The 214,647-nt window shown below is 40.8% G+C and overlaps 12 protein-coding genes across 14 annotated transcripts; 4 read left to right on the top strand and 8 right to left on the bottom strand.

Annotated features, from left to right (window-relative positions):
- Positions 1–24,465: 24,465 nt before the first annotated feature.
- top3b (DNA topoisomerase III beta) lies at positions 24,466–42,479 on the top strand. Of its 2 annotated transcripts, XM_076729809.1 has the most exons (18): positions 24,466–24,795; positions 29,458–29,589; positions 30,295–30,401; positions 30,539–30,613; positions 33,350–33,546; positions 34,313–34,469; positions 34,561–34,674; positions 34,983–35,073; positions 35,469–35,623; positions 35,792–35,897; positions 36,049–36,195; positions 36,681–36,854; positions 37,330–37,458; positions 37,704–37,853; positions 38,683–38,783; positions 40,146–40,347; positions 41,047–41,234; positions 41,463–42,479. In XM_076729809.1, exons 1-18 carry the CDS (start codon positions 24,726–24,728, stop codon positions 41,736–41,738), a joined length of 2,571 nt encoding a protein of 856 aa, XP_076585924.1. In that variant the 5' UTR covers positions 24,466–24,725; the 3' UTR covers positions 41,739–42,479. The 2 variants fall into 2 exon arrangements, with proteins under 2 accessions (XP_076585924.1, XP_076585925.1); XM_076729810.1 differs by lacking the exons at positions 24,466–24,795; positions 29,458–29,589; positions 30,295–30,401; positions 30,539–30,613 and adding an exon at positions 30,846–30,892.
- On the bottom strand, positions 25,226–28,020 carry LOC143321216 (uncharacterized). Its single transcript, XM_076731423.1, has 3 exons — positions 27,909–28,020; positions 27,156–27,331; positions 25,226–25,653 (listed from the first exon to the last, which is right to left on the bottom strand). The coding sequence occupies exons 1-3, from the start codon at positions 27,921–27,923 to the stop codon at positions 25,425–25,427; spliced, it is 420 nt and encodes a 139-aa protein (XP_076587538.1). The 5' UTR covers positions 27,924–28,020; the 3' UTR covers positions 25,226–25,424.
- Positions 42,480–42,946: 467 nt separating the features above from the next.
- Positions 42,947–56,327, top strand: ppm1f (protein phosphatase, Mg2+/Mn2+ dependent, 1F). Its single transcript, XM_076731429.1, has 8 exons — positions 42,947–43,025; positions 43,968–44,217; positions 46,898–47,028; positions 47,504–47,706; positions 47,871–48,059; positions 49,432–49,575; positions 50,986–51,079; positions 52,178–56,327. The coding sequence occupies exons 2-8, from the start codon at positions 44,054–44,056 to the stop codon at positions 52,567–52,569; spliced, it is 1,317 nt and encodes a 438-aa protein (XP_076587544.1). The 5' UTR covers positions 42,947–43,025; positions 43,968–44,053; the 3' UTR covers positions 52,570–56,327.
- Positions 56,328–58,974: 2,647 nt separating this feature from the next.
- On the bottom strand, positions 58,975–60,577 carry LOC143321305 (C-X-C motif chemokine 10-like). Its single transcript, XM_076731583.1, has 4 exons — positions 60,466–60,577; positions 59,537–59,666; positions 59,364–59,444; positions 58,975–59,256 (listed from the first exon to the last, which is right to left on the bottom strand). The coding sequence occupies exons 1-4, from the start codon at positions 60,518–60,520 to the stop codon at positions 59,184–59,186; spliced, it is 339 nt and encodes a 112-aa protein (XP_076587698.1). The 5' UTR covers positions 60,521–60,577; the 3' UTR covers positions 58,975–59,183.
- A 3,736-nt stretch (positions 60,578–64,313) lies between these two features.
- On the bottom strand, positions 64,314–65,711 carry LOC143321317 (C-X-C motif chemokine 10-like). Its single transcript, XM_076731604.1, has 4 exons — positions 65,594–65,711; positions 64,894–65,023; positions 64,721–64,801; positions 64,314–64,613 (listed from the first exon to the last, which is right to left on the bottom strand). The coding sequence occupies exons 1-4, from the start codon at positions 65,646–65,648 to the stop codon at positions 64,541–64,543; spliced, it is 339 nt and encodes a 112-aa protein (XP_076587719.1). The 5' UTR covers positions 65,649–65,711; the 3' UTR covers positions 64,314–64,540.
- A 4,186-nt stretch (positions 65,712–69,897) lies between these two features.
- Positions 69,898–71,193, bottom strand: LOC143321323 (C-X-C motif chemokine 10-like). The gene is made up of 4 exons (XM_076731618.1): positions 71,104–71,193; positions 70,404–70,533; positions 70,231–70,311; positions 69,898–70,123 (listed from the first exon to the last, which is right to left on the bottom strand). The coding sequence occupies exons 1-4, from the start codon at positions 71,156–71,158 to the stop codon at positions 70,051–70,053; spliced, it is 339 nt and encodes a 112-aa protein (XP_076587733.1). The 5' UTR covers positions 71,159–71,193; the 3' UTR covers positions 69,898–70,050.
- A 4,937-nt stretch (positions 71,194–76,130) lies between these two features.
- LOC143321331 (C-X-C motif chemokine 10-like) lies at positions 76,131–77,362 on the bottom strand. Its single transcript, XM_076731626.1, has 4 exons — positions 77,256–77,362; positions 76,556–76,685; positions 76,383–76,463; positions 76,131–76,275 (listed from the first exon to the last, which is right to left on the bottom strand). Exons 1-4 carry the CDS (start codon positions 77,308–77,310, stop codon positions 76,203–76,205), a joined length of 339 nt encoding a protein of 112 aa, XP_076587741.1. The 5' UTR covers positions 77,311–77,362; the 3' UTR covers positions 76,131–76,202.
- Positions 77,363–81,485: 4,123 nt separating this feature from the next.
- On the bottom strand, positions 81,486–82,883 carry LOC143321279 (C-X-C motif chemokine 10-like). Its single transcript, XM_076731544.1, has 4 exons — positions 82,766–82,883; positions 82,066–82,195; positions 81,893–81,973; positions 81,486–81,785 (listed from the first exon to the last, which is right to left on the bottom strand). The coding sequence occupies exons 1-4, from the start codon at positions 82,818–82,820 to the stop codon at positions 81,713–81,715; spliced, it is 339 nt and encodes a 112-aa protein (XP_076587659.1). The 5' UTR covers positions 82,821–82,883; the 3' UTR covers positions 81,486–81,712.
- Positions 82,884–87,844: 4,961 nt separating this feature from the next.
- LOC143321272 (C-X-C motif chemokine 10-like) lies at positions 87,845–89,064 on the bottom strand. Its single transcript, XM_076731529.1, has 4 exons — positions 88,958–89,064; positions 88,263–88,392; positions 88,090–88,170; positions 87,845–87,982 (listed from the first exon to the last, which is right to left on the bottom strand). Exons 1-4 carry the CDS (start codon positions 89,010–89,012, stop codon positions 87,910–87,912), a joined length of 339 nt encoding a protein of 112 aa, XP_076587644.1. The 5' UTR covers positions 89,013–89,064; the 3' UTR covers positions 87,845–87,909.
- Positions 89,065–94,218: 5,154 nt separating this feature from the next.
- LOC143321220 (phosphatidylinositol 4-phosphate 5-kinase-like protein 1) lies at positions 94,219–100,929 on the top strand. Its single transcript, XM_076731427.1, has 10 exons — positions 94,219–94,321; positions 95,462–95,674; positions 95,769–95,819; positions 96,425–96,579; positions 96,991–97,115; positions 98,311–98,345; positions 98,435–98,490; positions 98,581–98,693; positions 98,836–98,998; positions 100,219–100,929. The coding sequence occupies exons 2-10, from the start codon at positions 95,486–95,488 to the stop codon at positions 100,658–100,660; spliced, it is 1,329 nt and encodes a 442-aa protein (XP_076587542.1). The 5' UTR covers positions 94,219–94,321; positions 95,462–95,485; the 3' UTR covers positions 100,661–100,929.
- A 1,773-nt stretch (positions 100,930–102,702) lies between these two features.
- On the top strand, positions 102,703–107,406 carry paxx (PAXX non-homologous end joining factor). 2 transcript variants are annotated; one of them, XM_076731083.1, is made up of 7 exons: positions 102,703–102,839; positions 104,053–104,113; positions 104,219–104,268; positions 104,483–104,667; positions 104,795–104,845; positions 106,069–106,162; positions 106,249–107,406. In XM_076731083.1, the coding sequence occupies exons 1-7, from the start codon at positions 102,715–102,717 to the stop codon at positions 106,295–106,297; spliced, it is 615 nt and encodes a 204-aa protein (XP_076587198.1). In that variant the 5' UTR covers positions 102,703–102,714; the 3' UTR covers positions 106,298–107,406. The 2 variants fall into 2 exon arrangements, with proteins under 2 accessions (XP_076587198.1, XP_076587199.1); XM_076731084.1 differs by having other exon boundaries at positions 102,726–102,839; positions 104,483–104,661.
- Positions 107,407–107,815: 409 nt separating this feature from the next.
- abca2 (ATP-binding cassette, sub-family A (ABC1), member 2) lies at positions 107,816–214,100 on the bottom strand. The gene is made up of 48 exons (XM_076731723.1): positions 213,706–214,100; positions 171,479–171,572; positions 157,170–157,281; positions 154,691–154,854; positions 153,573–153,694; positions 150,656–150,769; positions 146,211–146,432; positions 144,978–145,357; positions 143,484–143,643; positions 142,104–142,232; positions 141,811–141,978; positions 138,884–138,980; positions 137,886–138,059; positions 136,430–136,532; positions 135,993–136,107; positions 134,151–134,341; positions 133,181–133,331; positions 132,824–133,028; positions 131,650–131,814; positions 130,601–130,781; positions 130,018–130,230; positions 129,290–129,486; positions 128,558–128,731; positions 127,912–128,108; positions 126,997–127,117; positions 126,489–126,779; positions 124,687–124,908; positions 123,691–123,793; positions 122,003–122,328; positions 120,623–120,836; positions 118,183–118,288; positions 117,990–118,101; positions 117,758–117,818; positions 117,227–117,401; positions 116,979–117,094; positions 116,576–116,723; positions 116,224–116,347; positions 115,387–115,519; positions 114,907–115,027; positions 114,451–114,629; positions 114,137–114,278; positions 113,898–114,032; positions 112,769–112,872; positions 112,590–112,682; positions 111,973–112,075; positions 110,164–110,301; positions 109,868–110,077; positions 107,816–109,720 (listed from the first exon to the last, which is right to left on the bottom strand). Exons 1-48 carry the CDS (start codon positions 213,769–213,771, stop codon positions 109,685–109,687), a joined length of 7,407 nt encoding a protein of 2,468 aa, XP_076587838.1. The 5' UTR covers positions 213,772–214,100; the 3' UTR covers positions 107,816–109,684.
- Between the last annotated feature and the right edge of the window lie 547 nt (positions 214,101–214,647).

Genomic DNA, 214,647 nt, shown 5'->3' with positions numbered 1-214,647 from the left:
TTTATTCATAACAACCACTTCAGAGACTTATTGGCCACACAGAATACGATCTTTACTCTCAGTCCTTTACTTTGCAAAACGAAAATAGCTGAAGGTTTTTGCTTCACCCCTTCGATGAATGTGACCCTACATATGAACCAGACAGGCCTCTGCAAGTCTAGCTGAGATAAGGTCCTGCAGCTCTATCCTGGATGGCAGAGCACATGCTTGAAATAACCACGATGTTCGAGTTTTGTGTCAGTTTCATTGTTGAAAGATCTGTGGCAGCACAACAAGTATTTTATGAAAAACACTAGCCAATCACAAAGCAATGTTAGATTTTGTCTAAGGAGTTACGCCAGTCTTAGCCTAATGAGAGTTAGGCTGTTTCACACAAATGCAGACTGATCCATTAAGCCTAAAAATCCTGTTCATGTTTTTTCCATGGTAACAAATGCACCGACTCCCAACTGACAAGACAAAAGGAAAGTGTGTGCTGTAGGTCATTCTGTGGTTTGCAAACAATGTTGTGGAGCGAGAAATTAGAAGGAAAACCACAGAGACCACAGTAACACCTTGGAGATATCAGGCAGGTCTGATAGGAAATGATACTCATTTGAGTAAAAGAGATGAAAGAGTGGACTCAGACAGAGCATTTGTTTTTATATAATGAGGCGAAATAAAAAAAGATTGAATCCAACATTAAAGAGAAATTTCCTGATTTTGGTGTAGTGCTGCTCATTCCTCAGCTGCTGTTGATGGTTCATCTTTAAGCGAAATCATTTAACTTTTGTCCCAAAAAGAAACCAAACATAAAAGGGAAAATAATGTCTGAGCAGCATTTAGATAATCTCACAAAAATGCTGATTAACAGTTACTGATGTGTATGTACATTGTTTTTATTTTCCTGCTATTCATCATAGAATTTTCCTTTTGGCAAAGTTGTCTGTGTGACAGTGCTGCTCAGCCAAATTAGCACTTAAAAAAATGGTTACAGAAGTTCATCAGAAAAGTGAATAGAAACTATTTTTCCAACAGGCAGAAACCTTCAGTTCCACCCTTTCAATAAACAACAGCTTGAATTTGTGCAAGGATTTTTTGTTCTGATTGACTGAGCAGTGCTTGTAAAGTGGTTGTCAAACATATTACTTCATGCACACCCAGCGAGTGACCAGTGAGATGTTCAAACCTCATTCCCAGTATTAAAAGAAAGAATGAGTAAAAAAAATTCCAAAAACCTGATCCTCAGAATTGTGTCTGTGTAGCTTCAACACAATTAGCGTCTTTCCCCACCATTCAAAGTAACTACTGTCCTGCTGAGCATATTGAGGGTTTTGTGGCCTTAGAGGAGGAAAAAAAAAAAAAGCCCTCAACAACTTTGACTGTCAGGCACCAGTGTGTCACATTGTGACTTTGAGCCAATCACAGCTGAAAGAATTCAGACAGGCAGCTTGTGTATGTCCCGGTCCTGCCCCTGGCGCAGGTCATGTGACCAAGTCAGCAGCAGGACACACCTCTGGCTCTCACAGGAAAACAGCAGAGGCCATGTTTGCTTTTATCAGCTGGAAAAGTGGACCTGCTGCAGCTGGAGGTTCTCTTCTACAACCTTAACATGGCTTCTACAAACATGACAATGAAGGGTCGTGGCTGCGGGACAACCAGAATGAGCGCATTCATTTAGATTTAAAAGCATTTTTGTTTCAGTGTGTCACAGCGAGGCATGACACCTGACACTGGGTGTGACAGGATGGCCCAGATCAACTACACAATATCTCCCTGCTGCTGAAGTGCCTTTGAGCAAGAGTTCAGGCTAAAAGATGATATGTTTTACTGCTATTTCACTGGGATTATTATTTCAGAAGTTAAAGTTACTACATTTAGTATCAGTTTCAGTGTTAAACCTGGTCGTACTGGTGTCAGTATGAATGTACATTGTAATGTTAATGTTAAAGGTGGTTTCCTACTGACTGGTTGCTTCCATTATTGGTCTGTATAAACATTTTTCAAGCATTGTAAACCACATACATGTGTATGGTTAGATTAAAAAAAATCTAAAGATGCTGATTTTGTAAAATAGTATTTTCCTTTTTGATTTACTAAAACATTTCAAACTCATTTTTTGTCATGAAATAAACTCTTTTAGTGCATACATTATTTTCTGTTTTCTCTACAGCCTTTAATGTGGAAATGTCAATAGAAAATAAATTTAATTAAGTATCTACAGTAACGGTGATGGAAGAAGTAATCAGTGTATAAAGTCTAAATACAACATAAAAAATACTGCACAAGTAAAAGCCCTGCATTCAAATTGTAACTATAAAAATATTGCAATGAAATTGTACAAAAAGAATCAACACTAAAGTTTTACATTATTATAATATTATTATATTATTATTTCTGATGTATTAATAAGTAAACAGCATTTATTCTTGTAGCGGCTTGTTGTAGCTGTTGGAGATGGAGCTCATTTAACTACATTATATACTGTTGGGGTGTTGAATCTATAACAATGAATAATATTTCATTTATTTTGTATATGGACATCTACAACGTAATTAGAAAGTATAGATGTTAAAGTGGAGTAAAAGTATAATATCTCCTCTGAGAAATAGTGGAGTGAAAGTGTGAAGTAGCATAAAATGGAAATACTCAAGTAAAGTACCAGTACCTCAAAGCTGTACTACATTCACAGCACTGACAAGATGACAAGGTTATATGATAAGCCGTTTGAACAGTCCTTCCCACCTTCCAGGTACAAAATACATTTGAATTTGAAAGAGCTGTTGGATTAATTAGGGACCAGTGTAATACAAAGAAAACTGTGGTGTATGTATGTGTGTGATAAACACACCGAGTTACAGACTGATTACATAAGGCCACTTTGGCTGTTATTAAATAGCGGATATTGTCCGGCCCGTAACACCTCCCTTTGACATGATAGAGGTCCATGATCACAACTAAAGAAAACAGTCTCTAAAACTTGTAATGCAAAGCTTCTTTGCACAAGTCCCATTTCTATCCAGCAGGGCTGATGTGTCCCAGAGTCCTTACTTACTAAGAGCTGTTTTATTTCATTTGTCTGGTCAAGTGGAGAGTTTCAGAGCCCATGTACAACATGTATTTTATGTGTATAATATGCATTATATATATCATCATACACAGACCTTGTTTTATGGTAAGTCTGGTGCAAATGGAGTATAATATATGCATGATACTGCAAATCTGTTTCAGTGTTTTCCCACCTTTACAAGCATGAACAAGCATTGAATACGTCATTTTTGCTGTACAGTTTTTTTTTTGTAAAGGCTCTGCACAACCATGCAGGCCTTCTCAGTCACCCTGTCTCATTAGACCTCTGCTCACTTTAAAGTTTGGGTTGGGTGAGTTATGCTCACAATGACCTCTGGTCACCAAGCTGTAATGAGACCAGTAAAGGTAGTGGTGGAGTGAGAATAGATGCTTTACTTTGTATCAGATTTTGTATGTGATGTCATCAGGCTACACATACCAATAAGAGTCATTAAGATGTATGCTGGTCTGTGAGGGAAATGTCAGTCACCTAGACTCAATGCTCCATCATAGCCCAGAGAAGAGGCTTCGTCTCTGGGCTACATCACCTAAGTCATAGGAGGAGACAGGGTGGAAGGCACTGCAGTGCTTTGTTACTGATGATGGTTGAACAAACTGCCTGGCTCTCCTGTTCAGCTGTCTATGGACACTCTTTCAATTAATTCAACATGCTTAAAAAAGAGTCTGGACCCTTGTTTGACTTTTCTGCTGTAGAGACATCCTCCTGTTTGCTTTGAAGCAATCTGCATTGCACAATGCCTTAATACGGCCCTGTTTATCTCAGACTGCTCCATTCATCAGTGTAATTAGTTGTGTTGGAAGCTGATGAGTAATGGAACTATAGAAGAATCTTTGGAGCTATTCTAATGTCTAGTATCGTCTCACATCTATCTGCAGTCTCCTTAGTACCAGTGACAACTGTGACAACGATACAAAAAACAGTAAATTATCTGATGCACTGTGGTAACACTACTGTGGTGCTTTTCCAGGATGAGTAAACATTCAAGGCTGATCCCAGAACAGGGGTTCCTAGTACACCCTTCAGGAACAAGACCACACTGGTTACAATGCTAGAATTAGCATGTATATCAGTAAGTTTAGTTCATTGCTTGTTATATGTGTCAGGACCCTAAAATCTTTCTGTGTCATCCTTCCTGTAGTGAAGTGAAAAAAACTCTCTATCATATATATATTGGTTTTAATATGGATTGTTGTACAGTGTAGCATGTTGTAAAAAAAAGTAGTAGGCTGGTAGAGGAAGTATTAACGGTAGCAGATGCAGCAGAAATTTAGCAAGCCAACTAGTGAAAGTAGGCTAACAGCAGTAGCACTTACAATTGCTGCAGAGGTGGCAATAGCTGTAGTAGTTGCAATAGTAGTAGTAGCACTAGCAGCTGCAGTAGTTGTAGCAATGGCAGAAGTAGAGGTGGCAGCACTTATTTATTTATAGTAATAATGATTAGAAGCTATGTTATTAAATGTATATAGTACAGAAGAACAGAACATGATCACCTTCTTCGGTATTAGCATCTATATCAGACTTCTCCCCATTCTTGTAGCCATCTTCTTCCTTTAATAAACCTCTCAGTGGCACTGAAAAGGAAACTGCTAGCTATCACCTCCCCCCACCTCCCTGCCCCTCCCACCCCATCTGATCTGTGACCTCCAGGGGTCAGCAGCCACAGAGAAGCCAGATGTCAGGATGGGGGAGTGGCCACTTGGCGACTCGAGTGGGCGTTTGGCAACTTGAGTTACTCTGGGCAGCATGGCGCCAGGGCTAGAGAGGTTGGGGGGTGGGGTGCAATTGACTTTTTATGCAAGACAGGAAGCAAAAGAGAGGGGCAGGGTGAGCACACTGCATAAGGATGTGTACCCAACATCCAGCCCCTTTTCCCCTGTTTTAGGACCCAAGAGAGTCATGCACACCATCTTGTCTTTTTACATGGAAGCAACAGTATTTTAAAGTCCATCAGAGAAGGTTTATGTACAGATAAAAGGAAACAGGGGTGAATGTCACTAACACCTGACACCTGACAAAATTTCCAATGAATCAAATTTCCTTCAAATAACTTGACAGCAGTGTGTGGGGCCTCGGAGGGTGTACATCTTGTTGGGTTGTTTTTTTGGAAGACATTGATGAACCTATTTCATCAATTAGATTTAGGACTTGTAAAGCTCACTATGGTTTATACCTTATCTTCACTGTTAAATTCTGCAAGTTTAACTATCTTGAGCAGATGATGACCACTAACATCTGGGCAAATGGTGCCATTTATCCAGTTGCTGAGGTTTTTGAAGAGCCACCAAAATGGATGTGATTTTAAATAGAGTAAACTAGATGACATCAGTGTGACATTTTTTGAGATTTTTAACCATAAACTCCAACAATGATTCGCATACACAAAGCCAGATTTTGCATATCTGCATAGTTCACTGTCAGCAGCACTTCAGGCAGTCAACCTGAGGCCAGCAAACTCTGAGCCAGTCCTGTGCCTTCCTGAGTAAAGTCATCACTTCCTCTCACGCCCTGCCCGAGCTGGCTGAGTCAAACTGATCTCACCCTCTGTGGCTCTTCACTTCTGTGTTGGAGTATGTGTCTGTCTTCCACATTGTTAGAAGTTTGACTGTTCTTGGCAGTAAAACACAAGTGTAATTGGGGAGCACAATTAGTGTATTGGTGAAAGAAATATCCTTTTTACTTATATGTACATTGATACAGTACTACAGTGTAAAAATACGCCATTACAAGTTACAGTGTACTTAATGTATCAAAGTATAAGTAACAACTCTGCAGAAAATGTTCCCTATGACTGATATATTCTTATATATATGATGAAATCATAAACACTGATACATCAATGCATAAGCAGCAGTTTAGCCTAGTACTTTCCAGCCTGGGAGTCAGGCCCCTCCAGAGGGTCACAGGAGAAGTCTGAGGGTTGTGACATGATGGGGTGGAAAATAAGAACAAAACAAACAAACAAAAAAAAAAGTACAAAATTTGTAATGATTTTTTCTTTTGTCTAATCTTTTGTGAAATATACAACACGTTGTAATTTATCATGTTGTTTAATGTAAAATCTTCATTTCAAAAGTAGTAACTACAGACATCAAATAAATGTAGTTTTGTAAAAAGTACAGTGTTTCCCTCTGAAATGTAGAGGAGTTGAAGTATGACAAAATGTGAACGCTCAAGTAAAGTAGAAATAGTTCAAAAATCAACTAAAGTGTAGTCGTAGTAGTAGTTACTCTCCACCACTGACGCACAGTCTTGCTTCTGTCATGCAGGTGTTGCTCCATCATGGAGGTGAACTGAGAATGTTTCCATGTTGAGTCAGTGATCTGTAAACTCTGACTGTCCAAACTATTCAAATTGTTTTTGTTTATTTCTAGACTTCTGTAGGCATACAGCAATGTGGGCCTTGCTCATTTGAATTTATGGTGTGTGTAAGGCCATGCTGTATCGTATAGTATGGTTGTGTGCAGGACACAATATAGATTAGATTGGATCAGATTGACTTTATTGTCCACTACAATGGAAATATGTCTTTGGCCTCTCCCAAAGTACAGCAACAGTACACACCATGCACATACTACTGCAGCAATAAGTTATATGAATAATGCGAGAGAGCAAATCTAATAAAATAACATATATAATATAGAATAATATGTAATAACAATAATAAGTGTTCTGTGATATAGTCAGACTGCATTCAAAAAACACTTTATTCTTTATTCATTTATTTTGAGACATGTACCTTTTTTATTGGGTTGCTGATCACCTATTGGTCACACACTGCGAGGTATAATTTTTTATCTTTTATTGCCATTTATATGCCATCTGTCACAGGGACATATAAGAGCTATAGCTCCCATATGGAAGCTTCGGTGTGGCATTGAGGCGAGCTGCTGTCTTTCTGCCGTCACGGTGCAGGCAGCTCTCGGCTCATTCCCCCCCGTCCCCACCCCCTCTCTGGGTTTCTGAATGGCGCTCCTGCAGAGGGGCGGGGTCGGCCCTCCGGCATTCCAGAGGGCGGGGTTTACTGTTGGAGCCCCCCGCGCTGCATTCAGGAGATATCGGAAAAATAGGAAATCCCCGCAATTGAAGACGGTACCTTGCAGCTCAGTTTCCATCACTAGCCTACGGCAGACTGCTGGCGAATGGATTTCTCAACACAGATTTAATGGATCAGTAGTATAAATGAAAACAGATTCCATGTTGAAAAATAGAACAGACCTTCTCAGTTCTTCTTAGCTTTTCTTTGCTAATTTGGTAACATACTAGCATTCAGTGGAAGGCAACAGTGTAGCGAATGACAGGCATAGACAGTAACAAATAAAATGATTGTGACAGTAATTAATACACGAAAACACATTCATTTATGTTATATGTTGGAAGTCAGCTGAATTATTTTGTTCTGAAATATGACCTAAATGTGGCCTACAGCCAATCATCACTGTTTGGTTTGTCCATGTTAAGCGTAAACAAGCTAATCCGCTTCATAAAGTCAGAGTAAACCTCTCCCCTGTCGTGAAATACATCCACTCTTCTGGATTGCAGGTGTTAATTTCAAAGTTTCCGCAGTTAGTCTCGTGTTACATGAATGCATCATTAACCTATGAAGACCTAACTACAAAGACATATCAGTCCGCGTCGTGTATGTTCTCGCTCAATTACTGACGTATAGAAATCGTAGCCTAGCAACATACCAAAATGGCCTATCTCCCTACTGCCTAGGGACTATATTTCCCGGCGGAGTGATAGGCTAACGCAACGTCGGCATTCGATAGCTCTGCGCATTGTGTGTCATCGCTTAAAGCAGACTCCGCGCTTCTTGTGGTCAAATTGCTTGATTGGAATAGATTTTAGCATTTTCTGTCTGTGAGTGACAAGCAAATAACCGCCTTCCCTTCGGCGCCGCGGTTCAAGCCGCCAGTAAAAGGGTTAAACCGGGAAGCTACTGGACCACACATGTTGGAAGGAGCCGAGCACTGACCAAACCAGTTTAGATCAATAGAGCTTCATTTAGCCCGAGACAGGCCAAACTAATGGACTTGACAGGATTAACGCAGTGAATAAAACTATAAATGGTCAAAAAATAATTCCTATAGAGCTTCCACAGCGGGGAATTTTAGTGTCAATATGTCCGACTGAATTATATCTAACGAATTTCAAAACGCCAAGAGCCTGGGTCAAATTATTTAGCCGACATAATTTTCTAATATTAGGCCTACTGTTTGTAACCTTTGTGGGTGAATAAATCAAAGACAACAAGGCTTATTTCTGTTTTTTTGGATTCTGTAGTGACAACTATTTCTGAGCTTTAATCAGATTTATTTAAAATGCTTAACACGGTGTAATAAAGATAGTTCTGTTATTTTATGCTCAGTGAAAATGAAAGAATAATTGTTTCGTTGCAATAATCCTCTCTACAGGCCTGTATGCCTAACAATTTATTACAGGCCTACCAGGAGTGAAGAACATTCAAACTGTGTCTTTTTTGATGACAGAAATGCTTTTTTATACTTTTCATATTTTAAAAAATAAGAACAAGATGAGTACATTTATGAAAAGTTGTTCATTAGACCCAACAATGTCAGTGCAGCCTGTATCAAACAAATGAAAAAGGAAGTGCAAATGAATCTCAGATGAAACTAACCATTCTATAAATGCTGTGGTTTGATTTTTCCACGAACAAAAAAGAGAGAATCAATGGAAATGAATTACTGTGACGGCTACATAATCTCCTGTTTGTGTTAATTATTTAACAGCCATGGCCACGTGGAGCTGTGTCCTGGAGATCTTGTTTATTTGAAATTGTGCTACATTAACTTCTCCATGCCTTAGAAATAAGAACCATTCAAACCAAGTGACCATTTGTCTAATCTCTCCTTATGTTTTAGCAGATTTCATCAGACAAATCTTTGTGATATCACACACTCCTGCACCTCCTTCAAACATCAACATATCCACTAAAGTGTATTTAATATTTTTAGTAGATGGATTAAAAAACATCCAGGTCCCTGTTTTAATTAAAACAGGTACTTGTATTAAGTCATACACAGAATCTGAACTCAATATGAATTATACCCACAGACTGTTGAAATGGTGACTTCTTATTCTTTCAAAAACACCAATAAACACTGCTAAGAACATAAGAAAATAGTTTAGTGGATTAGATACAAGAAAAAGTTTGTCATAGATCCTCCAGTCTGTTTTGCTCTATTCAAAAGTTCTGCAATCATCACATTATAGTATTTAATATTAGCAGTTAGTGTCAAAGTAAAAAGTATCATTTCCCTTTCAGAGAGTTAAGTTAGTGATCCATATTGATCAGCTGGTGCAGGTGGAGCTGAGTCTGGAAACCGCCTGATGCTGTTGGACAGATTTATGTGCTGATGATTTATTTGCATGCAAAATCTTTGTCTGCAAGTAACAGTAACTCCAGGATAATGTGTCAGAGTGAAAGTATTAAGATGTACAAAATGCAAGTTATTAGCTGTTATTTTCCACATCTATATCACAGCATGGAGCCAGTGGTGGAGGAAGTACAGAGATCCTTCACTTAAAAGTAACAATGCCTCAATTATGAATTATTTTAGTTCAGTAAAAGTCCTTTTATTTCTACAGCAGTATTCCAGGCAACATGTGCTTCAAGTGTCCAAAGTAAAAATACTCATTTTGCTTGCAGAGTGTCTCCTGTCAGTGTTTTTATGTTATGATATATTATTATGATAGTGATATATTGGCATGTGAGCATGTTTGAATGTTTTAGGTGGTTCAGGTGGACCTCACTGAAGTATTTTACATAGTTTTATATAGTTTTAAATAGTTTACTTAATTAAATTTACTTTACACTGCACCACTGCACCGAGCAGCATAATTCTATATATGAGAGTGTGTGTGAGGGTGTGCAGGGATGTAGTGAGGGCAGTCCCACCTGTAAACCGGTAAAGTGAGGTCATATCCATAGTATTTTTGCATAATTACTGTCTATCTGACAATGATTTTTGTGTGTTTTCATCTGGCTTGGTTACGTGGCAGAGTCGAATTTACAGGTCAGATGTGTGGAGAATTCTAGTGTTCAGTCATCACGCCTGCATACCTCACTCACCGTGGGCCAAAAGGTCAGAGGTTGACTGTGGCAATAGAGGGAGAGCTCTGTTCAAACAACCCTGGAATTCCAGGTTGGGAGGAGGAGGAATGCTGGGGAAGAGAGAGCAACTGGATCACAACAAAATGGGGGAGGTGGGCTTAGAGGGGTGATGGGTGATTAGGTGCAATCTCACAACACACACGCACACTTCCTGTCACCATCCCAAAGGCTTATCAATACTCCAGTGAGTCAGAGCGACTGAGCTGCTCTCTGCTGCCTTACATGTGACCTTCAGGTCCAAAGGAGCTTCATACGAACAACACACATATGCACACTAATAGTACTCAAGGGTTGGTAACAACAACATATAGACAACAAACTTAAAAAATAGGACCTGAAAACACACAAAGGTGTAAAGAAACAATCTATGTTAAAGCATACCAGAGTAAAAAACAATATACCAAATACAGTGTGTCACACATCTAAACCATTAGGGGTGGATATTCTGCAGCCTCTCTTTCAACCATTGTCTTAGAGGCAGAGGGCTGAGACTAATCTATAGCAACAATATACTGCACCAATCCAGGGCCAGTTTGTCATTTAAAAGGCTTGCCGGGGTAAAGTTTTCATTGTACCTGCATCAGAATTATAGGATTGATATACTTTTGCCCTGATTGTTAAGATTAAGAATAAGTACCATGCAAAAATGTCCCTGATCTCAGCTCCTAAATTGTTTAAGAGAGCTCCTTAGGTCCACCAAATCAGTTACAAGTGACAGCAAGATTCAGGAGAGCTTTTGTCTTCATTGTCTCAAACAACAAAATTACAGCCATATCTTCTATCAGACGCCAAGTCAAACATGAGACATACAAATAACAAAATAAAAGGACTGAATACACCACATATGATGATGAAGTAATATAAATATACAGAAATATACAAAAGTAAACAACCAACCAAGTGCCAAAATATAGTATAAGATAACTATAAAAAAATTAAATGTACAATATCTAATACCAAAGAGCAGATGATGTGTTTTGGCAAAGAGAGAAAAAGATACAAGGTCAGTCCCACTACCCACACATTAGAGGAAAAAACCGTCATCCACTTCATACCACTACTCAGCAAGAATACAATCGAGTGCACACACACATTAGTTTGATTCTTTTTTAATACTGTACCCATGAACCCCATCTACAACAAGTATTTAAAAAGTGCCTTTATGGCCGTATTGGCAGAGCAGTGAAATATAAGGACTTTGGTTGGTGGAGCAACAACAGCTGAGAGAAATGACGTATGAGAGCTTTCTTCGTTAATGCTTTCATATATTCAAGCATACAATACATACAATAAATTATGGGTAGCTCAATCATGACAAGGTCGAAAGAAGCTGTGATGACTGATGCGATGTGGCTCTGACACATCACTTTTGAAATCAAGCGTCGGCAAAAGTTCAGTAAAGTACATTTTTCCCTCTCGCTTTTCTTTTGGTTGAGAATTCTAACTATTTCATTTCTCCAATCTACTCCATCACCTCCACCCATGCTGTCAAAATCCCTTTCACTCACAATATCTGACCAAAGATCTTTCTGCCCATTTCCTTGAGCCAATCAGATCTCAGAAGCTCATCTTCAAATATCACTGCATTTCTGTCATTCTGTCTCTCAGATCTACATTATGATTACACAACGCACAACCGTTGGATGCCGCCTTGTCCCTCGGGGTGATCTTGCAGATTCAGCTGAGAAGTTTCATCTTCTATCTGCTGGGTTTACTCCACTTCCACCAGGGACTAGACTCGATCTCCTATCTGCATGGGCCTGTGCTTAATGAAGATGCAATGAGGCCAAATCTCTGCTGTTAACCTCAATACACTTGTTATACACTTCTAATTGATCTGTCCTTATTGGGTTAGGGTTAGGGTTACACTTTGCCAAAAGATGCTTTCAGCTTCTTCAAAGAAACCTTCTATGTGTGCTTTTTGGATAGATACTGTAGAAGTAATGAGGACAAACACAACCAGTGCAACCCCTGAAACGGTCAAGTCACAGTGATGAAACACACTGATGGAGACACATGTAATGCAAAACAAACACATTAAACCAGAAGACAATCTGCAGAAGAATTACACATATACAAAAGCCCAGTTCAGAAGACGAGAGTCTGAACGTAGAGGGGGAAATCTGCATCGCTGAGAAATGAAACCTGAATATTGAAAATCTGCAGTAGAATCAGAGATGAAAGACCTCAAGAGAAACTCCAACCCCCATCACAGAGGAGAAAATCAGCATGAGGACTGAGTTAGAGCTTCCTGTCATGACAGCAACGGCTCCCCCTCTGAAACAGTCCTGGCTTTGATCAGCTGATTATTTAGAGAAAACATTTCTTTTAACTCTGCAGTTCATTTCACCTCATGGTTTGATACCAACGATACCAAAAATACTGGACCAACAATATGTGGTTAAAGGCAAGCTGTAGTCAAAAGTCTGACATAACCCTGGTGATGTCACCAGGGTTTTGTTGTTGCTCTTTCAAAATGAACAGGTGCAGACAGCCCTCAATACACCCTCAGGATGCTTTTAAGCTTCACTTATTCTGGAGCGAGACAATGTGGTGCACATGGTGCACGAGCTACGACTCACATTCATACTCAAACATTATCTGTTGCACTTTTCTCTGAAAGACAAGTGAAGAATTGTTACCAGAAGAACACCACAGACCAAGCATGGCTGCACACTCTGCTATGCTGCTCCTTAATGCAGTGAAGAACTGGAAATAATTCTAAGTAAATATCTATTCATGGACAGATTTTATCGTTGTTATACAATCCCTGTAAAGAAAGGAGTAAAGTATATGGAGCAACATATTCAAAGTGTTCTCCTCAAACGAGGGTCCTGCAAAATGTAGATTCTGGTGGCACAATGTAATTTACTCAAATGTATATTTTTGAAATCTCCTGTTTTTGAGGCATTTAAAATGAATTAGCAGACTTTTAATTGTAAAAATTCACTCATTCATTCAGGTCATTGCTAATGTCAGGTGCCTGGTTCATACTTTCGTATTACATTTTAAAATAAAAGTATTATTTCTTTATTTCAAAACAAGAACAGCATTTTCAATTAGCAAATTCAAATTTTATGTACATTTTAAATGCAGGTTAATTTAATCAGTGCATCATTATTTAAGTCGAAATAGCATTCGGAATCTTATCAAGTCATTAACTCATAATAATTAAAAATTAAGCGTGGGAGTTTAGACAATTTTCCAGTGACGCATTAAAAGGAGAAAAGAAAGCTCTTTGATTTGACGAGCTCACATTGTACAGTGACATCTCGTGTCCACGGTCGTCAAAGCAGCTTCATTAGTAATTTAATACCTGTAAGATAATTACTGCGTGACTTGGTGAGAGTTTAGTGAACAAACATGGATATCTTTCCAAATTGTGGCCTTTCAACTTTTGGTGAATGAGTTCTATTTGTGACACCCAGAGTTCTTCATCACCACAAAGACCCCAATACTGCTCTTCCTCACCCTCAGTGGTGGTGGGGGCAACAACCAAGTACAAAAAAATGTCCTCTCCTTTGAAAAAATGAGATACTATGTGATGGGTAACCTTTTATACATTGAAGCTGAGGTCACCTCTTTATCATTACGATGCGTGGCCTATTGTGGCCTGTACCTTGGGATATCTGTGGTCTAATATGATTATCATGCAGGCTCCAGGCCATCCGTTAACACTGGTGGGAAGAGCGGTAGCAGAAGTCAGAAAGCCACAACATAAACATAAACGGATGACACAAGGATCTGACTTCATGAGTCATAAACCGTGGCAAGAACAAGGCTGAGGTCGATAGTGTTTTTTGCTTAGGAAGGTTTCCAACTGAGTAAAATGATCCAGAAGAATGTAAGTGGCAGCCATGTTAACAGCTGGTCAAACTCTTTAAATGCAAAGGAAAAGTGCTTCAACACTTTCTTATTTTTTTCTAGATATTTTTCAAACCTTTATTTAACCAGGGAAGTCCTATTGAGATCACAAAATCTCTTTTTCAAGGAATTCCTGGCCAAGATAGCAGCATTACAGTATTTCAAGCAAAATACATGCAAGCATTAAAAAAACAAAACAAAATATACAGTATCAACTCACAGGAGCATATGCTAAAGAAGACAGACAGGAGGAAGAGGATCTACCCAAGGAAACAATTACAAGTTACAACTGAATTTGCCACCAAACCCTTCACTGCATTTTAAAAGCCTTAAGTGGGATCAGCCTATCTAACTGCAGATCTGTCTGCAAATGGTTCCAGGCTGCAGGGGCAGAGAACATAAAGGCCTGTTTTCCCACTGAGTGTGAACCTTAGGAACAGAGAGCAAGAGGGTATCATTTGAGATCCAACAATAGTTACTAGTTTTAATTGAGATTTACCCACAAAGATAAGGGGAGGACACTACAGTGAGTGAGTGTACGTGGGGTCAGTGAAGGCCACTGAACTCTGGCATGTATATTTTTTTCTATATTATCTTATTTTACAGTAAAAACAGCAGACTGCAAACACTCAAACAGTTGATCAAGGGTGGCACCACAGCAGTATCATTGGCATAAAAATCAAACTGTGCATTATGAACACTTGGACCTCAGCTGTAAACATGGCAAAAAAAAGAGAGGGCACAGATCCGGACCTTGGGGGACCCCTATTGTAAAATGTAGTGCACTGGAGAAAAATGGCATCAAATATGACACATTCTGTGCTTTTAGTGAGGTCATTTTCAAAGCAGCCAACAGCAGCTCAGATTCCATGAAAGAGCAGCCATTGCGTCATGATAAGATGGTCAACAGTATCAAAAGGCCTTTGAGAGATCGACAAATAGAACGGCACTGGTTTTGTTTTGATCCAGTGACTCAATTATATCATTAAGAACTTTTAGGATGCTGTGACAGCACTATGCTGTTTCCTGAAGCCGGACTGATACAATAAAAGAATATTATTAGTACTCAGGAACTCCACAGTTGATCATTTATAAATCCATCAAGGACCTTTGACGGGACAGTTAAGTTGGAAATTGGCCTGTAGCTGTTAAGCGATATGGGGACGAATGAAGAGAGAACATGGACAGACTTGACACATGTTTGGGATGACATTTTGAGTGAGCGAGGTCACAGATGTCTGTCAAGAGTTTCAAAAAATACTCAACAAAAATACAATCAACAGTCATGTCTGAAGAAGGCAAGGTATGTAAAGCCAAGGGCGGGTCGAACAGGGAACCAGAGACAAAGAAGTGCTCATTAAAACATTCCAGCATAGCAGCTCTGTCACAAACAGAAGTCGTGTATGCAAGGAGGCAATTCATTCTGAAGATCAGAGGCTGAAATTAGATTTGACAGCTTTCAAGATTTTCTTGTGATAGTTTACATTTTGAGTTGTGGACAAATAAATTGCCGACTTGGCTGGTTTGATAAATGAGGTGAAACGGTTGCAAAGTTTCCTGAAATGGAGCCAATCAGGCTCGGTCCCTGTTTTCCCAGCCGACACCCAAACATCTCTCATGGAGTCACGTAGCCATATCAGGTGAAAGCCAAGTGTAGTCTCGTCCCTTCACCCTTCTAACAGGAGTATGTGTATCTACAATAAATGAGGACACATAATATGAGAATATACCTCATTATTTAGGGCCAGAGAGGTCCAGTTGTTTACTGACAAATTTAGAGAGGATATTTAAAACAAATTTGCTCTTCATGAAAACAGATGCCTCACTCCTCTCTTGAGGCGATAGCAGAAGATAAGATAATAACGCCAGCATCAGCTGAATAAGCCCACATCCAAAACAAATCAATTTTAGGAAGCACACTACACATATTCAGACAAATAATGCCCAAACCAGACCTGCACTTCAAATCAGCCATAGCATTACATATTTTAAAGTCAGTATCAGCTGGACCAGGGTTAGACTGTACATTACTAGAGATGAACAATCAAAGAAGAATCAGATTTTTCTGTTTTGTAACAAATGTTGCAGCAGCCATATTTAAACATCTGCCGCTGCATGACTGAGCTGTGTGACCGTGCAGTCAGACTCTCTTAGCAGTGTGACTGTCTTTTCCTTGGTTCTTATGAATTCTCCATGATGCTTTCCATTGAAGTCAAGGAAAGGTGTTTAGGAAAAGACATAGGACATAATATTTTTTGGCTATTCGACCGGAGACCAAGTGTGTCCGAGCCGTGCACTCCACCTTTTACAGTCCTCTGAAAACACTTGTATTGTAGTTTTGTGCATTTGCAGTTCCTTTCAGTATTCGGTTGTGTTGTGAGTACTTGCAGCATGTGTGTATTTTGGGAAAGAGTTTGTGCATTTGCAGTTGTGTTGTCAGTGACGAGACATTTTTTCTTAAGTTTTGTCTTTTTGCATGTTTTCTTAGTTACAATCAATGTATTCAGTTGTTTAATTGGAGGGACTCGTATAGATGTTACTCCATTCTACAGTTAAAAGATGTTGGTAAAATCCATTTTCTATAATGTACATTTTATATAATCTGAACGTGATTCATTTTTTCTTTGCATGAGGAATGACCAGCAGCATGCTTGGCCCCAGGGTGGGTCCACAGGATGCCCTGAAAGTGAGTCTTTCATGAGGAAAGAAAGACAAAGACGGAAACCTTTACCCACTGCACTGAGGTAAACGAGATATTTTTGACCTGAAAATTTTAAACTAGTCACGATCCCACTGCTGCACAAGCTGAACTCACAGTAACTCTCTGGTTACCTCTCTCACTCCCACTCCCTCTCCTCTCCAAACACTCCCTCTCCTCTCCCACAGAGGGAATGGACTGAAAGGCAGTCCTCTGCTTCCATCTTCAGTCAGACGGTGATGAGAAAAAAGAGGGCAAATCCATCAATTTACCAAATCAACCAGCTTATCACCAAATGGACAACCAAACTAACACCAAGCAAGTAAGATAAAGAACATGGAAATTAATCAGCCCACACTTAGAGGCCCAATCTAAATAACTTTTGAAAAGAAATACATCCAGTTTTCAAAAGGTGTGGTTGTTAATGGACACATTGTGCTATAGTAAACATACTTTTTCGGAGTTATTATGTGCTTTAGGTATTCCAAGTAGAGCCAATTAAGTTGGATAGCTAGTACAAATTTATAGCCATTTTGTGGGACAAGAGGGGTGAAGGTTGTACAAACAACCGAAAATCTGACAAATGTTTATTGCTCATAAAAGCCTCAAAGGACAAAGAGTAATATTTTATTTTGTTCTTAGGCTTAAAGTAGCATTAATCAACACAAGTGTCAGCACAGATGATCATTGTTTTCACCATCAGTCTAAGTTGTCTGGCTTCATCATCTTCATTGTCATCAGATGTAGTTTGAGATGAATTTGAACACCCCAATTTTTTGCAGTTGCTACATGCAGCTGAGCAGTGCCATGTGCATTTCAGGTATGTCATGAAGGTGCATCCGATGAATGGATAAATAAATCATAGCAGATCTTGTGGGGCTGGTGGTATGTCAGTTTGGACAGGGACAAGCCCTCCATCATTCTCTTTCCATTCTTGACCTTGTGGCAGGGGTTCATCTCTGTTTTCTTTCCACTACTGTCCTCATCCATGGCTGCGGTTGCTCCGGTCCTTCCACTCATTCACCTGGACATTGTTATGTTTTTGGTGGATGTGCCCTGACGTATAACGATCATAACAGTTTTATATTTAAGAACAGAAACAGGTTTACAGCTGAAATACATGGTGCACGGACGCCATGCAGGGTTTTCTACCTGCTACACAGACTCTATCTTTGTGCATACGTGCTTCACTGTGTGCATACTGAGTTTTACCAATGCAGTTTGTTTTACCTGGTTTTGGAAGCAAAGGCTTTATCAACTGGTATTACAGCATCATTGATACACATTGATTTGATTGATTTACTTTATTGTGCAATGTAAAAATTCAAAATTCCTCTGATACAATGAAGTATTTATTTTATCCATTTTTAAACAGATTCTACTGGATTTTCACACCGCTCTATACGTTTTTACCAGTTGGAGGGCCACATAGCAGAGCATAGAGAGAAAAAATCCACCAGCCACGTAAAAATAGAGATGAGCAGCACGATACACGTGCTGCCTCCATGGTGAGTGTAGCAGCTTCATCTGATTATAATGGACACGCTCTGCTGCGGGCATGCTGCGGCAGACGTGTTGCACAAGACGTTTTCTCATATTCTCCTGATATGGTCAACCAGAGTTTCCCATGGGTGCATGACCTCCTGACCAACCCCATAATCAGTGCCTCAGATAATCCAAACCTACTTATTTTGAGGTAAACCTGAAAGTGAGCGCACCTGAAATGTTGGTAGTAATCCAGCATCACACAAGAACACCGTGCATGTGCATGTTTGTATGACAGTTGAATCAGAACGTATAGAGACGAACTGCGATGAGCGTTTAAAACAGACGGTTTGGGTAATAATTTTACTGTTGTTGTCGTTGTTACTATAAGTTTGACAAACCTCAGGGGCTTTAAACCTGTCTGATCATATGACTGCTCATGTTTCTTGATGCTACTTCTTTTTGTGATGTCGCCATGTTCCCAGATCTCAGCAATTCACTCAGTGAATATGCCTACAATGTTGTTATTAGTGAAAGAAATGATGGACAAACTACAAAAATGAGATTGAACAAAAAGGAAAAGAGCTAATTCTCCTTCACTGCAAACCTCGATCTTACACATACATTAATGTCCTCTAATTGCTTTCTCTAAATCATGTTTGCCCTGCGTGCTGCTGTAATGAGCCTTGTGTGTCATCTTGTGTGTATACGTATGTTGCATAGAAATCAGAGCTTGCCTGCCCGCGCTGCACTGTCACTGAAAACCTCCCCGCCTCTGTCTGCATGGGATCCATACCATAATACCCTATCCTCCTGCATCTCCGGATCTGAGCTTGCTATCTGAGCACCATTCGGGGATCCGGCATTGGGGAGGAAAATGGGAGCGTGTTGCCATAGCAACGCTGCCTGCCACAGCCGTTCGGATGGTATAGGGAGAGAGGAGTGGTGCAGGCTCATGTACAGTCAGTACAAGGTTCGCTCGCTCTGAACAGCTCCTCCAGTTAGCGATGAAGGTGTGTGGAAACACCTTTTGTTGGGTGTCAAGAGCCTGAATGTCATGAAAGCCTCAACAAGAACCAGCTGACAAGCAGAGTCACTGAGGTGCACAAATGACAGACAATGAGTAACCCTGGATTCTGGTGTTCCATAGCACAAAATGCCCATTGTACTGTGTTTTCAGGGTTTGTCAGTCAGTGCTAATGACTGACAAAGATTTCTTTGGCAGGTGCTGAGATTTCTGAGTTGTAGGTGTTGGTACAAGTGGAGGAGGAAATATGTTTTGCTGATGTTGCAGCTGTTACTACTGTACTAGACACTCATACAGGTCAAACATAACCTGATGCCTTTTCAAGATTCTTTTTTTTATACCCTATGTGTGTGTGTGTGTGTGTGTGTGTGTGTGTGTGTGTGATTGTATAATATCCATTTTTAGACATACAGAAATTACATAAACAAATGTTGCATGCCATGGCCCACCAAATTCACATTATCATGTTTACATTTTCGATGATTTGAGCAAAAAAGACTCAGTTTGGGACTGAGCACGACTTAAAATAGTTTGGCCGGGGTAAATGATTTTGGTCAATGTTAGGTTAGGCTTAGGTTTTAGTGTGGATTTCTTGTAGGGCTAAGGTTACTGTTAAAGTTCCACCTTCATTTACTCTAACAATTCATTGTAATTTTCAACAAATCCTACTCAGCCAGGAGAAAATACTGCTTTTGTTGGGCACTATTTTCAGTGGTGGATTAATATACATTTGGTGCTCTAGTGAGTATTTGGGACAGCAGTATGGTGTATGTGGGATTTAGTCAAAATAAACTGTGTGTGTGTTCATGGAGATGAAGGAGCATGTCACCCAGTGCAGCAGTGTGAACGCTGATGTGTTCTTAAGAGGAATACAATATATCAGACTTTGACACACACAGATTACTTGTCAGATGACATTCATTGTTGGTTTGGATCTGTTCATGGGATTTGTTGACAATAAGAAAAATACAGAATATCGCATCTTCACAGATCACAGGTGAGCCCCCTCTTCCTTCAGGGTTTTCTAGGCACTTTCCTATAGGACATGTATTCGTATATAGTATAAAACGATGGCAACTTGAAATATTGGTTGTATCTCTCTTCTAAGTGTGATGTCATCTCATTTGAATCTGTGCCTCATTATTGTTTCTCTCTTCACCTCCAACCTCTTGCTTATCCTTTCTGGCCCTCTGTCCCCCACGGACTGTTTCCTCCATTTGAATGCTTGAAGTCCGTCAAATGTGGAGGGGGTTCTCCCCGCTTAGCAGCTGGATGTTAACATATAGTGGTCAATTGTGATTGGTTGGATTCCACAGGGACTCATTGGCAGACAACACACACCTACAGACACACACACGCACACACACATACTGAAGGTAGGTGGGTGGTTGGATGATGACTCATACACATTCAGAAACAGCAGATGACTGACACACATGCCTGCACATACACACACACACACACACACACACACACACACACAAACACACTCAAACCCATGTGCTCGTGTGCGCACACCCACACACAAACGGATGCGTGCACACACACACACACACACACACACACACACACACACACACACACACACACACACACCCCAAAACATGCATAGATTAGCATTACACCTTCCTTACACGTGTTAGTGTACTTAGCATTTCCTTCATGTATGTTTCCATGCATGCACAGACTTGTAGGTAATATAAAGCTTATATAGCAGAATTAAGCCCGTACGTGTATGGGCTCAGTGATAGCTTTTGTTTGAAAATCTGCTGCAGTGCGTACGGTCCACCTCTCGTACTATGTAGTCTACCATCTTTGCAAAAGAACTGATCAATGATCTTAAACCAGGTAGTTTGATTCCGTATGAATAAAGATTCATATATTTGTTCCTGAAGTTGTCTTGGGTGTCACTAAAGGTATGACTATGGATATGTTTATATTTATTTATCTTTTTTTTTTGTCCAGTCACAGCTTAGCAACCATAACAAGACACGAGGACTGTATCCAAAGTAACTCCCTTGTTCACTTCTTAGCAATCATTTTCATTTGGTGTCATCACTGACAGATGGAGTTTGCATTTATATATAATGCAATGTATGGCATTGTGGGATTGTTAGCAGGTAGTACTGTACACACCATGGACACTTTTACTTTTTCCCTCCGTTGTGGAAAATTCTGAGCATTTCTGGCTTAAAGAAAGAACCTAGCATTAGTTCCAAGACCAAGGTTAGCTGACTGTGTAAAATTATTTTGTGGGGTTACAGGATAGATTAAACAAATGGAAACATTGAGAACTGAAATATCAACTGTGTCACAGAATTTGTTACTGAACAGTACTGTAACAGAGTTTAGGCTGATGTTTGCAGCTCGTTCCTTCTCTGTATTGGCTTTGGTGAAGTTTACACTCACACTGGTGAGTCTTGTAAAAATGGAACATACTGCACCTACTTTAAGTGTTGTGTGGCTTGTTCAAGGATGCTTTTCTATAGTTAGCATCCAAACAGGATGCTGACTTTTTGTCTAGGAGATGTAACTTTAGCCTCAGTGTTTAGCATATCATGCATGTGACCATGAAGTACATATTTAAAACCCTTTAATAGGCCTCTCGGTTTAAAACTAGCCAGCTGAGGCAGCCTTATTAACCAGTTCACATAGTTAATGTCAATTAGCTGGCTATAAGAGCTGCTAAAACAACTGTAATGTGCTTTTGTCTGAAACCAACTGGGATTGTTAAGAGATTTCTTATTTCCAGTGGTACATTTGCACACAGTTTTCACTGTAAACTACGTATGTGCTGTGACAGACTGGAAGCTGTAGCTACTAACCAATTTAGTGCCATATGATGGTTTTTGCATTTTTCCCCAAATGTAATTAAGTAGTTCTGTGTACATAGACACATAAATACATTCATATTGTGCATGCTAACACCCTGAGGCCAATCTATACCTAACACCCCCAGACCACAGCTCAAGTCTCGGTAGGTTATGCAAAACATCCCCACAGAGTCATAACCATAGGCCTGCATCTGCTCAGGGGGATCTGCTGACTCAATGGACAGCGGGGAGGGGCGAGGTTGGGTGGGGAGCAGGGGTTTAGGATGCATTTAATTGATTACCCACTTTGAAGTGTGGAGGAGGGGATGGATAAAGCCACACACAGTCACACACACAGTCACACAGTTCTCTCCTCAAACCATTTGCCTGGGGGTCAACATCCCATCACCATCCCAAAAGACAAGTCTCCCCTCCCCCCGTCAGCCTCAGTACAGCTCTTTCCATCTTTTCTAACTCTCCCGCTCGGCCTCAGTGACCCACCCTACACCCAGAGAAAGCGATGAACAAATGTCCCCAAGCTTGGATTTCAGTGACTGTGAAGGGTGAATCACAGAACAGACAGTCTTGTATCAATGTTTAAGACCACCCGAGCATTCTGGTCATTTTTCTCTGTGATTGTTCAAAAACCTTTGTGATTAATAACAGCAAAAAAACCAAACATTTGGTGTACTGAGAGGGTTTGTTCTCTGCTGTTGAGGTAGATGAAATCTCCGTCAGTGTATTATTTTATGTCCTCTATTGCCATCTAGTGGCCAAATTTAGGAACAGTCTCCTGTCACCCCCCTCAGTCTGGCAGGCGCGAAAAATCACAGTGGAGCCATTTTACTCTCCAGCGGCCTTTTGGCACCAACTAAAACACATAATACTATCAAACTGTTGGACTGTTTGAGAGCCAACAGAGGCTGGTGGTGCTGGATATTCTTCTTTCTGAACACAGTAGTGATGGACCTGTGAGGGGGATCCACTGTCCTTGTTCAGTGCAAGCAAATATGAAGCTTCAGCAGTCTGACTTAGACAAATCAAGTGAATCATCCAGTACTACAGTCCTGTCAGTAAAATTCTCTCTTTGTGTTTCTGTCCCTCCAGTGCAGCTCAGATAGACCGTGTAGAAAATTTTAATAAGAGGTGGAGATAGATTAAAAGGCTCTTACAAAGAGAATCCTTTTGTATATGCACACTGAAAGCTATGCAACACCCAGGTTTGAATGGGGGAACTTGATTTTGCCCCATTTCTGTAACTGCCCTTTATTTAGAAATAATGGTTTGCTGTTTTGCTTTGTGTACTGAATTTTTTGCTTTGTCTATTTGTTGCTTCTGTGTATATATTTGGAGCTTTTGTTGAATGCGGTCACTTATTTGTACTGAAAACTGAGGTACTGAGATGGTCTGGATATTGTGACCGTGCTTGTTTGTGCTCCTGATTTTCTCTGCTGCACATGGCCTGTGATTTTATCTGCTTATACTAATCATGTGACTTCTTTCCCAGGGATCATATGACTGCCAACCTGTAGATAAAAGAGCCCAAAGGTGACCATTTTCTGTATTTGACCTGAAGAATGCCTTACTGGCTGAAACATGGAGGTGTGTGCTTACCTGTATTTTCAATGAATAGCCATGTTATTATTAAAGACACCGGCTGCAAACCTCCGACTTCTCTGCAATATAACCAACTCCTTTCACTGTGCCCTTCTGTCCACAGAGTTATGCCACATACTGACATGCTGTATGTCAACTAATTTGAGTTTGAATGTTTCAGTAACCATATGCAGTGGTTAATGTAATGTTTTTACAGTTATTATAATATCAGAAAGTCCAGCATACCTTCACAAAGTTCTTGTCAACACTAGCAATAAGCAACAGAGAAGCCAAATCATTTTAAAGTACATTTTTAAAACTGATCAAAGGCTTCTGATTTTTCCATTTACAAATATGAATTTTACATTTACCCATAATTACCATAACATTCATCATAACATTTCTTTTTCTTTCTTTTTTTTCTTTTTTTTTTAGTAATAGTAGTAAAATATGTTTTTATTGTATTATTTTTAGTACTAGTAGTAGTAAAATAACTTTGTGACTGAACATGAATAAAAACATGTGTCAGGTTTCAGGTCTCGTCAAAACGTCTAACTTCAAAACTAAATCTCCTTTTTTTTTTTTTTTTTTTTTATTAGCAATTCTGCCGCCGGATAATATGAAATGATCATTTTAAATTGTACTTCTTTGGCTTTTGGCGGAATTGGCTTTGTGGAATATTTTGAGTATTTCTCTGTGTTTATTACTGTGATATTTGAAGCTTCAGTGTCGTCATGGAGTAAACTGAAGCCTGTCTGAGCTCTGTCTGACCCACAGGAAGTGTTTCGTCGTCGTTTTGACACCGGAAGTAAATCATGTGTAAACTGTCATGTCTGCTCTCGTGCCTCATAACTTAGCCTATTAGCAAGCAATTACATAGAAGAATAACAATTTTCTTCACAGGAGAGAGGTTATTGTCAGCATTTCTCGGTCAGGTTTGAGAGTGAAACACCGCAGCAGGCCGCTTTCAGCGCAGAAACTGTTTCTGAGCCGACTGAGAGCAGTTTGACAGAGGAGCTGCTAGCACTTCTTTCAAAATGAGAACTGTTTTGATGGTGGCAGAGAAACCATCTTTGGCTCAGTCCATTGCCAAAATCCTGTCTAAAGGTGCGTACGAATTTCAAGCCGTGTACTATGCCATAAAGTGACTTTAACACGGAAGGACAAGGCCAGGCTAGTAGCAGAGTGACGTTAGCATTTCACTCAGTGGTAGCAAACAGTACTTTAAATCATTCAGTACTTTATTGCTGTTCAGTTAGAGGTCTGAAAGGTTTGACGTAGACAGCTGTTTGGGTGATGGTTATTTGGGACAGCCCTGGCGTGTTGCATGTGATCGTGCAGCAAACTCCGTTGAAAAAGCTCTCGTTTAAAGTTGCATGTCGTTAAAGGTAAACTCATCTCCCTCCTTATTTTTTCATCTGCACCAAATCCATCAGAGACACTGCACTGCTTCACTGACTGGACCCCAAGTCATTCAGGAAGAGGGTGTGACAAGTGGGCCACCAAAAAGTCTCTATGGACACAAGAATGATACCAGTTAATGTAAAATATCTTTAATGATTACGCTACGCTGTTAACGGGCATTTATTGAATGGTTACAGTTCAATATTGACAGGAAAACAGTAACAATGAGTGAAATGGACTGTTTTTCAGAAAAAAACGTCTTTAGCTCAATCTGAACAAACACGATCTTGAAGTTCTTCATGTCCCTGTGCTGACATGGAGAGTCAGTCCCCTCAGCTGTGTCTGGAGATGGCACATATACAAGCTATGGTGATGAGCTCGAACTCCACAGAGTAGCTGGCTGTGGGGAAGCAGCTGGGGTTCTTCTTGAGGACGGGCATCCTCAGGGACAAGGGGATGGTCTCCAGACCAAAGGCATTGTCAAGTCCCCTGCAGGAATGACTGGTGTGGCAGCTGGCCTCATGGATGACCTGAGGCACTCGGTTCAAGTCTACGTTCTCCCTGGTGAGAGATCAGACACAGGCTGTCATTCAGGCGTTCGTTCGTGTGTTGGAGTCAGTGTGGAAGGCGAGCAGTCATACAGTGGGACTGTAGGACAAAAGACACGTCTAAGCTTTATTCTTTATTAACTGGCAGTCGTATGATTTCTTGGTGAAGTAAACTGGTCTATTATAGACATTTTTCACTCATTGTGTCATTCAGCAGACATGTTCAGTCATACAGAGGAAACCCTTTCACGTTTCACACCTACCAAACGTTAACGTGTGAATCTTATTGTGATGCTTGAGAAGTCATATGTCAGTCATGACTAAAGACTCATTCCCCACGAAAAGACTGTGCAAACAATTGCACTTAACACACAGTATTTCAGTGTCATTGTGTGCATGTGCAACCGATGATAGTACTTATTCCTACATTATATTTATACTTTCTTAAAATTTTAGGAGGGAGGAAAAGGTTTGGTGATATAATTAAAAGAATATTACAAGCAGCAATATTAAAGAAATCCAATCTATAGAGTTTGAGATATTAATCTATTTGACAATATGGAAGATTTATGTCAATTTAAGTCAAGTGCTGAAATAATGACTTGACAGAAAAGTTGACACCACCAGATAACCAGTTGTTTAAGTAATATGGCAAGCAAAAATAGCAAACATTTACTGATGGAAGCACCTCAAAATGGGAAGATTTTCTGATTTTCTGTTTCACATCACAGTAAACTGAATCTCTTTGGATTTTAGTCTGTTAATTTTATTAAACAAGACAACGACGTCATTTTTACTTGTAGGAAATTGCAACCACTGTTTTATAAACCAGACAATGAATTAAATATTTGAGAAAATAATTGGCAGATTAAAAGTCTCTGAAAATAATCATTAGTTGTCGCCTGTGTTCGCACATTAACATGATTCTTGGCCTCATTTATCTTCTTTTTCTTTTGCTCCTTTACTGCTTCCATACACTGTCCAAAGTTAGATCTTATGTAGATATATGATTATGTTGATTCATTGGTTAATTATTTTTTCAATTATTCATTTAACTGTTTGGTCTATAAAATGTCAGAAGATAGTGAAAAATGTCTATTACATTCCCCAGAGTGCAAATTACACATGTCCAGATGTATTCAGATTCAGTGTACAGTGATCTAAAACAGAAAACAAGTGCAAAACTCCCATTGGAGAAGCTGGAGCCTCTGGATTTTTGCCAGTTTTGCTTAAAGAACAACCACCAAAATGTCCAAAAATGTCCACCAAATTTCCAAAAACTATAAAAAACAGCCAGTTCCCAGTTCTCAAGGCAACATCTTTAAAATTCTAGTTTTGTCTGACCAACAGCACAACATCAGAAATCATTAATTTGAATTGATATAAACAGTAAAAAAATCTCAAAATCAGCACATTTGAGAAGCTGGAATAACCCTTTCCGCAGTATTCTCTTTGGTTGAAGACAAAATCTGTGTTGTAGCTTAATGACAAGCAATATATGACATGAACACTCACACGTAGCTCCAGGTTGCAATGCTGCGCTCGTTGATGCGGCTGGGCAGGTTGACCATCTGGCTGTAGTAGTCCTGCAGGCTGTATGTGCAGAAGGACTCGTCCACACACTGGCTGCCCAGTGGCATGGCCAGACACTGGTGGAGGGCCAGCAGGCACAGCAGAAAGACACGCAGCAGCTGGACACAGAGAACAACTGGGTTGTAAGCTGACATGATGTTTCTGGTCAGATTTGTGATTTTTACATATTCCCTGATCAGATAGTTTGTGATGTAAATCATTATTTTGAGTACATGAGATATCAGATCTATCTTGAGTGACTTCAGGGGCTCTGTAGAAAACTAAGATGAAGATGAATTGCAGTCGCTTTGGTGGTTCCCTGACTTTTTGTCTCACACCCTGCTTATGTCAAAAGTTCATCATATTACAATAAATAATGACATTCAAATCGACCAGTTAGGCTTACTGTGACATTCCATCTTTAAAAGATATCCACTTGATTTGAACTCAGACTGCTGAGACGTCTCATTCAGCTGAAGTGAGCTGAACATTACAGCACATTACGAGGACTGTGGATGTGTTCTCCATCTCTTGTCTCACAGCCAGTATGGGCAGAAGGAATGATTACAGCTACCAGTTTGTGTGAATGTTACGTTATGGTAGTATTCTTTAAAACCATTACCAGCTACGTGTCTGTCAAAAACACAGTTTAGTCATCATCACAATCAACATAAAGGCAGGTCGAAGGTTTCTTACCTGGAGCTGTTCCATGGCTGAGGTTAATGACAGGAGATGGTTTTTCTGTTTTTTGTCTTCTGTGTTCTTCGGCTTGGAGTTGATCTGCGACCTGCATGTGGACCTGCCTCTATTTATGCCACCATCCTCCGTGTGTGCACGCGTGCGTGCGCGTGCATACGTGTGTGGGAGTGGGATGGAGGAAGACTTGTTGGTCACTCCATCTCCCATCATTATAGTTTGGTCCTGTGTTCCTGTCATTAGCATTCAGCCTTGAGAGAATCATTTTATACAGAGAGGACGTCAGCATGCAGCATTGAGCCCAGGGAACCGATGGTAAACGGCAAAGAGACACAGCCATCAGAGGTCTGACTCATCACCAAGTCTGTGGCCTAGTTTGACAAAATACAATTCTTAGCACACATTATGTAAAATATAAAAGTTTTCATTCGTGCAGATTGCATTTTAGTGAGATGAAAGTTGATTCCCTTGAAAAAAAAAACCTAGCTGACGATAGGGCTGGCTTTATTCTGTCGTTCATTTTCTTTTCTGTCATGGCAAACATTTGTCCCATCCTGCTAAGGACTACGCTCTATGTTCAGAAATAGAAGAAGACATCTTACTTAATATTTATACAAAACCCAGATAAAAACATCAGTTATTATACTTCTGTGTGTTTTTATGTGCAAACAAGTGACAGCAGAAGAAAGAAAAGTCATGCTGCAAGGCAAGCCTTCTACTGCTGTCCATTATCTGCTCTCAGCAACCACAGTTTCTCCTCGCAAAGAAATATTCATTTCACTTTACTTTTTTTGTAATTGGAACAAGCAGCTGATCTTTGCCAAACCTGAAGTGATTACATCTTTTGTCTGAGATCCATTTGTTTATCCTTTCTACAACCCTGATTCCAAAAAAGTTGGGACGCTCTGTAAAACGTAAATAAAAACAGAATGCAGTCATTCACAAATGAACTGTGTTCTGACCCCTTTTAGTAATATCCTTTATCCAATCATGTGTTCACTAAGTGGTGAACCTCTCTCCATCCTCGCTTGTGAATGACTGAGCCTTTCCAGGATGCTCCTTTCATACCCAATCATGATACTATCACCTGTTACCAATCAACCTGTTTACCTGTGGAATGATCCAAACAGGTGTTTTTGGAGCGTTCCACATCTTTCCCAGTCTTTAGTTGCTCCTGTCCCAACTTGCTTGAAACTTGTCACTGCATCAAATTCAGTATAAGCAAATAGTTACAAAAATCAATGAAGCTGATGAGATGAAACATTACATATATTCCTCTTGTATTAGGAAATTGTCACATTCTGTTTTATTCATGTTTTACATAATGTCCCAAATTTTTCGACTCAGGGTTGTACTCAGCCAGCTGATAACTGAGTGGCACATATATTCTGGTCAACCTCACATGTCTCCTGTCTTATGTGCCTGACCGCTGCCAATTTTGCTCAAGTAAAGTACAAATACCTCAAATCTGTACTTTACTACAGTACTTGAGTGAATGTACTTAGTTACATTCCACCATTGCCTTTAAATGACATCTGTTCTCTTTCAGGAAATTGCGCAAGCCGTAAGGGGCTCAATGGAGCATGCTCAGTGCATGAATACACCGGCAGCTTCCAGGGCCAGACTGTCCGCTTTAAGATGACCTCTGTGTGTGGACATGTGATGAGTCTGGATTTCATTGGTGGGTATCATTCAGTTTAGGTCCTGACTTTCATTGATGTGTTGATTAAAAAATGGAATGACATTTTTTTATCCACCTTATTTACATATATAGAGGAAGAAATAAATGATGGAAACACACTGTAACATATTGTAATTCAGTACAACATCTCCTGAAACAACAGCACAAACTTCCACTCCCTCCTCATCTGACCTGTGATCTGTCTGATTGGTATCAGTCCCTGGCAGTTAAGCAGATTGGGTATCAGTCAGACGTGACTGATCCACATACAGTTTTCTCTTCTAATTTTGATGCGTCAAACAGCAGCTTAAGACCCCCTGAGCTGTAGAGGACTGTAATTAAGCCTCTTAGCCTCTCAGCTGTGCAGTGTGCACACAGAGCATAAAGTGTAGTAAATGTGTCTTCACTCAGGTCAGAATATGCTAAAACTTACTGAGGTTGATGTGTTATAATGATGCAAACTATGTAGAACAGTGTAACTGGAACACACACAAACCCAAAGAATGCTGCTGTGTGTGTGTGTGACATCTTAAATTTCAAACTTAATCAGCTGTCCCATTATGTCTTGCATTATATAATAACTATAACGCAATAACTATTTGCACTTTGACTTGGGTTGATTTGGTGTTTTGTTCAGTATCCAAACTCTTGATTTGGATTTCTTGTAGTTTCTCACTAAAAAGATCTTGCTTCCTCTTTTTCAAGGGAAGTACAACAACTGGGATAAGGTGGACCCTGCAGAGCTATTTAGTAAAGCTCCCACAGAAAAGAAGGAGGCCAACCCCAAACTCAACATGGTCAAGTTCCTCCAGGTATGTTTTAGAGGTCGGGCCAATAATTGTTTTTCACAAGACATAGATGCTTTCTGCAGTCTGTATTTTCAACTGGAGGTCAGTGTTTCACACCCTGTATGTTTGATGCTCACCCCAAGTCTCTGCTGTCATGTTAGGTTGAAGCCAGAGGCTGTGACTACGTGGTTTTATGGTTGGACTGTGATAAAGAAGGCGAGAACATCTGTTTTGAGGTAATTCAGGCCTCATTTACACCTGAACATGTCACGACATATTATCAACTGATAAATGTAGAACATGAATCCTGTGTGTGCCCCCTGATGAATCTAAGTCTTGTGTTCAGTCTCTTTTAGCTCTGCTTTGGTCTCACCAACTCCTAAGAAAATGTTTGGTCCTTTAGCTGCTATAAACTCCACCACGTTACATTGCATGTATTAAGCTGATTCTTTTATCCCAAGTGACTTACAATAAATGCCTTCAACCTTGTGGATACAACTCAAGATTATGATCATGTAAGTACATCAGCTTCATCAGATACACTGTACTTCCTCAAGAACTACATTTAGTTACAATGAAAGATAAAGAAAGAGTTTTTTGTGCCATGGTGCTGATGATGTTGATGAGGAGCACCTTCACCATTGCGGAGACAGAACAGCAAACAAATGTGATTTTGTTGTGTGGTAGCTGGGCTGTCCTCCTAGTGAGGGAGTCATAAGAAAGCTGGCAGTAGCAGAGCATAAAGGACGGCCTGGGGTGGATAGTTTGACTGTGTCCAGGATGTAGGATGTGCCTGAACCAATCGCAGTGTGCATCAGTGTCTTGAATCAGATCTGAGCAGCCATTGGTAGCTGATGGAAAAGAGGTTTTTGAGGTTGGAGAAGGAGATAAATTTTGGATTGAAAGAAAGAGCTTTTAGCTGCAGATAAGGAAGTGGAGAAAGAAGACCTGTAGGGTGGTTCTGTCTGCACCCAATGAGTCAGACAACCACAGATCTGGAGGTGCCGGAGGAGCCTGCCGAGAGGTGAGAGGACAGAGAGTCCAGGGAAGAGGACAAAGTAGAGAGGAGAGGGTTGAGTGAGAAGGAGTCAGGTGAGGGGAGAGCTGATGGGGACAGCATGTGAGGAAGAGAGAGGACAGTAGGATATGAAGAGGGAGGTCACACTTCAAGATCTTTGACCAGGAGGAATCCAGACGAGTCTGTCTCATCTCCAAACTATGTCACAAAAACACATGAGAAGCAACATGGGAAAAGATGCAGTACCACACACAGGACAGGATGTTTTTCTTCCAAAATGAAAGTCCACAGGAAACAAGCTGTGGAAGTTATCTGTGCACTGCTTTGGAACAAAAAAACAAAGAAAACAAAGAAATGGTTGGTGTTTGGATGCGGTTTGTGTTGCTGCTCTGGTGCTCGACTCCTCCCTTGCACCAGTCCGTGTCTGCTCTCTTTTTGGCCGTAGCTCGTTGTGTGGCTCTCCATCCTTGACACAAGCACACATTCAGTCTGAATGTCTGTGAGTCAAACGTCTGTAACACGTTGGCTTGCTCTCAGTGAGCTCTTGGATCGCATCTTTGAACAGTTCACATACAGTCATTGAGCAGCGATTTGCAAATGCCAAGCAAACGCTGATTTGCCTCTGATCTCTGGGCTTTTGTTGGCCACCTTCAAAATGTTAGCTATTGGAAAATCAGGGTTACAATCATGGAGTGTGAACTTGGTATTACTTGTCTTCCCAAAAAGGCCTCCTGTGAAAGACACCTTCGTCTTCGTATGCCTTGACTTTTTAAACAAAAGTGCTGATGGTTCATTTGACGACAGAAGCGTAACCACACCCCCTGTTAATTAACAATGAAACAGATGGAGAAACTTGTTTCCGGCAAACAGATCAGGGAAGAGGAGTGATTTCTAAAATCCCTACACTGTGTTTTGGAATTTCATTTCGAACAATAATTAGTTGGAAATGAGTACAGAGCAGGGTTTTTCAGTTATACAGACAGTAGGTTACATCCCATAGAATATGTTCTCCATTTTGTCCAGTATTTTATACACATTGTTCAGATCAGAGTCTAGAAAAGGTCAGTAGCACAGGTCACGGCAACTTTTAAACCACAAGAGTTCACAACAGATGGGCAGAAAGAGGCAGATGCACACACCTCGGTGTGATTTGAACAGGTGTCTTCACTGTTACAGGGCATGTGTTTAGACCACTGGATCATCAGGACCGCACAGCTAACACTAAACATGAACTTAGCTGCGTACAGTTAGTAAGGTACTGCGCTGAAGCCAGTGATTAACGTAATGATCTGTAACACTTAACCATGATGTTTAGTCATATAGTTTGGTGAATTTTGTGTGTGTCCATGTGCGCGTGTGGGTAGGTGTGTGCACATGATAATGCATAGTATTTCATAAGCTGACCATGTGTTCTGTATGTAAAATCAAAGTTACTACCAACTCCGGTCTAATAAATGTAATCCTCCTAAAATGTCGTAGAGAAAAGGTATAGAGTAGCATAAATTGGAAATGCTCTGGTAAAGTACAAGTACCCAAACATTTTACTTAAATACAGCATGTGAGTAAATGCTCTTAGCTGCCTCCTGCTGCTGCAAACAGCTCTGATGAGTAGTGCAGGTCTGAACAGTAAGTGCACCCGGTCTAATAATCCCTAATAATTGCCCAGGCAACCAGTGTTGACAGCATGCTTTTCCTACACTGTGCAGCAGTAATGTACCGTCACTCTACATCACTGCTGGGTTTCACAAATATAACAAAGCTGACCTGCTCACATCCAGCTGTCATGTAGGCTGCAGTCAGGCGTGAGGTTCAAGAGACTTGTACCTCCCCACCCACAGAGTTACTCTTACGATGACTGAATCACAGATCATATAAAAAGCGGTTACTGTGCCTGCAACAATACTTTAGATTTTGATCTTCCTGCCGCTCAGTCACCATTTATCTTGCCTCCCAGGTACTGGATGCCATCCAGCCAGTGATGAACAAGGGGAGTGTCAGGGAGCAGAGTGTTTACCGTGCCAAATTCAGCTCCATTACTGACACTGACATTTGGAACGCCATGAACCACCTGGGAGAGCCCAACCGCAACGAAGCCCTGTCAGTGGATGCTCGTCAGGAGCTGGATCTGCGCATCGGCTGCGCCTTCACCCGGTACGCTGCCTTCTACAGCCGCACACTGGCTCTGCCGCACACTGGCTTTCCCACAGCTGCCTGGTTGTAACACCAAAGATATTTGATGCATGGTATTTTTTCATAATATAAACCATAAGAACAAGTCTATATTATTCTAAGAAATTCAACAAACCTATTACTAAAACACTCTTGTGTCAGGAGTGTCCCACCAGCTTTGGGTCATGTTGGCTGCATACTTTGACTTTACTGATCATCCGGGACATTGTAATTCTATGGTACATAAGTAAACCACTGATCCAACCCAGTGCTAGTCTAGTCAGTGGTTACCTCTCTCTACAGTATGAGTTTAAATTAGTGAAACATGTAGTTTGTTAACTCATGATATCAGCTGTTGTTGGATTGAATACGTAGGGTTTTGATACAGAGGTTAGAGCACAGTTTCACAAACCTGCATACAAATCAACGGTGTAGGAAACTTGATTCAGAATTGGGTAAAGTAATGCTTCAAAAGCGTGCACTTGTTGCACTTGTTTGTACACGTGGAAACAGAAGCAGTCGTTTGAAGAATGAAGAAGAGTTTGGAACCCTGGCTCCTTTCTCACCCGATTGCACCCTGATATAAAGCTTTAGGTTTATTTAGTCAGAACGTCATGTTAAATAAAAATAGCAGTCAAAAATTCGTCAGGTGCTTTGTTCAGGATGACACATGTTTGGTACCCTGCTCCACAGCTTTCATGACGAGCGATGGAATATAATCTGTCTTCTGTTGGTCAAATATTATCAGGTTCCAGACCAAGTATTTCCAGGGCAAATATGGCAATTTAGACTCCTCCTTGATCTCATTTGGACCGTGCCAGACCCCAACGCTAGGCTTCTGTGTGGAACGCCATGACAAGATCCAGTCCTTTAAACCCGAGACTTACTGGGTCATTCAGGCGAAGGTAAACCTTTAGTTTCTCTCCCACTGACAGAGTATCAGTGATCTCATCCTTCCCTGTTACATGAGCAGACATGTTCTGGTGTTTTGGTCAGGTGTTCAAAGGAAAAGAGAGCCCACTGACGCTGGACTGGAACAGGGTGAGGGTCTTCGACAGGGAGGTGGGTCAGATGTTCGTCAACCTGGCCAAGACATCCAGGGAGGCTAAGGTACTGATATTTGATTTCATAAAATAATTTGTCAGCAGTACTTTTTTTACAGTAGCTTGAAAATATGGGACAGATATCCTGAATGATACTTTTGGGACATATAATAATATCAATATTTAAGATTTTTTAAATTTCTCAACCAACTTGTAATCAACTGGCAGCCAAGTGTTGATACAAGGCTGGTTTTTACAGAGGCAGGTGGCCTTCCACCTAGAGCCAGGTTCTGCTCAAGGTCTGTCTCCCCTTGGCTTCAGTCTCTGTGCTGCCATAATTGGAGCTCAACTAAGTTGACCTATCTCTCACTGCAGGTGGAGTCAGTGAGTAAGAAGGAGAAGGCCAAGCAGAGGCCCCAGGCCTTGAACACAGTGGAGATGCTGAGAGTGGCCAGCTCTTCCTTAGGTATGTTCACATCAACATATAATGTGTGCAACAATGTGTGTATGTCTGCAATGTTTTTATATGCTGTCAATGCTCAGTGCTGATGTTCAGCTGTAAATTGTTTGGATTAAGGTTTTCAATTGGAAATTGGACAAGAAACTCTTTACCATATACTTCTTAAATAATATTTACAGCTTTTTGTCTGGAATCCAGTAATTGTCTGTATTTCTAGGAATAGACTTCTAAATCAAAATTTTTGGAAAGTTGTAACTTCTGTTGGATAAAACTTGTCCTAAACTTGAGTCCTGTATTCTGATAGAGTTCAGTCATCACCCTAATTCAGACAGTAAGATCCAGCTGTGAGGGTGAGGGTGTAAGAAGAAGAGAAAACATTCAGACACCTTTTCATGTCTCAGGCATGGGGCCCCAGCACACCATGCAGATTGCAGAGCGACTGTACACACAGGGCTATATCAGCTACCCTCGTACTGAGACGACCCACTACCCAGAAAACTTCGACCTGAAGGGAACGCTGAAGCAGCAGACCAACAATCCCATCTGGGCAGAGGAGGTGAGGGCCGCTGTGGGGCCAAGGATACATTAAAGGATTGATGCCCTGATCATTTCCAGGCCAGCACTGTGTTTTTGCTGACATGCTGGCTCTTAGAATGTGGTGCTTAAATGTGGACACACGTCAATGTATGTTTCTAAAAAGATGTTTTACCCTTACCTCCATCAGGTGAAGGCTCTGCTTTCAGCTGGGTTAAACCGACCCAGGAAAGGAACCGATGCTGGGGACCATCCTCCTATCACACCCATGCGTGCTGCCTCAGAGGGTGAACTGGGTGAGTCATACAGCTAAATAGACAATGGGTGATAGAAGGTGGATATCACTTCTGAAATCAAAAAGCTGTCGAAAGAGCCATTTTATTACATTTGATGATTGTGCCCCCTTTATGTTCAGCCTCTAACCCAGGTTCCTCTGCTTTTCCACAGGAAGTGATGGCTGGCGTCTGTACGAGTACATCACGCGCCATTTCATTGCCACTGTGAGTCAGGACTGCAAGTACCTACAGACCACCATAGACTTCAGCATCGGCACAGAGGCCTTCTCGTGTAGTGGCAAAACCCTGATATCACCAGGTAACATGCTCCCCTGCTTCTTGAGTACCGTGCTGCAGTTTGCACTTTGCACATTTAGAGCTCCAAATGGCAGCAATGATTTTGCACTAGTTTGATCAAAATACGTCTAATTTTTCCTTTAAAACTTTAAGCTTTAAAGGATCATCAGTCCCTTTACAACTGAGAGCTCAGGTCAAAGAAAACAATTTTTAACCTACTTGGCCCATAGTGAATGAGTATAGTAAAACCACAAGGAGCTTTTATTGAGTATCAAATGTTCTTTGTACCATTTTCTCATAATTTCATTTTAACCAGCTCAGTAAGAACTTTCCTTCGTCTCGTCCATTGCAGTTCTCACTTCTGCTCCTCCGTCTGAATTTAACGTCATGTGACTGCAAACCTATTTAAAACTAGCTAGTAATCGGACAAACTTAGTGATGCATTTATGTACAGCTGGTGCAGCCCAACCCTTGCCATGTGTATTCTATTTTATCTTCTATTCACAGGTTACACATCAGTGATGCCGTGGCAGGGCATCCCTCTGGAAGAGGCCATGCCAGCTTGTGAGCGTGGAGACACATTCACAGTAGATGAGATCAAGCTGGTGGAAAAGCAGACCAGCCCCCCAGACTACCTGACAGAGGCCGAACTCATCACGCTCATGGAGAAGCATGGCATTGGTACACCTCAGCACTGCCTGTCGGACATGATTGTATTTTATATCTTCTAACTGTAAATCTAAAGTATTTGTAAGAGAGTAAGCAGCCTGTCGCCTATTTACACACCCAACAGACCAAAAAAAAAAACGAAAAAAAAAGAAAGAAGACTCCTTATCCTTAAAGGCTTATAATCTTACCAGTAGATTTGTAATGAATCCATCTGTTCTGTCCATGTATCCAGAAGGACTGCAGTGACTTTTTAATGCCAACTACTCAGGCTGTCCTCTCTTAGTCACCTAAGACATTTTCCACTAGTTAGGTCTTTTTTTAATGACCTCTTTTTAATATAAATTAGCATAAGTCAACGCTCACGACTTGATGCTGGTCTTTATTAAGCACTACATGTTTTCGAGGACCTGCCTGACAGCATTCATCTAATGAGGGATGGTAATAATAATGGAGAACATTTTTTCACATGTTGGATTCTGTCCTCCAGGTACTGATGCCAGCATCCCTGTCCACATCAACAACATCTGCCAGAGGAACTATGTGACTGTAGAGAACGGGCGCAAGTTGAAGCCAACCAACCTGGGAATTGTCCTGGTACATGGTTACTACAAGACAGGTCATTGGCCTCTTATTATTGTTCATGCTCTTAAATATTTGTAGTTCTGCATTGATTGCAGGTTTTTAGAACATCATTAAATCATCATAAACTGATGCAGCAGGCCAATATAATCAACCCTTCAGGACAGGGGATCAGACAGAATAATCCCGCTCATTAAAATACATGAGCCACATTATTCTATTGTAAATGCCATTAAAACACTAACGATTGGCTGTGTGTGTATATGTGTGTGTGTTTTGCAGATGCAGAGCTGGTGCTGCCCACCATACGCAGTGCTGTGGAGAAGCAGCTGAACCTCATCGCGCAGGGTAAAGCCAACTTTCAGCAGGTCCTGCAGCACACACTGGACATCTTCAAGAGGAAGTTTCATTACTTTGTGGATTCCATCCCCAGTAAGTTCACCAGAGGCACAGGAATGCTGTGTTCAAGCTCCTTTTAGGAGTCTGCAAAAAAGGGAACAATTAAGGACTCAATTCCAGCTGAAATCTAATACAAGTTTAGACAAGTTCACAGTCACGATCTGCTGTTAATACAGAGACTATGAATACAACTTATTCATGACTTGCTATTGTCACAGTCCAAGTGGTCCTGCTAAAATGATTTGTTTTGGGTCCAGGGGGTTATTTACCATTACGCCTTATGGCTCTACCAACGATTAGCAGGCCATCACATAACCTGAATAACAGTTGCCATTCAGCAACAAAAGGAAGCAGGCCTTATCTGAACCCCTGGTGAGATGTCGAACATGCCGCCATTTGTCCAAGCTCCCCGCAGTGTCGTCCACTCGACTGCAGTGCTTAAATCGGACAGCCCAGTCAGATCTGCTTCTGTCCTCTTCTCAGTTTAACAACCACATACTGAGCTCAGTCCATGTCATTCATTAAGTTAGGGCCAGACTTCAACACTGAAAAGAGAAAGTGTCTAAGATAGAAATATTTTCAGAAATCTGAGTTAACCAAATCATAATCTTGTTTTAGATACTGAAAAATATCCATAGGACCATCATACATTTTCAGTGAGTTGTTCAGGTGAAAATGAGCAAAAATGGTAAAAATCACAAGGGAGCGTGATAACTCAGTAGCAAGGTTTGAAAGTTGGAAGTGAATCCAAGAGGAGATAAAACAAATGGTTAAAGTTTAAAAGGAAATGTTCAACATGTTTTACAGTTTGGTTCATTCCTATGTAACTCCAGCCCACAGTGTCTGTCTGTTGTGTTCACAGGTATGGATGAGTTAATGGAGGTCTCCTTTTCACCCATTGCTGCCACTGGGAAGCCCCTGTCCCGCTGTGGCAAGTGTCACCGCTTCATGAAGTACATACAGGTCAGCAGAACAGACAACACTACTGTTAGAGTTTGAAGAAAGCGTGATTGCAGACTTGATCAACAGTAAGACCCTGTGCATTTTTAAAAGGGCCGGTGTCCAAGGTGAGCCATGCACGTACCAGAACAAAGACAACTCTTCAACATATGAGATGTTTGGTGGCTCAGTTTATCTGATAGGCATGGTGAAGTGCCAATGGCATGGCCAGCTTTAACACTAGGAAGCTACAGGCCCTTTGTTGAGTCCCTGTCACTGCAGTTATCAGGCCAAAGCTCCTGCCTCTGTCTCGAGCATATGTGCTGCATTGCCTGTTGCTTCCTTATGTTGCACTGCTCTCCACTGTTTAGCACTGGAAAATGTCATTATATGAAGTAAAGAGATAAGATGCATGTATCTTAAGTTCTGCATTTTGATGATATATTTGACTCTCAGTCTCCTCCATAAGTTGAAAAGTAAGTTTTGGAATCCAACTGTTTTTACTTTTCAATCATCGGTACCCTCTGTCTTCCTCCCTGGACCTGCCGATGTCTGGCTGTTGAGCTCTGGCCTTCGCTTAAAAACAATAAAGTGGACATGCTTTCCCTTATTACCATTTCCATTTGACGTCAGAAGCACTTTCAAATTCATGAATGAATCATGAGGCTTCAGTTCCTTTGGCCATTGTCATTGTATCTGAATACATACGTAATGGGTTGCGTGTGACTGTTAAGTGATGCACTCTGGTGGAAGCCTTGTATTAAGTCCTCTGAGTGCTACTCGTTAGTTTAGATTGCTCCATGTTGCAGAAGATGTATATTTGGTTTGACGTCATTACAGTTTCAAGGAACTTCGTTGGTGTCAGCCACGACAGTTTATATTAGCAATCCAGCATATGTAACTCCAGGGAGTCACATGGTAGTGTGTTAGTAATTCTACATTTTATTCATACACACAGTGGCTTCACAAAGTATGCAGACCCGTTCACTTTTTGCACCTTTCATTGTGTTATAGATTTGATTTAGAAGTTTTTGATATGAAGTGCCATTTAAAATGTATTTTTTTAATGTGTGTGCCATATTAACATGAAGGTTAACACCAAGTTTAAATATGACACCACATCAAAATTTTAATCTCTCAACAGATTTGTAATTTTATTCCATCCATGAAGAACCAAAACCTTACAGGCTATTCAGAGTTCAGGCTATGGAAGACTCCAACTTTTGGAAAATAAAATATAGTGAAAAAGGCCCTACATGCATACAAGATGGTATTGTGAGCAATCATCGGTGAGGACGTGATGTTCATGCCATAGTGTTTCAAGTATTCACTCTGTTGGATGCACGCGATCTGATCCTGACATCTGATCCTCACATGTATCTGCAGGCAAAGCCCAGCAGGCTCCATTGCTCCCACTGTGACGAGACCTACAGTCTTCCCCAGAATGGAGCCATCAAGCTGTACAAGGAGCTCCGCTGTCCGCTGGATGACTTCGAGCTTGTGCTGTGGACATCAGGGGCCCGAGGCAAGAGCTATCCCCTGTGTCCCTACTGCTTCAGCAATCCGCCTTTCAGGGACATGAAGAAAGGTAAAACTAAGCCAGAATGTTAACTCCACACGCTAATTAACTGGACCCTTGTGACCCTGACAGCAAATGTGAAACCAGGTCTCATACTGGAAGCCATTATTACTTTCTGCAAGTTTAGTAGATAATGATGAATTATCATGAAAAAATATGGCCTTTTTCAAAAAACATTGAATGCCTTTTCTGAGGGATGTGAGAGTTCATTTTCAGGCTTGGGGCAAACAATACATCAACCACACAGTGATCTGGGTTTTAAGAATATTTCCTGCACACCCACAGCCTATGTGGAGCAGCAGTATGTGTCTGGGAAGCTTTTTTAGGGTTGTACAAAAATGATTGTATGTGTAAAAATGTGGGTGGTGGTGCAATTTGATGGCAGTACTACCCGAATTCCAAAACAGTTTGGATGCTTTGTAAAACATAAGTAAAACCAGAATACAATCAAGCTGTTCCCAAGCTCATGTAGTAATATCCTTTATGCAGTCATATGTGAATGGTGATGCTCACTCCATCCTTCTTTCATACCCAGTCATGATACGATCGCCTGTTACCAATGAACCTGTTTACCTGTGGAATGTTCCAAACAGGTGTTTTTGGAGCATTTGTTGCTCCTGTCCTAATGTGTCGATAATTCAGTATATGCTTTATTTTAATATCAGTCGTTGTATGAGTAATTCCTCTTTTCATATCTGTTTTTCTCAGGTATGGGATGCAATGAATGCACCCATCCATCCTGTCAGCACTCTCTCAACTCTTTTGGCATTGGACAGTGTGTGGAGTGTGATAGTGGGGTTTTGGTGCTGGATCCCACCTCTGGACCAAAATGGAGGATGGCCTGTAATAAATGCAATGTGGTGGTGCACTTCTTTGAACATGCACACAGGGTGCAGGTAAGAAAGTCGTCCTACACCTTGTCCTATTTGAAGATAATCGTATGTATATGGCACAATGTCTAAATAGGCTTTACATGCCCAGAATAGCAAATACATGTAGGGATCTAAAAGTCTGCAGGTAGGCTGTCACTCCTCCCAAACATATAAGCAGCTGATGTCCTGAAACTGGAGTGATTTCAGTCCAGCTCATGAGTCCCCCATCCTCCTTCCTCTCTCTTCCTGTAGGTTGCTCAGGAGAGCTGCGATGCCTGCGATGCCTCTCTGGTCGCGGTGGACTTCAACAAGACTCGCACTCCACTTCCTGCTGGCGAGACCCAACACACTGGTTGTGTTTTCTGTGATCCGGTCTTCCAGGATCTGGTGGAGCTCAAACACGCAACAATGAGGCACCCCAGGGGTGGAGGTGCCAGACGAGGAGGACGAGGACGAGGCAGGGGGCGCCGTGGCAATCCTAAAAAACCTAAAGATAAAATGGCTGCCTTGGCAGCTTACTTTGTATAGTGTCTGTGTGTAGTGGGTCCTGTTGGTAGCTGGAGACATGTATGAAGATACATATGTCAGTAAATGGACTTCTGTTTTTACCTTTGTGTTCAGTTACACTCAAGTAAAATATGTATTTAAAAAGGTGTTTGCTGTAAATGTGTATGTATTTACATTTATTTGTCCTTCTGCAAGGAAATTTGTTTCCACATTTCATACAACCTCAGATACACAGATACATCAAATCGGACAGAAGACATCAAATTTGACAGATACATAGCTGAATCCCACACATCAGAGTAACATCAGAGTACAACCTCACAGTACACAAATACATGCTGACACACAGCGTCAGCATTTTAACATCAACTTGTATCATGTTTGAAGACATGTGCACCCTTTATCACACAAACAGTTAGTAAGTTGGCGTGCTAACTTCTAAAATGTTAGCAATAAGTTTCACTTTCCATTTCCAGGACAAATAGTTTTAGTTTATTCTTTTCCTTCCCTTTTAACTTGATTATTTCCACTGATACTCTCTCATGTAAGGTTTTTTGTTTACATTGTCAAATAGCTGTTTTTCAATACAATTTGTTATTTTTTCATAAAAAATGTCATGATTTTAGTCATTTTTCAAGCAGAAATGCCACGCATTTGCTGGTTCCACTTTCTCACATATGAGGATTTTATTATTATTTTTTTAACTGAATATTTGGGGGTTTTGGACTGATGGTCGAATAAATCAAGCAATTTGAAAACATCACCGTGATTTGTGGGAAATTATATTAAGTAGTTTTCACAGTTTTCTGTCATGGGAAAATCGATTAATCAAGAAAATTAAGATTTGCACGCCTAGCTAAGAGCTCTTTTTCAGTCTCCCTTTTCTTCTAACCATTATTTATGGGGTGAGAATCCTCTGTAGTGGAGTAAAATAATCCTTTATCGACCATTTTCTTTCTTTAATTCTTATTTCTAATTGAAATGTCAGTGAAGCTGACGGATAAATGTTGGTGTGGCCCTTTAAATCTGCAGCGGAAGGAGGAGGGAAGCGTGATGACGTCAGGGGGTGGGCCCAAGTGCGTGAGCAAACCGCAGATCTCTTAACGTTACGGACAGTCCTCTGTGATTGAAACACTGCCTTAAGTGGTTTCAGCGTCAGTTGTGTCGGCGCAGGTTTGTGTCTGTGAGTTTTGTCAGTGAGTCCTTCAGTGTGTGTGTTGTCAAAGGGCGTGGCTCCTTCAGCTGCTCTGCTTTGTGTAGGCGGAACGTTACTCAGCTAAGAGACTGCTCCAGCTTAGCTAGCCTCAGGTAAGATGAATTAACAGCTGCCGTCGTCGCGGGAAAATTAGACTTTCTAATCTAATTCAGTCAGTATTTACCGTAATTTTATGTTGCTGAACGCTTGGATGACAGCGTCGCATCATGTTTTAGCCACGAGGAGGCTGTGGGCAACACTAGGGCAGATAAGTTGGAGCACACGGTGCCACAGACCGTGAAATCAGGCGATTCTTACACCAAAATACAAATGAACGCACAACTTAAAGCTGAGCAGCTGGGGTGTAGCTTTTAGTCGCCACGATGCCTTCAGTCTGGACAGCTTCAGCACATGTTTCTCCTTCTGATGTGGACATAATAAGTACTTTTTGCACTAACGTTAGTCACTTATTCGCATTTGAATCTAGCTAACGTTATATAGGAGAAGATTGCTAGGTGCTAGCATAGTTTGCAGAGCTCTTCCCACGTCGGTCTGTTTACTGTTTTTCCATGAAAAGTTTGAGCAGCTTTGACTGATCGCACGCAAACCTTCCGCTCCGCTCAGTGCGCCGCACAGCTGACATTACTGTCTCTCTGTCTGTCTGTCTGTGTGTCTGAGAGGAGGACACCGTTTGGTCTGAAGCTGTTGGCTGCTTGTTGACTGTCAACAGACATGAAAACACTCTGAACAAGTCAAAGGTGTAAAATGCTAAGCGACATTTTTACCCAGTCTGTCTAAATTATGAGACAGTAAACATTTTGATTTAGTCATAAATTCAGTGGCTCATAAATTTAACGTGGTAAAAGTCAAAGTGAAAAGTTGTAGAGCAGCAGCAGGTGCAGCTTTTGTATTTCCTATTTAGCTGTTACAACTATTTTAACTGTACAACAGTGCAATGATAGTGATATATTGATATTGATTGATTGTGGTGTTGCCAGATGATAATTCAAATGTCCATCTGTGATATGTACACTGCATTCATTTTTCCATCTCAGCGCCAGAGGACAGTTTGAAGCCCTTGTGAGGGTCCACCTGTGACCCCCTGTTAACCTGAGAGCTTACTGTAGCCAGAGTCAGCGGGATGGAGGAGGAGGCCCGGAGCTTCCTGAGGAGGTTTGTGGAGGAGTTCCCAGCTGCTCTGGAGGAAGACGGTCCGCTGCCTGTCAGCCCTCTGAGCCGCAAAGTCTCTCTGGAGGAGCTGCGTGGAGAGAGCCTGGAGCTGGGTCTGAGGCTGCTGGCCGCCAGGTACGAGGGAGAAATCCACGAAATGCATTTTACATTTTGCCAGGCCTGAAGGATGGACATGCTTTGTCACTGTGAGGAAGAGCTGGGAGCCATGCTTCCAACGTAAGGGGTTGGGGATAAATCTGATGACCGACCTGCTGCATTTCTATGCAGATATATCGGACTTCTGTCTCTTGTGTTTCCATCCCTTCTCAGCCCATTATAGTCCAGTGTTTAAATCACTGTGAATGTACAGTGTCTTTATGTGATACTCGTACTGTACTTTAATGCATCGGAATAGAAAAATGGCTGCAGAGTTAGACAGGTTTGTTGGTTTCACATCATAGTTTTTTCACCATCCTGTTACCTGTAATATATCGCAGATTAAGCTGTGTTGTAAGGTGTAGTTAATACAGGAATAGTTGGTCATAGTTGCATCATCTGCCCATCTTGGGCATGTGTGGCTGCATTCCTCACATTCCTGACAGCTCTGCTCTTGCCCTGCTCACTCAGCATGAATGGTTGGCTTTGCTGTTAGACTTCACACTGCAGGGGAGGACACAAGCATAACGCTGACACACTGTATGTGTGAAAGCACAAAGTACCAAACAGAAAACTGTAAAAGGCTTGACCTGTAAGATAACAACAGAGTTCCCCCCTCATATGTTCCTCCACTATTCTTTCTAATCTGTGATTATCATTTGTATTTCATATACTGAGATGATGGTGAATTCTGATTAGATTGGTTTGAAAATGGAGCAGAGCAGAGGTTCCATCATTATTTGAACTCACATAGATTATGTGAATGGAGAAAATCTGCAGTGTTTGACACCAAGGCTCTGAGGTCGTCATGCTCCACAGCACAGCACAGCACAGCACAGCACAGCACAGCACAGCGGTGGACTGAAGTGGGCTGCATGAACTAGCTTGCAGGCCGTTCCTGGTTTGTGCTGAAGCAATAAGTCGTTTAATTAACAGAAAAATACACTACTGTGCAGAGACTGTAATTAAGATGATTTAAATTCTATTTTAAGCAAAATGCCAAACATTTACTGGTTCTTCTGTTTTACAACCCCAGTTCCATAAAATCTTGGACGCTGTGTAAAACATGAATAAAACAGAATGTGGTCATTTGCTAACCCTTTTTGACATATACTCAATAGAAATCAGTACAAAGAGTACTGTGCAAGGTACAGGCCAGTACAAGGGGGCATCCTGGAAAGGCTCAGTCGCTCACCACTTGGTGATCACGAATGTAGAAAGGATATTACTAAAAGTAACACTTCAGAAAAACGTCAGTAAATACAGTTCATTGCACACGACTGCGTTCTGCTTTTATTTACATTTTACACAACCTATTGTGAATCAGAGTTTTATAGAAACTTAAATGCCTAAATACCCTTTAGGTTTGTTTTGTCTAATACTGGTCAGACTAAATGAAAAAGCTTGAGGCTCTCTTGTAATGTGCATTTCACTTTTCTCCAAAGATTCATCGAAAAAAGACAGATATCAAACTTGAAAATACAGGGAGGGAGTGTCGAGGCGATGATAGCTGTCATACGAGAGATGAGAGTTGTGGTTTTTTTGTGCTTCAGCAGCCTTTACATTAATACGACAGCATTCAAGTCAGACTCGTGCTGTGTTCAAAGTGTTCCAGAAATGTTTTATGTCAGACCTCGTCAGATTGCTACTGTGATTCTCAATGTGTTGAGTCAAAGTGAGTCAGGCACCTACTCAGATCTGAAACCTGTAAAATAACCATCAGATTTACCGAACAAGGTGCCTGTTTGAAAGAGGCTCATGAATGTGTTTTGCACATTTATTACACGAGGTCATTTTCAGTCCAAATGCAGCTGACTGTTCCAAATCCGTGCAGACCAGTGAGGAGGATGAGCTTTTTTCATGGTTGTGGTGTCTGGTCAGACTTGGTCAGAAAGGCCTTTATTTAACGCCAAATCACAGCTAAAGCTGTCTCATACACACTTTCCATATGGAGCAGGTCTAGACCATACTCTACTGTAGAGAGCAAGCACTTCCTTGGCAGCAAGGAAACACTTCCTTTGAACGGGCAGAAACCCCCAACAGAACCAGGCTCTGGGTGGGGTTGGTTTTGGAGAGAGAGAGAGAGATGACATCTCATCTTTTTTGCTTTCATTAACTCTGCGTTTGTGTGTGCGTTGTATGAGGTCATTACTCTCTTCTCTTGCCTCATTTTCTTGTGATCAAGAGCCGCACACCAGCTATTGGTGAACTTTCAAGCTCAGCTGAAGTAGGAAAATACAAGATGAAAAAATGAGAATCATTGCCTTGTATGCTCTCTCCTCTGTTCACATTTTCTTTTTCAGAGGTTTGCCCTGTGAGGAAGCCTTCATATCCTGTCTGCAGAAGCACTATTGTTCTCCCCACTTCCTGTTTCTTCAGCTCAGTCTTGTCTGCCAGAGAAATGTAATTCTGTAAAGGAAAAGGAGTGACAGATAAGAGAGTTGATCTCACAGGTGGACAGTCATTAAATGAGCATTGGTCATGGTCCAGTTCTATTTTACCCATTTGTGTTTGTTAGTGTTTGTTTATTTCCATACTTAGGGTAATATGATGGTGTATCACTGGGCTGAAAAGTCTGGTGACAGAAATAAATCATGTCTCATGCTCAGATCTTGACAAAGTACTCAACATGCATTTCTGTTTGGCTTTGTTGGTTCAGGGGTGCTCCTGCAGGCCTCAGTGCCCTCCTGTGCCAAGCAGCGCTGTCCCAGCTTCTGCAGAACGACCTTTCACCGTTTCACTGCCCCCAGGAAGCTGAGGTCAACCAGGAAGAAGAACAGGAAGTAGTCTGTAAGTATTTAACTTGAAGCTCATTTTGTGCTGCTGTTCGATTGCATTGTGTTGTTTTGAGGGGTGTCTCTAATATTTACTCTACTCTCATTGGTCTAAATGGGATGTCTGTTGACAGGATAGAACATCAGCAATAAATCTCTGCTGCCACTTGGGGGCAGTGTTGGAGTCAGAAACTGTAAACGGAGCACTGACATATTGAATCCTTGAAAAGTTGTTATGACAAATAATTGCAACAGTTGCATATTTACACATCCAGCAGACACAGAGCAACATAATAATTCATTTGGCGTTGTGTTTGTGTCCACCTGAGAAAAATATCTGTCTCTGTAGCAGTCAAATGCTCCATGTTTACCAGCTATTTGTTCAGTTTGTCTGTCTGCTGTCAGCCACTCTACTGTGTTTGCTGATAGGAAAAACTAGTCAGAACCAAAAGGCTATGATTGATTTCTTGTTTGATTAATCTTACCCTCAGTACTTCAGTCAGTGGCAGTCCAACGTCTCTTCCTCAACAAGCTGATACATGTGGCACTGGCATGGCATCAAAACTTCCCCAAGCTCCCACCTGCCCCCTCTCGGTTCCTCTACTGCTCTGTTCATGCCATCAAGAACACGAGGAGGAAGATGGAGGACAAACACTTGGCCTTGGCTGAGTTCAACCAGCTCTTTGGAATCCAGGTACATGACCTCAATGCAACACTAACCAATGCCTACCACTACGTATCTTGTCTTTTTATTCACGATTCCAAAAACTGCAGCAAACCTCCGACACTTTCAAGATGAATACAAATGTATCAAATACAGTGTGTCACACTTTTTTGATGTCTTTCTCTCTCTCTCAGGACGGAGTAGAGCGTGCCTACTACGCTGTGTTTGATGGCCATGGAGGGGTGGATGCTGCCACCTATGCTGCCACTCACCTCCATGTTGCTCTGAGTAAACAGGAGACACTGACGAGTGATGCAGCCACAGCCTTTAAAACTGCCTTCGCACAAACAGATGACATGTTCAAGTGCAAAGCCAAGAGAGAGGTAGTGAAGCAGAACCGCTACAACATCCTGAACACACAGATTTCAACTGACATGCTCCATCACACACACCTGTTCCCACAAGTAGATGACATCAGATTGTGTGAGACTTGCTGATTCTTGATCGCTTCAGTTTTAATTCGCTCTTAAAAATTTGTCTCTGGATGTGTAGTTATTAATTGATCTTAATCTGCATTTTAATCCATGCCTATTATTATGCCCTTTAAGGACTGGCTCAAAGAAAAAAGAGACATTACTAACCTCAGGAGGGATATCCCACAGCTCAAAGCAAACCATGTACACAGCATTTCAAATAGCAATTTGCCAGCTGACTTTGCTGTTACCTTCAGTGCTCATAGTCACCCCACCAACCCAACACCCTAAAATATTAGAAACTGAAGAGCTGAACGTCAGTGGAACAATTCTAAACTTGAAGTTCATCAACTCCATACATGGGAGTTATTATCTTCGTTTCCTTCACGAGAGGAAGAGTCAAGAGTGGGAGGCTCTCTTACTTTCCCAATTTTATTGCCTCTAATAGGTACAACAGTCCAGTAAACTGCCACAGCTACTGTTTGTGCTATCTATATAGAGGACTGGGAGAGGTTATTATATGACTTCGTTGCAAACCTAGCATCAAAGCATCAATGACTCCTGCAGGGGCACTTCTACCTTCACCTCGGCCCTCGCCCTCCATCACGTCGGCCCATCCTTTGCATTGTGAATGACCTGGTTCCAGACTGAATGTAACTTCTCCTTAAGAAACCTGGTTAAGATCCAGCAACCCCCATAATCATTTAAAAAAAAAATTATTCCTACGGTGGCACAGCAAGAAGGTCGCTGGTTCGATCCCCGGGTCGGGCAGGGCCTTTCTGTGTGAAGTTTGCATGTTCTTCCCGTGGGTTCTCTCCAGGCACTCCGGCTTCCTCCCACAGACCAAAAAGGTTAGCTCATTAGGTTAGTTGGTGACTCTAAATCATCCTTAGGTGTGAGTGTGAGTGTGAATGGTTGTCTGTCTGTATACGTTGCCCTGCAATCGACTGGTGACCGGTTCAGGGTGTACCCCGCCTCTCGCCCATTGACAGCTGGGATAGGCTCCAGCCCCCCCGCAACCCCGAAAGGGATTAGGCGGTGTAGAAGTTGGATGAATGAATGACTTATTCCTATACTCCTGTTTGAGTGTCTGTGTGACACTTTCAGTCAAGTCCCACCCACAGAGCTGCTGGCTGCTATGTGCTGCCATTCAGAGCTCACACCAATGGAATTTGGTGTTCTGGGATCTGAGTGTTTTCTGGTCGTCTATGTGTGCAGTGCTGCTGAGAAACCCATGCTGATTGATAACCTGTGTGTGTGTGTCTGTGTGTGTGGGGGTCAGCGTCTGCGGAGTGGCTCTACAGGCGTGGCAGTGCTGATCCAGGGTCAGGAGCTGACTGTATCCTGGCTGGGAGACTCTCAAGCAATACTGGTCAGAAAGGGACAAGCTGTAACACTGATGGACCCCCATAAACCAGACAGAGAGGTAGGCATGTCTCACACACAAACACACACACACACACACACACACACACACACACACACACATATACACACACACAGGAAAGGTTAATAAACAGGTATATTTCTATATATGTGTTGTTTTACAGAATGTATTTTCCAAAATGGCACATCAACAGACCAAACTGATGTAGCTGTGTTAAGTCAAGGGAAAAGAAACCAGGCTATCTCTTTTTAAAGATGCTGACATCTCTGCTCCGTGAGCATGTTGCTGAATTTGTCTGTTTGTGATAATGACGTTTGCTGGACAAAAGCTTTTAGTTTTTCCAGACCAAGCAAGAGTTTGTATGAAAAATAACTCAGATCTTGTGTCTATATATTCCACTTTTTACCCTCTAGTGTCAGGGGGCTAAATGCCCACCGAAATGATGGAAATTGGTTATTTCAGTGAAGCTGCAGGGGGTCAGTGGAGTACAGAGCTGTCTCACAGTTAATACACACAGCCTTGATAATAAGCTTACCATTCTTGGTTATATCCTGCTGATCAATTGTTTTGAACCCTGATGTAACAATTCTCCACCTAGTGATAGTCAGGTATTGTCTGGAGGCTGCTTCCTACCCCTTCCTGTTCCTCTATTTGTCATTGTAAACTGTTGGTCAGACCCTAGTGTCTGGATGCAGAACTGCCTGTGTCTATAAGCTCTGTGTGCTGAAGGTTGAGGGGTGCTCAGAACAAACTAGTTTGTACAGTGTGCAGTCTGACCACAGCTAAAGGCAGAAGTCTTTATACCCGTGTTTTCAATGGTTGCACTGAAAAAAAGGGGTTTCCTTTGAAGCATACTGACCCCTTAAGGATGGCAGTGCTGGTCAGCTGGGTCGTCTGTCCTTGTGACTCTTGGCCCAACGTGAGATATCTCAACAACTACTGGCCAGATGGTCATGGAGTTTGCTGGGGTTATTTATGAGTCCTTGAAAATGCTTCCTGCTTATTCTAATCAGCCAACGCCAAAAAGACCTTTTCTGCTGCACCACCAGGGGGCCAAAGGTTCCATGTGTAAACCTCTAATCCACCATCAGGTCAAATTCCTTTTTGGTTTGGTGATCCCTGACCTTCCCATTAGCACCACCCATGGACTGCATGGCACCACCCTTGGGTCAAATTATCAATTCTGCACAGAAAATATTACATAATCTTACAGGCAACTTACCATTATGTTTATAGCTCTCATGGGAATAAAGCCATTTTAGCATGTTTTTTGCTCTTGTCAATTTTATACTGTAGGTGTAATGACTGCTGAAGCCTCCAGGGACAGGTGACAGTCACATGACACATGTGGAGTTAGAATTCACCTGGCAGTGAAGACCTTCAGATATAATGAATGGTGGGAATGTGATCACATGCTAAGGTTGCTCTCTCTTGTGCTCTACTGTCCAGGATGAGAAGCAAAGAATTGAGGATCTTGGTGGCTGTATCACTTTCATGGGCTGCTGGCGTGTTAATGGAACCTATGCTGTATCCAGAGCTATAGGTAAGTCAATCACAACCAACAAGAACAGAGCAAAATGTGCTTGTGTGACATCACTGTTTTCATTGTGGGCTTAATACAGTAAATTCTCACATAGTGACCTTTATTTACCTCAGTGGCTCAAAAAAAATCAAAACCTGTTGCACTTATATCATATACCATCCTGTTGTACTCATATCATATACTTAGGGTTTTCTTTCAAATAAATGCTGCTGAGATGCCTAACCCTCGTCTAATCCTGAGAATGAATCATGTTACATTTACTAATTAACCAACATTATGAGGCAGGCTGCACTTCCCAAAAGACATACCTCATTTACATTCCTTTCTTAAGATCTGCTCTTCTTATATTGCAAATAGGCTGAAAAGACGTAGAATAATGTTTTGAGTGGAGTGTCCCTCTTATTTTTGTTAAACCGTGATACAATATTGTCACAGTAAACAATGAAAAAAATATGGGGATATAAATTTTAGGTCATATCACTCACCCCTTGTGTCAGCCCTGATGGGTGACCTGTACAGGGTGTACCCTCTCTCACCCAGTGTCTGCTGTGGTGTGGGCACAGCTAATGGATAGTTCAGAGATGCTGTGATTTGAAACGTCTGTGTTTTGTGTTGTAGACTGAGTAGAACTGTGCATGGCAGACAGTGGACACAGAGTATGATAGAAAATGTCGTCAGGTGCAACAGTTGACAACACAATAACTGGGTCATGGATAACTGAGATCAAACTTCAAATGTAACCTTCTCCTGACTTGTGTCTACACTACAACTCTTGTTTTTTTTCTTTTCCTCTGTTTGCTAAGGACATGTTCTGCAGACACCTGATTCCTTCTGTTGGACATTTAGGAAATCTTCTGGTATTTTTGTAGTGTAATTTACACTGCAGTCTGCTACTTAGCTGACATATGTGCTGACACTGATATATCTGTGAAAAGCCAAAGAAATCCAGTAAATTACAGCCCAGCCTATCTCTTGATTGGGTTCTTCTGTGTAAGATTATTAAGATAGCCAGTTCACCTGTTGATTTAATGGTCTAAAACAGGCCTGGACTGGATGTAGATGCAGCTGCTAACTGCATATTCTGCATCACTGCTCCAGGTGACTTTGATCAGAAGCCCTATGTGTCTGGAGATGCTGACTGCTCGATAACCCAGCTGCTCGGAGATGAGGACTACATACTTCTGGCGTGTGACGGCTTCTTTGATGCAGTCAAATCTTCAGAGGTCCCACGTCTAGTCCTGGATGCACTCCAACAGCCTGGTGACCCTGAGGGTGGGGCAGACACTCCACTGGAACAGTCTGAGGATGCTGTTGGACTAAGAGTCGCTCAACAATTGGTAGGTCATGCTAAGGCAGCCGGTTCTAGTGATAACATAACAGTTATTGTGGTGTTCCTCCGTCCGCCGGAGCAGTTGCTGGCTCAGGACTCCACCACGGGAACTGCACAAGCTTCTCGGGACTCCTCTTCCCAAGATGCACCACAGCAGTGAAGGAGGAGGTCTGCTGCCCAGACACCACTGTGCCAAGCTACTGCCTGACTCAGCATTTTCAGGTGCTGTCAGACATCATTTGATGCAAACAACACACATGAACACAACAGAGTGTCGTCACTATGTCACTGCTTTAGAGGAAACGTATTGATTCAGCTGTATTTAGACCAGGTCATTTAAAATGGTCTGCTAGATGATGCAGGGCCAAATTAACTCGCTGGGGTTCCTTGGGCAAAACTGAGCAGTGGGCCCCTAGCAAAACCTCAACATGGTCCCCCAACCCAGAAACCAACCAGCACTCCTGCACTGGACCTCTGCCTGCTCCAGGCTAACGTTAACATTAATTTGCTTGTAAGGATATGCACCATGTGAGCATCATATCAACTTTATGTTTGTGTGTCTTGGAAAAAATATGATGTCCTGGTTTTAACCTCAGTATTGATCATCTCATGTGGTCAAGTGACATTGACTCATTCGAAAGGGCTTTGTGTTTTTGTTGGAAGTACGGTCTCTGTGCAACTACTCTACTACTCTGCATTCATATCTCTTTTAAAAGAAATAGTGCCAACATAAGCCTTGCAAACATTGAAACTTTCTGTTATATCGCATTCGACTTTGACAGATGTATGTTTGTGAAATGAAAGTCTTATTGATTGACTCATTTGGGGAAGCAAAGAAAGGCCAGAATGATTTCAGTTTTATAAGCACTTCAGCTCCTAATTGTGAGTCAATTTAATCACTACTGAATACATAATGTTGAAATTTAAACATTAGTGAATTTATAGCACTGAAATACTTTCATTTGTACTTTCATAGTTTGTAGTTTTATACAGTATGCTTCACTTTTAATGTTTTAAGACAAGTTTGAAGATGAGGACTAATTGATCTTAAACAAACATAATGCTGTCTCAGGCCACGCTGGTTCGAGGTGCTAGAGTGTAAACTTTCCCAATGAATATCTTGACAGAGCTGCTAATGTTAGCCTGACTCTGCTCTTGTTAGGTTACTACTGTTGATAGAAAGCCAGCTAGCTAAACAGCGTTAATTTTGCCAGTGTTGGAGCAGATAAACGTTAAATTTCATTCAGTCCTGGAGGTGTGTATGAGAGAACACTTATGTGTTCCCATTTGTGACACTTTCTCCTCACACCAATAAGAAAACCGTCACTTCTGTTACACCGGGGTGGAGGTGCATTGCTGTGCCTGTAAAACCCTTCATCCATCTTTTCCTCTTCAGATTCCCTCAGTGTGGTTTCCAAGGCCTCAAATCTTATGGTTAATCAAGAACCGGAGCCTTGGTACCTCTCACCATAAACAAATCTAGGACTCCCACGTGCCCTCTTTTGTGCAAATTCTCCTTTCTCTCGACACCGTCCAGCCCTTGTCTTCATTAACTCTTATTATTCTTCATGTGATTCAGTTTCAGAGCCTCATATTTCCCAAAAATAGGACACAAGTTTTCCCGACCATTGTTACAGAGCCAACATTGTGGCTTTCCATCTGTTTCTGCTGATAGAGGATACCTCAGCATGTAGAATATGGGCCCTCTCGCCAGGTTGAAGGGTACAGGGGACAAGACGTCACCCTGTTTGACCCCTCTTCACAGACAAATACTCTCGGATTCGTGGAGGATTTGGATTGGATCTCGGATTTTAGTATTTCCTCTTAGGGCAGTCTCAAGGAGTCTGCAGTGAGTTCTCGTATCTCTTCTTTTGAGCACTTTTTTTGTTGTTGTTCCATTTGTTTACCCTCATTCTCAGAGCAACCTGGATATTCAATGCATCCCCTCTGTTGCTCGTGCATGTGACAAGCTTTAGCTTGTCTTCAGACTAGTTTGCTAGAGAAGGCTGGACGGATCATAATTGGACACCAGCGATCCATATCGACCAACTTCCTTTAATCATTCACCTTATTGATCAGTGTTGTCCATCTGCCTTTGCCACATTTTGGAAGATTTCTGCAGTACAGGTTTGCATTGTACAAGTCGGCCAACTTTACACCCTTTGGGTCCCATCGAAGGCAGTCATCTTTTCTGACACCATGAGGGCCCGGGACGCTCACCTGCTTCATCTATTTCAGTGCTCCATTGGATTGTACAAGTCGGCCAACGTGGGCAGCAGAAAGGGGCCGTTTCTGCTTCAGTTTAAGAGGCAAATGGACCTAAACCTTTGTTTTTCATTTAATTTAATTTGCCCTCCACTTTCCATATATCCTGTTAGACTCTTTGTACCAATTTAGGATCCAGCTGACAAGTGGAGTGCTCCTCTCCATACAGAATCCTTCTTGTACACTGTCTGCATGATCTTGTAGCAGGACTTCTTTGTCTGTTTGAAACCTCCAACTGGTGGAGCAACGACCGGTCAAGTGCCTTTGGTCTTTTGTTCCTCTGCAGTCGTTTGACTGTAAGGTACTACCTTATCCCACCTCAGCTTTCAGGCATCCATTAAAGCAGGTCTTCACTTTTGCAACCTCCAGTCGCAGGGGAAGCGGGACCCTGGAAGTCTTCAGCTGTTGAGGCAGATGGGGACTTGACCGCTGCTTCGCTCGACACTTTCCTCTGACCTTTACACTTCTCTCTGATCTGTGTGCTAGAGGATGATTTGAGAGAGATTTTAGTTTAAGCATTCAATATTCAGTAGTGATTAAATTTCACAAGAGGTTCATTGGCTTGTAAGATAAATGTAAGCTAAATCTTTTCAGCTTTACTTTGCTTCCATAGTTTCTATGCCAGAAAGAAAAGGTCTTGGGTCTTGTGACCCCTGTACTGCTATGACAGGTCTGTTACCATTTTTTGGTCTTAATACTCAGCATTAGGTTTTTGTATTTTTTTTTGGTCAAGCTTTAGTTCTCATCCATCGCATCTCATCCATATGTTCTCTATGCATTATCAGTATTAAATGGAATTTTTGGATTGCACTCTGTGTCTTGGAGCTCTCGGATGCAAAAAATCTCATTATTTTGGGTTCTGCAGTGGGATTGGACTTACACTGACATCATTAATGTGCTTTCATTTAAGTGATTTTTCCCAAGCAGCTGCAACTGTGCCTTTAACAATCATGACTCAATGAAATGCCTGGGAAATCTCTTACTGTGTGCCGTGCTGCAGTGGGTAGTTTTAGTGTTCCTTAAGGGAAACTGAACTCTTACAGAAGCTATTGTCAACTTCAGTCATCACAAAGTGAGCTGAATGAGTTGATCTCTAATGCCAAGCACTCAGACTGTTAAAAGTGTTTTACACTGTGCACCTTGCAGGAAACAACTTGGATTAAGTCGGTAAATCTTGAATTGCCTCTGAGCTGTAAATTTGACCTACTGTGGTGAAAAGCTGTTGATGGTCTGTTTTTAATTGCTGGAATGCAGTACCTGCTATTTCTGAGCTTCAACCAGGAAGAACTAAATGACACAAGGATCACACAGAGGCAACAGCATCGTCAGTATTTTTGTTTTCAAGTAGTGCAAGTGTGCCAAAAGTACATACATATGCAGCGTGCTGACCTAAGGGAGTATTTTTGTGGAACATGTAGCTTGATTTGCTCAATCACAAACTAACAGTATTTCTGACTCCTGTGTTTCATTTTTTATATCTTTAATTAACAGTTCTTAGTCTTGTGTTATTGGGAACATTAATATCAGCTGTAACCATTTGGGGACGTAATTATACACTCTAATATTTTGTTTCCCTGACAAGATACTGTTGTGTGCTGTTTTATGTAATATTTAATGTAACAGCTGAATTAAAGCAATGAAAATGGAAAATGTTGAGGATGTTTGTGGTAATTGTTTCAAGCAAAGTGAATGCTATTGATACTAAGTACCCACACATTCTGTGGTACTATATGAGAAGTAAGGATAGAATGATACAAATACAAGAATTATTGCTGACATAACTGATGTGATCTCCCAACTCAAGTGCTCATCAATAATTATGAGGTATTCAGTGGCTAAGACTGAAGCATTTCATTATTCTTGGGAGATTTCTGATGAACGTTTTCCATTTTACCACCAAACTAATAAAGTTTGATATGTTGATGTTAATAAACCATTTGTTTGGATTGAACCATTCTGCGTAAACAGACAAACCACAGTCCGCATCTTTAATCTGTGAAAGTTTGAGTGCTTCAAATATCAATGAAGAAACTATGTTGGACATAGTTGGTAGATTATTTACACAAATAAGGAATAACAATGGCCCAAGAATGCACCTCAGGTGAACACTTTTCTTCCACATCATGTACAGTAGTAATTTAAATGAAGCTAATGTATGAAGTGCACCGCTTAATATATAATTGGTGTTGTGATAGAAAATGATCTTCCAGGCAGCGCTATGAGATCTAGTCAAAACCCTCAGCTACATAAGATCTGAGGACAATAAAAAATGAGACTTGATGAAATATTTCTGACTCAGTACTGTAGGGTCACATATTTTGGCTTAGCACACCCTCAAGTTTTCATTTTAAACACATGCAGAAATGGTTTTCCCGCTTTGGTGTGGAACAACTTGACTGGCCTGCACAGAGCCCTGACCTCGACCCCAGTCAGCACCTTTGGAATGCTGACCGTGAGCCAGATCTTATCACCCAACTTCAGTGTTGGACCTCACTGATGCTCATGTGTGTGAATACAGCTGGGTGCCAACATCTTAGCTGATTAATGCTGCAAAACAGAAATGCTCTGTTCCTCTCTGGTATTCACTCCCCTGGACGCAGCCTATGTCAACATGAGATAGTAGCACAAACACACAGATAATGATATGAGGTCAATATGAGGTGAGCACACAAAATGGGCATAAAGTATAAGAATTTCTCTAACATTTCCCACCTGTTTATACTTTATGCACAAAAAAAATTATCGTAAAAATGTATTAAACACAATGAAAGATACCTCAAAAGATACACATGAGTAAGAAAGCCAGGATTCATGTAGTTGTAATATAAACTGAAAAAGTATAAACGAATACATCTGTGACATCCGTATACTACACCTCAGTCAGACTTTCATAGTATACTTCATTGGTCATTCACTCATCATTACAGGGTACAGACTTTAAATAGTTAGGTCATCAATGTCATCATCATCATCAGTTTGTATTAGTTGACACATCATCGTCTTCATCATGGCAGTGTCAATCAGTCTTTGGATGAGTCCTTGCAAGCATGGCATACAGCAACAACCGCAAACAGAAAGGAGGGCTGCTGCAACTGCAATAGAGACTAGAAAGGAAGAGATTAATCCGCTCCATCTCCCAAACCAGTTTTCCATCATCCTGGTAAAAGGATCATCTACGCCTGTGTTCTCTGCTAGTTTTTCTGAGGGCCGTTAAGCCCTGAATGGCTCTAGTGATGCTCCCATCAGGGGCCGTGTTCTGCTATGCCTTTAAATCCATCTCGGGTGTAGCTCACAAATCGCTGTTGGTTATAGTCAATGTAATTTATCCAATCTACATTTTTGTTAATTGTAGCCCACCAGACGAATAAAGATTCAAAACCTGAAGCAACTTGATAGCGAGTTTTGTATTCATCAGGGGTACACCTATTCCGTCAATGTACACGTGAGTCAAATGAACCTAATGGAGTGGTGGTTGAGCATTTCTCTGTAATTTGAATGTTTGTTTTTGTGTAACAAGATCAGCTAGTGGCAATACATAAAGTGGCATGACCAGTTGGATTAGAGCACATCTCCCCTTCCAGTCATGAGGTGGAATAGATTTGAGTGTCCTTCCTCCACAGTACCACCATATCTCAGCATGAGAGGTGGTCTGTTTTGTCAGCCATCCGTCCCGAATTCCTGCCCTGTTAACAGACAGGGTGACTTTGCACCATGACAGCTCTCCCACACCTGCCCTGAGCCTTTACATTCGATGCTGGTGTAATTAATTGCATACAGGCTGAAATAGGGTGGCCGTGTTACTGCAGTTGGGGGGAACAGATGCAAGGTGGTACAGTTAGTCAGAGTGTCAGGGGAATTGAATAGTCTAAGGATGCTTTGGAATCCTGTGGGATCATTCTGATGATCTAAATGAAATGGAACTGTGCCCAATCCAGGTCAGAAATGCTCTGTTCCTCTCTGGTATTCACTCCCCTGGACGCAGGTTCTGTAATCATGAGATAGTAGTACAAACTCTCACACAGATAATAAAGTGAGGTCAATATGAGGTGAGCACACAAAATGGGCATAAAGTATAAGAATTTCTCTGACAAATGCCCATATTTTTCAATGACATGTTTAACTATCAGAATGTGGGTGCACTGTTTGGGTGTCTGCATGCTTTTGGCCATGTAAAGTATAGGACATGTGGACTGCAGTCTACAATGACCGGTGAAGGTAATTTCACTGTAGATTTAGTATTTGTGTTAACATGCATGAAGCCAAACAAAACAGAGCAGAAAGTCCAATCAGGTGTGTTTTATTTTGTTTTTTTAAAAAAAATAATGATATACAGATTTTTTTACTTGGTATCTACACATGAAGACAATTTAAATAAACACAAATACAGACAACATTTTCATCACTTATACTACAACAACTAGTATTTACATGATAAAGGCAATGATGATGAACATCCCCTATTACAACAGCAGTGTTTCAGTTCCATCCTCTTCAGTGCAGGGGTGGAGTCTACAGCCTGGATGTGCTGTGGACACTCGTTGAGCTTGAAGTCGTCGTGCTCACAGTGCTATTCTTCACATACCTGGATCAACATACGAGACTATCAGTAAAAGCAGCAGAGATCTGTAACATTGATGGTAGTATTTCACATTAGAGACCCTGAACACTGTGAAGTCCAACTGATCTTACCTGTTCTTGCTTTTCAGAATGCGTTTTCCGAGATGTGACTGTGGATTCACGCATTTTTCCTTATTTGCTGTCGTTGTAATGCTGAAGAGAAGAAAGAGCTTTGTTAGAGAGAGGCGGAACAACACAGAAGAATGACGTGTAGAAATATGGTTCAATTCAGCTCATCTACTCACATTATCTCCACCTGCTGACAGAAGATACTGGGTGGGTGTATGACTGGCCCTGCCTTGATGAGCTGTGGGGGAATCCGGTCGATAGAACCATTTAAACACTTGCACTTGCTAGATCTGTTGGCTGGTTGGCCTGTGGGAAGAGAAGACACAACCTTGCTATTAGCTGATCATCTTTTAAGTCAGTCAGACTGTAGAATGAACATGTGTCAGTGTTTTGTCAGAGAAAGGGAAAGGGCTGCTCTGCAGACAGAGCCATTGTCAATGTCAATGGGCAGAGCTGAAAGTCAGCTTAGACAGACAGACTGGGTTCACATTGGGTTTAGCAGAGCTTTTTCTCTGAAAACAGCAGCAGATGAGTGATGAGACTGAACCACAACAGTAAAGTTTTGCCTTGTAAACCCAAAACAATGAGCTCAAATACGAGATAATGCCCTGTATTGCTGAAGGAGCTGCAGGGTCACCTGATGATTCTAAAATGTTGTTTGTTGTTGTTATCAAAGTTCCCACACTTGAAAACACTATTGCATCTCTAAAATTGTATGTTTTATTCTATACCATCACTTCCTTATAACTGCTCTTATGACATGTGCTACAGACCTCTTGGCCAGGTCACCCTTGTGAAAGAGATCCTGAACTCAATGGGTTTTTATCTGGTTAAATAAAGGTTAAATAAAAAAAAATAATAATAAAAAAAATTCTCTGAGAGTTCATCAGTACCAGGGAGCCCTTTAACATTACACATAGTGATGTGATCCATTGCTAACATGAAAATATTGAGTGCAGCTTTAAAGTTCTATTCAAACAAAACAATAATGTCATTACAAGCAATTGATACAAGTCCCCATTCACAACCAAACTGACAACAACACGGCATGTTGTTCTTAGAATTCAGATCAGACAATCACAGAAAACTAAACTTTTCTCAGTACCTTGTGCATAGAAGACAAGCAGGCAGGCGAGAAAGGCAATGACAGCTGAATTCATAGTTGCGGCTGTAGACAGGTTCACACTCCACAGTGTCTCTCTTCAGTCTGGACTCCTGATGGTGTACAGTTGCAGGGATTCATGGCATTTATACCCTCAGACATGGTTCCTCTTTCCAGTTTGACTTTCAATTTCTCAGGCTCTTCCGTTTTCCTCCAGTAAGTTAATTTCCCAGAAACACTGCTTTAGAGAATCATGCTAGTCTGCAGAAGGGCTTCATTGTAATCGTGAACACATTAGTCAAATCAATTCAATAATTTATACAAGTTCATTCATTATGCTTGCGTACGTACAAAAGTAGAAGTGAGCAGATGAGGTAAACAGTGTATATAAAATCTAAAGTGATATGTGCAGTGTGCAGTATGTGCAGTATGGCATGGGCTGAGTTGTAATGTTCATCTTTGTTGTAGTCTCTTGGGGTCATGCATGTGTTCCAGACTGGATTCAAATCACTGACCAGTTCATGTTAAAATTATCCAGCTGACGTTAAGGAAAATGTCTTTAGTTTCCAGGTATTTGCTCAAAAATCTAAGTATTGGATAAATTGAAAATTTGATATGGACATTTGACAGAGTGATTACAAGTCATCCTGAGGGGGACACGAATGTCTGTCTGAAAACGTCTTCTAGAACCACAAGCAAGTCCAAGTGCCTTTGGAAAGTACCGTGACCTGGATGAATGAGAATCTTCACAGACGAATGTCTGGATCAGTGTCACAGCAATCATCCAACACTTGTCCAGACATTTAAAAATACAAACAGTAACCTGTAGGCAGCATTCATGAAGATAGAGATTATCAAGGAACCACGAATGGCAGCACAAAAAGTCATTTTAATCTGATTGTTTGAGTTATTTTAGTTTGGACCAAAGTGGTGGACCGACAGACCACAGAGCTATGCTGCTGGAACGACCACAAACCACAGATTACATGAAAGTCTTAAAGGCTTCGCAGAACTCTGTGCGGCAGAAACATGTGTTTTTATTCTTTAACACGTAAAAACAGCAGAAGATCACAGAGACAAGCATCACATTATGAGATATAGTTTTCTGTATATCTAAAGAAGAAACATATAATAACATAATCCTTATACTGACAGAGTCATGTTTCAGACATTAGTGTGGGTGGATTCACACCAAGTGAAGGTGAATTTTTACTCTTCTTTGCTAAGTCAGCAACAAAACCCCCCCATTTTGCTGATTAGGCTTTATGAAGACCTCATTTTAATTTCCTCTTTGAATCTCTTCTATGGATCTTTGCACTATGTGGTTTGAGGGAAATTGCTCCACAGGATATGACAAATATGGACATGTGCGGTGACTGAAGAGTGACTGATGATGATGATGATGATGCCACAGCCTCTGGTGGTCAAAAAATGTGCTATTCTCACTGCTGCCTGTGTGTAAATGCTTTAAAACTGAGTGTTGATGTAGCTACTTTCAGGTCTTATTGTGAATTTTCACTATGGCTGACATGCGTATAAAAACACAACATGAACAGAAGATGTACCCAGAGTTTCATTTCTTCATATTTTATCATATTTATTTTATCATATATATATTGATTTTACTAAATTTTATCTGGTTTATTTCTAGATATTGCCAATTTCTCCATGATGTGGGGAAGAATACAGAAGAAGAATGTTTGAATGGTTAAACATTACAGGGATCATGTTATGAATGATGACTTTCATCACAGTGAGCTGAATTGAGCGAGGGTGCATTTTATTGCTTATCAATTTATGAATCTTTACATATGTAAGAAAAAGATTGTGCTATTTCTTCAACAATGGCATGATCTCACCCTCTTCTTTTTCCTGAGCGGCATGCAAGACCACTTTTTATTTTCACTTTCTCCTCACACCCATAAGAAATCCGTCACTTCTGTTACACCGGGGTGGAGGTGCATTGCTGTGCCTGTAAAACCCATCATTCATCTTTTCCTCTTCAGATTCCCTCAGTGTGGTTTCCAAGGCCTCAAATCTTATGGTTAATCAAGGACCGAAGCCTTGGTACCTCTCACCATAAACAAATCGAGGACTCCCACGTACACTCTTTTATGCAAATTCTCCTTTCTCTCGACACCGTCCAGCTCTTGTCTTCATTAAGTCTTGTTATTATTCTTCATGTGATTCAGTTTCAGAGCCTCACATTTCCCAAAAATAGGACACAAGTTTTCCCGACCATTGTTACAGAGTCAACACTGTGGCTTTCCATCTGTTTCTGCTGATAGAGGATACCCCAGCATGTAGAGCATGGGCCCTCTCGCCAGGTTGAAGGGTACAGGGGACAAGACGTCACCCTGTTTGACCCCTCTTCACAGACAAATACTCTCAGATTCGCTCTTTTTAGTATTTCCTCTTAGGGCAGTCTCAAGGAGTCTGCAGTGAGTTCCCGTATCTCTTCTTTTGAGCACTTTTTTTTGTTGTTGTTCCGTTTGTTTACCCTCATTCTCAGAGCAACCTGGATATTCAGTGCATCCCCTCTGTTGCTTGTGCATGTGACAAGCGTTAGCTAGTATTCAGACTAGTTTGCTAGAGAAGGATGGACCGATCATAATTGGACACCAGTGATCCATATCAACCAACTTTCTGTAATCATTCACCTTATTGATCAGTGTTGTCCATCTGCCTTTGCCACATTTTGGAAGATTTCTGCAGTACAGGTTTGCATTGTACAAGTCGGCCAACTTTACACCCTTTGGGTCCCATCGAAGGCAGTCATCTTTTCTGACACCATGAGAGCCTGGGACACTCACCTGCTTCATCTATTTCAGTGCTCCATTGGATTGTACAAGTCGGCCAACGTGGGCAGCAGAGAGGGGCCGTTTCTGCTTCAGTTCAGGAGGCAAATGGACCTAAACCTTTGTTTTTCATTTAAATTAATTTGCCCTCCACTTTCCATATATCCTGTTACATTCTTTGTACCAATTTAGGATCCAGTTGACAAGTGGAGTGCTCCTCTCCATACAGAATCCCTCTTGTACACTGTCTGCATGATCTTGCAGCAGGACTTCTTTGTCTGTTTGAAACCTCCAACTGGTGGAGCAACAACCGGTCAAGTGCCTTTGGTCTTTTGTTCCTCTGCAGTTGTTTGACTGTAAGATACTACCTTATCCCACCGCAGCTTTCAGGCATCCATTAAAGCAGGTTTTCACTTTTGCAACCTCCAGTCGCAGGGGAAGCGGGACCCTGGAAGTCCTCAGCTGTTGAGGCAGATGGGGACTTGACTGCTGCTTCGCTTGACACTTTCCTCTGACCTTTACCCTTCTCTCTGATCTGTGTGCTAGAGGATGATTTGAGAGAGATTTTAGTTTAAGCATTCAATATTCAGTAGTGATTAAATTTCACAATAGGTTCATTGGCTTGTAAGATAAATGTAAGCTAAATCTTTTCAGCTTTACTTTGCTTCCATAGTTTCTATGCCAGAAAGAAAAGGTCTTGGGTCTTGTGACCTCTGTACTGCTATGACAGGTCTGTTACCTGTTTTTGGTCTTAATGCTCAGCGTTAGGTTTTTGTAATTTTTTTTGGTCAAGCTTTAGTTCTCATCCATATGTTCTCTATGCATCATCAGAATTAAATGGATGAAAGCATCTTAGCTGATTAATGTCCATATTTTTCAATGACATGTTTAACTATCAGAATGTGGGTGCACTGTTTGGGTGTCTGCATGCTTTTGGCCATGTAAAGTATAGGACATGTGGACTGCAGTCTACAATGACCGGTGAAGGTAATTTCACTGTAGATTTAGTATTTGTGTTAACATGCATGAAGCCAAACAAAACAGAGCAGAAAGTCCAATCAGGTGTGTTTTATTTTGTTTTTTTAAAAAAATATACATATACAGATTTTTTTACTTGGTATCTACACATGAAGACAATTTAAATAAACACAAATACAGACAACATTTTCATCACTTATACTACAACAACTAGTATTTACATGATAAAGGCAATGATGATGAACATCTCCTATTACAACAGCAGTGTTTCAGTTCCATCCTCTTCAGTGCAGGGGTGGAGTCTACAGCCTGGATGTGCTGTGGACACTCGTTGAGCTTGAAGTCGTCGTGCTCACAGTGCTATTCTTCACATACCTGGATCAACATATGAGACTATCAGTAAAAGCAGCAGAGATCTGTAACATTGATGGTAGTATTTCACATTAGAGACCCTGAACACTGTGAAGTCCAACTGATCTTACCTGTTCTTGCTTTTCAGAATGCGTTTTCCGAGATGTGACTGTGGATTCACGCATTTTTCCTTATTTGCTGTCGTTGTAATACTGAAGAGAAGAAAGAGCTTTGTTAGAGAGAGGCGGAACAACACAGAAGAGTGACGTGTAGAAATATGGTTTAATTCAGCTCATCTACTCACATTATCTCCACCTGCTGACAGAAGATACTGGGTAGGTGTATGACTGGCCCTGCCTTGATGAGCTGTGGGGGAATCCGGTCGATAGAACCATTTAAACACTTGCACTTGCTAGATCTGTTGGCTGGTTGGCCTGTGGGAAGAGAAGACACAACCTTGCTATTAGCTGATCATCTTTTAAGTCAGTCAGACTGTAGAATGAACATGTGTCAGTGTTTTGTCAGAGAAAGGGAAAGGGCTGCTCTGCAGACAGAGCCATTGTCACTGTCAATGGGCAGAGCTGAAAGTCAGCTTAGACAGACAGACTGGGTTCACATTGGGTTTAGCAGAGCTTTTTCTCTGACAACAGCACCAGCTGAGTGATGAGACTGAACCACAACAGTAAAGTTTTGCCTTGTAAACCCAAAACAATGAGCTCAAATACGATATAATGCTCTGTATTGCTGAAGGAGCTGCAGGGTCACCTGATGATTCTCTGAGTTCATCAGTACCAGGGAGCCCTTTAACATTACACATAGTGATGTGATCCATTGCTAACATGAAAATATTGAGTGCAGCTTTAAAGTTCTATTCAAACAAAACTATAATGTCATTACAAGCAATTGATACAAGTCCCCATTCACAACCAAACTGACAACAACACGGCATGTTGTTCTTAGAATTCAGATCAGATGGTCACGGAAAACTAAACTTTTCTCAGTACCTTGTGCATAGAAGACAAGCAGGCAGGCGAGAAAGGCAATGACAGCTGAATTCATAGTTGCGGCTGTAGACAGGTTCACACTCCACAGTGTCTCTCTTCAGTCTGGACTCCTGATGGTGTACAGCTGCAGTGATTCGTGGCTTTTATACCCTCAGACATAGGTTCTCTTTCCAGTTTGACTTTCACTTTCTCAGGCTCTTCCGTTTTCCTCCAGCAAGATCATTTCCCAGAAATCATGCTAGTCTGCAGAAGGGCTTCATTGTAATCATGAACACATTAGTCAAATCAATTCAATTTGTACAAGTTCATTCATTATGCTTGCGTACAACAAAACAGATTCAGAGTGAGAAAACAACGTTTTTCACAGTCTTATTCCCATTCATTTGAAACTGTACATAATAGGCTATTTGTACGTTTATGTAATTTTAGATTAGATTAGATTCTACTTTATTACCATCGTCAGAGTAACACAGAGACAACGAAAGGCAGTTTAGCATCTAACCAAAAGTGCAAATAGTCATAATATCCAAAAAATATAAATACATGTAAGTAGTGCAATTGGCATGAATTATAAATAGTATGCGGTATGTGCAGGTAGTGCAAGTAATTTCTATGAAACCATAAAAACATGTGCAGCACGGTATGTAAACAACTGACATGTGCAACATGGTATGTAAACAGGTGACATGTGCAACAGGCAGTAAGTGGCAGTGCAGTAAAAAAAAGTAGAAGTGAGCAGATGAGGTAAACAGTGTATATAAAATCTAAAATCTAAAGTGATATGTGCAGTGTGCAGTATGTGCAGTATGGCATGGGCTGAGTTGTAATGTTCATCTTTGTTGTAGTCTCTTGGGGTCATGCATGTGTTCCAGACTGGATTCAAATCACTGACCAGTTCATGTTAAAATTATCCAGCTGACGTTAAGGAAAATGTCTTTAGTTTCCAGGTATTTGCTCAAAAATCTAAGTATTGGATAAATTGAAAATTTGATATGGACATTTGACAGAGTGATTACAAGTCATCCTGAGGGGGACACGAATGTCTGTCTGAAAACGTCTTCTAGAACCACAAGCAAGTCCAAGTGCCTTTGGAAAGTACCGTGACCTGGATGAATGAGAATCTTCACAGACGAATGTCTGGATCAGTGTCACAGCAATCATCCAACACTTGTCCAGACATTTAAAACCACAAACAGTAACCTGTAGGCAGCATTCATGAAGATAGAGATTATCTAGGAACCACGAATGGCAGCACAAAATGTCATTTTAATCTGATTGTTTGAGTTATTTTAGTTTGGACCAAAGTGGTGGACCGACAGACCACAGAGCTATGCTGCTGGAATGACCACAAACCACAGATTACATGAAAGTCTTAAAGGCTTCGCAGAACTCTGTGTGGCAGAAACATGTGTTTTTATTCTTTAACACACGTAAAAACAGCAGAAGATCACAGAGACAAGCATCACATTATGAGATATAGTTTTCTGTATATCTAAAGAAGAAACATATAATAACATAATCCTTATACTGACAGAGTCATGTTTCAGACATTAGTGTGGGTGGATTCACACCAAGTGAAGGTGAATTTTTACTCTTCTTTGCTAAGTCAGCGACAAAGCCCCCCCATTTTGCTGATTAGGCTTTATGAAGACCTCATTTTAATTTCCTCTTTGAATCTCTTCTATGGATCTTTGCACTATGTGGTTTGAGGGAAATTGCTCCACAGGATATGACAAATATGGACATGTGCGGTGACTGAAGAGTGACTGATGATGATGATGATGCCACAGCCTCTGGTGGTAAAAAAAAATGTGCTATTCTCACTGCTGCCTGTGTGTAAACATTTTAAAACTGAGTGTTGATGTAGCTACTTTCAGGTCTTATTGTGAATTTTCACTATGGCTGACATGCATAGAAAAACACAACATGAACAGAAGATGTACCCAGAGTTTCATTTCTTCATATTTTATCATATTTATTTTATCATATATATATTGATTTTACTAAATTTTATCTGGTTTATTTCTAGATATTGCCAATTCCTCCATGATGTGGGGAAGAATACAGAAGAAGAATGTTTGAATGGTTAAACATTACAGTGATCAAGTTATGAATGATGACTTTCATCACAGTGAGCTGAATTGAGCGAGGGTGCATTTTATTGCTTATCAATTTATGAATCTTTACATATGTAAGAAAAAGATTGTGCTATTTCTTCAACAATGGCATGATCTCACCCTCTTCTTTTTCCTGAGCGGCATGCAAGACCACTTTTTATTTTCACTTTCTCCTCACACCCATAAGAAATCCGTCACTTCTGTTACACCGGGGTGGAGGTGCATTGCTGTGCCTGTAAAACCCATCATTCATCTTTTCCTCTTCAGATTCCCTCAGTGTGGTTTCCAAGGCCTCAAATCTTATGGTTAATCAAGGACCGAAGCCTTGGTACCTCTCACCATAAACAAATCTAGGACTCCCACGTACACTCTTTTGTGCAAATTCTCCTTTCTCTCGACACCGTCCAGCTCTTGTCTTCATTAAGTCTTGTTATTATTCTTCATGTGATTCAGTTTCAGAGCCTCACATTTCCCAAAAATAGGACACAAGTTTTCCCGACCATTGTTACAGAGCCAACACTGTGGCTTTCCATCTGTTTCTGCTGATAGAGGATACCTCAGCATGTAGAGCATGGGCCCTCTCGCCAGGTTGAAGGGTACAGGGGACAAGACGTCACCCTGTTTAACCCCTGTTCACAGCCAAATACTCCCGGATTCGCTCTTTTTAGTATTTCCTCTTAGGGCAGTCTCAAGGAGTCTGCAGTGAGTTCCCGTATCTCTTCTTTTGAGCACTTTTTTTTGTTGTTGTTCCATTTGTTTACCCTCATTCTCAGAGCAACCTGGATATTCAATGCATCCCCTCTGTTGCTCGTGCATGTGACAAACTTTAGCTAGTATTCAGACTAGTTTGCTAGAGAAGGCTGGACCGATTATAATTGGACACTAGCGATCCATATCGACCAACTTTCTTTAATCATTCACCTTATTGATCAGTGTTGTCCTTCTGCCTTTGCCACGTTTTGGAAGATTTCTGCAGTACAGGTTTGCATTGTACAAGTCGGCCAACTTTACACCCTTTGGGTCCCATCGAAGGCAGTCATCTTTTCTGACACCATGAGGGCCTGGGACACTCACCTGCTTCATCTATTTCAGTGCTCCATTGGATTGTACAAGTCGGCCAACGTGGGCAGCAGAGAGGGGCCGTTTCTGCTTCAGTTCAGGAGGCAAATGGACCTAAACCTTTATTTTTAATTGAATTTAATTTGCCCTCCACTTTCCATATATCCTGTTACATTCTTTGTACCAATTTAGGATCCAGTTGACAAGTGGAGTGCTCCTCTCCATACAGAATCCCTCTTGTACACTGTCTGCATGATCTTGCAGCAGGACTTCTTTGTCTGTTTGAAACCTCCAACTGGTGGAGCAACAACCTGTCAAGTGCCTTTGGTCTTTTGTTCCTCTGCAGTCGTTTGACTGTAAGGTACTACCTTATCCCACCGCAGCTTTCAGGCATCCATTAAAGCAGGTTTTCACTTTTGCAACCTCCAGTCGCAGGGGAAGCGGGACCCTGGAAGTCCTCAGCTGTTGAGGCAGATGGGGACTTGACTGCTGCTTCGCTTGACACTTTCCTCTGACCTTTACCCTTCTCTCTGATCTGTGTGCTAGAGGATGATTTGAGAGAGATTTTAATTCAAGCATTCAATATTCAGTAGTGATTACATTTCACAATAGGTTCATTGGCTTGTAAGATAAATGTAAGCTAAATCTTTTCAGCTTTACTTTGCTTCCATAGTTTCTATGCCAGAAAGAAAAGGTCTTGGGTCTTGTGACCTCTGTACTGCTATGACAGGTCTGTTACCTGTTTTTGATCTTAATGCTCAGCGTTAGGTTTCTGTAATTTTTTTTGGTCAAGCTTTAGTTCTCATCCATATGTTCTCTATGCATCATCAGTATTAAATGGATGAAAGCATCTTAGCTGATTAATGTCCATATTGTTCAATGGCATGTTTAACTATCAGAATGTGGGTGCACTGTTTGGGTGTCTGCATGCTTTTGGCCATGTAAAGTATAGGACATGTGGACTGCAGTCTACAATGACCGGTGAAGGTAATTTCACTGTAGATTTAGTATTTGTGTTAACATGCATGAAGCCAAACAAAACAGAGCAGAAAGTCCAATCAGGTGTGTTTTATTTTGTTTTTTTAAAAAAAATATACATATACAGATTTTTTTACTTGGTATCTACACATGAAAACAATTTAAATAAACACAAATACAGACAACATTTTCATCACTTATACTACAACAACTAGTATTTACATGATAAAGGCAATGATGATGAACATCTCCTATTACAACAGCAGTGTTTCAGTTCCATCCTCTTCAGTGCAGGGGTGGAGTCTACAGCCTGGATGTGCTGTGGACACTCGTTGAGCTTGAAGTCGTCGTGCTCACAGTGCTATTCTTCACATACCTGGATCAACATACGAGACTATCAGTAAAAGCAGCAGAGATCTGTAACATTGATGGTAGTATTTCACATTAGAGACCCTGAACACTGTGAAGTCCAACTGATCTTACCTGTTCTTGCTTTTCAGAATGCGTTTTCCGAGATGTGACTGTGGATTCACACATTTTTCCTTATTTGCTGTCGTTGTAATACTGAAGAGAAGAAAGAGCTTTGTTAGAGAGAGGCGGAACAACACAGAAGAATGACGTGTAGAAATATGGTTCAATTCAGCTCATCTACTCACATTATCTCCACCTGCTGACAGAAGATACTGGGTGGGTGTATGACTGGCCCTGCCTTGATGAGCTGTGGGGGAATCCGGTCGATAGAACCATTTAAACACTTGCACTTGCTAGATCTGTTGGCTGGTTGGCCTGTGGGAAGAGAAGACACAACCTTGCTATTAGCTGATCATCTTTTAAGTCAGTCAGACTGTAGAATGAACATGTGTCAGTGTTTTGTCAGAGAAAGGGAAAGGGCTGCTCTGCAGACAGAGCCATTGTCAATGTCAATGGGCAGAGCTGAAAGTCAGCTTAGACAGACAGACTGGGTTCACATTGGGTTTAGCAGAGCTTTTTCTCTGACAACAGCACCAGCTGAGTGATGAGACTGAACCACAACAGTAAAGTTTTGCCTTGTAAACCCAAAACAATGAGCTCAAATACGATATAATGCTCTGTATTGCTGAAGGAGCTGCAGGGTCACCTGATGATTCTCTGAGTTCATCAGTACCAGGGAGCCCTTTAACATTACACATAGTGATGTGATCCATTGCTAACATGAAAATATTGAGTGCAGCTTTAAAGTTCTATTCAAACAAAACTATAATGTCATTACAAGCAATTGATACAAGTCCCCATTCACAACCAAACTGACAACAACACGGCATGTTGTTCTTAGAATTCAGATCAGATGGTCACGGAAAACTAAACTTTTCTCAGTACCTTGTGCATAGAAGACAAGCAGGCAGGCGAGAGAGGCAATGACAGCTGAATTCATAGTTGCGGCTGTAGACAGGTTCACACTCCACAGTGTCTCTCTTCAGTCTGGACTCCTGATGGTGTACAGCTGCAGTGATTCGTGGCTTTTATACCCTCAGACATGGGTTCTCTTTCCAGTTTGACTTTCACTTTCTCAGGCTCTTCCGTTTTCCTCCAGCAAGATCATTTCCCAGAAATCATGTTAGTCTGCAGAAGGGCTTCATTGTAATCATGAACACATTAGTCAAATCAATTCAATTTGTACAAGTTCATTCATTATGCTTGCGTACAACAAAACAGATTCAGAGTGAGAAAACAACGTTTTTCACAGTCTTATTCCAATTCATTTGAAACTGTACATAATAGGCTATTTGTACGTTTATGTAATTTTAGATTAGATTAGATTCTACTTTATTACCATCGTCAGAGTAACACAGAGACAACGAAAGGCAGTTTAGCATCTAACCAAAAGTGCAAATAGTCATAATATCCAAAAAATATAAATACATGTAAGTAGTGCAATTGGCATGAATTATAAATAGTATGCGGTATGTGCAGGTAGTGCAAGTAATTTCTATGAAACCATAAAAACATGTGCAGCACGGTATGTAAACAACTGACATGTGCAACAGGCAGTAAGTGGCAGTGCAGTAAAAAAAAGTAGAAGTGAGCAGATGAGGTAAACAGTGTATATAAAATCTAAAATCTAAAGTGATATGTGCAGTGTGCAGTATGTGCAGTATGTCATGGGCTGAGTTGTAATGTTCATCTTTGTTGTAGTCTCTTGGGGTCATGCATGTGTTCCAGACTGGATTCAAATCACTGACCAGTTCATGTTAAAATTATCCAGCTGACGTTAAGGAAAATGTCTTTAGTTTCCAGGTATTTGCTCAAAAATCTAAGTATTGGATAAATTGAAAATTTGATATGGACATTTGACAGAGTGATTACAAGTCATCCTGAGGGGGACACGAATGTCTGTCTGAAAACGTCTTCTAGAACCACAAGCAAGTCCAAGTGCCTTTGGAAAGTACCGTGACCTGGATGAATGAGAATCTTCACAGACGAATGTCTGGATCAGTGTCACAGCAATCATCCAACACTTGTCCAGACATTTAAAACCACAAACAGTAACCTGTAGGCACCATTCATTAAGATAGAGATTATCTAGGAACCACGAATGGCAGCACAAAATGTCATTTTAATCTGATTGTTTGAGTTATTTTAGTTTGGACCAAAGTGGTGGACCGACAGACCACAGAGCTATGCTGCTGGAACGACCACAAACCACAGATTACATGAAAGTCTTAAAGGCTTCGCAGAACTCTGTGCGGCAGAAACATGTGTTTTTCTTCTTTAACACACGTAAAAACAGCAGAAGATCACAGAGACAAGCATCACGTTATGAGATATAGTTTTCTGTATATCTAAAGAAGAAACATATAATAACATAATCCTTATACTGACAGAGTCATGTTTCAGACATTAGTGTGGGTGGATTCACACCAAGTGAAGGTGAATTTTTACTCTTCTTTGCTAAGTCAGCGACAAAACCCCCCCATTTTGCTGATTAGGCTTTATGAAGACCTCATTTTAATTTCCTCTTTGAATCTCTTCTATGGATCTTTGCACTATGTGGTTTGAGGGAAATTGCTCCACAGGATATGACAAATATGGACATGTGCGGTGACTGAAGAGTGACTGATGATGATGATGATGCCACAGCCTCTGGTGGTAAAAAAAAAAGTGCTATTCTCACTGCTGCCTGTGTGTAAACATTTTAAAACTGAGTGTTGATGTAGCTACTTTCAGGTCTTATTGTGAATTTTCACTATGGCTGACATGCATATAAAAACACAACATGAACAGAAGATGTACCCAGAGTTTCATTTCTTCATATTTTATCATATTTATTTTATCATATATATATTGATTTTACTAAATTTTATCTGGTTTATTTCTAGATATTGCCAATTTCTCCATGATGTGGGGAAGAATACAGAAGAAGAATGTTTGAATGGTTAAACATTACAGTGATCATGTTATGAATGATGACTTTCATCACAGTGAGCTGAATTGAGCGAGGGTGCATTTTATTGCTTATCAATTTATGAATCTTTACATATGTAAGAAAAAGATTGTGCTATTTCTTCAACAATGGCATGATCTCACCCTCTTCTTTTTCCTGAGCGGCATGCAAGACCACTTTTTATTTTCACTTTCTCCTCACACCCATAAGAAATCCGTCACTTCTGTTACACCGGGGTGGAGGTGCATTGCTGTGCCTGTAAAACCCATCATTCATCTTTTCCTCTTCAGATTCCCTCAGTGTGGTTTCCAAGGCCTCAAATCTTATGGTTAATCAAGGACCGAAGCCTTGGTACCTCTCACCATAAACAAATCTAGGACTCCCACGTACACTCTTTTGTGCAAATTCTCCTTTCTCTCGACACCGTCCAGCTCTTGTCTTCATTAAGTCTTGTTATTATTCTTCATGTGATTCAGTTTCAGAGCCTCACATTTCCCAAAAATAGGACACAAGTTTTCCCGACCATTGTTACAGAGCCAACACTGTGGCTTTCCATCTGTTTCTGCTGATAGAGGATACCTCAGCATGTAGAGCATGGGCCCTCTCGCCAGGTTGAAGGGTACAGGGGACAAGACGTCACCCTGTTTAACCCCTGTTCACAGCCAAATACTCCCGGATTCGCTCTTTTTAGTATTTCCTCTTAGGGCAGTCTCAAGGAGTCTGCAGTGAGTTCCCGTATCTCTTCTTTTGAGCACTTTTTTTTGTTGTTGTTCCATTTGTTTACCCTCATTCTCAGAGCAACCTGGATATTCAATGCATCCCCTCTGTTGCTCGTGCATGTGACAAACTTTAGCTAGTATTCAGACTAGTTTGCTAGAGAAGGCTGGACCGATCATAATTGGACACCAGCGATCCATATCGACCAACTTTCTTTAATCATTCACCTTATTGATCAGTGTTGTCCATCTGCCTTTGCCACATTTTGGAAGATTTCTGCAGTACAGGTTTGCATTGTACAAGTCTGCCAACTTTACACCCTTTGGGTCCCATCGAAGGCAGTCATCTTTTCTGACACCATGAGGGCCCGGGACACTCACCTGCTTCATCTATTTCAGTGCTCCATTGGATTGTACAAGTCGGCCAACGTGGGCAGCAGAGAGGGGCCATTTCTGCTTCAGTTTAGGAGGCAAATGGACCTAAACCTTTATTTTTAATTGAATTTAATTTGCCCTCCACTTCCCATATATCCGCAACTCCAAGTCCGAGGCCATGGTTCTCGATCGGAAAAAGGTGGTTTGCTCCCTCCGGATTGGAGGAGAGATCCTGCCTCAAGTGGAGGAGTTTAAGTATCTTGGGATCTTGTTCACGAGTGAGGGAAGAATGGAGCATGAGATTGACAGGCGGATCGGTGCAGCGGCAGCAGTAATGCGGTCGCTGTATCGGTGCGTCGTGTTGAACGAGGAGCTGAGCCGAAAGGCGAAGCTCTCGATTTACCGGTCAATCTACGTTCCTACCCTCACCGATGGTCATGAACTTTGGATCATGGCCAAAAGAACGAGGATACAAGCGGTTGAAATGAGTTTCCTCCGCAGGGTGGCAGGGCGCTCCCTTAGAGATAGGGTGAGGAGCTGTGTCACCCAGGAGGAGCTCAGAGTAGAGTCGCTGCTCCTCCACATCGAGAGGAGTCAGCTGAGGTGGCTCGGGCATCTCTACCAGATGCACCCTGGACGCCTCCCTAGGGAGGTGTTCCAGGCATGCCCCACCGGGAGGAGGCCCCGAGGAAGACCCAGGACACGCTGGAGTGACTATGTCGCTCGGCTGGCCTGGGAACACCTCGGGGTCCCCACGGATGAGCTGGAGGAAGTATCCAGGGAGAGGGAAGTTTGGGCGTCCCTGCTCAAACTGCTGCCCCCACGACACGGCCTCGGATAAAGCGGGTGAAAATGGATGGATGGATGGATATATCCTGTTACACTCTTTGCACCAATTTAGGATCCAGCTGACAAGTGGAGTGCTCCTCTCCATACAGAATCCTTCTTGTACACTGTCTGCATGATCTTATAGCAGGACTTCTTTGTCCGTTTGAAACCTCCAACTAGTGGAGCAACGACCTGTCAAGTGCCTTTGGTCTTTTGTTCCTCTGGAGTCGTTTGACTGTAAGATACTACCTTATCCCACCTCAGCTTTCAGGCATCCATTAAAGCAGGTTTTCACTTTCACAACCTCCAGTCGCAGGGGAAGCAGGACCCTGGAAGTCCTCAGCTGTTGAGGCAGATGGGGACTTGACTGCTGCTTCGCTTGACACTTTCCTCTGACCTTTACCCTTCTCTCTGATCTGTGTGCTAGAGGAAGATTTGAGAGAGGTTTTAATTTAAGCATTCAATATTCAGTAGTGATTACATTTCACAATAGGTTCATTGGCTTGTAAGATAAATGTAAGCTAAATCTTTTCAGCTTTACTTTGCTTCCATAGTTTCTATGCCAGAAAGAAAAGGTGGCCTCCTTGTGACCTCTGTACTGCTATGACAGGTCTGTTACCTGTTTTTGGCCTTAATGCTCAGCGCTAGGTTTTTGTAATTTTTTTTGGTCAAGCTTTAGTTCTCATCCATGTGTTCTCTATGCATCATCAGTATTAAATGGATCAATGCATCTTAGCTGATTAATGTCAATATTTTCCAATGATGCTTTTGGCCATGTTAAGTATAGGACATGTAGACTGCAGTCTACAATGACCAGTGAAGGTAATTTCACTGTAGATTTAGTATTTGTGTTAACATGCATGAAGCCAAACAAAACAGAGCAGAAAGTCCAATCAGGTGTGTTTTATTTTGTTTTTTTAAAAAAATATACATATACAGATTTTTTAACTTGGTATCTACACATGAAAACAATTTAAATAAACACAAATACAGACAACATTTTGATCACTTATACTACAACAACTAGTGTTTACATGATAAAGGCAATGATGATGAACATCTCCTATTACAACAGCAGTGTTTCAGTTCCATCCTCTTCAGTGCAGGGGTGGAGTCTACAGCCTGGATGTGCTGTGGACACTCGTTGAGCTTGAAGTCGTCGTGCTCACAGTGCTATTCTTCACATACCTGGATCAACATACGAGACTATCAGTAAAAGAAGCAGAGATCTGTAACATTGATGGTAGTATTTCACATTAGAGACCCTGAACACTGTGAAGTCCAACTGATCTTACCTGTTCTTGCTTTTCAGAATGCGTTTTCCGAGATGTGACTGTGGATTCACGCATTTTTCCTTATTTGCTGTCGTTGTAATACTGAAGAGAAGAAAGAGCTTTGTTAGAGAGAGGCGGAACAACACAGAAGAGTGACGTGTAGAAATATGGTTTAATTCAGCTCATCTACTCACATTATCTCCACCTGCTGACAGAAGATACTGGGTGGGTGTATGACTGGCCCTGCCTTGATGAGCTGTGGGGGAATCCGGTCGATAGAACCATTTAAACACTTGCACTTGCTAGATCTGTTGGCTGGTTGGCCTGTGGGAAGAGAAGACACAACCTTGCTATTAGCTGATCATCTTTTAAGTCAGTCAGACTGTAGAATGAACATGTGTCAGTGTTTTGTCAGAGAAAGGGAAAGGGCTGCTCTGCAGACAGAGCCATTGTCACTGTCAATGGGCAGAGCTGAAAGTCAGCTTAGACAGACAGACTGGGTTCACATTGGGTTTAGCAGAGCTTTTTCTCTGACAACAGCACCAGCTGAGTGATGAGACTGAACCACAACAGTAAAGTTTTGCCTTGTAAACCCAAAACAATGAGCTCAAATACGATATAATGCTCTGTATTGCTGAAGGAGCTGCAGGGTCACCTGATGATTCTCTGAGTTCATCAGTACCAGGGAGCCCTTTAACATTACACATAGTGATGTGATCCATTGCTAACATGAAAATATTGAGTGCAGCTTTAAAGTTCTATTCAAACAAAACTATAATGTCATTACAAGCAATTGATACAAGTCCCCATTCACAACCAAACTGACAACAACACGGCATGTTGTTCTTAGAATTCAGATCAGATGGTCACGGAAAACTAAACTTTTCTCAGTACCTTGTGCATAGAAGACAAGCAGGCAGGCGAGAAAGGCAATGACAGCTGAATTCATAGTTGCGGCTGTAGACAGGTTCACACTCCACAGTGTCTCTCTTCAGTCTGGACTCCTGATGGTGTACAGCTGCAGTGATTCGTGGCTTTTATACCCTCAGACATAGGTTCTCTTTCCAGTTTGACTTTCACTTTCTCAGGCTCTTCCGTTTTCCTCCAGCAAGATCATTTCCCAGAAATCATGCTAGTCTGCAGAAGGGCTTCATTGTAATCATGAACACATTAGTCAAATCAATTCAATTTGTACAAGTTCATTCATTATGCTTGCGTACAACAAAACAGATTCAGAGTGAGAAAACAACGTTTTTCACAGTCTTATTCCCATTCATTTGAAACTGTACATAATAGGCTATTTGTACGTTTATGTAATTTTAGATTAGATTAGATTCTACTTTATTACCATCGTCAGAGTAACACAGAGACAACGAAAGGCAGTTTAGCATCTAACCAAAAGTGCAAATAGTCATAATATCCAAAAAATATAAATACATGTAAGTAGTGCAATTGGCATGAATTATAAATAGTATGCGGTATGTGCAGGTAGTGCAAGTAATTTCTATGAAACCATAAAAACATGTGCAGCACGGTATGTAAACAACTGACATGTGCAACATGGTATGTAAACAGGTGACATGTGCAACAGGCAGTAAGTGGCAGTGCAGTAAAAAAAAGTAGAAGTGAGCAGATGAGGTAAACAGTGTATATAAAATCTAAAATCTAAAGTGATATGTGCAGTGTGCAGTATGTGCAGTATGGCATGGGCTGAGTTGTAATGTTCATCTTTGTTGTAGTCTCTTGGGGTCATGCATGTGTTCCAGACTGGATTCAAATCACTGACCAGTTCATGTTAAAATTATCCAGCTGACGTTAAGGAAAATGTCTTTAGTTTCCAGGTATTTGCTCAAAAATCTAAGTATTGGATAAATTGAAAATTTGATATGGACATTTGACAGAGTGATTACAAGTCATCCTGAGGGGGACACGAATGTCTGTCTGAAAACGTCTTCTAGAACCACAAGCAAGTCCAAGTGCCTTTGGAAAGTACCGTGACCTGGATGAATGAGAATCTTCACAGACGAATGTCTGGATCAGTGTCACAGCAATCATCCAACACTTGTCCAGACATTTAAAACCACAAACAGTAACCTGTAGGCAGCATTCATGAAGATAGAGATTATCAAGGAACCACGAATGGCAGCACAAAATGTCATTTTAATCTGATTGTTTGAGTTATTTTAGTTTGGACCAAAGTGGTGGACCGACAGACCACAGAGCTATGCTGCTGGAACGACCACAAACCACAGATTACATGAAAGTCTTAAAGGCTTCGCAGAACTCTGTGCGGCAGAAACATGTGTTTTTATTCTTTAACACACGTAAAAACAGCAGAAGATCACAGAGACAAGCATCACATTATGAGATATAGTTTTCTGTATATCTAAAGAAGAAACATATAATAACATAATCCTTATACTGACAGAGTCATGTTTCAGACATTAGTGTGGGTGGATTCACACCAAGTGAAGGTGAATTTTTACTCTTCTTTGCTAAGTCAGCGACAAAGCCCCCCCATTTTGCTGATTAGGCTTTATGAAGACCTCATTTTAATTTCCTCTTTGAATCTCTTCTATGGATCTTTGCACTATGTGGTTTGAGGGAAATTGCTCCACAGGATATGACAAATATGGACATGTGCGGTGACTGAAGAGTGACTGATGATGATGATGATGCCACAGCCTCTGGTGGTAAAAAAAAATGTGCTATTCTCACTGCTGCCTGTGTGTAAACATTTTAAAACTGAGTGTTGATGTAGCTACTTTCAGGTCTTATTGTGAATTTTCACTATGGCTGACATGCATAGAAAAACACAACATGAACAGAAGATGTACCCAGAGTTTCATTTCTTCATATTTTATCATATTTATTTTATCATATATATATTGATTTTACTAAATTTTATTTGGTTTATTTCTAGATATTGCCAATTCCTCCATGATGTGGGGAAGAATACAGAAGAAGAATGTTTGAATGGTTAAACATTACAGTGATCATGTTATGAATGATGACTTTCATCACAGTGAGCTGAATTGAGCGAGGGTGCATTTTATTGCTTATCAATTTATGAATCTTTACATATGTAAGAAAAAGATTGTGCTATTTCTTCAACAATGGCATGATCTCACCCTCTTCTTTTTCCTGAGCGGCATGCAAGACCACTTTTTATTTTCACTTTCTCCTCACACCCATAAGAAATCCGTCACTTCTGTTACACCGGGGTGGAGGTGCATTGCTGTGCCTGTAAAACCCATCATTCATCTTTTCCTCTTCAGATTCCCTCAGTGTGGTTTCCAAGGCCTCAAATCTTATGGTTAATCAAGGACCGAAGCCTTGGTACCTCTCACCATAAACAAATCTAGGACTCCCACGTACACTCTTTTGTGCAAATTCTCCTTTCTCTCGACACCGTCCAGCTCTTGTCTTCATTAAGTCTTGTTATTATTCTTCATGTGATTCAGTTTCAGAGCCTCACATTTCCCAAAAATAGGACACAAGTTTTCCCGACCATTGTTACAGAGCCAACACTGTGGCTTTCCATCTGTTTCTGCTGATAGAGGATACCTCAGCATGTAGAGCATGGGCCCTCTCGCCAGGTTGAAGGGTACAGGGGACAAGACGTCACCCTGTTTAACCCCTGTTCACAGCCAAATACTCCCGGATTCGCTCTTTTTAGTATTTCCTCTTAGGGCAGTCTCAAGGAGTCTGCAGTGAGTTCCCGTATCTCTTCTTTTGAGCACTTTTTTTTGTTGTTGTTCCATTTGTTTACCCTCATTCTCAGAGCAACCTGGATATTCAATGCATCCCCTCTGTTGCTCGTGCATGTGACAAACTTTAGCTAGTATTCAGACTAGTTTGCTAGAGAAGGCTGGACCGATTATAATTGGACACTAGCGATCCATATCGACCAACTTTCTTTAATCATTCACCTTATTGATTAGTGTTGTCCTTCTGCCTTTGCCACGTTTTGGAAGATTTCTGCAGTACAGGTTTGCATTGTACAAGTCGGCCAACTTTACACCCTTTGGGTCCCATCGAAGGCAGTCATCTTTTCTGACACCATGAGGGTCTGGGACACTCACCTGCTTCATCTATTTCAGTGCTCCATTGGATTGTACAAGTCGGCCAACGTGGGCAGCAGAAAGGGGCCGTTTCTGCTTCAGTTCAGGAGGCAAATGGACCTAAACCTTTATTTTTAATTGAATTTAATTTGCCCTCCACTTTCCATATATCCTGTTACATTCTTTGTACCAATTTAGGATCCAGCTGACAAGTGGAGTGCTCCTCTCCATACAGAATCCCTCTTGTACACTGTCTGCATGATCTTGCAGCAGGACTTCTTTGTCTGTTTGAAACCTCCAACTGGTGGAGCAACAACCGGTCAAGTGCCTTTGGTCTTTTGTTCCTCTGCAGTTGTTTGACTGTAAGATACTACCTTATCCCACCGCAGCTTTCAGGCATCCATTAAAGCAGGTTTTCACTTTTGCAACCTCCAGTCGCAGGGGAAGCGGGACCCTGGAAGTCCTCAGCTGTTGAGGCAGATGGGGACTTGACCGCTGCTTCGCTTGACACTTTCCTCTGACCTTTACCCTTCTCTCTGATCTGTGTGCTAGAGGATGATTTGAGAGAGATTTTAGTTTAAGCATTCAATATTCAGTAGTGATTAAATTTCACAATAGGTTCATTGGCTTGTAAGATAAATGTAAGCTAAATCTTTTCAGCTTTACTTTGCTTCCATAGTTTCTATGCCAGAAAGAAAAGGTCTTGGGTCTTGTGACCTCTGTACTGCTATGACAGGTCTGTTACCTGTTTTTGATCTTAATGCTCAGCGTTAGGTTTCTGTAATTTTTTTTGGTCAAGCTTTAGTTCTCATCCATATGTTCTCTATGCATCATCAGTATTAAATGGATGAAAGCATCTTAGCTGATTAATGTCCATATTGTTCAATGGCATGTTTAACTATCAGAATGTGGGTGCACTGTTTGGGTGTCTGCATGTTTTTGGCCATGTAAAGTATAGGACATGTGGACTGCAGTCTACAATGACCGGTGAAGGTAATTTCACTGTAGATTTAGTATTTGTGTTAACATGCATGAAGCCAAACAAAACAGAGCAGAAAGTCCAATCAGGTGTGTTTTATTTTGTTTTTTTAAAAAAAATATACATATACAGATTTTTTTACTTGGTATCTCCACATGAAAACAATTTAAATAAACACAAATACAGACAACATTTTGATCACTTATACTACAACAACTAGTATTTACATGATAAAGGCAATGATGATGAACATCTCCTATTACAACAGCAGTGTTTCAGTTCCATCCTCTTCAGTGCAGGGGTGGAGTCTACAGCCTGGATGTGCTGTGGACACTCGTTGAGCTTGAAGTCGTCGTGCTCACAGTGCTATTCTTCACATACCTGGATCAACATACGAGACTATCAGTAAAAGCAGCAGAGATCTGTAACATTGATGGTAGTATTTCACATTAGAGACCCTGAACACTGTGAAGTCCAACTGATCTTACCTGTTCTTGCTTTTCAGAATGCGTTTTCCGAGATGTGACTGTGGATTCACACATTTTTCCTTATTTGCTGTCGTTGTAATACTGAAGAGAAGAAAGAGCTTTGTTAGAGAGAGGCGGAACAACACAGAAGAATGACGTGTAGAAATATGGTTCAATTCAGCTCATCTACTCACATTATCTCCACCTGCTGACAGAAGATACTGGGTGGGTGTATGACTGGCCCTGCCTTGATGAGCTGTGGGGGAATCCGGTCGATAGAACCATTTAAACACTTGCACTTGCTAGATCTGTTGGCTGGTTGGCCTGTGGGAAGAGAAGACACAACCTTGCTATTAGCTGATCATCTTTTAAGTCAGTCAGACTGTAGAATGAACATGTATCAGTGTTTTGTCAGAGAAAGGGAAAGGGCTGCTCTGCAGACAGAGCCATTGTCAATGTCAATGGGCAGAGCTGAAAGTCAGCTTAGACAGACAGACTGGGTTCACATTGGGTTTAGCAGAGCTTTTTCTCTGACAACAGCACCAGCTGAGTGATGAGACTGAACCACAACAGTAAAGTTTTGCCTTGTAAACCCAAAACAATGAGCTCAAATACGATATAATGCTCTGTATTGCTGAAGGAGCTGCAGGGTCACCTGATGATTCTCTGAGTTCATCAGTACCAGGGAGCCCTTTAACATTACACATAGTGATGTGATCCATTGCTACCATGAAAATATTGAGTGCAGCTTTAAAGTTCTATTCAAACAAAACTATAATGTCATTACAAGCAATTGATACAAGTCCCCATTCACAACCAAACTGACAACAACACGGCATGTTGTTCTTAGAATTCAGATCAGATGGTCACGGAAAACTAAACTTTTCTCAGTACCTTGTGCATAGAAGACAAGCAGGCAGGCGAGAAAGGCAATGACAGCTGAATTCATAGTTGCGGCTGTAGACAGGTTCACACTCCACAGTGTCTCTCTTCAGTCTGGACTCCTGATGGTGTACAGCTGCAGTGATTCGTGGCTTTTATACCCTCAGACATGGGTTCTCTTTCCAGTTTGACTTTCACTTTCTCAGGCTCTTCCGTTTTCCTCCAGCAAGATCATTTCCCAGAAATCATGCTAGTCTGCAGAAGGGCTTCATTGTAATCATGAACACATTAGTCAAATCAATTCAATTTGTACAAGTTCATTCATTATGCTTGCGTACAACAAAACAGATTCAGAGTGAGAAAACAACGTTTTTCACAGTCTTATTCCAATTCATTTGAAACTGTACATAATAGGCTATTTGTACGTTTATGTAATTTTAGATTAGATTAGATTCTACTTTATTACCATCGTCAGAGTACAACACAGAGACAACGAAAGGCAGTTTAGCATCTAACCAAAAGTGCAAATAGTCATAATATCCAAAAAATATAAATACATATAAGTAGTGCAATTGGCATGAATTATAAATAGTATGCGGTATGTGCAGGTAGTGCAAGTAATTTCTATGAAACCATAAAAACATGTGCAGCACGGTATGTAAACAACTGACATGTGCAACATGGTATGTAAACAGGTGACATGTGCAACAGGCAGTAAGTGGCAGTGCAGTAAAAAAAAGTAGAAGTGAGCAGATGAGGTAAACAGTGTATATAAAATCTAAAATCTAAAGTGATATGTGCAGTGTGCAGTATGTGCAGTATGTCATGGGCTGAGTTGTAATGTTCATCTTTGTTGTAGTCTCTTGGGGTCATGCATGTGTTCCAGACTGGATTCAAATCACTGACCAGTTCATGTTAAAATTATCCAGCTGACGTTAAGGAAAATGTCTTTAGTTTCCAGGTATTTGCTCAAAAATCTAAGTATTGGATAAATTGAAAATTTGATATGGACATTTGACAGAGTGATTACAAGTCATCCTGAGGGGGACACGAATGTCTGTCTGAAAACGTCTTCTAGAACCACAAGCAAGTCCAAGTGCCTTTGGAAAGTACCGTGACCTGGATGAATGAGAATCTTCACAGACGAATGTCTGGATCAGTGTCACAGCAATCATCCAACACTCGTCCAGACATTTAAAAATACAAACAGTAACCTGTAGGCAGCATTCATGAAGATAGAGATTATCAAGGAACCACGAATGGCAGCACAAAATGTCATTTTAATCTGATTGTTTGAGTTATTTTAGTTTGGACCAAAGTGGTGGACCGACAGACCACAGAGCTATGCTGCTGGAACGACCACAAACCACAGATTACATGAAAGTCTTAAAGGCTTCGCAGAACTCTGTGCGGCAGAAACATGTGTTTTTCTTCTTTAACACATGTAAAAACAGCAGAAGATCACAGAGACAAGCATCACATTATGAGATATAGTTTTCTGTATATCTAAAGAAGAAACATATAATAACATAATCCTTATACTGACAGAGTCATGTTTCAGACATTAGTGTGGGTGGATTCACACCAAGTGAAGGTGAATTTTTACTCTTCTTTGCTAAGTCAGCGACAAAGCCCCCCCATTTTGCTGATTAGGCTTTATGAAGACCTCATTTTAATTTCCTCTTTGAATCTCTTCTATGGATCTTTGCACTATGTGGTTTGAGGGAAATTGCTCCACAGGATATGACAAATATGGACATGTGCGGTGACTGAAGAGTGACTGATGATGATGATGATGCCACAGCCTCTGGTGGTAAAAAAAAATGTGCTATTCTCACTGCTGCCTGTGTGTAAACATTTTAAAACTGAGTGTTGATGTAGCTACTTTCAGGTCTTATTGTGAATTTTCACTATGGCTGACATGCATAGAAAAACACAACATGAACAGAAGATGTACCCAGAGTTTCATTTCTTCATATTTTATCATATTTATTTTATCATATATATATTGATTTTACTAAATTTTGTCTGGTTTATTTCTAGATATTGCCAATTCCTCCATGATGTGGGGAAGAATACAGAAGAAGAATGTTTGAATGGTTAAACATTACAGTGATCATGTTATGAATGATGACTTTCATCACAGTGAGCTGAATTGAGCGAGGGTGCATTTTATTGCTTATCAATTTATGAATCTTTACATATGTAAGAAAAAGATTGTGCTATTTCTTCAACAATGGCATGATCTCACCCTCTTCTTTTTCCTGAGCGGCATGCAAGACCACTTTTTATTTTCACTTTCTCCTCACACTCATAAGAAATCCGTCACTTCTGTTACACCGGGGTGGAGGTGCATTGCTGTGCCTGTAAAACCCATCATTCATCTTTTCCTCTTCAGATTCCCTCAGTGTGGTTTCCAAGGCCTCAAATCTTATGGTTAATCAAGGACCGAAGCCTTGGTACCTCTCACCATAAACAAATCGAGGACTCCCACGTGCCCTCTTTTGTGCAAATTCTCCTTTCTCTCGACACCGTCCAGCTCTTGTCTTCATTAAGTCTTGTTATTATTCTTCATGTGATTCAGTTTCAGAGCCTCACATTTCCCAAAAATAGGACACAAGTTTTCCCGACCATTGTTACAGAGTCAACACTGTGGCTTTCCATCTGTTTCTGCTGATAGAGGATACCTCAGCATGTAGAGCATGGGCCCTCTCGCCAGGTTGAAGGGTACAGGGGACAAGACGTCACCCTGTTTAACCCCTGTTCACAGCCAAATACTCCCGGATTCGCTCTTTTTAGTATTTCCTCTTAGGGCAGTCTTAAGGAGTCTGCAGTGAGTTCCCGTATCTCTTCTTTTGAGCACTTTTTTTTGGTGTTGTTCCATTTTTTTACCCTCATTCTCAGAGCAACCTGGATATTCAATGCATCCCCTCTGTTGCTCGTGCATGTGACAAGCGTTAGCTAGTCCTCAGACTAGTTTGCTAGAGAAGGATGGACCGATCATAATTGGACACCAGTGATCCATATCAACCAACTTTCTGTAATCATTCACCTTATTGATCAGTGTTGTCCATCTGCCTTTGCCACATTTTGGAAGATTTCTGCAGTACAGGTTTGCATTGTACAAGTCGGCCAACTTTACACCCTTTGGGTCCCATCGAAGGCAGTCATCTTTTCTGACACCATGAGGGCCTGGGACACTCACCTGCTTCATCTATTTCAGTGCTCCATTGGATTGTACAAGTCGGCCAACGTGGGCAGCAGAGAGGGGCCATTTCTGCTTCAGTTTAGGAGGCAAATGGACCTAAACCTTTATTTTTAATTGAATTTAATTTGCCCTCCACTTCCCATATATCCGCAACTCCAAGTCCGAGGCCATGGTTCTCGACCGGAAAAAGGTGGTTTGCTCCCTCCGGATTGGAGGAGAGATCCTGCCTCAAGTGGAGGAGTTTAAGTATCTTGGGATCTTGTTCACGAGTGAGGGAAGAATGGAGCATGAGATTGACAGGCGGATCGGTGCAGCGGCAGCAGTAATGCGGTCGCTGTATCGGTGCGTCGTGTTGAACGAGGAGCTGAGCCGAAAGGCGAAGCTCTCGATTTACCGGTCAATCTACGTTCCTACCCTCACCTATGGTCATGAACTTTGGGTCATGGCCAAAAGAACGAGGATACAAGCGGTTGAAATGAGTTTCCTCCGCAGGGTGGCAGGGCGCTCCCTTAGAGATAGGGTGAGGAGCTGTGTCACCCAGGAGGAGCTCAGAGTAGAGTCGCTGCGCCTCCACATCGAGAGGAGTCAGCTGAGGTGGCTCGGGCATCTCTACCAGATGCACCCTGGACGCCTCCCTAGGGAGGTGTTCCAGGCATGCCCCACCGGGAGGAGGCCCCGAGGAAGACCCAGGACACGCTGGAGTGACTATGTCGCTCGGCTGGCCTGGGAACACCTCGGGGTCCCCACGGATGAGCTGGAGGAAGTATCCAGGGAGAGGGAAGTTTGGGCGTCCCTGCTCAAACTGCTGCCCCCACGACACGGCCCCGGATAAAGCGGGTGAAAATGGATGGATGGATGGATATATCCTGTTACACTCTTTGCACCAATTTAGGATCCAGCTGACAAGTGGAGTGCTCCTCTCCATACAGAATCCTTCTTGTACACTGTCTGCATGATCTTATAGCAGGACTTCTTTGTCCGTTTGAAACCTCCAACTAGTGGAGCAACGACCTGTCAAGTGCCTTTGGTCTTTTGTTCCTCTGGAGTCGTTTGACTGTAAGATACTACCTTATCCCACCTCAGCTTTCAGGCATCCATTAAAGCAGGTTTTCACTTTCACAACCTCCAGTCGCAGGGGAAGCAGGACCCTGGAAGTCCTCAGCTGTTGAGGCAGATGGGGACTTGACTGCTGCTTCGCTTGACATTTTCCTCTGACCTTTACCCTTCTCTCTGATCTGTGTGCTAGAGGAAGATTTGAGAGAGGTTTTAATTTAAGCATTCAATATTCAGTAGTGATTACATTTCACAATAGGTTCATTGGCTTGTAAGATAAATGTAAGCTAAATCTTTTCAGCTTTACTTTGCTTCCATAGTTTCTATGCCAGAAAGAAAAGGTGGCCTCCTTGTGACCTCTGTACTGCTATGACAGGTCTGTTACCTTTTTTTGGCCTTAATGCTCAGCGTTAGGTTTTTGTAATTTTTTTTGGTCAAGCTTTAGTTCTCATCCATTGCATCTCATCCATGTGTTCTCTATGCATCATCAGTATTAAATGGATCAATGCATCTTAGCTGATTAATGTCAATATTTTCCAATGATGCTTTTGGCCATGTAAAGTATAGGACATGTAGACTGCAGTCTACAATGACCAGTGAAGGTAATTTCACTGTAGATTTAGTATTTGTGTTAACATGCATGAAGCCAAACAAAACAGAGCAGAAAGTCCAATCAGGTGTGTTTTATTTTGTTTTTTTAAAAAAATATACATATACAGATTTTTTTACTTGGTATCTACACATGAAGACAATTTAAATAAACACAAATACAGACAACATTTTCATCACTTATACTACAACAACTAGTATTTACATGATAAAGGCAATGATGATGAACATCTCCCATTACAACAGCAGTGTTTCAGTTCCATCCTCTTCAGTGCAGGGGTGGAGTCTACAGCCTGGATGTGCTGTGGACACTCGTTGAGCTTGAAGTCGTCGTGCTCACAGTGCTATTCTTCACATACCTGGATCAACATATGAGACTATTAGTAAAAGAAGCAGAGATCTGTAACATTGATGGTAGTATTTCACATTAGAGACCCTGAACACTGTGAAGTCCAACTGATCTTACCTGTTCTTGCTTTTCAGAATGCGTTTTCCGAGATGTGACTGTGGATTCACGCATTTTTCCTTATTTGCTGTCGTTGTAATACTGAAGAGAAGAAAGAGCTTTGTTAGAGAGAGGCGGAACAACACAGAAGAATGACGTGTAGAAATATGGTTCAATTCAGCTCATCTACTCACATTATCTCCACCTGCTGACAGAAGATACTGGGTGGGTGTATGACTGGCCCTGCCTTGATGAGCTGTGGGGGAATCCGGTCGATAGAACCATTTAAACACTTGCACTTGCTAGATCTGTTGGCTGGTTGGCCTGTGGGAAGAGAAGACACAACCTTGTTATTAGCTGATCATCTTTTAAGTCAGTCAGACTGTAGAATGAACATGTGTCAGTGTTTTGTCAGAGAAAGGGAAAGGGCTGCTCTGCAGACAGAGCCATTGTCACTGTCAATGGGCAGAGCTGAAAGTCAGCTTAGACAGACAGACTGGGTTCACATTGGGTTTAGCAGAGCTTTTTCTCTGACAACAGCACCAGCTGAGTGATGAGACTGAACCACAACAGTAAAGTTTTGCTTTGTAAACCCAAAACAATGAGCTCAAATACCATATAATGTATTGCTGAAGGAGCTGCAGGGTCACCTGATGATTCTCTGAGTTCATCAGTACCAGGGAGCCCTTTAACATTACACATAGTGATGTGATCCATTGCTAACATGAAAATATTGAGTGCAGCTTTAAAGTTCTATTCAAACAAAACTATAATGTCATTACAAGCAATTGATACAAGTCCCCATTCACAACCAAACTGACAACAAAATGGTATGTTGTTCTTAGAATTCAAATCAGACGATCACAGAAAACTAAACTTTTCTCAGTACCTTGTGCATAGAAGACAAGCAGGCAGGCGAGAAAGGCAATGACAGCTGAATTCATAGTTGCGGCTGTAGACAGGTTCACACTCCACAGTGTCTCTCTTCAGTCTGGACTCCTGATGGTGTACAGCTGCAGTGATTCGTGGCTTTTATACCCTCAGACATGGGTTCTCTTTCCAGTTTGACTTTCACTTTCTCAGGCTCTTCCTTTTTCCTCCAGCAACATCATTTCCCAGAAATCATGTTAGTCTGCAGAAGGGCTTCATTGTAATCATGAACACATTAGTCAAATCAATTCAATTTGTACAAGTTCATTCATTATGCTTGCGTACAACAAAACAGATTCAGAGTGAGAAAACAATGTTTTTCACAGTCTTATTCCCATTCATTTGAAACTGTACACAATAGGCTATTTGTACGTTTATGTAATTTTAGATTAGATTAGATTCTACTTTATTACCATCGTCAGAGTACAACACAGAGACAACTAAAGGCAGTTTAGCATCTACCCAAAAATGCAAATAGTCATAATATCCAAAAAAAAATATAAATACATGTAAGTAGTGCAATTGGCATGAATTATAAAAAGTATGTGGTATGTGCAGGTAGTGCAAGTAATTTCTATGAAACCATAAAAACATGTGCAGCACGGTATGTAAACAACTGACATGTGCAACATGGTATGTAAACAGGTGACATGTGCAACAGGCAGTAAGTGGCAGTGCAGTAAAAAAGTAGACGTGAGCAGATGAGGTATACAGTGTATATAAAATCTAAAATCTAAAGTGATATGTGCAGTGTGCAGTATGTGCAGTATGGCATGGGCTGAGTTGTAATGTTCATCTTTGTTGTAGTCTCTTGGGGTCATGCATGTGTTCCAGACTGGATTCAAATCACTGACCAGTTCATGTTAAAATTATCCAGCTGATGTTAAGGAAAATGTCTTCAGTTTCCAGGTATTTTCTCAAAAATCTAAGTATTGGATAAATTGAAAATTTGATATGGACATTTGACAGAGTGATTACAAGTCATCCTGAGGGGGACACGAATGTCTGTCTGAAAACGTCTTCTAGAACCACAAGCAAGTCCAAGTGCCTTTGGAAAGTTCCGTGACCTGGATGAATGAGAATCTTCACAGACGAATGTCTGGATCAGTGTCACAGCAATCATCCAACACTTGTCCAGACATTTAAAAATACAAACAGTAACCTGTAGGCACCATTCATTAAGATAGAGATTATCAAGGAACCACAAATGGCAGCACAAAAAGTCATTTTAATCTGATTGTTTGAGTCATTTTAATTTGGACCAAAGTGGTGGACCGACAGACCACAGAGCTATGCTGCTGGAACGACCACAAACCACAGATTACATGAAAGTCTTAAAGGCTTCGCAGAACTCTGTGCGGCAGAAACATGTGTTTTTATTCTTTAACACGTAAAAACAGCAGAAGATCACAGAGACAAGCATCACATTATGAGATATAGTTTTCTGTATATCTAAAGAAGAAACATATAATAACATAATCCTTATACTGACAGAGTCATGTTTCAGACATTAGTGTGGGTGGATTCACACCAAGTGAAGGTGAATTTTTACTCTTCTTTGCTAAGTCAGCGACAAAACCCCCCCATTTTGCTGATTAGGCTTTATGAAGACCTCATTTTAATTTCCTCTTTGAATCTCTTCTATGGATCTTTTCACTATGTGGTTTGAGGGAAGTTATTTTATCATATATATATATATATATATATATATATTGATTTTACTAAATTTTGTCTGGTTTATTTCTAGATATTGCCAATTTCTCCATGATGTGGGGAAGAATACAGAAGAAGAATGTTTGAATGGTTAAACATTACAGTGATCATGTTATGAATGATGACTTTCATCACAGTGAGCTGAATTGAGCGAGGGTGCATTTTTTTGCTTTTCAATTTATTAATCTTTACATATGTAAGAAAAATATTGCGCTATTTCTTCAACAGTGACATGATCTCACCCTCTTTCCTTTTCCGGAGCGGCATGCAAGACCACTTTTTTTTTTTTCACTTTAACATCCTTTCATAGGAAACACTGGCCTTTTCCTGGAAATGTGCATGTGTTTACTTATTGTCTCTTTAGCCAGGAATCCAAAAACATGTGTGGTCAAGAGAAGACTGGGACTTGTTCATCAGTTATTTTGGTCAGCAGTCAGGTTTTCCTCAACAGTCTGAAGTAGTATTGATGTAGTTGCTGAGTAAAGACCTCTGGTGAAAAGCATATCATTATAACATATTATAGTATTGTACTGCTGGAGACATGTTCCGCTTTAACTTGTACTTCTGTCATGCAGTGTCAGCATGTGTTCCCTTTTTTATGTTTTCAGGAAAGCCTTAAGACATCCAAAGAAATGGGATGTGAAATTTAAACAAACAGGCTGAGGGAAAGGCCCGGCCCCAGTGTCTACCCTTGAACTCTTAGTGTAAAAGCTCAGTCAATAACTATGTTTACTCCTTGTCCGAAACAGGCAAAAGTCAAAACCAGGCAGATCAAAACAGGCAAACTTATCCAAAAAGGGGTTAGACTGAGAGGTGGGAGTACAATGTTCAGGGGCTCACGCTGGCAAGAGACGAGACAAACAGGACAATGAATGACGTGGAGCTGGTTGGAGTTGTGACACTCATCTCTGTGACGCTCTGTCTGGGGTAGAGTTCAAAATCCTTTTTGAGAAGTGATATGGCGTAATACAGTGATCCTCATGCTGAGGGTTGGACCCGCCCCGGGGGCCCATAGAGCCACCGCAGGGGGCGTGTGTGGATGACCAGGGGAAAAAATATGTGAAACTAAGCTGGATAAATATATGATTTATATAGACAAAGTAAACAAGAGTTTGCTGACGCTACTATGCTGTTCTTTATTTCACTACATTTCAACTTGGATTCTATTTCATTAGTTTCTTCCCCCAACGTGATGAATCATAGAAATTGTAGGCTTCTTAAGATGGGCATGCCAGAAAAAGTCTGACCGGTGTAATGCATCATGATCATCAGCTGAAGTTACACCAGGGGCACTGAGGGCCGGATCCAGCACCATCAGCCACAACAGTATGAGGTGTCCCGTAAGGTAACTGTGGAACCAACTGACTGTGACATCAACTAGACTTTAAGACTGCACGTAGGATTTCATTATTGACCCTATCAAAAGCTTTTGATTGGTCAGAAAAAGAGAGCAGCACAAATTAATTGTTTTTTTTATTTATCCAGATAAAAGACAATATCATTGATCACTGAAACTGCAGCTGTTATTGTGCTGCAACCTGTGTGAAAACCAGACTTCTGTCGTAAATTTAGTGAGTCAATAAAAGCATGTAATTGGAAATTTACAAAGGATTCTTGGATTTTTGCCAAAAAGACAAGTTACAATATCGCACAGTAGGCGTTGAGATCACTGATATCTCCACTCTTTTAGCGGACACAGCTCAGCATCATTGGCATGCCAGCCATCAGGGAAGCTGTGGACGGTACGTTTAGTTTGTCTATGGACCAAAGGATCTCCTGTTAACCCCCTCACAATAAAATTCACATTGACATAAAGATAGTGGAGAGGTCATCCACTCCCATGATGCACACTCAGGACGAAAACAGCTGCTCTTCTGCTTTTTTTGCCACCTTTTTCTTTTTGGCTTTCTACACTTTTGCCACATCTGGAGCCAATTGTCCCTTTACCTTAATGTGTAATGCAAGACTGAACCAGATGAGCCAAAGTACCTTGGAACATAAAAAACAGTTTGCAACGAGTGCTGGTTGGTTGTGAAAAATCAAACTGATGTGTGATCAATACTACCCTACTACTACTACTACTACTACTACTACTACAAATGGACTACAAACAGAAACCAGAAGGTTTCCAATCTCAAAATCTTGTCCTTTGCTTAGAAATTCTGCATTAATATGCAGAAATCTGTTTAGAGACATTAGGTTTACATTAATGGTCCAGTGCATAGGTTTACTGACTTCTAGCTGTGAGGCTGCAGATTGCAACCAGCTGAACACCCGGATTTTCTAGAGCAAGTGTTTGGTTTGTCTTTTCAGGGCTACTGTAGTAACATAGCAGTGCAACATGGCAGACTCCATAGAAGAGCACCCACCTACTTTAGATATAAAGAGCTCATTCTAAGGTAACAAAAAAACAACAGTTCTTATTTTCAGGTGATTATACACTAATGAAAACATATTCAAGAAAATTATATTCCCTTTCTGTCAATATTATGCCAATAGCACCACCTAAATTTTGGGCTTTTACCAGACTTTACTGATTCTAAATTACTGTTAATGATAGCCATTAACTACCTAATCATTAACTCATTAACTTATTGCTAGCACACTGCTAGCATTCCAGCACATACACATGTCCGAGCCTTGCATGTAAACTGAAACCCATTATGGATGTTTACTGTGTTTGTAAGAGTTTATACTCTATTTTGTCACCATGAACATGCTTTACAGCAGCCTTACCTGTGCAAAACAGTCATGACAATAGCAGCACTGCTTGTATCGTCACTGACGTTCACTCAGCTTGCAGCAGCTCTGCAGTCATGAGCTGTAATGCCATGAGAGCATGTACACTGACATAGATAAACTAAGAATGCCCTCTGCTGACCTTTTTTTGTACTAGCACAGATACACAACCACTACAACAGTCTGTGTTGCAGTCACTGGCACAAATGACACAGTAAAACTACAAAATGTCACATTGTATTGTAATGTTCAGCATAAATGCACTGTGCAGCTGGTCTATTAAACCCTTATGGGCCACATTTACTAATTACATTTGACATCACATCTGCACTTAGGAGTACCACAAAGGGAATAAGCGAATATCCTTTCCCACATGTTCTATAGTACTGCCAAAACTACTTTACCTTTAACCCTTCTGGAATTTCCCCTAATACAAATAAAGGAATATTGAATTGAACCCTTTACCCTTAATGTAATAAAACCTGCTGCTTTTCTGGAGAATGAACAAGCATCAAGACACCAGTGGTGTGTAATCTCTGAATGCCACAGGAACATGTGGTACCAGTACCGGTAGAATGTATGGGACATTCCTACAGATCATCTTTTATCAAATTTCTAATTTAGGTGGTTGCTCTCCTCAGGGTTTCCTTTTTGCTGTACAGTGAGGAAACGCCTACACCACACACCTTTTGTTTTGCATGCGGCACACCCTGCAGAGCTTGCATAACCTGTCTGGAATGCAGTACTACTTAGAATGAGACGGAACATTATATAGGTACGCAACAAAAAGGCTCATTTCAGACACACTTTATACGAAGATATTGTGTGAAGCGTTTTCTGTGTTACAGCGTAGTCCGAGCAAGAACCCCAGGTAAGAACTACGAGTTTATGGCTGTGTGCGATTTCTTTTAAGCATCACCTCGAAACAAGACTAATACCTTTTAGCTTTTTGAGCTTAGGAGCCTAATGTGTTAGATGGTACAGTATACTGTGGTAAATCAGGTGTTATCTGTTAGAATGCTGTTTGGCATGCCCTAACAGAGGGGGTTCTTATCTTTATCAACACGTTTGGCTGTTTTAAAATATAAAATACCCTCTTTGGTTCATGTTTTGTGTGTCTATACCACTTCATATGGAATTCTAACTTATGGCTGTACTGCTAAACATATACTAGATGACAATCAGCTAGTTTTTATTTAAGCTATAATTTTCATAACTTCATTTCACAAACTCAACATTTTAACGAGTCTTATCTGCTTCCATAGACTTTCAGGTAGAACTTAATGCCTATGGGCAAACGCAGACAGGCTGTGTTATCTGTTGCATCCAGCAGCTGACTGTCTTTAACAAGGCAGCAGCAGCAGCAAAACAAAATAGCTTTCAATCAAAAAAAAAAAAGTATTGGCACATGCTTTGTTCATAGACAATGAATAAATACCCAACACTCAAACAACTGTCTCTTTTTTCGGACTTTTGTTACAGATAGTGCTGGTTGTTCTGGAAACTCCATTTGGAAATGTGCCTTTTTTTATTAAGAACTGCTCTTAATTGTTTGTCATTGTTAGGCCCCAAGTAGTTTAGCTGAGCACATCAATAACAACATCTCTAACATCTCAAATTTTACTGTAAAACATGCTAGTTCAGGTTTTTGAAATAAAATACAGTTTAAGTACAAATTTTATAAAGATCTGTATTACTTCTATATTTCAGGCCAACCCATTTTAATTGTAAGCTCCGATGTTCAGTGGACACTCCTTAAGACAAGCCATTACATGTATTTATTGAGTTCCGATAGCCGAGTCGAGTCAATTTATTTATAGAGTACATTTCAAAACAACAGGACTTGACTGAAAGTACTTTACAGTCAAGTCAGACTGATTAGAATCTGCATCAATTAAGGTTTGCAGTTGTACATGAACTGAAGACAACTTGCAGCCAGTCTTCATCAGAGTCCATAATTAACATGAACTTTGTTTTGCTCTAATTTGCAACCATGCTGTATTTACTACAGTAGGCTTCAAGCTATTTCTTTCAGATGGCTCAGAGAAAAGCTGCTGGCTCCTCCAGAGCTGCTACGCAAAGACGCTGGTGGCATTTGAGACAGGAATGGAGGATGCTTGGAGTGTTTGAGATCAACCGAGAGCACGAGTTCTACCATCTGACAGCCATGATAAAAGAAGGCATGCATACCTCCATTCAGACCACCATGGACACACCAGGCCAGGTGAAGAATCTTCTGATTATAGGCCACTGGTTGGATTGATAACATGAAACATTGGAGACATAATTTCACTCATAAACAATTCATTTTTGCACAGGATACACTCACAGCTGAACATTACAAGGCAGAGGAAACTCAAAGCTATGAGGCAAGTGATCATTTACACCTGAAAAATCTTTCTGGTATTTTAGTAACAGCGTTTTTAAAGCTTTGTCATGTTATCTTTGATAATGCTGTCTACATAATGGACGCTTTGTAAAACATAAATATATCAGAATGTGACAATTTACTAATCCTTTTTAACATATATTCAATTGAAAACAGTACAAAAACAATATACTTAATGTTTGACCTCATCAGCTTTATTTATGTTTGTAACATTCAAAACATTTTTGGAACATTCCACAGGTAAACAGGTTCATTGGTAACAGGTGATAGTATCATGATTGGGTATGAAAGGAGCATCCTGGAAAGGCTCAGTCATTCACAAGCAAGGATGGAGAGAGGTTCACCACTTTGTGAACACATGATTGGAGAAAGGATGTTAGTACATGGACAAAGGAAAAGTACATAAAAGTGCTGTCTGTAAACACAGTATATTTGCAAATGAATGCACTCTGCTTTCATTTATGGCTTACACAGCGTCTCTACTTTATTGGAATCGGGTTATTTTGTTGTTCTAAGAGTTCCTGTCAACTAAGTTAAAGCAAACAGCATAAAATTTGAAATGCTTCTGTAACTCTCGTCCTCCAGGGGTTTGAGATGCAGACATTTGCAGCGTCAGTGTTTGCCAAACTGAGGCGTTCACTGGATATCACAGAGGAGGAATATATGAACTCCCTCTGCTCAGGCGACTGCTACCTCCAGTTTGTCAGTAACTCCAAGAGCAAAGCAGATTTCTTTGTCACGTGAGCATAATCCTTTATTTCACACAGGGACCTTCCATTGACAAATGGCTTTACCTTAACTCATCCCAGCTCTGATTTCAAACTAAACACCCACAATGTCCCTGACGGTCAAAAACACAAAGTCACACACATAAACATACACACATCATATCATCATACTCACGCACGCACACACACACACACACACACACACACGTATGCATCTTTTCTTGTCTACTGTCCTGTTTGATTTTTTATGAACCACAGTCATGTTCTTTTTAATCTTTAACCGTACCAAATTTGCCTTGCAAGCATAAACAGTGAGAATTTAAAAACATTGGCATTGAAAAGAAAAACTTTGTCATTGTGGCTTTTTGCAGAAATGTCCATATTGACGTTCTTGTTTGATGATAAGGTTGTTCTTGATTTTAGGAATGACAAGAGGTTCTTCATAAAGACCCAGAGCAGACGTGAGATCAGGTTTCTCCTGTCCAATCTGCAGGCATACATGGACCACTTGGAGAAACACCCTCATTCACTGTTGGTGAGATTTCTAGGTAAGAGTAGCTTTGGTTAATTCTGCTATGGGTGTTTATTTTTCATTTTTCATCCAAATTTTAAAGAAAAAAGTCCAGTCCATATCATCCAATCAGAAGGAACCGTTGCTTATTGTACTATCTAACTTTCCCAGATTTAGCTTTCATGAAAAATATTTTTAAATATGCCTCGACCTTCCAACATACACCCACACAAACACATTCTTTGTTGTGGCCTGTTACAGAGAGGAACTTTGCACCATTCTCTGAAATTAATACAGTAAAGCTTCACATTTTTTGCACAGTGTGAAGCGCGTGTGCACACACACACACACACACACACACACACACACACACACAATGCTACAAAGCTTGGCAGTGCAGTGGTTGTTGATGCCTGTTAGGCTGAACAGCAGAAAGACCTCACAGCTCACTGAAAGAAGAAGTTCATAAGCAGTGCAGCAAACTGCACATGCTGAGAGACACCACAAACCTCCAGTAGGTGCTTTAATGCTCTAGAATAGTAGTCTGCAGTGCTATCTACATGGATATCAAAGTTACCAGAAACCAATATCAAATAAAAAAAATCTATGAAAGTTTTGGACCGTGGGTCACTGGATTCATTAATAAAAGTGCTGGTTGATACACTGTGATTAATATGCCAGGAGAATTTCAGTGTCAGTGTAAGATACTCAAAAGAAGTATACTCATCAAAAGTGAGTCGTCTGCATAAACGCATATCAGAGAACAGTGCTGCTACATCTCCACCTCTCCAATCACATCTAAGAATATTTAGAAAGTAAGAATTTGGCAGTGGTGTCTCTTAAAGGACCACTCGAGTGCAGCCAAGTTTCATACAGATTGTAGGTCAATGGAGTGGAGTTTACTACTGGTGGAACCTATCCACCCAGAGACTGCAGTTGGAGGACAATGTTTTTGGTAAACGGTCTGGTGCCTTCATTGTTTGGATGGAGGTTATCTCTCGTGCAGGTCCTTTTGGGTCCAGAGATAGTCCAAATTATTAACAAGCCCTCGAGCTACTGCTTTGTCCTTCACGATAACAATAATGTAATGCATTCTAGTTCTGTTGACCTTTTGCTGTGTCTGTTTCTATAAAATTGGCAACTTTTTTAAGGCAGTAGTTAAAAAAACATCTATTGGTCATGGCATTGAAAGACATGGTTTAATAATAAACATCTTTCTTTTCACTTTTCAGGTGTCCACAGGATTGTTATTCCAAATGAAGTAAATGTACTGTATCACCATAAAAACCAGTAGGTCATTATATCCCCTATATTCTATCAGTACTTACAATGCAGTTTTTTCTGTCTGCTCTCCAGAAGTACTTCATTGTGATGCAGAGTGTGTTTTACCCTGATGAGAGGATCAATATTAGGTACAGTACCTATGTTTCCCCATTTTTTATTGAGTGAATTTCTGTTATATTCTATGAGTGTATGAAAGCAGTGACATTTTTGTTGCATAGATATGACATTAAAGGCTGTGAGGTGGGAAGATGGACTAACCCTGACACAGGGGGGAAACAAATAATAAAAGTGCTGAAGGACAATAACTTTGAAGGGCAGAACATTGCATTAGGTAAGTGTCCTCTCTGCTACGCTTACTCTACTTGTTTCTGCAGCCATATGAATGATGCTGTTGAGCAGTGCACGTTAACTGTCACATGCAGCTGACAAGTACAAAGGCATGCTAAATGGAAATGCTTGTGTGGTTCCTGCAGATCAAGAGAAATCCTGGTTTGCCAATCAAGTGAAAATGGATGCTGCTTTCCTTAAAGAGCTAAATGTGCTGGACTACAGTCTGCTGTTGGCCCATCAGCCTCTGCACCGAGACGAGCTTGAGGGGAAATGCTCCTTGGCAGACATTGTTATCCGCACCACAAAGTAGGTGTTATATAGCCGTTTAGCAATTGTTTTGTAATAGAATACATCTTTTAACATTTTTGTTTTGTTGGTCTAATGAAGTCTATAAAGAGACTTTTCACATACTGGAAATGGGTCTTAAATATGCACTTGATGGCTACAATCGTGATATTATGCTGCAAGGCTGATCTAAACTGCATGTTGTGTTGGTGCATAACAATAAACATAGCAAGAGAAAGTAAAAATAAAAAGATAAAAAGCAAGTACAGCAAGGCAAGAAGCATAAATAGAAAAATGTGAAATGCCTGCTGGCCCTCTCCTGGATGGAGAGTTTCCATTGTGTGGGAACACGGGACTCTGAGGTGTGCTGTTATGGAGAGGCCCAGGCCCCCGCTGTGGTGTGGGAGGTGGAGCTGGTGGCCTGGAACTGGTGGGTGAAGTCCTAGGTGATGGTGTCAGGACTGTCTCATCATCTTTTAAATGGACAGTAGAGCTCATTCAATTCATTGGCCAGGCACAAGTCCTTAATAGAGTTTCATGTGAGAGTCCAACGTTAGACCAAGATATTGGACCTCAGAAATTCAACTGATTGACAGACTGTCGATCTTACCATCCAGTTCAGTTGATGTCGGCCGTCTCTCAGAGGAAAAACATATGGCCACTTTTTTGACATCAAGTGTCAAACACCAGTTTTCAAGCTAACAGACTTTTGCTTCCAGGTGCTTTGACAGTTGATCTGTGCAACACTTTCCCACTCCCAAATCATACGGATGCTGGCTCAGGGCCCCATACACCACACCCAGTTAGCAACATCCGGTTGCACTTTGTATTGAGATTCTGTTGACCCCACACATGCACAGCGCAGTTTACTATTCGAAAGACTTAAGACTGCCAGAAGAAAAATAGCTTTTAATTTTTAATTTACCTTTTCATCATTTTATTTGTCGTGTAGCTTTTATTGCTATTGTTGACTTCATTCATTTGCTCTCTTATTGTTTTTTATTTTAAAAGTTCACCTAACTATTGGTGAACTTCTTTTTGTATAAGTAAAGCTTTTGTTTGCTTTTGGTGTAATACATCAATATGTGTGTCTCAGTAACAGCAAACATTGCAGTTTTGTCTTTTCATTTCAATTTTGTTTTAATGTGATCAGTGTTTGATGTCTTAGGTCTGTGTTCTAAAGCTGCAGCCTCAATCAACACCCCTCTGATTATTTTGGGTTCTTTCTGTCTTTCCCAAAGGTCTGTGGACTTTGATGACAGTCCCACAAGGTCAGACCCCCCCACCACTCCATTACTGGAAGAGGCCAGGGGTGAGGTGGTACCAGACACTGCAGACTATGGGTCAGGCAAGCCACAGGCAGCAGATGAGGGCTTTGAAGGGATCCCCCTCCAGGAGATACACTGCCCTGCAAAAGAAACTGGGACTGACTTCGAGCTAGAGGAATTCCATAAGCATCACTGTAGGCTTCTGCCCAACTGCAAAAATGCTATTCATGTCATAGATGGGCCAGATCGTCGCTACTTTGTGGGCATTATAGACATTTTTACTGTCTACGGTTGGAAGAAAAGACTTGAGAACCTGTGGAAGAACATCCGCTACCCAGGCAAGGCCTTTTCCACAGTTAACCCCAACAAATATTCACACAGGTTCTGTCAGTGGATGCAGGACCACACTCAGTGACAGACACTCATCACTGACATACTCGACATAGCGCTTATTGTATAACCCCCAGTGTCCACTGGATGGAGCTGTGTCACATTCTGGCTCTGTTGAGATCTGCTGTCATGCCAAGTTTTTGGAGTTGCAGGTGCTTGTATGCAAATTCAGAGCTGGGCAATATATGTTATATTATATATACTGGAGGGGCTGGGGTAAATGAATACGAAGACAAATAATTGGCAGAAATGCATAAAAACATTGCTGTGACGTGCAGACTGTGGAGGTGAAAGCAGCCCTCGTGTTGTTAGAAGATTATGTTCACTTGGATTTCCACCTGCTCTTAACTTTATAGCACATGCAGTTCTCTGTGTGACGTGCTTTATGTGGCTGTTGAATCAGTAAGAACTGATTCAAAAAAAGTCAATCACGTGACAAAAAAGGTAACAACTTTAAGGTTTTTTAACTTATATGTGATTATATTTCTGATGTAGCCATAACTTCAATATAAATAAAGGTTACATTGTGGGAAGGTAAAGACATGCAATGACTGTGACCAAGAATTGTATTAGGAATGGTAACATAAAGAAACAGCTGAAGACACCAGTTGGTGTTGTGTTAAGTCATCTTTTCCATTAGATTTACTGACTCAGTCCTTCATCACAGAGAGGCCTTTACGTTTACTTTGACCTGTTAAGTGTTTTGTTGTGGATGGATAAAGATTCAGAAGTAAAGAAAAAATCTGATCTTTGTTTCCAGGAGGTGCTTCTCCTTATCGTCGCTACAATAATAATCTTGTTAACCCCCGACCATTAATGTGTGTGTGCAATATTTGATTTGCTTTTGAATGCTTTTGGCAATTTCAACCACCACACTTACACTACATCTGAAAGGGTCAAAAGCTGATATATCAAGTGATTGGTAAGATTTTGGTAAGATTTAGCAAACTATCATTTCTTTCTTCATTTAAGTTAAATAACAAACCTCAGCAATCAACTACAACGAATCTGCTAAAGATGAGTCAAACTTCACAACTCTTGAGGAATAGTTTTACATCTTAGATCCTTCATGTGCTGCCTTTGGAATTTTTGAAAGAGTTTTTTTTTTAGAATAGGTTTACAAACACTCTTCACCCTCAGCTCTAATACTGTACTAAAAGGTAGCATCAGCCCAACCACACTTAAATATCGCTCTGTTTTAATTTTACTAGTGCACTGGTTTTTTAGTTTTTTATACTTGTTATATATTGTATTTGATTGGCTTATGAGTTTTTTGGCATTGTGTGATAGTGTGTGTTAGTACTGTTTTTACTGATGCACAACTAATTGCCCCTCTGGAGACAAATAAAGTTCTACTTGACTACTTGAATCATTTGCTGCTTTAAACCTCCTGGGTCAACACACACACACACACACACACACACACACACACACACACACACACACACACACACCACACATTAGTGTCAGCATAGCTATCTTCACAGCACAGCTGCTGGGAGTACCCTGTATTTGTGTTTATTTCATCCAACAATGTTGTGATTGTGAAATAGTGATTATATCTGCAGCTCAGCAGCTCGTTAAGCTGCTCTCAAATTACATACTCATTCCTATGCCTGACAGGAGAAACACAAAATTATATAAATGAGAGCAACTATATTGTGAGTTTGGCTGCATTAAAACACAATGTAGGTTTTCACAGAGAGGAGGAGGGCTCACACCTACTCACACAAACTATGTGCAAACATGATAGAAGCTGTCAGAAACAATTGAAGTGCTGATTCTTAAATACACACATTTATATATTCACAATGATTTTATTGCTGCAGAGACATAACTGGCACTAAGTGTGAGGAAAAGGAAATTGATTCAAATGTCATTTCGTGGACACAGTTTACACAGGTTTGCAAACTGAAAGTACAGATTTACACATGGCTCTTTTTTTCTCAGGGGTCTGTAGTTTATACCATTTTTTCTGCCAATGTAATGATTCCCACTCCAGTCCAACAGGTGGCGGCAGTGTCCGTTATACTTGTTTGAGGAAGAAGAAGACAGCGCTTCGTTGCGCTTCATTGGTTCATGTTAGTTAGCAGAGAAGGAAACATGGATGTGAACAAACCGTCATACTGCACTGTGTTGGACCTAAAGAGCCAGTCTAAATTCATTTGCTATACACGCAGAATAAACGGAATATTTAGTATTTGGTGAGTCGAAGGCTGTGTTAAAATGCCCCTCAAAATGACTTAGAGAATGTTTCCTACTGAATGCAGAGAACGCGAAACCAATGTCCATTTAAACCCGACTATTATGGAGCGCTTAACAGGAACAAAGCTTTTGTGTTAGAAAACGGGAACAGAATTATTGGTATAAGGGGCGGGTGAAAAAATCAGTTCACATCAGAATCTCGTCTACTATCTCTAATCGATTCACAAATGTCAAAAAGTGATTTTCTAAATGTTTGTTTCAAACGTGATGTTGACGGAACGAAACTGCGAAGGCAGTGCTGCACCCGGACACTTTACGGCGCGGACACGGGGAGTTACTTTGTAACTGTCAACATTTTTAGTTATTCGAAAAGCTGTGATTGCAAGCATTTAGTATACAATGATTGAATTTAATTGGCTTTGCGAGATGATGAACATGAAGCATATTGTGAACTTTCTACATCACCAGTCACAGACTGACGTTCATTAATGCTGTTTAAATCTTTAAACTGGACAGGCTGCGGATCATTGGTCTTTATAGCCAGACTGGTTTCATATGTCAGTGGTCACCAGAGAATGGTTCGGTACACAGTAGGCTCTGCTAGAAAATAATGCCCCTTTCTATTCATTCAAATTAGAATTTGATTTATTATTTTTTTTAATCACTATGGAATATCAATATTACACCAAGCAGCGTAAAAAACACATGTAGACATTTATTTGGTTCTAATAGTCTTCACTGAGGTACATTTGACCACGATGTTGACTGAGAGTGGGAATATAAAAGGTGAAATTAATGTCAAAGTTTTTTTGGTATGTAGACTGTATGCTGAATTGAGGAATGAGCCGCCAAATCAATAGTGCGACCTTCAATTATATTCTCACAGTGATGTGCATTTGCCTGTAAGATAGGAAACCTAATATTGCAGAATATTAAAATGGAGTTTGGTTCAGTTCCTTCAGAGAATGTACCATACCATAGCGTATAGCAAGATTTAGGTACAGGAGTGTTCACAGTAATGAATCCAATCTGAATCTCCTCTTCTGAAGGTCTGTTGTTCACTTTTAGAACTTGTCTGGAACCCTTACAGTTTATTTTGACACCATTTTGTGTATGTGTGTTTTCATGTTACTATGTCCAGCTCCTGTAAGGACAGTAGATGTGATTTCATATATCTGTTTTCCTCACTGTGTCTTTGTTCATTTGCTGCAGTTTGACAGATGCTGCTGATGTTTGGAGCACAGAGTACACTGAGGACACACTGAACCAGTTTGTAAGTTTCACCTGCTGACTCCTGTGATTTTCATTTAGTGCATCAGTGAAGGTACTGACTCTGTTGTTGCTGTGGTGCTGTTTCTAACTGTACCTGTTTGTACAGAGACAGAGGTTTGCCTTGAAATCTACAGATGATTACATCCTGAAACTCAGGTGAGATTACACTTTGTGAAACATGAAATCTTTCTAGCAATATACTTGAGTGAAGTAGTGCCAGTGAAGCTGCACAGCCATCAACAAAACATTCTTTGTATTGAGCTACCACACATCAGTTTGTGTCTGAGGCTACAGAAACTGTGATTGAATGTGACAATGAAAACATTCCTGGGTAATTAAAGCTAAATGTTCCTCTGTCTTGTCTTAATAGGGCGGCCTGTGGTAGAGGAGATGTGTCTGTTGTGGTCCATGATGCCAGTGTAGAGCTCCATGTGGGCTCCAGTCCAGGTGACCTGAGTGTGACACTGTCCAGACTAGAAGGCTGGAAGGCCACAGTGGAAGTGAAGGAGCTGCTGTTCAGAATGGCCGACAGCCTCACTCAGCCTGACAGTAAATGTACTTTGTTCTTGTGACTCATTGCAGTTGTTTCATTGTGGGATTAGAGTTTACTGGAGTTTACGCAGAGTTAAAGCTCTCTGTCACTTCGGAATCAATGCTGATTGTGTTTTGTCATTCCCTATAGGTGGACCATCCTCCGTCAGTCCAGTGAAAAACCACCAAAGGCGGCCCACAGGCACGTTTTTAAAGCCGTATACCAACGAGCATCATTTCCTCTGGCTTGAAGTGAAGCTGCAGCACCAGAGACAGTTTCAGATAGTGTGCATAGGAAGCAGTTGAATCATCACAGTATATACTGACAGCAGCTGAAATATCAGTTGAATCAGTTCACACTCAGTTGAAGAGTAAATACTGAAGTGGCAGCTGGTAAACTGGGTTACTTCATTACTGAAGATTACTATAGCTCAATATGTACAATAGCAGTAGATGTGACGATTGAACTCTAACGACTGTACACCATCTGTGCAGTCCATGATTGGATTAACAAGTGCTCTTGTACTTGTTAGAGCAATACAGTGTAAAAAAATTATAAGAAAAGTCCTGCATTCAAAATCTTAATTAAGTAAAAGTACAAAACTATTAGCATCGAAATGCAGTTCAAGTACCAAAAGTGAAAGTTCACAACAATATATGACAGGATTATAACTATTGATGCATTAATGTGTTCATCAATGTTACAGCTGGTAAAGATCAGACTCATTTGATGGGTATCTTCATCCATAATTAGTATGTCCATTTATAAGTAGATTTTTTTATTTTATATTAGTGCAAAAAGTACAATATTTACCTCCAAAATGTAGTGGAGTTGAAGTGGAAAATGTAAATAGTCAATAAATTACTAGTATCTCAAAATTGTACTTGAAAAAGTGAACTTCTCCACCACTGGGATTAACACAGGTCTTAGATGCAGGTCCATAATGTCTGAAGTCTTCAACAATAATATCCTGCACTGCTCAACAAGAAACAGATTCGGGATGAGATTCATGGGATGAGACTGAGAGTATGGCCCCAGTCAGTGATGTGCAAGCAGCGGTGTCATAGCCAGGGGACAGAGCTGCAATTTTTCACTGCACCTAAACGTTGGACAAGTAGATATATAAAAATATAATAATAATCTTTTGTGACATAATTTAAGAAAAGTTTTGTATCCAGGCTCAACAAGAAGACATCTGAATGAAATGGACTTTCCACAAAAGACATTATTGCAACAAGAACCAAACATTTAGTTTTTCCTAAAAGAAATACACTTTAAATTCCTGAATGAAATAAAAATACGGAAAAATCAGGAAACACAGACATTTAGCCATCTGCAGAGTTCATCTGTGAAATAAATGAACACACTTGAACTGTGGTGTGGTGTTGTTGATGGTGTTAACAGAGGTGATATTTCTTCCTCAGAGTTTGAGCCCCGGCAGCAGCAGAGTTGCGCTCCATCAGTGACGGTGAAGAAACGATTAGCAGGGGCTTCACTGATCAACCCGGGAACTAAAAAGTACAACGTGTCACTCATAAGCCTCTAACAGTACCTACATTACTGTGATCTGACAACGTAAATCAACTGTTTGTGTGTTTTTGCAGAAAGCTGCGAGCGACTGGTGTGGCCTTCGATGATGCGGATGAAGACTGATCACATGACACAAACACGTTTTCTGCTCCATGTTCTCCCTTTGCTGATACACAACCAACAAGGAATGTTCTTTTAATCCATTAACACAACTTTATGAAATGTATGCAGATTTTTAAAACCACAGCTTGTATGGCACATGTTTTCAGTCACAATGAAAACTTGAACAATGCTTTTTTAATGGTAGTTGAATATCTGTCGCTGCGATGAATGTGTTATTCTCAGGCCTCCCTTCAGAATTGGAGTAAATTTCATTTCATCTGGAAATGAAAGAATAGAACAAATTAGTTATGTATTAATTTATTGGCCTTGTATTTGGAACAGTCTTTACAGAAACACTGGTTGAAGCTGCTCATATTCAGTTTTTTAGCAGATACATACACACTAGACATCATGTGCAGGAATCTTCAACTGCTTTTGACACTTTTCTCGCTGTTAACTGTTTGATTCAGGGGCTGTTTCTACTCTTTCACACATCATGATTGAAATCATCCCCTGTGAATTCATGATCTGATTTTTTAAATGTATACTTTGTTTAATATGTGTAATGGTTTTACTTTTTTTCCCCCAGTGTGTCAGAAGTTTACAAACACTTGACTTTTCCTTTCCTTTAAATTGTTTAACTTGGGTCAAAGGTTTTGGGTACTGAGCTTCTTACAGTAACTTTCTCCTGACACAACTGCTGAGTCAGGTTTTTAGGCCTCCATGCTCACACACTCTTTCTTACTTCTGCCCAGAAATGTTCTGCTGAACTAAGGTCAGCTCTTTGTGACGGCCACTTCAACACCTCAACCTTACCTTAACTTTGGAAGCACGGTGTGCTTGGGCTCATTGTCCATTGTTCCTTCAGACATAGCGATGGTCATCATGGCCAAACAGTATGGTGGCTATGTCGACACATGACTCGCTTTACTGTGGGTATAGATAATTTAGTACCTTTGCTGTTGTTCTTGGAGTCATCTGCACTTCTCAAGATGAAACGCATCTCCTTCCTTAGCAGCTAACACTTGCTCTTGTGGAGGCTACTTTTTTTGTTCTGAGGTCTAGGCCTTGAAATGGTCTTTGCACTAAAACATACCAGTTACCCTCATTAAAATGCTCATTGAATGCTTTTCATGTGTCCTACTTCATTGAAAAGTCCGTTCTCAGTCTATGTGTCCCACATTACACTTGAAGAAGTTTCATACTGGACCATTACTGACTATAAACTAGCCGTGATTTTACAAATCCTACTCATGGTAAAGCATGGGCTCACATTTTTGCATGTATCTTAAATTTCTTGATCTCTTTGTGGCCAGAATAAAGAAGAGAAGCAGTTACAGTGAACAAAGACTTCATTCAGTATAGATATGAGCATGTAATGTTTTAAGACTGTTGGAAAAATTTGAAATGATCCTTTAAACTGAGAGTTGAGGTGAGCAGATCATCATGTAAACAACCCTCTAGTGTGTCTTGAAAACACATTTTGGAGTGGAGGGTCTTTCACACAGCAAAATAAAAGCACAAGCATCCAACACAAAGCAGAGTTCAGAAACAACTGTTTAATCAATCATGAGCTTCACCACTGAGGTCAAACGTTTTGTCCAAATGAGAATCTGTTGATGCTTTACATCCCCCAAAATACAGTCACAAATCCAGTTTAATAGAGCAATTTTATAGAGTACAGTTAAATAATATTTGAAATATTAATTTTCTATGATTGCAACTGACTCTATTAATATTTGTGTGTTTGTTTCAGTCATTGTTCTGATCTCTGATTATTCTTTGTTGTTTTAACAAGTTGTTCCAATCACAGAAAGATCCAAATTGAGCTCAAAGAAGTCATCTCGCTGAGAGGGAAGTTCAGCATTATGGTCTTAAATATGTTAGCTTTTTGTTTTCGACTGCATTTTATAATAGAATTAATTCAAATATTTCAGCAACCAACTTCCCTCCAGCTTTACATTCTCAAAGAAGAAGAGATTACAACAGTCAGGTTTTCTTGTTTAATGATAACCCTTTCAAGTAGGAAAACAGCCCACCAGTGCCATAATAATCACCAAAAATATGACTGCAATTAGCTGTGAAAGAAGTAGTGAAACAGTAATTATTTTGACAGGACATGTTACAACTCAATTATCACAAAACTCAGAGAGACCAGTGAAAACCACATGCCGACATACAGTCAGAGAAACATCCATGTTTTCGTAAATGTGAATATTTTGCACATTTTGAGTACTCCAAATTCCATTAAAAATGACAAGATCACCTGCAAATCATAAAACATGTACTGCACCCAAGTTTAACAATAGTTTATATGATCTGAGAGTTCCCTTTTGTATCACAGTGATGGTAGTGCAGTTATTGTCAGGGAATATGAGCAGAGTTCACTTCAGTTTCAGACTGTTAGAATACCTTCACCGGAGATAGAGATGTTATTATTATTATTAGCATTATTATCATTATCATAATAATGATTATTATTATTATTATACACTGTGTCCGGCTTTTATAGGATCTTCTTGGCAGAGTCCATAACATAATGATATGTTAAAAGCACAAAAGAGAGCATTCAGTAGAAAGAGACCAAATGTACAGTGTCAAAACAAGTTGATAGAAGGGAGGCACCATCAGGACAATAACCATGCCATGTACATTTTCTTCATGTTTCTAAAATAAAGAAAAGGCCAACAGCTTGCACGCGTGTCCACACTTGGAAATCCCAAGGTGCATTCCACTAAATCCTCTGTTATTGCAAAATAAATCACACACGTTCGTAGCTGCTTCGATATCCAAAATAAATCATTCTTCTTGCCACAGAAAAATAGACTGTATACATTACCACTGGGAATCAACTTCATCACAGCATGCTCTCAAGGCAGGTCTAGTTTGGTACAGTAAGAAAGGCCCGCCCACTGGCAGGCAGCGCGTACAACCAAATCAAAGTAACGTGTGGTGTCAAACACTTGGTTTTTAACATATCACCAATGATATGTTCACTCGCTCACATAGGTAGCTAACCTACAGTATCCATCAGCCATCTAGTAAGATACATTCTCAAAAAGAAAAAAGATTCAAATAAAATAAATATGGAAACATTCCAGGACAAAGTCTTCAATCCAAATGCAAGCACTCCTGCTGCTGTGTCTCCAGCTGCAGGCTGAGCTCTGCGGGTCATCGCCTGTGTCTGTGTGATCTGACCGAAACCACCTCAGTCCCTCCTGGGATGAAGAATTTGAGGCTGAAATACTGAACTACTGGTCTTATGTTCCATGGTGCAGAGAGTTTTGGTCCTCTTCAGGGTTAAATCAGCAGCTCTGTTCTCCCTCCAGACCTCAGAGCTCAGACAGACGAGTTTGGTTTCCCCCCTCTGTCGCTCTCATCATCTCTCTGCTCTTCATATAGATCATTTTAACAGAGAGTGTCTGTGTTGAAGGAGAGCTGCACCTGCCGAACACACGCACACATACAGGTTATCTGTAAGACGCTTCTCATGGGGTGAAAACTTGTATAATGTGCTCTTTGGGGGAGCTCTGCTCATGTTGACTACAAAGTTAAAAAACATTTAAAAAGCCAGGTGTACTGAACACTCACTCTTTCCTCTTCAAAGCTGATGAGTCCTTCATCGTCATCGCTCTCCAGCTCCTCCGGCGCCTCGCTCATTAGAGCGTTGAGCTCCGTGTTGGCCGGCCGAGCCTTCAGCAGGTTGAGAATACGCTGTAGGGGGGACTGTCCACCACCAGGGGGCGACGCCTCCTGCTGCTCCAGGTTGTCACTCTGTTTCTTGGCAAAGTTGACAAACACCTGGGCAGAAGAAAAGAAGACGTGTTAAATTCATTCCATTTCTCCTTGTTGATGTCCTGCATGCAGTGTGTTACACGCTGACTCACGTTGTCCAGAGTGGTCTGACTGACAGAATAGTCCTCGATGCCCAGCACCTCCACCACCTGCTCCATCTTACTGAAGACCTGAGACAGGGAGATCCGCTCAGATTTCAGCTGGTACTGGACCTTGGTGTGGTGACGCTCCTGCAAATATGACAACAGATGGCTTCATGTCTGATGAAACAATTAAGATATTGGGTAAAATCCAATCAACTGGCAGTAGTGTTCAAACAAGCTATGCTAATAGAAATTACTTTCATATTATTATTATTATTATTATTATTATTGAACTATTATTAAACTGAGTTACTTTATATCTTTCAGGTAACCCTAACAGCTGACCTTGTCTACCCTGTTGACATATGTGGTCACGTGACCTCTTCATGGGGATGATTGTTACATAACTGTTCTGTCTGGGATGGCTGTGGCTCAGGAGGTAGAGCAGATTGTCCATTAATCAGAGTGTCAGTGGTTTGATTCTGGGCTCCTCCAGTCTGAATGTCAGTGTCCTTGGGCAGGATACTGAACCCCAAATTGCTCCTGATGGCTGTGAGGGGGTGTGTGTGAATGTGTGAGTGTGGGATGTGTTGTAAAGTGCTTTGAGTGGTCGGTAAACTAGAGAAGCGCTTTACCATTTACTGTGGATGGCCTACTGTGGGGTGATGAATCTGCAGCTGCTAAACTTGAGTATTTCTTTATCAAACCCATCTATTCTTCCACTGCATTTCATGGTATGGAGAGCAGCAGTACAGTACTATGAGGTCGGAAATGAAAAAGAAGTGGTCCGTCCAAATCGATATGACCCTAAATCACAGGAAAAAAGTGTTTTTCTCTGTTTTGTGCTTGTTAAGACATTAAAACTGAATGTGTAAACATGCTTTTAACACCTTAAACATGAATTAACTCATTTGTTTGTCTACTTAGGGGCAAGGGAAATGTGCTGTAACCACAACTAACAAGTTCTTATGGCTAACTTTTTAGCAACAGTTGCCTTCTTACACATCCAGCAGATCCACCTGATGAAGTCCAACAATCACTCTCCTTTTAGCACTGGTTTTGTCTCCATCAACTCCCAAGAAAAACTGCTTTCTCTTCAGCTGCCAAATGCTCCACTATGTTCACCTCACTGAGTCTGTCTGCAGTTTGGTGGAGGATTGTAGTGTACAGTGGGTTTATCAGAGGTTTTCACTGAAAAACAGCTGCTGAGACTGAATCAAGGCTGAAGCTATGGAGTATAAAAAAAATCTCTGATGGTTTGTTACTTTGAGCAACAGCTTCCAAACACAAGTGGCCACATGATCCGTAGTTGTCACCAAACTCTGACCTATTCGGATGATTATACTGTGTGAAGTTAGCATGTGAAGATGTAAAGATCTTCCATGATATCGCACACTGCAAAGTAAATATCTGTGACCAAGTGGCTTGTAATATTTTTTCACTGTAACACATCAATAAATAAGTCAAATACTGTATGAAATGAAAACTTCTGTGTTACTTCTGATCCTCACTGGATGTTCAGCCAAATCACTGTTTCTTCAGTGACACTTTTAATCACTTATACTGTATAAACACGTCCAGGGTTTTTTTTTTTCTCCTTTTCACAGTCAAATTTTTGATGCGGTGCATCTGTCTGTAAGGTTTTCTGAAGAGCAAGAACTTTGTAGTCATCCAAAAAAAATAAAATAAAATAAAAATACATAAATACTGGGCACAAGTGAGGGGAAACAACCTGAGGGGAAATCTTCATCATATCCACTGCTTTTTTCTGCTGCTCATTGACTTGGTAGATTGATGTACATACATACAGTGACGTACCTTCAGCACAGCCTCTGGGAAGTTTCTGTTGAAGAATCGAACCACCTCCTTCACATTGGAGCTACTCTTGGTTCTCACTGTGATCATGTAGCCATCCCCAAACCTGGAACACGATTATAGCAACATGACTGTGGAAGGTCTTTTTCTATATACTTAATTTTTATTGGACTTTCAGATTCGCCAACAACAGCACGGACAGACACATAAGTACAACATAACATTTTGAGCTAACTTTGATCAGTCAAAGCCCAATCTCACCTGCTTACCAGGACACGACTACAGACATGTCATCTTATTTTAGAAAAGAAAAAGAATACAACTATGAGATGTAAACATTCGAAACTTTTGGCTCCTTCTAGAAGGAGATTGTCCCAGGACTGATTTATGAGAGTTTATAGAAAATCGACATTTACAATACAATTTACATTAAACAATAAAAGTAGTAGTCGTATCATTATTATAATTATTATTATTATTATTATCAAATGCAGTATGTTTACTATATACCAGAAAATGACTGTAAGCTGTTAATATCAAACTCTGTTTAAAAGGATGCAGATTAGATCACATCTATAAATGACTAAAGGAAAAGGAAGATGGATCTTTATCCTCCTGACCTGTTCTTGAGGTGTTGGATGCTGCCCAGGCATTTAAACCTGCCGTTCACCATTATGCCCAGTCTGGTGCACAAAGCCTCACACTCCTCCATGCTGTAGACAACAGCATAAAACGATATATTAGCACATTACGATGAAAAAGGAGTGAAAATAAGCCACAGCAGTGACAGGTCTCTCACCTGTGTGATGTCAGCACTACAGCACGTCCAGTCTTGATTATATCAAGGATTAAATTCCAGAGGAATCTGCGGGCCTTTGGGTCCATCCCAGTGGTGGGCTCATCCTGGAAAACCCCACAACATACAGTTAACAAGCTTATAGGCAGCTACAAATGATACGGTATTCACTGCAGATGATGTTGATGACATGATACAGACCAGATGTTGAGCGAGGTTAAACAAAGGTGAATTTAAAATAAAACAAAGTAGTATAAAGTTATTATTAATATGGTTATCGAGAAATATTATACTGAAAAGATGCATTCAGGGTTGCCAGTGGATGTCTGGCCTATGGCACCAACATGAGCAGAGACCACCCTGATCACATACCTTTGTGTCATCCTGACTGGGTGACTGTAACCCAGCATTTACAAGCTAAAGTAAATAATCAACAGATAAACTGCAGCTGATCCACAATGCTGCAGTGATCAACCACAGAACTCACATCTCCCCAACTTTACTCTTCAGCCAAGTCTCTATGGTCTTCTGCTTTCATTGGTCAAAACTTAAAACATAAAACAAAGGGTGACAGAGCTTCTGCTGTTGTGGCCCCAACAACAACAACAACATCCCTCTGGACATTAGTTCACTCGCAATGAGGACGGTTTTAAATATCTGTTAAAGACCTTCTTATACAGAGAGGCCTTTCATGATTTTGTGTGTTGTCATAGTGTGTTATTGATCCTTTTTATCTATGAAGTACTTTGTGACACTTTCTTTTGCAAGATGCTATATAAAAGATCCTTACCCACTTAATTATTATTAGTAATAGGAAAGGTGGCTAAAACTGCAAACACACCAAGTTGCAATAAACCAGAATTATGATGCATGTCACTGATTATGCCTCTGTGATCCATATGCAAGTAGCCTTCTTGTAGAAGTAGTACTGACATGTGTAACTACATTACTTAGTGTACATGGGGAGATACTTTGGTAAGACTGATTACAGTCCTCCTGTGTTCATCCTCTAATGGGAACATTTTCAGAAAATTAAATATTAGTGACATGTCATTTTAAATGTAGTTGTTGTATTAATGCTAACTCAGAGCGTACATGTGCAGCAGATAAAACATCCCTTCAGTCTTCTTACCAGGAAGATGAGTGAGGGGTATCCAATCAGAGCAATGGCAGTGGAAAGCTTGCGTTTGTTTCCTCCACTGTAAGTGCCAGCAGGCTTGTCTGCGTACTTGGACAACTCCAGCTTTTCTAATGCCCACTGCACCACCTAGAGGGGGCAATGGATAATGTCAGTCTGTGCTGCAGAAGCATTGGAGAGAACAATGGTGAAGAAGTTGTGTTAAGGTGTGTGTGTGTAAATGTGAGACCAACCCTCTCCTGGTCCTTCCAGGGAATGCCACGCAGGCGAGTGTAAAGCTCCAGATGTTCCCTGGCAGTCAGGTCATCAAACAGAGCGTCAAACTGTGGACAGTAGCCGATACTCTGCTGCACACGTAACAGGTCCTTCAGGATGCTGTGCAGGCACAACCGTGCATGCACACACAGACACACACAGACATACACACACACAGACATACACACATACACACACACACACACAGTCTTGATGCGTCTGTTTGACCTTGGTGAACAATAAAGAATACACATGTGCATTGAAAGTAATGTTTTATTTTTCTTGCGCTGACCTGTTTCCATTAATGAAGGCCTCTCCTCCAGTGGTGCACTCGTCACCCGTCAGCATCTTGAAGGTGGTGGTCTTCCCAGCTCCGTTCACTCCCAGCAGTCCAAAACACTCACCAGGCCGGACGCCCAGACAGAGCCGGTCCACTGCCAGGATACGACCCATCTTCCTGGATTTATACACCTGAAGGAGATGCAAAAAACACAGGCAGATATACAGTATATTAAAGGACCATAGCAGTGTTAGCTCTCTGGCTTCAAATCATGTGTATTTAACATGTATAATAACCTTTTTACTGGTAGGTTAATTTGCTGCAGTGAGCTATTGATGTTTGAATAAAATGAACATTTTATTAATTGTGAGCAAGCTGGTATGTCATCTGCATGGGTAAAACATCGGTGGAAACCAAACTGCAGCTTCTAAATGATTTTCTAAATGCTGATGAGCTGACTGTTTAAACCTTTGTCAGATTTTCGATCTTCAGCATGTCGTTGTCAGCGTCTCCTCGCAGCACTCTTCGTCTCTCACAGGCTACATCGACATCATCATCATCTATAGGCTGGCAGCTGACTGGCACCCTCCTGGACAGACAGACAGACATACACACACACACACACACACACACACACACACACACACACACACACACCCGTTTTACCTCCAGCAAACCCACTTTACCTCGACATATTCTAGCATATTCTACATTTCCAAAAATACATGTAGTAAGGGTAAGGGTGCTGTGCAAGGCTACTATCTCTATCTGTTGGAAAAGTATTTGGATTTGGATTTACATTGGAAGTGGATGGGCCTACATAGGAAGAAATTTCCTAGACTGCTTCATTTTCAGTGTTCAATTGTTTTCCACTGTCATTTCTACTCCTTATATACAGTATGTGTAAGTGTAGGTGCTCAAAATGAACATCAAATAAACATCACTCACGGGGGTTTCCTGAGGAAGTTGTACTGGCAGAGGATGGTGATGAGAAAGCCAACAAAGCCTTCGATTGTCATTGCAACAAGTCCGCGAGTCACAATGTCCCACTCAAATGGAGATTTTATCTTGTCCACCTGGCCTGAAAGCAGACATTCACAACAACTTATATTAGCTTGTAAAAGTAAGAGTTCCAGATCAACCTTGGCTAAGCCTCCTTTAATGTGTTAGGCTGCCAATAAAGTTTTTTTTGTTATGCTTTCAACAAATCTTGTGAAAAGACCCAAAGCAACAATTAATGCATCCTACTAAAGAGTATTCTCTGCATGTCCATACACACTTTAGCTTTTCTTGAACCAGTCCCATGTGCACCATCCTGCTGCCCCAAATACTCAACTAGAGCACCAAATGTGGATTAATCCATGGAAAACGTATTGAGAGACGGACATGTTGGTTTTGTTTTTCTCATGGGATATGTTGACAGAATACTATACAGAATAATACTCCCCTAATAAGATAGTTTCATTAAATGTATGTATATATGGAGTGGATTTTCACAGTTCAGTTGTATTTCTGTCTATAAAACAACTTTAAGGATATTGTTAAACATGAAGGTAACAAACATAACATTTTCTTAAAGTGACAAAATTCTGAAATCATCCTGTTTGCAACTGACAAATAGTATGTAAATATCTATATCACATGTGTATGTGCATATGCTTTAATTGTAGACCTGTCTACACTTCCTTATACATGAATAGAAGAGTGGTGAAAGAAACTCTCAGAGTCAAGACTGTAATACTTCATCAGCATGTTCTGTGTGGGGCAGGTTGGTGATGAGTGTACCTATTTTAGCATAATATTCATTGATGTACTCGTTGTAGGCCATCTCCATCAGGCCATGGCCCAGGTTGTAGTTGGGGAAAATGAGGAAACAGGACTTCAGGTAACTGTTGACTTTTTTCAGATCCTGGGGAGAAGGAAACAATGAAAGAATAAATACAGAAACATCCAAAGACCACGTCTGAATCCTCTGCAGTACAGAAGCAAACAGGTCTTTTGGTCTTGGTTATAGCAGTTTAGTTTATATTTACCCAAGCTGTAGCATGAGAGTAAACTAGTGACTTACAGGTAAAACCCTCAATATATGTTAGCAAGGTACAGTATCTGAGGTTACAGTAACTAGTGTCAACCTGACCTTGTCATGCTCAAAGAGCTGGAGGAGGAAGGTGGCAACAGTTGCGGTGATGCCAATGAAGAGGTTGATGACTATGAGGAACACATAAGCTGTACTGGGAACCTCGAACCAAAAGGATGCTGGGTACATGATGGGAGTTATGGACCACCTGAAAAGTAAGAGCACTCATCTTGAACTAAATTCAGTAATCAATCAATACTATTAGTCAATGGTCAATAATGCGACATTCTTTTTTTATAGTTTCAGTGAACTGATCCTGTAATATTAGATAAACCACACCATAATTAGACCTTACTCAGGGGACGGTTATAAATCAGGTTACTTGCATTCAAATTCAACCAGTCTATAATTCCTGATATGTAAAAAATAAAAATGTATGTGCGTGCACAGTCAGATGTCTCACCCGTAGAGAAGAAAGAGGGAGAGGACCGCAGGGAAGTTGGTTGGGGAGGTGTAGGCTGGCAGGTCGAACACAAACAGAATAATAACACAGCATGTGGCAGGTACTAGGTAGTTCAGCTGAGGAGAGAGGAGAGAAGATAATGTTCAGACCTGCACACACGGCGGTATTTATAATACGAGTATTTCACCTACACATCCACAGCCCTCTATCTGTTAGCATAGGTCACACACAGACTGCATCCTCCTCACCATGTCCCATATGTAGTTAGCCAACCAGTAGATGACAGGGTCACAGCCGCTGACAAACTGCAGGTGTTTGGCCTTTGTGGATTTCTCTGCAACCAGGAAAACCACAAAGCTGGCTGGCACAAAAGACATTGCCACAATAATGAAGATGGCAATCACCACATCTGTCCCCTGGAGCCTGGAGTTACAGGGACAAGGGAGGAGGAAGGAGTAGAGAGGAGGAGGAGGTGAGAAGAGTGGAAATATATAGGGAGAGATCACATGACATTTACACTGCAATAATCCATCCATGTGTTGCTCAAGTCACCTTATCAAACTTTGCTACTGCTGGAAACCAACAGATTAATTATGGGTTAGTACAGTTCAGTGATGCCTGGAACATTTGTCAGACTCTTCTATGATGTCACTGTGTTCCCAGATCTCAGCAATCAACTTGGTTGCATTACTGCAGAACTAGCAAGTACCCCAAGCTGTAATACAGTCCTGTCAGTTGTCCTTTAAGGGACAAAATATCAGCGCTGCTAAGCAACTTACAAGTAGTCCAAAGAGAGGCTGGCACTGGTTCGATTCATTGGGTGGTTTGTCAGTGTAATACCTGCAAAATACACACACACCAACCTCATTTATACAGATGACAAACCAGATGCTGGCCCAAAGCTACACAACTTAAAAACACTGTCAATTATTTGCCATTTAACTGAGAAGATGTATTACTTTCTTCAAATAATAAAAAAATCTCTGTCCTTGCTGTATCTTATGTAATTACCATAAGCAGCAGGGTTGCCTTTAGATGGTGGCAGGTTGGCACGCAGGATGGCGTTGTTGAGGACGTTCAGATATGTTGGCATGCTGTGGTAACCTTTGTTGTTATACAGAACCTGGACACAAGCAGTCACCTTGTTAGTGGTTGTTTATATTCTATTTGTGAATTTCAGGTTCAGTTCAGAGTTCTGTCTTACCTGAGCTGATCTACGAACTGCTATCTTGCGAACCATTGGAGGTATCTTTCTCCCAAAGGATGCTGGAATTGATTTCTGGATGTTCCCCACTGTTAAACCACCATATCTGTTGAGAACAAAGTAGATGACAAAAATAAATAAACAAAATATGCACTAATGTTACTTATGTTAACATATGCTCATATCCATCACATTTTGTGCAATATGACACAAAATTTACTGTGTATTTTTTCTACGGTGCAATAGTGCAAACACTGTATTTATTATCCATATTTGAAAACTGGCAACAGTATTCTTATAACCTTGTACATAATGTACATATACAGTTTTTTGAATCCTTTTTCATTGTCCCTTTGATCTTTCTGTGCCTCTCTTTCTATACTTTGCTGGCTGTAACAATGTAATTTCCCTGGCGTGGGATTAATAAAGTTTTATCTTATCTTAAAACTACCTTGCTAAACCACAAACTGCTGCGCACACACACATGTTCAGCTGTGGATTGAGACCACAACATCGTATTCCAACAGTTTTTCACTTTAAATGCAGGCTCAAAGCTTGTTGATGAGTCAAACTACTGCAGTGTTGTATATTGTGGACATCTTTCTGGTTGTCTTCTTTAAGCAGACAAATATGCTTGTTATGCTTATTAGTATTGCAGCAATTAACATGTACGTATGTCATGTTTATTTTATTGTTGCCACATATTATTTGTTTTTATTCTTCTATTTCCCTCTATTTGTTGTGCTAATGTGTTTCAGAGTTATTCTATTAATTATAGTACTCTTTTTAAATCTTCCTTTCATTCTTTGTTTTTTGATGACTTGCGTTTCTAAATCCATTTGAGTTTTTTAATCTCACAGCACAATCCACTGTTAATCCTTTACTGCATTACATGCAAGGCCTTCAATGCACGCTGATGGTCAAAGGGGATAGTCAGCAATAATACACAGCAGAAATGATCAGAGAGATCGTGCTGAAGTGAGTACACTGGCAGGAACTGAGCTGAGAATCACTGATCTGACAACAAATCTACACACACGAATTACAGAAAGACCTACAGAACAACAATGAAACCAGCCCATGAACCATGACACAGACAAACACTTGCATGTGTCCAGATGAATCATGTTACACACACATTAGCACCAAATCGTAACAGAAGTTATCTTCAGCTACAACAACAACAACAACAACAACAACAACAACAACAACCATAGGTAGCTTGGAACAGATTGAGACTCTACAGTTCCAGAGGCCAAAATACCTGCAGAAAGTGACAGGATGAGAGAGGAGAGACGAGAAATCACAAAACTAGAGGAGAGAAAAGTTCTACCCTCAGTTAGCACCTTTTCACTACATAAGATTTAACCTCCACCTATGTTCAGGTATCTAACCCTCCCTTTCTCTTTCAGATCCTTGAGAACGCAGTCCCCGATCAGTCTTCTGCAGTCTGTATTTATCCTGTGTCCTGTGTCCTGCTCAGAGGCTTTCTACTGACAGACTGTGTTTATATTATTCATTCATTATTTACATTTGTATTTATTGATATTCTGATTGTGGATTGATTATTTAATAACCCAAAATATGATTGTGAAGTCTTTTGAACACAGGATATAATTTATTAGGCTAAATAACTCATATCCAATAAGGGGGCATGTTGGTCAGTAAAAGACTCCTGTGAAAGCTGCCCATGCGTATCTCCACTCAGGTTGCTCCTTGCTTCAGAGCAGAAATAAGAGCTTTGAGATGGCCTTCGAGATGGCAGAACCAGAACAACATCTGGTTCAAGGGAGGATTGAGGAGATATCAAGGCAGAGACTTGAGTTGTACCCACCACATCAAACCTCCACAATATGAAACACCATATGAAAACCAAACATCACAGGTTAATACAATACGGCCAGCTAAAGCAGGGCACGGTATTACTTACTCTGCAACTTACCCGATGGAGATTGTAAGAATAGCATCCACACAAGTACCATTATTAGAGTGAATCAACCTCATGCATGAATCATACATAAATAAGAGCCGAATTAAACGCATGATCGATGATGATACAGAGGACCCCCCCAAAATTTCGCAAATCATGTTTTCAGCGGAGCTCATGTCTCATTAAGGGGAGCCCCCCTGGCTCCCCCGTAGTTCGCACCCTGGAATTAGACTCATTGCTATTTGGAATGACCACTGAAGACTGTTTTAAATATAATTAGATCTTTAAATTTGAACTGCAATGATGCTAGTCAAGATTTTGAGGCCAAAATTAGCATTTTGTACTAGAAGATTTTTACGTTGAAAATTTGTTGTGAAAACTGAGCCAAGACAGCTGTAGCATACTGTCAAAATGTTAATATTCTTCAAAGTAAGGTAATGTGTTTTGGTATTGAGAATGAGACTAAATCCCAGTTATCTGACTTCATGAAATGCTCCCACAGCCTCCTACCTGTGCAGCCGCAGGCGGTCTGATGTGAAGAGCAGATACTCAGAGACGTTCCGGCCTGTGATGTCCACCAGGATGTCACCTGTCACCACCTTCATGAGGGGGGGTCGCCCTCCCACCCCACTGGGGCAGGAGAAGCCTGTCCCCTGCATGGAGCAGGTACAACGCACCGGCTCATGGACGGAAAGGGGGAGGGTGGGGGGTGATGTCACAGGCTCTGAGCAAACATGAGAGACGAAAAACACACGTGAAATTACACCAGTAACAATGTTTTTATTGAATGACTGATGCTTGATGGAGATAAAGACCTTAAATGATTAGTTGTAGTCTGGTTTCTGTTAGAGGTACAGAGGTGGCTCTCCTCTGAAGCACAATGACATGCTGTTGCAGTTCTTTGTATCCATTACTGACCAAACATTTGCTTGTGCTGCACTGACCTGTGGAGTTCCTCAAGAATGAATCTAGTTCATTCAGTTTGGCTCTGGCTCTTGTCATTGCTACATTGATGATGTTCAACTTGATTTATTTGAATGACACAGAGGGAACTTTCAAATTTGAGTTTGGTCAATTACATTTAGTGTCTGGAAGTTTCAGTTTTCTGCAACAAATCTCAACAGAACTGAAGTTTCTGTCTTTGCCCTCAATCAGACCTTTGAAACTCTACATCAGTGCACAGTTCCCTGGCTGCTACCTCAGGTTGGTTTCCAGAAACTTTGCCATTATCTGTGATTCCCAGTTGAACAGTTGGACCGAGAAACGTCTTTAGTTTCACTTTCAGTCCTGTTATTTTAAATTAAGAATCATTGCCATGCTATGCCCCTTCTTATCTTTTCAACAGCTCAAACAAGTCATCCACTGTGTTGTCTCCTTGTCTTGACTGTACCTCTCTGTAGGCAAGACGCTGTAGCATTACTGGAATTAATGCAAAGTTCTGCTTCATGATAACTAACTGAGCCTAGTTAGGAAGCGTTTGAGGGATGACCAATTATTTATCAAATTCTCATTTACCTTCCTGGATTGTTTTTTTATTACATTTCATTCAAGGAAGGTTGAACTGAAAAAATATCAAAGAGCAGCAGCATACAACACAAAGCCCTTAGTTTCCCTATTCATCCCCACCAAATGTCTGTTTGTTTATTGACTACATTAAATAAACATGTAGGACAAATAGGTTAAAAAATAACAAAAGTAGACCAGTAAAAAAAATTTTTTCAGCACTAAATACATATAGCGCGAGTGGTAAGATCATCCCACCACAATAACGTGTCTTTGGTGGATATTTTCCCACATGTTTTCAAAGGTCTGCAACCAATCCATGCAAACCTTTAGGTCTGTTGCACATACAGTATGAAAATGGCTACCAGTCCCATGAGATCGACTCACCATGGACTGTGGTTGGAGGTGCGACTGTGTAGTTCCACAGTCCATCCTCGAAGCGAGGGTCTGGGTCATCTGAAGGTGCCGGTGAGGGAGGTGGGGGTACAAAGTTGGAGAGGGGGACCCCCTGGGTGAAGGAGTCCAGACACATGGAGTCAAAGTAGCGGGCAGCCAGAGTCTTGGAGTTATTGGCGCTGGGGTTGAGGGTCTGAGCCAGCTGGTCCAGGGTGCTGTTGAAGGGGGTTTTGAGGACGCAGGTAGCACCCACACCCGAGGGCAGACGGAGAGTGTTGATGATCTTCTGCGGGCTGGCATCTGGTGACAGCTTACTCCTGAGAGGGAAGGCCAACAACGTTGTTTTAGAATTCTGCACTGGTTTCTTGACAGTCACAAAGAAATCTATTTTAAAATGTTTTGGCTCAAACAAAACCACAACTGATTTATTAAATAATGGGTTATTTCAGTGTTAAAGGCCCTGCACATCCCTACAGGCATCTTCAGTTACAGCCTTGGGGCTAGTTCAACCTCTGGGTGAACTTGATTATAGCTATTCTCGGTACTGAGATCATACGACCCCATGTAATACATACGAGAATGATTCAGGTGGGGCGCCTTCGTAGCTCACCTAGTAGAGCTATGAAAATAAAGGCTAAAAAAAAAAAAGTTAAAAAATTAATGATTTAAGTGTAATTTGTCCCACCCCAGCAAGGCCACCAAAGCTAACAGAGGAATTAGATGATGTCAATCACTGTGCATACCTACACAGCCAAGAGGTCAAATCAGTGTGAGTGTGCTGGGCCTTTAAATTTCAATACAAACTGTCCATCCTGTCTGCAAGGGGTTTGCACAGTCAAACTATTTTTGCCACCAATGGATATGCATTACAGAGTGATAATGCTTGTCTTCAGTCTGCTAACTACAGCATTTACAACTCCAATTAGTCATTTGGCAGACATTTTTATCCAAAGCAACGTACATATGAATCCACACACCGATGGCACAGCATCGGTGGCAGTTTTGGGGACTGCTGAGGCCAGGGATTGAACCACCGACCTCCTGATTGGTGGACGACTGCTCTACCTCCTGAACCACAGCCGCCCACATACCATTCACCATATTATAGTATTTTCACAGTTTTTCTGACACCAATTATAAGTCTGTGCTTTCAGTTAGCAGATATGACAATTGGATTTCTAAAAAAATAAAAAATGTTTTTGCAGAATTTGTTATTTCCTGCTTTCACACTTCTAAAATTTCACGTTACCATATGCTCAGTTTAGCCATCTGTGCACACAGATTTCCATCCAGGCGTCATACTTTGTTGTAGATCCTCTACAACTTGAGATTAGTTGTTAGACTGCATGGGAAATGACATCAGTCTGTTAGCTTGGCTAACAAAGGACAGAGAGGGATCCAGTGATGGAATTTAATGATGCCATGGCATTTCATAATAGTGGCATTTGTGCACATTTTCCTTTTGTTTTCTTTAAAGGCCTCTTAGGTTCTTCCTTACTTTATCCTCAAAGCTATGACCAAACGTGTGAGTCATTCTGTTCTGCATTTTTCCTTATTTATAAGTTTGATCCCTCAGTTTTTATAGTACTTTCACTGCAAATAGATCATATTAAAAACAGCACTAAAAGACACTATACTGCACAGAAATGCAACCACAAAACAAATGTTACACATGTTACCTGTACTGGGGTCTGTTTTCATTGGCATAGGGGATGAAGTTGCCTCTAGGTTGGGTATAGTTATGATACTGAGATGGGGACAAGATCAGGGGTGGCAAATCTCCTGTAACACAAGACAGTGATCATTCACAAGTTAGGGTTTAAAGGTAGTGCAAAGCTTTCTCATTTAGCACCCAAGCAGATCAACAACTTAGAGAAATTAATAGTTTGTCAACATTAAACAACAGCCCTGTGCATCAGAAAGGCTTACCACTTTTTTTTACATTCTCAATCACTGATTAAACGTTTTCATTGATCGAAGCCGCAGTGATCAATATTCTTATATCAGCACCACCGCCAGCTCTGCAGTTCCTCTCACCGTCACAGAGCTTTTCTGTGCTTTTAAAATCACCATTTTGATTTTCAGCTTGTCTGCTGGTGGTGTAACTAGGCAACCGTTTGCTGTCAGCCAAAAATTCATGAGGTGATATTTATATGTCAGTGTTGTGTTTTCATGTTATTCTGCCCCCTTAAATCCCATCCTCTTAAATCATGTAAATAATCTTAAATCTAAACTGCTTTAATTCATCTAGTTATTTGCTGTTCTTATCCACACAGCAACAAAACTAAACATGAGCAGCTCTGCCACCATGCTTTAAACTACTTTCAACAGACTGGTCCAAGCTTTTACGGCATATGAGCTTATTTCAAGCTTTTTCTAAACTTACATTTTTCAGAAATCTATCTATCTGTGCTGTATATATATTGCCATTACTGTGCATTGAAAAACAAGTGATTCTACATCTGTGCTTCTGAATCCTTGCCCTCAGAAGCAGGAGCCCACTTGGTTTCCTTCCAGTCATCTAAAGGGCTAATTTACATCAGGGTCAATGCACTTAATTGGATTGGTCCTAAATATCCATCCCACTTCCCTGTTGGTATCCTGAAGATTCTGATAGAGATAGATTTATATTGGTAAAAGCTAACTACTCTAAACCATATATGTAAAAATCTCACCAATCTCAGGCACGGATAAAGCCACAGTCATGGCCACACAGACGAAGAAGGCAGGTAGGAGGATCTGAGAGAAGAGGCCCTTGGTGTTCCTTTTGGCACAGTGGAACCTCTTGACAATGAGGCCATGAAACTGACTGAGCTTTAACCACCAACCCTCCAACTTGAAGCTACCCTGCCCCTCCAGGACCTCTGGCTCTGGGGATGAGGGGTTCTCTGCATCGCCTGGAGGTGAAGCAGACATCAGATGAAAAAGACAAAATGAATTAATAATGGAATAAACAGCAGTTTTAATGCATGTCTGGATGACTCTGCCGACTTGACAAAACACATGTTGCAGTGCTCATGGTTGCTCAATACGATAGTCAAGCTTCATTTTTTCAGAAAGTCTAATTGAGAACAAGATCTCTTTTACAACAGAGACCTGGGAAAAAATAACATATAAGCAGTCATCAAATACACTGACACATTCATGAAAATATTATAAATAATATACAACTTTTCTTTTCTTTAATCTGTAAATAAAACTCCTCCTTATTTAGAGTTCATCTACCTTTGTTTTGGAGGAGTAAGGTGCACAGTACTGGAAAGTCTTGACTAGTCATTTCAAATGAAAACACAGGTATGCTCATAACTTACAGATGTCAGTGATCACCTATGGTCCTTTCATATGACTTTCAGATAGGTGTCTCAAGTGATGAGAATGGCACAGTGGTAACTGGCATCTAGTGATTAAGGGTGGTGTCAGGAACATGAACCTACAGGATATCTCCATCCTCTAGTGGAGATAGTATAGCTGCCTGTATCAGTACTTATAGTTCAAACTAACACTTCCTGTTCCTATGAAATCAGCAGACATATTTATATTTAATGTGGATGGGGGTTATAAAAGAGTACTTCAATTCAGCATTGCACTCCTGCATTATAATGTTGTTAGACCCACAATGGACAGCTTACAAAAAGGATCAATATCAGTGGAGCAGAACCAGCGATACTGCCTAATTTTTTCAACTTATTCTTCTTCCCTGTCAAAACCACACATCTACAAGAACTACAATAGTAGTGGCTAATGTAGCCTTGAGCCACTAGCCTCAAGCAGAGATGAGGAGTGGGCTACAGAGGTCAGTTAAACTTCATTCCAACTTCACACCTCCATATTAATTTCATTTTCAAACTTGTTGTCTTCAGTGCCAACTGACACACAGCTCCCTCTGCAGGCACTAAAGGCTTTATACAACTTTGTCACGAATGCAGAAGTACTCCCCAAGATCTATAAACAGATTTATGTGTAAAATTGGTGGAGACCTCAAAAAATAGAAAATATCACAACAACCACTAATGTGGTGTCATCACAGAGGGAGGGAACAGTTGACGTGAAGTGAGACGCTTAAAAAATGGACGGCAGCCGAGTTGCTGTAACATTATCATGTCAAAAATATTCCTGTCAAAAAAATACAACCAGAGAGGTTATGACACATATCACACTTGCATGGTGGACAGAAAATGTATTTTACATTACGTTTTACAGTATCTTTATATTGTATTGTATGGAGACCAGTCCAAACCACTTATTACAAATTTAGTTTCAACCAAAAAGAAATTCTAACATAACAAATTCTCCTTAATCACTTCTACATGCCACTTAAGAACTAATCTGTCCATAAGAGATGTTCTTGCATAAGACCCAATGTGAACAGTAAAAGCAAAAAAATCTGCTGTCTCTCATATGTATCAGATGCTGTATTAACCAACAGCTGTCATGAGGATCAGTGATATGATGATCACCTGCCATTTTTTTGTCTTACCCCTCAGACTGGCAGAGTCAGACTCTTGGCCATTGTCAAAGAGTGGACAGTAATCTCCATAGAAGTCTGCGTAGAGTCCCCCTTCGTCCCCCCTCACTGAGCCAATGGATGAGGAGGATTTCAAGGAGGACTGGCTCTGGCTCAGTTTAGAACACATCACCAGATTACTCAGCTCCACCTCCGGCTTCTCAGCCTTTACTGAAGGTCCAGTCTCATCCTGCGGTCCCCCCAGGCCTGCTGAACCCACTGAGGATTTCCCCACTGAGCTGCCGCCCGGAGAACCCTTCATGTCTGCCCAGAGACAGAGAGAGACAGAGAGACAGAGAGGACAATCATTTCAACCTGGAGCCAAAGAATTAACTAAAAAAATGTCAAAACTTTTACTCAGACTGTGAACATTCAGCAGAAATCTATTTTTGTTTGCGAAGTCGTGGCTAATTTATGAAAGCTGAAAACTTTGTAAAGATGTTGAGGTATCTGGAGACTCGCGGGAGGAACATTGTCTCACCAGCGTCACTGTTCTCCAGAGACTGGTCCTCTTCTGACACTTTGAGGAAAACCTCCTCCAGGGTGGTGTCCATCACCCCGAAGCTGGTCAAGGCCAGGCTGTCCAAGCTCTGCTCTAAAGCCTGGAGGCACACACAAAAGAAGCAAAAGATAAATTACCGTACAGGACTTGCAAACTTCAAAAAATATGTTGCAAATGTTGATAATGTTCTGTCTATATCAAACTATGGCCTGCAACTTGAGCCTCCTCTGTCTGCTGCGTGTGTGCCGTGTCCTTTGAAAAGAGCTTCACATCCACCCTCAAGTAGGCAGTTTTCTGTTGATGCTGTTTTCTTGGTCATGAATTTTTCATGTTGCATGAAATGTTTGTGTTTCATGTGATGGACCAATTAAAGCCGTAGCCAGCAGTTTTTAGATTTAGCTTGTTATGACTGAGGAAGACCACAAACACTTTGTTTTTATGCACCATTTCATTACCAAATATTCTACATGAATGCTACATCATTTTATTCAGATTTTCCAAAAAAAATTAGCTGAAAGATTTGGTATCTTTGGACACTTTGGGATCTCTACAAGAATTTCAGATGAAGTTTTGTGAGTTTAAACAATGCTGAGTGAAATTTAAGAGGTTTTTTGAGGGGTTGGCAACAAATGACTGGCTGTGTTAAGGGATTAAATTACCAGATATTTTGGCATGGCACACATAAATCAGACTGGCATCAAAAAATGTTGTTTAGCTAAATCTTCAATATGACCAACTGTACACTAGAATGCTTAAAAAGTTAACATGTCAGTCTGAAGATGCCCTTTACAATAACTCTATTTGAAAGATACTTGAAAGATACAATATATTTTTTCATTGTATATACAGTCAGCAACAGACGGCCATAAACAAGATCAGTGTGTGTCTGTGTACCTGGAACAGCCTCTCAAAGCAGCCCTTCTTGACTGCCTCAGAGGGTAGGACATAAGACAGCTCGGTGTTGGAGTCGGACACCAGCAGGCAGGATGCCACAAACTGCCGAATAAACTGGGTGACCCGAGTCTCTGAGCAAGGTGACAGAGAGGTGGAAGGAGATAGAGATGAAGGAGGATGCAGCTGGCTGCCCTGTCCTGAAGGATGAAAGGAAAACACGCAAGATGAAGGATGGGTGGAGCAGAGGAGGACGTGATGAAAAACAGAAGAGTGAGACAGAGAAGGAAAAGACACAGAAAACAGTGCTGTCAGTGAAAAACCACAGGCCACAGCAGGGAGGAACTGAGAAGACTTTGGAGGGAATTCATCAACTTGAGAGAGAATAGGAATAGAGGTGGGGTGAACGCTGTTAGTAACAAGCTGACACACAGGCTTTACGTCCTATGTCCTAGATACCAAATGACATACACAGTTATCATGCAGTGTTAAATGAAAACACGTGCAACCCAGAGTGGCCAACCAATGAGTACAATCATCACATAAACAGTCACAGATATAAGAAAACGTATTCATTATCTGAATCATGTAAACCTGTTGATGATTTACAGTCTGAAAGTAACAGGTGGCCAAATGTTCGTACACACACCTCTGCCTTCACTCTGCTTCTTCACCAGTGTCAGTTTGTATCCGTCTCCATAGGTGCTCTTTAGAAAGAGCGGTGAGCCACAGCATTTGAGTTTCCCATGGGAGATGATGGCAATGCGATCTCCCAGAAGGTCTGCTTCATCCATATGGTGGGTGGACAGCAGAATTGTGCGGCCTGCGACAGAGGCATAACACACACTTACACACACATACAGCTGCAGTTGGTATGCACGCCAAATATCAAGTAAGAAATCTAAAAAAGACAGGAAGTGCATCTGAAACAACTGTGTGAATACAGGAGCAGGTCATTATATTTCAAGCAAGTTATTTTTCCCTCCATGTAAGAAATGAAAGCAGCCACTGAACAGCTCAATGTAGACTGCAATTACCATAGTGATAACTGTATCACTCTGCAGTCTTAAATATAGTGTGTACTTTTTCTTTTTTTCTGAGCATGCACGTCTGACCCCGGGCAGCCTCATCCTCTGAAATGAAGAAAACTAAGCCAAGGAATTCTTTGATGTGCAAACAACTGTGTTTTACTGAGGGACATGCTTTAATACAGCAGATACCCGAGCTGAAGGCAGCTTAGCTTGAGCGTGTACAGATAGTAACAGGAAAAGAGTGCAACAGTCTTCTGTTTAAAACCACTCTGGACTGCAATGAGAACTTCTTCAAACTAGTCATTGGAGCACAGTGCAAGAAGCACCTCTGGCATAAACCCTGTACTCACCTTGTTTGTACTTGAGGATGAGGTCCCAGATGGCCCTGCGAGCATAGGGGTCCACGCCCGCTGTGGGTTCATCTAGAATGACTGCTCTGGAGCCGCCAACGAAGGCGATGGCCACAGACAGCTTCCTCTTCATCCCGCCGGACAAAGTTTGCACCAAGCTATGACGCTTGTTGGATAACTCCAGGTCAACAATCATCCTGGAGACACACACACATGAACAAAGGCAATTTGTTACCTGCTGTATAGCTGAATCAACTATCCACATTAAGGTTTTATGAATTGCAGTATAAATTAATGGCCCCAGCCTCTATTTGAGAATTTACTGAATAAATAGTGATAGACAGTAACTCATGTGAGACTGTCATAAGACTCAAACACGACATGTCATGAACAGGAAAGGACTACAGCTACTACGTCTCTCTAAAACTGGTATTCTATATTGTCTGTAGCTAATAGAAAACAAAACATATATGTGTGGATACTGTTTGACAAGTTCCAAGTGGTAAGAAAAGGACAAGTAATTCTCAGTGATGTATCAAAATGAGCTGATGCCTTTAGGTTGAAGGTGCAGGGTACTTATGACACATATACAATATAAAAAATATGGTTGTGTCTGGTTGTGTGATGTTGCATTCTGTTGTTATCATTGTATACTTAGCTATTTGTTTGATTGATCTGTGATGTCTTATTGCATGTCTGATTGCCACAGGCAGTAGACTTGTACTGACTTGTCCATCTCCTTGCGTATGTCCTCTTCAGCCATGCCTTTGAGTCTGGAGTAGAACCACAGATGCTCCTCCACACTCAGCTTGTCAAACAGGACGTTGTGCTGTGGACACATGCCCAGGTTCTGACGAATACGCTCCATCTCCGTGCGGATGTCATGGCCATATATGGTGGCAGAGCCGGAGGTGGGTGGGAACAAGCCGGTCAGGATGGACCTATGACAATACAGTTGGGGCAGTTAGTAGCAAGATTGTATGTTGTATACCTCAATATACTGGATCCCGTGCAGCTTATCTGAGGTTTTTAACATAAACTGGTCTAGTTAATGATTACACCATTACATGACTTAAATATAACCCACAAATATTTCTTCAGTCTTAAAGGGCTCACAGATGCTTTCACAGATTTAACTTTGGATGTTGCTTATTTAATAAGGAAATTCCCACAATCTACGAAGATGTTAATGGAAAAACTAAATGGATCAACAGCTTTTTTTATATTCCTGTATTTCAGATGACCACTTATCGTCAGTGTTGACTTTTATCATCACACACAAGCACAAGCAGACACATTAGTTCCCCTCACATGGTCGTGGTCTTGCCAGCGCCATTGTGTCCCAGGAAGGAGACCACCTGGTTTTCATGTAGGTTGAGGCTCAGTTTGTTGAGGGCCAGTTTGCTGCCAGTCTTGTACACCTTGGTAAGCTTGTCTATACACACCACCAGTGGCAGGTGGTTCGGCTCCTCCTCTATGCCTCGCATCTCCTCTGGGGTTACAATGAGAAAGTGGGAATTAAAAGGTGTAAAAAAGATATTTCTTAAACATAAAAATAGATAAAGAAACTTCCACCTTTCTCAGTCACTTATTTTGCTTCCTGTCTCAGCACTCTGTCTAACCTGATCATTTTGAGGTCACATATGGTACATACTGGTCTTTACTTTCAAAGTCAAAATATGATTTTTGCAGTATGAAGTTCTGTGGAAAGGCTCATGAATGAAGGTCGTATATTAAATTTTTGATTCTTCCAAATGCAAAAACATATTTTCCCATTTACCTCTGATGTCTCTCTATGAAGATAGTATCATTAGTATTGATTAGTCAAAGTTTCAGGATGTCTGTCTCTGAGATTTCTGCCTCCACCCTAAAACAATGGAGATGAATGGAATTTGGTTCGTCATGCTCTAAAACAGTGTCCCTGTTACTTTCACAAATCCCACTGGGAATTATTTTCACTGGAACTACCTTCTACAAAGAAACAGTCCCTACAAAATATGTTGACTAAGTACTGTGTGGATTATCCACAGTAACAGAGACACTGTTTGATTTTTTGAAATGTAAGTCTTCGATGCTGTAAGCCCCACAAACTATAATCCTATTCACCTTTAGTGAGGTGATTCTCCCTGTTTCCAGTCTAGTGCTAAGATAAGCTAAAGCTATCCACTGTTGCTCCATATTGACTGTTAAGTAACTCTCAGAGAGAAAGCAAATACTTGTGTTTCTCAAAATGTTTGGTTTGCCAATACTATATGGGTGGCTGTGGGTTGGGATGTAGAGTGGTCATCCACTTATCAGAAGGTCGGCAGTCTACATGTGCAAGCTGTCCTCGTCAGACCCAAATGATCATTTGTCCATACCAGTTCTCCGCTGGTCCATCGCACATGCCTGATCTTCCTCCATCACACTGAGCCTGGCAGCCCCACCTCCACACCACGGCCAGTCCCAGGTCTCAACACGCCCACTACCTGACCAATAGGACCTCTGCAGGGGGAAGTACCATGGGCGGGGCAGCCCATACATTCCTATAAGAGAGGGAAAACACATTCAGGGCTCCGAAGATATTTGAATGAAATGAAGTCACTGCACTAATCCACATTAACTAACATACTAGCACCACTTATCTGTTTTAACACATCCCTTAATCTATTTTCTGTACACACAGATTCTCACTTCCTGTGTTTACGTCATATGACACTTGATGCCACCACTACCACTCAGCCCCTCAAGCAAATCCCGCCTCCCATAATCACCCACAACCACTTGTTTTATATTTATGTTTTATTTTGTTAATCTCCTTGCTTGATGGTTTGTTTTCACTTGCTACTACAACTGTTTGTTAGTCTTATACTATGACTTAATCCACTACCACATTAATAACTGTTTTAAAGTAAAAACCACAGGCCCATTCAGCCATAAGCACTGCTTTTTAAAACCCCATTTTCTTTGTCCCAGTCCACAACATCTGCTCCTGATGCCATATATTTATATGTTTAAGCTGGGATTCCAAACATCTTTGTGTGTCAGAGGGAAGATTCAGGGACCTGCACAAACATCACCTTTAGGCTTTATTAGAGAAAGATTTTTTCTCCTCTACATTCCAGACATACACTACCTACCACAGGACATGTCTCATAATTTGCTGATGGCCTCTGCTACTGGACTCACTCTGAATCAGTTCCAGCTGCTAAAAAAAACTCCTAACATTTATCACTACAAGTGAAGCCTAAAGCCTAACATATGGAGAATCCCCACTGAGACTCAGCTCATCCTATTCAACAGAAATATCCTAATATCTAAAACAACATTCTAGAGAGAAACATCATCCTCACAGAGAAATGCATACAGTACAGAGAGCAAAACACACACACATTTTTTTCGGGCTAAAAAACTAGTATTTTTAATAGTTTTTTTCTGCATAGAAAATGGTTGAGCTATCTTCCAGGTTCATAAACTAAGCACCTGCTCTAATCTATCTGAAAAGATTCAAAATTCAATTAACAGTTAAGAACAGGATGGGCAGTGATTTCATACCTGGATGCACGGCCTCGATGTACCAGGTGAGCACACCATACACACCGGCATCTATGATGAGCATCATCATGGATAGACCCAGATTAAAGTCATCACCTTCTACCGGTGACTGGCTGATGGTCCGCCACTGGATGCCAACTCCTGCTACCTCATACAATGCAAAATACTTGGAGCCAAGGCCAAAGGCTGTGGTGGACATCAGAGACTGGAGGAGACAGGTGAAGCTATCGTTAATGACCTTAGTATCATCTGGAATATTTAAGTAATTCTTCACAGTGACAACACAAGGAGCAAATTCTACAAACAGACCTCAAACGCAGTTAGACTGAAATAATGAGGTGAGAGAAAATGTCTTACAGCGATGCACTTCTCAAAGGCAGTGATCTTATCATGGGCCACCTCCTCCCTAATGGCCACATACATGTAGGGCACATAGCTAAGGAAGTAGATGATTCCCCCGCAGGCTGAAGCCAGCTTGGCCTTCGAGTAGATTACTGACACCAGAAAACTGAAAACAAAGGGAGGTTACATGGTATTCCTTATCATTTAGAGTTTCATGACATCTCATATATTCTAGCAGTCGAAGTTATGATTCCTAGTCTACAGCTTGGCATGAAACAGTGAAATCACACCCAGAAAATAACTACATTAATACTTTGAATGCTTCTGGTTCACCTTTTGATAACAAAGCTAATTTGAATTTGGCCCAATTTTGCATTTTCTTGTAATGAAAACTGGATTATTTGTGTTTGACTCATTATATGAAAATCGGTGACAAGGAAACAACACAAAACTTTACTCTAAGGAAAGAAATAAATGAAAAAAAAAAAAAGTTTTTAAAATTGATAGAAACATTGATAACTTTAAAGAAAAGCCTCTGGATATCAATATTGCACATTCTTGCATTGTATTGTTTTGGAAAATATGAGTCATGATATACAGTCTTTCATAGTTTATGATTCAACTTTTTCCCATGGTTTACAGTAGTTACAGCTTCAGCTCTGCTATTGTGCTGCTTCCATGAGGGGGGCAATGCAGATGCTGTTTAAGTTCATGTATACAAGCAGCAGGTCAGTAATCAAATTTCTCCCATTCCCCTGACTTCATTTGAGAAGCTTTGCTGTTATTACTTTAACTGTATTGGTGATGCAAGATGCTGCTTCCCAATTTCCAGGCTTTTGTGTGTGTGTCTGTTGCAGCATTCAGACTGTTGTGAGAGCACAGTTACTGCTTTCACCATTACTTGTGTTTTGTTGAATTGGGGAAACTGTCAGACTCTGAGAAAAGAGGGATTCGTGGCTAGTTTAGTAGAATTGGGAGATCTCACCAGAACATGATGGTGGCCACAGCATAGATGGTGAGGAAGAGCCAGATAATGAAGGGATCACTGTGGAGCAATACCCGGCCATACTTCAAGATGGCCGTCAGAGCGGTGACAGAGATGGACAGCTGGACGAAGCCGGTGATAAACCAAGCCACCCAGTGGACGGCGTTATTCAGACCCATCATCTTCATCACCTGAGGAAGTGGCGTGATAATTTAACGACTCATTTCCAACACATCCTTAAAACATGCATTTTTCTTTCTGCATTTTATCTTCTTGTTATTATTCTTGTGATTGTTGCTGCTGTGGTTATTATTGCAGTGTTGTTGGTGACGATGATGATGATCATCACATTATATATTATCTATTGCTATTATACTGTATATATGAATACTATTTTTTTCCCCACTACTTGTCCCAAGGGGGGGTGCAACTTGTCATGAACATGAGGAAGTCTTTATGAATGTTTATGACTGTTGTCATTAAGTACCATGCAGTCAAGTATGTCACTTTTAATGCACAGTTAATGTATGTAGCAGGCCTAACTATCAGTCTGACAGAAACTATTTAGCTGTATGCATTAACATTACATTAAGCTGTCATGAGATCATTATAATTGTGTCATGAATAATTTCCTTGACCTCTACTATTATGGTACAATTTCATTAAATGGTATTTCACTGTCAATGCCCCTTTGGAGCGCAATTCACTTTCACACCGCTGTCACAAGGAGGTGATTTACAGCGGCTCTGACCATGACTCTGATCTGGATCATATTTCATGGAGAGACTCATTCCTGGTTTTACCTCTGATGTCCTTTGGCTGCTCTGTCTCAACTCTCTGTGATTTACTGAGTTTCCTGAGGGACAGATAGCTTTAGTCTTCCTGTTGCTAAAGTAACTGTTGCTGTCGCCTACTGTACCTGCCTTTAGGTAGTTAGCTCCGCTAGCCATGCAGCTCGTGCTCCTATTATCTGACTTTGTGCCAGCTACACTGAGCTAATTCAGCTGACTAGAAAAAACAAAGACAGTGATAGTGTTCAACTAGTGAGGTATTGAAACATATGATCAGTATTTTTATCTAATGGATTAGGTATGCTGATAGATAAAAAGCTGTCCTGTGATATTGGATATTGTACATTTGACTATTCTCATGCCAATTGTTTTCATTAAAGAAATAATTCAGTTGTTTCCCCACAGGATTGAAACACCACTGAAGTAGTATTCCAAGTGTCATGACTACTGCCATACATGCCATACTAATTACATTACTCTGCTTAAACATATTATATGCTACAACGGCTGCTACTACTAAATATTAAAGGATTCAGTTGGTGTTATTCTACATTTTTCGTGTTTCCAACAAATTCCATGAAAAAACCAAAACCAACAATGTCCATCTGTCAAAACTTTGTGACTTCCCCACCCTGTCTGTGGATCTCAGTCCCAAGTCCATCAGTTCCTATTGAACTGAGCCTCAGTCATTTCCTAAAATAGCTGCTCACTGTAGTTGTAAGCAAATGTTACTTCAGCAGGAAGAAAGAGTGCATTTGTTGGGGACTATTTTCAGCTGCAGATTAATCCACATTTGGCACTCAAGTGAGTACCTGGCACAGCAGAGGAGCAGAGGCACAGAGCAAGAGGATATATCAGGTGTTGATACACACACAAGACTAGTTAGGAGTTTTTATTCATCTGGTTTGGCTCTGCACATGGAATTTGTTGACGGTCAGAAAAATATAGCATATCACCAGACTCACTCTTAAAAAACGATATAATAATAGTAATACACGTTGCACTAGCTGTGGTCTGAAACCCCAGACGGGTGACAATCATACAGTCTAACCTCTTTGAGCCGGTGCTCCTTCTCAGCCACAATGTGCTGAATCATCATGGCTACTGAGTAAACCCAGGAGATCACCATGCACAGAGGCATCATATGTTCAATCACAAAGAGAAAACTGAAAAACAACAATAACACAAGGCATCAGGTAAAGGCAAAATACACAGATTTTTAGAGCACAGTGCATTTCAATTGTATGGGATCATCTATTCAGTTTCTAACATGAACAACACACAAATAAAAGATCATTTTCACATACCAGGAACACAATTTCTATAAGCATTCTGAAATACAAAATGCTGCTAACTGGATCTAAAATATTTTTCTGACACACATATGTTTTCCATCTCTGCCTAATGATTACTGGTCACTGCCATGCTCAACATTATCATATAAACAGAACCACAAAGAAAGAGGACACAACAAAGCCCATTTCTTACTCGTCTCTGGTGTAACATGGGTAGGGGAACATCTGAATGTAGTTACCAGGTTCCACCACATCATGGCCCACAAACGTGTTGATGATGGCCCTCTCTATCATATCTGGAGGAGAGTGTGCAATAGAGAGAAATAAACTCAGAGAGAGTTACAAATTGTAATAAATGTGTTTTGCATTTTCTTTTGTCTCTTTTTTTTTTTTTTGTCAATATTTCCCCTCTTGACTGTCCTTCCACAGATCCAGAACATGTTGTTTGAGTTACATCTCAATTTTCCCTCCTCTTACTATTAGTCTCTTGTCAATGGGGTATTTCTAATCTAGTACAGTTGACATTCCATTCTGCAACCATCTTGTTTTAATTACCTTTTAAATATTTCTTCAAAGCTGCTCTAATCTTCAATACATACAGTAGCTCTACACCGCTCGATAAAGCAACTACTCAAAGAACATAGTTCAGCAGATATGAGCTAAAGAAAACAGATCTCAGAACTGTTCTAGCTAAATCACACCAACATGTTCACACCCCCCTACAGGAAGCAATCCTCTAGATCACATTTACACAAACATAACTGGCAGCTACAAAGCCCCCCCCCCCACTTTGGACAAAGAGGCCATATTCGTCTGCTTCTCCTGCCAACTTACTCTCAGCTGATCAAAGGGGTCAAACTATGAGAAAAAACAGTTAAAGTGTGGACAGATGAAACTACAGCAGCTTGATGGTAATGTTTTGAGTGCATATTCAGTGACACCATTTATCAGCAAATGTGTTGATGATGTGGCGTTCACAAAGACATTGTATTATGCAAAATTCTATATGCCTCCATTGTACTGGGGTGGAGGCAGAAATCTCAGTGCATTAACAAATAAAACCAAAATAATCTCCATTGACATACATAGCATTTGAGGTATTTTTGTAATTTGGGATCCAACTGAGTCAGTTAATCTCTCATGACCAAAATAAACTGGACATTGCTTGGCTGTCTCCGAGCCAACTTGTCAGGCTGGGTCTTGTCAGTTTGGATGCATCATCATGGATCAACTTTCTGTGTCAGATGAGCAGCTTCACTGCTCTGTGTTTCCTGAATAAAAGATGACTTGCAGTGAGAAAGTGCTTCTGCTGCAGCTTGCATTGGCATCTTCACAGGTGCACCCACTTCCCAGTACATAGAGGTAAGCACTTTACCAAAATAAATCCCCTTCTTAGTAAAACAAACTAAACAATGCATTTGACACCACAGTCTGGCTCCCTCGTGGACCGTGTCTGGATCTTGATTTATAGCACAGCCATCTGCAGACTGCATGAAAACAATCCCCTAAAATAATTTTTCTGACTCTAACCAAGGCAGGAGTGCAGCAAATCAAATATAATTATGTAAATTCTATATTAAATCCATATTCAAGCCTGTATCACAAACATATATTCAGTACTCAGGAGGCATTGCTTTTCGGTCACTCACCTTGGATCCAAACAAAACCATAGAGGAAATAGAATTTCCCCCCGGTGTTGGGCCCAGGACGCCAGTAGGCCCGTCTGATTTCATTGGTCTTCTCTGTAAAGCTGGAATTTTGTCTAATTTTGTACATAACGTGGGGTGGCAGGGAGCCATCTTTCTTAGTCTGGAAAATCACACCTGAAAAGAAGAAGAGCATGTATGTCAAATTGGTAGAGTTTTGGTGGCTCAAGCACCAACATCATACTGTGGGTTCAAGGCCAGTTTCTGCATGTCGCAAAACTTCCTGCTTTGACTTTAAGTAAGGTGTGTTTGTCCTTTGGACATTTGTCTTTACAGCAGTGATTCTATACACAGTGAATTCTCCTTTTACTTGTTAACCACCACTTGCATGTTTAGCATCATAAAACCATTGTGGCTCAGTTTGATTCAGATGTTCACCGTGTTTAAAACCACATTCTTCTTCAGCAGCCAAATTTGTCTTATTTTCTTCAATTAACTTTTCTCTTACAACTATTTTGTTTTACAGGTATTTACAAGCATAATAAATACACGTTTGCTTAAATGATCAACTGCTTTAACCCCACTTGTGTAGTTTTTATATAGACTTCAGTATTAGAAATTAGGAACCACCACAAACATACACACAAACACAAGCACACACACACTGTATGCTTCAGCACACACATTCAATGTACACATACTAACAGGTATGACACATGGGCTCTGCCTGTGTCTACCTTGCAAACACACACTCCATACTTACAAAACTGCTATAATCCAACATTAGGGCTGTTTTTCTCTCGGTACAGCATCTTTATTTTGCTTTATTTGTATGCGTTTTTTCTATATTTTTATGTATTTTTGTATTGCATTTGCCTGTGCACTGGAAAAAGTTTCATATTAAAAATAAAAAGTGTGACATTTGTACACTTCAGCAGCTTTACATGGTACCTATTAACTGAGGTACCATGGTCACAACCTGACACAGAGGGATGACTCACTGGCAAACACAGACACGTTGTCCTGGTAGGCCTGGTTCAGGGTGTAGTTGACAATGCTGTCTTCATCAGGAAAGCCCTTGAAGACATCCACACTGACCTGGAAGCACACGGCAAAGACACAAATAATGTTCCACAGCAGAAATACACTCATGAAAGAAACTCTGACCTCCTGAAGTCTTACTGTCATTGTGACTTGCAGAGACTCGATCAAGTCAATGAGCCCACCTGCTGTTTGCCTATAAATACTTCCAGCACAGTAAAAGCTTGTCTTACATTTATATTTGTGTACTGATTGAACAATTTAAGTATAACATGTTAATAAGTGAGCTTTATTATGTTGATATGTGACTTTATTAAATTTGGACAGAACTAGGCTTACTGTTTCCCCTGCTTCAAGTCTTTGTGCTAAGCTAACCATGTCCTGACCCTAGCTCTGTACTAACACACAGCCATGAGATTTATATCCATCTGAACATCTCACCCTTAATTTCTTGTGGTGTTGTTTCCGAGCAGGTGTGGAAAGATACTGAACCCTAATTGCTGCCTTCTGTGTTTGAGTGTGTGTGAATGGGGAATCATAGAAATATGGTGGAGTAGACAACGCTGTATTGCTTCTGATGAGCAGGTCAGCACCTTGCACGGCAGCTTTTGCCATCAGTGTATGAATGTGTGTGTGAATGGGTGTGTGAATATGTGTGTGGCATGTGTTGTAGGGCACATTGAGTGGTCAGTGCACTAGAACAGTGCGACGTAAATGCAGTCCTTTGCCAATCTGTATTGGTTTTTGTTTTGCAAATAGCTTTGTCAGCAGAATCCTCGTCACTGTTCAGATTTATTGAGAGTTCCTCAATGAACAGAGCCTTTTCCGCCAAACCTGCAATCTGTATATTGCTAGAAATGGTTAATCCCTTGATGTAAGTCTAACTGAAAATCAAACATAGAGATATCATTAAAGAAACATTAAAGATATGGGAGCAGTTTCAAGGAAGACAGAACTAATCTGGTCTGGTTTATCAAGTATGTCCTGATAAATGTGGCATGTGCTTCTCTTTGGGGCAAATATAATAATGTACACTGTATCTTCCACAGATTAGTCAGAGTTACCGCATGCCACTTGCACTACTTGCATGTATTTATATTTTTGGATATTATGACTATTTCCACTTCTGGTTAGATGCTAAACTGCATTTCGTTGTCGCTGTGTTGCACTCTGAGGATGACAATAAAGTTGAAACTAATGTAATCTTGAATCTAAGCAGATCTGCAGCACGCTTTCTAGCTGTTCTTAGTCCAGAAATTTCTAAGCATGTGGAAGGATCCCTTTAGTGCAGTGATCATCAGCTGGCAGGCCATGGGCCATATCCAGCCCGCCAAAGCTCCTCATCCAGCCCGAAGAATATTATACAATATTAATACATTCAGAAAATGTGCACTTCACCATGGGAAGAGGCTCAGTCTGTCCTGACACTTATTGTTGACTGGCTTGCTAACTACTGGTCACATGCCCAAATGTCTGTAATTCAGAGTTCATACGTTCTACAGAATTAGATTATTCTCCAACTTTATCCTTTCTACTTTGTGGACCCACCATCAAACCGCTTGGCTCCCAGGCTGGCCATTCCCTGGAGCCGAGAGCAGAGCTTTGGCCGGACTGCAGGAGGTTGCTGAAGAATCACTAAGCTTGTCTATTAAGTCTAGTCTTCTAAGAGGCATCACTTGGGTTTATTTTAGTACATTTGTTTGCTTCCTGGGATCCCAAAGAGGGATTTTTGTTAGATAAGAACTCCATTGGCAGTTGAAGTGTGGGTTTTGTACTGAGCTCTGACTGCCTCCTTGGTGGAGGTTTGAAAGCATTTTCTAGTATCAAGTATCAAGCTGTCATTATGGATTTTCCATGTTTTTAGAAGTCTGTTCACACTGATATAGGCTTATAAAAATAACATTAATTTCATAAGAAAGGAAAAATATTAAACCATAATAATAATTAGGCCTAAATTAAGTTATGTTGACATATCATTGATGTAGACTTTATTGCCTCGTGTGCTTCAGTGTTTGAAATCTTTTTTGTATTTTTGCATGTATGGAGACATTTTGTTAAATGAAGGTCAAGTGGACAGAATATTTTCCTGTTTTAAAAATAGAATTCTTACTCAAAAATTGACTGTACTCTGGTGTCTTCTAACCTGGTTCAAAATATATTAGAGTTTCTTTTTTAATTGCAAACTTTGGTAAGATATCTGGTTATAAGATTAACTGGAGTGAGAGTGAAGCCATTCCAAAGTAGTTAGAATCCCTGCTTTGTTACTCTTGCTGAGGTTTCTTCCATTTTTTTCCCCAGTTAAAACAGGTTAGTTGTGGGAGTTTTCTCTCAATTGGATTGAAGGTCTAAGGACAGAGGGTCCTGTCTGCTGTACAGATTGTAAAGCCTCATGAGGCAAACTGTGATTTGTGATATTCTTCTTCTGTTTTTTGATTAGGTGTAAATAAAATCTTTGGAGAAAAAATAGAAAGGAAGCATAGCATTAGCTCAGGCAGTGCACTGAACCTGTGCTTATATAGGCTGATTAGCATCAGCTGTTTGCAATATGCTTCACAATGACTGGCTTATTCACAGTTGTGAAGCCAGTCATATCCAATCATATTCATGCAGGTGTACAGCACTGACATCATAACAAACAGATGAGCTGATGATGAACTCGTGAATTAAGTTAAATTAACTTTTAACCTTTTGGATTTCTCTGCTGCCTTACTTGTGTTGATGAACTCTCAGCAGCATCTGGTGGTTTCAGCTGACTCATGCATTTGAGGCATGTCCTGTGCAGTTGGCTTGCCCTTGCTGGGAGTTCACTGGTCATTGTGATTCTAAATATACTTAATATCAGCCTCACACCAATTTGCAATCTTAATATTGTCTACACCATACTGACCTTCGACATGAAGCGCGTCCAGCCGCAGGCAGCGTTGTCGATGGTGTCCAGCTGCTCCAAGAGGGTCGAGGTGTTAGGAAGACTGTAGTTTCCTTCCATCAGACCCTGCATCAGCTCACTGTCTGTGCCATTCAACAACTCAGGGTGCTGCTGAAGCTCTGAGGACAGCTGGAGAGAGATGAAAAGGAGGATGAACAGAGCCCAACATGTGTACCATTAGGTGATGATTTCTTCACATCCTGAAAGTACTGTATTATTAATAATGTCAAAAGATGACATGCATATGAGTCTACCTGCTGTAACCACACCAGGTGATTGTGCAGTCGGCCCTCCTCCAGAAACGTCCTGAGCTGGGCGGAGATGTTGAGCCACACACGGGTGTAGTGTGTAACGTTCCCGACAAATGCAAATGTCTCATTTGCCTAAGTGAAAAAAGTTAAAGTTCACAAAAGTTTTTTCGTCATATTTTGAATCAATTCAGCCATTTTGTCAATATGGTTTATTTTTCTTTCTTCCTCCACTGCCTCCCTCCATCTCTCACCATCCCACACTCACTGCTCTCTCCACCGTCTTCCACCCACTTGCTCAGATGAGAGATCCACAGAGCTGCTGCCAGTGGTAAGTCTGTGATAATCAGTGGACATTTTTGCTAATGCTGAGGCACAGAGAGGCCAGCTGCATTCCATGCTACAGAGCCAGGTTAATCAGGTGGCTTCATGTGAATCCAATGCATAATCCAGTGCTTGGACCCCTATTCTTTTCAATATACACCACTGCACTTGGTGCAGTCATCCGCTCACATGGCTTCTTATAACATTCATATGCTGATGATACCCAGCTCCTCCTTTCATTCCCGCCAGACAAATCCACTGTCTCGGCATGGATATCGGCATGTGTCGCGGATATCTCGGCATGGGTGAAGGAGCGACACCCTCAGCTTAACCTGTCAAAGACTGAGCTCCTTGTCATCCCAGCCGGTCCCTCTACACAAGAACAGATCAGTACCCAGCTTGACTCAGCTCTGCTCACTCCCGCAAAATCTGCCAGAAACTTGGGTGTCATGATTGATGAACAACTAACTTTTAAAGAGCATGTGGCCTCTGTTGCTCGGTCATGCCGATTTGCCCTGTACAACATCAGGAAGATCAGACCCTAACTGTCCAAGCATGCAACACAACTCCTAGTATAAGCGCTGGTACTATCACACCTTGACTATTACAATAATACATGGAAATGGAACTTGGGATAAAAACTCAGTTTTCGTATCTAATGTCGATGTGGAACCTTAATTCAGTTAATAGAAATGATGAATAAACAGAGAATTTCCACTTCCAGACTTCAGGCTCAATGATTTTCAGCTCTGATGAACTCACTCACATGACCTGCCCAGCACCAAATGGCAGAAAAAAATTGCAGTGAGCATGAAAAAAAAAAAAAAAAAAATTCTAATGTATGCTAAGGTTGCTTTATGTTTGCTGGATGTGTGAACAGTGTGTGGATGAAACATTTCAGCGGTGTATTTAAGGCTTGTTTCTTTCCCCCTGTGGTGAAAACCTATTGCAGCTTTCATCTTCATTCTGGAATTCTTCAGCATGGACCAGTGAAAGACCGTTGTCAGTGAGAATAATACAAGTAATTCCACTCATACACCAAAGACAGTGCTGTCTACTTGCCTTTTGAATCACTTTATCCACCTGAGAGCCAATAGGGGAGTAGAGGATCTTGGGATTTGTAGTCATCAAGTGAACCAGTAGGCCTAGATTTCTCTGTTCTTTGCTGGTGAATCCCAGAGAACTCATATTTCCCTGCTTCAAAGCCTCCGGTTCAATGATCCTGCAACAAGAGCCACGGGTTAAAGGCCATGAACTTTACTGGCAAGTCACACTACCTGGACATAGATCTGCAGTATATATGATATCTGTTACAGGTTGTTGAAATGAATAAAAATAAAATAAAAGAATTCTCAGCATGAATCACAACACAAGCTTACTGTGCTCATATTTCATTGGCCCAATATACAATTTTTAAACCTATGAAGCACAGGTGCAATGATTGCATTAACTGCCAAGAAATTCTGTTTAGGAGTTTCTCAATTCATACTTAATTTAATATTTAATGCAAATAAGTTAAGTTTTTAGAGACACATCAATGCAGAGCATGCACAACAGTACGGATAATCCCAGTTTATTACAACTTGGGTCTTATTTTTTGTTTTTTTCCACAATCCTTTCAATCAGTTCTAATCACTTGGTTAATTGATAAATGTGGGAACTAGTTTGACGAGACAGGAAACACAAGCTTATCAGCAGCAGCTTATCTGGGTTATCTAAACAATACAAATCTGAAATCATCTGAAATGTTGCACAGGTAGATTGTGTGCACAACTACAGTAAGTACAGTCGTGGAAAATTAAAGGAGGCAGTGGGTGGATATTTACAAAGGACACTTTAGGTAGGAATTCTACCTGTTGACTTGATTTTCTCTTACTTAAAGCTGCATTATTCAGTTGTTTGGCAAACTTAAAATTCTAGAACACGCAAAAAAAAAAATCACACATCTGACATATCCCCTCTTTATAAACAGGACTTGATGCTCTTTTTAGATGTACTTTAGATATTAGTGCCTGAATGTAACAAAACATTTTACAGCTCAACCAGGATAAAAAAAGAAACTGTGGGTATAGAATTGGTTAGAAAATAAAATTCTCAAGAACTGACCTCGAGTCCAAAAGAAGAAACTTCAGAGGAACTCAACTTTCAGGTTAGACTATTGCAATGCTCACCTATGTGGTGTACTCAAGAAACAAATCAGTTTCACAAAAGTTACAAAAACTCAGGTTTCATGTTTTGATGTACAAAAATCTTTGCTTGTCTTTAAAGAACTTCATGGCCTTGCACCAACTGTTTGACCAGTGTGCTCGGAATGTATGAACCAGGAGAGGTCATCAGATATTCTGACTGCTTGTGTTAGTTGTCCCTTTGGATGTCTTTTTAGCATGTCGCAGGTTTCAGCACTTAAAATGCCAGATACTATTTTGTTCTGGAGTCGTAATAAACGGGAACCATCCTTTAAAGTGTGCTTCAGTTCACTTTCTCCACAACAATTTCAGGTGGACATAGCTATTATCTTGTCATTTCAGATTTCATTGTGTCCTTTGTCTCACCCACCTGTTGTTCCCACACAGAATTGGCTGCAGTCCAGCCCACAGTTGTACAAATGCTGAAAACTGAGAATGAGGATTCTCTGCTTCCTCCTTCCCTTTCCCCCCTCCTGCGCCTCCACCACCTCCCTCTGCTCCTTCCTCCCCCTCTTCTCCAGGGATGTCAGTCGTGTTGGGGCCCCAGGTGGTGGCATTAAGGGGCCAGGTCACATTTGGGGGGGAGGCAGGGGTTCGTCCGATACAGGCTCCTTTGGGCAGCAAGCGGGCAAGGCCAGAGAGCAGGTCCACATCCTTGAGAAGCCTCTCTACATCAGCCAGGTCCTTCAATAAGGCCCCGAGGTGGGACTGAGAGAGAGGAACCAAAGAGTTGGGCTGGTCCAGGTGAAGCTGGTGGGATAAGGGTGGAGGAGATGATGGTGGGAGAGAGCTAGTGAGCAAATATAAATATAAAGTATGACCCTCAGTCATAGTTACATCTCATTTATCTTGACGCTAAAGATCTGTAGTTGCATGGTTGAGATCTGGTCTTCTGGTAACATAAATCGCTCTTTTCATTTGTATTTCTTGGTGTCTAGATCTTTTGTCTCTTTTTTTTACTTATTTATTTCGAAGTTAAAATAAAGATTGAATGAATGAATGAAAAAATGTCCATGCTTCTTTACCATGCACCTGCATCAGGTGCACACAACAACCTCAAACTGGAGAAAACTTTTTATTTTCACCTTAGAATGTCACAACATGATATTCTTGCTCTTTCTGGATTAAAAAACATGGAAATGTCCTCAGCATGACCCCTTTGCTGTGAATTTTAACAGACAATAAGCTTAGTTGATAGAGGGAGGACACAAATTTACACCATGTATTTGACTTCATCCACTGTCAGTTTCAGATTTTTTCCATATTAAGCAACTCAAGCCTCAGTCTCCCTCTCCAGCCTCTTCCCTCCCCAGGGTCCTGTATTAATAGAAGTTTCCAGACTTTCTTGTGCCTCATCATTTTCTCATGGTGTGCCCAAAATCACCCCCCACAGTGCTTTTTATTAACCCTCCACTATTTTATTTGAGTGTTTGTGTCACACTTTGCACATATGTAGCACACTGAAAAATTTACATAAAAGAAAACAGCACTTAGGATGGAGAAAAGCAGCCAATGACAGTGTCCGATTATTTTGTAAAATGACAATTATTTTTCTTTGCAGCTGGTGGAAGCAGTGGATCAAAAGCAAATGTTTCTGCTGTACCTTCTCAGCGACACTCTGTGTGTTGATCTGTTCTCTCAGCTCAAGGCTCATCTGCCTGAAATGCTCTGACCTTTGACCCTCCCCTCTGCTGCAGACTGTACTGCGATAGGTCTCCAGCACCGGTCGCTGCTTCTCAGGCACCAACAAGATCTTACTGAGCTCGCTGGCCTTGCCTTCCCCACAGGTGAGGACCTCCAGCATGGCTCCAGTCAGGAGGATGCTCTGTGAAAGACAGAATCAGGTTGTTTGATGATTCAGCATCTAAAGGTCCTGTGCTTGAGCTGAATGAGAAGTTCAACCTGTCTACCTTCACACCTCCATGCACCACTCTGTTTCAAAATATACTGTCAAATGCAGCACCCCCAATTTTAGCTTTGGAAAGGTTAGACTGTTTAGATGACTGATGACTCTCATTATGGTTGAAGAAAAAATATGACTTAGCATGTTGTAAAGTCATCGTAAATTCAATATCATTAAGAGGAAAATAACACAAGATGGAGACTACGCAGGGTCAATCTCCCAACATATAACAGGCAAAACAAGATAAACATGTAAGGTGTGATTTAGCTTGTGTACTCAACTGTGCATGTTACAACTGATACAAGGCCGAACAAACCCACACCAATCTCACTGTATGTCTTGACCACCAAATTTAGTAGAAGTCGGGTTTTTTAATTGCAGGCTATTGAAAGTGGATGATTAAAATATCATGCATGTGTTTCATGTCACGCTCAGGAGCAACACAAAATATTTCTGCACTGCTCTAAACAGAACACATATTCAAGAGCAAGATTCATGATTAAGTTACCCGAATTATAACTATAATAATAGAAATATCAACAGCAAACAAAAGCAATGAACTGTGCTCAGGAGTGAGGAAAACTTGTTTTAAACAGGAGAGGAATGTCTGTTTATCTCGACTTCAGTGCAACTATTCAGAAGAAGCCTTAACTTCTTGCACCAGTGCAAAAGAAACTACAGGTCGCTGAAATAATGCATGCAATGCACTTTCCTGCTGCGCTGTCTGTTGAGTACATGGGCTCCAGAATGACACCCCGATTCCCCTAAGAGGCACAGGATTTTCTCATTTGCCTAGAATTAAATAGTGAGGAGCCTCTTCTGAAATGTAAAATAAAACTTATTCTCATCAAACTGGAAGGCTGCTCCTGTGACTGAAGAAACCACAGGTTTTGGCCAAAATATACTTTGGAGAGTGATGTTTCTTATAGGAGGTCAGATTATTTGTTTTTCCCCACATTTGTTTTTTCTTTTGGTTACTAATTTAGAGATGACCTTGGCAGCCATGAATGATACACATACACTACATGTACTATTCTCTCTGTCTCTCTGTCTCTTTGTGTCCCAGACTCTCCTGTTGGGAGTTGGATTTTGGTGACCCTATATAGTTCTCAGGTACAGCAGAGGTGAGCAAAGGTCTGGTGTAACAGCTGAAAAAAAAAAAAATGTGTGGGTGTGCAGGGCCGTTAAGATCCAAATTATTGCTCTCTTAGTTCTGCTGCTTATAAGGTTGCATATTGTAGGTTAAGCTTCAAATTTTATGCCTAGTCCACACATATAGAGGTACTTTTGTTTTAGGCCTTTCATTTACACACACATGCAGTAGGTCAGTGACAATGGATCTTTTGGAAAACTCCTTCCAGGGTGAGGATAATCAGAAACTCTGTATGCAGTCACATCAGAGTGTGTGCTGTTATCTCCTTTGTTTTGGTGGGTCATGCCTTCACTGTAGTAGGATAAGACCTCTAGTTGCAGGGAGCCTATCGGTAAGAGTATTTTTTCAGGCTTCTGATTGACCAACATGGGATTACAGTCAGGATTATATTGCTGCCTGTTGGTTTGGCATGCTCTTGGCAGGACTTCAGTTCTGTTTTTGTGTTTTCATACAGACAGAGATTGTTTTTAGAATAAAGGAGGAATAATCCCGTTTTAGAAAATACCTGCGTACATATGAAATAGGCATTAGAGTGCAAATGTAACCATGGCTATTTTTTGCAAAGAGATGCCTAATGATGACTATATCTGGGCCTTATTAGCTGGAAATCACAATGGGACCACAGTATGAGGCCTTATCCAGCCCAAGTTCAATAAAAACATATATTTAGGCCACTGACTGCATTTATTATTACAAGCCCTGTGTAATATCCCTATTTGCACTTAATTCACTGTGAATGATGAATGATTCCTTGCAGGTGACTGCAAAGCACCAGTCATCTACCATGCAATACACAATACTTACAGCTGCATTAATCACTTTGTGAACACTAGGATCAGAAAACTAGCAAAACAAACTGACTGACACCCAACTATTACGTGTTACTGAATTATAAAATTGCTACAGATCTATCACTGCACAGTAACGTTTCTGGCCACCTGAATAATATTCAGTTCTATTCACTCTCCTTTCAGCTCTGGTTTGGTCTCCACCATCACTTTAGGAAAGATAATCTGGCTCTTCAGCTGCTCTTTGACTGAACTTAAAAACAGTAAGAAACCTCACAGTGCTGTAGAGTCGGTTTATAACTGATGATTTTATTCAGTGTTATGATCAAAAATATCAATTTATACAGGTTTAACATTTAGTCTGGTATCACTGGCCACATTTCCACTGCATTATTTTACAGACACCTTCTTACATGTGTCACAGCAGGCTTAAACACTGCTGCCGCTAATAAATGAATCATGGGTGAATACATGCTTGTGAGTTGACACATCTGTAGTAAATCAGATTGACTTATTAATTTCATTGGCTACAGCTGGGTTAACCATGCTGTGACTGAGTCTGTCTGTCTTAAGAGAGAAGAAAAAACACCATCTGAGCTACAGTGAAGAGCGACAGACCTTTCGGTACTTTTGCTGCCATTACTGGTTAGTCAAATGCAGGTGTAACTGGTCGACACAACTGAATGTGACAGAGCATCATTCATGTTATTAGTTCCACCTTTTCATGCTTTGACAAGTCCTGTTAGTTCAAGTCAGTAAGCATACAGAGCAAAAATGCTCAGGTTCAGAAAACTCAACTTTCAGAGCACTGGATCAACTTTGGCATATGACCCCCCCGGAAAGACAGCCAGTTCACTACCACATGACAGAACAGTCCAAAGTATGACTGAGCTGACTCTTCATAGCAAAATCTCTCCATCATGATTGATGGCAGAAACGCTTTAGGCTGACTTGAACCATGGTTTTCTGTGGAGAGAGCAATGACCTTAGGTGCTGCACCTCACTTAGATTTTACAGTTCAATGCTGAAGTCAAAGTTGAAACTGACTGAACTTCAGAATATTGAATTTCCCATTACAGACACACTTACACAGTCAGCGCTGCGGTACAGAAAGGGAGAAAGAAATATTTCAATCACAGAATCAATGGTTTAGAGATGAAACTAATACTACAAGGATAGTGGCAAATTGGGAATGCGATCATTTCAGAGTTTGTACCACTGTCCCCATCATTTGAGTTACAGGTACTTAAAGGCCACTTTTTCTGAAGGAGATCAGCGATCCCAATCTAACGAATTCATCAACAATTACCCAGTTCATACGAGGATTATGGGTAAACTATAAAAAGTTATCACCTCAATGAATAAAAACTATGCCAATTAAATGAAGCAATGCTGGGAGTATGAGTAGTAGAACCTCTAGTAAGCTCAGTGTTCTTCTTCTGATTGAGTTTGGTTGGAAAAATGCATAATTTTTTCTTCTCTCTTAAGAACCAACTTCGTAGGTTAGTAGATCCAGTGCTCTTCCTGGAGAAGTGTGGATCAGCACTGGTCTGCTCAATGTTTTCTATTTTGAAATGAATTCTCTTTTTTTCCCTATGGTTGACATCGCTGTCATGGTGTTGTTAACTGCGTTGGGTGTTGTTGCTGCCGAATGCACACATTAACATTACAATGGAGAGCTTGCTATCACCTCCTAAATGGTGCTGGCCCAATCACAAGAGATTTGATGTTTATTACCTGATTAAATATATATTTTGTTATCACCAATCATTCTGGACCTTGAGTAAATATCAGATGCAGACCTCTGTGTAAGACGTTTTGAGACCCCCTGTTGTATACACTGCAGATATATGTGTGGCATAGCAGCATCTCCACACTGATTCTGCACGCAACGCAGCAGACAGTACTGCTCACATCTTTTATTATGACCGAGTGTGTTGACATGAATACAGCGGTTTAAAACAGTGTTTACTCTGTCAGGGTGCACAAACAAATTTCACTTTAATACCACTAATGCCAACACAACAGTTCTTCAGGACCGTTGTCATGTCAATGTGATTGCTAACACTTATCATGTAATTAACTGTATTTAACAGCAGTAGACCAGCTAATAGCCTCCCATGAACTGGCCCCTGGTGTTTTGACATGTGCCACTGGGATTGTGCACGTGTGTGTATAAATGTGAGTCTGTGCGTATGAACTACCTCCAGACGAAGAACTTTGTCTCCAGGTGTTTGACTGGTGTCTTTTGCTCCCTGAATCCAACTTTGAGCCCCTCCTCCATCTCTGAGAGATGAACCAAACAGAAGACTGTACACCTACAGGACACACACACAAAATAAGGACATTAATACATGCAACAGAAATGCTTGAGAATCATTCATCTTCATTCTGATTCACTGGCAACCCGTGTAATCAGAGGTGAGCTAGTTGAATGTAGAGTGACATAAAGCTTGAAGAAAACTTCTTGCATGGTTTTAGTATGGTTCATCATTTGGTGTGCCTTCACCAAATACACTGGCAAAGCTATTTCAGAACACAGGAGCTTGGAGCTAAGATTTCAGTGTGCTATTGGTTTGGCAAGGACACATCCTCTAATTTAGCTCTTCTTTCAACTGCAGCACACTGCATGTCACCAGATCTCAACTTCACTGTAATAAATACTGTCGGTGCATCCCAATAAAACCCCAGTTTGCTAGTGAAGAGCTGCATTCTTTTCCACAAGCCTGCACCAAAACAGAGCTCTAAATACTCATTGTGGAGGGGATAGAAAGATAAGGTTATCAAAGTATATGTAGAACTGTATTTGTAAAAAATATCTTTACACTGTTAAAGCACATGTTTTCTGATCACTCTTTCTCACTGACCTACTTGCTAAAATGAAAGAGCATTCACTGTTAGCAGCCTCCTGTTGACAAATATTTGGACGATAATTAATCACCTACTGCAGAATTCAGTGTCGATGCATGTTTTCAGTCTAGTAACCAACACTGATGATTTTAATTAGCACAGCCGCAAATCAGCTGCTAATCAACCCCTTCAGACTCTGGATCCACTGAGATGGACATAAATTATTTCTTGATTTCAGCCAATGAAAATGCGCTGTTTAAAAATTTGACAGTTACTCAAACCAACCAATCACTGCCAAGTTTGCCAGCAGACATAGCAAAAAGACCTGCTTTGCAGACAGATACAACAGGAAATGAAGGAAGAAACACTGTCACCTTTTGGATTTTAGCATATAAAATGAAGACCTGGACCCATGAGCTGGGTGTATCCTAAACATACTAGTGACATGCTAAAGTCATTACATTCAATGTTTATTCAAAGATGCTTTTTGGACGAAGAGAACACATGATTTTTTCAAAATTAAAGGTTGATTTCAAAGAATGTGTGTGTTAAGCTCCTTCAAACATGCATCTTTATGTTAATCTGATGGCAATTTAACATGTTGGCTTCATGTCTGAATAAGTGCCCCGGTCGCTTTTACATGACAACAGCACTCTCACAAGGTCAGATCCTATGACACCCCTTTTTCGCCAATAAAATGTAATAATAAAAATAAGATATAAGACATGAGCTGAAATAAATCTTTTGATAACACAGATGGGACGAATAAGATGGGTAACTAAAAAAGGGGCAAAGCATGCAAGTAAAACTGAACTTCTAGGCCCTAAACACCTTAGAAGCTCACTTTCTGATGACATAGCAGTTATGGATGGCGTTGCACTGGCCTCCAGCACCACTGTAAAGAATCTGGGAGTTATCTTTGATCATGTCCTTTACATCCCACGTAAAACAAATTTCAAGGACTGCCTTTTTCATCTATGTAACATTACAAAAATCAGGCACATCCTGTTTCAAAATGATGCAGAAAAACTAGTCCATGCATCTGTTACTCCCAGGCTGGATTATAGCAACTCCTTACTAACAGGCTGCCCAAGTTCATTGCTGAATATCCTCCAGTTGCTCCTGAACACTGCAGCACGTGTTCTGACAAAAACGAGGAAGAGAGATCATATTTCTCTGTATTAGCCACTCTGCACTGACTCCCTGTAAAATTTAGAATAGAATTTAAAATCCTCTTCCTTACTTACCAAGTCATAAATGGTCAGGCATCATCTTATCTTAAAGAGCTCATATACCTTATTACCCCACTCGAACACTGCGTTCCCAGAATGCAGGCTTACTTATGGTTCCTAAAGTCTCCAAAAGCAGAACAGGAGCCAGAGCATTTAGCTATCAAGCTCCTCTCCTGTGGAACCATCTCCAGTCTTTGTCCGGGAGGCAGACTCTGTCTCTACACTTAAGAGCAGGCTTAAAACTTTCCTTTTTGATTAAGGGTAGATTCTCTCTCTCTCTCTCTCTCTCTCTCTCTCTCTCTCTCTCTCTCTCTCTCTCTCTCTCTCTCTCTCTCTCATGGTTTTTGCCTGTTCAAAGGAAGTTTTCTCCCTCACCACTGTCGCCAAGTGCTTGCTCAGAGGGAATTGTTGGGTCTCTGTAGATAAAGAGTTTGGTCTGTACCAGCTCTATAGAGAAAGTGTCCTGAGAACGTCTGTTGTGATTCAGCACTATATAAATAAAACTGAAGTGAATTGAATTAGCAGTTCTCTATTTTAAATCCAGCAGACACAGAGCAACATTTAGAGCTGTGTTTGTGTCCAGTTGAATTGACTCTCCTTTCAGCTCTGGTTTGGTCTCCACCTACTCCTGAGGAGAACATCTGGCTCTTTAGCTGCAAAATGCTTCACCATGTTGTAATGCTGTCAGTTCAACAAAGTAGTTAGAGATTAAAAGCTCAATCTGGGAGACTTGATGGTTTAAAACACCTTTGAATACAGAATAAAACAAATTTGTGTCTCTTCTTTGACAAGTTGTTGTTGTAAATGGGGAAAGAACAACACATATGTGCATCACTGGCTGCTCCAGGATTCTGTGGTTGTACAAATGGTCATATTGGAACGAATGGGGAACAAGTGGACACACCACAACAAGAAAAACTGTGGCCAAATAAGGTCAAATATTATCCTGAACTCAATTCAGGTGCAGTGAAATATACTGAGGAGAACAGACAAAGAAGTGACCTGTGTGTTAGTAACAGTTACAGAAACAGTTAACCACCTCTCTGAGGCTGACTGGAGTGTTGAGCAGCAGGCTGGATGTGGAGTTGGACAGGGAAAGGTTGTTGACCAGGAACTGCTGGAAAAGTGACTGGTTCTTCAACACACTGGCCAGCGTGAAGCCTGCATCCAACACACGTGTACACACACACACACACACACACACACACACACACACACACACACACATCAAAAACAAACATAATGATTTAAAATTCACCTTTCTGTCACTGGAAGGATATTTTATTCACTGACATGGGAACTTCGATCTTGTTCCAAACAACACTGAACAGTGGTCATTCTATACATTAAAACATCTTCTGATATACACAACAAGGAACAACTGATCTGGAGGAGTGCAGTTCTATGATAAGTACCAGACAGATTACTCATAGCTTGCTTCAGTCTTTCTGGAGTACTATCTTTGATAGTAAATGAGATATTGTAAAGGCTAATTTGCTAATTAGACTGTCTTAAAATCATCTTTGTTACAGCAAAAATTCAAGGCAATAAACGTTTGATATTATTTCATGAATTATTTATTATCTGCATGTGTATATTTGTGAGTGAATATACCATGTCATGTTATTTACCTATGTATTATTTGTGTTGTCCCCTTGAATACACAACCTGTTGCTGCACTTTTGCACTACATGTAGATACAGCAAGTCAAACTTGTTCAACTTTTTCTGAATTGTGTTGCAATCATTTGTTCTATGCCACATTTAATAAATGAAGTGTACAGAATTCTATCACATGCTGTACTTGTGCTGTTTTGGCTGACTTTGTCTATGATGTTGCTGAAACCAATGTGCACCCGTCCAACTGACATGGCATCTTTCTGTGCACCAGCTGTCTACCAACTCTCATCAGCACAGTCAATTACATTACCTAAAACTGTTGGGTGGAGCAATGCCAACTCCACTTGCTTTGTATTTTCAAGAGGTAGGCAGCAGACTCTATGAATGAATCAATTTTTTGAACATACCAAATTAGGTCGATTAGAGAGTCATAATATCAGTTTCTTGTCCAGCCCTGACATGTGATATATGACTTAAATGATGGGAAGAGAAAGTCATCGCACCACCACACTAGTGAACGCTTGGCTGTCTGTCAGACCTTGGCTGTTGTTGAAGTTGCAGTCCAGTGGTAAAGGTGTGGAGCTGAGACTCTCCAGGTGCTGCTGCAGGGTCTCCAGCTCTTGGCCCAAACCGGGCCAGTCGGAGGTGAAGAGACGATTCTGTTCAACCACTTCACTGATCCGCTCCAGCAGCTGAGTCACACTAACAAGAGGGAGATTTAGACATTAAAACATTTATAAAACTGCACATAAGTAGAAATATAGTGTCACTCTTAGTCCTTTTCTTAAAGATACAGTACTCCATTTACAAAAAGTATTGAGAGAAACTGTTTTTATAGTGCAGGATAAATTTTAGGTTGATATGAGAGGAACAAAGTGAGGGAGAGAAGGACAGAGCAAAAATGTGGGAAGTGAGGAGTGAGTGGACTAGTGGGTGAAAGAAAGACAGGATGATGGGAAGAGGAAAGAGAAACAGAATGACAGGGGAAGCAATCAGGACTGTATTTATGAAGCATCTCAGAAGTTCTCCTGGAAACCACTCTGAGGGTTAAACCAGGACCAAAACCAGTCCAGAGCATAAAGGCTGGCGGCAGGAGGAAACAGCTATCTGGCTCTATTCAAAGGTAACAAAATCCATCTACCAGCACCACCAAAGCTTAGGGTTACAAAAAATGTCAAAGCAGCACCTTGTGGTTTTGTAGGGGCTTATATGCTGAACCCTTTGCTTGCTGGACGCAGTGACTTTCTGAAGTGTTGGCTGGTGTCCTGGCTGGAAATGTTGTTACCTTTGGTTTCTCCTGTTTCCAGTTATTTGTGCTAGGCTAAGCTAACTGGCTGCTGACAGCTGCTTCATATCTATTGCTGACTCATGAAAGTCAATCTTCTCACCTAACTTGGCAAAAGAGTGACGATTAATGTAACAGTGTCTCTTTGAGTACACCTGTGCACACTCTGTCCTTGCGTTGGACCTCTTACAAAATATTTTTATTTAAAAATTATGTGTTTAACAGTCAATACATTCAAGAGCTTTAGGCCCATTGGAGCCAAGAGAGAGCTGCCACTTTGAGAGCATAAGTGTGAACAGGGCAGCTCGTTAGGGAGTTGAGACCTTACTTCAGCAGAGCAGAGAAAAACACAGGCTTTGTTAAGAATTGTCCTCTGCAGGGCAGTTCTATACAGATTATAGGGACTCTATAGTTACATTATGCTTGTGATATTTTGTGAGGGTCACCTGTGGGTTAACGTGGTATCTGGATTCCGTTTTGAATAGAAACTCCAAATTTCAAAGCAAATTACAGAAAGAATGTGAATGTGTTCACATAATGTGAAGACTCATGTTAAGTATGCGGTGAGCAGATAAGTATATCCCTGCAGTCCCAAATGGCCCAACGTCTAAAACAACGTCTAAAAATACAATTAATATCAAGTGTATTTTAAGAAAACACACACACACAAACACCTATGTGAAGGATACTAAAATGCATTACTGCAGGTCAGTATTTTTATGGTACTTTGTGCATTGTCCTGTCTGTCCTTGAAAAGACAGGCAGGTTGCACCTTCAGCACTGACCAGCCAGAATAATGTAAATCTTATTAAGTATAAATTCATACCCTTACAGCGTTATACAGATCTTTTACATCCAACCATAAAAGTTCTATTTGCATAATACACGACATAAAGTTAGACAGAATTATTGTCCCTCCTTAGCACAAATTTGAATCCACTGTGCGTGTCTAGTACTTTCACATTTTGCTGTACTGCATGTTTTGCACCTTTTAAAAAGAACTCAATCACAGGATGCTACTTGAACAGTGCACAACCAAGACTTCTTTACACATTTATTGGTCAATTATCTATTAATGTAGAACATTAGGCAATTTGTCCGCATTCACATGCAACTTTAATAACAGTTAATAACTTTAATTAGCACAATAATGCAGAAATCGAGAAGAATTCAAGCTCACTGGGAGTGCAGACTGTTGGACTTTCTTTTGTCAAATATGCATTAGATTTAAACATTCATATAAAATAATTACTACTTTGTCATTGATTATTTTATGTTTAAAAGCTCATATTGGATTGTTGTGCTTGGCCTTGATATCAGCATAAGAGTTGGTGAAATTCTTGCAAGACGACTACTCACAAAACTTGTCAGGATATAGAAATTAACCAATTTTAAAAAATGGAAGACTGCTTGTTGAGGTGATGTGTATGTCGTGGTGTGATGTTGTGGAGTCACTGAAGACTGCAGGCACGGGGACATCTGTTCAATTTTCATTTTCACTATATATTTCAACCCCCTGATGACATTTACAGCTAAGATGTAGTTTCAACTTTTTTCAGCATCCAAATGGTTGCTGGGATAGTACACCGTTGACATTACGGTGTACTACCAAGAATGTGCACTTGCATGTGTATGATTGGCTACACGGTGCCTTGATGGATCAGCCATGGCATTAGTGTGACAACTGCTCTAAACAAACATATACAAATTATTGCTGACAAAATCTACTCACGTGGAGTTCTTGTACTGCAGGAAACCAAATTCATCCCTTTGTCCATCTGGGCACAGCGACTGCATGATGGGAATGATGCCAGCAGAGGTGAGTGGGGCTGCGCTGTAAAAGGCTGGACATGAGGGAGGAAAAATAGGGGCAGACAGACAAAAAGAGAAAAGACAAAACCACAAAGGAAGAGGATGTGGCAGAGGCAGGCAGGAGAGTGGCAAGGGAATACAGAGGATACAGATGTAGAAACAGAAGATGAGGACCAACAGGTAGGGGATTTGTCATGAAAAGAAAAACACAGGACCAAACAGAACAATATGAATGAAAAAGCAGAGAGATTCTGTGTTAGATTTGGAGAGAAGAAAGATGTCAGACAAGGCACCTGAAAGCAGCACACCAGCTAATGGCAGAGAGGCTCCCACATGTCAATGCTGAATACTCAGGCCTTTCACTATTTTGCTGCAAAACGGTGTAAAAAAAAAAAAAAAAAAAATGGCTCATGATATTTTGCCTTATCTATCAATAAATGTGGAGTGGATGAGCTCTTAATCAGGAAAAAAAGAAAAAACAAGTCTTGCTAATAGTTTCCGTGGTTACTGTGGTGCTGATGCTTGCCTATGATCTTGGATCAGCTCACCCTCTCTCTCATATCATCCACTTTATTCACCTATCCCTTTCTGACAAATACAAGGTAATACCAGCAATTCTGTGTGTACACATCTGTATAAAGAGGTTATTAATGATTAACACAATTACACAGCTGTCATTATTTAAAGTATGTCTTCATGTTGTATATGAATAGAGCGTATGGTTAAAGTGTATCTTTTATATGTAGTTTTTAAGTAAAGTATTTATTGATCACAACGCCAATTCTAAAAGAGTTGGGATGCTGTGGAAAACAGAAATGAAACAGAATGTGATCATTTGCTAATCGTTTTTGACATATACTCGACTGAAACTTGACTATATGTCAAAAATATACCTGCTTATTCTGAGTTTGATGCAGCAACATGTTTCAAACACGTTGGGACAGGAGCAGCTAAAGACTGGGAAACATTCCACAGGTAAACAGGTTCATTGGTAACAGGTGATAGTATCATGATTGGGTATGAAAGGGGCATCCTGGAAAGACTCAGTTGTACACAAGCGAGGATGAAGCGAGGTTCACCACTTTGTGAACACATGATTGTATGAAGGATGTTACTGCATGGACTCGAGAACACTTTGTAAATCTGTTGTTGGTAAACACAGTTCATTAGCTGATGAATGCATTCTGTTTTTATTTATGTTTAAACAGCATCTCAACATTTTTGGAATTGGTGTTGAAGACATGTGTGTACAGTATAAACCGAGTCTGTCAATGATTCGAACATTATTATGTATGAACAGTTTATAAATGTTTTATTACACACTCTAAGGATTCGTTCTTATGGGTAATTATGTCAGTAAGTACTATAACTACACTGTCTTTTCAATTGTTCATTAAAAGTTTATACACCATGGCTTGTAGGAGTTATAATTAACAAATATTTTAATAAATACTTTAAAAATGTCCTTATATTCATACCCACATATACTGATTATAAATGCTCAATAAGGGAGGTTAAAATTTCATTTCAGAAATAAGTGCTTTTATGGAGATGTCATGAACAAATCATCCCTCTTGTCAATGGAACATTTAAAATGCTTCAATAAAAAACTTTTATGCAACACTTCACTCATCGGAATCTCCAGTCGGCCAGCAGGAGGACATAAAGACATGTTAAAGGACAATAAATGAGGTGTTTTTCATTATGACATGGATTTTCCATGCCACATTAAAATCAAATCACAACTTCAAAGTGGTGGATTGCATATCAGTGTTGTCCAGCAGAAGGCAGCAGAGACCTGCGCCCATAAGTTTTCACCAGGCGGTGCAGGGAACTTTTTCTTTTTTGTGATAGAGATGTATCATCCATGTCAAAATGAAAAACAACCAACTATCCAACCAAAGCTTTGGGGTCTGGATGTAGTACACAAAGACACTCACACAGGTCAATAGGCACGGTCCATTTAAAATACTTTAAAAGTCTTTGTGTATGAAATGACTAAATGTGTTCTGCTGCTAACACTGAGAAAACTCTGCACGGCAACTTTAATGTCTTGAATGTTTATATACTCTCAGATATTATAAAACAGGAGCCAAATTCACTCTCAAGCATTAAATGATGAAACTGATTTATTGGCATGTTCACTGTCAGAAGCAGCAAAATCAGTGTCAGTGGTACTTAAGGTACTTAGGCAGTGTTTTTGTTCTGCTTGTTGAAATTCTTTTTACACCCAAACAGAAATCAATAAATCTAATGCTCTGACAAAAAAGAAAAATAATTGTTATCTGTGGCTGTTGCCGGCCTTTAATCAGCCCATCAAATGATTTCATTTGCCTGAATGAAAGGATTTGATGGGCTACCTTAATGACATGAGAAACTCTGTAACGTCATCTAATGACTCAGGAGAATATGCAGAACAGAAGGGCATAAGGTGAGGGAAAAAAGCCCGGGTGTAGTTTTAGAACTTGATTAATTCTCAGGAGAAATTAAACTCTCCCATCTGTATAATTAGAATCATATGCCGTATATCTTTGTTTATGCCTTGATAAACGTTTGTAGTTTGTTATTAAAATGTGGAGCAAATATTTTTAGGACCATTATTTACATTCTCCGTATGGCACTTCTCTTTTTCAACATATTAATCTTATTAAAAGTTCAGCAATTAAGTAAAGTAAAAGTGAAAGTTTCTATTCTGGGATCATGTATTTGATCCCAGAATAGAAACTAAAGCTGAGTTGCCAGCACTTCTCCTCCTGCTGTTAAACCCCAGGAGGTCCAGCACTGAAGAGATAATTAAAGTTAAAGATCCTGTTATCTTTATCTAAACCCAGATTTGCTTTGTCTGGGTTCAAGTTTTCTACTCATGATTTCAAAAACTGTTGAGTAATACAGATGTGCTTTATTGTCAATAGAAGCGTCTAGTAATCAATTATCAAGTGAATAAAGTCATAGTGCTTTTGAATAATGGGAGTGGATCTGCGAGGTACTGGAAAATGTACTGTACATGAAAGTACAAGAACATCAATTGATTCAGTTCATTGACATCTGTCCTCTCTGACCAGCTAGCTACGAATAAAGATCATCCAGTTAGGGTGTTAAACACAGGTCAGAATCCATCACAAGTTAAACTTCAATTAAAGAGAGACAGCATTAAGTACACAACCTGCTCTACGGAGCAAGAATTAGATGAAATGATAACCAATCAATTAAATTAAGTCACTTGTTTTCACAGACTCAGTCAAACACACAAGGTGTCTGACGGACTCTGTGCCGACAAATCATCCAAAACACACAATAACCACACAGCAAGACACACACAGGTGGGGTTTGCGCATTCAAAGTCACACGAAACATAGAAACATCTTGTTTAATTCAGCAAATTTTAGGACACTGCAGAGAAGCACAACAGAGTGAGGGCCTGTTAGAAGCTAAAAAATGCTAAAAAAAATATTATCAACGCGCAACAATATTGAGCAACATAATCACAAAATGACTTGTTAGCTCTATTGCGCCATCCATTTGTTTAGAAAGATGTAAGTGTGAATGACAGATGAGATTGTTGAATTCCATACTGTATGTTTTCATCATTCATCATATAAATGTGATCCTCTCTGTCCAGCAGCCACTGTTCTTGAATGGCCGTGTTAATGTGAGCCAGCATGTCCTCATACCTACATGACTGAATAGTTTGATTGACATTGGCTTCCAAAATGGCAGATCAGACCGCTGGAGAGTAGCAGTCATAGCACCAGACGTGTTGTCACGTGGTTGATGTTGTGAAACAGCAGTTTGCTTCGGTTTAGGCACCAAAACTAATGGTTAGGTTTTGGAAAAAATAAAGGTTTGAACTAAAAACATTACTGTTATGTATGTTCAAGAACTTTAGCACGTTACGCAAGGTCTCTGAAGTGAAGTCTGTTGTTTCTACCCCACCTGCTCCTTATGCAGACTTGCTCTTTATCCTAATTGCTACACATAAAGGATATGTTTCTGTATTATTGTACACGCACATCATTTATTTACATTCAAGTGACTAAGTCCTCTAGTGGCTGCAGTAATTATGACGAGAGCAAATGAACAAGTCGTGTGACATTGAGATAAGGCAAGAATATCCTCATATGGAGGAGGTCGGGATGGATGGATGGGACAACAAAACATCAGAATTTTACATAGGACACTGTTGGTGTCCCATTTCAAACCAACAGTCAACATTTTTCTTTTTAAAAGCCTGACTGCGGTCATTCTCTCACCTTAAATAAATAGTTATTATCGTAACCATCACGACGGAGCTCCCATAATCTTAACTAAGTATGTATTTTAATACAAATCATGATCCTAACCAAGTTCTTATTGTACCTAAACCTAACCTTATCCGCCAAGGACACCTATCCCTGCACACCTGAGGTCTGCACCAACTGTCAGCTCATTTAAATCAGAGTTGAAAACATTATTATTCGCTACAGCTTTTACTTAAAGTAATCATTTTAAATGCTAGATTATTGTCTTAAACACTAAATTATTGTCTTTTACTGGCTTCCTTTAATTGTATTTTATTTTTATTTTTATATTCTCTTCTAATCTCTTTCTGTCTTTCTTTCTTTCTTTGAAATGTATGATTTTAATGTATTTTTATGCTTCTGTAAAGCACTTTGAATTGCCTGGTGTATGAATTGTGCTATACAAATAATTTGCCTTGCCTTGCCAAGGAGGCAGTCAGTGGTCCATACAAAACCCACTTTTCAACTACTAATGAATGAGTCCTTATCTCAACCAAAATCTCCTCTTTAGGATCCCAAGAAGACAACAAAAATACTCAGTTTGAGACTCCATACATCAGCTGGCCAATGAAAATAAACCCAAGTGATGCCTCTTGCGTCTAATAGACAAGCTTAGTGATTCTGTAACAGCTCTGGAGTTATCTCCTATAGTTCAGCCTGTGCTCTGCTGTCACCTCCAGGGAATGGCCAGCCTGGGAGCCGAACAGTTTGATGGTGGGTCCACAGAGGACGGAGTTAGAGAATAAACCAATTCTGTCGAATTGGTGAGCTAGGAATTACAGACTTTTTGGCTTGTTAACTAGACTTCATCAGCTAATTAATGCTCACTCTGGGGAAAGACTGAACCTCTTCCACTGGTGAGTAACATTAAGTGTGCAAGATTTCTGATGAATTAATATTCTGCAGGCCGAACGTGGCCTGGGGCCACCAGTTGACGATTCCTGCTCTAGAGGATGTGTGACAAGCTGTGTAGTGTGCAATAATACTAATAAGGACAATAATCAGAATAGATCAACACTGCCATGGACACAGTCATCAGTTTTTGTTTGTATCAATTATATTATAATGCAAGATATCCACTTCCCTTGAGGACATCTTTGTTGTTCAGAACAAGATGTTCTAAGAAGCTAAGAAGATGTATTTGCAACATACCTCATAGAAAAAAATGTTTTGAGCCGCTAAGTGACTGAAAGGTGTGGTTTCTGGCAGATAGCCCTCCACGATACACAGTATGGATCAGGGTAAAGCAAACATACAGCATATACACACACAGAGAAACACACCCCAAAAAAGGATTAACACACCCTCGTAAATTAATCAGCAGATGTTCTCATTACTGCATCATGTCAGCCATGATCAGCTGACATGATGCTGAATTAATGATGATTACACTTACACACTGGTCCATCCAACATGTTGAGAACATGCATCATGCACAGGAGAGAAAGAAACAAAGCCGGAAAGAGAGAAACAAAGAAAGGACAGTAGAAACAAGACAAGATGAGGTAAAAGAACATGACAAAAAACATCCAAATAAACTGGGTACAACTGCACAGTAATCAACTAAGGACAGTGCAACATTAAACTAAAAGGTGAACTAAAGACAGAGAAAAGAGCAGCACATGGTGGAGGGCAAATCACATACTGTATTTGTAACAACAGCAGATTAGCAAAAATATGCGTTTGCCTGTTTAAAATGCATGACGATGCTGCACAATACTACGTAATATCTTCATGACTTCAGGGAAATCTAGGCAAACATGAGTCAGCAGTAGCGTTCACTTTCTATATTTATAACAAGAACGTAATGCATCTAAATGTGGAAGGAAGAACAGAAGAACAGAAGGTATCATTCTAAAACCAGTATACCAGTGCAGTACTCCACCATCCATCCCCTCAACCCACCCTTCACTCACCCCCTCAGGGTCGTCTGAAGAGCTGCACACATGAGACAAGGGTTTATTGTTTTCCTAACAACTTTCTCGTGGCAATTGCTGTTTGGAGACAACGAGAGAACACTGGCACTAATCTTCTTAGTAGAATGTATCTTAAAACAAATTCCCCAGAAGTTGATCAAAGGCTGTGTTTTTGTGATGGCACGCCCCCAGTTTAAGCAGCAGTTTGGCAGTTTCCTGACCTTGAAATTCTCAATTACACAGATGATGCAAGATACACTGTTACACTGTACAAGACACCAGAGCGAACGAAATACTTGGAGCAAATGCACAGCAATAATGGAATCATGCTTCAAATGTAAATAATCTATTTTAATTAAACACTCCTCAAAATATAAATGATGTGATCACAGCCGGAACATTGCTAAATCAGACCGCATTGATTCCTAAATGAATATGGGTGATTCTTACAGTATCTGCTGTCCCACAGCTGCTTTATGAAAAATTTCTCCTTCATTTCATTAAAGCCCTGCAGCCCTCTGAAGGCAGCAGGACATATAAATTAATCTGCGGGCTCCAATTTGTGCACAGTACCATTACACATGGCTGTTTAATCATGTGCAAATGACACCAGGCTGCTGAGGAATAACCACACACCTCTACTACACACATCAGACTGGTCCATTATAGCTCAGCATTCTCCTGTTAATGCAGGAGATGTCAGACTACCAGGGCGCATTAATCCTGTGCCCCACTGCCTCCTTTCCAACCTTTTTTTTTTTTTTTTGAGCAAATGTGTCTTCTGTGTTTTATCCTTGAAATGTATTGCTGCTGTCACATCAATTATGATATGTAACACTTACGATGTTAGATACAGTAGAAATTTGACCGAAATATCGTCATATTAATGCAATCATATAAATGGCTTCACCAACATTTTTTATTATATCTTTCTATTATCATTCTACTGTACACAAAACACACCATCTGCTTTTGGCTGCAGATTTGTGGTCCTGTGTGTTCATGTCGTGCCATTCTGCACTTTCCAACAAGGTTATTACCTGAAAAGTCTTTCTGTTTGTTGAGCTGTTGTCATCATGCTTCACTATATCTGGTCTGATCACTGATAGAGTATGTATTAATCACCCAGCTTGTCTCAGCTTTTTTCCACTTTATGCTGCTGCCCAAACACAAACCAGAAGTACAGGTGAGTCTGGAGATGCCCACACAGCGTGTTTGCCCAAGACCTACCACTATATAATATATATACACACTTACAGACACACACACACACACACACACACACACACACATATATAATCACCTAAGTTGGGTTTCATCGTTTTATGAACTCAAATGCTTGTGAACAATACCAGTTTTGAACCTCCATTTATGGCCTGACATTGACCCACCACAGCCACCCACCCATGCCAATTTGTGGTCAATGAGCATATATATATATATATATATATAGTACACAAAATGCAAATTCCTAATTCACATGCAGGGTTGTATTCAGCATCTTTAGTCATTCTGAATGCAAAACACACATGTAGAGCACCGTTTTACAAAGTTAAAGAGAAAAGTTCCAATTCTGAGTGTGACGTACAGAATATTAACAAAATCCAACTTTAGAACTCACAAACAGGATCTTCTTTCATGATCACATACATACATACATACATACATACATACTGTCAGGTTCATTGGCCCAGTGACCGTATCTACTTGGTAAAACTGCACACGGTTGATGTAGCTGAACTAACTAGTAGCCTGAGTTAAGCTAGCGGCTAACAGTAGCATGAACAGAAACCTGAAGGTCCAGTTACTCACTTTGATTAGTCCATCTATGGACGAGCTTGACAAAGCCGGAACACTAAGCGACATTTTCACCTTCTCAGGTGCTTTTTTGTGATCAGGAAGCAGTGGGAGATATACCTTGAACACTGACCCCTGCTGGTCTTTCAAAATAACAGCATGAGGGAGACGGTCTGCTGACATTAGAATAAAACAACCATTATTCTTAAAACTATTCAATTATCATTTACATAATAAAAATGCACCATGAGACTAAGTGAAATCACTTAAATTTGCATTTTTATTAATTATTAGTTATTAATGAAGCTCATAAAATTATTCCCAGCTGATGTTTCTGACAACCTACAACATGAAATCATTGAGTTGCAAAGCAACGACCTGCTTAAGGCTACAAACAACTGCACTGACGTTTTCATCTCTGTTTGAGCGCCCTACGAATGGGAGCACTTCTGCTCAACACTGAATGAGCCAACGCTGGAAAACCAGCTGCGAGTATCATCATCATCATCATCATCACCATCATCGCCAAAGAGAAGCAGTTCAGCCATTGAGGAGGTTAGCGCGTTCAATAATTTAGTATTGCCCTTGATGGATGTTATAAAACTTGAATTGGCCCTGATAGGAAAAAGGTTCTCTGCCCTGGCTGCATGATGGCAGAAGTAAGAGACCTCTAAACCATCTGTGACCAAACTGCAGCTGTACCAACCAGGAAAAGTCCCTTTTTTTAAAAAAAAAAAAAAGTGTTTTTATCCATCATTTGTCAGAATAAACCCAAACATTTTAAACACAAATGTCGCCTGAACTCGCAAACAGAATCAAAGTTTATCTATAAATTCATAAATGATCATTTTAGAAAGCCTGAGCTCCTCTGGGGCCCCTGGAGGCCAAGGGACGACTCTGTCCTCGGCAGCATGAACATGTGGTCGTTTCCTCTGATGCCTCTTCTTCCCTTTTGAAGTTCTGCATCTCTTTTCTATAAAAGGTTTCTTGGTGTATCTGCAGCTCAGGTTGCTGGTTCTGCCCTGTGCTTCCCTTCAGTGCCTTTATCGTGAAGGAAGATGAAGATTTGATCCGTTTGACTTTTCTGTCGTTTTGCTTTTTGCACTTTGTAGCTGTGGCAGTGTTTGCAGTCAGGGAAAAGGAAAAAATGTCCTGTTTGATCAAGTTTTAACTTTAGTTTCCTGCACTGCTGCTTCTTTTTTACGGCCTTCAGTGTGTGTCCGTGTTCAATCAATTCAAAAGTGTTTGTCCAAGACCAAATAAATCTCCGGCCGATCGGGTTTCATCCTGGCTCAGCTCTGATCCAGTTCAGAAAAAGGAGTTTTCAGCTGATTCAGTGTTTAAAACACTCGACCAGGTGAAACATCACAGAGAGCTTCATGTTTTTCATCACTGTCACTTATCTTTCTATCATGTTTCTCATTTTGGAATTAAACTCTTTGTATTTCCATCCTGACACCAGCTTGAGTCCTGATCTGACAGATGTGAACACGATGCAGGTTCACACTATTTTTAGTCTGCAGATTCTATCATTGGATTTGATCTTTGGTTAAAATGAGGATCCATTTCTGTCCGATTGTTTGTGTGAAATTAACTGGTATAAAAATGATGAAATAAAATAGCGTCTCTGCTGCTCTTTGGTTCTCTGCCTGGAGTGTAAAAGCAGATCAGGGCATTGAAGATGGAGCTCTTTTCAGAAAAGCAGTTCCGTGCAGCAGCTGAAGACAAACTTGAAATGAACACGTTGAGGCTGAAGAAGCAGTTTTCAGACATAGACGCTGTACAGAAGAAGGCTGATCATGTTGATTTTGTCGATCAGCTGAACAAGACCATTTCAATGAAACTGGAGCACACGAGGGAAGCCATGAGCAGCCTTGAAAACGAGCTCAAGGCAGCAAAAGAGGAGCTCCTTGCCGAAAAGCGGTCCCGTGCAGCGGCTGAAGACGAACTTGAGATGAGCACTCAGAGTCTGAAAGCTGCACAGCACAAGGCTGATGATCTCGATCAGCTGAACAAGACCATTTCAATGAACCTGGAGCACATGAGGGAAGCCAAGGACAGCCTTGAAAACCAGCTCAAGGCATTGAAGGTGGACCCCTTTGCCGACAAGCACCTGAAGGAAGCAATCCCCAGCCTTGAAAAGCAGATCAAAGCGTTGAAGGTGGAGCTCTTTACAGAAAAGCAGTTCCGTGGAGTGGCTGAAGCCAAACTTGAGTTGAGCACTCAGAGTCTGAAAGCGCAGCTATCAGACAAAGACGGTGCACAGTTTGAGGCTGATGATCTCGATCAGCTGATCGAGGTCCTTTCAATCAAACTGAAGCACACGAGGGAAGAGAGGGACAGCCTTGAAAACGAGCTCAGCGTAACCAGGTTGACGCTCATTGCAGATAAGATCGCAGTGGAAGAAAACGCCAGCCTTGAAAAGCAGATGAAGGCGTTGAAGGTGGAGCTGCTTACCGAAAAGCAGTCCCGTGCAGCGGCTGAAGACAAACTTGATATGTGCACTCGGGGTCTGAAGTCACAGCTTGAGGCTGATGATCCCGATTATCTGACCAAGGCCAATTCAATCAAAGCGATGCACGTGAGGGAAGCAAAGGACAGCCTTGAAATCGAGCTTAAGGCAGCGAAGGTGGAGCTCCTTGCTGTAAAGCAGTTCCGTGCAGCGGCTGAGGAGAAACTTGAGATGTGCACTCAGTCTCTGGTAGCTGCGCAGCGTAAGGCTGATTATGTCAATCTGCTGTACAAGGCCATGTCAAGGAACCTGGAGCACACAAAGGAAGAAAGGGACTGCCTCGAAAACCAGCTCGAGACAGCGAAGAGGGAGCCCTTTGCCGACAGGCGCCTGAAGGAAGCAAACGCCAGCCTTGAAAAGCAGATCAAGAAATTGGAGCTGGAGCTCCTTGCTGAAAAGCAGACGAAGGAAGTAATCCCCAGCCTTGAAAAGCAGATCAATGCATTGGAGGTGGAGCTCCTTACCGAAAAGCAGTCCCGTGCAGCGGCTGAAGACAAACTTGAGACGAGCACTCGAAGTCTGAAGGCGCAGCTTTCAAACAAAGACACTGCACAGGAATTCCTCTCTCAGACCATCACTGGCCTCCAGCAGATGATGCAAGACAAGGTGCAGCAGTGGGAGATGATGGAGAGCTCCATGAGGTCGCAGGTGGAAGAGCTCGAGAGCTACGTCGCCAAGAGGGAGAAGAAGAAGAAGAAGTGGTGGAGAATCTTCAAACGGCTGGCTCCGGAAGCGCGGAAGGAGTGAGACTGAAATGTCTTCACTTTCTGCAGCAACACAATCAGCTGCACAAATATCCAGATTCCAAAATAGAGTAAGATCACAAAAATAATAAAAAGAACAAAAATTGGATTCAAATAATAAAAAGAACAAAAATTGGATTCAAAAAATAAAAAGAACAAAAATTGGATTAAAAAATAAAAAGAACAGACTCAAATCAAAATAAGCAGAAATACTGTTTGTTTGTTTGTTGGTTGGTTGGTTGATAAATTTTTTACTGTAAAACGAAAGACAGCCCGATTACTGGATGTGGGAGTGTGCAGGTCATTAAAGCAAAAATAATAATTCCATAATCTAAAACCCCCCACCATGAATAAACTTATTAATAAAAGTGCAAAATATATATATATATATATATATATATATATATATATATATATATATATATATGTACATATATTAATGTCAACAACTCCTATGAAAAGACCAAACCAACAAATTTGTCTCTCTATACTGTCCAATCTCTGTCCCTACTCTGTCTGTGAGGGCTATTTACTCGGCCTGTTGCAACTTACCATCAGGGGCACATCATTTTAGGTTGATTTTTCAATCTAGCGGGATAGTTAATAAGACTGCAGATATAAATGAGCCCAGCTGCATTTTATCTGATTTGTATAACATCAGTGGGAGGTTTTAAAAACTCTGTTGACCAGATTATTTCAGGAAACAGAAAATATCACAGCTTACTTCAAAACACTCGATCATTCTGTGCTGTGAGCCATTGAAAGTCATGAAAAATAGGCGGGAGGCAATCGTGAGGCAAAGAAGGTCATGTGAAAAAGAACAGAACAGGGGAGCACATAACTGGTATTCAGGTACCCATCTTTTGCAAAAATCAAAATCAGATACTGTCAGTTGTTTTAAGGCAAGCCTTTGCATTGTGTCTAACAATGGAGAGTTTACCCCAGATTTCATTGCACTGATTGAACTGGCTGCTGATCAAGCTACGCAGGCCATACAGGATGACAACATGAAGTTCTCTCATGATGTGGGCTTGGATGACTAGACACAGTTGGTTGCCATGTGCACAAACAAGGCTGCTGTCAAATTTGGCGTGCACAACAACATTTTACCAAAACTGGTGGACAGCACACAAGCCCTCGAGAACTCAGCTGATGGCATGGTTCATTACTGTGAGACATTCCTGCTCTGTTGTCAAGCTTCCGAAGAAGTTGTGTGAAGAGAAAGGAATCTTCGTTTTGAAACCGGGGAATTTTCACAAGATCAGATGATCTGCATTCAGGCTTGTTGAAAATATCATGATCTTTGCCAGCAATTGCAACGAGTAATAGCTGTGACCTGCCGCATTTCTGCAGAGTGGTTTCAGTGTTTTCAGGCCAACGTGTTTGACAATGACAACATTTCGAAGACCACATCCAATAGACTTCAGTGGGAAAGGTTGACCACTGGATAATGTAAAGATGAACTGATGGTGACCATTGTGCAATTCACACTTTTGCTTGATGGTGAGGGCCACAGGACACACACTGTAATGCTGATGTTGACAGGGGCAAGATGAATTTACTCAGAGGTTTAATTGAGGAGTTTGAAATCAGATACAACTCCCTCAGGTCATGTGATCATCTTTTAGTTTTTGATCCTTAAACTTGGTCTCAGGAATTGCAAGACCTCCACTGTTTTGGCAACACAATGATGTGCACCATTCTTCAGAAATATGAGCCCACCTTGCAATGTGACAGACAGTCTAGTGTGAGAGAATAGATGCAGTGAAAGCAAGCAGGAAGGCCTGGCAGCATCTTCTGTGTACGATTTGGTCCAAATAGTAAAGTAATCCAGTTACTCCAGTATCAACAAGGTGGCTAAACTGTCTCTGACACTGTCTTTGAGCAGTGCAGAATGTGAGAGGGGATTCACACATCTCAACATAATAAAACTAAGCACAAATCCTGTCTGTCACATATTCATCTCTCAGCCCTGATGAACATCCACCTGTCAAAGATAAAAACAGATACATTTGACCCAAAGCCAGCTGTTGACTTGTGGCTGGAGATGGCTAATCAGAGGCTCAACCAGGGACTGCAAGGTGCATCTCCATCAGCTACCATGCAGGAAGCTGAAGCGGACACCGAGGAGGACGGTGAGGAAGATTGCCTTCATTAAGACTACACAATGCACGGGGTGAGTACCAAACACCATCTCCTGGCAGTCACCCGAATACCTGACTAAAAAAGTTAGATGTATCGCTGTAACAGAGGGCACCTCTCTCTCTCTATCTCTCTCTCTCTCTCCCTCCCCCCTCTGTTTTGACCTGGCTATAGTTTCTCACCCTCTGTTAGTGTTTGATAAAACAGTGCAGCAGATTTTACAACTACTTTTAGACAGTCAATTTTCATTTCAGTTTTCCAGCCACACTGGTGCAAAACCTCCGTGTGGTCCTTCAGTAAATCACAACAAACACAATTTGCCCCTGCTTATCACCTGAAAAGGGATGCAAATCTTTAGAAAACATTTCCCTGTGTGTCTCAGCCCACTGATTCCTACTGAAGGAGTAAATGTGTCAAAAAGGCTGAGCAAAAACATAGCTGACCCCTGTAGTTTATTATCATTATTAACATCACTCAAATAGGAGCAAATTTATTTCTAGAGTATTTCTGGCAGCAGCAGTGCACAGCATGTGGGATTGAGTTCAACATGAACTACAGTGTGTGTGCTCATGGTAATAAAGGAACATGTCACCTAGTGCAGCATATGGCTCATAGTTTTTGGACAACAATGGAGCCCTATGGCACAAAGGAATAATATAAATCAGCCTTTGGATACACACACACAATATGTGTTAGTAGGACACATCCAGCATAGGTTTGCTTCTGCATATAGAATTTGTTGATAGTAAGAAATACTCTATATAGAATATTGCCAGACTTTAATTTCAGTCACACTCACACAGCCCTGTTGTCTCCATCAACAGCCCACTATGTCTGCCTACCTTCTTTAACAGGAATCGCTGGCTTCTTCTGCCTCAGACCCAGGAGGATGAAGAAGAGGACCAGTGGGATGAAGATCTCAAAGGCCAGCACCCACTGGAGGGGAAAAAGACAAGAAAATTGACAATGCTGTTTGTGCTGCATTTCCAGTGAAACTTGGACAAATCCCAGTACAGTATCAATGCAGTGATCTTGCTACCAAGTTAACCTCAGTCATGGTCTTTTACCATGAAAGTCTCCTTGTCAGTTTCCATCTCCCTGCTCATAGATCACACTGTGTAACAGATTGACTTTGCCTACTGTCACATATCGATCCATTACATCAGGGAGGAAGTGTAAGGGATGCCCAGTCTGTATCTGCTCATGGATGCCACTTTAAAGTCATCTTAAAACAGAATGAGCAGTGCACATCTTGCTCTGTTTGCAAATGTGTGTCATGGCCCACTGAGAAACAAATTTACAAAGAAGTGATCGTGGCAGCTGATAGCACCATGAACTGTGCATCACTTGCAACAGCTATCTGCCTTTCTCAAGGTCAAATTCACAGTAGATATTATGCTAATGATATTAGAGTGCAAACACAGCCATGAACTTTTGCAGCTAAGTGCAATTTGCCCATGTTTTTCCATCTGATTTCAATGATCCATGTAACAAGATATAAATGGTGGCTTTGCATTAGGCAGAATGGCAGAGGGAAGGAAAAAATGACATTTTTGACCCTGAAGTCCTGAACGACAAGGTGCAAAGGCAACCAAAAACAAACACTCTCTGATTGAAGAAATTTTGAAAGTAGTCTTTTTCTATCCCCTAAACAAGGTTGAGCAGAGGGGTTGGATTTTTGGATGTACACTATATTGCCAAAAGTATTCACTCACCCATCCAAATAATTGAAATCAGGTGTTCCAATCACTTCCATGGCCACAGGTGTATAAAATCAAGCACCAAGGCATGAAGACTGTTTCTACAAACATTTGTGAAAGTATGGGTCGCTTTCAGGAGCTCAGTGAATTCCAGCGTGGTACTGTGATAGGAATGTGCAACTAGTCCAGTCGTGAAATTTCCTTGCTCCTAAATATTCCACAGTCAACTGTCAGTGGTATTATAACAAAGTGGAAGCGATTGGGAACGAAAGCAACTCAGCCACGAAGTGGTAGGCCATGTAAAATGACCAAGCAGAGTCAGTGGATGCTGAGGCACATAGTGCGCAGAGGTCGCCAACTTTCTGCTGAGTAAATCGCTACAGACCTCCAAACTTCATGTGGCCATCAGATTAGCTCAAGAACAGTGTGTAGAGAGCTTCATGGAATGGGTTTCCATGGCCGAGCAGCTGCATCCAAGCCATACATCACCAAGTGCAATGCAAAGTGTTGAATGCAGTGGTGTAAAGCATGCCGCCACTGGACTCTAGAGCAGTGGAGACGCATTCCCTGGAGTGACGAATCATGCTTCTGGCAATCTGATGGACGAATCTGGGTTTTGGTGGTTGCCAGGAGAATGGTTTTTCTCTGATTGCACTGTGGCAAGTGTTAAGTTTGGCGGAGGGGGGATTATGGTGTGGGGTTGTTTGTGAGTCAAGGCAGGTGAGCCAATACTTTTGGCAATATAGTGTATAATTGAGATAACTATAATCTAATGTTAAGACTCATTTATTTTCATAAAATGACTGGTGTGTGCTCGCATTTGGAACATGGTACATACATCATAGGCCAGGGGGTTCTCACTCTTGTCACTCAAAGATCCGCATCTGAGTTTTATTCAAGGTCAGAGGTCAGAAACAATTGGTAATAACAAAATAATCAATTAACAACAACATCAGCACGAAACTAAGGCAGACAAGGCTCACAGAGTGAGTCCATATTTATTTCTGAGTCAGACATATTGTTACAGGTACCTTTAACCTCACTATGACAATGATATCAACAACAGGGAAATCAGCCAATTTAAACCACATTCATCAGGGGACTGGATCGCTGTGAATGACGTCCAGCTGCAATGTATGTTCAGCGTCACTAACAACTTATTTCAAAATAGTATTTTTAATTTCTTAATGAAGTTTATTTAGGCCTATTATTGTTTAATATAACCACTTTCTTGCGAAATGTTATTTTTAGAAATCTATTAGTGGCCGCAGAAACCATGCAGTCCTTTTGTGAATTTCCCCTCGGTATGCAAAGACGATATATAAAGTAAAGACACTCACATAAACTCACACTGATTTGAACAAGTTTACTGACTACATTACCTCCTGTCCTTCACTGGTTCTGATCATGAGCTCACATTTTACATCTGATCAATATCACCAAGTACCAGGTGAATTCAGCCATTTAAATGGGCTCCTCCAATGTCCTCAGCCTGTGAACTTGCTTTGCTTGCTTTCTGTGTTTTGTTATACCCCTTGTAGGTAAAGTGCTATCAGCAGTGAATAATTCCATTAACCAGCCTGGACACACAGCAGATTGCCAAAACTTGGCAATTCATAAATCACATTTGGGCTGCAGGAGAGGACAGGAAATATTATTTTGACAAGTTTTCTGAGTTTTTGCAGTTAAAACGGCAGCATGCTGCAGCTGATGAGTCTCTGTACATTAAAAAGCATTAGCTGCATCCATCATTTTTAGATGCATACACTCATAATGGATGATTCTGCAGTACACAATTTACCTATATTGAATTCCAACAATTATGGTGATTGGTTCAGTGGCTGTCATGACACCACATTCTAGAGATGATCCAAAACCTCATTCTGGACTACTACAGGGTCACTAACATCTACCGGGCAGTAACTGAAGAAGGGCGTAATCACTGGATGAAAAATGTCTGTGTTACTCTTCTGATTGGACATGACTGTTATGTCAGCAGTGGCGGAATGTAGAAGCCTAAGGTCTAGATCTGATACTTGGTGGCACTCCATGAGGGCATTCAGGGACGACCTAAGAGTGATGGCAACATTCGCTCCTGGGTGCAGGTGGCTCCTTCAGGGGGTGTAAGGGCTCATCTCATAGGCAAGGATGTATTTTACCCGAGCCAGTGGTCCTGGTCTCTGGTTCTGAAGAAAGAAAGAGTGGTCTACTAGTTTGCTTTACCCTGAGACAGACCCTGACTCCAACGGTGACAGAAAAAATGGTCCAGAGCCAGGGCAAGATCTTTGACAGTTCCTTGAAGAACACAACCACACGTCAACAAACCAGGAGCAACTTGACAACCTGGCTAACTGCAATTGACAATTTGGGATTTCCAAGAAAATTCAAAGGATGATTTGGATTTGGATGTACCAACATGGAGTCATGCCAAGGCTGTTCTGGCCCCTTTTAGTCTACAAGGTGCCTATGACAGTGCCTATGACAGTCTAGGCACTAGAGAAGACAGACATCAGCCAGTGTCTCTACAGGTTGCAGAGGTGGTGGGGCTCCCCCCCGTCCTTAAGAAGCACTGCCTTGCATGGGCATTCTACCAAGCAACAGCTTTTTAATGGGCTGGAATGGCAAAGTCCAGGCTTGTGGTCCTGAAGAAGGGAAGAGTGATCTACCTGCCTGGGAGGTTATGATATACTAAGACTCTTCTGACGTTAAAGTTGCTGACAGATAGAAAAAGCTGTTGGCAGAGCGGAGGCTAGCTGCGGCACAATGTCTTGATGGGTACTGTGGTGGAGAGGCAGGCAGGACTGGGCAGTTTTCCCAAATCATGCTATGACAAAGAGCAGTCACATCAGCATAGTTCCTCAGGAGGCCATCAGATATGTAGATCTTGGTACAGAATGCTGGAGCAATGGCTCTGAGCCAGTTAAAGCTGGGTGGCGTTGCTAGCCATTTTTTTATGACAATTTCTCAAACTGGTTGGAGTAAAAGGACTATGGTGCAGAAGAGGTACGAACATTCTGGAAGCTGCTGAAAAGGCCTTTTTAGTAGCTATGGATCCGGAAGAGGGATTGGACACAAGTAGGGGGCTGATCATCCCCGGCTGGGTCGCCCAGGTGGGATATCTGATGCTTTTAGGCCCCCCATGACCCCGTATTCATCACTGAAGATGTGTCAAACAGCACCAGAAGGTGTATTCTACAACAATTTAATAACTATTTTTGAGAATAATTATCAATTAATTTTAAGCATCCCATTAATGAATCTATTATCTCACTGAGTAGGAGCTATTATAAGTTTCGAGCCGTGGACAAAATTTCTGTTCTGATGTTGACTTACAAGATAGCGTGCTGTGCATGGAGACCACGATGGACCACGAATGATAAAACCTCATCCCTGATGTATTTTGGTTTACTTTCTGTCTGCATTGATTTGATTACCTACATGAACTGAAACTGACCAAGATCAGTTCACAGTTGTGGACCTGAGGAATGGAAGATTGGCCCCCAACCAATCAGCAGAAGGCTGGTCAAGCCCTCCAGGGTTCACGTAAGGCCTATGTCCTTTTCTTGTTGCTGGCAACCAAAGGCATCCAGTGAATGCTGTGGCCTGTTAGGAGCTGGTAAAGTGGTAGTTAATTTCCCTGGACAAACGAACGACAAACCATTTAACCAGTACTACCTGTGCAGTGGTCTTTCTTCTCCCCTGTTAACACTCAAAACTTTCAGCTTCAGTTTCAACTGTCATCATTCATTGCCCTGTATTCAACTCTAGCCGCTGAAAGACTCGTTTTTCACCTCATCCTCCAAAAGCTGTGATAACATGTTGTGTGATGATGAGGCCACACAAGGGCATGGAATATCTGTCAGGAATCAAGATGAGAAAGTTTCTGTGTGCATGAAAGTGACGACAAAGTACTATCTTGTTACACTGACAACACAGAACCATGGGAGCCATGATGTCTTTGTGCGTCTGTCTTGGACGTCCACACACACACACACACACACACACACACACACACACACACACACACAGCTAGTCTGTGTGTGTTTCTCTCTGTGAAGGTCATGACAGACAAACAGGCCTTTTAGCCAGAGACAAGAGACCACTGACACACACACACACAAACACACACACACACACACACACACACACACACACATACACAAAACAAAACCTTCTTTCTCACATTATCAAATACATTCAAATAGGACTCCTACATGAGTGCACACACAAACACTGTATTGCAAAGGAAGAAAAGTTAAATAAAAACACGTTAGAAATTAGTGAAATCTATAACAACATAACCGAGAGTTACAACAAAGACATAAAATTAAATGCTTGTATTGATGTCAAGTAAATGTAGACTGTAAGCCTCATACAACACAGGCACTCACAAGAAAACAGCTACTGAGAGGACTGTTGGTCTCTTGATAAAATTCCTGTATTGATTTTCATGCCTTGGAAGAACAAAAGCAAACATCTGATTTGAATAATGAAACAGCAGAGTGCTCTGTCAGACCGCCTGATCCTGCAGTTTCCCTTCACTTTCAAATGTTAGAGGTCAAATTTTCTGCTGGCACCAACTCACCATCACTGCTGGCCAGGACCTCATCTCTCACGTCAGGTTTTATTTCTTTAAAGCTGCACTTAATATCTTTATATTAACAGCGGACTATGACTACATGTAAAGTGAAACAGGTCACACGTGGTGATGGACCCACACAAAATACCACCAACTTTATACCTTTGTACCATCTTTAGGTTCACTGTTTTGGCTTTTGGGCCCACAAATTCTGCTCTTATCAACTTTGTTTCCAGAAGCAGGCAGCAATTCTCAGTGAAAAGGCTCTGACAAACACACTTTTTCTGCTCAACACCAAACAGCAGACAGACACAGCTCTAGCTGGTAAAAACAGTGGTGTATTTAGCAGCTAAGTTAAATGTTTTTCTCTTGAGTTGGTGGAGTCTAGACCAGAGCTGAAAGGAGCAAGCAAAAGATGTTTCCCAACATCTGCTGGAGGTGTGCAACTATTTGCTAATGTGTCACTTTAACAACCAAGTTGTCAGATGATGCGTTTTGTGTCATTGCATTCCCACATTCCCCACTCAGAAACTACTTGTTGTTATAACTGATAGAACGATGGACAAGACTGCACAAATAAGACCCACCTTGTGATAAACCAGAGGTATACTTTAAGCAGAATGGTTCTTTTGATGAACAATCTTTGTTACAAAGGACAAACCTCACATACAAATAATAGATTAACACAAAGGAACACATTACACATATACTGGTGTTTCTAAAAGAGGACATGCCACAAAGATTTGCTCATGCATGTTTCACACTGTGCCCACACACACTTTATGAGTCATCAGAGCAGTGTGTTATAGCACTGTGGCAAACAGGACATCATCAGAGAGGGACGTAGTTGTTTCAGCACACCACAGATCTGTGCATTTGACCATAACACAGCAGGTAAATAAATATTGTCACCATGAAGCAGAGCAACATGTAAGTAAGAATGACGCACTTCACAGGCAACACTTTGTGGACACTTTGCATGTCTTCCCAATTTCATAGTGACTTATATAACACTTTTCTAGTCTGACGACCACTCAAAGTGCTTTTTATAACACAGGCCTACATTCACCCATTCACACAATAGTGCTCCTTATAAGCATTAACACACTCACACACTGATGCATCGGGATGTTGGTGATGTTCAGTATCTTGCTCAGGGATCGAACCACCAACCTTCTTATAGCTGGATGACTGCTCTACCTCGCCCCAATGATCTCACAAATGAGTTTACATGTGATGCAAAAACTGTATGTGTATTTCTTTGTTTTTGCTGTCTTCACTTAGGGCTATTTTTCCAGACAAGGACCAGGACTGATAGAGAGCTTCATCACACAACGACATTCACCTGAAGCTCAATATCAGCAAAACCAGTGAGCTTGTGATGGACTACAATTCTTCAAATATGGATGTTGCTGCAAAGAAGCCACAAATTGTAAAACATGAATGCTTCACACACATCTTCAATCTGACAACACAGAAGATCTAAACAATCAGCACAGCTTCAAGGAGTATCTGACCAAAATATGAGTCGTTTGAACATGTGTGCCAAATATGAAGAAATTCCCTCATGGTGTTCCAGAGACATCACATTCACAAGAATGGGACGGGCGTACGAACATGTGATGAAGGGACAGACAGCCAGAAAATACAGTGCCTCCAGCCACGACTGCCACTGGCGTGAACGCATAAGAATAGAGGTGCAGATGTGCCTTCAGGCTTTGTCTTCTGCCCCCTCTAGAATTTATGAAACGTGTCAATTGGGCAATTGTGACCAGTAACACCAGCCACTGACAAAAGTTTATACAGGAGCTACATTATCCACACTGCAATAATACATGCCCAAAGATGAGGTACAGTGGCATTTTTTCCCATTAGACACTCTTCTTATTCCTCATCAAATATAGTCCAGCTCATCTTTCAATATTTCAGAATCACAATTGGCTTTATGGCCAAATATATGTACACATACAAGGAATTTGACTCTGGTTTTTCATTGTTCTTAATGTAAATAAAAATAAAAATCACCAATGACCAACAACATAAATGAACACATACATCACACTAGCCTCTAATGATATGGTAAGAACTGCTTCTTTTTGGACAGGCATCTGATGCCAGATGGAAGTGATGATGATGCTGCTTGCAGCAGGTTCCCAGTGTTGAACGGAAATAAGTCGATACAATAGTCAGTTTTGAAAAGAAATTCTCACAGTTATAGGCTGTCCCAAACAGGGGTGAAACCTCAGCAGATGTCTCCTCAGAATGGGAAAATCCTAATGAAGAACACAGTTTATAGAACCTGAGTAGAGGGAGGTTGTTGTACCTAGCTTTGAGTTTGTTGTTGATTTGCAGCTCAATGACTTTGTGTTGTATGCTGTCAACACATCAACTGGTTCCATATTAAACTAGTAAATATATTATGTTAACTTCCTTTTGCTTACTTTTCATATCCTGAAATCTCCCACCAAATGCCTGAAGGAGTTTTCACACTCACCAGCATATTCAGATGTCATAGCAGACTTTTGGAAGAGGAAAATGCACAGTGTTACCCACTTCCAGTTACACTTGCCAGAGCTTTAATTTTGCTTCAGATGATGTTACATTTGAAATCAGAGAGGTTTGAAAACATTGGAATTTGACATTCAGCTCTGGGAGGTACTTATTAATGTCTACCATGAAAGCCAAATCATATAGCCACATGCTATCACTGAGATGTTTTCCTCAACATGTTTTCCCTTCATCTCCATGTATACATGGATGTTGGATGTTGGAGCATCACACTCACATGTGCATAAATATGCAAACCTGGCACTGGCACACCCTGGCACAAACACACACACACACCCACAAAAATCTCTCCTGACTGGAGAATCATTATTGTTCATCATCGACAGACATCTGTGATGCACACGACTGATGCCATTCAAAACATTTGGAATCACAATGAATCCAATGTTTGAGACTTACAAAGGCAGAGTGGGTGGGAGGGTGGACAACACAAATGGGCAGATAGAAAAAGGTCTATCTGTAGATAGTGTTTGACTCAAAAACATCACAGGGGAAGCTTTAGGTATGTACTGTGTACATATTTTATGGAAAGTGAGGTAGCAATCATATTTTTTCAGCGATTACCATTTAATTTACTTACATACTGTAATTACCTCTCTATTTAGTAGTTTGTTTACTGTAATATTAAACCTGTGGATACCACCAGGACGCTGAATTTATGTTGGTTTTGTCAGACAACTTCGTAAAAAAGAGTTTTGACTGATGTCTCAGGGCAGCAGTGACTGACTTGTTGTTCAACAGGTACCATTTATGATCCTTGATGAAATCTTTATTTAATACTTGTTCATTCGCCTGACAGCAGTAAATATTAAATACTAAAAAGTAACCTGTCACACTGCTGACCACAGGTCAGCTGTGGTGTGCACGTAATAAGCATGGGGATGACCAGTCATTAGGGTTCATCCTCTGGGAACCACAGGTGTGTGCGCCAAGTTTAATGCCAATTCATCTACTCGGATTTTGAGCTATTTCATTGGATATGTGCACACTTTGACCTGCCTGTAGAGCTAGAGGAAAAGTTATGGGATCACCATAAAAAGTCATTAGGTTTCCTTTGGTCTCCATGGGAATCTCTACCAAATTCCATAAAAAATTGATTTAACAGTTGTTGAGGTGTCTCAGTCTGGACCAAATTGGAGGACCAAATGACAAACTAACATTGCCATCACTAGAGCCACATCACTAACATGGCTAAACGTTAGAATGGTTACTGGGCTGCTTGCAAGACCTTTTTCGTATTCATCTCCTGAACCTCAGAACTGGACTCAGTAAACTATCTTAATAGCGCTTTTGTGTCATACATCACTCTTTTAAAGGCATCAAAACTCACTTGAAAATAATAATCCAAGTGATTCTCTTAAACCACCTGTGTGTCTCTTTAAGGGTGAATCTGTTTGCATAGGGGGTTTGTGAGGTTTACATGAGCCTACTGCTCACGCAACAAAAGTCGTGACAAACATAAACACGATGGACAAATCTGTACAGTTTACAAATAACATCTCTTCTGCAACAACAGAAAATTATGTCAACAGTACATATACGAAATACACTTGCAAAATAGCAACCCCCAACATTAACAGGTCCCTAAACACTGTACAATACCACAGTGCTTTATGCAGTGTTCATTTTGGCAGGTGTTTTCATTTAAGTTTTGTATTTTCATGCCAGGACCAGTTTAGGTCATATTACCAGATTATCAATCTATAGTCAAGCACATATAAACACTGCAGTGACAAGCCCCAGCCCTTCACAGCGAACCATTCACCCACACATTCATCCATCGCGGGAACACAAAGGATCGTTAACTCTACTGCTGATGTATTATTCAGCAGATGCTCATGTCATTGCCGTTCAATTTTTAAGAGGGTTGATCATGCTCTGCAATGAGCTGAATGAGGCTGGGGGTTCAGAGACCACTGAGGGGGACAAATATAGACCAGTGCCGAAACCAACCCCATACTAATATTCAAATTCAGGTGTGTGTATAGAAGTACAAGTCCATTTTCTACTACTTTATACTATTACTTGCAAACATTTGGAGGTAAATATTGTACTTTTTACTCCACATCCATTACCAATGTATAACTTAGGATATTAATTACTAGATTTACATCAAATAAAAATAAACTAATAAGTTATGATATATTATTATAAATTAAGTTGGTATTGCTAATTTTATGCAAAAGTAAAAGATCTTAGTACTTCCTCCACCACTGCAAATAATGCAAACTCCAGCACAAAACTTTGTTTAAATGCCTTCAGACTTGTTTAATTTAATGCTGCAGCCTTATCTTAGATTTTAAATAAACAAATAAAATAGTTTCCAGAAGTTCTGCAAAGGTAACATTAAGTTAAAAAAAAAGAGAGAGAGAGAGAGAAAGATAAATTTAAAAATTGAACTAGTAACTTGTACTGACTTTGGTCCTTCTCTCAACGTCCCCATCCTCAGCTAGCAGGCCCAGGTCAGCAGCACCAGGCTGTGGTACAAAAAGCATATTGCTCAGCAGCTCCAGCAAGACAACTTCCGTTCTCCTCATAAATTGCAGAGACTTCACTGAAGATGCGCTCACTCGGAACAGACGAGGGTGGCGAGGTTGTTATAGTTAACTGTATATCACTGCAACAAAGTGCATCATTCAGGGACTTTGGCGGAAGAGCAACTGATTTAAAAGCCATCACTTTCGCCTCCACTGAGTGAAATCTCACAGGTTGTGACTTTGGACTCTTTCAGTGTTGTGCCTGGGAGACCGTGCTTGTCGTCATAGAAATAGATTATAAGATTGTGATGTTCATTGTGAGTTCAGCAGTATCTGATTCTTACCTTTAAACCCAAGATTTACAGTAATACAAAACAGAGAAAAGCAGCAAGCTGTAACATTTAGCAGCTTGGAGCCAGAATGCTTGCCATTTTTGCTTGATAAATAGTTGAAAAATGATCTAAATTGTTTGGGATTATTTTTCTGTCAATAGACTTATCGATTAATGAATGAGGCTAATCACTTGAGTACTACTAGAAAATGTTTCATCTTTAATGCCAAATTGGTATAAAACAGGTAGATGGAAATGAAAAATGTGTGTGCATGAGCAGTATGAGCACATGGACCCACTAGTAAGTGCTGCAAAGGAAGCATCAGTCTGTGAACAGCCGGATAAATAACTGGAATAAGGCTGGTGTGTAAGAAAAGGTGGGTAATTTCTGAGGATGTTCTTTGTTGGGATTAGAGATCACAGTCATGCTATTTTGTGTGAGCCATCAGCACCAACATTTACATTAGAACTTTAATTAATATCCAACTATATGACCATCATCTTTTTACTTAATTAAAAATGATATTTTCTAGGCTGAAGAAAATCAGTAATTTCTATGAAATGAAATGTTTTTTCCCAGTTTCGGGTTCCCAGTCGGCTGGCTCGCACAGAGACCTCAGTGACCTCAGTCCTTTCCAGCACCTTTGGGATGAACTGGAATGCTGACTGTGAGGCAGACTTTATTACCCAACATCAGTGTTAGACGTCAGTGATACTCTCATGGCTGAGAAAAAGCAAATCCCTGCAACCATGTTTGGGTGTCCTCATACCACAAAGTCATTCATTGATTAGTTCTAATTGTTTTCCTTTGTTGTTTTTCCTCATGTGGTTAAGTAAACTTAACACCTCCCTGAGATGTTTCAAATCAATACCTTTTGAGCCACTGGATGCAGAGGTTCAACATCATTTTTAGAGTTCAAATCCTTTCAAATTCCGTACCAAATATAATTAGGTTCAGCTTTCATCAATTGCAAGTACAGCATAACTAAATTGTCTAACTAGTTCTAAAAGATCTCTAATCATGCTTTACTGGGTGAGGCGAGAGAAATACCTAATTTTTAGTGTTAGTCTAATTAATGTTGACAACCTGCAGTTACAACATAAAAATAAGAGCAGCAGCAGGTTATGAAATGTTGATTAAATATATCTGACCCACTGAAATAACAACTGTAGACTTCTTATCCAACACCTTATTTTTCACAAGCTACTTGATCCAAACACTGCAGGTCCTGATTCAAAGCTATGAAGTTGATAAGCTTAACATCTTGATTTGACATTCCTGAATGTTTAACTGGAATATTCTCTCGAAATCGACATGTCAGGGAGCAGTGAGCAGCCACAGCTGCTACACAACAACAACAGCATGTGCACCATGAGATCAGACTGCCATTTATGACTGACTTCTTTACTTAAACAAGGAGAGCTTGTTTGGCTGCACTGTCATGGTTGATCTTCTGTTGTATTTCTGACAAATCATCTGCTTAACAAGTGCTTAGTGTCAAACCACATTACAACTGTAAAACAGGAGCAGATCCCAAAATGGCTCTGATGTGGGAAAAAAGGCTTGACTGGAGAATCTTACATAAATGTTTAATACAGTATAAGACTATTCAAAATAAACACCTGGTTTTCGTTGCACCCATGAGTTAAATAAAGGCATACGGGTGGGGTTTCATAGCATTTTACAAAATTTCAGTAGTGCACATTTTTGTGTATGAGTATCTCCAACATAAGTAGATATAGAAAATAATTCAGTAAGTGATGGTGATTCAGTGAGTAACCAAGCTCTCAAGCACCCAGCTTAAAGTTTGCTGCAGTATGTAAATAGAGTAGAGGTTGCATATGTGTGTGTGTGTGTGTGTGTGTGTGTGTGTGTGTGTGTGTGTGTGTGTGTGTGTGTGTGCGTGCGTGCGTGCGTGTGACTGTGTTTCGGAGAAAGCCAACCCAAAAATACCATCTTCTAAAATACCTATAAATTCTGGAGCAGGCATGTGTATAAAATATATTGAGGTCTTAAAGGCAGCTTTGACTGGTTAAAGCAGGTTTCAAAGGTTGACAGTGCGTCCGTACATATGTGATGCACATGCATGCACACACGAATGAATGTGAAGGTATATGGAGTTCTTTCACTTCAACAGTGGCATCTGCATTCCTGGTGTGTCACCACGCTGTCTCAAACTTCTGCTGTGTGAGGACAAACTCATCTCCCCAGGGTGACACACACACACACACACACACACACACACACACACACACACACACACACACACACACACACACTGTGCCAGAGAGGGAGCACTCAGCACACAGGTACAGACCACAGGGAGATTGGCTGTGTCAGTACAGGCGGTTGTGTCCTCATGTCCTTGTTACTACTACTGATACAGGGCACAGACCTTCCTGCCAACTAAAGTAGTGCAAGTTTTTGGTGAATCATCCTATTGATCAACTTTTCTGTTAAGTGATAAGAACACAGCCAGTGAAATCCATGTGTCTCTGGTAGATAACAGGCTCAGGTGCTCCATGCTAACATGTTAGCATTGTCATCTCATTGCTGAACATGACATTCTCATGTCTCACTGGCTGATGATGCCTTCTCACACTACTGTTACACCCACAGCTTCAACTGAAATATTATTTAGTTGCTCCTGAGGTTATGTTTTTCTTTGTTTCATGTAATTCATTCATTGTTTCCTGTTTCATTTCGAAATACACACCTCTCCTCTCATTTCAGTTCCTTCACCTGCTGCCCTTGTGTGATTTCCTACCCCACTCTGATGAGTTTTCGGACTTGCATACTAACATACTATTCATATGAAATAAAACTGAGTATGCGGTGCGTTCCAGCTGCATAGTATGTGCATTTTACGTATGCAAGAAAAGCCTGGATGCACACTACATTTGCCAGAATTTCTGAGTATAATTGGACATACCTAACCCTAAAATACATCGCATCTCTTCAGACTGTCCAATGCTATACCGAGAGGCAGACAGTTCTAGCATCATATACCTGTGGGTGTAGTTATTGAGCAACATTCAGTAACACTTATATCCACTGTACCATATCTATTCTGTTTACTTTCCATTATTATGAAAGTTTTAAGCGCTGCTTTAGGTAAACTTTTTAAGATAACGCACATAACCAGAGAAAGACGCTAAGATAGCACCTCCACCTCCTCCTCCTCACTCTTGTCACTTGCAGCCTCCTCTTCTCCTCCTCTTCTTGGTAAAGCAGGAGTGGGGAACCTTTTTCCTATCAAGGATTTTTTTTTTTCATCCTCTGAGGGTCATACTAAATTATTGAAGACACACATCACACTAACATCTGCAATGGCTGAAACTACTTCTCTTTGGTGAGGAGTCTGATGTTAGATAGTAGTGACGATGATGATTCCACTCGCAGCTGGTTTTCCACGTTTGGGTCAGTCAGTCCTGAATGGAACCAAGTCTGCTGCTCCCAGCAGTAGGTCGTTTCCTTGCACCTCAATGATTTGGTATTGTACGTTGTCAGGCACATCAACTGCTTCCACCTTAAAGGCCTAGCAAATATGTTCATGTCCTTTTGTTTACTTCTCATGTCCTGAAACCTCTTGCCAAATGCATAAAAGAGTTTTCCACACTCGCCAGCATATTCAGCAAGCTTTTGTTCTTGGAGATTTAGGAAAATGCACAGTGCTGCTCCTTTCCAGTTGCAATTGCCACATCTGTAATTTCTCCTCAAATCACTTCATGTATGAAAGCAAAGAGCTGAAAAGCTGGCTGTGACCTTGGAGCTTGAAGTTCTGCTCTGAGAGGTACATGGTAATGCTAGCAGATGCACAGCAGCAACAAGACACTCCTTCATAACTTCTCCTTCTAGATGAGGTTTCAGCTTCTAAGCTACTAGCTCGGTCCCACAAGACTTGTCTGTGTAACAGTGCCTCTGTCAGAATGGGCTCTGGGACACCCAAACTCCATCGAAGAGCATTAACTTTATCCAAGCACATTTGTCCTTCCAACTCAGCCTGTTTAGCACGTTTAAAGCCGTAATGATGTTCGAAATTGGCCCATCGCATCAGTGCAAGCACATCCTCACAAATTAACTTAGGCACACTGGCTTGCCTTGCTGTCTTGAGATTGTTTTTGTATTTGAGTTGCTGTTTTGTATTTATGAATTGGCTCGCAGGCTGGATCAATCGTACCAAAAATCATTTGAACTGCAGCAGCTCTTCCTCAGGCATCTGCATTTGGGTCCTATCCCTTGTATTTCTGCTTCCCTGCATGTGCAACTGTACCAACAGCTTTGCAGTCAAAAATAATAATTATGTCAAGATGTTTTAATTGTATTGTTAACTGTTCTTTATTACTGAAAGAAAGAAAAAATGAGTCTTTGGGGAAGTTTCAGAAATGCTCCTTTTCATATCAGCTGGCCTGAGGGGCATATCATTGTCTGCGTTTAAGAGCAGCGGGCAGCAGGCTGCTGTTACACCGCAGGGAACGACATGTAGTCTACATATCATGTGCAGACAACGTGTTGTTCATGGTGTTGAAGAGTAGGGACCACACCAGCATTCGACTGGACCCAAGTGACATTTTCAAGTATGTTTACATGCTGTTTCATGTGTTGCAGCTGAACAGCTAATTAGCTATGTAACCTGCAAACGGACATTAGCAGTACACTTTTCCCCAGTGAACGATTGGTGGCTCATTCTAACAAGCTACGGAGCAGGACAAGGAGTGTGTTCATGTTTTTAAGTTAGATAAGGAGACTTTAGCGGGGAAGCTAATGTGGTTGTTGTTCAGACTACTGTCGTGCTTAAAATGACTGTCTACTCTGCCTACAACGAAACGCTGACATTACTGCTTTATGCAGGATTTGATGTAAAATTCAGCCATTTGATTGGCTGTACAGAAACAAGGGAGAGACATCTGCATAGCTAGAGAGCAAGTGGTATTCTGCAGAATGCAAAGACCATCATGAAAAATGTTAATTATTGAGACCCAAGTTAAAGGTGGTGTTGTACTGGAGGTGTTTCCAATTTTTTGTCCTTCCTATTCACATTCACGAGGGGGGCAGAATGTTAGAAACATCTCTTAATATAATGTTGTCCAGCACAACACCTCCATGCTAAAACATTAATTAACACTTCTATGGCAGTGTCAGCAAATACTGAATATTATAGAGGCCATAAAAGTAGACTGTACGGCAGAACGGTTATATTGGGTTTACTGGACTGTACAGGTACATCTATTAACACAGGGGACATGAGTGTATACTGTAGCAGACAGAAAAAACATGACATTTAATTTCAGTTGGACTTAAAGGAATCTCAGTATTTTCTTGTGTTTAGCAGTAACACTGCATTACACTGACACTGACTGGTTAAGTGGAAAGAAGACAGGGATTGCTGTTGGGTGGGTGGTGGTGGTGGGGGGTGGGGGGTGGGGGGGGGGGGGGTTGGTTTAGCATTTAAAGACTGTGGTTCTCCATATTGTTCGACTTTCACTTTTTTGGTACAAATGCATTGTGAGTGGGAAATACTTTCAATAGCAGAAGTGGTCACCAGCAATGTTACAGCATGAGACAACACAGCACACAGCTGCACTAACAACAGGTTAGTGAGACAGATGAGGCGGTGTTTGCAAATGCTTAAACAAGTACAATAAGGAAGCACCAACATACCTATTGCGTTATTTAATGGATCATGCGATGACTCAAATATTGACAAAGTGTAAAAGGAAATGGCTTGTCACCATTATACAACTAAGTACTGTAGCATGGTTATGGGTTGATATGCAGTCAGTTACAGTTTACAGCTGGCTTTTATCATCAAGAGAGATTATGAGCATGGCGCACCTTCTTTGTGATCATGGACTCTGAACCTCTGCTGCCTCTCCAGGATCACCTCTGCTGACATTCCTTAGATAAACATTTGTTTCAGTGTGGGGACCTTTGATAATGAAGTCATAATTTCACAGAGGAAGAGGGTCAGCATTAGCCTGTTTCTTGTCTTGTAACTTAATTTTACTCTAATTTAAAGTGAGAGATGCCGTTGTAGGAGGTCACTGTAGTTTTAAGCAGTCATTACTTAAATGGGAGGAAATAGTGCATTTGTTGGGTTCTATTTTCAGCTGCAGATTAATTCATTTTGTGCTTTGGTGAGGATTTCTGGCAGTAGGGCGGTGTGTGTGTGTGTGTGTGTGTGTGTGTGTGTGTGTTCATGGTAATGAGGGAACACTTTCACACAGTGCAACTGTGTTTAAACAATGGAGCTCTATGGCACAAAGAAGTAATGTAATAAGGAATCAGGCTTTGGATACACACACAATAATATTATAGAAAATTACCATCGTTTTAATCAGAAGTGTTGCTAAATCTAAAAACCAAAATTGTACACAGCTGCATACAGCTGGTTCAGACATCTCTATCGTGTTCAAGGCTCCTGCCATCATATGCAAAAAAGCACAGTGACCTACTGATTTCGAGCTGGTTGTTGAGCTGCCTGCTCAAATTTCAGTTTCCCTTTATCTTGGAGATGTAACCAGCATTTGTTGACAGATAGAAAATGAATCAGCAATAGTTTTGACGTAAAATGGCAGAAATTGATTCATTCATCTTTTCAAAACAGAAATGTCCCGAGCCGATCCGAAGGATTAGTATCAATGTCAATCCTGGCATAATTTAATGGTTTGGTATCTGCTCAAATAAACCCAATCAAAATCGTATCCTCTCTTCACTGTACTCTACTGTGTTTGTCCAGTTCAGTTTGCTTGTGTTGCAAGGCAGCTCTCCTTTACCACAGCTGAATCTATAGTGCAGAATAATCAATAGATTTATTGATAATGAAAATAATTCAATGCAACTCTAATCTTAAATGTACCAACATGTAGCAGTCCTAATCCTTTAATTAAAATATATTTTACCTCAGAGCACATACAAGATCCCACTAAGTCACTTTTGATAAGGCACATGCTGAAGTGTAACTCAAAAAAAACACATGGATGACATCAATGTCTTACACTTCTAAAGAAAACTGCAGAGTTTAGTCAACAAGACTACTCCACCTGTTCAGTATTGGGTCAGCTTGCTTGGAACCTTGATTAAGGTGAAGCCAAAAACAACACCAGATACCAGGTACTATGAACAACCTTTAACACTGGAAAACCATGAAAGAATGGTTCCAGAGGAGTCGAGTCAAGCCAAGCTGAGCCGAGCCATACCATGTACTGGAAATATGGCATATGTCCTAGGCTCTCAAAAAATCTAACAAACAAAAAGAAAAAGAGTTTCTTTCATTCACATTACAGAAGAAGAAAAGGAACATTGCAAGAAACACACTACTAACAGGGTTGGTAGTTTGATCTGCAAGCATGATTAAGTGTATTTTCAAGCAACCCTGCCTACTATGAGTCACGTCTGCAGATATGTTTCCATGTGTGGGTCAGCTGGTCCAATGACTGACAGGCTGGATCCCAATGAGCAAAAAGATGTCCAGTGCAATACAAAATACCTGGGTCACATTGCACATGGTTGATGAACAGTGTATATACTGTGTGTGTGTGTGTGTGTGTGTGTGTGTGTGTGTGTGTGCATGACAAATACACAGTAGGGAGCATAGGACGCATGGAAAATTTTAGAAGCAACCACCATTGTACCATATCAGAAAAGCTAACCTGGATGATCTCATCAGTTTAATTACCTTGAACCTCATTCCTCCCCCCAAATGTTCACTCCTGGATATAAAGGATTACTATGATGACAGTTTATCCTCTGCACTCGATACACTTTCGTCTCTGAAGCACAGGTTATCTCACTTGCCCATATGGCTCCCTGGTACACACCTGAACTATGTTCAAGGTTTTAGGTCGGCCGGACTTGCTGTTCATAAACAAATATATTGTGATCATATACTCCACTAGAAAAATTCTCTCTCAATAGCAAAAACTTTATGAAACAGACATCACCAATACAAGTGAAGGCAATACTAGAATTCTCTTCTCCACAGTGAAAAGGTTTCTGAAACCACCTGAAATCAATACGAACAGTAACCTTTCAAACAACAAACTCTACTTTTTTTAAGTTTTTCAACAAGTGCAGGTGTCATGAAACTGTCCCCATCCACTGTTTTATGTGACTTCACTCTTCCAAATAAAAAATACATTTTGAACTAATTTCGGTCAGACACCTCTACATGGCACCTGTTTCCAACCCCCACAACCCTAATTCACACATGCTTGCCCCTATCATGTCCCTAATAACCTCCATTATCAACTCCTATCTGTCCAGTGTTTCCATCACCAGACCAACACTGCAAAACACTGGTTTTGACTTCGGTACCTAAACAACTATCGGCCTATTTCCTATTTACCGTTCATCTCCCAAATTCTTGAGAGGGTAGGTAGTTGCATCTCAAGAGCAACCTTGATAACAATAATCTCTTGAACTATTCCAATCCAGCATCTGCCTCAATCATAGCACAGAATCAAACCTGGGTAAGACCGCCTCCCTGCACCTGATTCCGGTATACTCAATAATCTCTTCACACACACTCGTCCTCCTGGACTGCACTGCACTTTGATAGTATATCATATGTATTATTTTTGTATATCATCCCATCAGCTCCTCATAGATCATCTAGCCAGCACTGAAGTTGCAGTGCTGTGTGGTTTGTCAGTGGTTTTGCCTCCTACCTTGCAGGACAACTACAACCTCATGAGTCAGAAAGCTCTACAGTTCACCATGGAGTTACAAAGGGTTCAGTGTTGGGGCCACTCCAGTGTATTGTTTTCCTCCTTCCTCTTGGCAACATCTTCCAGCACTATGGTATTCATTTTCAATGTTATGCTGGCTTTATATGTCCACTAAACCCACTTCTAATCTCCCCTCCAGTCTCTCCCTGCTTGTCTCCATGATACACCGATATGGATGACAAACAACTACATTGACTCACACAGTTATCTGTCACAGCAGATAACTTAAAAATCTTATTAACACTTAAAGCTTTTCATAATCTATCCCCAGCTTATCTCACAGACGTCCACTCCCTCTCACACCCTTTTGCTCCCTGCAATGTCTACTGTTTTCCAGCCCAGTTTAGATAAAACAGCCACTACTGTATGATGAAAGCCTCGATGGCTGTGCTCCCATGCAAACTGCACTCACACAGGTCACTCCTCTTCCAGAGCCTAATGCTAAACATGGCGCTGTGAATTTGATTTATTTAATGTTAGTATTGATCAGAATACAGAGTGATGGGAAACGTTAATTCTGAAGGACTATGAGTTAACCGTTTGAGCCGTCAAGGCTTTCATCATACTGAAGTGGCCGTGGTTTCATCTAAACTGGGATGGAAAAATGGCAGACACCTCCCTGTGCTCTGTGATCAGCAGGTCTGCTGGCCCTACCAGCCGTCAACCTCAGCACAATGGGTACTATCTCCTGTGTTGCACCCAAACCTTGGAATTCCCTCTCCCCCTCACATCCGCATGCTGGACTCATTGCAGAATTCCAAACTGCTCTTACAACCTATCTTTTTAAACTAGCTTCCTGCTTTAACTTCATCAACTTTTCTCTTGCTTTTAGTTCACAAAAGCAATTCATCCAGTGGTTTGTGTTAATTGATGGATAGTTCTTACCTGAGCTGTTATGTTGTGCTGCTGTGTCCAAACATTCATAAACACTTAGGAATATACCACAGTCTAGCACAACACTACTGCTAAAGCTGGGCTCAGTTTACAGGAGTTTGGGGCTGATTCATGCCTGTTCACCCCTCCCAGAATCTGAGAAGAAATCTGGTCTGGGACCTTGGTTGGTAACAATGTTCAGCCCAGATTATCTGATAATGTCAGGAGTTTACAGACGCAGTCTTAAACCCATTCATTCCTATTAATAATTTTTTGATGTTAATAATTACTCTCGATATTTGCTAATAACCAAATCTGTCCCTATCACTTCCAAACTAAATCCTCGAGTGTCAGAGGAACATTGAGCATACTGAGCAGAAATTCATGACAGCCAATGAGAGCACGCTGACCGGGAAGCATCACCAACTGGATGTTGGTGTTACTCACCTCCAACTCATGCTGCAAAATGTGTAAGCCATGATGATTCTGTTCTCTTTGCCCTGACTTCATCCACTGGGTTTTTTTCTATGCAAAACCTAGCATACACAAGTGCAACCAAGCCTCTATGTTTATTTTTTTGAAGCCATATTGGATCATGTGTCTGTGAGATGCGAAGTCCCTGCAATGGCCACTGAAAATGTTTAGTATAAACTTCAAGTGTGTGGTTCTGTGCCTTGATTTGTCTGGTGTGCATTCTATTGATATTAAAATATCAAAAATCGGTTTCTGTCTTTATGTCTGCGTTCTCCCATGTTTTTACAATCAGGTAAAGTTTTCTTGGTGCACCAGGCTTAAAATGTACACAGTTTTAGCAGGCAAAAAAACGCAAAAAGGATACAGTTGAATAAATCTGGCTAGCACACTTTTGGACTTTTGATCTCAGACGTAAGGCTAAGATTAAATCTAAAAATAGCTGACAGAATTATAACTACCTAACAGCCATCACCCTTTTCACACTTCAATTCAGTCACTGCACAACATTGTTCCACAACATCCACAACCTGATGAAATGCATGCTGCAGTCAAGTCTACACCCTGACTAAAAGCCTTTCGCTTCTCCCCCTCCTCTCCTTTTGGTGGGAGGAATCACTCCCTCCATCGAAATGGATGTGTCATCTTCAGTCTGGCTGCCACACACTGCAGCCTCTCCCTGTAATTACGCTTGTCTTTTAAAGGGTACTTCACCCCAAAAAAACCCCCACAAAAAAAACACAACAGTGCTGATTTATCGCAATTCCCCAAATTCTAACCAACACTGCACAATTTAATTTGTCTTACGGGTTTAGAGCTGATGAGTATGAATTTGTCCTCCAGTAATGGAACTAAAGGACACTCAGTTTGTCAGATGGATTAACAGGAGCCCAATAAAAGCATGCTTTAAACACTCAGAGAAGTGAGGAAGTTCTGCTGTATGTTTAACAGGATACATGGAGCTTTTCAGTGAGTCATTACAAACCAATCAAAGAGTGACATAACAGGTACAAAGGTTGTTCTCTGTTCTCTCTCAGTAGACACACACACATGCATACATGGAAACATACACACAAAGTCATGTTTCCATCACTTTTGGAGACATTACTGGACTTAATGGACATACATTCCCTAACTATGACCTGAACCTCACCTTAACCCAAGTCTTAACCCCAAAATGCAATGATTTACTTTATGGGGACTTATGTTGTCTCCATGAGGAAGGTGAGTCCCCAGAATGTAACTAATACATGTGCACACTCTCTCTGTCACACACACATACTCACAAACTATGCATACAGGCTAAGCACACACTTTATCCTCACTTCCCCTCTCTCTCAGATGACATGTTACATATGAACACACTCTACCAACTCACGACACATTTGCTGTCTGATAAATCTACATCCATTTTCTGTATCAGAAACAAAGCCAGATAAAGGTAAATACCACTCAAATTCTCTGCCAACCCCTGAGAAAGAGATCTGGCTTTTTAGCTGCTAAATGCTCCACTGTGTTCAGTCGCGAGTCTCTGTCTGTCTGCTGTTTGGTGCTGAGCAGGTAGTGTGTTGTGGGTTTTTAGAGCTTTTTCACTGACAACAGCTGCCTGCTGCAGTTGAAACGACACTAGAGCAGAAGGAGTGAACCAAAACAGGAAAGGTGTGGGCTGGCTAGGTCAACAATGAGCTAAAACTCACTAGCTGAGGGGAGCTGCAGATTCAGGCAACAATTCATGTTGTCACACTGTCACCTGATATTTTGTTATTATAAAATATTGATTATAGCCACCTTAATATGAAGTTTTGTCTCACCTTGCAATATCAAGAGCAAGAAATATTTCTGACCAAATAAAGCCACAATCCAAAAAATCAGCCCCACAGACACACACAAACACATATATATGTTTCAGTACAAGCGTGTGAAGTACGTGAGTGAGTCAGTGGTTGGTGTTTGGCTGCTCATCAGCCATCTGTTTACAGTAATAAACAGTCATCTCCTCTGTGTCTGATTCAAGTGAAATGTTTGTTTCTATTTCTCTCTCAGTCGAACCTTCTTCTCTCACTGTCAGTTTTACATCTGCAAAGAGCATCTCCTCAGCCTCAGCAGACACATACAGACAGAAACAAACAAACCACTTCTGAACAGAGACCACAGCACTGTCCATCCTCTTATTAACCCCTCACTCACTTTTCTGTCCATTTATCTACATGCATATTTACCATATAGGAATATCAATGAGCTTCATGAACAGCCCTGTGTTTCAGACAACACTTGCCAATGCCCAATAGCTTGCTAGATAATACATGCACAGATTGTATCAATTTACTGAGTAAGTTAAAACTGTACTGTAAAAGGAAGCCTTCTTTGTTTCCATGGTAATGCCAAGCTCTTGTATATATTTTGTAGTAGAACGGTAACAGACCTGTTCCACACAATCAACACAAACTGGACCATACTGTATATGTTCTGCAACATATACAATAAAACATGACAATTTACTTTGTAAGAAAGGTGAAACTGTAAAAGAAGTCTTGTTTGTCTCAATGGTATTACTATGTTCATACCATATCCTTTGGAAGAGAATACTGCATTGCTCATGCAACTGAAACACAAATATACATTACTGTATTGTATTGTATCATATATGTATACACCACATTGAACGGGGTACACTGAACAGAACTGTCAAAGAAAGTAACACTTAATGACATGATAGTTACATTGTACTACAATAGTGTAAGGATCATAATATAAAAGTGATAATGTAACTATCGTAAGTATACTGAAACAAGAGAGAAGAGAAAGCGTTAATCACATGGTAGGACATCTGCAGTAATGACCTCATCGATTTCAGGAACTGTTACACTTTGTAACATGCTCTTGTATCTTCCCCCCTGTGCTCTTTTCCAAGTCAGTGGCTCCACTCAATGAACCTTCAGTTCATTTCCAAGGCCTTCCCTTTCAAGCTTCCCCCTGTATCTGTACTACTCCTCCTCTTTAGAATTCCATCATGCCTGTTCAATGTGCAATGTGAGCACCACTCCCAGGGTGGACAAAATGTCTCCACTGATTTATCTGATAGTGAATGTAACCATCATGGGACAATCTGTTGTAGACATCGCAGCCATCACCAATCACTTCACTGGTACATCAGGTTTGATGTATTTCCGCATTACTGGAAGTAATCACTTCCTGGATCGATTTTTTACCTGATCTAAAAAAACATGTCTACTGGACATCTTTACTTCCAACATTCCTAAGATGCATGAGCCTCTTTGCCAGGTGTGTCCACGTCCAAACTGAAAATAAGCAAAATTTCGTGCATAAAGGAAGTCCTCCCAAAATGTATCGTCTGGTAATGTTAGACTCACTTGATGTCTTGCTGATCCAAGCCCAGTATGGTAATACTGCCTGGCCATTTCATTGGGCAAGCTTCCAAAGCAACACTTAAAGTATCAGATTTGTCCACATAGGCTCCATTATAAGGCATATGAAATTGACATATGAGGCAGCAGACCAGCACCATGGAGGATGATAAACAAGACCTGAAGTGAGGATGGAAGATCTCGTAACTCTACCAAAACCTGTTGCCACTTCATAGTACTGTCGCTGTGTCTCTGCAGTGCATGCAAGACGGCCCAAGAATCTCAGAACTAGAAGAACTAGAGGACTTTTGCAAGAAAGAATGGGCAGAAATAAGACTTGAAAGACTCTTAGCTGGCTACAAAAAGCCTTTAAAAGATGTGATATTTACTTAAATAAAAGATACAAAGGGGTTACTCAGTACTGACCATACAGAGTGTCCAAACTGTTGCTACAGGCTGTTTTCATTTTTTGCTATTTTGAAAAAGAAATGTGTCATCTTTAGCTTTATGCCTTTTGGAAAACAGTTATTCACAGACATTTACATGGCAGTGTATTTCAAACAGTTAATATCTGATCAATTTGAAGTACAGTATTAATATACAACACAATTTGATGGCACATTGATGCAAGTGAGGCCTGTGCAGCAATGATGCTCATCTCTTACTACCTATACCTAATCTTGGTCACGTTGATGCTTTTATTGCACACAGGACGTTGTTTTTTCCCTGTCAACAGCCTCTCCCTCTGGGGCAGGCTCATTAAGCTTTTACCCCTTTGCGTTGTCCTCTGAAGTAATATTCTTGTCAATGTCGTGTTACTGAAAAATACACACAATGCAAAATGGAGCAGATGTAACAAGAAACAGGGTTGTAGTAGGTGTCCTCTGGAGGTTGAGGCTCTTCACAGGCTTTTTTTTTCAGCCTTTACTGAGTAAATTCAGTTCATTCAAAACATGGAGTATTCATGTTCCAGACAAGACCAAGACCCTGACTTTGTTGTACCCTCACAGCAAGAAACAACCAGTTTTGTCAACGTAGGTGCTAAGACAAGCAAAAGTATCAAACAATTACTATTTTTATTTAAATGCATTTTGATCATCTAACATCAATGCTACCCAACATGAGTGTTTGCCTTGTTGAACACACCTCTGAGGAGACCACTTGTAACAAAATAGTCCAGCAACGAACATTATCTTTGGAGTTAACGACCTAAGTTAAAGTTAGCTAAAGTTAGGTGCCATTAGCAAGTACATTAAATAATTAAATCGAATATTATTAATATCCAAATAATATCATTTAGGCTATTTATTGTGTTTAGCCTTTCATAGCTTATAATAAATACTGTGACATTTGGACTATCTGATCGCTATACACACCACCGGCCATGGGGTGGCAGCAGAGAGCGAGCGGTTTGTTCACCCGTGAGCCTGTAATTAAAACCGCCAAGCGAGTGACGTTGAGCGCAGAGTGTCAGAGAAATAGGCTCTGTGCGCAAGCCTCGTGACGTACTTCCGATTCCGCCTGAAATCGGCAAACCAGTTTCCGGTTTACTTCCCGCTCCAGTCAAAACAGCACTAAAATAAATACAAGGAATGAAAAATGAATCAACATCCACGAAAGAAGACGAAGTATAATGTGAGAGGGACTTTTAAGTTCCAGAAGACGGTGGGTGGCTCTAATGAGCACTGTTGTGTGCCACTTTGTGCCGGCTCAAGTCGCTATAAAAGCGAGCTTAGCTTCCACTGCTTCCCGAAGGACACAGAACTTCGTGCACAGTGGCTGCAGAAAATACGCAGGACGGGATTTTCGGTAACTCAGCATACGAAGGTATGCAGCCGACATTTCGAAAATGCCCAAATTCGAATGACCCCCAAAGGTAGACGGGTTTTAGCAGCAAACACAGTGCCAACACTGTTTGAATGGGACAGTTACACAGCAACCAAGACAAGAGCCGGTGTTTGGGATCGCCGCCCTCGACTGACATCAAGCCCAGAAACAGGCCTGGGGGAGACTGAGTTGATTGTTGAACCTGATGCTGCTGAACTCATGGTCCCAATGCTGGTGGACCACGACTACGGGGCCAGTCGCACGGTGGGTGTCGACCGGGAGCAGTATGAGCAAATGCGTGAGGAAATCGAGTCGCTAAGACAACAACTCGAAACACAACATCTGCAGAGTTCATTTGGACTCCAGCGGTTTGCTTCATCACCAGAGGACATCAGATATTACACTAGGTAAGATGATTTGTAAGATCAATATTTGAGGTTACTGTAATAGATTGCATCTATTGTCTGTTTTAGTGTATTCCTATTTTATCTATGTCGTCCTCGTTCTAATGTTGAGCTTGTATGATAACTAATTCCAGCTATAACACTGAATCTATATTTTTCCCCTCATTTGAGCATCTGATGGCCTTTTGGAACCTGATCAGTGAAGCTACAACCAAAATGGTTAGGGTCACCAAAGCGAGGAAAAGCTATGCCACTAGCACAACAACTGAAAGCCCAACCAGACCGTAACTAGACCGTAACTAGAGATGTAGAGACGAAACCCTTTTTCCCGTTTGCTCTTCGGAGCAGGGGAGTGGGCATCCACGATACGATGAACATCGTTGATCGATATCTTTGGCAGATTTTGCAGGCATCTTGTAAAGTTCATTGTGATGCGGATGAAACTAGCCACAAACCGGAAACTGGTTTGCCGACTTCAGGCGTAAAACGGAAGTACGTCACATGGCTTGTGCACAGAGGCTATTAGCAAACAAGATCATTAGCTAGTCACCGAGAGAGCCAAAAAAGGAGAAAATGAAGAGAGAAAATTCAGTGAAGTCACTGAAAACAACGCCATTCAAGAGGAGAACACTGCAGGAGAAACTGAGAGTGAAGGAGCTCGCACCTGACCAGCCGGACGTCTTAATTAGACAGCAGTCCAAAGACAGAGGGAGGAGATGTACTCGCTCTTTTTCACAGAGCTGGTATGAGAAGACGTCTTGGCTAACTGGATGCAGTGAGGCAGGTGCTTTATTTTGCTTCCTTTGCCTGCTTTTCCAAACCAAGGGAACGGTTCAAGCGTGATCAAGCACTTTTGGCTTAAAGCCTAATGGTTTCAGTTATTTTCTTTAGACAAAGTGACAACTTTTTGTTGCTTCGATAATCTTAAATATGATTAGGATAGGATTTGCTGTGTTTTCATGGTCATTTAAGGTTGTTAATATAAATGTTAGCTAACAGAAGCACTTTGGGCTTTAAGCCTGATGGTTTGATTGTTTTTTTAAACAAAATGTCCAGTGTTTGTTGGTTTTTTTCTCTTTTTTTAATTTGAGTATGTAAATATAAATATGTTGTTCCAAACAATTAGCTGGACAGAAGAAGCACTTGGTACTCTTGGAAGTTGTGAAAATGAATTGTTTCTCTTTTTACTTTTGAAGTAAAAAATATATTTATACATTCTTGGTTTGTTTAATGATGGAAAAGGAGATTTTAAGGGTTTGTGTGTGCAAATTATATATTATCTGGAGCAAAACATATCAAACACTGGGGAGATAAATTCAAATTCACTAACTGGTAACGTTCACCTGCATTTAACTGTCTGTTTGACTCAGCAGCAGTGCTTATGTGTACCCCAGTAGTGATACATAGTAACAGCACATCAAATGATTGTAAACATAATATACATTAATTCTTGTGGTCCAGCGTTGCCGACTCCGCTTTTTGGTTTGGTAAACTAAGTGCGCCCCCTCTCAAGACAAAAATTCACCAACCGCCACTGCCTGGGAGTACAGTCTCTCCAGGACGGGAGGACGCAGGATGGTCATTCTGCAATTGGGACGGCAGCGTACTTGACGACGTCACCATCTCAGCTCGTCTTCCGGTTATCTCTGAAAACTTTGGAGCAAATTTTAAACTACGCACTATCATGATGAATCGACCACAGATTTTAAGTTTTTAACATCAACTTTCTCACATAAAACAATCTTAAAACCACATTCCGTACTACTAAAACAGTAGTATTTCTAAACTTGTAACTTTACAGTTGTGAGTCCTCTCCTCCGCCATCGTTGCTACGAAATGCATTCTGGGATACGTGACTGCCCCAAGTCCACACAAGTCACCACCCGATGCATCCTTGATAAAATGGGAGGTGCAAGAACACATCCAAGAACACATTTGACTGTACTTGGCGAGATGCAGACTTCTGAATTGGAACAGTACTTGGACTGAGACTGATGACGTTTCTCAAGTACACAAGGACACAAGCACAGACAAGAACGCATATTGAGAAAGGCCTTAACTCATATACTAGAATTTACCATAGACTGGGTAATTTTTCTGTGCTTCCTCATATGTATGCACAATACAAACAAAATGAGGGCCAGCATGTTCATCACCAGATCTTGTTTGGTTGAAAGTTTTGTAAATAAGATGAATTGTGGCTCACACTGGCATGGCAGCACCAAGGGGTGCTGTGGGACTGCAGCAATGAAACTCTCAGAAAAAATATTTTAACAGTTTCTGCTTGTGAGTGCTTTTTAGTCTGTTGTGATCTAAGTATGAGACATATTTGGAGGATAAACATACATGGTTTCAGTCACCTGAAGCAAAAGCCTGCCTTCACCTCACGTTTAGAGGACCTGTTCAACAGAACAGCACAGCACCAGAAGCGAGTGCATGTTGCTGCTATTTCTATGCCACTCAAGCATCACCCAGATCAACATGATGAGTGATGATGAACTGGATAAAGCACTACACACACATCTTGGTTCTTCTTCTCAAGTAATTTTAGCAGCCAGTGGTACAAGGAACAGGTGGCTTTCACTGCAGGACTCATTGTATATATAGCAGTTAGCAACAAACACACACATCCCACACAGAAGACAAGTATATCCTCACTTGTCTTATGTGTTATGAAGATCATTTGTTTTTAAATTCCAGCTTTTATCTTATTGTTATACTAAATTCATTATTCTTTTAATTTAGTGACGATTTAAGAACATTAAATGCCTGATACAAAAAAACCCTTCAGATTTAACTTTACCGTTTGCCAAAATGATTTGGCAGTAAACTGATCTCCCCAGGATCACCATGAATGTTCACAGGAGGTTATCACAGGAGGTGGTCTGCTCGTGGTCTGCTGCTGGTAGAGCAAGCGCGTCCCTTTCCAGAATCCTCATGCAAATGCACATTTTCAAGTCAGCATTATTTTGATGAAGCTGTTAAAATCTTACCTAAGAAAACCATTACATTTGATGACACAGGAATAGTTGTAGAGCTAAAATGATAGTAGTTGTGTGTTTGGCTCATGTCCTCCAGCATCACTGCTGGTCGATGTGAAATGGATGCTGGGATGCTTAACAAACGTCAGCTCCCAGAGCTTTCTCAATAAAATGGGCGAAAGCCCTTCAGAGCATGCAGCTCAGTTTCCCAGACAGGTGCATCCATATTGGATGATTCCAGCCTCACAATTTAGGTCCAACACCAGCTATTGGTGTCTGTCCAGGCACTCTTGTTTACTTATCAGCAGATACAGTATTTGCTAGTGCTGATATATCTTTGTTAAATTAAAATCTGCTGAAAATATTGGCCATGCAGATTTTTTTTGGCTCTTCATGCCATTTGCGATGTTCTTTTTTAATCGATCTACCTGAACTTGTCTTTATCATTTTGTAAAAGCAGGTGTCACTGTATGTCTGTATGTTTTGGAGGAGGCATCCATATCTACTTCCTCTTCCTTTTCCTCCAGCCAATTCTCTGTTGCTTTCTTATGCATGGCAGGTGAACTAATGCCATATTTCAACCCAACACAAGCTGTTGCTGAGTGAGGCCCTCTACCCTTTTCCTCTCAGCCCCTGTTTCTCTTTCTCTCCATCTCATCTGTAGATTTAATCTAGACTCTCTCTTCTGTCTCTGGTGCATTTCCTGGGAGGAAGGAAGGAGCTCTCAATTATTCATAGGCTGTCTGAGCCTATTTTTCCAGGACCAACTAGTGCTGCTGCTGCTGCCTGTCTGCCATAGCTAAAGCCTACTGGCACAGACTGGCAGCCAAGGGTACTGAAGGACTTTCTGCCAGCAGTTGTACTCTACCAAAATGGGCTATAATGAATAGTGCTTTTTGCTGTGCGGATGGCCTACTTGGTGATTGTGAGGAGGATTTATCTTAGCTGGACACATTTTGTAACAGAAAAAGCCCTCTGCTTTAAATCAAAGTCACATCTAATCCAGCTGGAGCAGCTATGTTAAGTCCAATCAAATTCCTGACTATACTTTGATGAAAATATGTTGTGCTATGTTATTTGAGCTAAAAAGAAGGGGAGTTTTTTTTTAATCTATCATTTGTTTTTTTTTTTACTCATTTTAACTCCACGAAGGATACTGCTGCTAACTGCATGGTGTTTGCTACTGCATTTGCTTTGGTATGAGGTCTTCTTAGTGAGGATTGTTTTTTATTGAGATTGAGAGGAGAGCTTCTGTTGATAGTAATATTTTCCTTTTTTTATTACTCCTACAGATTTTTTTTCTGTTGTGTGATTTTTTATTTATTCATGTGTAGTAAATACATAACAAAATATCTCTGGCAAGCAGTTGGCAGCTGGAGCAAAATGAGCAATCCAACAATATGTCAGCATGGATGACCAAAATATGCAACACTTACACACTTAAAGAATCACTCTTGAAAAACAAACAAAACAAAAAACAAGAAACTAGCTCAGAAGGAGAAGGCAAATTCATCATATTCACAGCCACACAATATCTCTAGAAATGGATAGCCCATTAATCTCTAATCTATTTGTTGGCCCTATGTAATAAATTTGTTCCGACGGTTTTTAAAGATGTATTACACTGCTGGACTGTCAGACGGGAGGGGGACACCATCATTTTAAGGCTTCAGTTGGATATTCTGATGTGCATTGCACTATTATTTTTCCAGCAGGATCAGGGCCAGACTGGGATAATGATTCAGGCCTGAGACTTAAAGTCCACACAGGCCAATATCCAAATATTCACAACAGACCACATCTGCTGTAACTGTTTTCTAACTGCTTATAGGTTTATAAGTACACACATAAATTGCTTAAAAAATATCAAAAACAGTTAAAAACAGCCAAATTTCTTTAGAGTCAAGAGTGAACTGCACTAACATAATTAAGGCTACAGGAATACTTATTTATACAGATCATTGTGCACTTTGGAGTGTTTGTTCCTCAGAGCTCTGAGTGGACTTGTTGATCACCGTCAGGCATTCAGGTCTTTCTTTACAGTATTATTGCCACGCATACATGTCTCCTGCTTTCCTACAAAGGTTGATGCCATTTATTAGTTACGTGACACATGAATAAAATTAGCACGGACAGTTGTGATGTTCTGATGTGCTGAGGATGGCCCTGCCTTCATGTCCTTTTTTTTTTGTGCCATGTTGCAGCATTTTGCTGCACTTTGCTGCAGAGCCTTTTTTCCCTTTAATGCATGCCGTCTGAGCTGCACCTTTTCTCTTTCCCTTCTTCTTCCTTGCTCCTGAACATATGTAGCATGTTCACACTGATGTAACTTTTCATCGTACTGGCAATTATCCAGCATATTGAACAGTGATGGCTTTCCCCAGTTTGAGAATGAGGGTCAATCTTGATGAGACATTTTTTCACAGCATAGAATGTGTGAGCAACCACTAAGAATACAATTCTACAGCCACAGTAGCATCTCTGTGAGGCTGTACTGAGCATGCTAATCTTTGCTGATTAGCACCACACACAAAGTACAGCTGAGGCTGATGGAAATGTCATTAGTTTTGCAGTTACAGTATTAGGTCATAAACCAAAGATTTTGACAAATGAAAACGTTGACATGATGGTGGCACTAGTTGAAAGGTCAGAGGATCTACAAAGTCATTAGGATTCACCATAATATTCTGTCCCATGCTTTATGTGATGTGGGCAAAGTAGGTATGTTGCTTGTGCAGCTACAAACAATGATGACGGGAAAATGCAGTCAGCTGGGGGCTCAGCCTCTTCCCGTCAAGGTCATTACACTGTTTTCCATTTTAATCTGTTGAATATTATCATTAAGCCATGCAGCTGCCTCTGAATGTGTGTGCGTGTGTGTATGTGTGTATAATGACATAATTTCATGAATTATTCAATAAAGAGCTCTGTTTTCAACCACAAAGCAAACACAAATAAAGTAGTGTCGCAAAGAAAACATGCTGACTTTTATCAGACTAGCTGAAGACAGCATGAAGAGAACTGGTGAAGGGTAAATGAATGAGTAATGTGTCCTCAACAACCAATTAAAAAGACCCTTGAGCAAGGCATTTTACTGCCGGTCTCAGTGATCAACAGTAGACGACTGTGGTTGCACTGTGAAGCTGCTGTATTTGAATATGAGGCAGGCCTGTGCTAAAGCGGAGTGCTCATTATGTAGGTCAGAGCATTTCCATAACCTCAAAATTTGATTCCTGCTAGGTGTGTTCTCCTAAAGGCCGGATCTGCCTGTCGTCCACTCCAGCTTGTCTGAAACCACCACCACATCAATGAGTCAAACATTTAGCATTTCACATACGGCGCATGAATGAACTTGAACTTATCAAGCACGAGCCAGTCTCCATTATTATCCTCTCAGGTTAATGTCCTCTCTTATGTGCGATTAGTTTGTACCAGTAATACTTGGAGAGGATGTATGATACTGAATACTGTCACTGCCATATGATTAAAGTGTTTCCTATATCTTGCTTGTTTTTACTGACTGTTCTAGATACTGATCAATAAGTTGAACAATGGGTCAAATGACTATGTAATGTGAAAGGAGTCACTCACAGTGATTAACACACAGTTCATTATTAGAATTATCACCAACTTTACATTTCCCCTTATGTTTCACTTTTAACTTTTCATTTTGATTTTATGGCTCAATTATTCTGCTGTCATCATCCTTGTTTCCAGCAGCAGCAGCAGCAGCAGCAGCAGCAACAGCAGCTGTTTTAGGATAAAAACCTCTGATAACCCACTGCACACTACCTGCTCAGTGCCAAACAGCAGACAGGCAGCCAGAGACTAGCTGGGAAATGTAGTAGAGCATTTAGCAGCTAAAGAGCAGATATTTTTTTCAGGAGTTGGTGGTGACCAAACCTGAGCTAAGAGAATGAATATTGGAGGAGGACACAAAAAAAGGCTCTGTTTGCTAACACGTTTGTCATAATGACTGATTTTGACTGACTGCTGCTGCTACCATGGTGTATAATGACTTGGTCGCCAACATTTTTAGTCAGTGTCTATGTGTCTAAATTTAATTCCTGAGTGACTGGGACATGAGATCTTCACTAAGTCTCCATGTTTGAGGAGTTCAGGTGGTGGTCGTCATATCAGCTTCATCAGGTGGTAATATGTCAGTGCCTTGTTTACACTTTTTAACTATATTGAATGTATATAAGGCTGTCAAGACCAACACAATAACAAACTACTTGTATATTTCAAAATAAACATGTCTTTTAAAAGATCTACATACTACACTTTGTTGTTGAATTATGAAATCGTATCAGCTTAACCCACATTTCATTTTCAATCAGTGAAAGTGATGTTGTGTGGACCCGCACATGTGTGCAGAGTTTCCAGCAGGTGCGGGTCCACATGTCCTGGAAGATTTTAATGTCCTGAACAAATGGGAGGGATTCCAGTCACATATGATCTGATTATGGACCATACTGACCTGTGTTTCTGTGGCCAAAATTCTATGCATGTACCTACTGTGGTGTGTTAACTGTACATCATATCATATCATATACAGTATATTATTTTATTTTCATCTTGTAATTTGTAAAGCTTCGGGGGTTTCTCCAGGAATGTCCTGAAGAGAAGGTTATGTTTTTGAATGTAGACTGAAAATCATAAATCAAGTGTTTAAACAAAACACTTCTTGGTTTGTTTGGATAAAGGAAACCAAACTTTCTAGATCCACTCATTCCACACAGAATCAAACCATGATAAATAAAAGATTAAAAACTGCAAGTGCCCTCCAGAGGAAGAGCTGCAGCACAGTTACCTCACAGGATTTATACATAACCTCTCCTGTCTCCAGTGCCAGGCCTCAGTGAACAAGCTGCTAGTCTATTAGACTTTACAGATAGCATTTATAATTCATTTAGCTGTCAGTTAACCTTCTGCTACAGATTTGCACACTCTCTTATCAGTCAGCAGCTTCATCCTTCATCCCCTCCATTTCTAAAAGCTTTCTGTCTCTCGTTCTTTGACCCCCGCTCTTCCTCTCTCTTCTTCTTTGCAAATGGTTTCTCGTTTTCCTGTTGTTGTTGTTTTTTTTTCTCTCTCTCTTCATTTTAAATCTCTGTCTCTGAGTCCCTGGCTCTCTGCAGTCTCCATAGATACCCGGCCAGTGGGTTTTGCCCAGCCCACTGTAAGACTATCATTCAAAGAGAGACTAGATCTAGGTCAAACACACTGCTAGCTGCTGCTACTGGAGACTAACTGTTCTGTACAGCTGGGCAGTGAGTTTGGTTTCTGTCTGCTGTATGCCACATTTGCTTTGAGCTCCAAGTTACTTTCCTTATTTTGAAGAAGAAGAAGAAGAAGAAGAAGAAGAATTGCATCTACTCAACAGAAATATATTAACATATCTATGCATGAAGCTGTATTTGGATGGCTACTTTACAAGTCAAATAATTAACTTTTCTTAAAGCTGCACTCATTAATATTTTATAGAATGGATCAAATGACTGTGAGTATGTGAAAGGTATCAGTTTCAGTGACAACAACAACTCTTTTTTTACAATTACAATTCATTTGGCAGACGCTTTTATCCAAAGCGACGTACATATGAATTCACACACCGATGGCACAGCAGCGGGGCAGTTTTGGGGTTCAGTGTCTTGCCCGTGGATACTTTGGCATGTGGACTGAGCGATAGCCGCATTATTAGCTTACACACTGTAGTTTGGCTAATTTGGGCTGGACCAAAGGAAGAGGGGCCATAGTTGCCTTTTAGTTCTGGTCTAGTTAACATGAACAATGGCATAGTTCAAGTACCAACCAACCAATAGCTGTAAACATGTGGTCAAATGGTATGACAGGTAACTCCTGCATTGGACATTTTTGGTGATGTCATCCTGCATCAACAGAAGTAGAAAGACTCATGGGGGAAATCACATTATTGTCACTAACAGCAAATAATGCTGCACTTTACTGAGCATTATGTCTTCATTTATCTTTCCCATATTTCCAAAGACTGCATGCAGAAATAACTGATCTCAGCATTATCAGTCCAGACTGCAACTCAACCTCATATGTCATGAATTAAGATGAGCAGGTAGAAACAGAATGTCTACCAGTGGTAGACTGCATTGATTCAGATTCAGGCTGATTACCAATTGAAGTGTTACAGAAGGTAATAGTTACTGCATTGTTGCTATGCTCAACTCACTTTGTAAATGAGGAACTGCTAACATTCAGAGCTTGAACTCCTTCTCATTTTCTGATGTATCTGGTAAAATCCTCAAATTTGCGTGCTGTCAGACACACGTGTTACCATGGATGCTCAGATCACTTAGTAGATTGAATTCAAGCAAAAAATGTATATCTAATACTAATATTAAAGGAGCTCACATTTCATGATAACTCATCAGCCAGAGCAAGAGCAGCTAGTGTTTTTTCCAGTGGTGAGATTGTCAGGAAGCTCATATTCAGACCCAAATACAGCCGGAGGCCGTGTCTGCTGTATCTGGGACTGTAGCATGTAGCATGTGCTGCACATCCTGCTGGATTCTTTTTATTGGCTGATTGAGCTGTACCTAACTGTAACAGCATGAGCAACACTTCTCTGAGCCAAAAAACCTTCGTCAACAGCCATCTGGAGGGTGTGAGTGACACACAGCAGGGCGGGATCAGCATCATCCATGGCCTTTATCATATCTTTGACATTACACAGCCTGCAGGTTGTCTCTGGACATTTTCTCTCGCTGCAAAGTTGGTTTTTGCCGTCTCCCGCTGCTAGCATTAGGAAACTCTTTAAACTCTGCATTGTGTTGGTTCTTTAGATGTTATCAAATTGCTTGTATTAAAAGTGTTTTTTACTCCTCCAGCTGACAATTAGGGAGTGTAGAGCTTGTAGCCTGCTTTACTTTTGTTGTTGGTGCTTATCTCAAACTACTGCTGTTGCCATAAAATGGTATTGCGTGCGTTTCAGAGATGTTTTATGATAGCAATACCGTTATCAGTATCAGTGCAAGTCGAACTAGATGTGATCCAAACCTTAGATTTTTATTGCAAAATACAAGTGTGCAAAACCTGAGCAGCTTTGTGGTGCAAAAAATATTCAGACCTTTTACTTAAGTAAAAGTAACGGTTCTACAGTGTAGAAATATTCAAATAATTTTACTTGAGTAAAAGTTCAGAATTATTAGCATCAAAATATACTTTATGTACCAAAAGTAAAGGAGCTAAGTACTTTGTATACTGCTGGGTGGTTTGATCTGTAACAATGCAGCATATTTTATCCTATGACATGTTTTGTGTCAAAAATCTGTATCTGAACAGTATCTGACAGATGAAATTAGAGTAAAAAGAAGTACAGCACATATTTACCTTTATTCAAAGAAATCCCACAAGATATGACTATAAGAGAATCCATATTTACTTTATGCAGGTGGGCCAAATCTATGCATGAGCTCGTCTCTGTCAGGAGGGACCAACATACTGTATGTGACTGATGCTGTCTCAGCTAAGTGCTGACTACACTGTTGTGCTCTGATCATCAATCCTATGGACAGCTTTAGCGAGGCCAAAGCAGGGCAGCGTGATTACAAATCTATAGAAAGAAATGACGCAGCTGTTGCTATTATTATTACAAAGACTCCCCAATGCATCTTTCCCGACTCCTCTGAGTTTGATGTCTGAAGGTAGATGGGCTAAAAATAGCTGCACCCCACCCCCACCCGACACACACACGCAGATACCCTACACAAACCAACCCCTCTATCAGGACACTTGCAAAGGCATCAGGCATTGATACAAATCTGGCTACCTGAGGACAGATCCGGCCATGGCTTTTAGAATCAGCACAAACATCACTAAAATAAACCAGCTGACCCGCATCAGGATTTCTGATGGCTAATAATAGACCCTGTTAGGATTAAAGGCTTCACAATATGCACGATAGCATGGTTGTGGAGGTCACCCCATTAGATTATACTACACATCTGGAGAATGGTGTTTGAATGTCTCTCAGCATCTTTGCCTGCCTGTTTAGTTTTGGGTTTTTTTAAAGACTGACAGTAAATTTAAGAATGAGGTCGTATGAGAGTGATGAGGCTGTATGTACACAGAGCATGTACGCTGATGGCTTTACAATTTCTGCAGAGGTTTTTTTATTAACAGAACTGCATAGTTGGGATGAGGACTGCTAAAACAAAAGCCAAGCTGTCAAGAAGCTTAACGTCACCTCCAGATAATCTACACAAAAACATGTCAGTACAGAGAGCTGAAGTCACACCATAACACCTGGGTTCTGTTCCAAAGGTCCAAAACCTCACTGACATTTTAAATTATGCAAATGACATGAACATAACCTTGTTCAACATACCCACTTGACAGGCTGAGGCCAGTCAAGTGCTGAGCTTTTAGAGTAGGGGGCTGAACAACATGGGTGGGTAACATGGATGAAGGAGAAAACAATGTTGAACATGTGCTGCAAATTTTTGGAAAGTTAACAAATGCATGGTCATTCAACTTTGTTAAAGACACGCAAGGTTCAAATTCTAACAGCATGTATAGTAAACAGTTAAAAACTTCTTTTCTCTTCAGAAATGTGGATGAAAGAATCACTCAATGGGAGAGTGCATGGAGTGACAGAAGCTCGTGGAACAGAAGCCTTCAGCTCTTTCTCTACTGGCCACACTGAGTGGCAACTGACCTCTGGGAAGTGCAGTGAAGAATAACTGCAAAAAATGAGCCATGTACAGGCAGGGTTCAGCAGGTCAGCACTCCAAAGCACAGGTGAGAATGGTGCTTAATGGTGTGTCTGATATCGCTGTGCTGATACCGCTACAATATCATAAATAATGTTGCTGGAGGACCACCATTGCAAAAAAACCCTGACAAAGTTGGCATAGGTAGCAGGTCAGGGCAGATGAATTGGTCACGCACAGAACTCCTAACAGTCTCACAGTTGTTTTCGTGAAAAAGCTCTGATAAACCCAATGTACACTACCTGTGCAGCAGCAAACAGCATAAGGACAGTTAGAGACTTGGTAGCATTTAACATCTAAAGAGTCAGATATCTGTCTGAAGAGCTGGTGGAGACCAAACCAGAGCTAAAAAATGGACTTTCACCCATCAGGTGGACACAAAGAAAAGACTACTGAATGCTTACTGTATGCTGCTCTGTGTCTGCTGGGTTTCCAGCTCGGCCTGCTGCCCCCATTGTTATTGCCAAATAATCAATTACTGCAGCTTCAAACTTTGTTTGAGGCAACTAAAGCAACTTTAGTCGTATCCAACCATCCACCTTGATTTCATAAGAGGGTTTTTGGAACAGCTTTCGCCTTTGTGTCTGATAAAGGACAGTCATTACTTACATGAATGCAAGAGGTCGCTTAACAGGAACACAAGCAGTTTTGAGTGTTTGAACAAATGACCAGTGCTGTAAATTTTCCTAAGAGAGCAGTCTGAAATTGGTTTTTAATACACGCACCTTACTGTTAACAATGACTGACCACAGATTGTTTGTTTTGTTTGATATTATGAAGTTCATCATAGCATTGTTGATTTTTTTAGGGGCCCGTCCTCCAGTATACTGCATGTCCTCAGTAAGTTCTGGTTCAGTTACTGTATAACATGTCAAAGTCAATTTGCTCATCACAGGGAGTACTGTTTATCTCCTGAAAACAACTGACCCATCACTAAACCCCACCTCCAAACAGCAACCATCCAATCGCAACTCAGTAACTGTTGCTAGGCACCGGCAGGCCTGTCAAGCTTTGTATTTCTCTATGTTGATGTGGTGTGCATGAGGCCGTAAGAAGAGCGAGACTCCTTATGTCAGGAGTTTGGAGCATGACGTCTTTTTTGTAGTCTTTCAAAAACCTAAAATATAGAAGCAAACGTGAGGAACGGATTAAACTTTGTCTTTTTCTGCTCAGTTGTAAGAGCAGATGTTAGCATGTCTGACGAACCAGCTTACATCTTACAGTATTCGATTCAATTCACTTCAGTTTTATTTATATAGCACCAAACCACAACAGAAGTTGTCTCGGGACACTTCCTCTATAGAGCTGGTACAGACCAAACTCTTTATCTACAGACACCAATAATTCCCTCATGAACAAGCATTTGGAGACAGTGCCGAGGAAAGAATGATGTCCAAAGGCAATGGGCGTGCTATTAGCTTTCTACATTATTTTGTGGGGTGAGAGGTTGCATTATGAAAATGCTGTTTGTGGAAATGTCAGTGTGTGAGCCAAGATGCAATTATGTCAGAATTTAGAGAAATGATAGCGGCTCAGTCCTGCTCTTTGCTTGTTTTGGGCGTATTCACACTACATTTACATTAACCAAACTCATGGCTGATTCCTCATATCCTCAAACCCTTCTCTCTTGAAAAAGAGAAGCACAATGTTTGAAAATACAAAAACGTAACCACAGCATTGTTGTCCAAATGTGTTTTTCTTTCACAGTAAGCATCCAAACAACTCAAGGGTTTTGTTAGAACTGACAACATTTTAATGACCCTCCATTTTCTTCTTTTTGCATTTTATTAGTAATACTGTACGACTATCTCTAGTTCTGCACTGAAATACACAAACAAATGCTGTTCCCCTGAATGGCTATGCCAGGGACATGTAGCTTTAGCCTCAGTCTTTTAGCATTTTATCATGTATGCAGCCATCAAGTACATATCTAAGACCCTTTACCATGGTTCTCATTTTACACTGTGTCACATGGAAAAGTCAGCTGGAGACGGACTTCTCAGACCGAGTTTAACCATTAGCATTAGCTCCATTAGCTAGCTACACTTATATTATCTGCTAGTGAGAGTCATTGTTTTACCCAACAAAGCCAAAAATGGTCAGTGAGAAATGGGAAGCCTGCTTTTGTTTACTTCTGTGATGAACTGAAGACCAAGTGGTTCAAAAATTACTGCAACCTTTTATGGTGAATCTGCCACCGTTGTCACTGTATGTGCAATGTGAGAATGGAAAGTTTTACAGGCGTAGCAAGAGTAACTAGGGAGGGTGGGGCTTACAGAAGGGTCAACAGGTTGTTTGCTGATGACATCATGTCAGTTTTTTGTTGTGGCGCGAATTGCAGATGGAGGGCCAGAAGTGATTTTCTGCACAGGAAGCACTATAACACACAGTCAAAATGTGTTTTGCATCGTTTAAGGTTGCTCAGATCGATCAAACCAAGAAACCACAAAAAAATTGCTTGTTAACCATCTGAGCAGAGTCTGATAACGGTGGAAATGGTGTAACATTAACTATTGTTTTAAATCTATGATCTATGATAGATAGCAGTGGAGGTAGAAGTAATAGCACCGGACAATAAAAGCTATGCACCCTTGAAAAAACCAAACAACAGTCATCCCGGAGCACTTTGGTACCGAGGTCTTGGACCCAACTGTTAACAACGTTTGTCTGTTTTCATTTGGTTTCTAGAGTAGAACGATGTCTGAATGAGCAGGTTGTTCTTATATCTGCAGCCTCAACAACAGCAAATCTTTCAGTTCAGCCGCTCCTCTTCATAACGTAAGGGTCACATCCAACATATGTTCTGATTTTATGTTGACCTTTCTCTCATAATTTCATCTAAACTAGCCCAGTAAGAACTTTCCTTTCATCGGCATCGTGCAGACCTTCTCACCACTAACCACCTGTTATTATGAGTCCAAAGCTTCCATCGCATGAAGACTATTCTACCATCTCCATGACAACTAAGCAAATTCATCTGCTGAGGAAGGTCTGAACGGAGCTGAAAGCACTGCGAAAATCTAGTACGCTCATCTACTGTGTGGATTTAAAAAGTTACAGGCATTTACTAGACAGGCGCAGCACAATGACTAGACACTCAAGTTGCTTTATGGGAAATGTAGGACCCAGTGTTTTTTGATCCTGACACGTATTAGGGACTAAAAGTTAGGGTCTCCACTGCTTCTTACTCTGCATTTTCTGAAATATCTGTCTCTTACAAGCCTCCAACATTATGGAAGCACTATAGCGAATTATGAGAGGACCCCACAAGCACATTTCCAATACTGTCACATGATCATGCATTCTAAAAACTATCCGACAGTAACCTAAATCCTACCCTCACAACTCAAGTGGCATCGACAGAAAACAGTCTGTATAGGATTTCTAGTTCTGTAAAAATGACAGACATACATCAGATATTCATATGCTCTCTGTGGAGCGTTTTTCATCAGGTGGTGCTCAGTTTAGTCTCAGTTTGACATTGGTATCAGTGACATTAACACGAATCATTTCATTTGATATCATTTCATGTTGTCATCATGTGATTGCATCAGTCAGGCCTCGTTTAGCATATTTTGCGTCTTATGCATATGACAGAATAAAAACTTGATGACTTCATGACAGCATATTCTGAGTGTATGTGCCATAGGCCTTTCCAAAAATGAGGTTTAACGTAAACTGGGATTACACAACTGTTGTTCATCCCAGAACAACAACCTGTTTGACAGTGTGGACACAGACAGAGAGCAGGTTCCAGCTTCCTGTACACCATCATCAGCCTCCTGATTAAGCTCACTGGCTGCGGTGTTATTGTACCGTCTGATGGGAACATTTGCAGACAGAGACGGATGCTGGTAGAATTGGCCCAAGTCTCAGTGTTAGCGGCCAATGGAGCAGAGGAGCAGCCTGAACCGACGCCCGTCTGCCTTCCAAAGGCACGAACGACCAAACACGACTGTTCTGCGCTTTTTTACATAATTTCACAGACTGTCATGTGAACAAATGCCTTGTCTTACCGGTCCCCTCCTCTTCAGAGAGATGTTCTTCCACAGCAGGAGATGGAGCTGGTGCAGGAATCCCATTTTGCCTCCCGCTTCTGCTTCAGTATGTCCTAAATTTACCAAATTAGCATACCGGCGGTGGCCTGTGACTGCATTTAAATAACCGGGGAATTTCTATCCGGTTCCCAGGCATCCCGTCCGAGCCTGTCACGGTGCTGAAATGTGTCGGCCTTGGCTGATATTGAAAAATAGTAAGCTTGTTTACTCAGTCTGTTGGGCCGAAGAATGCTTATTTGCCAGTGCCTGACGGCAAAAGTCGTTACAGGACTGTTTGTGTTCCGTCTGTCATCCTCCGTCTGTCGGTGGGGCACCGGCCAGCCTCTCCAGCGGAGTCAGTGAGTGCAATGATCTGAGCTGGAGCAGGAAACCGGAGGAGACAGCCTAGTGTGAAGCTGACCGCAGTAACACGTACACTTCCGGCCCTGCCTTTAAAAACAAAAGCCCTCCTAGTTTGCTTGGCGCACTTCATGCTTTACATTGCCATAAAGGAAGCTGTTCACTGGGTGATCAGGGCTATGACCGGGAGTCCAAGCCCCCCGATGCACCCCTTACCCCCCACAGAGGATTTTGACCTGACACTATAACTTCTCTGATTTTTTTCATACTATATTATTTATATTATTCATGTGTGATTATACTAAACTAATGGTTAAATTATATTTACTGTACATTTTATTTTCCGGCCCTCTCCATCCTGCCAGAGTTAAACTGTTGCAGAAATAAACAGCTAAATCCTGTCTTTATTTACTGGACTGAAAGTGGTCATTTTTACACAGCCATTGGTTTTTAATGTAAATTGCAAGGCTTTTAAAGTAGTTTGTAAACATGCAAAATGGACTGTAAATAGTGTATGCAGAGAAAGAAACCACAGTTTAGTCCACTCTAACTGCTGTTGTG

The sequence above is a fragment of the Chaetodon auriga genome, chromosome 5, assembly GCF_051107435.1.
Source record: "Chaetodon auriga isolate fChaAug3 chromosome 5, fChaAug3.hap1, whole genome shotgun sequence".
NCBI classification, from domain to species: domain Eukaryota; kingdom Metazoa; phylum Chordata; class Actinopteri; order Chaetodontiformes; family Chaetodontidae; genus Chaetodon; species Chaetodon auriga.
This window is presented reverse-complemented; position numbering and strand designations above follow the sequence as displayed.

What these genes read in the sequence shown, in the direction of transcription:
- LOC143321305 (XM_076731583.1), bottom strand. Translation starts at nt 60,520, where the DNA reads ATGAATTCAGCTGTCATTGCCTTTCTCGCCTGCCTGCTTGTCTTCTAT. An exon ending in TGTCAGCAGGTGGAGATAAT is followed by an intron (nt 59,445 to 59,536) that starts GTGAGTAGATGA and finishes TCTTCTCTTCAG; the next exon opens with CATTACAACGACAGCAAATA. An exon ending in ATTCTGAAAAGCAAGAACAG is followed by an intron (nt 59,257 to 59,363) that starts GTAAGATCAGTT and finishes ATGTTGATCCAG; the next exon opens with GTATGTGAAGAATAGCACTG.
- LOC143321272 (XM_076731529.1), bottom strand. Translation starts at nt 89,012, where the DNA reads ATGAATTCAGCTGTCATTGCCTTTCTCGCCTGCCTGCTTGTCTTCTAT. An exon ending in TGTCAGCAGGTGGAGATAAT is followed by an intron (nt 88,171 to 88,262) that starts GTGAGTAGATGA and finishes TCTTCTCTTCAG; the next exon opens with TATTACAACGACAGCAAATA. An exon ending in ATTCTGAAAAGCAAGAACAG is followed by an intron (nt 87,983 to 88,089) that starts GTAAGATCAGTT and finishes ATGTTGATCCAG; the next exon opens with GTATGTGAAGAATAGCACTG.
- top3b (XM_076729809.1), top strand. Translation starts at nt 24,726, where the DNA reads ATGAGAACTGTTTTGATGGTGGCAGAGAAACCATCTTTGGCTCAGTCC. An exon ending in GATGAGTCTGGATTTCATTG is followed by an intron (nt 29,590 to 30,294) that starts GTGGGTATCATT and finishes CTCTTTTTCAAG; the next exon opens with GGAAGTACAACAACTGGGAT. An exon ending in ACTGGGTCATTCAGGCGAAG is followed by an intron (nt 34,470 to 34,560) that starts GTAAACCTTTAG and finishes TGTTTTGGTCAG; the next exon opens with GTGTTCAAAGGAAAAGAGAG.
- LOC143321331 (XM_076731626.1), bottom strand. Translation starts at nt 77,310, where the DNA reads ATGAATTCAGCTGTCATTGCCTTTCTCGCCTGCCTGCTTGTCTTCTAT. An exon ending in GCTTGTCTTCTATGCACAAG is followed by an intron (nt 76,686 to 77,255) that starts GTACTGAGAAAA and finishes CTCTTCCCACAG; the next exon opens with GCCAACCAGCCAACAGATCT. An exon ending in ATTCTGAAAAGCAAGAACAG is followed by an intron (nt 76,276 to 76,382) that starts GTAAGATCAGTT and finishes ATGTTGATCCAG; the next exon opens with GTATGTGAAGAATAGCACTG.
- LOC143321216 (XM_076731423.1), bottom strand. An exon ending in ATTGCAACCTGGAGCTACGT is followed by an intron (nt 25,654 to 27,155) that starts GTGAGTGTTCAT and finishes ATCTCTCACCAG; the next exon opens with GGAGAACGTAGACTTGAACC.
- paxx (XM_076731083.1), top strand. Translation starts at nt 102,715, where the DNA reads ATGTTAGTTAGCAGAGAAGGAAACATGGATGTGAACAAACCGTCATAC. An exon ending in CCACCAAAGGCGGCCCACAG is followed by an intron (nt 104,846 to 106,068) that starts GCACGTTTTTAA and finishes TTTCTTCCTCAG; the next exon opens with AGTTTGAGCCCCGGCAGCAG. An exon ending in ATCAACCCGGGAACTAAAAA is followed by an intron (nt 106,163 to 106,248) that starts GTACAACGTGTC and finishes GTGTTTTTGCAG; the next exon opens with AAAGCTGCGAGCGACTGGTG.
- LOC143321279 (XM_076731544.1), bottom strand. Translation starts at nt 82,820, where the DNA reads ATGAATTCAGCTGTCATTGCCTTTCTCGCCTGCCTGCTTGTCTTCTAT. An exon ending in GCTTGTCTTCTATGCACAAG is followed by an intron (nt 82,196 to 82,765) that starts GTACTGAGAAAA and finishes CTCTTCCCACAG; the next exon opens with GCCAACCAGCCAACAGATCT. An exon ending in TGTCAGCAGGTGGAGATAAT is followed by an intron (nt 81,974 to 82,065) that starts GTGAGTAGATGA and finishes TCTTCTCTTCAG; the next exon opens with TATTACAACGACAGCAAATA.
- LOC143321323 (XM_076731618.1), bottom strand. Translation starts at nt 71,158, where the DNA reads ATGAATTCAGCTGTCATTGCCTCTCTCGCCTGCCTGCTTGTCTTCTAT. An exon ending in TGTCAGCAGGTGGAGATAAT is followed by an intron (nt 70,312 to 70,403) that starts GTGAGTAGATGA and finishes TCTTCTCTTCAG; the next exon opens with TATTACAACGACAGCAAATA. An exon ending in ATTCTGAAAAGCAAGAACAG is followed by an intron (nt 70,124 to 70,230) that starts GTAAGATCAGTT and finishes ATGTTGATCCAG; the next exon opens with GTATGTGAAGAATAGCACTG.
- LOC143321220 (XM_076731427.1), top strand. Translation starts at nt 95,486, where the DNA reads ATGGCTCAGAGAAAAGCTGCTGGCTCCTCCAGAGCTGCTACGCAAAGA. An exon ending in AAAGCAGATTTCTTTGTCAC is followed by an intron (nt 96,580 to 96,990) that starts GTGAGCATAATC and finishes TCTTGATTTTAG; the next exon opens with GAATGACAAGAGGTTCTTCA. An exon ending in TTATTCCAAATGAAGTAAAT is followed by an intron (nt 98,346 to 98,434) that starts GTACTGTATCAC and finishes TCTGCTCTCCAG; the next exon opens with AAGTACTTCATTGTGATGCA.
- LOC143321317 (XM_076731604.1), bottom strand. Translation starts at nt 65,648, where the DNA reads ATGAATTCAGCTGTCATTGCCTTTCTCGCCTGCCTGCTTGTCTTCTAT. An exon ending in GCTTGTCTTCTATGCACAAG is followed by an intron (nt 65,024 to 65,593) that starts GTACTGAGAAAA and finishes CTCTTCCCACAG; the next exon opens with GCCAACCAGCCAACAGATCT. An exon ending in TGTCAGCAGGTGGAGATAAT is followed by an intron (nt 64,802 to 64,893) that starts GTGAGTAGATGA and finishes TCTTCTCTTCAG; the next exon opens with TATTACAACGACAGCAAATA.
- abca2 (XM_076731723.1), bottom strand. Translation starts at nt 213,771, where the DNA reads ATGGGATTCCTGCACCAGCTCCATCTCCTGCTGTGGAAGAACATCTCT. An exon ending in TGGTTTTGTTTGGATCCAAG is followed by an intron (nt 136,533 to 137,885) that starts GTGAGTGACCGA and finishes ACTCTCCTCCAG; the next exon opens with ATATGATAGAGAGGGCCATC. An exon ending in TCCCAGAGGCTGTGCTGAAG is followed by an intron (nt 110,302 to 111,972) that starts GTACGTCACTGT and finishes TCATATTTGCAG; the next exon opens with GAGCGTCACCACACCAAGGT.
- ppm1f (XM_076731429.1), top strand. Translation starts at nt 44,054, where the DNA reads ATGGAGGAGGAGGCCCGGAGCTTCCTGAGGAGGTTTGTGGAGGAGTTC. An exon ending in AGAAGAACAGGAAGTAGTCT is followed by an intron (nt 47,029 to 47,503) that starts GTAAGTATTTAA and finishes TCTTACCCTCAG; the next exon opens with TACTTCAGTCAGTGGCAGTC. An exon ending in TGCTGTATCCAGAGCTATAG is followed by an intron (nt 51,080 to 52,177) that starts GTAAGTCAATCA and finishes TCACTGCTCCAG; the next exon opens with GTGACTTTGATCAGAAGCCC.